Source organism: Ciconia boyciana, chromosome 3 (genome assembly GCF_034638445.1).
Source record: "Ciconia boyciana chromosome 3, ASM3463844v1, whole genome shotgun sequence".
Classification (NCBI taxonomy): domain Eukaryota; kingdom Metazoa; phylum Chordata; class Aves; order Ciconiiformes; family Ciconiidae; genus Ciconia; species Ciconia boyciana.
Genome location: NC_132936.1, coordinates 3,556,083 through 3,827,099, shown reverse-complemented (window position 1 = coordinate 3,827,099; position 271,017 = coordinate 3,556,083). Strand labels below are relative to the sequence as shown.

The 271,017-nt window shown below is 46.9% G+C and overlaps 4 protein-coding genes and 1 long non-coding RNA gene across 5 annotated transcripts; 3 read left to right on the top strand and 2 right to left on the bottom strand.

Annotated features, from left to right (window-relative positions):
* The first annotated feature begins 17,945 nt into the window (after positions 1–17,945).
* On the top strand, positions 17,946–19,399 carry LOC140650034 (cygnin). The gene is made up of 2 exons (XM_072857901.1): positions 17,946–18,003; positions 19,266–19,399. Exons 1-2 carry the CDS (start codon positions 17,946–17,948, stop codon positions 19,397–19,399), a joined length of 192 nt encoding a protein of 63 aa, XP_072714002.1.
* A 7,936-nt stretch (positions 19,400–27,335) lies between these two features.
* Positions 27,336–28,041, bottom strand: LOC140650354 (small basic protein 1-like). Its single transcript, XM_072858554.1, has 2 exons — positions 27,984–28,041; positions 27,336–27,466 (listed from the first exon to the last, which is right to left on the bottom strand). The coding sequence occupies exons 1-2, from the start codon at positions 28,039–28,041 to the stop codon at positions 27,336–27,338; spliced, it is 189 nt and encodes a 62-aa protein (XP_072714655.1).
* Positions 28,042–32,241: 4,200 nt separating this feature from the next.
* Positions 32,242–33,599, top strand: LOC140650033 (cygnin-like). Its single transcript, XM_072857900.1, has 2 exons — positions 32,242–32,299; positions 33,466–33,599. The coding sequence occupies exons 1-2, from the start codon at positions 32,242–32,244 to the stop codon at positions 33,597–33,599; spliced, it is 192 nt and encodes a 63-aa protein (XP_072714001.1).
* Positions 33,600–61,603: 28,004 nt separating this feature from the next.
* LOC140650139 (uncharacterized) lies at positions 61,604–64,204 on the bottom strand. Its single transcript, XR_012041860.1, has 3 exons — positions 63,939–64,204; positions 62,173–62,388; positions 61,604–61,765 (listed from the first exon to the last, which is right to left on the bottom strand). It is a non-coding gene; the product is annotated as an uncharacterized lncRNA (long non-coding RNA).
* Positions 64,205–67,937: 3,733 nt separating this feature from the next.
* Positions 67,938–256,865, top strand: XKR6 (XK related 6). The gene is made up of 3 exons (XM_072858262.1): positions 67,938–68,737; positions 233,044–233,240; positions 255,901–256,865. The coding sequence occupies exons 1-3, from the start codon at positions 68,004–68,006 to the stop codon at positions 256,863–256,865; spliced, it is 1,896 nt and encodes a 631-aa protein (XP_072714363.1). The 5' UTR covers positions 67,938–68,003.
* Positions 256,866–271,017: the final 14,152 nt, after the last annotated feature.

Genomic DNA, 271,017 nt, shown 5'->3' with positions numbered 1-271,017 from the left:
AGCAGGCAGGGGGCGGAGCTCTGGGGCGGGCAGGGCGCAGGCAGGGGGCGGAGCTCTGGGGCGGGCAGCGGGCGGAGCTCTGGGGCGGGCAGGGAGCAGGCAGGGGGCAGAGCCCCGGGGCGGGCAGGGCGCAGGCAGGGGGCGGAGCTCTGGGGCGGGCAAGGGGTGGAGCTCTGGGGCGGGCAGGGGGCGGAGCTCTGGGGCGGGCAAGGGGCGGAGCTCTGGGGCAGGCAGGGGGCGGAGCCCCGGGGCGGGCAGGGGGCAGGCAGGGGGCGGAGCCCCAGGCTGGAGCAGGCAGGGGGCGGAGCCCCGGGGCGGGCAGGGAGCAGGCAGGGCGGCAGAGGGGAGGTGTTTTCGTCGCTGAAGCGCTTTGCTGCCCACGAATTGCTGCCCACGGAGGCGGCAGCAGGCGCAGTTCGGGTGCAGAACCTGCCTGGAATAAAACACCGACTTTGCAGCCGTCCCTGCCGCCCTCAGCCCCCAAAATTCAGACCCGCCACCGCCCCTTTGCGTTGTCTGAAATACCCCTCAGATGCCCCGGCAGCTCTTCCCCAAGACCACCCGGCCGTGGCGGAGGTACCGCCCGGCAGCGCGGTCCCCCTCGAGCTGCCTGCTCCCCGCTCCGCAGGGACCTCCGCCAGCAAAGCCCTGCTCCACGCTGCCCCCCCCCCCCCGATATTTTGGGGTGTGGGTGAAGGGAAGCTCCACGCTGCCCCCCCCCCATTATTTTGGGGTGTGGGTGAAGGGAAGCTCCACGCTGCCCCCCCCCCCCCATTATTTTGGGGTGTGGGTGAAGGGAAGCAGCTCCGCTCCCAGGAGGAGGCTCAGCAGCACTCCGGGGACCCAAGCTACGGCTCCTCTTTCTCTCCCCTGCAGCAGCTCCCTGGAGGTTGCAGAAGGTCCGGTCTTTAGGTCAGCATCTTCCCCACGCACCCCTCAGGGACACTTCAACCCCGTCTCCCCACATGCTCAGATCCCCATCTCTAGCAGCGTCAGTGCTCGGTTATGTTATACGCCGCTATGTGTCGGTTTGGGATGTTTCCAAGCCTGCAGGTCCCTGTCATCCAGCCTGGGAAGGAGCTTTCGCAGCCCCCTCCGGCCCTTCAGCAGCCCCCGCACGGTTGACTCGTCGTCTTTCGTCTGATGCTTTATGGTTCCCGCTCTCAGGTTCCCCAGTGCTTTGGCTGCACCTCTGTGATAAGTACAGCTCCTGATTTCCAAGCTCTGCTGCCTGCACAGGGGACAGGGCAGAAGCAAACATGCCACTGCAACCCCCTGCTTTGGGCTATATCCATTTTTTCTTCCGAGCATGACTCCCAACCTGTGCTGCGATCTGAGCTTTCCTTAGAATCACAGAATCACGGAATGGTTTGGGTTGGAAGGGACCTTTAAAGGCCATCTAGTCCAGCCCCCCTGCCATGAGCAGGGACATCTTCAACTCGAGCAGGCTGCTCAGAGCCCCGTCCAACCTGACCTTGAATGTTTCCAGGGATGGGGCATCAACCACCTCTCTGGGCAACCTGGGCCAGTGTCTCACCACCCTCAGTGTAAAAAAATACCTTCCTTATATCTAGTCTAAATCTCCCCTCTTTTAGTTTAAAACCATTACCCCTTGTCCTGTCGCTACAGGCCCTGCTAAAAAGTTTGTCCCCATCTTTCTTATAAGCCCCCTTTAAGTTCTGAAAGGCCTTGGAGCCTTCTCTTCTCCAGGCTGAACAACCCCAGCTCTCTCAGCCTTTCTTCACAGCAGAGGTGTTCCAGCCCCCTGACCATTTTTGTGGCCTCCTCTGGACCCGCTCCAACAGGTCCATGTCTTTCCTGTGCTGGGGACCCCAGAGCTGGACGCAGCGCTGCAGCGGGGGTCTCACCAGAGTGGAATCCCCTCCCTCGACCTGCTGGCCACGCTGCTTTTGATGCACCCCAGGATACGGTTGGCTTTCTGGGCTGCGAGTGCACATTGCTGAGTCATGTCCTTACGCCTACACCCTTCGGACAGGGCAGACCCCTCCGGTTACACCATCCTGTGCATCATCCCGAAACTTGTCCCTTGTCAAAGGGGACGGCTGTGGACTGTAGCTGCTCCTTTGTAGCGTGGTACATCCCATGGCGCTGCCAACATCCTACAGCTGGTGGTGAGGATGCAGACAGTCAGGTGTGCATAAGCTCGAGTGCTTTTCCCTGGGTTATTACTGTAAAGTACATCCCTGTTAGGAAAGTCAGAGAGGTTGGGCACAGCTGAAACTCAAATTCCACACTGAATCTGTTGGCAGGGATGTGGTCTGCAGCAGCTAGTGCTGACCCAGGCAATGCCAGGGAGCAGCTCAGGGGTCGAGAAAACTCTGTTTTGGAGGCCAAGAAAGTCTTAACGTTGATGTGGCCAGACTAAGCCTGAGGTCCAGAGGAGAGGTCCTGGCATGGGGTGGTTCACTAGCAGAGGGGTTTCACCAAAAGCAGTAAGTTAGCAACATTAAAACCCAAATTCGAGGTGGGTAATGCTGAAATCCAGCACTTACCCTGAGAGTATTTGTGAGACTGAGAAGAGCTGTCTACAAACCCCTGTGCTTCCAAACAAAAGCGAACTTCTAAGCAGTGGTAAGAAGATGAAGGACTCTTCATGCTGACAGCAAATCCCAGACGTTTCCTGAAGAGGGGCTCTGCCAGCTGCGTTGGCCATGGCTGCTCCCCAAAAGGGGACGCTGGGCCGGGCGGGTGGATGCGGGCTCTGATGCAGAACAACAGGTCTCGCTCACCTGGAGAAACTCCGATTCCTTAGCTCCATCTGCTTTATCTCTGAAGAAGAACAAAGCATGAAAATCAGGTCATCGGACGTTCCTAGGGCTGTCTTTGGAGGAGATGAATTGCTGTTTGGTACCATCCTGCCCATGATTACTTTGGTGGTGCAAGTTCAAGGTTGTTCAGTCCCTGCATGATGGAAACAGCCTGGAACTATCTGTGCAGATGCAAACAGGCAGCTTTTGATGACAGCCTGTTCTAGGCAATTGCACATGAGAAGGATTGCATAGGTGTTTAGATGCAGTGACCTGAATTTTTATACTCACCTCTGGTGGTGAGTTCATTCTGAGTTTGTCCAGACTGTTACTTGCATGTCGTATTAACACTGGCAGTTTAGGTGATTTCAATATCTGAGAATGATTTGAAAGTCTAATTAATGACATTTTCTTCTCGTAGATATATGCAAAGGTTCATAATAAGGAAGATTAATTTTCCCCTTACAGCCGTTTGCACTGATCCACATCATCAACCCCTCCAAAAGAGAAGAGGGGTCTCTCCTAGGTCTGGAGCTACCAGGGCATGGGAGTCCCACGTGTAACTTAAAATAAAAACATGTCCACACTGCTGCTTTCAGTCCAGTGCTGAGATGACCTGGAAGCAGCACAGGACTAATCCTCTCTGCATTTTACTGTACAGACTGGGAAGCCTTCGGTATGAATCCAGAGCTAAACACAAACTCCCACCTCCGGGGCATGAGCAGGACTGCTAAAGTGCTGCTGACCTGTGCAGTTTATCCTGGCTGAAGATGAAAAGCTGCTTCGCTGCCCTTCACCATGCACAGTGGTGCTGGAGATCCCTCGGTGATTGCATAGAGAGGGCCGGTGCTTTGGAGATATCCTCAACTTCAGGAGAGGAGCCTGGGGTCTCCATACATCTCCCTCTGCCTTGCAATCAACTTATGGGTAATAACCATCCTGGTCCTCCTCAGAGACAGTGCCTGGGCTCTCACATGTTCACCCCCTCCGTCCCCATGGGCCCCGCAGCCCCCATCCTCACGAAGCACCGCCAGATCCCACGGACCGAGTGACAGCTGCTTTCTCGGTGGGGTGACCTCCATCTCGCTGAAGGTGCTGCGGGGAGTTATATTGATCAAGAGCATCCTCAACAGAATCATAGAATCACGGAATGGTTTGGGTTGGAGGGGACCTTTAAAGGCCATCTAGTCCAACCCCCCTGCCATGAGCACGGACATCTTCAACTCGAGCAGGCTGCTCAGAGCCCCGTCCAACCTGACCTGGAATGTTTCCAGAGATGGGGCATACTCAGCTGAAGCGTGGCCACAAATGAAAGCAAAGGCTTCAGCCCCATGGGCAGCAGGGAAACAGCACTGTTACCCCAGTGAAGGAGGGAAAAGGAAAATTTGGGCAGTGGCTGCACACTCCAGGACTAATTATAAACCCAGCACTTCCTCACATTAGTCCTGACAACTCTGCAACCCCCAAGCGATGCGTGGAAGTGGATCGTCTTTCTCTCAGCTCAGGGAAAAAAAAAAGCATTAAATATAGTCCCCAAATTGAGGGCATATCAGATATTACACTGACAAAAAGGAGCAAGGGGTGCTTTAGAAATGCACCGAGGAAGAGGAGCAACTGGCATTCAGATGGGTTTCGCTGCCTGCCTTTTTCTGTCTTTTTGCCATGTACTTTAGGGGAAATGAACTGCTGTGTGGCAAAGCCGAAAGCCTTGTACTCAAAAAAAATTGGCTCAAATCTCATCTCTTCCAGAGGAACCTCTGAATATTGCAGTGAGAGTCATCCTGCTCTTTTGGACTCATTTTTCCTCCTGTAAAAGAAAGATCAGTAACGTTTGGAGCAGGCTCCTTCCCTTCTTGTATTTCAACACTGCCTGGTGCAATACAGCCCTGATACCGGTCAGTAAATGTTACTACAATCTTCTGAAGAATGGAAGATGTACGGGACATCATGAAGAGCACAACGTGTCTCTTGTGCAATAAAACCCCACCAGCCTGACAACTTTTTCTGTTGGTTCTGCACAGATTATCCTGTCCTGCGTTCCCAAACCCACAGCTGCCGCTCCCCACTTGAGGAGAAATAACCCAAGCCACAGGCTGGGCTGTGCACACGAACATTTTTAATATAACCTCATGGCAAGGGGGTACAGACTTCCCTGCATGAGGGAGAGAACTTGTACAGGTATTTGTGAGGATGCATCTGGTTCACAGTAACAGATAAAGGGTTAATCAGGGCTCACCAGCTGCCATGCACCATAAACTCTTACTTGCTCTGATGAAGTCTCCTAAGAAACAGCATCCCTATCAAGCAGGAGTAGCATGCACATCTAGAAAGTGTCCAAGCAGAAGGAAATGCAGCTAAATCAGGACTTCTCGCCAAATGCCCAGAGATTCCTCCTGCCAGACCCCTAAATGCCCGGCCATCTGCTTCCCTCTGCCTCATAATGTGTCTTGAAGAGGTTGGCCAAGAGGCTTGTCTGGCCTCGGCAGGAGAAGGGGCTCTTCCCACGTCTTCCTTTCCCAGCTGGAGAGGGGGATCAGGAACCGTCCAGGTCTCTGGCCACTCTTCCCACATCTCCCTGAGAGACCCCAGGGCACGGGACAGACCCCGGGGAGCGGAGGTTCCTCTCCGTGGTTGCACGTAGTTGGTTTGGATTCACCGGTGAGACCACATCTCCCAGATCAGAGGCAATTATGATCTTAGGCTTTTCAGCAAGCAAGCTCTCCTGCACTACATGTGCTCATACCAGCAGGGTTTTGCCTGTGAAATCCAAGAAGTAATTGGCTGCAGAATAGCAGAGAATCACCCTCCATATGCTGCAGTCCCATGACCATTTGCCTCTTGGATGAGCGCTAGTATTTTTTAGGGCTCTTTATTTGCTTGTTTTCATTGCTGAAATAGATTGTGATCTTATTACCCAAACACCCAGCCGCTTTACCCTCTCATGTGTTCCTAGGAAGGGGAGTGAAGGAGCAGCAAGTGCAAGGTAAGGGATGTTTGTGGCTGAAAATCATCTGTGATTGCAGTGACCACATCCGTAGTGGTAAATCCAAGACAGACGTGAGGCCAGCTGGCATGGCCAAACCATATACAGGATATTAAAGTCTCCTGGCTTCCCAAAAAGGGGATCCACAGTGCGCAACTTGCTGGGTATTAGTCCCTGTGCTAACTCTTGAGCTCTGCTTAGGACCCAGTTTGCCCAGACCAAAACTGTGCTAAATTTTACGCTAAATTTTATGTCTTAGCCTGGTCCTGGCACTGCTTCATTTACTGGTGTGGATATAGCCAGGGGGTCTGGAAAAGAAAGAGGTGGAGAGCAAAACCCTCCCATGAAGAAGCAGATAAATTATTCTATTTATACAAAATTTGCTACAATAGTGGGAGAGTCAGCTGAAACTGATTTATATGTTGTTTTCCACTTAACGTCCGTCAGTATGTCTGAGCGCACAGCACTTCCTAAGAGCTGCCATCCACACTTCTTCATTAAACCCTATCTGAAATGTACAGTTTCCCACAAACCGGGTTCATCCTCTTGACAGCTGGGAGGAGGGAGCCTGTAGGTGTGGGAGAGCTTCCCAGTTAGCTCTCCTGAAACCACAGTAACGTCAAACTGGGGATTTGGCAACCGGAGAGTGAGTGGGCAAGTCTGAAGTCAGACCGCAGGAGGAAGGAGGCTGGCAGGATGCGATAGAGCAGACATATGTACCCGACACCGCAGACACAAGTGTTCCTTGGGTCTAAGTTTCCATAATAAATTATTTTTAGCAGAATATATATATACTTTTTTTTTTTTTTCCCCAGGGAATAGCTAATTTCTGGTGAAGCTTTTCCATTTTGTCATAAAGAATCATGGGACACTGCATCATGTCCAGAAATTTAACATTTTTTGCAAAGCTTTTTGTCTTTTCCACCTCAAGGTTTTTTTTTTAGTTTTCGTTTGTCAACCTGGGAAATGTCTGGGCAATGAAAAGGGAACTCTGGGTTTGTTTTCTCTTCATTTTGGGAAAATCCTTTCTTGTAGTGGAATTATCCAGGCATTCACCAAGGAGAAACCTACAGGTCTCTGCGCTCTCGGAGTATCTTTAGGGCTGGCCATCCAAAACACATGGACAGCTCGATGCCAAAGTTGTATGCAATTATTCTGAGTGAGTGAGAACAATTGCTTGGGTACAAATTGTCCCCAAAACTTTCCCCAGCACTCATTACTACCCATGTGGGAAGGATAGGATATCTGATATAATCTGCATTTGGCTTTTTCAGAAATTGTTAAGGGGAAAAACACAATCTTTTTCACAGACTCCAAAAATATTGAAGTCTGAAGAAAACATCAACTTAGGCCACTGCATTGGGGTCTGATAAATATTTCATGTGCTGATGTGCCATGACCTGATTTATTAGGTGGAAGCATGAATTTTTTGGAGAGTTTAGCTCTGGACGCCATTTAACATTTGGGGGCCCCCGAGATCTCTCAGTGTGGAGGTAGAAAAATGGAGAGAAAGAGAATTTGGTGGCAGAGAAGAGAAACCCCTGCAGTTATAAAGGTTTTCCATTACACAGCAGTGTGAAAAAAGAGGCATTAATGAAATTATCTTGACCTGCACATGGTTTTAAGTGCAAAGATAATTAAACAGACATTTATATAGTGACTACAGTTTGCAGCAGAGACAGCTATGGTTTCTCTGGAGCCCAGGAGAAAGCATTATGTCATTCAAGTGAACAGGGCTCTTCTTCCACCTGTTTCTGAAAGGGCAAATGAGGATAAGGTGAGGTGATAAAACAAAGTGTTTATGAACTGATTTTTTATTATTACTATTTAAAAGCTGTGGTGCTTTGAAAACATAGTTCTGGGTGCTTTTCCGTAGGATATGGGTCAGGTTCTCTGTGTCCTAGGAGGTGCATATGTTGGGGTAATTCTTCATGACTTCAAAGCTGTCTTCTTGGGGTCTGACCAAATTTAGGAAATTACCAGATCATTCCTGAGAAAGCTGCATCGTGAATTGCTTCTTGTAGAGTATAAATTAATATACCTTCAAAACCAAACCCTCCTGGACTTGATGGAGACTTGATGAGGGCTTCTGCTTAAAAAAAACAAAAGTTTTTATGCAGGAGGATCAGAACTGGCGAAACCTGGCAAGTTGCCCCGTAAGAAATTGCAGCCTGTTTAACTATTAGTTCATCCCTACAAAGTGAACAGGCTTGTCACGGTTATGTTAAGGGACTTAAGAATTAATTTCTTACCCCTTTATATTCTCTGTGTATCTGTGTATTCAGTTGGAAAGTCCCCAGCTGAAGTATTTCCTGAAGACCACATTTCACAGTGGGTTAAACAGGAAGCACCAACAGGACCTGAGGAACCATTTAATCAACTCCAGGATGCCCTTTTGATGCTCAGACCCACCAGCATGGAAGTCTGACTCAAAGGCTTAGAAAGTTTTGCTTGAGTAGGCAGGGGGACTTGAGGAGCTACAGGTTTCATAGACCCAGTATGAGCCTCTCCAGAGAGAGGGGACAGAGACAGCAAAGCCAGGTCCTGTCTAATTCGGAAAGAGCAGTGAACAACCTGTTTTGGAAAACAGGAGAGGAGCAGCGGCAGCAGCCGACCACCTTCTTCCTCTATGGACCCTCCTGGGCCACCAAGTCAGCCTGAGGCAACATCTCTGTGCCTCAGCCATACTCTCCACAGCTGCATTTTCCTACAAATATCTGTAGATTTGTGCACATTGGGTTGCAGTAGGCACCTCTGCACATTTCACTCTGTGTCTACAGGTCCCATGAACTTCACAACCAGGGAAAATGGTTTTAAATGTCAGGAGCTGGAACTGCATACCGGTGTTGTCAGTTCAGCAGTGACTGCTTAGGTTGTGCTGAGTATTTAAGATCAAATATGAATAGGCTGAATTAGGTTTGCTAGGCTGGTGTCTAGAGTAGCTTGAGGCTATGTCTGAAGCATTGCTTGTCAGGGAAAAAAGGGTTCTCAGCGTGGGAGTAAATGTTCTCTCTGTTGGATGTTCAGAAGTGGAAATCTTTTCCTTCAGAATCCAATTAATGGTTCCAGTTAATAAAGAACAAATGGCCAGAGTACCCATGCTTACGTGTGACAAAGAGATTAGAGACAGGGTAGCCCAGTAGGGTCAGACACGCTCCTACAAGCTGAAATGCTTTTTGTTCCACTCCCTGTTGTAAGGAATGGGATAAATTTAGAGCAATGACTTGTCATTTTGGAAATCAAAAAGGACACAGAGAAAGTGAGCACTGGAAAAAAGTCAAGCTGTGCTATAACTCGCCAACAGTGCTGAAGCAGAGTAAAAGTCTCTTTAGCCGTAAGATCAGAGACAAAGCGGAGCTGCTATTGTAGTACGACGGCTTTGCAGAGACATCGGCACAGCCGAGGGACAAATGTTTTGCTGTGGTGTTCAGGAAGAAGTAGGGTCAGAAAACCGAAAATAACTGGGAATGGCCTCAGTGGAAGCCAGTCCCACAGAAGGGGAGAGCCTTATTCAATACCATCCTTCCCTCATATTCCGAAAAATGACACATAAAACCGGGGTGAAATAACAAGAACTTCTCAGGAGTCTTTTCAGTCTGTGACTCCACTGTAAAATTTGGGAACAGCAAACACAGTATTACAATTCAGAGCGAGAAGAACAACAAAAAAAATCATCCAGGTGAGTATGATCTAATCTCAGTATTATGCAAGGCTTTGAGAACAAACAGGCCAGCAAGAATACAAAAGAAAATGCATCATGAGTTCCCTGCTGAATAGATTTGAACAGACCGACCTGATGAAATAGGGTTTCTTAGTAAAGAGCAGGCATCACAGATCTCATCAAATGCACTTCAGTGAGGAGCATTAGTAAAATGTTCATGAGGAACTACTTTAGATGAAGTGGAGGGAATTAATAAAGACACTGTAAACTGGCTGAAGTATAACCTTGAAAGGGAAAGTGTCAGGCAGGAGGGAGGTTACTGAGAAATTTTCTCAAGGGTCATTCTTAGAACAAAAATTCAGGCGTGAAAAAGTAACATACTGGACCCAAAGCTAGCATGTGCCATTGGTACAGGAAAAGATTAAGGTAACACACAGGAAGAACTGCGTCATCATAAGGACTGGAGTTATAGAAATGAGATTCACAGTGTAAAAAATCATGGGATTCATAGTGTAAAGTTGTTCGCAGGGTGAAATTGTTGCTTATGTGCCAGAAGACTAAAACCAAGACTCTGCTCTTGCAAATACCTTGTCACAGGTAAAAAGAAGAGCTGTATTAGTCTGATCACAGCAGAGCTCTGGGCCAATAATTTGATGTAGCCGTGGAGAAGGCAAATGCAACAGAGGCATCAAACTCTGGATAGAAACAGAGCAGAACTCATGCTTTTACTGATATCTTTCTTGTACTGAGGAGCCAAAAACTGGACACAGGACTCCAGATGCAGTCCCATAACTGCCAAGCAGAGAGAAATAATCACTTCCCTTGACCTGCTGTCCATGCTTTTGCTGATACAGTCCAGTACACAGTTGGCCTTCGCTGCTGCAAGGATACTCTGCTGACTCATATTGAACTGAATGTTTGTGGTTGGTGATGCTACTGGAAAGAACATGTTTTGGAAAAGGGTGTGGATTTATATAGTGAAATGGAGGAAATGTCACCTTGAGGGAAGGAAAGGAGCCGAAGCAGTGTGGCTTATCAAAGCTTTGCGCTGGGGAGTGATTCAGTTCAGGGTACAAGTATCTTCACACGGAGAATATACCAAAAATACTGTTTAACTGAACAGAGGAAGGCATAACCTCCTGATGCTTCTTCTTATTTAAACAGACTAAACTTAGAAAGAAAGCTTAGTTCTTAAGAGTGAGAGTAATTAATAATAGAAGTGGTGATGTCTTCATTTCCTGGAGATCTTCAAGTCATGACTGGATACTCTTCGCCAGGGAAAATTTTCACCAAGAGTGCAACTCCATGGCTTGTGAAGTCCAGAAAATCTGATTATATTTACTACTCCTTCTTTTTTTAATATTTAGAGGTGTTGTGATCTTGAGGTACCCTAGGCTGTGCCCATACTCTAATTTAAACAGTGCTGTACTCCTAAATGGTTGGCACAGTCCCAGGAGCTGATGTGTCCCAGGACAACCAGCCCCAGTTTCACCAAATCCCAAGTGCAAGTTCAGGAGTTACCATGGACCAAGGACCATGCCCAACAGGCGCTTTGGATAGAACCACACTGTTTCGGAAGCTGATAGAGTTTCATATCACGGTGATGGCCAAACCAGGCCAGCTGGTCTATGGACCACGAGACAGGCCCTGATGCTGTTCAGTTTGTAGCAAATGAAAATGTTTGAGCAGCTCAGCAGAAAAGCAGATGGCAAGATGAGCCAAGGCTGCAAACATCCTTGCCTCCACAGCTGAGCTAAGTCATCCTTTTGACATCTCCTTGCTGCACAGCATAAGGTTCAGCTGACTTAGACGTGCCAAGGACTTGGCTTCAAATTTTCAATTGCAAAGAGCCAGAGGAGAAGAGTCAAGAGATCTCAGTTCCCTTTGCCGTCTCACTATATCTGAGCCATTCACCCCCTTGTCTTTCCCTCTTCTGGATTAAATTAACCAAAAACAGTGGAAAAGGGAGGTCCTCTGGGCACCACGAGCCACAGAAACAAATCACATCTGGTTGGAAGAACTAGATGAGGACTTTTATCTGCTTGTATGAAAATTTACAACAAAAGGGTTTCACAGGTAGCTCGTAGGTATCTGATACCCTTGAAAGGCAATAGGATACGAAGGAATGGGATAGGACAGGACAGTTTTCTTACTGCCCTCCTTCCCCCTTGAAAATGTGCCCAAGGTAATTTAATACAGGTGTTAAACAAGGGGTCTAGATTAAAATCAGCAAAGACCATCATTATTTAATTTGCTTGATAATTTATCTCTAGTTTTTAGAGCTGTCAAGGTACCTACTTTCTACAACTGCATCCATTGCATCTGCCTTTCCTGGAGCACCTCATTAGCAGTATCATATGAGTCTAATTAATCTGGCAATTACCATTGCTGCACAGTAGAAATCCTCTATACCTAATACTCTGAAGTAGGATAGACCAAGTCTATGTTCACTGCTAAGCATTTTGGGAAAGATTTGCAAAGATTGGTAATTGCAAGGTAATGGACGAGGGAAAATAAGCCCAGATTTATATCACGATGATGGACTATACATTTCTTATTACCACTCTTGAAAATATTTAATTTACTAGTACAGAGGCAGCCTGTGTAAACAATACAAGAATCACGGAGGTCACTACGCTTACCAGGAAAAAGCTGGAAAGAAATAAGCCCCATGAAAACATTTGTGCAAGGTGACAGATCTGCCTGGGGAAAAATGGTTCTAGAATTTCTGGGAAAAAAAAATTAATTACATCAAGGCTAGATCATATCCAATTCAAAAATACAGTGAAAAATATGTTTTGTGAAGAAACCTAAAAGATCCTTCCCCTCCCCTGCTGGCTTTGCTCCAGCTCTGCTGTTTCTCCTGTGGTGCAGAGTGCTTCAGCATCTCCCAGCAGTGGTTTCTTTCGTGTATCTGTAGACTCATCCAGACTCATCCTTTCTGGTCCTTGTGCCTTAACTCAAAGGAGGAAATTATAGCTGTCGGTTTTGCATCCAGAAAAGATGAATCCACACAAACACTGCAGCTCTGTGTGCTGAGCCAACATTAGCAATGAGTGGTGGTGTTTGTTTGAGTTCAAATGTGAATAGCTTGAATGAGGGATTCCCTGTTGAACATTTATAGGAACACACACATTCAATATCTATAAAATAAACTCTGCATCTGAAAAAAACCCAGTTGCTTGTCAAGAAAAAGGAAGCTGCTTCGTATAAGAGTAATGATTTCTTTTCCTTCAAAATCCCAGTAAATGGAATTATTCATTTTAAAAGGTTATGAATAGTCAGTTGCAGAAGTGAGCAGAGTTATTTCCCCGTAGTGGTCATGGGAAACAAGAAAAAGACAGAATGAAGAGCAAAGGGAAAAAGCAAAGAATGAAGGAGGGGGCTAGGAGGATATGAACATGTAGTGGCAAATAGTTGGGGGAGGCATAAAAAAGAGAGAAGGAATGGAGAAATCTGGAAAGGGGGTACATGAGTGACAGATGAGAGACTGGGAAGACTCTTTCTCCAGTTTACTCTTCAGCAATCTGAACATACAAAATTTATGGCCGTTGGAGCCTGTATTCAAAATTGTCCCACTGCAGGTTGCCCAGACAAGAAGATTCTGAAGGTGGTAATTCCTAATTTTGACCTTCCAGATCTCTCTGTCCTCTCTAGCTTCCTAGCTGCTGTGTTACCTGGGTGGGCATGGAGAAAAACAAGAGCAAATGCTCATGCCTGGAGGCCAGGGGAAATCTTGGTGCGCCGGGAGCAAAGAACAATACTCATCAAAAAACAAAGATAGAGACATTGGTGCTTAGAGATGGACTCCTGCCATGAGCGGCGCGGCAGGAGGAGAAAATTGAGCAAACCCATCTCCAAAGAGGCGTTGTTTGCTTGCCAGTGTGTGCAATGTCACCCCGACCCGCTGGTCCCACTCACAAAGGCACCTAGCAGCCAGGTCCATGCTCCAGTGGGCTTCTCCTCGCCACTTGCCGGCTGCTTTCAGCAACCCGGACACATGGGGGCAATCCCCCCTCCCCCAGATCCGGCTGCCGGGACTCCGCTGCCAGCACACGCGGAGCCGCCGGGCACGGCTCTGCTCGACCCAGCGCCAGCCGGGGCTGCCGACAGCAGAGCTGCTCCCCAGAGGTGCATGAATTAAGCCTGGGTGCCGTTGTGATAAGCTCTGGACACTGTCTGCAAGGCACGGACACAATGCACAACACTTGGGCATCAAATCCATCACGGGGAATAGCTTTCAGGGTGCATCCATCCCCGACCGGTGCATTGGCAGTGAGGTTCCTCAAGGGTCTCCCCCAAAAGTGGTGCTCTACAACATTTTCATCACATTCATTTGGCTGGATATTTTGACTCAGTTTGGGGTTTTTTTTTCAGTATTGATCATGGCCTAAAGGAAATGAAGGAAAAATGGTTTATGAACAGGAGTTAATAAATTTCCAGTTACCATGGTGATGGTAGAAGGACATCTCAGAAGGCTGTTGTGAGTCCTGAACTATCCAGGGTCTTAACTAACAAATTACATAATGGAATAAAGATTGTGCTTACTGAATTTGCACATAGCAGGCTGAAAGGTACTGCAGCATGTTGGAGGACACTGGGGATGATTGACTTTTTTTTCAGAAGACAGGAACAATTGGTGGATGTCCTGGTTTCAGCTGAGATGATAGAGTTAATTTTCTTCATAGTCGCTGGTATGGGGCTATGTTTTGGATTTGTGCTGGAGACAGTGTTGATAACACAGAGATGTTTTAGTTGTTGCTGCACTGGTCAAGGACTTTTCAGCTTCCCATGCTCTGCCAGGTGCACAAGAAGTTGGGAGGGGACACGGCTGGGACAGCTGACCCCAACTGACCAAAGGGCTATTCCATACCATATGACGTCATGCTCAGTATATAAAGCTGGGGAAGAAGAAGGAAGGGGGGGACGTTCGGAGTGATGGCGTTTGTCTTCCCAAGTCACCGTTACGCGTGCTGGATCCCTGCTTTCCTGGAGATGGCTGAACCCCTGCCTGCCCATGGGAAGTGGTGAATGAATTCCTTGTTTTGCTTTGCTTGCGTGCACGGCTTTTGCTTTCCCTATTAAACTGTCTTTATCTCAACCCACGAGTTTTCTCACTTTTACCCTTCCGATTCTCTTCCCCATCCCACCAGGGGGGAGTGAGCGAGCGGCTGGGTGGGGCTGAGTTGCCGGCTGGGGTTAAACCATGACAGTGGAGAAGGTGCAATGGGCCATATCTGCCAATGCAACGATTCTGCAGGAGAGGTGTGGGGCTGCAGTGGGCAACAAGGTGAGGTGCACATAATGGTACAATGTCTTCCTGTTATGGAAAAGGCAGAAATCATTCTTTCTAAAAAAAAAACCCAACAGGGTTATCACTTGTCAGGCACTTAAATTAATCCATTTATTACTCCAAACTGCTAGACTTTCAGGTAGTGTGCTGTTTACTGCTTAGGGCACCATACTTCAAGATGAGGTGGAATAGTTGGAGAGAGCCTAGAGCTGAGATGGTTCAGGGACTAAGAAAATACGATCTATAACAAAAATCTGGAAGAATTTAGATCATGATGATGGGAAAAAAAATGTGGGAGCCATGATGCCCCACAAATCTGGAATAAAGAGTACATAGGAAAGGAATAAAGAGTACACAGGAAAGGAATAATATGTTCCCCATTACTAGGGTGGTCCAGATGAGAGAGTGGGCTGAAACTGCAGCGATGACCGTTCAGAGTTGTGTATAGGATAGCATTTCTAGTGGGATGGAGAACGGTGTCCTGAAAGAGGGGAAATGATGTCAGGGAGGCCAGTTATTGGTGGTATTCCCAAAGAGGATTGACACCTTTCTGAGAGGGATGATTTAGGGTTGTAAGGAGCTCTGTTTGGGGGATGTGGAGCAGTGACTCTGAGGATATCTATGGTTCCATGCATTTTTGGTAACAACACACAATGAATCATCATGGTTGCATCTTTGTTGGTAAAGAGAACAGTACCAGGGCCCACTCTATGGTCCTGAGGCCAGTGGGCATACCCTGGCCACATCCATAGTATTAAACTCTCTTCCACTCAAAGCAGGCTGACCACATCCCAGTCGTGTTGGAAATCATACCTGTCCCATGGAGATACATGAAGTGCGGTGGGAACTGTGTTTGCAAAAGTGTCAAGTGGCCTTGGAAAAAAGCATGGCCAGGGCTGTGCTAAAAATTTACCAATGGGGACAGCCAGCTTGCTGTGTCAAGCTTCAGCACAGTTTATTTATTAGTATAAGTCAGCCACAGAAGAGTAAACCATGCTATAGAATCATAGAATAATTTAGGTTGGAAAAGACCCTTAAGATCATTGAGTCCAACTGCCAAGTCCACCACTAAACCATGTCCTTAAGCACCACATCTACATGTCTCTTAAATACCCCCAGGGACGGTGACTCCACCACTTCCCTGGGCAGCCTGTTCCAGTGCTTGACAACCCTTTCAGTGAAGAAATTTTTCCTAATATCCAGTCTAAACCTCCCCTGGCACAACTTAAGGCCATTTCCTCTCATCCTATCACTTGTTACTTGGGAGAAGAGACCGACCCCCACCTCCCTACACCCTCCTTTCAGGCAGTTGTAGAGAGCGATGAGGTCTCCCCTCAGCCTCCTTTTCTCCAGGCTCAACAACCCCAGGTCCCTCAGCCGCTCCTCATCAGACTTGTGCTCCAGACCCTTCCCCAGCTTCGTTGCTCCCTGCCTAGCAGCAACCCATCTAGCCAAATGTCTTCAGTCTGACAGTGGCAAATAGCTGATGCTTAGAAGAGTGGAAGAACATGACAAACATACAGTAGCATGTATTTGGAAACCCATCCAATTTCAGCAGTCTGAGGTTTGGGGGTTGTTAAGTTGGATATGGATCCATATCATTGTGCTGAATGCCCCCCAAGGGATTTTATGGATTTCATGGAAGTATAGAGTAATACAGGGTGGAAGGGAGCTCTGGAGGTCATCTGCTTCAGCCAGCTGCTCAGAGCAGAGCAAACTTCAAAGTTAGATTGACTGCCCTGCTTGCTTTCTGAACACATTTACACTTTCTTCCTCCACAATATCCATGGTAATGAGTTGCACCATCCCGTTGTATGCTTTGTGAAAGAAGAATTTCTTTGTTCAGTGCATCATGCTTTTGTACATCATCTCCTACTTCTCTAATTATGAGAAATGGAAAACTATAGTTCTCTCTTTGTTAGGACACGTACAGTTTTGACACTGCTGTCACATATCCCCACATACTCGTCTCCTCCTATAGTGGAAAAGTCCCAGTATAATTACTATCTCACTGTCTGAAATTAAGTCCCCAGCTTTCACCATCCTTGCTACCATCCTTTGAACCTCTTCTTGTCCTACTCCACATGTGCAGAGACAGGGACACCAGCAGCGTGCACAGTATGCAGCATGAAGTACCCTCGAAACTGTTGCAGGAACACTCCGATTTTTGTCAGTGCCCATTCTAGCAAATCCTAACACTCAGTTTTCCTTTCTGACTGCCTCCAGACACTGAGATGACTTTTTTCTGAAGTGCTTTTTGGGACCACCTCTTTCCTTGAAGGTGAAAGTAAGTTTGTCATCACTGAGTCTCATTTGCCATCTGCTTACGCTGCCGCTCAGTGCTGAGATCCTTCTGCTTTGCAGACTCCGTGCAGTCAGCTTTCATTTCACTGCTCTGAATAACCTTCTGTCAGCATCAGAGCTCCCCTGGCAGCAGGGATCAGGCTATCTCCATCCCAGAAATTAAGCAAACTTGAGAATCCAGTGCTGTCTGGAGGGTTTGTGAGGAAGAGGTGATGATCGAAGTGTCTGCAAGTGGTCAGCTCATCCAGGCTCCTGGGAAAAGGCTCTCAGCCCCAGTGCTCCTGCCCGTCAGTGGGGTGAGAGGGGACAACAGAATAGGCTACATTGAACATGGTGTTTGCTAAATTTATCAGAGGGATTTTGCAGTCATGGTTCCCAAGAGGGTGATACACGGACATTGGGTCCTTCCCAAGCCAAGGCTGCTCACACCAGGGCCCCTCTCAGCTTGTCCAGCCCCTCACGGTGACAGGTCTAGACAACGGAGGGAGAGTTATCAGTGCATCATGGCCGTGGCTCAGGCTCAGCCCTATTGCATGCAGTTTCATCCCTGCCAAAGGTTGAGAAAGGCCTGAAGCCCTTTGATATTGATCTTGTTTCCTATGAGGTCCCTCTGCCCCAGCAGATCTGTTCTATCTACTCACCGTTCGCTCCTGTCACACTCAATGGTTTTCATTTGAATTGGGTATTGATACCAGATCTGGGGAGAGCGGAGTTTTGCCAACATACCCAGGTGCAAGGTGGAGGGACCAGCGGTTGTGCTGTGCGGTGACCCATGAGCAGTCCTGTGAGCAAGAGGACCTCCCCCAGAACCCTCCTCTCTGCTCAGAAACCACTATAAATGAGGATCCCCAGCCTTGCCACTCAGCAGCGTCCAGCTCAGGCTCTCTCCAACCCTCCTCTCTCCAGCCCTGCTGAGATCCCAGCTCAACTCCAGCCATGAGGTTCCTCTACCTTGTCTTCGCTGTCTTCCTACTGGTCTCCTTGGCTGTCCCAGGTAAGAGGGTGAATTGCGTTGGAAGGTGAGCTGGACAATGGTGGGAGAACCAGAGTGACGAAGGTCAGAGTGGGCTATGTTTGATAGGCAGCTTGAGCAAACTTGGTCTCTATTGGCTTTAAAGGCTGTGATGACAGTTGGACTAGATGATCTTAGAGGTCTTTTCCAACCTTACTGATTCTATGATTGATTCTATGATTCTATGATTTTCTTGCCCCCATAAATGTATCTGGTCCTTCAGGTATGCAGATGAGTGCTGGTCTCCTGCAAATGCGCAGATGACTTGGTTACCCCAGGTTGTCTTAAATGGGGCTCTATGTTCATGTGCAGACAAACGAGTCTTTAAAGAAAAAATCGCTTTAAAGTACTGTAGGAGGCACATTTAGAATGTCTCAGACATTTTTGACACCTTCTAGGTCAAGGTGAGCTGGGCCCTGGTGTAATTATTTTAGCCATGGAGTACCAAGTGAGTGCTGGATGTCTTTTTCAGAGACACCAGCCTCCTGGATGTTTCCTCTGCTCAGATGATGCCACTTTTTGTGTCAAACCAGTTCTGAGTATATCTTCAGGGTCCAGTTTCCTCGCATTTTTAATGTGCAGTGCTAGAAGGGTTCACAGTCCAATATCCATTCACTCTGGACATAATTTCCCAGCTATATTAGGCTAACAGTCTCCCACCCTGGTGCCTAGTGTTTGGCACTTGAATCTCTTTTAATACATGCAGGTCAGATTTCTGGTTACTATAGGAACTGCCACCTGTGAAACCCTCCATATTTTTTGGAACACCAACTCAGATTTTTGAAACTACTTTGGTGTTGCTTTTGCTGTTTTGCTCTGAGAACACTGATCCTGTCTCTTAAAGAGAGGTGCAAGACATCTGTGCAGTCTTGCATAGATGAGCATCTTTATGAACTTTGCTTTTGGGCTGTCTCTCACGAGGGGAATGAATTGCTCTCCTTGGGAGCATCTCTTTCCCAAACTGCACCTGTGTCTTCAGCTGGCCTTGTAGTCACCAGCTGGGGGGAGAGGGATGCACAAGGAGTTCCTCAGGCTTGTGCTCTTCAAGGTCCCTTCCTGCTTTGGGGCTGGGCTTGGGCAGGAGCGCGGACATGTGGGAGAATGGAGCAGGACCTCCCTACGAGCAGGGTCTCATCCTTCTGACCACTGCCACGCTTGCACCTGGAGGTGACGGGAGGGCATGACAGTGGGGCACAGAGGCAGCTGTCCTGACCCAGCCACTCTCCCTCTGTCTCCCCTTGCAGGCTATGGGCAGATCAGGAAGCACTGCCCCAAGGTGGGCTACTGCTCCAGCAAGTGCACCAAGGCGGACGTGTGGTCCTTCTCCTCCGACTGCAAGTACTACTGCTGCATCCCGCCCGGCTGGAAGGGGAAATAGGAGCTGAAGAGGAAGCTTCTGGGGAAGAGGAGGCACCGTGGTGGCTTTGGGAGCAGCTTCTCAGCCGTCTCACCCAATTGTCATCCCCTCCTCTCAATAATTAAAAAGAGAAAAAAAAGGAGATGTAGCTCTGGTGTGTGTGGTGTGGTTACTTGTGTCCCCATGATCCCATGTAGAGCATTAGGACAGGTTCTCCAAGCCCAGCCCAAAAGGCCCATTAGCTGCATGTCTCATTGTTCTTTTTGCACAAAATTTGTAACAGAAGTGCTAAACATATGGAGTTTTCCTCTCTGTTTCCCACAGTGAATTCAGTCAATGGTGGATGAAAAGGTCTGGTTGGAATAACACCCTCCTGGGTGTCCCTTTCCCCACTGAGCCTCATAGCAAAACTCATGGGTCTCACATGAGGGAGAGAGCCTGGTTCAGTCCTGGGGCTCAAAAAATCGGTATCCATCTGAGATCCTGGCAAAACAATGTTAGCATGACTGAGTAATGAGCAGGAATGGATGGGTGCATTATTTCACACTCCCTTCAGCATTGCCCAGAGACCTTCTCTAAAAGGATCTTTGGGAGAGCATCGTTCCTGCCCTCTAGTTCCCAAAGGCTTCTCTGCTGAGACCACCTACAAGAGCATCTATTGGAGGCATCCATTGGGCATACAACAGCCCTAGCAGGGTCTGTAAAGGGTCTATTTGCAGCAGCCTTTTCTGCTATGATTATTTTGTCCATCCTCATCTGCCTCAGCCTATGGAGTCACCATATAGAAAATAGAGTCATTGTCTACATGTCCTTTTAATGATGTCCTGTTTCATGTTCCTGTGTCCTATCTGTGGTTTTATGAGTGCTGGTAACGTGCAGGTCTCCTGAAATCTTGTAGCATCTGAAGGTGTCCCTGGATTGTGGGGAGAAAGGGCCACAGGGTTGGAGAAACCCAAGAATTGTAAGGGAACACAATGAGACAAAACAGGGACTGGTGAAAGTGAAAAATGTAGATGGAGGGACCTAAAAGAGAGACCACCCAGTAATGACCCACAAGGAGCTGTCTGCAAGCATGATAAACCCACAATGGCCCGTGGCAAGCTTCCACCTCCTTCTCTTCCAGTAAATACATAGCCAGCTTGAATAAAGCCAATACCATTTCCGATGACCTCTGTGGACCTTGGATGGGGAGTGGATAAATGGAAAGGTGAAGAGAAACATAACCAAGATCTCTGCAGCAGGTTAGAAAAGGGGCTGTGAACTGCCTGTTTTGTTTTCCCACTCAGTCGTTCCTAGAAGAGGAACAAATTGGGGCACCTAACACATCTCTGACAGCATCAGCTCTAACCTCCCAGTGAACTTTGGTGTTGTCAAAATACCTTCTCACCAGCTCTGGAGAAACTGTAGTACTCTATGTTGTAAAATTAGGCCACTGTTAATAACCTCTTTTAGGATGTTCTCTGTGCCACTGGTCCAGGACTTGATTTGGTGCATGTGCGCCCAAGTAATTTGCAGGTCTTGAATCACCCATGTGTCTTGATACCCTGAAGTCATTGTGGAAATTCTCACTATTTCAGCAGAGGATCCTTCCTCAGTCATCACCTGTATTTCCCTTCTAATACCTTTTCTTTGACCAGTGAATTTAGTAAGAAAAGCAAAAAAAGTGAGGGGCCTTAAGACTTGGGGTTCACGGGGATCCAGACAAATCCAGAAAAGGAACCATATTTTTCAGTGATAAAGCAGAGGTACCCTCATATTTATAGACTACAATAGAGCATGTGCGGGAGTGGAATAATGAAGTGATAATGAATTGCTGTTGGTTTTCACCTAAAACCACATCACTTCAATGCAGTCATTTATTCACCCCTCTCACCCGAAGCTTTCATGATGTTCCACATCTTGAAAGGACAGGTATTTTGGGAAAAACTCTTTATCTTTCGTATCTGGCAGCTAGAGTAACTTGAGAAATTATGGTTAAGTACCAATTAAAACAGCATCATAAATTGCAGCTCCAAAAGAAAGGGTGTTTTTCTGAGCCCTGCTTCTGGAAGCTGCAAGGTGATAATAGATTGGATCCTGGTTGTAAGATTTTTTTTTCCCCACTGCTTTCCTCTGTATCTTATTTTCAGTGAAATATAATGACTTCTGCAGAAACATTTTAAAGGAAACAAGCTGCATGGAGCAGCAAAAAACCACTTTCCACACAAATCTGGAGTTACCATATTGTCTGGTGCTATACATTTTAAAGATCTGTCTTTTCTTGTAGTGACAGTCAGTACATCTGCCCTGGAAGAAAGAGGAATGCCAAGCATAATGAAAACGTCTGGTCCAATGATTCGTGTTAATATGCCCATCTGCTTCTCTGTCACTCATACCTACGTATAATCGCAGGCAGCAATCGGGGCAGAGTTTGCACTGGCTTTTTCTGCATTGGGACGTGGACCTTTCTGGTTGAGTGCAGTTTGTATAAAAAGCAAAGGAATGACCCATCAGGGCTTTTTCTAGTTGATGCTTCCCTGATAAGAGAGAGGCTGAAGGCTCACCAGATCTCAGATTTTGCTCTCCGAATGGCAAATATGAGTCTTGGTGCCTCCAACTCTTCCCTCTTCTTGCACAGGGATATTAGCTGTCATTAAAAGGAGGTAAACACTTTCTCCCTGAAATGGGAAAATCAAAAAGCAAATAAATGGTCCCAAAGTTTCTGGCTAAAATTCCCAAGGTTTATCAAGCAATACCGTGTGATGATGCTGTTCCCTGTTCTCTCTTCCTCTCCTAATTACTTGCGTTCCCGGTCTCTACTGAGCAATGATATAACCAACATAGAGCCATTCATTCAACATATAAAATTAGTTTGATTTTTCCTATGTGCATCAGTCTACATCGATCTGCACTGAATTTCATCAGCCAATTTACGAACCAGCCACTCAAACCAGTGAGGTCCTTCTGGAGCTGGCACCTTTATTACCCTGAACAACACAGTGCCAGTCGCAAATTTTGCCATCTTTCCATTCAACCCCTTCTCCAGATCTTTTATGATAAAATTTACCACTGTAGCCCCAACAGTTTCACCCTTGAATTCCATTAGGACTTTTTGGGGAAAAAGGTCTGGGTGCTGGTGATTTGTTGCTGCTTATTTCCTCTCTTCCACCTCCTTTACATTTAAGACAAGTCCTTTGATGAGTCCCCACAAAGGAGAGTTCAGCATGAAGACCTCCCTTCTTTCTTGCAAGGTGAATGCAGCTGTAGATATTTCATTTAGCTTCCATAGAGTGGCCTTAGCTTTTATTAGCTTTACTGCTCTGACCATCTCCTGCCCTACATGCTCTTCATCAGGCTTCCTGTTCCTGATGTGTTTGGAAAAAAAAAGACTTATTTTGAGAGGTTTCTTTGCCTTTTGCAAGTTCTTCCTGCAATTCTCTGCTGAGTTGCCTTATTGTGTTTTACACTTTGTCAGGCACAGTTTATTATCTTTTCTATTTTCTGTGTTTGGACACAATTTCAGCTTCTTCTTTCTAACAACCTCCCTCATCCCACTGTTCTACTATGACCTTTTCCTTTTGCTCTTTCTCAGGGCTTTTTTTAATAGGTGTCATACATTTTCTCTCAGTCTCCAATATAGTGGCCTTAAATAGCTCCCATGGTGCTTGCAAAGAATCTTTTTGCAAAGATTTAACTCTTTTAGCTGTCCCTTTTGTCTTCTTTTTAACAATTTCTCAATTTTTATGTAGCTCCCTTATTGAAATTAAGCACAAAGGGAGTGGCCTTTTCATCCCTTGTTGCTCCTGCAAAGATGTGGGGTATAAGTACCAGATGATCTGTGCTGCAGAGGGCTCTCCCAGGGTAAAACTTTGAACCAAGCCCAGTATGTTAGTCAGAACCGAGTGCTGTTTCTCTGTTATTTAACATACCAAAGGCAGTACTGAGAAATCACTTGTTACGTCTTTGTCTCCTACTGCTAGGTCAGTGAGCCTGCAGCTGGTGTTTTTTTCCTGTAAACATATGAAAACCCTGTAATCCAGTGATTTATCAGTACTGGCTTCATAAAGTATAAATATCCAACTGCTTCTCCAATAAAAGGTGCTTTCCAGGACGTAAATCTGCTTCTTGGCATAGCTAGAATTCATAATATGAACAGATTGAAATTAGAAAGAGACCATATTTTTAGTAGTAATGGTGACTGACCACACTAGGGAAGATATGCTTTCTCTTTTTCTTGGTCATCTGTTCACACCTGGATACATTTGTCCAAGAAATTCACTTCTGGGCAACTAATCCCCTCCAAGACAAGGTCTGGGCACAGTTTCTGAGATCCTCTGTACCAGAGCTCTACTCTGGGAAGACATGACTATGTCTTCCATCCGACCCTATCTGGCACCTTCATACCCAAAGCACCATCCAACATGCAACGAGTAGCACACCTTCAGTGTGATGCTGTAAAATGTGTGATGTTGGGGGTTACTGTTTTAGACTCTATGCTTTTGCTCATCCTTATTCTGAAAGCCTGAAACTGCCACACGCACCTTCCATGTATGCAGTATCATTTGATCGCATGTCTTTTTTGGGTGCTCAGCTTCATGATGCCAAGAGGAAGGTTTAGCCCTGGAAAGCACCTCTTGTTGGTGTAATAGCTGAATATTTCTCTCTCATAATGCCAGTCTGTTATTATGGATTTCTCAGACACCGGAGCACAATCCCTACCATTTTTACTTTTTTTCTTTCGTACATGTCATCACCAGTACCTCTCTCCTTCTTGCTTTCACTGTGCGTGTGAATAAGACTGGTTGAAGTGCTCTCTGCAACCTTATGATTCCTATCTGGTCCTGGAATAACAGCCTTTGTGGTCAAAAAGTTTCCTACCAAAATTAAGTTGTTATTATTGACCTTCTTTACAAGAGACCAGTCAAATTTTTGTTCCCGTCAGCTCCTGTCTTGCCTCCAAAGGCAGCCAGTGAGAATCTCCTGGATGCCATTCACAGAGGGGCCTTTTGCTTTCCTTTGCTGAAGACAACTCAGACAAACAGCATTTCCACACAAGGGAGACAACACTTCCGCAGCCAAAACATTTGCCGTAAGCAGCCAGTGTCCCTCACTCCCTGCTCCTCACTCGCTTCTTCTGAAGATGAATCCATACCATCTGCAGGATGCTCTATCATTGCAAGAGATGAGTGGCCCAGCAAGGTTTTGGACATTTCCTGGCTGTCAGGACAGGACAAACACAGTTTCTTTTTCCTTTGAGTGCCTTTCACTGTGGAAACGTTAGATGGCTGCTCTGCTGTTGTGAAAGAGGTGAAAAAGCAAAAACCATATTTAATATAAGCACAAAGCGCATGTGTATGAAATGCCATCTGTCCTGTGTAACAGAGCTGTGCCCCATCTGCCTTCCCTGCTTCTGTGGCCAGTGGAAGGAAGAGCCAGTTGCAGTGGATGAACCCCCAAATTGCAACATGTGCGACTTCTGAGGCTGGGAAATGCAGGGTTAGCATTCAGGGCACCTGGGCAGAAGCAGCCAGGCAATTTCCTTCTGCCTCTTTTTTAGGAAAAAAACCCACATTTTGTGTGTTTGAGAGCTTCTCTACTGCAGGGAGCGCTGGGTTCCTCTTGGGGATGCCAGGTCCAACTTTCTGCCAATAAAAGAGGTGGGATCTAAAGATGAAGGAAGCCTGTCTCCCCCCTCTCCTTGCATTACACCCATGTCAAATTCCAGGATGAAACCTCCAAAACGGGACCCATGCCTTGCCCCCTGTTGTTTCGTGCAGTCGGAGCATCCCTCTGCTCCCCAAGATGCTGCAACAAAGTGCCCCAGGAGGTTACACAGCTGCAGAGGATAGGGGCAGTAACAGGGGGGAACAGTCATTCTAACAACAGAAATTCAAAATAAACTGCTGGTGTCAGAAACTTTCTTCAGCTGCAGAAACATTTTGAAGGCTGGAGATGCAGCAGAGCGAGATACACCACTTCAAAAACCCATTTTGCAGTTCATTCGCTTTCACGTGGCTTGTCTTTTCGCTCTCCTCACACAGTCTTATTCTTTTTCTTGGGGAAAAATGGTAAAGAAAAACAGCAAAAGGAGTTTTTTCATTGTTGTTCAGTGTTTCCTTTTGCAATTTTTATTATTTTATCAAACTTTCAACCCCGCGTGTCTATGCAGTCTTCTCACCAGCACATGGTTGTTTTAGGTGACTTTTCTTTCTTTAATATCCTGTTATCTGGGGTCAGGTGAAGCTCGACAAATTATTGCTTTGAAGACAACAGTCTGTGGGTCTTGATGGGCCACCCTGTATCAAGTGTGACATTTACCTGCTGCCTATCCCTGCCTGATCTCAGCCTCCGTGGACTAGATGTTAACCCCCTCACGCTCAGTATCTCACAGTACCCACCTAGTTTGGAAAAAGACTTATTCCTCTTATCACAAAAAATGTCATAAGAAATCCCACCGTTGCCACGGCTTTATCAGGATTCCTGTATCCTTGGTTAGTCTTTAAACTGATCAAGTTTTTAAAGTTATCAGATTTCGCATTTATCCTATGTCCTAAGGATAAAATAAAGGAGCATAAGGCTGCTCACTGGGTTATTTCTGTTTGCCCCAAAATTGCCTGGTACACAGCCATTTGGACCCCGGTGGTTGGTAGCAAGACCCTTGGAGCAGCTTACATTGCGTGTACGGACACAAAGCAGGGATTCGCCTCTGGTTCTCAGCAGAGACATGTCTGCAGGCACCCTGTGTTCAGACTCCCCTGGCAATCAGAGGAGTTTTGAACAAATACAGAAATTAGCCTTAGGAAGAAATTACTTTTCCCCCCAACTCCATGTACCGGCTGTAGTGCCAAGATCTCTGCTGACCACAGAGGATGCTGCAGAAGAGAGGAGACACAGACTATCCCCCTGCAGCAATTAAACAATCTTTCTGCAAGGGAGAGATCTATATTTCCTCTCTTCTCTTGCAGCATCCTTCAGTCCAACAAATACCAGTACAGTAGCCTTTTTCTGGGTTTTAAAGACCCCATGGATGCAAACTTATTCTTTTTCCTGGAGGGTTTCAGAGAAGCAGGACTGTTTTCTGTCCCATGAGCCAGTCAGGGAGTTGACTTTTTTTGACACAAACATCTCACCCTCCAATATTGCTCCTGAGGCTTGTCTAGCTTCCCTTTGCCACGATGCTCTGCGCCACCCAACACCAGATCGCTCGCTGTCCCCCTGCAGAAAGCCTGGAGTGAATGGTTTATCATGCAGTGGAGGGGGCAGGGAAGGGGACACTGAAGAAATCCACCTTCGTTTTTCTTCCATTAATGGTGACCCCCAAGGGAATAATCTGGTCATAGACTACATTGGGAAGACACCTGCTTTGTGCTAAATTATCCGGGACAGCCATGGGACCATGAAACCTGAGTGGCTGCGCTGGGATGAGGATGCTCTAGAGGCACCCCAGGAGTGGGATTTTGGGGGGACAAGGGGAAGGCGGTGGCTGTTTGCCTCCGGTCTCTACCCCTGCCATGGGACTGAGGTCCCCAGTGCAGAGGCTGAATGGCACTGATGGGGCATTGGGGGCTGTTGTGTCCCTTAAAACTGAACTGGGGTTCAACCTGTGGAGGAGGGAGACACAATATTAGGCAATCAGTCTTCTCCCAGCCTTTGCCACCACCCTGCTTTGCAGCAATGGGAAAATCCCAAAGCTTTTTCTCTTCCAGTGTGTCACTTTGGTGTCAGGGGTCTGGGGCTGTCAGAAATGTCCAGGACTGTCAGAGGTGTGTCTTGATCACGGTCCAGGGAGGTCTGGCTGCAGAACCTCTCCTGGAGGCACCGCCCTCCCAGGAGGTGAATGAACCACACAGCACACAGAAATCACATCTGCCCATCTTTACTTCAAAGCAGTGAACACCATCTCTGTCACATGGTGAATATGGGGCCGGGAGCCCCACCACGAGTGCTGCTCTTCCTCCACGGCTAGATTCTTTCACAATCATTTTCCCTTTTTGGGTGGGGGGATGCAGCAGTACATCTTCCCGCAGGACTGGCTGAAAGTCCACTCGTCCCTTTTGGCACACAGGTAGGAACAGTACCCACCACAAGCGCCCTTAGGCTGCCCGTACCCTGCGATGGGAGGGAGAGAGAGAGATGGCTTATAAGAGAAAATATTAGACACCGAAGGAGAGCAGAGCCCCAAAAGTTATCTCCTTGCTGGCTCCAGGGTGGTACTGATGCACAGGGTACCTTTGGGTTTAAACCCACATAGGATGGGACCCATGCTTTCTGTCCCCATTGAGCTGGGGGACCACTGGACTCTTAAAGGTCATCCGGGGACCACTGGACTCTTAAAGGTCATCTCTCTACATTTGTCAGTACTGCAGCTTGCTGGCAAGATCCCTTTGCATGAGCACAAGAGTTAGGCATTTGCAGTGTGGCATTCATCTCACCCCAAATGGGTTGTGCAAGCTAGGTTGGGTAAATCATCAGCCAGAGCCAGCTGCAGGTAGCTGATCTCCACCGCCAAAGCTGGGTGAGATGAATCACCTCCCTCCGCCGCAAGGCATAAAGGCTGGAGAGGGGACCCACACTGAGCCTTCGGGGTCAGCCCTGCTTTCTCCACCCCTGTGCGTTGCCATCTTACCTGGGGTGGCCAAGGAGAAAAGCAGGAGCACAGCAAAGACCACGCAGAGCACCCTCATGCCTGGAGGACAGCGGAGATCTCAGCACAACAGGAGCAAAGCGGGTCTGAGATGGCCACGGTGGGGGACCTTAGAGGCCCTGGGTTTTATAGAGGGAGTCCTGCCACAAGTGGTATGGCAGGAGGAGAAAATTGAGCAAACCCATCTCCAAAGAAGCATTGTTTGCTTGCCAGTGTGTGCAATGTCACCCCGACCCGCTGGTCCCACTCACAAAGGCACCTAGCAGCCAGGTCCATGCTCCAGTGGGCTTCTCCTCGCCACTTGCCGGCTGCTTTCAGCAACCCGGACACATGGGGGCAATCCCCCCTCCCCCAGATCCGGCTGCCGGGACTCCGCTGCCAGCACACGCGGAGCCGCCGGGCACGGCTCTGCTCGACCCAGCGCCAGCCGGGGCTGCCGACAGCAGAGCTGCTCCCCAGAGGTGCATGAATTAAGCCTGGGTGCCGTTGTGATAAGCTCTGGACACTGTCTGCAAGGCACGGACACAATGCACAACACTTGGGCATCAAATCCATCACGGGGAATAGCTTTCAGGGTGCATCCATCCCCGACCGGTGCATTGGCAGTGAGGTTCCTCAAGGGTCTCCCCCAAACGTGCAACATTTTTATAGAATCATAGAATCATAGAATGGTTTGGGTTGGAAGGGACCTTTAAAGGCCATCTAGTCCAACCACCCTGCAATGAGCAGGGACATCTTCAACCAGAGCAGGTTGCTCAGAGCCCCGTCCAACCTGACCTTGAATGTTTCCAGGGATGGGGCATCTCCCACTTCTCTGGGCAACCTGGGCCAGTGTCTCACCACCCTCAGCATAAAACATTTCTTCCTTATATCGTGTCTGAATCTCCCCTCTTTTAGTTTAAAACCATTACCCCTTGTCCTATCACTACAGGCCCTGCTAAAAAGTGTGTCCCCATCTTTCTTATAAGCCCCCTTTAAGTACTGGAAGGCTGCAGTAAGGTCTCCCCAGAGCCTTCTCTTCTCCAGGCTGAACAACCCCAGCTCTCTCAGCCTTTCTTCACAGCAGAGGTGTTCCAGCCCCCTGACCATTTTTGTGGCCTCCTCTGGACCCGCTCCAACAGGTCCATGTCTTTCCTGTGCTGGGGACCCCAGAGCTGGACGCAGCACTGCAGGGGGGGTCTCACCAGAGTGGAATCTCCTCCCTCGACCTGCTGGCCACGCTGCTTTTGATACAGCCCAGGATACGGTTGGCTTTCTGGGCTGCCAGCATACATAGCCAGCTCATGTCCAGTTTTTCATCCACCAGTACCCCCAAGTCCTTCTCCACAGGAAGAAGGACTGCTCTCCATCCCTTCATCTCCCAGCCTCTATTGATACTGGGGGTTGCCCCGACCCAGGTGCAGGACCTTGCACTTGGCCTGTTTTTTTCATCACATTCATTTGTCCCAAGACTTGTTTGGGTATTTTGCCTGAAATCTTTCAAAAAGGACTATGATATTGATTAAAGGGCAGGTAGGCAAATATGTAAATGAAGCTAAGGTAATGAATTGCCATGCCACATCTGATCTGTTGTGAGTCCAGTGCTAACCTGCCTAAAGTTTTCATGGTCGTCTAGAGAGTGTGCTTACTAAATTCACAAATAAGAAGTTGAAAGGGACTGCAAAGCATTAGAGGACAGGATTAGCATTCCAGTGGATCTTCTCATGCTAAAGAGATAATGAAAAAAGTAGAATTAAGTAATAGGGAAAGCTACCTTGTCTATACAGACAAGAATAATAAGGAGAATAGAGAACAAGGAGTTTCTGGCTGCATGGCAGTTCTGCAGGGAAAATTTGGGTTGCAGTAGATAATAGGTAGGCACAAATGAGCAATGTCATGGTGTTGGGAAACCAGCAGCAATTGTCCTACAAGTGTAAACGAAAGCTGAGTTTGTAAAACACAGGACGTACCCACTGCACTGTGCACCTCTTAAAAGTTTCCAGTTTTGTACACTGTACTTCAAGAAAGCAGTGAAAGGGCCGAAGGGAGCTTAGAAAATGACAGGAGGTCAAGAAGATGTGACCTGTAGGAGAAGACTGAAGCAAGTGGAATAACGATGATCAGGAAAGAGAAGACATGGAAAACACAAAAGTCCTCAAATCCACAAAAGGCAATACATTAGAAAGGTATGGTCTGTTCTTGGTGGCCAGGATGAGAAGTCAGTGACTCTAGTTGCAATGAGAAGTCCTCACTTGAGATACAGGAAAGCCTTTGCAATGACAGGATTGTACAGCAGCAAAAAGGATTGAATAGGAGGAATGTGGAAACACCTTTGCTGAAGGTCTTAAATAAAAAAAGGACAAACTCCTGAGAACAACACTTAGACATAGTGGTGAGGAAGCAGACGAGGTGCACAGTCCCCTCACCCTTACTTTTGCTCGGTTTCTGTACTCAAATAAGATCACAGAGAGGAACATAAGGCTGAACCAAATCAGAGTGCAGAGCCTGGTTTGAGCATAAGCAAATGCCTGGGAAGGAGTCCAAGAACATGTTTTCCTTCAGCAAAACTCCCCACCCTGCAGTAACATGAAGTTTGATCACTTCCTCAAGAAGGTTTTATATCTAATTTTTTAAATTTCTACCTGCTTCATTAATTTATAAATTGCCTTTTCAATACATTTGTCCTTTCAATACATTTTGACTTCTTGAACTTCTTGAACGAGTTCTGTGTTTCAGCTATGCTCAGTGTGAAAGAGGACTTTTTTTGTTACTTTTTTGATAAATGCCTGATTTACCATTGCATCCCACCTATTTCTTGGGTTATGAAAACTGGAGAACCATAGTTCTCTCTTCCTTAGGCCTCCCAAATTTTTACAGCTTTGTGATACACCTCCAATAATGTTCCTTCCCTGAGCTGAAGAGTGCCAGTGTATTTAATTTTATGGAAACGCCTGGCTCTGCCACCCTTCTTTTAACCTCTTCTTGCCCTCCTGTAGGCCATCAGGGATGGGGAGATGAGCAGTGCACACACCACAGTGCAATACCCCACAGATTGATATAGCAATGCAATGTTTTCTTTTGTCTTAATAACTTCCTTAAAATTTCTTAATGTACAATTTTCCATTTTTTGGCTCTTGCCTACTGCTTTCAGAGCACTCTCTTCAAGGACTCCCAAACCTCCTTCCTAACTGGCTTTAGGTAATTCAGACCCATCATTTGTACAGAGATTATATATTTTTCCAAATCCACAACCTTAAACTAACTGACACTGATTCATCATTTGACATTTTGCTATAAGATCCTTCTGCTGCCCTTTGCAGATTTAGGTTTGATGGTATTCGGTAGTTTTGCATCAGCAGCAGCTTCTGTCCCTTCACCAGTCACCTCTTTTTTCTGGCTGTTTATAAAGCTATTAAACAGCCCAGTGAACTGAGGTTGGAAAAGTTGCTTTGCAGAGCTCTGCTCATGTTTGAAACCCCACATCTGTCTGAAGGGTTTGTGAGGAAGAGGTGATGATCAAAGTGTCTGCAAGTGGTCGGCTTATCCAGGCTCCTGGGAACTCTCAGCCCCAGTGCTCCTGCCCATCCATCAGAGGGGTGAGAGGGGACAACAAAAGAGACTACACTGAACATGATGTTTGCTAAATTTATCAGAGAGATTTTGCAGACATGGTTCCCTTCACAAGTGGGGATGGGAACATGGGTCCTTTCCGAGCCAACAGCCCCACATGGTGACCAGTCTGGACAATGGAGGGAGATTTATTGGTGCATTGTGGCCACATTTCAGCCCTATTGCATGCAGTTGCATCTCTGCCAGAGGCTGGGAAGGGCCTGAAACCCTGTGATACCGATCTTGTTCTCCCCTCATCATTATACCTGCAGATCTCCATCAGGTCCCTCTGACCCATCAGCCCAGTCCTAACAACTCTGCTATTGACAGCCCCTATTCATTTGTGCTCTCATCAAAGCCTGTGTGCTGAAATCCTGTCTGATATTGGGTAATCAGATCTGGGGGAAGGAGGTGGCTGCCAGCACACTTGGGCACACATGGGAAATTCTGGTGCTCGTGCCATGACTGCACACCCAGCCACTGACAGCACGGCTTGGATGAATTCCCGTGTCTCCCCAGCATCCTCCGCTCCGCAGGGAAACGCTCTATAAAAACCGACAGCCGCAGGCTCCCTGTATACCACCTCCTCCCTTTGAGCTCTCTCCGAGACTCCTCTCTCCAGCCCTGCTGAGATCCCAGCTCAACTCTAGCCATGAGGTTCCTCTACCTTGTCTTCGCTGTCTTCCTACTGGTCTCCCTGGCCACTCCAGGTAAGATGGCAAATAGGGCGAGATGAGCTGATACTAGCTGGAATTCTTTTAAAGTAACTTTAGCTCTTGAAAATATAGTTATTACCATTTGAGGTGACTGCTATAACCTGGCCGGGTACTTTAATGACTTCTTTCAAGGGACAATGAAATAAGGACTACCTCAGATTTGTGTAGGAATAACTGAGGTTAAAACTTCAGTATCCAGTCTGGGAGTGAGTCCAGGCCAGGCAATTGCCAAACAAGAGTCTGGATGTGGCCACTTCTCTCAGGGACTCAGAGAGTTTCATAGTACCAGAGGGGACTCTTCTGTGAAACTCGATTTCTGTGTCAAGGCTCAGTCCTGGGCACGTTTGATTTACTGGTGTGCCATAGCTATTGCTGCTTATGCCTGTTTCTGAGACTTGGAGGCTTTCTGGTCCCTCTACAAGAGTCAAAAGTGGATTCAGGGCTGAGATCTCCCAGACAGGCATTAGAAACCCCCTTCAGATACCAATTCTCATCCATCTGGGCCAAGTCTGTCATTTCGCCCAATTTTAACCACGACGGTGAGTATTTGGTGCTGCTGTGGGGCCAATTTCAAGACCTTTGCAGCATCCTTTCAGCCTTTTCTGGGTAAGAGGATAATTTTTAAAAGCATGATGTAAGTACAGGGACCTGAGTGGACAGCTAAATTTTTGAAATCAGCTTGATGTGGCTTTTTCTGTTTTGCTCTGAGAACACTGATCCTGTCCCTTAAGGAAAGGTACAAGACAAGGAAACACACGTGTACACAGATGAGCATCTTTATGAACTTGCACAGATGAGCATCTTTATGAGCTTTGCTTTTGGGCTGTCTCTCACGAGGGGAATGAATTGCTCTCCTTGGGAGCATCTCTTTCCCAAACTGCACCTGTGTCTTCAGCTGGCCTTGTAGTCACCAGCTGGGGGGAGAGGGATGCACAAGGAGTTCCTCAGGCTTGTGCTCTTCAAGGTCCCTTCCTGCTTTGGGGCTGGGCTTGGGCAGGAGCGCGGACATGTGGGAGAATGGAGCAGGACCTCCCTACGAGCAGGGTCTCATCCTTCTGACCACTGCCACGCTTGCACCTGGAGGTGACGGGAGGGCATGACAGTGGGGCACAGAGGCAGCTGTCCTGACCCAGCCACTCTCCCTCTGTCTCCCCTTGCAGGCTATGGGCAGATCAGGAAGCACTGCCCCAAGGTGGGCTACTGCTCCAGCAAGTGCACCAAGGCGGACGTGTGGTCCTTCTCCTCCGACTGCAAGTACTACTGCTGCATCCCGCCCGGCTGGAAGGGGAAATAGGAGCTGAAGAGGAAGCTTCTGGGGAAGAGGAGGCACCGTGGTGGCTTTGGGAGCAGCTTCTCAGCCGTCTCACCCAATTATCATCCCCTCCTCTCGATAATTAAAAAGAGAAAAAAAAGGAGATGTAACTCTGGTGTGTGCGGTGTGGTTACTTGTGTCCCCATGATCCCATGTCAAAACAGGTTCTCCAAGCCCAGCCCAAAGGCTCAGCAGCACTAAAAAAGCCTGAACGTCCAGTGACAACAAGCTGCAGAGCTGCCAGTGGTCTTATGGGGTAGGATTTGGGAAGAAAGGGTATAATTTTCCCTTTTGCCATCTCCATGTCCCTGAACACAACCCTCTGGAGACATGAGGGAATCTTTCAGTCCCTTACTGCTTTTTCAGGCTACAGGTTATTTGCACATGTCTTAAAAAACATGGGTAGTTCAGCAATGTCTCCTCTAAGCATAAGACAGCCGTCTCTCCATGAAAATTTCAGCAGCTCCCCAGATGTGAGGAACAGAGAACCAAATAGGCCCTCACAGACCTCACGCAATGGATTTTATGTTGTCTTTGTGCCAAAGTCCCACAACTGCTCAGTCAGTGCTTCTCTCTTATTTGCAGATCAATACTGTACTTAGGGTTTGGTTTCTGCTCTCCCTAGCTCAAACTGGGTGTGTTGGAGCAGAAAAAGGTACAGAGAAGAGCCATGAAGGTGATCAAAGGTGGGCAGAAGCTCTGTAGCAGGAGCAGTCATGCACCTCAGCATAGACAAAAGTGTTTAGAGACTCTCACCACGAGATTGTCAGTCTCGTACTTTTGCACCGGTCTAGGAGAGGCAACACAGTTTATAGTCTTCTCAGTAAGAAATGTAGTTCTTTCTACCACATAGCTATAGGGGTGAAGGTAGAGGTATAGTATGGGCATGTGGACGTAAGCAGGGAATAAGAGTCTGTGGTGGGTTGACCCTGGCTGGACACCAGGTGCCCACCAAGCCGCTCTATCACTCCCCCTCCTCAATGGGCCAGGGGAAGAAAATATGACGAAAGGCTTATGGGTCGAGATAAGGACAGGGAGATCACTCAGCAATTCCCATCATGGGAAAACAGACTCAACTTGGGGAAATCAATTTAATTTATTGCAAATCAAAGTCAGGGTAGGATAATGAGAAAACAAATCTTAAAATACCTCCCTCCCTCCAGCCTCCTTCTTCCCAGGATCAACTTCACTCCCGATTTCTCTACTCCTTCCCCCAGGTGATGCAGGGGGACAGGGAATGGGGGTTGCGGTCAATTCATCACATGTTGTCTCTGCTGCTCCTTCCTCCTCACACTCTCCCCCTGCTCCAGCGTGGGGTCCCTCCCACGGGAGACAGTCCTCCATGAACTTCTCCAACGTGAGTCCTCCCCATGGGCTGCAGTTCTTCACAAACTGCTCCAGCGTGGGTCCTTTCCATGGGGTGCAGTCCTTCAGGAACAGATTGCTCCAGCGTGGGTCCCCCACGGGGTCACAAGTCCTGCCAGCAAACCTGCTCCGGCGTGGGCTCCTCTCTCCATGGGTCCACAGGTCCTGCCAGGAGCCTGCTCCAGCGTGGGCTTCCCATGGGGTCACAGCCTCCTTCGGGCATCCACCTGCTCCGGCGTGGGTTCCTCCATGGGCTGCAGTGGATATCTGCTCCACTGTTAACCTCCACGGGCTGCAGGGGCACAGCCTGCCTCATCATGGTCTTCATCACGGGATGCAGAGGAATCTCTGCTCTGGCGCCTGGAGCACCTCCTCCCCCTCCTTCCTCACTGCCCTTGGTGTCTGCAGGGCTCTTCCTCTCACATATTCTCACTCCTCTCTCCAGCTGCTGTTGTACAGCAGTTTTTTCCCCTTCTTAAATATGTTATCCCAGAGGCACTACCACCATCACTGATGGGCTCAGCCTTGGCCAGCAGTGGGTCCGTCTTGGAGCCAGCTGGCATTGGCTGTATCAGGCATGGAGGAAGCTTCTGTCATCTTCTCACAAAAGTCACCCCTGTAGCCCCCCCACTACCAAAACCTTGCCATGTAAACCCCAATACAGAGTCCAACAGTGAAACAGGTTCTGCAAGGAAAAGCTGCTACAACCAGCTCTGCTCTCACTTGCCTGAGGAGGGGTCTATATGACACTGCCCACCACCAGTCGCCATTTGAGGGTTTGCTGAATGGTATTTTTCCAGCAGGAATTTGTTGTGAGTTAATGGCTGGCATCACTGAACTATCTAATGGATACAGTCGTTGTTGTTGTTTGTAGAGGAGTCAGGGACCAGAAGAGGTATAGGGCCTGAGTGATCATTTCCCTTCTAGAGAGAGGACAGCTAGAGGGGTGCACTAGGAAAATTTGGGGCAGTTTAATCCTTCTTCTGCCTTATCTTCTCTGCTTCTCTCCTGCTTTCTTACCTTGCAATACAATGGACACACTCAATGCAGAAAGAGAGAGCAAGTGCAAATCCACAGGGACTGGGATCTGCTCAGCATCTTAGAGCTGTGCTGTCCAAGTTGGATGTGAAGGATGGAGTGGAAGGGACCCCCTTGTTCCCAGTCCCTTCATGTCTTTGTCCACCTGGCAGTCTCCGGGTGGGATTAAAATGGAGATTAGGGAGAGATAAACTGAGGTGTTTACATAGAAGGATCTACAGACATGCTAGTGGTTGATTGAGTTGCCTAAAGAAAGATGTCCAGTGCCATCTGAGGCACCAGTGAATGCCTGGGACATCTATATGTGGCTGGCAGGTATGATATGGGAGCTATGGGAGACCATTACTCTCTAGAGACACAGCTGGAGACCAGGTGGGACACCTCAAAGATGCACCTAAGATGTCTGAGTCGCTGGGAATAGTCAGTCCAGTCAATAGTGTTGAGAGAGTTTAGAGCATGGTTCAACTCATCCTAAATAAAAACCTCCAGGCCAGTAAGCCCAGTGACTCTCCCAGCTCCATGGATTATATTGAGTAGATCTCCATTGACTATCAAAGGAGTGTAGACATCCAGAACAAAAGGGGACACCCACATGAGAAATCAAAATACAGGTGTATTCATCTCTAAATTAATCCCACTCAGAGTGGATAGACTTGGAGCGAGTGCTTCTGCAATTTTTGCTCTCCAGGGCAGATAGCCCCAGCCTGCTCTCAGGCAGTTCTGGAGGGAATGGTGTAATGCAGTGCCAATATTGTTCAGTCTGAAAAGTTCACTCATTGCCAGGGAACACAACCTACAGTATCTCTGCTTGGGGTCAGTTTCTTCTTGGACTGGAGGTGCTGTGGTAGCTATTTCTTTGCTTGTCCTCAAGAGAGAAGGAAATGAGGGAAGAAACACATCAGTCACAAGCTGATGTAAATGTAAATGCTAGGAATTCTTCCCAGCTTGTGGTGGAGGAGACTTTAGGTGGGCAATAGAGGCATAAGGTACTTACCACTCTTCTTTGACCACCTCTGCACTTACTGCTTTGCTATATTCTATTCATTTATGCTTACAAAGTCCAACACTCAGAGGCTAGAACTGAGTTGCTATTTATCCTATCTGCAGAAAGTGCCTTCCAAATCTCTTGGACATGGTTGATGTAGGAGAGTAGAAGAAACTTGGGAAATTTCAGGAGATCTCACATGGTGCCATCTGTGTTCAGGCAACTGAATCGAGCCCCAGATGATTAGCTTAGACTGGTGACCTCACCTTCAGACAGCCAGAGGTTTTTTTGCAGGAAAGACATTTCAACTATATAACAACTTGCATGTCCATTGCCACAGCACTTTGGATTCTAGTAGAGGGTCTAGGTCTAGTTGGGAATGCATACAGTGGAGTTGTCCAGTGTAGTACCAGTCCTCTCAGGTCTCTGTTTTGGAAGGGAAGAAGAAGGGGTCTTAAACTTGTTGCTATAACACTGCCCACCACACACCACAACCATTCAAGCCAACACCAAGTCCCCTGGTCAGAGACTGATAGTCCCAATTGTCTGTGTTAAGAGCTTTGGCAGCCAGATTGAGAGGAGTCCAGCTCCCAAGGGAGAGACGCCTGCACAGGCCACATGAGATGCCTTCAAAGAGCCAGTGACAAACGGGCACAGAGTGAACGTCTCATTGTCAGATGGCCACTGGGTTGGAGTGACATAATATCCCGCTAAGCAGCAAACAATGTGTCCTTGGACAGCAGCGAAGTCACGCTACTTCTTAACACTGTCCTCTCTGTCAAGAAATGTCTATAAATATCAGGGTCTCCAGCCTTTTTCTTAGCAACTGATTCAAGATCTCTCTGCAAGGCTGCATCGCAGACCTGCTGTGATCCTGGTGGATATCCAGTCATGAGGATCATCTATGTTGTGTTTGCTGTTTTTCTAATGGCCTTGATGGCCACCCCAGGTAAGGTGGCAAATTATGTGGAGCAGAAATGAGAGATAATAGTGAACCATAAAGGAATTAAGGTAAAAAAAAGACTTTTCCAGGAAAGTAGGTGTGGGTGGTGAGTCTTGTATGAAGATTTTGGTTGGGTTTGGCTCACGAGACTTTTGGAGTGGAGTTCAGCTCCAGAATCACACCACCCTAGATTTAGACATCCACCATCTGGGGGTCTCCATGTGAACTGGGTCCCATCACAGTCATTGGACACTAGTCGACAGAGTCAGAGCAATTCAGTTAATCTTAAGCTAAATACCCAGGGTTTGACTATATTGGTAAATTCAGCAGTGCCAGGACTGAAGTCTCAGCTTGACATTTGAGCTAAGTCTTCCACACCATTAACTGACAGCGTTGTCACTGGCTCAGTTTTGCTCTTGGCTAAATAGCATGGACTCAAACCATTCCTGAGACAAGCACTGACAGTGGCCAGGGTCCATTCCCAAGTATCAGTGTGGATGTGGACACTTTGTTTTAAGGAGAGAGTTTACTGTGTGGTGGGATTTCTCTCCTGTTGACCATGATGAATTAGTCAATGCAGATGTAGATCTCTCTCTTTCTTTCTTTCTACAGGCAAAAACCAGTCAAAAAAGAGCTGCAGTGGGTATTGTTCCAGGACATGTGCTAAAGGAGAGAAGGAGGAGCATACTGAAGACTGCAGGAGGATGCACTGCTGCCTGACACACAGGAAAAAGAAGTAGAGCAGAGACTTTCAGTGCTGAGAGGAGGAGGGAAACAGTGATGTTTGCATTAGTTTCTTCTTGTTTGATGGAAATGGATTTTGCTCCTCTCATTAAAAAAGAACAGTTTTCACCCTGAAGTGTGCTGTGTGGTTCATCGTCTTCCAAAAAGTTGTGTGCAGAGGATCAGGAAAGATCTGGTAAGTCTTCCCAGATAAATTCGTGTTTATGGAGATGATATGGTCAAATCCAGATACTGCACTTTCTCATACCAGCCTCATCACAACAGGAGTCATATTGAGTTTCTTAGTAGTCTGTTCATGTGAAGTTATGCCTTTGTGTGGTTCAAATCCTGCAGGGATGCGCAGGAGCAGGGACAGTGGGGTGGTATCAGAGAGAAATCCACCATATACCCCATCACTGTCCTCCAGAGGTCTGTCCCACACTTGGACTGAGATGATCTATCAGCAATGACCATCACCAAGGCTTTTCATATTCACTATATCCATCACCAAACGTGTCCACATCGACATCTCTGAGTCATGTCCTCTAAGCTCAGACTTGCTTGCTGCCCAAGTTACAGTACCAGCCAGCAGACCCCAGCAGGTCCCACAAAACCACTGAGCGTTATTCTCTGAGACGTTGGCCAGCACCGGCTGAAAGTTATGATCACCAAGGTGTGCAGCACACTGCAAACACCATCTTTGCCTTGTAAGACCAGAGACCCCTACACAGGTTTTCATTACCTTTTCTTCTAGTCCAGACAATCTGAACCAGCAGCTCAGACATAATCCTCTGAAGGTGTTGGCTTCAGTTTCCAAAGCCCTTTTGGATTTCTTCAGATGTCTTCGACATGTGCATAACCTTACAGGCATGTGGGACGTCCTAGCTCAGACCCTCACCCCCCTGCACTGCCAATACATTGGGAATCAACTCTCTAAAGCATTTGTATCCCATGATGTTGATGTTTCCTCCCGTTCTTCCCCCACTGTTTGTCCGTTGGCAGCTCAGAGCCCTACTTGCTCAAAACAAGAGTCATGTGAAGGCAGCAAATTGCTGCTAAAGCCTTCGGTTTGGACTGCGGTAGGGCCTTGGTCCTGGAGTCAATACTTCATGAGCAAAGCTCTCACTGACTTAAATGGTGCAAGATCAGGACTGGAATGAGAGGGGGAATACAGCAACGACCACTGCTTTGTGAGCAGCTCTGTGCTGTGCTGCAGAGGCACTTCGTAAGCACAGGCTCCTCGGGACCGAGTAGCTGGAGAATTAAGCAGGAGGAGAGAGACACAATCTGTCACGTCTCAGATAACAGATTGGACCTAGCTAGGGCTAGTGCAGCCTAAAAATTGTGCTGTGACTTCTGAATCTGCAAATTGCCACCGGCAATTAAGTATCGTCCCCAGATGGACTTAGTTTTTTTCCTTCGGCAGTCTTGTGTCATTAGCCCCTGTTTTCTCCAAAACAGGGTAACTCTCTCAATAAGTTTGCACGATGGGGTAAATAGCCCATGGCATCCGTGCTGAGTCATGAGGAGACTCTTCCCAAGGAGACAGCATGGGGAACTGGTCATTCTCGGCCAAGGCAGCATCCCTTAGCATCACTGGGTCCACTTGAAGGACAAAAATTTGGTGAATGTGAAAGCAATCTCTGACCCACTGGTGAGAGCAGAGCTGCAGCCACTGCCGGCAGCAAAGAGCCCGACCTTGTGTAGTGCAGAGCTTAGAAAATATAAGGAATATTCAGAGAGATACGTCCTAAACCCTAGAAATTGTCAATTTGGAAAAATTTTGGAGGGTCTTACCATGGGTTAGGCATGCGTTACCAAGATGCTAAATAACAGCCCTGAGGCACTGCCTGACACTCATTTATATCTCACCCTGCCAAAGAAATCCAACAGGAATGTGCAGGGAACGCAATGGCTTGAACCTGCCTCCCGCAAGGCACATGCATGGTTGTTTCTGCACAACCTGGGCATCCTCTGCAGCGTCTTTCAGCTTCTCCCTCCCACGTCAAAGCAGCAGGGCTTCCTCCTGTCTTGCACGTTCCCTATGAATTATCCAGCCTCACTGCTGTGGGACCGTGCTGGATGAATCAGACAGTTCTCCTCACAGCCTCTTGCCTTCTCCTTTTTGTCCTGTGCTTTTATTTAAACAAGAATTTAAAATGCCCGGACATGAAAGAAAACATTTTGCCTGATTTCAAAGGAATCCTTTCTTCTTTCTTTTTTTGGACAAACTGAAAAGGCAAAAACTTCATTTCTTTTTAGATCAAAGTCAATTTTCTTTCAATTCTTGGGGCTTGCCAGTGAACCAGAAAATCCACTGCGTGCCCCGCTGCGGTTCGGAGAACAGGGGTGTGCACCGGTGCGGCAGCGGGAAGCAGAGCACACAAGCTAGACGAGAAGGAAATATCCAGGGCTTTTCTTTGCTCACCATTTTCTTGGAAGACAAAGCACAAAGCAACCCACATCAGCTTCATGCATTGCTGACCCTAGCTCCCATTCATCACTGTGATTTTCTCTCCTTGTCTAGCAATGCCTCCAGGAGAGGCTCTTAGAAATCCCTGCTGCGGGGTACTGTGGATGCTGAGACTTCACCTGGGTTCGAGGGGAGACTGGGCAGGTTTCCTGGAGAGGAATTCACTGTGGCTCAGGGTATTGCCTTCTGCAGATGTTTGAGGTCAATTTTTCCTTTTAGTCCCATCAATTTCCTCAGCTGTGGACTCTGGTGTCACCTCCTAATAGGCACACGTGAGTTATCCTAAGCACAGGGGAAAAAGGGCTGCCCCGTCTCTTTGAGGGGAAGGAAAGCATGGTTTTACTCAGTTTTAATGTGCAGCAAAGAGAAAGGATTTAAAAGCTCTAAATATATGAGAAAAACACTTCAGCCAAACCCAAATCTTTTCCCTTCCCCAGCTGAACTCCACCAATCCCAATTTCACATTGTGGGACATTTATTTAAAGAAATTATTTTATTTCTATGGAAAAATACCTATGGAAAAATGTCAGTAATAGTGCTATCACATTGCCATTTTGCTCTTGCCCTCATTTCTTCCCCATCTGCATTCCTGGGTCTGTAGCGAGATACTTTAGGAAGGGCAGGAACATCCACTCAGAGCACTGGGAGCGGGAGCGATGCCCGCTGCTTGTGCATTGCCAAGCTTGCTGGTTCCTGCTTCCAACATGCCTTGAGGAAACACAAAATACACTGCAGATAATGACAATTTCATCTTTTAGTGAGGCTGGAGTTGACAGAGGTCAACAGAGCCTATTGCAGGTCTAACTTGGATGCAGGTATTAGTGATGTACTTCCCTCCTTGTCTGAGATGTGCCAGTTCACTTTGCTGTTTGGAAATACCTAAGGATGCTCATAAAGGCAATTTCCAGCTCACCCAGCGTTGCTGCAAAGCACCCTGGCAGGATTCCCCACATGTCCTGACCACCACACAGGCCAAGTGCTGCAGCCGACCACAGTCAGTGCTTACTTCTAGCACTTTCATTATTATCATTGCTGCAGTTATTGCTTTCATCACTGTGGGAGCTTTTTGAAATGTTCCCCATCCCTGTGCCCTTGTTACACTAGATGCTGGGCAGTCAGGGAGCAGAAGGCAGCAGACATCACCAAGAGCTGAAGACTTACAATCTTCATCACCGAAGCCAGCTCAGCAGAAAGCCAATGATTTTACTTCCAAAAGTTATACTTACTTCCAAAAGTTTAAGCCCACAGCTGCCTGTCTGCAGGAGAGAAACACTCCCTGATTACTCAGAAAAGACATCTCCTGTCTGGCAGGGAGGCTGCAAGGGCCAGGTGAGGACAACAGCAAAGCTGCCCACCGGTGAGGGATGGGGACGGCGGAGGGGTGGGGGATTGCTCACACACCAGTCGGTAGTGCCAGTTGGCCAGAAAACAGGCCCTGGCACTGTTTAATTGACTGGAAGAGATGTCTCCAGTGTGTCCAAGGCCACAGGAGCAGAGCCAGGAATACGCTGCATGACTTATTTCTCTTGGACTGGTGAACTCAAAGAAACAGCGTTGGGGGAAATAGAGCTAAGGATGTTGTTTTGTATTTGAGTCTGCTTGTAGATTGCAAATATAATGTGGAGAGAAAGGTGACATGATGAAAAGGATGCTTGGAAAAGAAAGGATTTTGTGTTTGCGTTCCTATCTTCCGCTTCCAAAGACAAAGCCTGGAGAGCAGAGATGCAGGGGATGGGGATATGGAGGGGACTTTGTTTCCAATCCTGAGGAACTCCTGCGATGAAAACTGAGGCAGAGGAAAGCTCTGGGAAGGGAGGTGGGGATTTGTTGAGGGGACACCCTGGTCTTTTGTGGGTGGGTGACTGGTAGCACAGTGTGCTCTGCCACCGGGTGGTAGAGCTCGCCCCACCATCTCATTGTGTCCTTCTGCAAGGCAGGACAATTTGGGTATAGAGACCACAGACAGCTGAGACCACAAGCCAGTGTATTCCTGGCTCCTACAGCTGTTCCTTCTCGGGTTCCCCATCCAACCACCCCCTCCAAAGCAGGTGCTCCAAGCACCATGGATGGTGAGTAAATGCTGCAGGAGCAACCCAAGCTGCTGGGTCTGCCAGCATAAAGGCAACTTGGCTCACGTACAACAAGAGGAAATCCAAATCCCTCTTCCAGGAGGAGGCAGGCGTGATCACTTTTCCAGGCAGAAACCAGCACTAGCAAATTACCAAAAGCACGGCTAGAGACATGGCTTTCAGCAGCTCTCTGCAGCTCTTGAACTCTGTCTCCCATGGGCCTTGCCAGCTGCAGTGTCAGTAGTCAAGGTGAGACACATATCTCCTGGTCAGAGTCCAGCCAGCTGGCGAGGAAGAAGATTTGGGGAAGGCTGCCATCTTTTGGATGACTGCAAAATAACGGCACCTGCTTAGGAAATGCTGCTCATGGACCTGAGAGATGTCAGCTCAAGCCTTTTTCTTGGAGACAAGTTGCAGCCGTAGATGACTGAAGTTATTCCTGCTTTGGTCTTGCCTCCCACAGATGGATCCAGATCTTTATTTAGGGCAAACTATGATCAGATCTGGAAATTATATGGAGGATTTTCTGTCTGGCCGTTCATGACCTTCAGCAGTGGCTGTACCTGCAAGGATGGAGGTGCACATCTGGAGAGCAATATTCAAGCTACCTTCCACCTGGCTGGCTCAGGTCCTGCAAGGAACACAGAGGATGCAGGTGGAAGAGATGCAACTAGGCTTGTACATTAGTTTTGAGGGTCTCTCTGCCTATCCCTGCTGCTGTTAGGTGATTTCAGGGGCTCCTTTTACCTTTCCACAAAGAAAAGTTTCCAAGTTTCCACAAAGAAACCTTTTTTGGCATTTACCATTGCTATACCTGCTCTCTCAGTCTCTGAGGTGTAAGCTCCGACACCAGCCACTTCGGTCCTACACTCCTCTTGATAACGTCCCCTGGGTCCCCTCCACCACTCTGTCTCACAGGCCCAGCTGCTCCATGGCCTTAAATGCATCAGAACACCTGCCCGCCTGGTGGCCCACTTTCCTGCAGATTAAACATTTGTCTAATGGCCATAAGCTGCTTAAATACGTCTTGGGCAAAGCCCCTTTGTGAGCGCTCCAAGAACAAATGGTTCCCTGCTGGGACCACTGGTATGCCCCCACATCAAAGCCTTTCTTATGGATGTATCATCTGTTTCCTTTCCCTTTCGTGCATCCAGTCTGCTTTTCTCCTTTCCACGGGCATGAAGGAGTGAAGAATTTTCCCCATCAAGGACAAAGGGAGATTGCCTGCTTCACATGGCCAAAGAGACTCTGCAAGCCTGCATCTCTTTTCCACCCTGCCCCATCTCTCTGGAATATCCCAATGCAAGCCTCTTCCCCCAATCCCATACTGTCTTCATCTAGCAAGCCAATACCACAATGTTTAGGATCAGTCAATGCATGAGTGTACAGCACTTTTTAATCAGCCTGACAAAACCCAAATCAAATCAGAGTCAAAATATTCATTGCATCCATGATTTTCCACCCCCACAAGCCTGGCAGCTCTACATCTCCATTGCTTGAGCTCCCTTGCCATCTCTGACCAAGCTGAAACCTTTAGCCTAGCCCCCTAAGAGCATCAAATGCAGATAAAGTGAGAGTGCTCGAAAGCCAGATCAGCAGCTTGTTTGACTGTACGTAGCATGGGAGGATGATCAAGCTGAATGATGCTGGGAATATCTGGCCCAGACAGTAAGAGTTGGGATTTTTTTTCTAAGGGAACTTTTTATCTTGATGAATTTAACCTGTTACCCAAATTTTGCCTCCAGAGGATGCATGATATAAACCACTGCTCCTCTGCTGCATCCCTGCTTTGTTATCTATATTGAAAGCAAATACTGCCTCTAAAATCTAAACAATAATACATCTTACCATGCTCTGAATATACAGCAAAGAAATAATAGAAAAGACCCAATACAGAACTGAAACCACTAGAAACAAGCAAGGACTTCCAGCAACACTCCATGCCCTAAAATCAAGGGGATTCATGCAGGGCTTATGCTATTAGAGGGGGACAATGGGATGTGCACATCATGCGATGCTAAGCTAGGGCTCCTAAGCCGTGGCTCCTTGAGGATTAGAGAAGGAAAGCGTGTGGGGGAGGTGGCTGGAATGGAGGAACGAGGAATGGCTTAACATTGCCAGATTTTAGAGTATCATGGGGGTTGGTGGCTGCGATACCCTTTGGGAAAGTATAGTCTGGTCGGAGGGAAGGACTCGTGGCTGCATGGGAAGGTGAAAAAGGGGCAAGGTGATGCTATTGCCCAGAGATATGTTCTGCTTTTCAGCTAGGACATCACAAGGATGCCTCTCTTGTGTGGGGAGTCCCAAGGGGGGGTGCTCTGCAGGCAGTAGCGTTGGAGCCCAGTGCTTCAGCTCCCACCACTCATGGTGCTGCAAGGGCTGGGAGAGGGCAGATGGGCCCATAGGGAGGAGCACAGTGGCATAAGGGAGATGTGGAGGAGGGAAGGGAAACAGGATGACCAGCAAGGGTATGGAGGGATGCGGGCAGGAGGAGTTCCAGGTGCAGAACAACACCAGAGACCAGAAAGGGGAAGGTTGCATTAACCAAGGTGATGTGATGGCTTCATAAGTATCTCAGGACTTGGCACAGGGAAGGGTTGGGTAGGTGCTGGACCCTGTGGCTTAAAGAAGGGAAAAAATGGAGGGAGGAGTGGTGTCAGGGAATGAAGGCAATTCATCCAATGCCTGTATGACCAAGAGGATTTAGAGGTGGTCCTGGAGGACTGGTCTGGTTTGGTGTTTCAAAGAGGAAGAGTTGGGTGCTCAGAGTGACTAGCAGCGGGTAATTGCCTAGAGAGTCAAAAAAGATATGAAGAGCATCCAAAGCTGCTCAGGAAAGGCAGATGCACCCTGGGTAAGAAAGAGCCCAGTCTGATCAGCTCCAAGCTCAGTCTGGTGGAAGATGTGGCCCAGCACAGACATGTTCATTCCTCCCTAAGGACGTCTCTGTGGTGGGAGTCCCAGGCCCACTTGGACAGACCTGTTCACAGCTGCATTGCAGGCACGACTGGTGTCTCCAGCATGCTCTCATGATGTCTACACACTACACACCTTGGGGCATCTGCCAGCCCAACATGCAGCCAACCAGCCCTTCCAGCATCCCTGGAAAGTCTCTTCCAACGTTTGCCTTGAGCTTGACTTGGACCACCTGCCACTGGGTTCAGCACTCAGCCCCGCCATGTCCTGCTATACCCTTGGAGAGGGGATTCAGGCTTCCAGTTCCTATCTTGGAGATGGATCTCTCTTTGGAGGCATTTGTTGACTACAGAGGGAGCTCAGGATGATGAGGCCCATGAAAGGTGCTCTCATACTCACGGACCCCACTGTGCAAGCCACCTTGGGGGACAACAGCCTGAGCTATGCCAATATCTCATAGCAAAGGGTGGTGAACATGGATAAAGGGCTAGAACTCAGGGCTATCTGCTTTTCTCTCTGCTTCCCAGAACCAGACCAACCTCTGTTTGGTCCCTTTGTCCTCTTATTTGTTCTTGCCCACAGGCATAGCTCCCTGTTCAGAGGTGACCTGGCTGGGAAGAGGGACAGGACCAAACAAGGCTCATGTAGGGCAGCAACCCAAAGGGCAGCATGGTGGTGTCAAGGCTGTGTGCTGTGTCTGTCCCATGTCCTGCACTCTTGTGCAGCTCATTGCTAGGTGGATCTGGGTCACTTGGCTCCCTGAGTGTCCTGGGCTCTTGTACTAAGTACAGAGGTAGGGACCAGGCATGCGGATGCTGTGGCTGTGCTAGTCCATAGAGAACCCTCCAGAAAGGCTGAGATGAGCAATGACCCCAGTCATAGCCATGTATATAGGGCAAGAGCACCCCACCAGACTCTCTTCAGGTATTTAGAAATCTCTTAAGAGATTTATAATTTCAAAATGCTCTCAAGCATGCACCAAAGCCAAGACAGAGTGTGCCGCTGGGCTGCATCTATACCAGTCAAAAAACCCAGGGCCAGGCCTGTTCTCTAGTCCTGAGACCCTTTGGCATAGCCTGGCCACATCCACGCTATTAAACTCTCTCAGTCTTCAAAACAGAGTGGTCCCTCCAATGGTTTATTTGGAATAGTCCCTGGTCTATGCTAACTCCTGAGCTTCCCAGGGTTGTTGGGGTCAGCGCTTGTTCACCTGGGCTGAAACTGGCAATTTAGCATTATAGGTGACTGTCTGTGCCCAAATAGTTTAATTCCCAGTTATAGATGTAGCCCCAGGGAGTTTAGCTTCAAGTACAGTAGAGTGGGACAGTGGCCATGTGGCCATTATGACCACGACAGGAGCAAACCAGGAAGACCATATAGCAAAGACCTTCACCAACAGTGTCAGCTCATAAAATATGAGGCAGAATTGTAACTCAGGCAAAGAAAAGAAGCCTCCTTTTCACTGTAAAAGTGAAAACGCTGCAACCAAGTAATTACTCCAGCCCTGGCTATCCAGTCAGAAAGCATCAGGCATTTCTGAGCAGCACTGAATGAGGGACCGACGGGGCTGGCTGGCATTTCATTCCAGCTTCCTTTCACTTGAGCAATCCGCTCTTGAGACTCTAGCTTTAGTCACTTTTACGTCTCCTTGCACTCAAGGCTGCAGTAGCATGTGCTTGAAGAGATGCTAAATGTTTTTTTGTAGCATTGTTTTGCTTAAAACTAACATTTCTTCCTTCTCCCTGAATGCTGGGGAAATGCTGTTCCTCCTGTTGCTTCTGATACCTGGTATACTTTCATTGTGAAATGTAATCTCTGGCCAAATTATTCTTTGAATCACTGTGTTTCTTCCTGTCTATAAATTTCCCCTGAAAGTTTAACTGGGTGCACTCATCATCTGAAAGGAGGTTGTAGCAAGGTGGGTGTCGGTCTCTCCTCCCAGGTAACAAGTGATAGGATGAGAGGAAACAGCCTCAAGTTGTGCCAGGAGAGGTTTAGACTGGATATTAGGAAAAATGTCTTCACCGAAAGGGTTATCAAGCATTGGAACAGGCTGCCCAGGGAAGTGGTTGAGTCACCATCCCTGGAGGTATTTAAAAGACATTTGGATGAGGTGCTTAGGGACATGGTTTAGTGGTGGACTTGGCAGTACTAGGTTAACAGTTGGACTCAATGATCTTAAAGGACTTTTCCAACCTAAACGATTCTATGATTCTATGATTCTATCTTCCCAACCTAAACGATTCTATGATTCTATGATTCTATCTTCCCTCTTCTTCTGGGTCTCTGGTGGTGTCAACCCTCAAAATGACCTTCCTTCTTGCATGTGTATAATAGCCACGCTCTTTTCCCAGAAGTACCTGAGAACTTTACCCAGAGAAGCCAAAGGATATGTTGAACATTTCATAGGTGATATTCACCTTCACTCCAGGGTGCTGGAAAAGCCTGAAGAGCAACACAAGTATATTCTTGCTTGAGGAAAGAAAATGGTCAAAAAACCAGAAATGTTTTGTAAAGACAAAAGAAGAGTTTGAGGATTTTCAAATTTAAAAAAGGAACAACAGGCCTAAAACTCTCTTTCCATTTTACCCTGCCATGTACAATATAAGTCTTAGATGTCACTGGTTGAAGGTAAAGTTCAATGGAGGTGCAGCAAGTCAGAGATCCCACCGCTGTATATAGCCAATTTATGGAGTTCACTACCAAAGAAGGTCACTGAGTCAACTGCTGTGACTGGATAATTGCATGACCATGAGCATTTGTAGCTCTGCATGCAAAGATCCTGTAATAAAGGTAATCAAATCTCATGCTTCAGCGCATAAGTGGATCTTCTGCAGCAGCCAGGAAAGAGGTTTTCCACCCACACACCCACAACTGTGCAGTTAGTTTGGTGTGCTATGGAGGTAACCTCTGAAGCCTCAGGTTTTGGCCATCGCTGGAGGCAGGAAGCAGGATTTGATGAGCCAGTGGTCTAACCGGGTATGGCAATTCCTATGCAAGAGCTGGCGAGATCACAAAAGGGGAAATGTGCGATTAATGTGCTACAGTGAGCCATTTTGCTGCCACATTTGGAAATATATGGGGTTAAGAAGATAGCCTCAACAGCAAACCGTAGTCTGAAACATCAAGAAAGGACCAGAGGGCACTTATGCAATGGAGTCTGAAATATCCTTGGAGACTGCAGGTGGCACTTTGCCCAGTTCAAGAATGAGGACCGATGAAGAAGCCCTGAGTCCTCAGTGAACAGTAAAACACTGAACCTCCCTCCCATGACAAGCCATTGGTATTCACGTTAATGAAAAGACCAGCCACTGTGCTACCACTACTGCAAACCAGAGAAAAAACATAATGCCCTGGTGGGTATCATGCTGCGGGCATTATCATGCTGGGGTACATGCATTTATGTGGATAAATCTTGGAAATCAGAATCTGTGCAGGCCTACCCCAACTAAAATTTCCACCATATGCAAGAGAAAAAAAGCAATGTAGCAATAAGACAACTCTTTGACATTGCAACGTGAACAAGGCACTGCAGTGCTGGGATGTTTGGAGGTAAGAAGATGGTACAGACAAGCAGCATCTTGGAGAAAATGGCATCATCTGGTAATGTGAACACTGGTCAGACAAAAATGCCTGCTGTGGCTGGTACAGGGGACACTGAATTAGTGCCCTTCAAACCTAAAAGTCCGAGTGGCTGCACCTTTGATTACAAGGACCCAAGCTCTGCATCAGGAGGCTGTGAAAGCCTGTAACTTCTGCGGGTCAGCACAGACTGGAGCAGAAAAGGATGTTTCCCAGCAAGCAGAGAGCTGTGAAATATTATATTGAAAACCAGCGCCAGGAAACCGTTCCCATCTGATACACAGTAATTTTGCACAGTGGTGAAGGTTTTCACACATAGCAATAAAGAGTGATTTTTGGAAGGCAAATAGTTGAAAGAGCAGTTGCACCTGAAAATGAAGGTATCACCTCCAGTCATGATTGCAGCTCCCCGATGTAGCGAGCCAACACGAGCCAGGCACAGGATTTCCCACTGGGGTACCAGCCGCCAGACTGTTACACTGCCTTCACACTGTCAAATGCACTCAGATTCACAATTCGCCGAGCACTGGGTTAAAGAACACATGGCTTTAAAGAAAACAAGCTTTGCTGCAGTGCTGGCAGTCAGCTGTGATATTCATCGATCATTTCTGTTCATAGAGCCCATACAGCCTACTCAGTCCAGCATCCTTCACCGGTACAAGTTTTTTGTTGACACATCCAAGCTCTTCTGAAGAAAAAAAGATAGGTCCTGGAAAATGGTTGGGAAGTCACAGATTATACAATAATATTTTCTGATGTTGAATAACAAATTGAACTTGATCAAAGAGGCATTAGGTGGATCCATCTTGTTCCACTGAGGGTGAAGGGAAGATCTGGAGATCATCAGGCCTCAAGACTCTCCCACTGATATTTCCTTAGCTTCAACTGATCTATCTGTACCTGTTGCTGTGAAGAAGCTGCAAGCACCTACACCAAGGTCTCTGCCTATTTAAAGCCTTGCCACAGCAGAGCTCTGCACTCTTCACACTCTTTAAGAGGCCAGTCCTCAGCAGACACCAGTAATGGGCTGGGTAGGAGAGGACTCAGTCCCTATTTCCCAGCAGTGATGCCCCTGAAGGCGTTTGTGGCAACACTCTCCTGTTGAGACCCACACTGTAGTTCACGTGCTTTGGATGGGAAAGTCAGAGGCAAATACAGCCCCATCTGTCAGGAAAAATCCAAAGAGCGGATGCACTGAGGCCAACGCATAGCCTGGCTGAATGAACAACAGGGATGGAAAATACATCGGGACTGAAAGCACTGAGATCTCCTAAAGTTGAATGTATTTATGGCTTTGACTCTCAGGTGAGGTCCAACTACCAAGTCACCCTTTACCATAACCTCTATTAACCAATTCAAGATAGACTTGAAGGCTCAGGAGGAACCTGTGAGGTCCTTCCACCCACATTTGCTCCTGCAAAAACAGTGTTAGCTTACGTCTCCTGCAACAAATGGGATGTCTTCTTGCACTGCACTTCTCTGTACCTAGATGGTTGTCCTTTGCAGTGGAAAAGGCAAGGTCCTGATTCAACGAAGTGTTACACCCAAAATTAATCTGAAGCCCGTCTGTGCTCCTTGAAGCACTGAAAGCTAGTGTTTAAATATTCTGCCACACAGACATGTCTCAGGCACGTGCTTAAATAGGGATAAGGATTTAAATGTCTCGTTTAATCAAGACCTGATAAAAGAGCTGTCGACAAAGAGGTGGAAACAGCGGTGTGCATTTATGTACTGAAAGCACGTGCGAGCAATGCGATGGTATTGCATTCCCTGTGAGAAACGTGGGGCAAGGAACGGTGTGTGTGTGCTAGTCCCTGGTGTGTCATGACACTACCACGGCTCCTGAAAATAAGAGTTTGCTGTCTTGCATCCTGCCAGCCCAGCCCAGCTGCCATCTTGCACCGAATCCTCCTGGCAGCCGTGAGCTGCAGCACACCGTGCAGAGAGCAACTTGCTCGCACAAGTGGAACCGTCAGCTTCTCTCTTGAATGTTAATTAATTAATACCTAGCACAACAGACGCGCTGCATCTTCACAGCACCTTGCGAAGCAGTAAGCAGCGGTTACTTGAAGGCGCGGTGAATGCCATTCCTCATGAAGAACGTGTTTTCTCTAACGTAGAGATTTCTTGGTGGGATTTTCTGACCTGACTTATGCAGGATCAGCAGAACTACTCCTAGTGTTCAGGTCTATGAATTAAGTCTCTCTTTATGTCTCAGAGGAACAGGAATTCTTTCCTCTCTTCCAGGTGAAATACTAGAGGAGCTGAGGAGTGACTAGTCAAGGCTGCACCATCTCCGCTGGCACTAGAAGGACAATTAAGAACTTTTTGGGTCAAGGTAGGTCTCATCCAACAGGCCTAGTTTTGCAGTCCTTACCTGGACGGTTGCCCCATTGGATTCATTGCAAGTACAGTGATCTGTAAGACTTAGATCAAGATGTATTGTCTGCTGCTGTTTCAGCTTCTTCTTCTTTTTTTTCATTCTGCCCTAAAAATGCCAGAGCTTGTTATCCTCTCAGAGATTCAACCTGAGCATTTGTGCTGCAGAATCCCCCATGCTCCTTTTTATCAGCCTAACCAGCAGATAACTGAGTTCCTCACGCTTCTCTTTGTGGAGTCCTTGCTATCCTCCAGCTTTGCTTGACTTCTCCAGGTTTCCCTCTGTATTGCACTGACCATCACCTGGGCAGAGCAGGAGATAGGTTTCTCTGGTACTGGCTGTGTTTCCCGCGGGAAATGCCGCAAGGAGTGCTTTGTGACACTCGCCCAAAGACCAAGCACCCCATTCATGGCTCTCAGGCTCTGGCAACCCAAGAAGCAAGACTCAAAGTGTCACCTAATCAAAGCATCCAGAGCTGTCGGGGGACAGCTCTATCTCTGAACATGGCTTTGCTCACTCTGCCTAGTCTGGGTTGCTCTTGCCTCACTTCAGCCCTCTAAAAGTTAGGTTTCTTGTGCAGTGCTCTGCACTTTCTCTGCAGTCAGCAGAAAGAGGACGGGCATCTTCAGAGCATGGTTGTCGTGGTTTAGCCCCAGCCGGCAGCTAAGCACCACGCAGCCGCTCGCTCACTCCTCCCTGGTGGGATGGGGGAGAGAATCGGAAGAGCAAAAGTAAGAAAACTCGAGGGTTGAGATGAAGACAGTTTAATAGGGAAAGCAAAAGCCGTGCACGCAAGCAAAGCAAAGCAAGGAATTCATTCACCACTTCCCATGGGCAGGCAGGGGTTCAGCCATCTCCAGGAAAGCAGGGCTCCAGCACGCGTAACGGTTACTTGGGAAGACAAACGCCATCACTCCAAATGTCCCCCTCTTCCTTCTTCTTCCCCAGCTTTATATACTGAGCATGACGTCATGTGGTATAGAATAGCCCTTTGGTCAGTTGGAATCAACTATCCTGGCTGTGTCCCCTCCCAGCTTCTTGGGCACCTGGCAGAGCACGGGAAGCTGAAAAGTCCTTGAGTAGTGCAGCAACAACTAAAACATCTCTGTATTATCAACACTGTTTTCAGCACAAATCCAAAACATAGCCCCATACCAGCTACTATAAAGAAAATTAACTCTATCTCAGCTGAAACCAGGACAATGGTTCACCCTGTCCCAAAGCGCATGCCTAAAACAGGGAAAGGAATTGCCTTCTAGATGTGCTGCCATCCTCTCCAAGTCCTGCAGAGACACTTTGAAGGCCCAGCTTGAACAAGATGTCCAACTTTTAGATGTCTAAACCAAGGTGAGAAATATTCCCATGCCTGGCTTAGTATTTAGGAACCTTATAGGGAAGAACAATTCTTCCATTGCTTTATTAAGCAATCTTCAAGGTTATTTATCTCTTCCTTCCAGTCTCTTTAAATGCCACTGAAGTTGCTGTCATCGTAAATCAGAGTCATCAGAACTGCCTTTCAAAGCAAAACTTCTAACTGAGAAGAAAAGACATCACTGTGAAGCCAACACCAATGGATTATATATTGCAGAGACAGTAGCACGGGGGCTACTCCAACCTCATCTCACAGTGGGCCAAACTGATGGACTTGTGGCGTGCATCCTCCCAGGGAGCAGTCAGCCCCGAGAGCATTACAACAGCTGGACTGGTTCAAACCAAAGATGCACCTAGTATTTTCTCCCCAGTTTTGGCCATTAACAGGTCCCTGTAAGAATAGTAAGAACAGGGCAAGCACATATGATACATACCTCTACTAATTTCCCACTTTCTGGTCATTTTCAGCTCAGGGGATTCCTTGAACCTGTTGCTATTTGCCTGCAATGGGCTTTTCTTCCTAGTTCTCCTTCTGGAAGAGACAGTGAACAGTTGGTCCCTATTCACAGTTCTCAAGTCCTCCAGGATTTTGCAGTCTCTGCTGTACAGAGCTCTGGGACAGTCCATGCAGAACATGTCAGGGGTCCCACTGGAGAGGTTTGTCACTGTCCAGCCTCGGTGGCTGGGTGTCCCAGAGGTTCTCACGCTCCAGCAGTTTTGCATGCAGTGACTTGTTTCCAAGCACTGGCATGACCAGTGATCAGCTGGTGGTCCCCAGTGATGACTGATCAGCTGACGAATAAAGCTTTTCTCTGAAAGAAATGTGCATCAACCCTGAGGTGAATCTGCAGGCTGTGTTGACTTTGAGTCCCGAGTGAGCCCAAGCTGGATAGTGAGACTTGGGGATGTTGATTTATAAAAGAGCTTGAAGCAGTGAAAAAGAGAAGAGCAAAGGGCTCTTTTACATCTTTCTGGTTTCCTGAGGAAACAAGGCTTGGGAGATCACATCCTCAGAGTGCTCATCTGTGGTTTTCCGTGTCCTTATCATTCCTACCCTCTCCAAGAACTCCTTCATCCCTTGGACAGTTTCTACTGGATCCCAAGGAGAGGAGAGACACCCTATTCATGTCTTCTCCCAGTCCAGGCTATAGATGACAGGCACAGCTCCAAAGGAAGGGTCCCCACTGGTTCTTCTGCAGGGCTATTAAACATATGGCCAACTCTGCACAAGAGCATGCCTCCTGCGTTGTCCCTCTGCCACGGCGCTCATTTATTCCTAAACCAGTGTTTTCCAATGGAAGGGTAATCCTGGGGAAAACAGTCTCCCATGTTGTAAGAGTCACTGGTTATGTGCTCTTCAATTAAAAAATAAAAGGAATTCTACACCAGCATGTAACACATAATGATATAAAACTAATTCACTCTTATAACAAATTTCTATCTTTTCCTCACACACAACTGTTTCACAATTCTTAAACCTACTCCTTGTTCAAAGATGGTTGGTTTCATTCTGTTTGGATTTTTTTTTTGCAATCGGTAATTTTGCTTGATTAAAAGCAAATAGCACCACTGATATACATATATACATTTTAATTATCATCATATAGTATTGCTCTGCTCGTGGGTTCGATGTAACTAACTTTATGACATTCCTGAAGTATTTGCCCTGTGTTGGTTAACTACCATACCATGTGTTGGTTAACTACCATACCTAACCAGTTGGGGAAGAGGACATTGGAACAGGTTGGAGAAAGGACACAGTCATATCTGAAAATGCTATTTGAAAATTCGTTTCAATGGCTATTCAGGTGTTTGAGCAAAAACCTCACTCTGTAAACTCCAGAGTTGAACACAATGAAATTGAAATTCACTTTCAGCATCAAAGAAACATTACTATAAATCCTACCGTGAACTCAAAGGTAGCAATACCTCATGTCTGTATAGCATGCATCCTTGGAGGGCTTTCTAGAAGTTAACTCATGTGTCTATCATGAACAACCCATGAAATAACTTTGTTGGCCCTTGCTAGGACTCTCTAGGCTTCGCCTTCTCTGCTTTACTGTGGAAATGGAGTAGGTTTTTTTTTTTATTTCCTAAGACCAACAGAAGATGCTTCTCTCAAGGGCATGAAACAAAGTCCACTTTATTTCCTGCAGCAGAATTTCACTCACCACTGGTACTTCAGAAAGAGGTCTATAAACACAGCAACTAACTCTGCTTGGCAAGGGTAAATTTCCCCCACCAGTGCATCACTGCTATGTGAGGGTGGCCTGACAAATCCATTGACATGACATAAGGAACGATTTAGGAGTGGTTTGGGAGCATAATAAATTAATCCCCCATTGAGTCGACTATACATTCCTTGGATCTATCAAGCAATCAAAATAAGCCCTTTGGATTACTTGAGACAAATGCCTGTCTGCACAACAAATCACTGCAGATTGCTTATGACAGCCAAATAAGACGTCCTTTCAGAACATCACCCAGCAACTCTCACACAGCTCTGGACCACATTATAAAGCAGGAGTTAAGAAATTTAAAAACCACATCGCCTTTTTTGGGTTTTCTTTCATAGGATAAGGACAAGTGACTTCAAATATGTGTGGGAATGCCTGCTCTTACAGGGCAGTTTGGCCAAATGTTTGCTACAAGGCATTAGAGCTGTTCCATTGTCTTTGACATTTCAGGTTACTAAAGGATTATATCTATAGACTGTGGTAATCCCTGAATATTTAGAAAATACATGCACGACTCTCCAAACATCAGACATCTGCCCCATGGTGCTGCACATCTGCCATTCCTGTGGATTTTTGAACAATTTCCTTTGATGAGCAGGTTTATTTCAATGGAAATCTACAAATGAGAAAAGCTCCCATTCCCTCCATGGCTGTGTCGAGTCTGCAATTTTATAGCTTAACATTTTTATCCAAGACAAAATATGCAGTCAGTCTCTTTGGACATCACACAAACACGCATAAATGCACAAAGATAAATAGGTTGAACACACACATGCACACACATACACACACTGAAATCCACTTTGCTAAAAAATCTGGCTCTGAAACAAATATATATTTTTTAAATTAACATTTTTTAGAGACACTAAATGCATCTTGAGTGCAGAGAACACATTATTTTGTAGGCGTTTTCAGTAGCACAATACCAACCCCTATTTTTAACTATTGACTAATTACCAGTAGATCTTAATTACATGGTGTGTGGAGGCACTAATAAGTTTACAAATCTGCCAACAACACTAAACACATATGTCTTTTCAAGCATTAGCCTCCCTCTCTTTTTTAAAAAACCCTTTCTCTTTTTTCCCCCTTCAATTTGGCAGCAGAAGATACTGGAAAAGGCTGTAATTGTGGCTGATTAGAAGGCGAGCATCTAAACACCCATCCTTGCAGAGAGCAGAATGGCTCAAAGCACGAGGAGGAATCAAAAGAGAAGCCACCAGAGCCTAGGGAACTTGTATTTTCAGTGGGGTGAGAGAAGGATTGCCTTTGGAGTAGTTTACTTTTGTCTGCTGTGCAAGCTTCATGGAGCCGTGTGCAGGTTTTATTCATTAGCTCTGTTTAGGAAATAGTGGCACAATATGTCCCATATTTTGCGATGGAGCTGAAAATCAGTATGAAGGGGAGCAATGCTGAAGGAGCTGCTGGTTCTGCCCATGCCGCCTGTCCACGGCAGCCCCCAGGAGCCTCCCAAATCTGGCGCACCCAACAGCTCTATTGCAGGATCTTCCTCTGGCCCTAGCTGGCCTGCTATGGTCATGTCCACAAAATCAGACACTCCAAAAACTCAAAAACCTCTTTCAAAAAAACCCCAACTTTCAAGACTGTCATGGTTTAGCCCCAGTCGGCAACTAAGCCCCACGCAGCCGTTTGCTCACTCCCCCCTGGTGGGATGGGGGAGAGAATCAGAAGGGTAAAAGTGAGAACACTCGTGGGTTGAGATAAAGACAGTTGAATAGGGAAAGCAAAAGCCGCACATGCAAGCAAAGCAAAGCAATGAATTAATTCACTGCTTCCCATGGGCAGGCAGGGGTTCAGCCATCTCCAGGAAAGCAGGGCTCCAGCACGCGTAACGGTGACTTGGGAAGACAAACGCCATCACTCTGAACATCCCCCCCTTCCTTCTTCTTCCCCAGTTTATATACTGAGCATGACATCGTATGGTATGGAATAGCCCTTTGGTCAGTTGGGATCAACTATCCTGGCTGTGCCCCCTCCCAGCTTCTTGTGCACCTGGCAGAGCACAGGAAGCTGAAAAGTCCTTGACCAGTGCAGCAACAACTAAAACATCTCTGTGTTATCAACACTGTCTCCAGCACAAATCCAAAACATAGCCCCATACTAGCTACTATAAAGAAAATTAACTCTATCTCAGCTGAAACCAGAACAAAGTTAAGGTAAGTATTTGCTATACTAAGATGGATATAAACTCTGAGAAGAAGCATAGTGCTGTTTTACACAGTTACTTTTGAGCTTCTTATGCAAAAAGCTTTTGGCCCTTCCAAAAGTGAGTAACTTTCCGGGAGTTCCCCCTCTGTTCTGCTTTGCTGGGTTACGGCACAATGCAGCCAAATCCATCCCAGGGTGATTTTCTGACAGTGTTTTCCCATCTCGTTCAAGGATTTTGACAAAGTCTTTGCACTCTCGGCTCCCCATAGATGTTTTACACAGCAGCTGGACCCTCACGTCTATCAAAATACCCTTCAGACCCAGGTCCCACAAAGATGACCACTCGTGCAGACACTTCCAACAGCCCTGACTGGGGCTGAGCGAAGCTGTGAGCCACGGGGGATGCTCCTCTTGTGCAGAGCGAGTCTGCCAGGGAGGGGAAGGGGGCTGTGGGTCCTGCAGCACTCCTGTTAATTCCACCCTGGCATTGCCTTCTTGGGGGAGGTTTGCTCAGTCCCACTGAGAGCACTCACGGGGATCTAGGCGGCAAAGAGGTCGTTGCAGTTAGCCGATCTTCTGGAAGTCACAGACTTTCACGATCCCCTTCAAAACTTGGTCTACCACCATCTGAAGCCAGGTGGATGTGCATGCACATGATTAAAGAAATGTGCATTTGATTATCCCTTATAATATATCTAATAATCACACCACATTTTGTCATGCAAAATTCCAAGTTCTTCACAAACTTTCATCTTCTTGAATACCCTCACGTTGGTGACCACACTGTCACATACAACCCTCTGCTCATTCATCCTGCTCCCTGAAGACACATACCCATTTGCTATCCCAGGTAGACTGCAAAGTCTAGCACTGGTCAGGATTTAAGATCTTGAAAGTGGTTTTCTGTGGCAGGTCAGGGATTTCTTTTTAACCAAATGTGAGATAGAAAACTCCCTTTTGTGTTCGCAAGAGCGAATGCTCCCATGTTCTGCAGAAGGCACCCAATCTACTTGTACATGGTCCTTCCATTTCAAACCATGAAGTTGATCACTGTGGTCCATGCTAGCATATGAAGATACTCTTCCAGGAAAAGAATACTAGGAGGAGATGCATTTTTGGCATCAGGCACAGGGGATGTCTCAGAGCCTTCAAGTAAGTGTTTCCAAAGGGACAACTCAAGCACTGATGACTACTTACTGTGCAGAACTGCACATCTGGAAGTGTGCTGGCAAAGGGTTCTGTGTGCTCTTCCCAGCAGCCGAGTGTCTGACAAAAAGGACCATCACCCTGAGCCCACCCTCACCACAAGTCTCTGCACACCCAACAGCGCTTATTGCAAGAGGTGATCACTTGTGGGAGGTTTAATGTTGCTTTAGAAGCTGTACAGAGGCTACTAATAATATCAGAGAGCTATCAAAAGCAGGAATTTATAGCAGAGTTGCTGTATGGGATGATTTTTAGTATCAATAATGTCAATAATTTAACAGGAACAAAAATTAATCTTCCATTTTCAAGTGCAAGTATAGCCAAAGAGTGAAGAATGTGCATATTCTTGGGAAAAACACTAGGGACATTGCAGTCTGAGTCCACACTGCTGTTGATCTCCTGAAGTATTTGCCATGGAATCACTAGATAAACTTGAGTTTTACGACTACATAAATGAGAGCAGGTGTCACCTTTCCATATCCGTATTTCTAAATGCAGAAGGGTATTTCTCTCTGGGATGATTCAATGTTTATTTTTACGTGGTGGAGGAGAGGAGATTATTGTCATTTGCATTGATGAAGGAGGTAGTTGTCACCTTCCCATTTTTCCATATTGAATCTTTGTTAGCAAATAACATGTCTTGAGTAAAATGAGAGTAGGAGATAATTTAAATGGGTGCCACACTTAGCCTCAGCAATGAAATTACAAAAGTGAATCAACATGAAAGCAGAATCATTTTTCTCAACAATTTAGGTAATTATGGACAAGGAAAGCATTAGTTTTTGCTGCAAAGAAACTGAACCAGTTACTCTGGTATCTTAGGGCAAAACTTCAGTTCCTTAATTAACAGATGCAGAAATATTGTGTGCGCTGGCAGATGGAAGAAATGATAAGAGCACTTGCCAAAGCTGGATACACTGGTGATGTGCACATATCAGAAAGCACAGTGTGTGCCTGAACCAAGACTTCAGAATAGCAATACTTAACTTTCCGACATTGTCTGAAATAGCCACATGATCATTTTTGCCATACAGACGAGAGACCTTAAGCATCCATTTCAAGCTGGGCAAATCTCATCTGTCCCTTGAGATATTAAATGACCTGTGAAAGCCAAATTAATTAAAAGCATTTAAAAACAGAGAAAGGGAAATGGTGATGCATTTAATATGGTGAGAGAATAAAAGGAAGTAGGAAATAAAGTGTTCCTGTTATCCTACAAAACAGATATTTGCTCAGTTATAGAATAAACAGCATCTATGCCCCATCTCCTTACCTCACTTAATACCAAGTGGCAAAGACAGATGAACGGTTCTCTTCAAAGCAGGTAAAAAGTCCATGTTGCTGCCTGAAACTAGAGCCTGCTCCCGCCAAGACAGGATGAGTCAGGAGAGGACAGGGGCATGGGGTGGGAAGATCCCTGGAGAAGCAAGCTTGTTACTTCTGCTGCTGTTGAGAAGAAGCTGGCAGCTCTTTGGGAGAATAGATCTTGTCCGTGCCTAGAACCAACATCAGTAATAGGCACATGTGGGCCTAACCTTGCTCCTACCAAAAGTCATGGCAGAATACTCTGGGCTAGATGCAGTTTCTGAATGTCTTCTGCCACCTGAGATGCCCCAAGGTGGCTGGGACATCCTGCTCCAAGACTGACGGGTATGATGCAGGAGGTACGGGAGACCCAAGCCCTCTTAGAGCATCAGCTGGAGGCCAGGTGAGATTCTGTGGGGCCTTTCAAATGGCACTAGATGTCTGCATGTGGGCAATGGAACAGAGCCATTGGTGAGCTCCTTTTGACTATGATGGGAACTTGGACACCTAACTCACGCATGGATGCAGACACTCAGATGACTCAGTTTGGAGCTAAGTCCAGCTCCCACTGACATAGAATAGGGGCTCTACTAGATCAAGGCATTTTATTCAGGACCAAAGTGGTAGAAATGGTGGTTGTAGTGGAGCCAAGGCAGAGGGAAAAAGATTTACTGAGTGCAAAAGGACACGAAAATGAGAAATCCCATGTGGTTCATGGTGAGAAGAGAAGGGCTGCAAAGGTGTAACCAACGTAAGTAACAGGAACAAAATGGGAATGGAAATTCTGTCCTCAGGATGAAAAAGCAGAGAAAAACAAGGAGACCCGGTGTGGACAGAGCTTTAGGAAAATGGTCCATGGAGGATTTCACAAGGTCAGTGGGGAATCAGGGGAAGATGATTTCTCCGCAGTACCTTGACTAGAGTAAAGACCATGAAGAGAGGAAGTAGAGATGCTAAGGTGTAATAGCCCACATTAGAAACAGGCAACGCTTGGGCTGATGGTTCCGCTAAAGGGAGATGGAAGAAGCTACAGCCACCAGAGCAGCTTCCACCAGCAGCCTTTTCCTTGTTGTTTTCTAAGGGGAAGCCCAGGCAGGTTGGGATTAGTGCAATATTCTGTCTTTATTTGGTTTGATAGAAAAGGTCATGCATTTAATTAACAACTCTGTAGTGACAGCATCAATTACAGGAAAATACTTTATTCTGTTACATGCATGGGTTTGGATGAGGTTTACAGCATTATCAAGTATTAAAATGAGCATCGGGGAGTGTGTCTGGAAAGGGGGGGGTCATGTTACAGGGAATATACTTTGCCTTCGTTAAGGTGTGAAATCCAGCTCCACTTCCTTCCATGGTCCATGGCTATACATTGGCTTTCCCAGGGACCTAGAAGAACAGAAAAGCTATATGCTACGTATAGTTCCTATTGGGACAGCGGCCAACCTTCACACGCACCCAGTTCAGAAGGAGAAGCATCACCTGATAACTTTATTTTTCACTGAGCTCTGAAGAGCAGTGTGGCATGCTGACAATAGCAGCCAGCTACTCTATGAGATACATCCCTGCCCTTCATAGCCAATTAAATCATTGGAGTCCCATGGGGGGAAGTAGGAAATGCTGTATAGTCGCTTTTCCTAAATCCCAGCTTGGAAAAGCACCAAGCAAGTCCATCAAACTGGAGGTCTTAGCTGTTAATGCTTTTCCAGGGGGAGAAACATACAGTTCCCTGTACCCCTCACCACCTTTTTTGGCTGATGAAGTCATGTTGCTTCTTCCTGCAGGATAACCAGTACCTCGAAGAGCATGACTGCGTGGATTAGTCTGTGCTTGGTTTAATGGCAAAGCTGCAAGTACTGCCAGGCGTTGCAAAGAAAAGGCAGGCAGGTCGGCAAGCTTCTTGCAGTCACCCTCTGCTGCACAGGCCAGGCCCCAGGTGGCCCTAAAATCACGCACCCGATGTCACTGGTTCTGCTGATTGCATCTAAAAGGTGTCCCACAAAGGCAGGTTTCTGAAAGCAGAGAGACAGGTGCCTTTTGATGCGCAGTAATAAATGAAAACAGTTGCAGCTCTCAGGAGATTAAAGGAAGCCTGTGGAGAGCTGAATAAACCGTGTCACCGCAGGTAAGATCTAGATAATAGGAACTATGAAGTTTGCTAATGCACACTTCCCAAGACCATACTAATTCTTAGATTCGTCAGGAGGTGTAAAGTGATTTAAATGTAATATTACTGCCCAATAGAGAAAAGTTTGGGATTCATGTAATTACATATTTAGTAGAGAATTGTTATCCAGCTTTTAGCATGTAACACCTGAGGACCTGAACATGTTTTAGGGACTTTAATCAAGCTTCACAACCTCTGTAAGTTATATCAGTAACTCCATTTTGCCAAAAATATACCCAGAAAGAGGAATCTGTTTTTAAGGAATAGCCTCTTGTTTTAGATGCCTTCCTCTGTGATGGCCCCATCCTGCTAAAACCTCAGCGAGTGAAACCAGGGTGGCTCGCAGGGATATTTACTTTGAAAAGGACCTGCCTCTGGTTGGACTACTGCAGCCTAAACATATTCTTTAATTTTAATGTATTTCCTGGAAAGTGTAAGCCATTCAAAACTACTCAGTTGCGTGTGAAATTACAGAGTTGTAAGGCACTGGGATTAGAAGTCAAGCACCTGGTTCAGCTGTGAGAGAGAACACACCGCATTCAGTTGTTTCAAGATACCAGAAGGGACTAACACATGATTATTGACAGTCACTGATAACACTTATCAGTCGATTGCATTGCTGAACTGAAAGCTCAAAAACTAAGCTCTCCAATAAAAAAGAAGTGCTAGAACATTTCTCAGGGTCTCTTAGAGGCAGTTCTTAGGATGACTGTGAGCTCGCATTTTAATACATAACATTTGGCACCTTCTACACCTTTCCTAGAGAGCCTAATGTCACAAAGTGCTGTCACAGGGAGATAAATAACAGCAAAACCAGCATTGTGTTAATCCTCCCCCGATATATACATGTAGCATTCAAAAAGTCTAACAGAAAGTACAGAAGTTAATCAACAGAAGGACTAACCTAAGTGTGTCTTCTAAGTCAAGCTCACACAATAACTATTAAGTTTACCAACATATCCAGTTTTTAATACTGCGGAGACTTCAACGTCGTGGCAAAGGAAGCTGAAGTTTTTTCTGCCTCATGCATGAATAACAAAGCCACCTGCTATATTCCAGCGGTGGGTGCTTTATTGTTAGTGATGATGCATGAGGCAGAAATAATGCAGTTTGATTTTTAGAGACAATACCAAGTTGAGCTTGCAAGGCTGTCAGCCCACACTCGTTTGACTTGGGAACTGAGCAAACAACATGGAAGTAATTGATGGAAACTAATGACACAAGAAGATGTCATTTTTCTGACCTACTTTGCTTAAAGTAAATCCCCATTAATTGTAATTATCTGTGCTGGTAGTGGAGTACTCCACATACACCAAACACTCAGCTGGATCCATCCCCCAGTTATTTAAATGAGGTAGTTCCAGATTCACACAACTCTGATTCTGGCTTACATACCTCTCTCTATATAGTGTTTGTTCCCTTGATCTGAATAAATGCCTGGAAGATGGAAGACCACACAGCTCAATCAGTGTATTGATCAGGACGAAAAAAGCCTTTAACCAACCAGCACAAGAAGGTTATGATCCCATGCCTTGGTTTGCTGGGTGCTGCTGGAGTACCAAACACGCCTCCTCTTCCTGGCGTCTCGCTGGTGCTTCTGAAGAGCAGAAAACACATGAAATGCAAGGCACAGACAGATCAGCTCTGAGGACTGCAAGGGAAAACCCCTTGCTAAACATGTTATATAAATACTTGCAGATCCGAGGGTCACCCAGAGTCTACCTGGACTTCTGGACACAAGTGCCTCCAGCGTGATGGAAGCGTGGGTCGCTGCTTAGCACACAGAAAAGCTTTCTCCTGTCAAACATATGAGTTAAGAGAGATATCAACACAGCTGTGATTGACACTCGCAACTTAAAAAAACCCCAAACTTAAAAATACATAGTGTTGGCTAATAAAAGAAACAGGCTTTGACTAATGACTCTTCTAGCTTTCTGTAAGGGCCGGAGCTACAAGGCAGGACTGCAGCTCTCATTGACTGCAAGGGCAAAGCATCTTTCCCACATCCTTGGCCGAAGCAACCACACAGCGCTGGCTGTGGGTACCAGGGAAATGAGGGGTTTGTGGGGTGCTTCGAACGTGGCCGCATCTCTGCTGTGCAATAAGTGAGTGAGCAGGAGCTGGAGAACATCATGGGATAATAAGGAATTAAGATGTAAGCGGTGGAGATATCACTTCTGGCCACCCACGGAGTCATGTATCCGTGACTCATCGCCTGATGCAGGAAGGAACGTAGCGTCCCACGAATCCAAATGGACAAGATCTTTCCAAGGAGAGATGATCTGGGCTGGAAAACCTTTCAAGGGCTTTCATCCCAACTGTTTATTGTTTCGCATTGGTATGCAATTTCCTTTATAAAATTATGAAGCTACGTGTTAAAACTAGTTACTTTTTTGGGTGTTTTTAGTCTCTGTTACTCCTACTGGAAGGATCTTCCGATTTCTAGACTAAATATATTCATGGCCAGTTCCTACTCATTTACTCTTCTGCTGCTGCCCCTCAGTGTCACAACGCCTTTCCCTTCGCTTGCATTTACTTTCCAGGATGTATTTATAGGCAGGAAACATATTCCCTCTCCAGTCTCATTTTGCTAAACTAAACAAGCCAAATTCTTTCAGTCCACAGTAGAAAGACAGACTGTCCTGACCTCTGATCAACGCCTGGCTCTTCCCTGCACATATTCCAGCTTGAATCCACCCTTCTTGGACACAGGTGGCCACAACTGCACCAAGAAATTCAGAGGTAGTCTCAACAGTATATTCCATCATGTCATATATTGCCCAAGCAACTGCTTTTCTCATTTAGCGTGCCAACGCTACAATCCTTAACTGCTGTCTTCTCCCACCCGTATGTCTCATCGCACAAGTTTGGGTTGTTTTTGTATCAAAACAGATGACTCTTCTGCCCCCTTATTGGTTCATGAAATGCAATGTGCACCTACACTTCTATTTAAATAATAAGACCAAATAGTTTTATTACTTCTGTGCTGTTTTGTTTTGGTTTTTTTTTTTCCTTTCAAATTATATGTAGCAAATTTGTTACATAGAAAAGTTTGAAGAAATGAGGAATGCTTCCATTTATATCGAATCGTACTGCAAAACAAAAGTTTAAGCTTAATACGGGTGCCTTCCACCCAGGAATACAAGTCCCAGAGTCCTTATTTCTTACTGCTGTGAGAATTAACATACATACTTAATACTTAGGTTTTAAAGCGTCAAATAGGAGAGGGATTTTATGTTACATATATATTATTATACATGCCTTATGCATGTGCATTCGCTTTGGTCAATTTGAGGGGTGACGTTCGTCTCATTTCTTTCCATATTCATATTTCTGGCCACAGCTTAAGTCAGCAGAAAATAAGGGACTATGCGCAACGTTTGAATTCAGCATCGTGGGGACCTGCGGGATCACGTCCTCTCCGATCCCATTATATCTATAACATCAGTTTTCTCCTTTTGAAGAACTTTGTGCCGGAGTTTCACACGCTACAAATGGCTTTGATTTGGCCACATACGGGCGTGCATCAGAGCGCATTCATCTGGACAATGCACGAAGCTTTGCTTTCTGTTTCCTTTCTTCTGTTTCTCTGCTATAGGAGGATCCAACCGTTTCAAAACCAGCGGCGTCTTTCAGACTTCGCAAAACTTTTGAACTCCTTCGACATCACTTGGAGAGGCCAAATACATCCTTCCCAGACAGCTTATTTAATATATGCAAGTCCTCCCACTCTTCTCAAGATTAAATTAATTTTTCCTCCCTGGAAAAAGCATTTTATCTGCACTTATGCATCTTTCCACCTGCTTGGGTTTTTTTCCCTGTTGAAATTTAGACTCTGCAAAGCAGCAACTTTAGCAGCCAGTTCTAGAGCCCTGAATCTATCAGCCCTGATACTTTGCCATAATTTAAAAAAAAAAAAAAGAAAAAAAAAAACAGAGAAAGGGCAGAATTCAAACTCCCACAGAAAGAGGCAGAAGCAAGAGCCCACGGGAGAGTAAAAGAGCTGGAGAAGGAGCATCTGGAAGGAGCACGCTTATCGAATGGGAAAAAAAACAACAGAAAAGAGGGGAGATTGTAACCTACAGAGGACAGCACAAGACAGCACAGAAAAGATGGATACGATGAACGAACAAATGTGAATGGGTAGAAAGGGAACCAGGGGGGGAAGGACCTTGAATTTGGCTTCCCCAGCCTGCCAGCGGGTCCTTTGGTGAAACACCTACCTGGGGTGCAGCTCAGCCCCAGGCAGACCCCAAAACCGGAGCTGGGAGCCACTTTCTCAGCTTGCCAGAGGCTTGTCTCCAACAAGGAGCTGGGCCCATGGAGAGGAGCTGGCTGGTTTGCCCGACCCCATAAGAACAGGGTGGGTGAAGCAGCGGCCCCCAAAGTGGGTCAGGAAGGGACAAGTGCAGAGAGAGGATGGGGGATCCTTGTGTTTAGGAGACAGGAGGACACTGCGGTGGGGGATTTGGGAGGTCACTGAGGCCATGTGAGGTCGGGGTGCTGAGGTGTGCTTGGAGACTGCTCCTATGCGATGGCGGACCCATGGGATGGGGGTGGGACAGGAGCCCCCCTTCCCCAGCACGGCCATAGGAAGGGAAAAGGCAAAGAGAAACCCAGAGGAGGGCCTGGACCTGGCAGGTACCAGGGAGCTGCTGGAGGTGGGAAGGGGGGAGGCAGTCCTGCTGAGGGTGGGCTGAGGACAACCTGGGTGGCAGAGTGGTGGTCCTGCGGTTTGAGGGTGAGCAGGTGACGGGGACAGGGAGGTTGCACTGCGGGATGGGGATCTGAGGGCCAAGATACTGGGCTGGGGAGCTGATTTGGGAGAGGGATGGGGTCAGCACAAGGGGCCCCAGCTGAGGGTGGACTGGGGGATGCTGGTGCCAGCACACGGTGGCTGGGGGAAGCACAATGGATCCTGTGGGTGCTAACGCAGAGGGGACAGGGAGAGGAGCAGTGGGTGCCGGTGCAACGGGAACTGGTGCGACGGGAGCGGAGCAGAGGACAGCAGCAGTGGGTGCCGGTGCAAGGGGAGCGGGGCAGAGGGCAGCAGTGGGTGCCGGTGCAACGGGAGCGGGGCAGCGCTGGGTGCCGCTGTGCAGGGGAGCCGGCAGAGAGCAGCACCGAGCGCGGGGGCACGGCAGCACCGTGCGCGGCGCGGCCGGGGGCCGCTGCCTTGCGGCGGCCCGGCGCGGCCGGTGGCGGCTGGTCCCGGCTGGTCCCGGCTGATCCCGGCTGGTCCCGGCCGGTCCCGGCCGGCCGCGGCGCTGCCCCGCTCGGTCGCTAGGCGGCCCGGCCCGTCCTGCGCGGGCGCGGAAGCGCCGCCCCCGGAAGCGGCGGGCGGGCAGGCGGGCGGGCGGCGGGTGGGGGGGTGCCGGGAGCGGGGACGGGGGGGGCAGAGCGAGCGAGCGCGCCCGGCGAAGGGGCCGGAGACGCGGCGGCGGCGGCGGCGGCAGCAAGATGGCGGCCAAGTCGGATGGCGGCGGCGGCGGCGTGGGCTTCGCCCAGCTGCACAACCTGGACGAGGCGGCGGCGGCGGCGGCGGCGGGCGTCTGCGGCGCCGGCGGCGGCGGCGTCGGGGCAGCGGCGGCCGAGGGCGCGGAGGAGCCGGGCGGCAGCAGCTCCTTGCACATCTGCCACTGCTGCAACACGTCGTCGTGCTACTGGGGCTGCCGGAGCGCCTGCCTGCGGAGCCTCTTCGGGCGGCCGGCCGCCGCCGCCGCCGCCGAGCCGCTGGCCCCGCGCCCTGCCGCCGAGGGGCCGCCGCGGGCGCCGGAGCCCGGCGAGGCGGCCGAGCGGCCGTGGCTGGACTGCCTGTGGATCGTGCTGGCGCTGCTGGTGCTGCTGGGGGACGTGGGCACGGACCTGTGGCTGGCGCTGCACCACTACGGCCGGCGGGACTACGTCTGGTGCGGCCTGACGCTGGCCTTCGTGCTGCTGCCCTCGGTGCTGGTGCAGATCCTCAGCTTCCGCTGGTTCGTGCAGGACTACACGGGCGGCGGGCTGGGCGCCGTGCAGGGCCTCAGCAGCCGCGGGCCGCCCATGATGGGGGCCGTCGGCCGCCGGGGGGGACCCGCCGGCGGGGTAGGAGGAGCCGCCGGCACCGTCACCCCCGGGGCGCAGCGCCTCTGCAGGATCTCCGTCTGGGTCTGGCAGACCGTCATCCACCTGCTGCAGATGGGGCAGGTCTGGAGGTAAGGGGGCGGCAGGGTCCCCCGGCGCAGGGCGGGAGCGGGGGTGGCCCTCGGCTCGTCGCCCGCCATGGCGGTGGGTCGGCGCGCCCTGGGCGCGGGTCGCTGTCCCCTGGCTGGCGTGGGGCGGACGGGCGTCACTGCCTCATGGTTTGAGGTGGGTCAGTGTCTCCCCTGGTTGAGGTGGGGCGGAGGGGGGTTGCTGTCGGCTCGTGGTCTGAGGCGGAGGTGGGTCGGTGTCACCTCATGGTTTGAGGCAGGTGGGGGTCACCGTCACCTCGTGGTCCGAAGCGGACGTGGGTCGGTGTCGCCTCATGGTTTGAGGCGGATGGGGGTCACTGTCGCCTCACGGTCTGACGTGGAGGTGGGTCAGTGTCCCCTGGCCAAGGTGGGGCAGATGGGGGTCGCTGTCACCTCGTGGTCTGAGGTGGATCGGTGTCCCCTGGCTGAGGTGGGGCAGACGGGCACCAGTGTCAGCTCATGGTCCAAGGTGGACGTGGGGCAGTGTCACCTCATGGCTTGAGGTGGGTCACTGTCCCCTGGCTGAGGTGGGACAGATGGGCATCACTGTCACCTTGTGGTCTGAGGTGAGTCAGTGTCCCCTGGCCGAGGTGGGATGGATGGGGGTTGCTGTCAGCTTGTGGTCTGAGATGGACATGGGTCAGTGTCACCTCACGGTTTGAGGTGGGTCACTGTCCCCTGGCTGAGGTGGGGCTGGTGGGGATTGCTGTCAGCTTGTGGTCCAAGGTGGACGTGGGTCACTGTGACCTCATGGTCTGAGGTGGATGTGGGTTAATGTCACCTCATGGTTTGAGGTGGGTCACTGTCCCCTGGCTGAGGTGGAGCAGGTGGGCATCACTGTCACCTCATGGTTTGAGTTGGATGGGGGTCGCTGTCCCTTGGCTGAGGTGGGGCTGATGGGGGTCACTGTCGTCTCATGGTCTGAGGCGGATGTGGGCCAGTGTCACCTCATGGTTTGAGGTGGGTCATTGTCCCCTAGCTGAGGGGGGGGCAGATGGGCATTGCTGTGACCTCATGGTCTGAGGTGGAGGTGGGTCAGTGTCACCTCATGGCTTGAGGCGGAGGTGGGTCACTGTCCCCTGGCTGAGGTGGGGTGGATGGGGGTTGCTATCACCTCATGGTTTGAGGAGGATCACTGTCCCCTGGCTGAGGTGGGGCAGATGGGGGTCAGTGTCATCTCATGATCTGAGGTGGATGTGGGTCAGTGTCACTTCATGGTTTGAGGTGGAGGTGGGTCACTGTCCCCTTGCTAAGCTGGGGTGGATGGGCATCACTGTCACCTCATGGTTTGAGGTGGATGTGGGTCAGCATTACCTCATGGTCCGAGGTGAACGTGGGTCAGTGTCATCTCATGGTTTGAGGCAGAGGTGGGTCACTGTCCCCTGGCTCAGGGCAGGTGGGGGTCGCTGTCAGCTCGTGGTCTGAGATGGACGTGGGTCAGTGTCATCTTGTGGTCTGAGGTGGTTGTGGTCAGTGTGGTGTCCCCCACATGGAGAAGGAGGGGAGATTTGGGGGTTACTCCCACTTTGGGTGAGGAGAGACCCAAAGGGAGAAAAGATTCCCACAAAATGAGCCAGGGGGGGAGAGCTGAGGTAGGAGACATGGGGGTCGTTGTCACCTCATGGTCTGGGGTGGATGTGGGTCAGTGCTCCCTCAGGTGGAGGATGTGTGAGGGCCCCCCTTGTGCTGAGGGGATGTCCAAAGGGAAGAGAAGTTCCCCAAAAATGTGTCTGTGGGTCTGAAGTGGGAGGAGTGGGGTTCGTTGGTCCAAGCAGGACGTACGTCAGTGCCCCCCATATGGAGATTTGGGGTGACTCCTGCTTCACTGAGGAGACATGCCCCCCAAATGAGTGTGTGGGGCTGGGGAGAAGGGAATGGGAGCTGCTGTCACCTCACGGCACGGAGGGGACATGGGTCAGTGCCCCCACAAGCATGGGGGGTAGAAGGGGTCCTAGCTCCGTGGGGCTGTAGGTTGTGCCTCAAGGGATGGGGTGGGCTCTTGCCACCCCACAGACATGGGGCAGGATGAGGGGGGGGCGTGATGGAGCTGCTCTTCCTGAGAGGAGCTAGTGGAGGGGGACACCCCACGGGTGACAGCCTGGAGGCAGGCCTGGGGCTGGGGGTGACCCTGGCACCAGCAGCGCTGCAGAGGGAGGTCCTGTGGCCCTGGGGAGGGCTTGCCAGGGGGGCGGCAAGGAAGGGCCCCACAGAAAGCGGGGGGCTGCTCCAGAGAGGGTCTGCGGGGGGGCGGGGAGGGGGGCAGATGGCAGATGTGCTGTTTCCAGAGGGTTGGTGTCCTCCTGGTGTGGATCAACCCCCCCATAGATAACGTGGTGAGGGTCACATCTGTCCCCGAGAGCCTTTTCCCACCCGTCAGAGGGGGAGCCCCCCGGCTCGCTGATCCCCCCACACGGAAGGAGCAGGTTGTGTGAGTGGAAAAACGCAGCGTGATGCCTCGGCTGTGGCTTTGGCGAAAGAAGAAACCTTCTCCTCGGGGGAGTGGGGACGGCATTGGGGTTGCCGGTGTGAGGCTGAAGGTCAGGGACGGGGACTGTTCCCCTCCAGCAGGAGAGGTCCTGGGGTAGAGGAGATACTGGCCAGAGGAGGGGTCTGGGAAGCGACCCTAGGCTCAGCGGGAATAAAAAAGCATCCTCCAGAGTGAGCTGGAAATCGCATTATCCTCTCCAAAAAGAGATGTGGGAGGAGGCAGGGAGGGATTCTCCGGGATGAAAGCCTGTAGATGCAAACACTTCCACAGAGATGTCAGTCTTACCGAAAGGGGTGTTGTAAGGACAGCGGTAAAGACCCGGCGTGGCCCAGCGTCCTCTGAGATGGGACGCGGGTTAATAAGGTGGAAGGGGTGTGAGGTGTGGGTGGTGGAGGGTGGGGGGAAGTCTCCGGGTTGTGTCACGGGGTGGTGGATGCAGCCCTCCACCCCACGGATGGGTTAGACTGTAGGGAAGAGGCTGCGGATGGGGTTGGTTGGGTTTTGTGGCTTTTAAAATGGTCCTTAGGGAGAAGACGCTGAATTTTTTTAAGGGGGGAGAAGATGGCATGTCGTGGTGAAGCAGTGGGAAGCCCTGGAGGGGCTCACGGGAAGGGTTAATATCCCTGCGTTGGTATTTCCCGGATGAATTAATGGGGCAAAAATAACCTCACTGGTGGATTTTAGGAGTTTTTCGCTGGGGTGTGGATCAGAAAAAAGATGAAGGGTTAAGGCAGAAAGTGATGATCGATGGGGAGGTGCTTTTTTTTTTTTTCCCTAGATCTGGGTAGCCGAAGGGGTTAACTCTGCTGCCTAATGAAACCGGTGAAGAAGTGGCTGGAGTTAAGATGGAGACAGCATGGTTGAGCCTGGGGGAGGGGTGCGTGGGTGGAGGCAGGGGAGGGCCTTGACACCTCTTCTGAGGACACCGCTCTCTGGAGATAAAATGAATATACACATCAAAGATTTTTATTTTTTTTATTTTTTTTTTAAAGAAGCCGAGGGGGGTGGAGGGGAGGGGATCTGTGTGGGAAGGGTGCGTGAAATGTTTACCTAGGAAATAAGCCCATGAAATCATGCAGCGCAACAGCAAATACATATTTCTTCTGCATCTTCAATGTCATTTGTGTAGCGTTCAAAGCACATTTGTTCTCAACTTCTGCTTGAGGGTTTATTTCATTTTTTTTTTTTTTTTTCCCGGCCGAGATTTGGGCTGGGGGATGGCGGGAGGGGGATGTCTGTGGGTGATGCATGCGAGGATGATGAACTGGTATGCGACCCTTTCTCCTGCTTTCCCTGGTACTCCTGAGTGCTGATCCCATCAGCAAAAGCAGTTCTCAATGCAGATGCTCCTCTGGCAAGTTGGATTTTTCCCCTCTTGGAGCCAGGCAAAAGAAATTATTGTGTATTAGCCATGGTGAAAGCTGGGGGTTGCAAAAACACCCTGTGCCCTGGCATGCTTGAGTGAACAAGGTGGGGAGGGGGACGCCGAAGTGATGCCGGCAGAGACAGAGAGAGTGCATGTGAAAGGGTGATTTTGTTTTTTATTATTATTTTTTTTGATAATATGAAGAAGCAAAGCTCAAGTTGCCCAGACTTTTCCCCACTCTGTTAACGCCGAGGAAAAACGTTTGCATCCAAGGTTGTGCAGGGCTGGGACTGCCAAAAGGGACTGAAAAAAAGCTCTGCAGACCGGATCAGGTTAGGTGAAAGGCGGGAGCTTTCTCTCCTGTTGATCGCTAATCCTGCTAGCACACGGCTCCTGCTTTTTAAGGCACGCTGAACAGCATGGTCAGCATGGAGCTGCCTCCCAGCATCTGACCAAAGCAAGAATAACTTTGTGGGATCAGTGGGCTAGCCTCCACGAGGGTGTCTTTTTACATTCCCACTATAGCTATTGCAAACGCCATTAAAATTAATCTTGAATGCGGTGATGGGACTAATACTGGAAAACGCTGTTTTAGCGGTGTTTGCCTGCAGCTAAATCGCTTCGTGCTGGTAAGAAGTTTATACGTGAGGATGGAAGAGGAAAATCTAGGGATGGTGTAAGTTCAGCGCATAAAGCACCGAGCCTGGTTTCCTGCATGATCATGGATACGTGCTGCGACTGCATGTAGCGTAATCGGGATTGTACGTTATGTAGAGGCTGTCGTGGCTGTTGCTCAGCAGCTGGAAGCGAAGTCATAGAGAATAGAGGGGGCAGGTTAGACTTGTACAGAAATCCTCGTCCTGAATTGCCGAGGGCTTGCTTGTTGGTAAACGTTAGGTAATCTGGGTTTTGATTTGGGGGATAACACAGTTCCTGTAGGGACTTCTTTTATTAAATGTTAGGAAGACTTGCCAATAAGATGATGAATAAATAACATTTTATGGCAGAAATATAAAAATACATCGGGCTCTTATTTTAGCAAGCTTGTCTCTTCATTTTGTCAGGATTGTGGGAGAAGTAGCTTGTTGGTGTTGAGCGATCTGGGTGGGGGCTTTGTCTTCTGTTCATGTCCTCTGTTGTCCTATTCAGAGAGGGAATCATGTCCAGGCAGGAGTGCTGAGGGGGGGATTAATGGTATTCCTGGGTTTTGGGGGTTGTTTTTTTGCTCAGCTGAGAACCTAAAGCTGTGTTAATGCTGCCTGTCTATAGTGGCTGTTGAAAAGAAAGTATACATATACATTGTAAAAACGTGTGTGTGTATACATATGTGTATATATATATAGATTTTTAATTGTTGCTTGAAGTCGTATGATCTCAAATGGCATTCCCACTGATAAAGCTCAGGTCCTGGGGTTTTTACCTTTATAAATCTACAATTTTCACCTTTCATCTCATATCTCCTAGATTGTCTTGAGGGCTAAAACGATTCAGCCAGACTGTCCAAAAAGTAAAGGATGCCAGTTGGGGCACATTATGCTCCCTATTGAGCCGCTGCACTGCAAGCTGCAGAAGGGCTGTTCATTGAGGAGGGATGTTGCAGTGCTGTGGTTTTGCTGGAAATAGGCTGAAGACGGGTCAGTCGTCAGAGCTTGCCAGGGCTGTTGCTTTCGCTGAAGCCATTCAGCTGTGTAAATTCAGGAGAAATAGTTTTGACTTGGAGTTTCTGTATTTGGGATAGTTGCACAAGTTGTATTAATGGGAGTTAAGAGTATAACTTGTGTGTCTGATGTACCTTTCTTTAACCTCTGTTGTAAGTGGGTTAGTGGGTCGTGATTGCTGTCCTGGAGTACAAGGTTTAGAGTATAAAGTATGATCCTTTGCGTTGTGGCGTGCTATTAAAGAAAACATTATTGGATTCCATTGGATTAGCAGTATGTGGAGTTTGAGCTAAAATGAATGCTGATCAGCTGGAAATCGCTCTGTGTCTGTTAAACTGTCAGTAACGGTAAGTTTCGTGACTTGAATGTAATATGTTTGTGGGTTTTGTTTTTAAAACTGATTTGAATACATATTAAGAAGAAAAACATTCTGTAAAAAAACAACCAAACAAACCAGAACAACCCTTGTCACTGTTTTGACATTAAAAACACCTTGTGTATGTGTGTGATTAAAAGAAAAATTCCTAAAATTTAGGCAAAGACTTGACATCTTGTTTATTAGTGGAAAGACCAAATCTATGAGTTGTTCATCTTTCGGCGTGCCCGGAGGTGGAAGGATGAATCAATGGGTTTAAATGGAATATGTGGTATTTAATGACTACGTGGTGAGTGGGTTTAGGCTCTACTAAAATACTTTGTTCTGGGATGAACTGTGAGTTAGATATATGCTACTTTGGATAGTTTAGAAATACAGGCAGCTACAGCTCTTAAGGTATCTGCCCAAGTCCCTTGAAGACGTCTGCTTGGCAAATGACAGATGAACGAGAAGCTGCTGACCTAATACTGCCTCGTTGTCTTGGTTTGGGATGTTCAGCTCTGTAGAGCCTTTCTGTAAATTTACTGCCTTCCCTGGCACACTCGAATATTTTTTTTCAGCTTTTTCTGGTTAGCTTGTCTGGCAGCTAAGTTTTTCCCTTTAGCCAAGTTTTAACAGCTTGCTTTTATAGTATGGAGTTTTGTCAGCTTTTGACAAGTTGGCAGAGGGAAGACATTCTGGGATAGATGATAAATATGTTCTCCCTACAAAATCAGGTCTGGGGTATAACTTTTTTTTTTTTCCCAGCGAGGTGGTTCTCCCTTGCAAAAACCTTACACGTGCTGTCCCCATTTCTGAGTTTTCTACGGGATCTCTTTAAGTAAGTGCCGGGCTGCAGGTATAGGGATCCAAAGGCATTGAATCTGAAGTGCAAGGCAGGTAGGTTGTGTGTGTGGGAAAGTAATAATCATCATCATAATCATGAAAAAAAGGCTTTGTCAGTTGAGTAGGGTCTCCATTGGTTGCGCGGTGGTGGCGAGGCTCCGTGTCTTGTTGAGTGCTACCCACTAGAGGGGGTCAAACCACAGATGTTGAAGCAGATCTGCTGTGCCAGCCTTGGGAGGGCAGAGTTTTCTCCAAACCTTTTCTTGGGAGAAATAAAGTGCTGCCCTGTCCTGGTGGGAACTCGCCTTCCCATGCAATTCGGTGTTTCTGCAGGTGAGTGGTGGGATTTGTGTAAGTGAGTGAGCGGGATTTGGAGGAGAAACTGGAGTTTGGTTTCCTCTTGGATGTAGGGATGCTGTTGGGGAAGAGCCATGTGGGCACAAGGTGCCCTGTGGGTAAGGTGGTCCTGCGGTGACAACAGCTCGTCACCTCTCCACCATGGTATGTGGGGAGGAGGAAGGGGAAGCAGAAATGCTTTGGTGACCTGACTTCTTACTGGAACCGGTATAAAGTTTCTGTGGCTTTCAAGGTGAGGACACTGGTGCTAGGTATTTTCGAGAGGCCATCTCCAGGAGTCAGAAAGCTATTAGGGAAGACGGCTGCTTTGAAGTTATGTTGCAGGCTGCTTTCCTAAATGCTGCTACCCCCTTGATCTTTGACCGGAACGTCCCTTTTCAGTTGCTCAGGCTTCACGCTGAACTCTAGGAAAGACAGTCATGCCTTTTTTTCCAGATGCCCTATGGCTTTATCTCTAATGCCAGTGGCAACCTGAAAGTGCTCTTCCTGGTGGAGGGGAGGCAGGGTGCCAAGGGAAGGAGGAAAGATGGCTCACCTTTTTTTTTTTTTCCTATGTTAAAATTATAAGCTCTCTATTTTCCACCTTTCTAGAGACTTCCATTTTGCTTTAGCTGCACTGAGCTAGCTTTATTCCTTGCAGTGGTTCTCCTCTCAGTACAAATGTAGGTTATTCAGGGAGCATTTCCTTTAATGAAAAGGATGGAGGTAGAACTGATGGTGATAAAGCATCTCTTTGGAGGAGAGCTGCTTTCACTGTCTTGAGACTGCAAGGAACAGAAATTGGACGTCAAATGTGTAATTTTCCTTGGGGAATGAAGGTCAGCCTATGGAGAAGCCTGGATCCCTCACAGAACTTCTCCCTGTACTTTTATTTTGCTTTATTTCCCTTGAATCCTGACTTGATTTTTAGCACCTTGCTGTCATGAAAATCAGTAGTAGTATAAGCCAGTGTTTTAACACCTGAAAGCTTTTAGGCAGGAGGAATTATGAATCAGAGTAATGCTTTGCTATAGCTAGAGATAAAATTAAATTGTAATTAAAGGTATAAGCAAAGAACAAGGTGCACAAGTCCATGGGATCTGATGAGATGCATCCATGGGTCCTGAGGGAACTGGCGGGTGAAGTTGCTAAGCCACTATCCATCATATGTGAGAAGTTGTGGCCGTGTGGTGAAGTTCTTGCTGACTGGAAAAGGGGAAACATAACCTCCATTTTTCAAAAGGGAAAAAAGGAAGCCCTGGGGAACTGCAGTCCAGTCAGTCTCACCTCTGTGCCTGGCAAGATTGTGGGGCAAATGCTCCTGGAAACGATGTTAAGGCACATGGAAAATGAGGAGGTGATTGGTGACAGCCAACATGGCTTCACTAAGAGCAAATTGTGCCTGACAAATTTGGTGGCCTTCTACGATGGGGTTACAGCATTGGTGGATAAGGGAAGAGCAACTGACATCATCTACCTGGACTTGTGCAAAGCATTTGACACTGTCCCACACGACATCCTTGTCTCTAAATTGGAGAGACGTGGATTTGACGGATGGACCACTCGGTGGATAAGGAATTGGCTGGGTGGTCACGCTCAAAGAGTTGTGGTCAATGGCTTGATGTCCAAGTGGAGACCAGTGACAAGCGGCATTCCTCAGGGGTCGGTATTGGGACTGTCACTGTTTAACATCTTTGTCGGTGACATGGACAGTGGGATTGAGTGCACCCTCAGCAAGTTTGCCGATGACACCAAGCTGAGTGGTGCGGTCGACACTCTGGAGGGAAGGGGTGCCATCCAGAGGGACCTTGACAGGCTTGAGAGGTGGGCCCGTGTGAACCTCATGAAGTTCAACAAGGCGAAGTGCAAGGTCCTGCACGTGGGTTGGGGCAATCCCAAGCACAAATACAGGCTGGGCAGAGAATGGATTGAGAGCAGCCCTGAGGAGAAGGACTTGGGGGTGTTGGTTGATGAGAAGCTCAACATGACCCGGCAATGTGCGCTTGCAGCCCAGAAAGTGAAACCGTATCCTGGGCTACATCAAAAGAAGCATGACCAGCAGGCTGGGGGAGATGATTCTTCCCATCTGCTCCACTCTGGTGAGACCCCACCTGGAGTATTGCGTCCAGCTCTGGGGCCCCCAACATAAGAAGGACATGGACCTGTTGGAGTGAGTCCAGAGGAGGGCCATGAAGATGATCAGAGGGCTGCAGCACCTCTCCTATGAGGAAAGGCTGAGAGAGTTGGGGTTGTTCAGCCCGGAGAAGAGAACGCTTCAGGGACACCTTATAGCAGCCTTCCAGTACCTGAAGGGGCCTACAGGAAAGCTGGAGAAGGACTTTTTACAAGGGCAGGTAGCGGTAGGACAAGGGATAATGGCTTTAAACTGAAAGAGGGTAGATTTAGATTAGATCTAAGGAAGAAACTCTTCACTATGAGGGTGGTGAGGCACTGGAACAGATTGCCCAGAGAAGTTGTGGATGCCCCATCCCTGAATGTGTTCAAGGCCAGGTTGGATGGGGCTTTGAGCGACCTGGTCTAGTGGAAGGTGTCCCTGCCCATGGCAGGGGGGTTGGAACTAGATGGTCTTTAAGGTCCCTTCCAACCCAAACCATTCTATGATTCTGTGATTTAACATGTGCTAGATATTGTTACTTCATTGACCCACCTTCTTCTGATGTGCTGGGATTCAGACTGATACCCTAGTCTGCTATGGCTGCTTTAGGGCACTCAGATGCTTTTCCAAACCGGATCCCAAGAAAATGGGGAAAGAGCATTCCTGGGGAGAAGGATCTTTAGAAAATCCTCAAACCTAGTGGCAGTCTGGTGGTGGGAGGAACAGTTTGCATTTCTAACCCTGTGGAGCACAACAGCACAATCTTTGCAGGGTAGATCAACAGGCATGTCCCACGTCCTTGGGGACTGGTGGTGCCCACAGTGTCAAGGACGCTCTGAAAATCTCCTGGGTTGTGGGACTGAGCATTTGGCTGTGTCCCAGGGTGGCTGGCAACATCCCACTGCAGCTCCCCATGGCTGGATTTTTATTTTTATCTTTTTTGCAGCTCCCCCCCGCTCTGGGAATTTGTATTGCCCACCACCCTGTATTCCAGTTTCAGCCTGCGTTTGGCTATATGTAACTGCTGTAGCGTAGGAGCCATGTTTACATTGCTCGGGAGGAGTCTCAGGAGTTGCAATTTGTCCACCCTTGGGCAAATCTGACCTGTGGACTGAATACTCCATTTAAAGTATGCACATGCTTGGATGGCATGTGTCTGTGTCTGCTTTCGTTATTTCAGTATAAATGGGTGTGTTATTCTTTCCATCAGTGTCTTGAAGCCCTAGTTGAACCAGCAGCCCCATTACAGCAAAATCGGATCTTGGCCAAGAGACAAAAAATAGAGTTAAAGGCAATCTTAAATGTGTCCCCAAAACTATAATGGGACTTGAAGACTGTGCTTCTCCTCACGCCTCCTTTCTTCTGAAATCTGTGAGAGCTCAGGTTCACCTATGAAATGTTCACAGTCTGTCCTTAAGTGACTTCAGCTGCACAGAAGATCTTGTGCAGAATTGGCAGCTTCTCTGAAACCTCCTGTATTCAAGCCGAGAGCCTTTATCGCAAGGGCCTCCTCTTCCTCTGCTCCACTCTGCCTGCGTGGTTGCACGTTACGATGATTTGGTTTACCTGCTTCAGAGGCTGTTGAGGATTTTTGCATCCCAAATAAATATCTGTGTATTGTATCCCCTTTTGCACAGGGTGGGTTGAGGGAATAGGCATGTTCTCACTCATCCCAAAACCCCACGGGAAACAGGACTAAGCCAGGAGTGCATGCATCATAAATGCTGCCTTAGTGCTCTGCCGTAGGTAGTCTGTGAATGGGGACTAAGAAAAACAAGTCTATTGTGAACAGGCTTAAATTAAGACTGCGGAGGCCTGCGCTTATGCTGGAAAAACTCAATAGGCTGTTGTGCTATATCACCCTTTCCACCTTTGCAGGTCATCTTGATGTGGGAAAAATTTGCTGTAAAACCCCCACTAATTTGGCAGAACTCTTATTAAAAACTCTTCAGGAGCCACAATGGCACCTGGAGCTGCCTTTATCACCTTTCTAATTAAACCTGCAGAAAAAGCAAATCAAACCCAAGCGACAGAGAAGAGTGGCTGGTCGCCGGAGCCTCCTTCAGCTCGCGGGTCTCACTCAATGGGGTTTTCTATAGGGCAGCAGTGGGGCAGGGGTGCCGGGCTATGCTTCTGCTTGCACGATGGGCACTGGACTTCACAGCTCTCTACAAAAATAAAGGGGTGATGAGCTCCCCCATCCTTTCAGTGGAGTGGCTCAGGCTAGTCTGCTAAAGCAGGGAGATGACAGGTATCCCTGTGAGTTTGCAGAGAATTCCAGGGTCTGTGAAAATTGCCACTTCCCCGGTTTCTATTGTAAAAGAAGAACAGTTTAACTCTTCGTGCTTGTTCCCCCCCCCCCCAGGCACTCCTGGATGACAGGACTGGCAGTAATGCGTTGCCTGATGTACCAAACACAGAAGACAGCAGTAAAGCACCAGGAGTGGTTTTGAGTTTGGGATTGGAATTCATCCCAGTTATGTCTAAGCGAGGGAAAAAAGAGCAACGGAGGCCGATGTTGTTGAAGTAAAAATTGTAAAGAGTGGTATAAGCAGAAGGCATTTAAATAATGTAAACAGTCTGGCATGGGAGGAAGGATGGGAGGCATTCCAGAAACAAAGGGAAAATAGTTTTAAAACATCTCTAAAAATATACCAACTCTTGAATTCCAGAGATTATCTCAATTAGTGCTTTTTCAATATATCTTTACAACAGAATTGTAGGAGTTCACAAAAGATAATAGAGGCTATGAGATACGGAGAAGTGATATTAATTTGTTTAATTAAAAGGATGAAGGGCTTCCTAAAATAAGATTCACTTATCTTCTGTCTCAGGGAGGAATGAGGTTATATTCAGAAAACTGCGGCTTGTAGCATTGTAGCATGGAGAAAGCGTGGCAAGAGCCAGGGCTGGGAGTAAGAGCCCCCTTCTTCAGCCTCGGCGATGGCTTTGCTCAGTGACTTTCAATAGCAAATCTCTTCCCATGGGATTAATGTGCTGTTAGAGCAAAGTGGTACGATTTTACATTTCCAAGAGGATTTTGTTTGATGTTCGGGGAGCAGAAATTGGATGTTTTCCTCCAATAAAAAAAATAACAATTCAGGCATCAGAGTTTTCAGGTGCAGGCACACACAGTTTTAACTGGGCATCTGTATGTGTGGAGCTATGCATGTATGTGCTTGATGTCCTCTTTGGCTTTGGAGGCGTGCTAGCATGTGTCAGAATTTATGTCCAGCCTCAGCTCTGTGTATACATCCCTTGGCGTGGGGGAGAAGCATGCATTTATATCCAGCCATATTTTAAGAGGTGTAGGGGGAGGCAATAGGGGCCAGGGAGGAGAGAAGACCCTCATGCAGATCTAAATTAAATTAGCCCCCCTGGATGTGTATTAAGATGTTAAGTAGCACTAAGCTCTGTATCCCAGCTCAGCAATATTTCGAGGCCCTTTATTGCTTTAATGGAGGGATAAAATAGAACCTGCAATTATAGTAATTTTTTCTAATTGAATATTTTGCTTTATTCTTTCCCTTTCAAAGCATGACTGTAAGTACTAGCCTTCATAAAGCTTTGGAAATATTTATACTTTCCCTTTCTGGCAATGGGTGTAAATACGTTTTTTCTTGGGCAGACCGTTTCAGTCCCTCGTGGCTGGGGAGCAGAACAGCGCTGGAAAGCAGTGGGCAGTAAACATTTCTCTGCTCGTTTTAACCATCTTGCCATTATCACTGGGAAATACTGGTTTCCCATCTGGTGGAGAGGGGAATGCAGTGTTACGGATTAAACACTTTCCGTCACTGTACATGGGCTTGATGTGATTTTGTCAGGTGTCTTTTTAATTAATTTATTGTTCACACAGGGCTAGTGCTTGAAAGCTGCATCCAGTCTTTTATCCGCAGGCCATGTTCTGTGTGGGCGGATGAGATCCTTGATTTCTGCCACCTAGGCTGAGTTTGGGGAGGAGGATAAGAAAAAGCACTTTCTGGATCTTGCTTGAGCAAGATGTAAATGCAGGTAAAAGCAAAAGCTGAAGGGCAAGGTCCTCACCCCAAACTGTTTGAGACTGGTAGGGCAGCAATACTGACAACAGGGATGGGGAATTAAACTTGAATCGCTGATGGTGTAATAGTGTCGATTGAGGTTTTTGAAGTAGCCATTTTTGGTGACACAAAATACCAGTTTTTCAAACATAAGTTCCTACCTCCAGCTCAAGCCTCAAGCAGGCAGAAAAATGCAGATAGATTAACATAATAATTGCATCGTGCATTCTCTGTGCTGAATCTCGGGTTTAAAGAGGGAGATTTGCTGATACTTCCTCCATGCGTACACCCGCAACAGGATGCTATCAGTTTTACGCTGTTGCAATAACTGTCTTCTCATCTAAAGGGGACTTTTGATCCAATAAACTGCTTATCTCGTGTAGTTGTCCTTTCATCTAGCGTGGGTGGTGTGTGACAGCTGATTGAAGGCGCAGTATTGTGGTTCGTTTATGAATATTAATTAGGAATGGAAATAATTTGGAACAGCGTGCACCGACAACTCTCAATGCACTGACTGCAGAAATGCATCTGTTCCTCCCTTGTGGGAGACTTACGGCTACGAATCCTCTCCCAGGGAACCTGCGAACTCACGTTGGGGTGTGAAGCCATCGTATACACGCTGTCACGCTGACATGTTGACTTGGTGATATAGCGAAGAGGTTGCCGTAATGCTTTGTTTCCCAGCATTTGTTACGACTGGGCTGGGGAAGAAATTATTTCTTTGGGGAAAGCTGCAGCGGCGCCTTGCCGAGTGATGTACGTCGGACCCGGAGCGGGAGCTGGAGGTTGAGGCTTTCGCATCGGCACGTGGCTGTGTCGAAAGGCAGCGCGATAAGACTTTCGCGCCCTTCTTTTTGTGAAGGACGTGCTTTTCTCCTGAATGCTTCATCTTACCTTATTCCTTATCAGTCCTGTTCCGCTGTCACGCGTTGACGTAAACACATCGTACCACTGACGCCAGGAAATGCTGCAGTTCAAAATCTCGTACAGCCTGCTTTTGGATGACACAGGAGCCTCTCTGTCAGTCCATCCCATTGCTTTCCTCTGCTCTCTCAAATAATAGACCCTCAAAATCCTACCATGTGCACTCATCAAGCATAGAGTCCTCTTCGTCTCGCCTGCTGGGAACTCACCCTCAATGGCCACATCTCCACTTGCGAGCTAAGTAGTGGCAGGATTTGTCCTCTGGCCCTGAGACGGGCTGGCATAGCATGGCTGTTTCTATCGTGTTAAGCTTTCTTGGCTTTCGGGAAAGGGTGGCTGCCTCCACGCTGCCAGCTGGGAGTAGATTCTGGGCCGTGGCGACTCCTGAGTGGTGCTGAGGAGCTGCTGGGTTGAGGGCTGGTAGGTCCCGGCCAAAATTGTGCCAGGAACAGTCCTATAGCGGTTGAGCTGCAGAGGCTGCAGCATCCTAATGGACAAGAAGGAGCCCAGAAGAAAGCAACACTTTTGGAAGGAAAATATTCTCCTTACTTAGGGTTAATTTTTATTTTTCTTATGAGAAAATGTGTTTTTTTCCCCAGCTGATAAAGGTGTATCCAACCTATCAGTCTCTAGCAGAATGGTGAAACACTGGCCCAGGTTGCCCAGAGAGGTGGTAGATGCCCCATCCATGGAAACATTCAAGGTCAGGTTGGACGGGGCTCTGAGCAGCCTGCTCTAGTTGAAGATGTCCCTGCTCATGGCAGGGGGGTTGGACTAGATGGCCTTTAAAGGTCCCTTCCAACCCAAACTATTCCATGATTCTATAAAAATCCAATTCTAGCTTTCGGACATGGCCACATGGTTTACCTGTTTGGGTCTAAATTTATTTTACGGCCCATGTGCGTGCTCCAGTAGTGGAGCCCAGATCCCTTCATTGGATTGCATTATAAATACCACCTTTGGGAGATTTATATTTTGTGGGTCACTTTAGTATTAATGCTTAAGGGTGAAATTCAGGTGAGCGATGGAGGAAGGAGAATTGCTTAGGCATGTCCATCTAGCTGAGACCCAAGTGTTCGTGTCCTTGTGAACCCGTGCAGCTCAGATGCTGATGGAGGAAGACGTGGTTCGTTGCTCCTGCAGCTTTCTGCCTCATGCTTTGCTCTGCGCTGAGGGCCCAGTGGGGTTAAGCTGGGACCATCCTGGGAGCACAGGACAGGCAGCAAGCCAGAAATGTGCACTTCTGGGGTCACCCATCTTCACCCAGACCCTTAATTTGTGTGTTAATTTTTTTATATTATTTTTAAAGCAAGCTGAGTAATTAGCTGATTTAGTTTAAAACTCCTCAGAGCCCTTAAAAACAGTGGTTTAAAAATGGGTTGATTATTCTGCTTTCTTCAAAGCAGGGTGTTAGGAAGAGTCATCTCCTGCAGGCACGTTCTTCTTGCAGCCCACAGGCATTCCAGGGGTGCCGCGATGTGTCACACACCCTCAGTGTCACAAATCACTTGCTTGTGCGTGCCACTTGCTTGAAGCGGGGCATGATGGCTGTCAGAGGGCCATCATCTTGATCTGCAGGTTCATTCTGGCGTTTGCTTCGTTCCTGGTGTGGCTGGGTTAGGTCTTTGAACCAGCACACGCTTTGCTTTTCAGTTGTGCGCTTTAGATCTGGGATAATAAAACATCAAAGTAAACTATACTGTTGTGGATACAGAAAAATCAGGACACTCAGTAGGACTTCAGGGAGTAATAAATTTGTTCTATATTTAATCTCATATTTATCGCAGTGTTGGTATGAGACCACTTCATTTTACTACTTTAACTGTATCTAAGAATAACTGAATACTTGAAATATTGAGAGAGTGGCTAATACCTGGTGGTAGCTGATGGGATCTAGCTTTAATAGGTATTGATTGGTTTCAAAAAGCTCCCTGTAATATCACATCTTAGCTACTGTATGTTGGGAGTTAAAATCCTATCAGTTATTTAAGATTAGAAATAATTGTAGATTTTCAACTTAATCGTCCTTCAGTAGATGAATACAGACAGGACTTCAGGTGTCATTTACAATTTTGCAAAAGATTAGGGTTGATCTGCTCCAGTTTTATTGTGTGAAAACCTTGTCATCCCTAAGTTCAAATGTTCTTGAGCATTTTCTCAGCTGCTCTAAAAATGGTGGGGCTTCTCTGATTGGGATGCAAACACCAGTTTGAAATCTGCTTGTCAGACAACGAACACAAGAGACAAATGAACCCTGCAGGAATGGTCTTATTGCTTAGTCCCTTCTGATAATGCCCCATATCTCAGAATGTGCAGGAGAGTCTGCAGAGCTGGGCTGAAAAACCCCACATATTCTCGTAAGAAAATAAAAATTAACCCAAAGTAAGGGGAATATTTTCCTTCCAAAAATTCAGGAGAGCAAAAAGTAAGATTAAACACTGCTTTTTAGTACTAAAACTCTGCCTGGGTAACCTAGCATTTACCTGAAAAATCCCTCCACCAGTATGCTTCAAAACACCACTTTAATTGATGCTTTATTAGCATTTGTGCAGAGTGTGTTTTTAGTCTTTGTTTTACTGCTCTGGAGTTTAATAATTCCATTTATAAAAATGGTGGGTTTTTTTCTTTTTTTCCTGGTATGGCTTGTTGCACAATTAGAGCTTCGTTAAAGGCTCTCATTATTTTTCCTTGTTGTGATCAAGCTCTGCCTGGAATGAGCCACTGAATTTTCTGTTTCAAGATGCAGATCTCACTGTAATTCCCTGCTGCTCCTTTAACCAGGAACCAGCTCTTTGCCGTTCCTGGGAAGTGACCAATTTTTTAGCAGCGAGGGCAAATTATTTCTGACCCTTATATTTTTCTTGTTGGTATTTAACTGTGTCCTCAGAGCAAAAAAAGCTACTACAATTATTGGGAGCTATGCAACTGCAGCAGGGAGTTTGAATTCAGGGTTTAAGTGTAATTTCTGATGCTTTGCTGACTTCTCTGCCTGGGACTGTATTATTTTCCCCTTTCTTTCAGGGGATTAGGGGATTTGTAAACCAGCACTCCTAACAAAGGTGGCCAAAAAAACTGGGAAGGTCACATCTCTTTCGTTTGCTTTGAATGAATTGCTTTTACGGTCCTGAAAGCGTGTTTTGGGGAAAATGGAGAGGAAAGGCGAAATCATATTTTTATTTTGGAGGGGAGCTGCTGAAGTATTTCATGCAGGAATTGATGAACGAGGATGTACTGATTGAAAATGAATTAGTTTATGCCATTTCCCACACTGAAAATTGGGCTCACTTGAACAGAAAGCTGTTTAAGCCTCTGACTGCTCAAGGAGCCGGACTGTAATCGGGGCAGTGTTTCTGGTTGGGATCCGGTGCTGGGTTCTTGGGCCCTGCTGTGAAGTTACTGCTCATAAAGGACCACAGCCCTCTAACAGCATATTTACTCTTCCCTAATAAAGAATTAAAATGCACATGTTTAGACTGGATATTTTGCCTAGAGTTGACCCTTACGGTCAACAAAGGTGTTCTTGGCTTGGTAACGCTTTCCACTGGGTATAGTATTAATTGGTTGTGTGAATTAACTGAAGACTAAACTTCATTAGGCTGCCATTATCGTTGCGTTTTTATTCTTCCTGTCCTAAATCCTCAGTGAAAACATCTGTTAGTCACTCAAAATAGAAGTCTGCATTCTTAGGAGCAATTTCACCATCATAAAACTGTGGATTTTTACTGATTAGGCTTAAAGAGCAGTCACCTTTAAAGAAATTTATTTTTCTTCCAATCCCTTTTCCAAGAGGAAACCTTTCAGTAAGACGCTTAATCTGTGTTAACTGTAATTGCAAGTTTGCGTTCATGTTTGTGCAGCAGGTGTGGTTCTCCGATATCTATCATGAGCTCCGAGATGAGCAATGTCCTCCCTTGGCATTGACGGTCTTCTGTTTTCTGCTCTTTACCCATTTTACTTCTGTGGGAGTGTATTCAACTTTTGGTTTGGAAGGTATTGTTGTTTTCTTCAGCAGTACTGCTAAGGTAGGTCAAAGTGTTTTATTTGGACTCTTACCTGTTCCCAGACCTGGGGTTTCTGTGCATTGAATGCTGTGGTCATTATTTTTTTTTTTAAAACGAATGTCTCCAGGGTTGGGCTACTTGCTGTTTTTATGGAACTGAGTGTCAGAAACCAGTGAACAGCAACATTTTTTTTTTTTCTTTCTTTCTTAAGTTTCAGTATTTCCTTTGTTCCAGACAGACTTTTACCTAAGGAATTTGCTAGGGGAGCTCCTAGCTGTCCCAGGCTGACTCTGCCTGCTCTTCGAGTATCATCTTCTGGGGTTACATCCAGCCGTTGACCCTCATGAAGTTTCAAGTTTTTGGAGCTTGAGTACCTTCACTTTATTTGCCTCAAATGCAGAGGCTGGTGCCCATACCCCTCTAGCCCATCTGAGCCCAGCCAGCTCCTCCAGCAGCCAGCCAGGCATAACCGGTGAGAACTAGTGGTAATCGAAGGAAGAAAAGCATATCATTGCCATTTCTTAGCCAAGGAGGCTTCAAGCTCTCAAACGGAGGCTTGAACACCAGCAGACTGTGATGCAGCCTTGCTAGCCCGAATTTTCCACCCTAGCTGGACCTGGCTTAGGTCTTCAGCAGGCAAGCTTCCTGCTCAGGCCCTTAACATTAACCCAAAACTGGGGGAGTGTAACTCTACAGGTGATAAATTTGGAAATTTTGGAAATGAGGCTGAGAAGCTAATAGTGATTTAAGTTAGAGGCATTCATTGCAGGAGAAGTCATTTAGGGTCGTCTTCCTACCAATAATGGAGAACTAGTTGAGAAGAGAGCAGCAAAAGAGAAGGTTCATAATAGAAATGCAACTTAAAAGCCTGACAAATTAAGGCAGGTTCTACTGAAAGTGCTGTTCCGCACAATATTAGATTTCAGAAAAGCACATTCGTAGGAGCAGGGAATGACCATGAGAATTTACCATCCCAAACATAAAATTTGCTCATGCATCCTTTGCTCGATGATTCTAATGATAACGCTGAAATGAGTTTATTTGCTCATTAAAGGATATATATTACTCTTCCTAATCATATGAGTAGAATTATAAAAAGAAATTTCTGCCTTAAATTAGGCTGTTTACCCAGCTCTGTGGAGTAGCTATTATTTTCATCTATACACCGTTTCCTGTTCTGTGTATCTCCGCAGTTACACAGACCACAGTAATGGGGCTGATGTGCAGAAGTGAAGAGTTAGATACATCTAAAACCTCTGGCTTCAGTCAGCAAAGACAGTTTTTGTCAGTTTATGATCTCATGCTTTCCCCCCCCCGCTCCCCCGCAGGAGTTCTGTTATCTGATAAGACTGTATCGCCTTGGGTCAAACCAGCAGGATTATCTAAATGAGGCTGTTTGCTACCCCATCCTTCCAGCGCTGGGTTTTCTTGCTCTGCATTGGCTTTGATGGGGGCCGATCCTGGGGTGTCCTGCAGTCGTTCGATCGTGCCTTTGGTGAATTAAAGAAATAACTCTGTGTCCTGAATGGGTCAGGGCTCTGGGTGACAGGTATAACTAGCTATTGTGCAGAGCTCCCTGTGATCTGTGATGACTGCCTGAGTTAAAGGAAGAAACCACAAAGAAGCATCAATATCTGGTGTTTTTAATGGAGTTCCGATTTGAGCATAAAATACCTTTTTTTTTTTTCTTTTTTTTTTGAACCCTGCCAGTTATTGAAAACAGTTCACAACGCTTGAAAGAGCTTTTCTGGAAGTATAGGAAAGTGCAACCGAAGCATTTGTATCTTCAGAGATCTCAGGCCAAAACGTTGTGCAGCTCATTATCGTGTTTCTGATGGCGAACAGAAGAGAGCACAGGTGGCCTAGGAAAAGGCGTTGGATCCAGGCAGGTGGGTCGTGATTTTCCTCCAGGTTATCGTGCCGTCATCTGGCATTTGTGGCTTAGAAAGTTCCTGAGCAGGAGGTGACGTGTGTTTAATAGCCCGTGATGAATACTTTAGCCTTTTGGGGGTTTTTGAAGTTCAGCAAAATTTTCTTCAGTACTGTTTAGAAAATTTTGCTTTACTTGGCATCTCCTTGCTGTTTTGATTAGGGAGATTCCCACGTAAGGGCGTGAATTCTGAAGGTTTGAAATAGTTTTCCTGCAAAAATCAAGAATGGGACAATTACAGTTGGGTTTTTTTCCATGCAAATTCATGTGTGCAATGGGCATCTCATTCAATCACTTGAGCTTTAGACATATTAAGTTATCCTGGAAGAGCTGAAACCAGCGGGGTGAGCTTCTGCCCCTTGCAGAGACAGAAAATACCAATGTCAGAAGTACCTTTCCATAGATTAATTGTGGAGACTTATTTTTGAGCGGAGCAAGATACTGAATGTTGCAAAGTCAGTTTTCCAGCTGTGGTGTAGACGTGGAGGACCAAGTTCTTTCCTGGCGACATATCAACAGTAACGTCAGCTGAGAATTTGTCTTATACTGAAAAGCCTTGAAGATCCTTGTGGTTTCTTGGGTTTGTATGTGCAATATCTTCTGGCTAGAGTTAGTGCCAGCACTGCAGTCAGATGAGAAGCTGGGTTGAATAGCAGTGAAGAAGATTTGCAAAACTTGTGTTTGTTCTTGGTACTTTTATTAGGTAATTATGTTTTGTGTGTATTGGACTTCAGGAGTATTTATAGAGAAAGTACTCTTTCGCTGTTGGAGTTTTGAGTGTGAATGTGTTATTTACTTTGCAGTTGAAGTGTGTTTTAGTGTGGAGGATTTAATAGGTGAGATTGCTTTAAAAAATGCCCATGCTCTCCACAACTGCTGCAAAGAGACCTGAGCACCTTTCAGGAGGTGGGAAACCCAGCTCTGAAAACAGGACGCGGGCATTGTAGTACCCCCTCAGGATCAGCTACCATCTCTCACCTGGGATGCATGTGCTAATGAACAGGGTATCTGGGGTGATTTTACACAGAGATGCCTTGGCGTGAAACCAGGAATAGCTTCACCAGCAAAGATGCATTCTTGGACAAGTCATTAAGCTGTGGTTTCTCTTGATTTTCTCTTTTTTTTTTTTTTGCCTTTTGGAGTACTTGCTGCAGGGTCTAGCGAGAACTGTGTCCCCACTGATTTCACTGCAGCAGGTTATGATCCCAGCTGCAAGATGTATGGCTTGATTTGAAGAAAAATCCTGGAAGAGGGCAAGCAGTGAGAAGGCAGCGTGGGCGTTGCAAGAAAATATGCTGGCTAAATACTTTCTGGGAGGCTACAAAGTGGTGGAATAACTAATCTCAAAGGTGATAGCTGTTTTAAAAAGAAAAGCTCGTTTCTGATTTCAGCTTCTGGATAACGTGGTTTGGCTCATGCCTTGGAGCTGTCAGTGCAGGAGTGGGTCAGGAAGAAGGTGAAGGGCTGGTGGATGAATTGAGGAATATCATTGCTTCAATAAGTGGCAGTGTGAAATGTTGTGTGGGGTTCTTCTGAATTCATAAGAGCAGGAAACGAAGCGAAAAAACAGTTGAATTCAGTATCTCGAGAGCTTTCTGTCATCCTGCACTATAAGTAGGAAAATTCCAAGTAGCTCCAGCCTGTTCATATTGTGCAGTTAATAGTTCTTTCCTTTAAAATATCTTATTTTCTCAAAACAGAAACGAGTCTGTAAGATTCTTTGCCGACATTTACTCAGTGCGTAAACTTTTGATGTCTCTTCCCACCCCTTCTTCTTTGTTTTTATTGTATTTTAACACTTCTGAGCGACCTCCTCTTGCATTTCCCGCGAGGCACTGACAGTGTTACCGCTGTTTTGAGGTGTGCTTGCAGTGAGCCCAAGCGAGCAGGCACCTGTGCTTCGTATCTTGTCTGAAACATGAACCCGTCAGCTGCACAATGCCTTCCCAGCCCTCCGGAGAGTACGGTCGTCCCCTGGTACCCCAGCCCACTGCTGCTAATTCACCTCCTCTGTCTGAGCACTAAGCAGGTCTGGATCCCACGGAGACCCTTCATCTCCAGCAGCCCTGCAGGCCACAGACCTCATGTTCTCCGGGATGTGAGCAGAGTGTAATATTGATTATAATGCTTACTGTAGTTATTTATTACATTCATTAGCAGAGGAGAGATGAGAGACTATCTTACTGTATTAAGTTGTCCCAGAGACACCTAGATAGTAAATAATAAATAAACAATCGACGATGGAGTAGAACTGGTGGAAAGCTGGGACGGTCAGTGTAAGGATCTACCAGCCAGCCTTTTTGAATTAATAATGTGCAGATTCAGTGTGGTTATTACTTTCTGTGGCTGGTAATGCTGTATTAAGGAACCTAAGTGACTGGAGACATATCTCGACTGAGCTAATTGAGGTCCATCTTGAGGTGGCTGTCTTCCTCTCTGTTGCAGAGCACCGTGACTTTGGATACATGTCTCCGCAGGATTTCACCCAGAGGTAAAAACCTCAAAACTGCTATTTTGCTGTAAACATACACTCCTTCTAACGAAGCAAAGATATAGCTAAAATTATCAATGTCCCTGAAGTGGTGATTTGTTGGAAAAGGGAGGTAAAAACCAGAGCAGAGCAAGGGTATTTCCTTGTACCGCTCATTTAATTTCCTTCTAGTTTACCACCAAATAGACCTTTTGTTACTGCAAGAGAGAGACAAATGTCTGTGCGCGGGCATGGGATTGTAGCATTTTCTAACTTTACTGGTTATCACGGACATTTACCCAACATTCAGCTTTTATGGGAGGCTTTTGAACCCAGAAGGAGCCCAGAGCCCAGTACTGCAGCTGTGGTGCCCTATTTTCATAAGAAAAATAAAACTTAAAATTTGGCCAAAGGGGCCTCAGAAAGAGGTCAGTGACAGAAGTGGCAGGAGGACTAGTTGAAGGCAGATGAATTGAAAGCATGGAAGAGTGGCCAAACCTTTTTGGCTGCTTTTGGTTGTATTACCTATTAAAAAAAACCAACCCAAACAAACCTACGTTTAGGCTTTACCTTAAGCAGCCGTGACTTGTAAATGAAGCCATTCAGCTCTGTGTTCACAGTGTAAACCACTGGAGATTTATTTAAAGCAATACACCCTGGAGTTGCACTTGTATTTTTGTTTTAAATCCTGTTTGTGTAAGGCTGTTAACTTACACAGGGCTTTACAGACACAGATAAGACATGCTTTCCCTGCCTAGGTAACTCATTCTTAGAGGCTCGGGCTTTCTAAATTAGTACTTTGTCCAGGTATTAGGGCATCCCCTTGCTTCCTTGTGTACCCTCTGGCATCTGTGAGCAGTCCTTGAGCCAGGGCCTGGTTTTTGTGTACAGACGTTGCTTCACCCCGGGGGTCTCTTGATTCCCAGTAGGGCACTGGGCTCCGTTTTGATGCTGGCAATAATTTTGGGGGTGGTGAGTACTGCACCCAGGAGGTGAGCTGCCAGCTCATGTAACGGTGGTTGTAGGAGCAAGCCCAGGCTTATATTACTACCAAACTCCGTATATGTGTGTATAAATAGTACTCCTGTTGTGACAAACACTAGTTAGGACATCATGCATCTAATAATGACAGTTCTTGGCATTTCTTGTTGTTGTAGATCTGTCCTACTCCTTGACTCGGAAAGGATCCTCTTTACGTCGGAGGCACAAGGAGTTTGGCACATCGTAGTGCAGGTTGCACCTCCGGTGTGCTGTTGTGCTCTGACGCAGAGCGTGCTTGTTCTCGTGAGGTTTTTCTCTTACTCATGATTGCTCGTGGCGTCAAGCACTTCAGACAGGCTGAAAAGCGTGAGTGTTTCCTGCAGGAGCGTATTGTATTCTCCTGGTGCCAAATGGGTCAAAAATCCCTGATGTGGTTGTGGCAAACTGCAGAGCTGGCAGAAGAACGAATAAATCAGGGATCGTATGAACGTTATGGGGAGATGATCGTTAACCAGCATTCATGTGTAAAAAGCGGCGTCTAGACATTCAAACACTGCTAATAGCCTTTGATTAACCATTTTTGTTTTGTTCTTGCTCAGTGTGTTAATCACTGTGATTAAAATGCTTAGCCACCATGGAGCTAGACGTTGTATAAATTAGTAAGTAAGCAAATCCAAACAGATGGGGCAGGGAAAATTAGTGTCTCTGGCAGGGCCAGCGTTAGACAAGGCAGGGCCAAGGAAGATTTAGGGGGAGACCCTAAATAATGTAAGAAAAGCAAATTTGCCTGTCCAGTGGGTCTGCCAGACCTCCCCACCCTCCTGCTCCTCTAAAGCTTCACCTCCTCAAGCCTTTTTTCTCTGCCCCTAGAGCCCATTGCTGTCCTCACCTGATCCACCAGGTCCCAGGATGAGCTGGGTCTCTGCCCAGGATACTACAGACAGGCCTGGAAACCGCTCTTCCCTTTGCACGAGACAAGTTATTAACATGCCAGCTTCTCTGTGGTGTGGATGTGATCCCCCACGCTGCAGAGCCCTTCAGATGGAGGACCTGGGGAGAAGGGTCAGTCACTCGGGCTGTTCTGGCTCAAGACTGGTCCAGCTTTCTAGTTATTTGTTGTGGGTTTTTTTTCTTTTTTCTTTTTTATAGCAAAGGAGTACTGCTGATGTTCAGCCCCTCCACCGCCAAATGTGTGTGGATACCATCCTTCATTGGGAGGATTGACTAATTTAAGCTGTTTGGCTTAGGGCTAAGTCCTTGTCTGATGCAGTTTTTCAAGGAAGCAGCAGAGCTGGAAAGGGCGGGAGAGGCACCTCGCACTACTTGTAAGATCAAGAGCCTTGATAGGTGTCAAGATGCATTCAAAATCAGAACCCAGTCATGTCATCTCTGAAGAGAAATCGCAGTTAAGATAGGTAAGTGCAGTTTCTCTGTGGTTTCTCTGTGGTAGGCTTAGACAAAGGTAGAATTACCTGAAGCAGAGAGCGTCCGTGGAGGTGATAGGGAGTCCATGCTAACAGCCCTTTCTGTTCTTCCTTCTCCTTAATCTGGTTTTCTGTGTAACTCATTTTCTGGCAGAGTTGTGAAAAAAATTAAATGGGTAGTTTTGGTGACAGCAGGTTTTTGCCTATTGTGTGCTGGGATCTGTAGCTAGGATTTCCAATTTCCCTTCTAATCAAAAGGCTTCCTAAACCTTTCAGAAGTGCTCTCCTGGGATGACTGCACTCACAGAAATGCAAGTGCTTTGTTTCTGCTGGTGTCCGTCTCTTCAAAGGTAGCTGAAACACGGTGCAGCCACCAACCCTAGTCCTGCTCTTGTCAGTGCTGCTGAGTGTGAGCATTACGGGGCTGGGCGTATCCAGTACACAGCTCTTACTTTTCCAGTTGCTTCAGCCCAGCCCTGATGGTACGTGATGGTCCTAGGATATCGCAGTGTGAAAAGTTGGAAATTCTTGCTGTTTTCCCACTTAAATGAAATGCTGAGTTTAATCTGAACCAGTGCAGAATCAGTGCCATGTGTCTGTGTGGTCCTTTTCAGGTTAAGTTGAATTTTGTTCTTGTTTTTTTGCTGTGCCAGAGGGATTTTTACTGATAATGCAGCAGCATCGCTGTTGTGCATTGGGCTGATGGGCAGCAGAAGCTTTTGGGCTGTGAGACAAGTGAGGCTGGATGGGGACGTGTGTTTGGGGGAAGAGGTTTCTGCTCAGAGCTCAGCAGTGAGGTGTCAGCACCTCTGTGGGGTTCAGGATGAGCCAGGGCAGCTCAGACCCTTAAGTGTCAGGAGGTGAAATCCTGGCCCTGTTGGAGTCAATGGGAGCACTGGTGTTAACTGGGAATTTGTCCCTTAGGGTCGGGTCACAGGAGGCCACCCCTGTTGGTCTGTGCTTGGGTTAAGTTGGTGGGTTTCTCCATCCACCTAAGTGCTGAAAGCGGTTTCTGTTTTGGTGAAAGCGTGCTGCGGAGATGTGTTGCTGGTGAGTGTGTGGGCCTGGCAGTCAGCAGCGGATGGATTCAAAAGCATTGTAACAGACAGCAACAAGAGCTTCAACTGAACAGATTTCCAGGCAGAAATCACATGCTTGATGAACTCTGAGGGTACGTTCCTGGCTCCTGGTACTCTTCTCTGACCCTGGGCAATACTATATCTCATTTAAAAGTCAGTCCTTCTCTGCTTGTTTGTTTGTTTTTCTTTTTTTTTTTTTTAATCTCCCCATCCCCTTGCTATAGTGTTTTTCTTCCTGTCCTTATATGAACCATCCATCTTTTTCTTAATCTTTCTGATTTCTTTCTTAGCTTGACTAATCACAGCAATTTTCAAGCTTCATAAAAACTTTGTTGCCTGTGTCTCCTTCCTTACACTGGCCTTCCTTCCTTGCTTTCATCTCCTGTTTTTTTTTTTTTCCTAGGGGCATATGCCTATATGCAGGAATGCATAGATAGAGCTAAATAAAAATATTTCTTTTATACCCGAAATATATAAGAAGACCTAAGACTCAGCATTGTGTATATACCTTAAAAAGGTGGGCTTATTCAGCGCTCTTCTAAGGCGATTGAGACATGTGAGTATACAGCTGAGTGTGTTAAGCTGCACAGTGACCACAATTCCAAGTCCATTGCAAATATTTTATTTGCAGTGTGTTAAGGTTTTCAGAAACTACTGTTATTGTTATTTCCAGGAAAATGCTGACATGTATTTTATGTAACACATCAGATGTGATACAGACTCACTTTGCAGAACTGAGTAGCATTGCTACGGCCAATTGTTCAACACAGCATTTTGCTACGTTTTCTGACATGCTTAATAAAGATATTTTCATGATTCTAGATTCAGTCTGAATGCCATTAACTGCTGGCTTTCTCAGGATGCAGAAACGCAGCTCGTAATGCCAGACTCTGCAGGTTTTGCTCAGCAGCCATTAGGTATGACTTTGGAGCATCTAAACCCTGGAAATAAAAAGCACCTGCGCTGGTTGGTGTAACCTGGGCTGCTGCTTTCTGTCGATCGATGTTCTGCAAATTGACTTCACCCATCAATTAGGGTAAGGCAGAGCTGGGCGGTATTTTCTCAGGAATGCGGATAGAGACAGTTGAATATTCTGGCACACAGAAGACCTGGCAGAGAATATAAGGAAAGCGTCTGCTGTCAGCCTTTGTTAGGGTCCCCATGATATCCATGTGTTGCCTTGGCAGAGTCCGGAGCCCATAGACTTGCGTACCTTGCAGCCAGAATATGAAATCGTTATGTCAGTAGAACGGGAGCTGGGTCTTGTCGTAATTGGTTTAGCTTGGATTTAGTATTTTTTCACTTGCAGTCTTCTGCAGTGGATACCTGAAGTAGTGTTTTGGAATTGTACCTGGTTTTGCATGTGGTTTTGATGTGGTGGGAGAAAATAGTATGCTCGTTGCACTTCAAAGGATGGTGTTGATTGACGTAGGGTTACTCGGGGTGTCTCTGTACACTTAAGAGAGTACTTGTCCTGGTTTCAGCTGGGATAGAGTTGATTTCCTTCCTAGTGGCTGATGTAGTACTGTGTTTTGGGTTTTAGTATGAGAATAATATTGACAACACGCTGATGTTTCGGCTGTTGCTGAGCGGTATTTACACTGGTCAAAGACTTTTTTTCAGCTCCCCATGCTCTGCCAGGTGCCCAAGAAGCTGGGAGGGGACACAGCCAGGATAGTTGATCCCAACTGACCAAAGGGCTATTCCATACCATATGACGTCATGCTCAATATATAAAGCTGGGGAAGAAGAAGGAAGGGGGGGACATTCGGAGTGATGGCGTTTGTCTTCCCAAGCAACCATTACGCGTGAGGGAGCCCTGCTTTCCTGGAGGTGGCTGAACCCCTGCCTGCCCATGGGAAGTAGTGAATGAATTCCTTGCTTCGCTTTGCTCGCGCGCGCGGCTTTTGCTTTCCCTATTAAACTGTCCTTATCTCAACCCACGAGTGTTCTCACTTTTACTCTTCCGATTCTCTTCGCCATCCCACCGCAGGGTGGGGGGGGGGGAGTGAGTGAGCGGTTGCGTGGTGCTTAGTTGCCGTTTGGGGCTAAACCACGACAGTACTCTTAAGAGAGTGCTGCATCACTGAACATCCCTGTGGAGAGAAGATCAGGCTTGTATCACATCCCTTCCCAAAGAGGGTATACCTGTTCCTCAGGCACAACCAGTTTTCTCCAACTTCTGTGTTTTTGTGCTTAGTGTGTAAAGCAGGGGAATTTTCACCAGAAAGAAACAAGAATGTGCATGTTTAACTTTTGCCACTGTGAAGACTGCAGGAGAGGAAAGAAGACTGTGCTCTCATGATACAGGTGTCCTCTTTGACCATGTGAGCTTTTAAGAAAGCTAGCAGTGCGGGAGAAGGATGGAGGCCAGGAGGAGTGTGAAGGAGGGGGTGGGATCTTCAATGCTCCTTTCACAGATCCCAAGGATGCCCCAGTTTGGTGCAGAAACTGAAGCAGGGAGTGGCAGAGAGTTGACTGGCTGTTTTGCGTAGATCTGAACAGTTTCTGAGTTGCTTAAAATAAACACTTTGAAGGTATCATGTTCCTGAGGAGGTAAATGGTAAAGTACGCATAAGTTGGAGCTCTGGGGAAGGATGCATTGCAGAGCTGTGCCCAAGATGTGGGGCAGGTGGGAGTGCTGGACTGTGAAAGTCCAGACAGTGTCTATACTGAGGAATGTGGCAGAGGGGCCAGAAGAAGAGGGTGTTGTGGTCAAGTGAAATAAAAAGACGTACAAAGTTAGCTGCAGTGTGAAATGAACCCAGCATGCTGGCGAGAGCTGGTGGGCGCTTTGTCACTGCTGTGACAGTGTCACCCTGCTGTCATGAAAGCTTTAGTACACCCAGATTTTCCTGCAGTACAAGGAGAGAAGTATGGTTAATCCTTGCCAATTTTATTTAGTTTTTCTCAAATGTCTGCAGAACAGGGTGACTATTATTTAGAAGAAATAGTGGTTGCCTTTATGCTACTTTTTAAAAAACTTAGGAGAAAACCTGATTAGCATTTCCCATAGTGATCTTTAGCTTATTTTCTTGATGTGCTATTACACTTTTTTCAAGGAAAATGCATCTGAATCATGAAAAAGCATAGCGTAAAGCACGTGATCATTAGTCATTTTTGAAATTAGTTGATGCTTATTGTAATTATCAACATGTGTGCAGGAGACACAGAGGCAGTCCCTGTAGTAACTTTTGAATTTGAACAGTTTCAACTAGATTTTTCAGTGTAGCTTTTGAAGATACCAAATTGTTACGGAGTCCATGAAAGCGGAGGGGAGAGAAAAACCTGTTATGGTCCCCGTGGAGTAAAAGCTGCCCTGTGTTGTGTCGGAGAGTCTGTGAGTGAGTTCACCAGGAGATAGCAATCCACGATGCACTGAGCTTCATCACCCTCTCTGCTCATAGATCTGGTCGTCTCAGAGGAGCATTGCTCTTTCACAAGTAAGTCTTTGTCAGAAGTGATGCCGTAATCTGAGGCCAGGGCTCTGGTTTTCCTCCTGCAGCTGCTGCCAATCCCAGCTCAGATGTTTGACATCCAAGGCATCACAGAGCATGGCACTACGGCAGTGTGTGTGATCTTGACGTGTTTTGTAGATATATGTGAACTCTGTATGTTGGCCTGGTTACTGAGATTTTGTTCGATTGTGTTGGTTTAACTCAGTGGGAGGTTATTTGAGAAGGAAATGAAAGGCTCAATGAACGGTGAATGCTTGAAGAGGTGTTAAGAGGAAATACCAGATGTATAAGCTTTAGATTCTTTTTTTTAACATTTTTTGCTGTCTCTTCAGCCAGCCTAGTTTTGAGCAGCACAGGAGTAAGCCTGCAAGCACGGAGGAATGCATAACTCCTGTAGGAGTAAGAGAGTTCCTGTTCAAGGGAAGAGGAATTTGTGCAGAGGACCTGGGAGTCAAAAGAGCTAAGGATATAAGGAGAGGAGATACAAGGAAGAAATTTTTTATGATGAGAGTGGTGAAACACTGGCCCAGGTTGCCCAGAGAGGTGGTAGATGCCCCATCCCTGGGAACATTCAAGGTCAGGTTGGACGGGGCTCCGAGCAACCTGCTCGAGTTGAAGATGTCCCTGCTCATTGCAGGGGGGTTGGACTATTTGGCCTTTAAAGGTCCCTTCCAACCCAACCTAGTCTATGATTCTGTGAAAAGTTTTATCTGTCTCAGTTGCTGGCACAGGAGGATAAGGCTTTATGCCAAAACTGTTTGTTAGTGAGACAGGATTTTGTAACAAGCAGCTTTGTTCTCACCACTGGGAGAAATATTTCTATAAAAGTAGTTTTATCACCGAAAAGGGTTTCGGGAGGCCAGAATGCAGTCTGACCAACAGGATGGGTCACAGCTTGGGTTGTCGTGTCCCTGACCCGTGCTTGAGAGGGGAGAACTGCAGGATTTCCCTGCAAGGTGGTAGGGATGGCCCGGTGTGAATGAGAGCGTTCAGAGGGGCACGTAGTGCTCTGTGTCGCTATGTTGGGGACAAGCTCTTCTGCAGATGGAAATAATCAGGAAGCTCGATCCTCTTAGGTGAAAAAGCAAGGGTTTTTTTTCCTTTTAGAAAGTTTTTGTGACTTTCATTCTATTTCTATTCTTAATTACTGGGAAATTGCAACTATTTTGAATTTATTTTCCTAGAAAGGAGTATTTATATGGAAAAAATCTGATTGTATAAATGGATGAGTCTGAAGTGCTACAGAAAAAGAGGGCAAGATTGGCTGTTCTAACATCAAAACTTTCCTAACCATTACAAGTGATCATGTAAATTACATCAGAAGCCTAGTAGCAGTGAGGTAATGAGAGAGAGATTTGATTGCTGAAACAAATGTAATTTCCACAGCATTAAGATCTGGCCAAAACTGCATTCTGAGGCAGTGGATTGCTTTATTATTAGACGACTGGTTTTCCCTGTTTTGCTATAGACACGCACAGACTTACTATTTAGGCCAAGTAGTCAGGGGTACAGTAAGATCTCACCTACTGCTCACTGACGTGTAATTTCTGTCCAAGTTACCACAAAATGTCTGCTTCTGAAACCTGCAATAATTATGGCTGTTGATTTTTTCCATACTTGGGATTGATATGCTGGAAATAGGGTAAGCCTGGAGAGCTCCACTTTGCTTTAAAAGATTTGAGAACTTGATCTACGCTTAGGAGGAAGGCACTGTGTCCGAGTAGCCTGCTTTACCTTTGGCCTGAACTTTAGTGCAAGAGGAGTTTCTTTCCCAATATTCTTAATTTTTCCTTCTTTCTGAAAAACCTAATAGCAAACCTAAGGCTTCTAGGTCCAGGATTGAAAGGCTGTTTATCTTTGCATTTAGGTTACATCACTGGTGACTCTTGCCGTTGGTCTAGCACAAGTGCAGTTCTGCAAGCAGCAATGGGGAAAGTGCTCGCATGCATAGGCAGGAAGAGCTCTTGCACGTTTTTACAGCCATTTCAAGCAAAGCTTTCATTGCTGCCAGGTGAAAGGTAGCAACAACATGGCAGAGGCTGAAAGTGGAAGGCTCTCTTGAAGGAGATGTCAAGACTAAGTGTTGACTTCTTTCTCCAGATTTTATGCAGTTGGATTATCAGTTGCTTTTCAAAAACGGTCCCTTCTTAATTATCCATTTGATTTATTCATCTTTCCCCAAGTTTTTTCACATGATTAGTGAAAGATGGTGGCATGTGCCTATCTTCTGTTCTAAGCAAGATGCTGTAATGCTCTTAAACCTAGCATCCGTCTGTATGTCTCATAGTTCCCTGTACATCATTCTCCACCTCTTGAGCATTCCCTGTTTAACATTTCTGCCTGGGTACTTGTGAATTTGTACAGTTAATATTATAGCTGAAGTATACTATGAGATCAGTTGATTTATAAAAAGGAGGATAAAAATCTTGTTTTATGAAAATAGATCTTGTGAAACCACACCTAACCCTTAAAGGGAGCAAGAGTACTTCTGGAGAGGTGCATTCTGTGAAATCACACTGTTAACAGACAGAGGGTAGTCTCTCTCTTGGCTCCAGGACATTAAAACTCAGCCTGTGATCTTGATACCATCTAAGAGATGACCTGATGGGTCAAGAGCTGGCACATTATTTCAAGCCCATTGTGTGTGCTGTGACTGCATTGCGCTGGGTTTAATATAGATTTGGTTTGCCAGGGACTGAACTGGTACACTTGGATGGAGCCTGAGGGTGGGCAGCAGCATCTAGCATCCAGCATCTAGGGAGAATCTCTGCAGTGGTGACACATGACTTATAAACCAAGAAAAGCCTAATTTAGTTGAAGATGTCCCTGCTCTTGCAGGGGGGTTGGACTAGATGACCTGTAAAGGTCCCTTCCAGTCCAAAGCATTCTATGATTCCATGAAAAGCAGCTAGACCATCTCCAAAGGAGGAAACAGACCCTGGTTCAGCTCTTTCCATGCTGTTAGTGCTGCAGACGGTGTCCAGAGTGGTTTTGGCAGAGCGAGGTTTGGCACTGGTGCAGCATCACCTGGTAGCACCCTTCCTCAATTAAATGTTGGCATGGCCTATCTGCGCTGGCTGCTGACTTAGATCCTGCCCCCAAAGTTCCTAATCTAGGACAAGTGGCAGTGAATGAGGCTGTAGTACGATGACAGTGCTTTGTCAGCAGCAGCAGATTCGGGTGAAGTTTAGCCACAGAAGCTTTTCCAAGACAGAGCAGGTGGAAAATGCAAAACCTTTTATCACTTGAGAACTGGTGTTCTTGCTCTGCTCACCGAGGAGCATCACTTGAGAAAGGATGGTCTTGTTCTGCTCACTGAGGAGTATATCAAGCAGTTGCAGAGGAAAAGTCTTTATGTGATTTGATGGATCTAAATGGGTTAAAAAGGCTTTATGCCTTTGATTTTAGCACAGGAGCAAGTCAGTAACAAATTCCTCCAGCTCTTCTTCCAGGCTGCAGGCAGTTTCTAGTAATTCTCCTCCACAGAAGAAAGTGGAAGGAGTGGCTTGATGGACTGGTCCCTTTCCCATCTCCTGAAGAGTTTTGGTCCCTCACAAAGGCAGGACATCAGCCAAGGTGGGCCACTGGTCTGATATGCTTCAATTTAAGTGTGTTGCTGGCAATGAATGTACTATGTCACTTGTTGAAGAGAGGTATGAAAAGGGATTGACCTGGGACCCAAATTAGGGCTAGGATTAGAGCCATTTGGGACTTTGAGTTCTCCAAGAGGAAGAAATGCAAGTTCTCTCATTTTCTTCCTTCTTTAATTCTGTTAAAGTTTTGAAGGTGGATATTGATGGTTTATAAGCAACTTAATGTTGAAATAAAAATAAAAAAATATTTGATACCAAAGAACTTCAGAGTTTGGGGATAGGTTTTATTGTTAACATTAGTTTATCTGACATGGGTTAAATCACCAAGAAAATGCATCAATTACATTGAAAAGTCTTCCCATATCACCTCATCCCCCATATCATTTAGGTGAAGTGTTGAGGGCAGTAATAATAAGAGGAGGTTATAAGCCCAAGTATTGGAAAACATTGTTTGGGATGGAGTCAGGGAAGAATGTTGCAGGAACATAAATAAATGGTTTTATGAAGAAAAGGAATGACTAGTAGACCTTTCTAGTCTCTTGTCTTGGTACGTTTTTCAGTATTCCACTAAAGTTCCCAGCTCAACCTGACTCATCAGCTGGTTGTCCAGTTTCTGCTTTTGCTCTTGCAATTAGCTGTGGTGGGATTCAGAGCTGCATTTCTCCTCAGGAGGGAAAACCAAAGCAAGGCAGCTCTGTGCTAGTGAGAATATGAATGCGCTCATTGAAAGCTGCATGTAATGTTTATAAAACATCAGGGATCACAGAAATGTTGTAACTTCAGGTTAGTGATTTTTTTTTTTTTTTTAAATACGGTTAATGCACTTTGCTTCACTGTTTCAGCAGCCTCAAACATTTGTAGGTTTGTAGGAAATGTGTCACGCTTCTAAAGTTTATAGCTGTGGGTAGGAGGAGAAGTGTCATCTTATCTCCAGGAACTAAAACATCCTGATTGTATCACATAGAATCAACCTCCAAAATTCATTCCTGCACAGAGAAACCCGGTCAAATAAAATTGCCGAGTATTGGAGAAGGGCTTTGAAGCTTTGTGACCACTGGCATTTATGTCAAGCCAGGGTTATTTACAGGCTGCTGTGAAGGGGCTTAACTAATCACTGGCAGCATTAGCCAGTTTTTCATCTCTTGGAGAGAAAAAACATCAAATTCTTGAGTTTTGAGTGTGGTTGAAGAGGTTTTTCACTTTTGGCATCATGTTACGACCTCTGCTAGAGGCACAACAGGGCAGTGTGGTTCATTTTCCTTTCAATATGCAAAAAAGCAGTATGCAGGAGGTAGAAGCAGACTCTGGCTACAAGGGTGGAGGTTGGAAACTGTCCAGGCATGTAGGGTTTGTGTTAGGAAAGCCAGAGCTCACCTAGAGTTGATGCCTGCAAGGGGATGTCAAGGGCAGCAAGAATGGGGCACATGATTTAGCACAAGTGGACACAGATAAGGCTGAGGTCCTCAGTGCCTCCTTTGCTTTGGTCTTCACCAGCAAGGTCTCCCAGGCCTCTGTGATTAGCGAAGGGGTTTGAGACCCAGAGGAACATCAGCAGCAGATAAGGGTTGAGTCAGGGATTACTTGCAAGTCTGTGAGACCTGATGGGCTCCATCTGCGTGTGCTGAGAGAGGTCGCTGACGTTAAAGCACGGCCACTCTCTTATCTCTGAAAATTCATGGAGACCGGGGAGGCCCTCAACGATGGGAGAAAGGCAAATATTGCACCCATCTTCCTAAGACCACAGGGACGACCCAAGGAGCTACAGGCCAGTCTTCCCCACTTTGGTCCCTGGGGAGACCATGGGGTGAGTCCTCTTAGAACAAATTTCTGGATGGAGTATACTCATCAAGTTTGGAGATGGCACACATTATATACATCAGAGGGCAGGGCTGCTGTTCAGAAGGTCCTGGACAGACTGGGGGAATGGACCAACAGAAAGCTAATGAAATTTGGAAAGGACAAATGTGAAGTCCTGCACTTGGGATGGAGAACCCTTTGCAATAGTACAGACTGGGGACAAGCTGGCTGGGGAGCATCTTGCTGCAAAGGACTAGGGGGTCATGCCTGTGGATGCTGGCAGCAAGGGAAACCACCAGCATCCCGAGTTCTTTAAACAGGAGCACAGCCCCATAGACAGGGTGAAGTGACTTGTAGCCCTTTGCTCAGCATACGTGAAATCCTCCATCCAGTTTTGTGCTCCCCAATACAAAAAACTCTTCAACAAACTGGAGTTCATCAGCAGGCCACCGGCATGCTTTTCTTTTGAGACAAAAAGCATTTACCTATAATGCATATGTATTTTCTGCAAGGTCTTAGATGCTATCTGTATCATGTTATCATGAACGGTGCGTGTGCAGGTTGCAAAGCCAGACTAAGAATAAGCGCTAAGTAAGTAGACAACTAACCCTTCCCAGACTTATCTGAGGGTTTTTTCGCTGTTGAATTAAGGCTGAGAAGAAGAAGCATGTGTTCTCCCTGAACATAGCTGGGTCTGTTGGCAAACTGTTACAAAAAATCTAACAAAACTAAGAAGTGGGTTGAACTTCCCAGGTTTTACATTTGTAGGAAAGGCATTCAAGATTTTTTTCCCCACCAGCAGCAGATTGCATCGAATCCAAACTAGGTGGCTACCATCTGCTTTCACACAGGCTTTGAAAACATGGGCCAATCCTCCACGGCATGGGTGAGGAAGATGGTGGAGAGTGTTTACAAGTCTGTGTTTACGGGATGTGGGAATAATGTGCTGTTTCCTTATTTTGAGTCAGAGTAAAATTGAATTAGGCTTTGACTGAAATGCTGAGTGCCACTTGCTTTCAGCACCGCAGTGTAATTTAAAAGATGAGCTTCTAAAATCTTTCTCTACCAAAATTTTGACCCCACCCAATCCAGTTTGATAGTATAATCCTGGAACATGTATTTTGACATTTTTCTGCTCTCAGTCCACTATAACAGACACAGATGATATATTCTAGAGTCTCAGTGGTGAAGCAGAATCCTCAAAATTTTTGGAGGAAAAGAAAAATAAGGTTTTACAGACCGTAGGATTTGGTCTAGTGTATGGATATCTGTGATTTCTGGAGTAGCATATCCTGACCTAGACAGAAGGGAGACATGCCAGAGTCAATAAATCGCAGGGTGGCTTGAACTTGCCACGCTGCTGTCGAGGCATGTTGTGTTTGAGCTGCACAGGTATGTCTTCTATTTTTAGCCTTATGTGTTTAAAAAAATAACAGAATGAAAAAACCGATGTTAGCACTGCAGTTAAGGTCAGTGCTGGAGCGAGCACTGGTGGGAAGACAGCAGGGCAAGGTGCTTGTGCTGGGCCTCTCCTCCTGCCCTGGTCTCCTCCGTCCCCATCAGTCCATCGTTGTAAGGTCACCTCTTGTTTGGGGCTTTTGAGGATGACACATTGCTACAAGGGACGAATTATCGAGTGGTGACCCCAGTCAGCGCAAACGACTGGAGGTATCACTCAATCTGCAGAGTCCCTTGTGAGGCCAAAGGAATAATGTCCCTGAAATCAAGTGGTGCGACCTGTGATGAATAAGGGTACGCTGGTAAGGAGCAGCATTCCTCGCACACTACACGAGGCCTGGTTATTTCACTTGACTTGGCCAATTTAGCTGATTTCACCTGATTTCACACGGAGGGGCTTGGCTTAAGCTTTTCTCAGCTGTGTGGGTGAATTGGAGAGCATTACGGTGGCAGGTGGGCCAGGAGAGAGATTTTTATATCAGTGAAGGTGCCTACACAGTAAAAGGAGTTTCTGGACGGTTCATTTATTGGGCATTTCCATGCCTAGTTTTTTCAGTGCCTTGCATGACGCTGCAGTTCCCAGGTGCTGTTCAAAGGAGAGGTGAACAACTCCACCACACACAGAAAGCAGCGATTGCACAAGGCACGAGACAACAAAACATCTGGCCTCCCTGTTTCCTTTAGTTCTTAACTTGAAATCTTCAGCTGAATCGTCGTTTACATTACAGCTCATTTACACCGCTGTTAGAGGAGGTGTGGGTATAATTTATTCTCACATTTACACTGCCGGAATGGTTTAAAGTGGTAAGTGAGAATCAGACCCTCATTTTTCTGGTGGTTTCTTTTTGTTCTAATGAAGGATGCACAGCTGGATGCAGTAGCCTTTAACCAAACCCTGGAGCATCTCTTCATTACTCTAATTCACAGTAGTGCCTGGGAGACCTGTTGCAAATAAGTGAATGGAGGATAAGAAAAGCAAGGCTCGTTACATCTCAGAGCTGCTTTGTTCTTTTACTTTGATAATTATAGTTTTGTCTTTAATTATTTAGGCTATTTTATTATGTGTTATGTCACCCTGGTTTTGTGTGCTGTTACCAATGGGACAGCTCAGGCGGAGAGGAGGGGTTCCTGCTCAAACCTTCCTGCTAGGAAGTGCACTCGGATTTACTCGTGTGACCTTTTGACACAGGAGTGGGTTGATAAATCTTTGCTGACAAGCGAGGAGGCATTACCACTTGTAATTCGCAAATGTGAAACAGCGGCAATTAGGGAAGAGCGACTTCGTAGCACTGGCTCTAGGAATTTATGTAAGGCAAGATGGATTTGGTGTGAGGTGTTGATGAAGAATGTTTTGTTTTTGCCAGGTTCCTGAAAAGCTCTTTTTAATAAATTGCTCATCTTTGGAGGCCTGTAAGAAATACCATGGATTGCCTTTTATCAGTTATAATGTGCTTTCATCACTCCAGAGAAGTATGTGATAGTGATACTGAGTTGGTCCCTGGAGAAAGCCAAGGAGACATTGTTAATGGCTCCAGAGTTACAGCTGCAACGAGTCTGCGTTAAAATGGAGCTTACATTTCCTCGTTAGTACAAAGCTCTCTCTCCCTCCTTATCACCAGAGTGCTGCTGCTCGTTTCTTCCATGCAGAATTACTGTACTGTACTGTAATGGTACAAGTAATTTAGCTCAGTAATATTGGAGTCAAAACCAACTCCTTTTTGAAGTGTTATGATTTATTGCTTCTTGAGGCTCTTAAAATTGAAATGGCTTTGCATTCCTGAAACTCTAAGACATCTAAATACTACCCTGCATTTACTAAGAGGCAAAATCTATTGGCATTGATGGCACTGAGATAATAAAGATGGGATCCTGAATGGCCGTTTTGCAAACATTTTCTGAGAGTAGCATCAAAAAGTAACCAGATGTTAAAATGTTGTAACCTTGCCCTATTTCTGAAGCAGGTTTCTCAGTTTTCTCAGGAATTTGGGTTTTCAAACTCTCAACTGTGTACTTGTCGAACGCTGTGCAACATGCACCAGTGCTTTAAGAAAAAAAAAAAAAAAAGAAAAAAGGGTAGACAATGATTTCTTGGTTTAATCTTCCATTTGAAAAAAAAAGAATTATGGTAACACTAGAGTTCTTAAATTGTTCATCTGAGCCTAGCTAGGGATAGTGGTTTATCAGATTATAAATGTACTTTCATTACCTGGAGGTATATAATATGTTGGTCTGTGAAATATACGCTTGGGCAATGAGAAAACGAAGGTCACAGAACTATCGCTGGATCCCTGCCAGTGTGTGTATTAAAATTAAATAAATCCTTGATGCATTGTTGATGGCACACGTACAGATACTCTCTGCTTCAGAGCAGAACGAATGCAACGTGTGCTTTTGCATACCCGCTTCCCGCTGACACTTTGCAGCCCTGTTGCAGATATGCATCATTACCTTGCGCTGGTCGAACATTTTCTATCTGAGCGTGCCGTCTTCAAAGACTTTTAACGATTGCATCCAGTTCCTGAGACACCTGCTGGTGTTTTTACAGGTGAGGAGCTGCCAGGAACTCCAGAGGGTTAGAACTAAGCTGTGAGCAAGGGTGTGCATTTCATAGGATATTCCTGGAGCCTCTCCGGGTCGGGCTTGCAGCTGGTTAAGGCGACTGCTGCTGGTTAAGAGGTGGCATTGTGCCCTGTCATTAGCAGGCACGTCCTCTTCTTCTTCAGATGGCAGTGGGTCAAAGCAGGTTTTTGACAGCTCCCAGTGTCCTCCCACGAAACAGCTGGAGACCCTCTGTCTTGCTCTGTGTGCTGCAACCGTCCATCTGCCAGCGAACCCTGTGCTTTGCCATCCTGCAACATGCCAACTCTCAGGTTTACCAATGTCCACCCGTATTTTTTTTTTTATTTTAGTTTCTGTGCCTAAGTGAAGCTGAACTGAAGTTTGCCTCTGAGGCGAGCTGGTTCCCTTCTCCTTCCAGTGTACTACTTAACGGGCTTTAAAAACTGCTGACAGTTGTTTTAAGAGCTGATTTTCAGGTCGGGCCTTTTGTAACTCTGCAGCAGGAGGATATTGTTAGAAACCAAAGGAACGGAAGGGTTGCTGTTGCTCGAGGCGGGGGGAAAGGGTGCTTCACTGCTGGAGAATAATACTTTCACTTTAAAGTGCTTCTCCTGCCCCTCCTGCTAAGGCACTCAAGAGAGTTCGCTTTGGCAACGCTCCAGCTGTCGGGCTGAGATGTATATTCGGTAGCACCGCAGCAAAACAGGGGGAGGTTTGAAACAAGGGCTGGGGTCCAGAAGTGACTTGCTTAAATGGTCACTGAGAAACCAAAGATGCTGGGGGAGAAAATGAATTGCAGAGCTTTTGCCAGGGACTTGGCGAAAATTGAAGGGGTACTGTAGAGGAGAGTATTCCTGTGTGCAACATGCTGCAGCAGATTTTTCTTTTTTCTCAAGGTGTAAAAGCAGGTGGTGCGTGAGCACTGATTACTTAGGTGAGTACGTTTCAAACGCTTCCCTAATTTAGCACATACTAAAATAACGCTAAGTCTGTGAAACGTATGATGTTGCTTAGAGTCTTTATGTTTGAGCACATTGGAAAAGCAGTAGGTTCTCTTGCTCGCCTGTATGCTGAAGAGCATGAACAATGGAGGGCAGTTAGTGCTCAGAGTTGCTCCAAGCAGCGAACAAAAATACGCTACAGTCCAGAAGAAGTAGCAATTAATGATGTGCGTTTATGGAAAAAGAGAGCAAGCGCTCTTGCTTTGTGGTCTGAAGCCCTGTCCTCATGAGGTCATGTCAGGCAAAAGCTGCTGGCAGCTATAAGCACCTCAGGTACAGCTTTTTAGAAGAGGATGCAGTGAATAATAAGCAAGAAGAATGCTTAACCTGTCTCTCCACCTGGCAAGCAGCAGAGGAATGAAGCAGGACCAGGGACCTCGCTGTATGAGGACTGAGGCAGGCTTTGGTTTTGATCTTGGCAACCACAGAAATGTGAAACAGCATCCGGCTTGCGGCTTCAGCACTTGCAGGTCAAACCCAGCTTGCTTGAGTGTGGAGCTTGCTCCTTATCCTACGCTGTGCAGGCTCTGTGTGTGTAGTGATGGGGTCTTTCACTGCACCCCGTACAAAACTTGGTTGGATATTCTGAGACCCTGCACCATTTCCATCCCTTGGCATCATAACAGTTCAGCAAGCACTGATTTTCTTGGTTTTTTCCTGTTCAATTGGAGAGTCGAAATCTGCGGTGAATATATTAACATACATTGAATTATAGAACAGATATTTAGCATTTTTCCTGAAGGATCCTAAAATGCTTTACAGACACTTTCATGTATCACTACACAAATGCAGCCTCTTTTACTTCATGCTTAGATTTAATTCAAGATGGAGGGAGAGAATTTGCCCAGGGAGATCAGATAAACCAGTATATACCCCCAAATGAATTGCTATGGACAGGTCTTAGTTAGCTCAGGGTATGCCCTACCACCCTGTAGGGAGAGCTGTCAGTAAAAGATTCAGATCAGTAGGTGTACAAAGGAGCATGTTGAGCCATTACTACTACATCCTTCTGCAGAAGGGGGTGGATGCTCCTTTATATCACGAGGTTTCTTTGCAGGAGGACAGATCATGAGTCTGAACAGTGAATTTTGTTGCATAAACCCAGGAGATAGCTACAACTTCACCCAATCCCCCTCTGTCCTATCCTCCCCAAAAGAAGGTATCTCAAAATTGTGGCTGACCTTATATTGCTGGTGGCAGAGGATGGCCTCAGGCTGAGGGGTGACATCTCACGTGGTTTGCTGTGTCCACGGTCCAGCTACATCATGGGGATTCGGAGGTGCAAGACCAGGTCCACGGCTCTTTCTGAACCAGCTGGATGCCCCACTGTGGCATTGCTGGGAATTTGCATCCTCCTTTTCTCTTGAAATGAAAAACCCTCCAAATATTCAGAGTGAAAACTGATAAAATATTCATCTATTCTTAGACTCGTTAAGGCAGTGTAATTGGATGTAGGTGCTTCCTCCACTCTAACAGTGCTGTCTCGCTCCTGAGCCAAGATTCATTTCCATGGGCAAGAGGATGCTCTGCGCTCTCTCCTCGGGATAACGGATGTGTGAAGAGTCCCTGTAGCTCACCTCTTGGAAGGCAGCAAACTGTTGCAGCACCTATGTTGCTTCGGCTCTTCCCAGGGATGACTTTGCTCCCTGGTGCTCCTTTTGCTCCAGCCCTGAGCAGGGATTGCTAATCAAAGCCATCATCAGCCTCTTGCAGGTCTTTTGTTTCCCAAATTGATGTTCTGTGGTTTCCTCTTCCTGTGATTTTTTTCCCTGTTTCTAACAAAGCTGCATCCGTTTGAAGGCTCCTGCTCCATCTTCCCCTTTCTTTAAGATGTATTTGTGCCTTTTTTTTTCCCCCTTTGTAATTGAAACAATCTCCAGCCCCTGCTAGGATCAGGATCTCTTTGGCTGCTTTCAAATGCACGGTGAGACAGATTTTGTCCTAAAGAGGCCTAACTTGTAATTTGCACTCGGTGGAAGGCCTTCAAATGCAAAAGCTGCTTAGTGTCTATATTAGATGTTAAATAACATGCATACCAGGCTGGAAAGGGTGAAACATCATTTTCAGAGGCCGGGAGCAGCTGAAATTGCTCTTTGAGTCTACAGCATTCAGGAGGGTGGCAGTGTCTGGAAAGCCTGCGGTGTGCAGCCCACACACAACCGCATCGAGCATTGACACCCGGCCCCCAACAAATGTAACGCTTAAAAACAAGCTTATCATCGAAAAACCATTAACTTGTTGCCACTACCAGCTCCTCTTACATGTTTGGTGGCAGAATGAACTCCTGGCTGCAATTAAAGATGGGTGGGCCTTAAAGATAGCCTGGGACAGAAGGGCAAAAGGACAAGTTTGTGGTACCCCAGTAGGTTGGAGATAACCCTTAAGTTTGCTAATGAACGATACCAGTTCTCCTGCAGCCCACATGCTACAGATGGCCTAGTTACAGAGGTGACAAGGAAGAAGGAGGGCATGAAGGAGCTGGAGGAGGATGCCAGCACCTTTGCCGCTGGAGGAGCCATTGGGAAAACAATTCACTAATTTTTAGTGTGTGTCAAATTTCACTTATTTTGCAGGCTGCTGTATTTAATGAAAGCTGCCATTGAGCGATTCCCGTTTTATTCACAGCTCCCAGATTTTGTAAATATTGTCACCACAAAATGCAGAGTTACTGGAAAGGTTTCTTATTAAAGTCATCATGTGGAGTTAATTAACATTTAAGGATTTGGGTTCATCTCATTTCATTTGGGCTAATCTTGTGCAAGTGTTAGACTTGCACACGGTGGGCCAGATCCTGATGGGGTGGTGCTGATTTATCAGCTGAAGCTGTGGCACTTGAGAGCACCAGGGACATGGTGACTTTCAGGAGGGGTCTAGCATTCATGGCCCTTCCTGAGCTTTTTTGGGGACAATTTGGATGCTTTCATGTCACCAGTTCATTTAAGGCATTGAATAGCTTTGTAATTATTAACGTCCACCTTAAGGAAGTGTTGCTTTGAGGCTGAAATTTGTGTATTGGAGACAGATGGGTGAAATGCTGAAGATAATCAGAGGTCAACTGGTTAAGCCTTATTTTTTGAATAGCCTTGTTGGGGTTAGAGAGTGCTTTCTTAAAGCGTATTTACTGTATTATCTGTGGAGATGAGTGTAAGAGAGCCTTTGAAGGAATTAGTGGAATTCAGCTGAGACTACTTTACATTCAGGCAACAGAGAGCTGCTGAAGAACCTGACACTGCCTGAACATGTAAGGGATCCTCTTCTGCTCTCCCAGTGATGTCAACCCTAACAACACATTTAAAAACTGCTTTTTCACCTGCCGGACTGATCTGCGACTTCACCATGGCCTGACGAAGTGGATTTCTTATGAATATTTGCTCCTGCTTTTAGAAGGGGGGAGTGAAGTAGTCCGCCAACACCATGCCTGCCGTGAAGGATGGGACTTTTTAGCAAGGCCTGTTGTGACAGGACAAGGAGCAATGGTTTTAAGCTAAGGGAGGGCAGATTTAGACTGGATTTAACAAAGAAATTTTTTACACTGAGGGTGGTGAGGCACTGGCCCAGGTTGCCCAGAGAGGTGGTGGATGCCCCATCCCTGGAAACATTCAAGGTCAAGTTGGACAGGGCTCTGAGCAACCTGCTCTAGTTAAAGATGTCCCTGCTCTTGCAGGGGCGTTGGACTAGATGACCTGTAAAGGTCCCTTCCAATCCAAAGCATTCTATGATTCTATGACTTCAGTTTGGTCCTGCGTGGGCTCAACAAAACTATCAAGTGTATCTTGATTTTAAGCAAGCTGACAGCTGGGGCTACTTGAGGACGTGATAAAGTGTTTTGCTGGTACCTTCAGTCCTTTGTGGGGCAAGAGAGATGAATTCTACTGTCCTGATTTAAAGGCAAACTGCCTTTTTTTTTTTCCAACAGAAGGCTTAAGCAGTAACACAGGAGGAAATTTTGGGTGCTTGGAGGTTGCTGTCCCGGCTGCAACCATCAGAGCAGCTGCTGCATGGGGCGGTTGTGCTGCGTGGTAGCATCTCTTCACCTCAGGCACCAACAGGTCACTTTTGCTCCAGAAGAGTGATACAAAAATGCTGACACTCCTCATTTTTTTGAAGGAAAAATCCATATGTTGCAGTCTTGTGTGAACAAACGTGGTGTCTAGGCCAGATGAACAAAGTTAGCTGGGCAGCGATGAGTTTGCTCATGGTAAGAATCTACATCAAAAAGGGAAATGATGGGAGCTTGGAGAAGTCAAGCTTGAAAAATAGCAATTTATTGGTAGCACTCACACAGCAAATGCTGGGATCAGGATCCTCTTAATGTGCCGTTGACGTGGAGTGCAATGTCCCAGCAGGGCAGCACTTAGGGTCTGTCTGTCTAGGAAATCCTCGGCATCTGTCACAAAACTACAGAGGTGCTGATTTACTCCTTACCTCTGCTGGGTATGAGCAAATGGCAAATTAATAGGGGCTTGGTGGAGTAGCTTGTGCTCTGGCTGGCTGCCTAGAGGAAAGTCTTCCTTTAGGAAATGTTTTTGGGGTCAGGTATTTAGGTATCAGCACAGGCTTAGGAGGAGTATCTTCAGCAGCCACTGCTGCTCATTAAATACAGTGGCCTCTGAGGCACTCTCTCCTCTGTAAGGTGATGTGGGAGGGGGCCTTTGCTGTCGTGCCCACCCTTTTTCATTCTTCACCCATTGAATACCCATAAAACTTAGTGCCGTAGGGTGCTGGGAGAGTGTGTTTAACTTAGGGAAAAAGGTAAACCGTCCTGATCCTGTTTGGGATGGCCCCATGGATCTATACAAGGGGATGAATCATCTCCCGATGAAAGCACGGAGATTATGTTGCTGCAAAGGGATAGGAAGGATTTAACTTTGCTTTCCTTTGAGGATCTAAGAATGATGCTGCCAGAGGCACGCAGAGGTGGTAGATGCAGTGAGAGATGTCCGAAGCAGGCAGATCTGCAGACCAGCCGTCTGAAGGCTCAGGTTGAAGCTGCAGTTGTCCCCAGCTCTGTCTCTAGAGCAAATCTGACTGTCCTGGTGTGTTTTCTTTTCCCACCATAAAAACAGAGCCATCTCCATACGTGACAGTAGTGGTGTGGGCATTGGTTCATTAACATTTACCTTTGTTTTAACTTCTAAGGGCATTACCACTGCTAAGCACTAATAGAAAGCTTCAGGGATTTTTCAGAACATAAGCAGAAGTAGAGGCTTGCTGCTTGTCCAGAGGAAGACTAAACAGTCTGCAGTCATTGTCTCTACGCTTTGTGCACAGCTGAGGGTTCCCAGGCCACTTCTGGCCCTCGTTGTTTTCCCCTGCTGCTAGATTTAACTTCTCTGTCTCCTCCCTCTGGTCAGCTGGCCGCTGGAGCAGTGGGTAGCCCGGCTTGCGCACCGAGTTAACAAGGACAGTAAGAAATCAGAGATGTCGGCAAGATTTGAGTAGCTTTTAGCCCCATATAATGCAGATTCTCCAGCATCAGCGTGTTGCCCTGTTGCAGGAGGTGTGTGTTGCTGCTCGCCCTGACATTCTTTACTGCTTGGCTCACTTCAGGGGCACAAACCGGAGTGGGAGTGATGAGTTGCTGGCATTCCCAGGCGCGTTTGCAGAGGAGCCCTGTTTTAATAGGGCATCCAGAAATAGGTGTGTTTCCCTGGAATTTCTTGGGACAGATTTCCTTATTCTGAATCCTCATAATATGAGTGACCAAAAAAACCCCACAAAACCGTAAGTGCTGTTTTGTTACTACTGTTTGTTATCCTGAAATTCCTTGCTGGGATGCTGGCTTGACCTTGGCAGCAAGGTAATGCTTGTAAACTGGAGAAAAATTTTGTTAAGAATTGAGGGGTTCAGTGACCAGCAATATCTGAAAGGCCCTTTTGCTCCTCTTAGGTTACTTTTGTGTATCCAAAGAACCATGACTGGCGACATGGATTTGATTTAGAAGATGCTGATATGCTGGAGGTCCTTTACATTCCCATGCCTTGGTTTCCCCACGCCTTTCCCCAAATGTCTTTCTAACACACTTGACCACCACTCAGCACAAGGTAGTCATGCTGCTGGATCACCCTCCAGAAGATGCTGTAATGCTAACAGTAACACTGAGCAGCTAATTTTGTCCTTTGTAAATTTAATTAAGACTTTCAAAGGGCTCTCCCTTGACCTCGTGAGTTTAGGGGAAGCTCTGTAGATGAATCTATTTGCCTGTTTTCCCTGACATGCTTTGTTTCTAACCCAGGTTTATCAGCAGTCTTTCCCAGACTTTCATGAAAAGCAGGAGTGCCTCGGTGTGTAATATTCTGGTTAAGTCCAGCTGTATTAATGTCTTATCTGATTTCTCATGCAACATTTTTGCTACCTGGAAGAAAACAGGAGAATGACCTCCCTGTAATGTGAGTCATACCGTGAGAAGAAAGAAGAGTATGGATTACACTTAAAATCTTACTTTTGAAGTACCAATCTGGGTTGATGGAATTGGTCTGTTACGGCTCCCCAAGTCATACTATAAACTTGTAATGGAGGCACTGGACGTAAACAAATGCTTTAAGCAGTTTAGCTGGAAGTCTGGATCTTCACCTTTCCCCTTTTCCCTCTTCAATCTCGGTTCCTCCCTCCTGCCTGGCACTGTAATGATTTGAAGGGTTTCGTGTATTTTCACGTGGCTGCCTTGGAGATCTTTTCAGCCAACTTCCCTCTGGACTATCTACAAACATTAAAAGATGCTTGAAATTACTCAACCTCAACGGTGCTTGAAATTGAGCCATGTTCTGTTGTGTCAACAGAGTGCTTCAAGTAGTGATTGTAGAGGCCAGAATAAAGGTTTCCAGCTCTGGTGCTGCCCACAAAACTGCCTTATTAAGTGATGTTCCCCTGCCTGGTAGCTTAGACGTGCTGCTCTAGTTGCTTATTTGTCCATCATCCTTCCTCTATTTTATTGGGGTTCTGTAATCAACGAACGGGTTGAAACAGTCCCTTCAAGACCTGCTGCAAGACTTGTTCCTGCTTGTTTTCCTTTGTGTCCTTGGGATCTACTCAATGGTGATTTGGGGAAGAATCAGGGGCTTCATGGGTTATTGGAAATCTGTGGCATCACTTGGAATCTGAAGAATTTCATGATACCCTAGTTGGCAGTGCTGTGTTTTTTCCTAGAGCAGACTGTTTCAGAGGCAGCTGAAACTGCTCCCTCTTCTTCACCCTTGTGTTGCCCATGACATACATGGAAGAGGAAAGGTGAAGCATAATTTGACTTATTTCAGACTCAGATGGTGTCTTTCCTGAGTAATTCTGCTGACCAATAGACTGGTTGCAGTCTGAGTTTTGAGGACAGTCAAATTTACAATCTTTATTTTGGAAATTATGCATTTCAGTGGGTGCAATACAGTCTCTAGGTCTTTCCTGGCTCAGAATTTCTTCCTTCCTGCAGCAACTTTGATATTTTGCAGTAAATATCTGGGAACAGGACACTATCATCTGGTGTCTAAAGGCATCCTTTAAGTGAAAGGTGAGGAATTAGTTTCTTTTTTAGTTCAGAAAGTGTACTGTGCATTCAGTGAGTGGGGAGCTCTGCTGGTGCTGGATCAGATGTTGAAAAAACGCTATCTCTGCTGGTCCCACCTGACAGTGAAAACAGCAGATTACCCTCTGTGTTTGAGGTCAAAATAAGCAAAATATTTGAAGGGCCAGCAATTTCACAGTAAAGTCATACGATAGCGTTGGAGCTGAGGATTTCAGAGAGGGGAGGTTGGTAAAGGCCTGTTCTGTTGTCTTCCAGTTTGGATGTCTCATGAGCAGTGCTGTGAGTGCCAGACCTAATGAAGCTTGGCGTCCCAGGGGCTTGTGTCTCATGGTCGGCTGCTCTGGACCCCAGGAGGGTATTGCAGGCCTGTGGAAGGTTTTTCCATCATTTATAGGGCTTCTGTGCAGATTCTTCAGTGCCCAGGAAAGGAGAGGTTCACGCTATAGTCTTTCCCCAAGGATGAGAGAGGAGGAGGGTCCACCACCTCCATTCAGCATCAGCTTGATCTTTGGTGGGCTCAAACTGATTTTAAGCCTATATCTTCCATGGGAACTCAGTGTCACTTCCCTCTATCTCTATAAATTTTCTATAAACACAAAATTTTATTTAACAATTTAATAATTTATATGCTTCTGCTGTGTCATATGTGGCATATGTACAATATGGTCAGATAAGTTATCTGTCCATAAGAAAGCAGCTGAAAAGGTTAAAAAAACTTGTGTGACAACCCAAGCTTACACGTGCCAGCTTGTTCTTTTACTGTGCGGCTGCCTCCAAGCAGTAGTGTGGCTGTGCTGGGTTTGGCTGGGATAGAGTTAATTTTCTTCACAGCAGCTAGGATGGGGCTATGTTTTGGATTTGTGCTGAAAACAGTGTTGATAACGCAGGGATGTTTTTGTTACTGCTGAGCAGTGCTTACACACAGTCAAGGCCTTTTCTGCTCCTCACCCCACCCCACCAGCGAGTAGGCTGGGGGTGCACAAGAAGTTGGGAGGGGACACGGCTGGGACAGCTGACCCCAACTGACCAAAGGGCTATTCCATACCATATGGCGTCATGCTCAGTATATAAAGCTGAGGGAAGAAGAAGGAAGGAGGGATGTTTAGAGTGATGGCGTTTGTCTGCCCAAGTCACTGTTACGCGTGCTGGAGCCCTGCTTTCCTGGAGATGGCTGAACCCCTGCCTGCCCATGGGAAGCAGTGAATGAATTCCTTGCTTTGCTTTGCTTGCGTGCGCGGCTTTTGCTTTCCCTATTAAACTGTCTTTATCTCAACCCATGAGTTTTCTCACTTTTACCCTTCTGATTCTCTCCCCCATCCTGCTGTGGGGGGAGTGAGCAAGCAGCTGGGTGGTGCTTAGTTGCCGGCTGGGGTTAAACCATGACAGTGGCAAATGCAGCTATTAGGAGAAAAACAAAGTTGATGTTGTGCACTTAAAACTGGAGTTGCATTGTCGGATTAATCTTTATGTGAATAAATATAAAATGGGATAGATAGATATTAATAAAATATGTGTAAATATAAACATATATAAAAGAATATATAAATGTATACATGCATAAACATAGATATATATTGGGATTTTCAAAAGAGGGTAGCCATGTAGCAACCTTAGAAGTCATCTATGCTCATCACGCCCTTCCTTGAACACGGGGAAAGCAGACAGTGCAGGTGACTATTGTGGAGGGTGGGATCGCTGATTCAGCAGCCGTACAGGAAGATAGAGCTAGATAACTGTGAATGTTATTATTTGGGAGAGTATTTGTTCTTCCTTTTAGAGCTTCAGTTGCCAATGTGTGGTGATCACCTGAGAAAAAAACCTCAGTTTGTACTTAAGAAACATATATATATACACTCCTGACTCTAGCTGCAAAAAAACAGCTGGAGAGTATGAGTTTGAAATGCTGAAAATCAAGAAGTAAAAAGTACCACCCCCTCATGTACGCTTATATGTTTTTAAATCCTGTGATTAAGGCATTTTTGTAACATTGTCAATTCTGATTATAAGAAAGCTGCATTTCTGGAAGAGGTCGGAGCAAAAGCCCCTTGCTCAAGGATTCAAGCTGACTGCTCATCTCTGTGGCAGGTGAAGAGGCCACCATCCAGCTGGAGCAGAGCAGTAATGATTTTCTATTTCTGAAATGCCTTTGAAATTGTGGAGGTATGAGAAGAAACATGTTGCTGGCGGTCAATGTTTCTCATAAACTCAGAACTTTACAGTGACAACAATTTGCGTGTTTGGTGTATTAAGAAGGCGAGTAAATTTGGACCACTTCATGGATGGACTTGAAGGCAAGGGTGGGGAGAGGGGAACAGTGGAAGCAAAATGAATAATAAGCACATAGAAGGGTGGTCTAACACTTGAAGATGAGTAGGAAAGGTCTCAGCTGTAAAGAGGACACGAAGTTGTATTGTCCATGAGTGTCTGTAATACTTGACATTGGGCCTGAGCCTTTAATTGGGTGTTAGGGAGCAGAGGGATGATGCAGTCTGAAGGTCCGTGCTTCTCCTACAGGTTTGTTGAAGGGGGAGATGGACTGTAAATTGGAGAGGGCACATGTGGATATGGGAAGCTGAATGAAATGGATTCCTGAGCAGGAATGAAAAATGTGGGTTTCGAGTGAGAACGTGGGAAGGGATGCTGCAGACGGGGTCGTTTTGCTTTGTGAGCAAGTTGCAAGTCTTAAGTCTTAAATATTTGAGTTCCCAGAAGATGTTTGAGGATAAAATAATTGGGGAAGAGAACAGCATGCAAAAGCATGGTAGCTCAAGGGTGTTATAATAGCTGGTATCACCTACTTCTGAGCACGTGCCCATTCTCCTGGAGGAGATGATACCTGCTGAAAGGGAGGAGGTTTGCAAAAGCTTGGAGGAGGGGAAAAAAAGATTAATTAAAATGTTTGTTGAAGGACAGCAAGACTCGCTGTCCTAAAAATTGCAGAGATTTGGGAGAAACTTCCAAATGCAAATTTGAAAAGTCACCAGAAGTATTTAGGAGAGCAAGTCCCAGTCCAATGGAGGTTTGGGCATTTAAGATCCTTTCGTATGCGCTCTGACAGCTGTGTTCCAGAGGCCAGATTTAGATCCCTAGAAATACGTGTGGATCCCTGCGTATTTTGAAAATTACGCGCACTTTTAAGGTGGCTTTGACGTTATTGTCACTCTTTAAAAACAGGACATAAGGAGCTTGAAGACCTTAGATATCTTCTGCTATGTGACAGCATCATTTCAGGCAGGTGGGGATGGATGGACGCTCAGTGGTACCGGCAGTCGTAACCTCATGGCTTCAAAAGAGCTTTGAGAATTCACAGCAGCTGAGCTGCCGAGTTTCCTCTTTCACTGTGAGCTTTCAGTGTGCAATCTCTGTTTTGAACATGGCATTCATCTGAAGTATTCATTAAGATGGGGAATTATTTGCATATTATTAGCATTATTACATGGAAATAAAGCTGCTGCTGGTTCTTCCCTCCCTCCATGTATCTTTCATCACCCGCCTTTATAACTGCTCTGAATCCTGTTTGTTGTGTGACAAACTGGGCTGATAAATCTCGTTACTCACTTGAATGGCTGGGAGACTCATTGCACATTACTGAATTTTGTGAATTATGTAATAAATGCATAATTAAAATTAAACCCAGAGCCTCTCGTGGAACCTTATAAAATTCCGTTCATGATGAATTATAGAGAAATGTACATGGGTATTAAAATTTAAGCCTAATTATTTGGATTTATTTTTAATCAATATTTAATATGCTACCTATAAGTTCCTGCGTACCCACAGCAAATCTTCTATTGTGGCTTTGCTGGAAAGCAGAGAAAGTGTGTGTGTATGTAGAGTAAGATGTTTGCTTTCATTGTGCTTCATATTTTAATATTTGATTACAGAAAGGAAAACTCCCCTAAGCACAATGTGCTCAAAAATTTCTTCAGCCAAGGGAAGTGACTGCTAGGAGTCTGTTTTGCCCAAGTCTTTTCCCACTTGATCACCTTTGGATATTGTGGTTTATTGGAGGAGGATTGCAGTCATAGGAAATAATTCACTCTAATGGAGCACCACTTGGTTGTTCACTCATCAAATTGTCATTAAAATAATTCTGAAAATCTTTTCCGCGATGTATTTCTGCAGTCCTGATTCTTACTTAAAGGCAGCTGCCCAGACTGCTCTCAGGTTTAAACTCGAGATCTGCTAAAAACGTATTTTCTATGTGCTAAAATGGGCTTTAGAGATATTTTCCAATGCCTCGGAAGGAGAAGCAATGTTTTTAAGGCAAACAGTCTGCAAGCCCCCGTTTAATTTTGAAAGGTTTGTCTCTTAAGTACGAAATTGAATAGAAGGGATTTTATTCCCCTAAATCCCCAATTCTAGAGAAAGCAGCTTGAGATCTCAGTAAGAGAATTAACACATGGGTTAAACTTATAATAAGAAGCAGTACTTGGAAAATGCCTATTCAGATGCCGTTAAGGAAATAATAGCATTAGTTCTTGTCGTGTCAGTGTGGATTCCTCAAACTGCCGGCTGCGTGCTGACGTGCATACATTATATGTTGCTGGCCTGGGCATGAAATTGAAGACAATGAAAATAAAGATGACTTTTCTTGGAGGCAATTTGTTTGAATGTTGAAGCTGGTACTTCTGCACACACATACGACAGGTAATTCAGTATGACAAATAAGCCACTAATAATCCCCCCCCGATGCTGTTGTTTGTGACTGAGATGATCTTAATTGCAGCTGTGTAACTGGTAAAATGCCTTTATCCTAAATCAGGAATACACCGTGGCAAATGCGTTTTCTATTCCTGTAAGCAGATTTCTATTTATTTCTATCAGCTGTTAGAAACATAATACATTTTTTTTACCTGTTATTTCCATTATGTGTTTTTGATGAGCCATTTATTGTTCCAATGTATATATATTTTAATGTATATACATTATATCCATCATTTAAGAGAAAGCATTTTTTGTCTTTTGATTCTTTTTTATTTTTTTTACAATTCATGGTAATCCAGAATCCTGAAACAAAGCATTATTTTCAGTTTCTTGTGTCTGCCATTTCATAATCATCCATGTGTATCTTTATTTTTAGCTTAAGCGAAAGACACGAAGCATTAAGGCAGAATTGGGGTTATTTTGACATCATCTGATTTCATCATAGAAGGTGCTGTAGGAGATCGTCGTGCTGAAAAACTTCCAACAAAATGGTAATGAGAAAAAAAAAAGGCTTCTGTTGTGCTGTCATTCTTCTGTTTCTTTGTCTTCAGACACAACTATCGTTTATTTACGCAGCTTCTCTTTTCTTTTCTGCGGGGTTTGCTTTTGCCTATAGTCCTGGGTATCCTGTAACTCCTCCAAAAGCCAGTGCTTTGGGAGCAGAGAGGAGGTGAGGCAGCATTTCACCAAGCAAAAACCCGCATGACTAAGAATGATGTGAAGTTTTGTATAGGCAGATAATTGGCAAATGTAGCATATTTGTCTGTAAGTTAACAACAGTGGAGGAAACAATGTAGGCATGTGCTTAAGTCAATATTTCACTTCATAGTTGAGTGCATGTCTGAGAGTATACCCAAGTACTCCTTGAAGCTGGAACTTATGCAGGAAGCAAAAGAAAATTGCCTTACAGATTGGTTTATTACAGAGAGTATTTGCAGTGTTTTGGCACAAGATATATTTAGGGTGTGTGCGTGAAGCTTTGGAAGGAACTTTCTTCACATTTTGAAGTGATAGACGTGTGCGGCTAACGCTGTCTGGTTTGAATTGCAGCTAAATAAGCACTCATTTCAGATGGATAGAGTGTATGTTTTAGCATGGTGTTACTCAATACTCACTAGAGTAACCTTTTCAAACTGAATAATCTTACGATTCTGGAGGACAGCAATATATCATATTAGATAGCTTGCAATTCGGGATTAAAAAAAAAAAAGTCCTGTAAAAAGGAATTAATTTAGAAGAGCCACACTGAATGCATATAAGTATGCGCACATGAAAATTTTATTACCCATACCAGAGAACTGTATGTATCAGGTTACTATACCATATATTTTTCTTATTCTTGGACTGCTCCTTGCATGAAATGCCTCATTCTGCTCTTCTCTGTTCCTTTCTTACTCAGTAACGGGAGTTGCCCTCTTCTAACAAAAAGTGCTTATCCATATTATATGTCTTTTTAAATGTGTCCATTTAAATTAATATTTAACAGATCAAAGACACATGTATGATATAATGTATCCTCTTATTTCTAATCATTATTCGATGTGATGTAGCCTTTTTGTACTTAAATTTTTTGTGCCTTTTATCTACCAGGATATTTTTTAGATGACAGTGTTAAGAGTTGATTTACACTTGAAAGTAGACTATTTCTTTTGGAGTACTTCTGGGTTTATTAGTTAGCAGTATCCTTTTACCAGCACAACTAACGGTGCACTTACAGTGTGGAAGGATGTCTCATTCCAAACTAGATATCCCCATTCCTGTCCCAGTATAAGGTATAGTTACACTAATCTATTTACACCTGCCTGTACAATTTTTTTTAAAGGCTTTGGGGTGGTTACTTTGCCCTGCTGGGATGTTTTTTTCCAGCTGACTTCATTTACCTAGAAGTTAGGTGTCCAGTCTGAGCTACTTGTCTTGGCTCCCTCCCAGTTGATGGCACTGACACCACGGTGTGTCCTCTCCTAGTGATCCTGTCCCTCCGTTGACTCCAGCTTTGACTGGATACCCACCTCTGGCAGCTGACATTTGGTGCTGGGATGAACTCTGCCTTCCCATCAGCAGGAGCTGATCTCTGAACATGCTCTGAGGCCTTTGAAATTTCATTCCCTGGGTGCGTAAGCTATGATATCCCAGTGAGAGCTGTAAAACTGCCCCTACGGCAGCAGGATGGTGTTGGCCACGCAGCACGGAAGTTGGTATGCTGATTCCCGTGCAACGCCTTGTCCTGGATCTGAGCTATATGACCAGTAGTCCTAGCAGGGGGATGTGTGTCAATATTTACTTCAATCAAAGCCGCCTCTTGGCATCCTGCCTTTGCCAAGGGAGATCTTTGTCTGTCACAGTGGGGTTTTAATTTTTTTCTTCTGTACAATGCCATCTCCACAAAAGCCATGGTGGCAGGCAGCCTTAAACAGCTGGTGCTGTCCAGGGTCGGGGAGCCATATGGAAAGCTTTACGTGCCAATGACAGGCGCACACCATGGTTTGGGGTGGGAGCCTTGGGAGGCTGCAGTCGTACCGTGTGGCATTGCTGCCGTCAGCTTGAATGGCCACGAGTAGCACGTGCTTGAAACCAGCTGATGGTTCAAGATGCCATTTCTAGTCATCCAGAAACCCCAGGAGAGCATTCTATTGCAATGGCCTTGCAGACTGGGACAAAGAAAAAAAAAATCCTTTTTTAGGGTACTGAAATTACTGGAAAGACTTTCATCAGTGGCTTCACTCTCTGTGGCTTATGGGTCTTCTTGATTAAATTCTGTACCCTGTAGAGAGGGGAGGTCTGTACCACTGGGATACCACACACGATGGGGTATGGATTCTCCGAGGTGCCACTCATCAAACCCCAAAGACAAGTCAGTTCTGGGTGCAAATAAGTTCAGTTTCCAGAGGGGACTGTCCCTTACAGTTGTGCTTCTTGCTGACAGGTCTGAAACTCGCCTCTGCTTGGTTGTATTCCACTCAAAAATAGCGCATCTAAATATAAAGCCAAACCCCTACAAGTATTGTTGGGGGCCAAGAATTCCCCTAGTTTTATTTTGTCAAGAAAATACTATATTCCTCCAGTTCTGAATTTTTTCCTCCAATAACTGGGAACATGAAAGTACACCAAGTGGAAAAAAATTCCTGTTGTACTTAGAAGCGGGTTTTTGTCAAGCGATTCAGTTCCCATAGGTGTAAAGTATTAATTTAATTTTTATTTCACCATTTCAGCTTTAATTTATTGATAATGGATTAGTTTATGTTTGAGCATTCCTATTTATTTAATTCTTTTCTTTTCTTTTTTTTTTTTAGGTCTGAAAGGTTTTTATGGGTGGTGAGATGTTCCAGTACTTGGATCAATGTATTTCATTTAATATTGGGAACGAGTGGATTTTTTTTGTTGCTTGGTTGGGTTTTTTAAGTTGCTGTAGTTATAAGTCAGCGTAGCAGATCCACGTGAGGTGTATCTACGTATATAAAGATGTACAACTCTGTGCGCAGAGCAAATGAAACCACCCCAGGGCAGAAAAAGACCCGGAGGAACTTCCACAGAGAACAGTAGAGGGAAGGGGGAAACTTTGGCTGATTGTTCAAACTCGATTGATATCAGAAGTGCGATGAAAACCGTGATACACGCGTGGACCAAATGCAGCTTCTTTTAGCAAAGAAGCCGACTTCCATAAAAGAAACTGGGATGTCGGGGATTTACTTCACCAGCAGTGCTGTGTCAGCTGGAGCTCACCTTAGCCTGAGGTTTAGCAAGATTTCTGCTATGGTGTGAACGACACGGAAGAGGAAAGTCTCTCTCCCGTGCTTAGCAGGTGAGGCTGAAGCAGCATCTGCTGGAACAGCGCGATCTCACAACGCTAAAGGTTGCGAAGCCTCAGGTGAGGTCCCAAATACCACACAGCACAGTGGGGAGCTTTGCTGCTGGCTTCAGTATCGCCGGGATTTCACCCGTCGGCTAGAGAACTGAAGCGTGCTTCTAATTTCCTCCTGTGCTCAGGTCTGTCCCTGTTCAGCAGAGCGCTAAATCCTCTGCCTGAGCACTTGCAGTCCTCTGCCAGGACAATGTGAGAGTTGTCATGAGCTGTGTTTCGGGGATTGCATGATCCAGGTTAGGGAAACAAAATAAAAATAAAATTTAAAAAATTATACATATATATGTAAAAATAAAAGCATCCTGGGATTTCTGGACTGAGATCAGATGTGATGCGATTTGGATGATGACATCCTGACAGTAACCAAGTGGACAAACCTGTGCAATGATGCTTTTCCTTCGCTGCAGACCTGCTGTCCCCGGCCATAGGATTCCTTTATAAAAGCCCGTTCAAAATAACTCTGCTCTCCGGGATATTTAACTTGGTCTGTTTTCAGTTAGCGGCTGCTGAACCTCATAAAAGAAAGAGGTTTTTAACTTACATCCTGGTGTGTATCTAGAGTTCAGAAATCTCCACAGAAGATTAAGCAAGTTAGAGAGAGAAATTAGCTTTGATCCCTTTCTGCCAGTGTAGGATTATTCTGCATCATACTGGTTTTGAAGTTCACGTCTAATCCAGTTTTACACATCTCGGGGGACCGGGCTTCTTACAACTTCTTCTGCAAAACAGTTGTGTGGTGTAGCCTCTGATTTAGAGGTACTTACTCGATACCGAGATTCAATTTGCATTTCCATTACTGCATCCCATTTCATCCTGTGTCATATACATAATGTCACTGCTTCGTGGTATACGGCTTTCAAAGGCATATGGATCATTATTGTGCTCATGCTATTTTAGATGCTCATTACACACTTAGTCAAACTATATTTGAACCCCAGTCTTGCAAACAACTGTGTGTGACTTGTGTGTAGGTCTTCAAAGTGTTGAACATATTTACATACAAAAGGGCTTGTAGTGTCCAGTGTGGATCATAGTGCATGAAAACAACTGTCATGAAACAAGATTAAAAGAGCTATGTGTGCAGAAATACTGCTAATTGAGGCAAAGAGGAGGATCGTGTAACTGTTTTCCAGCAAAGTGGAAAGTTTAAATGGTCAGTCCTGAGGTTTGTTTTTTTTTAATGCACTGCATTTTATGCATGATGAGTTTGTAAAACCAGAAGTTCTCTTTCTAATAAATGTGTATTTTCAGGCTTAAGAAATACTTGTCTGTGATCCTTTGAATTGCCTTTTTACAGGCATACAGTGTTGGCAGCGGGCTCAGAACATTTTCTCCTTACATACACCGGGCATCGCAGTAGCAGACCAGCAGAGCATTTAAGCACATGATCCATTTTAAGTACACAAGCAATGCATTTAAAAATGACAGCGTGTTTTGCTGGACTGACAAAAGCTTGTTCAGAGCTGTGTTTTGTTAGCACCCAGATCAGTCCCAGGGACATTTCAGGAACTGTCTTCTGGTGTACAAAGTATTGGAGAGGTCAGAAATCTGGTTTATATACCAAAAATGTGTTTTATAGATCAAGAGTTAAAATTTCAAGTTGCTAAGGGTTATCTGTATTTTAGTGGTAAGCCCGAGAGATCCCAGAATTGAACCTTCATCTCTGTTCCTGCCCTGTGCCTTCAACCTTTATTCATACCTTGCAGTAGTATTTCAATTTTCTTAAAGAGTGCAGACAGCACCACAAGAAAAAAATCCTGCAGCATTTCTAGAAGGGAGAGGGAGCAAGCAGAAAGATGATAAAGGATGAATACAATAGATAACCTAAATATTATGCTGTGTACACTGAGATGGATTTTTTTTCAGATCATCTACAGGATTAACTATTTTACAGTAAATTAGTGTGTGTAGACACTTGGAAATATACGTGCATTTCAGACAGTTTTTAGCAGTGTGAAGGGTGCATTCTTGCAGCCTGGATGGCAGAGAATATCCTTGCTTTTCCGAGCCGAGTTGCTTGTGTAGCCCATGCTATTGCCATTTTCTTCACTGGCAACAGCTTGCTCGGTGCAGTTGTGGGGTAGAACCCAAATCCGTCCCAATGACATTTAATGAACCGTCCTCCTCCCCCAAAGCTGTTTCTTGGCAGAGAAATGCCATTAATCCTGACAGGAGCCAGCATATTCAGGGATTTCACATCACCCGTGCAGAAAAGGTGGGTTTGGAAGTGTCCTCTTCCATCGTAGCATGGCTTTGACCAGACCATCACATGCTCTTGCCACCAGGAGCACCTTCTATGAAAAACTAAGATGTTTTTAAGTAAATCAGCGCTGGAAGATTGCAAGGCTGTCAGAGTGACTTACCTCTTCTCCCTTGGAAATGGCATTTCTGGAAGATCGTGGCGGATGCTGCTTTAGCAGGATGCCACATGCACATCCCCGGTCAGCAGTCTGGTCTGAATCCTGCGGAAGGTCTTCAAGAGATCTGTCGGCTGCCCTAGTTAATTTAAAATGTTTGGGTTATTTTTTTTATTTTGTTCCCATCACTATAGTAAAATTCTTTTTATGACCGTTTGGGTATTACCTGCTTTTATAATCTTTCTATAATTAAATTTACAAATCCTCTTTTGAGCTGGTGATGTATAAAACCTTACAAACGGGATCCTTTGTGTGTTAACCTATATTTATGTTACTTTTATTCCTTCTGGCAGTAATTATCCTGGCTCTAGGCCTAGGATTAATCCATAAGATGCTGAACATGCTTGAATTTTTTCCCCCCCTTCTCTGTGGCAAACTCATCTTATTCAGAGCAGAGCAGGGCGTTTTTAAAACCGCTTCCTATGAAGCAGTTTAACTATTACCCCTCTTAAGTGATTCACAGGAGGAGCCATAGCAAAGGTTAATTGATCCTGTGCCATGGATACTGAAAGGAGAAATGCTTCAGCCTCCGTCACGAGGAAGGATTTACGGAAGGCGCTTGGCTGTTTCTGAGCCCGATGACGCAGCTTTCGCTGCACGGCCAAGAGACTGTCACCCATCACTGCTCTGTGGGAGTTTGGGGTGCCAAGCTGTAAAAAGGCTGAGTATGTTGTAAAAGCAGTACAAGGGCTCCTGTGCTGATCTGATGGGGCTGATGTACCATCGTTTTGGAGCTGTTGGGCATGAGGCCGTGCTGCTCTGTTCTCCAGCACGTACTATAGGTGCTAGCCTGTGGGGCACCGCAGTCCTCAGTAGGTTAGAGCTGTGTACCGGGCATGCCAGGGGAGTGTCGTGTCTCTCCATCCAAAAATGAAGATCTCAATGACCTCAGTAGAAGCAGGATTTCACCCAACTTGATCCAAAGGTAGGGCAAAGCCCCACTGAGTTCTGCGGACTTGGTGCAAGACCCCTTTAGCACGAGCAAAGTGATGGCGTTGTCCTGTCACTCAGAGCTGGCCCAGAAAGTGGTTTCTTCCCTGGGTGTCCCATGCAGCTGAACGTTTCAGATAAAACCTGTAGTATCACAAAGCTGCTCTGCCACCAACCAAAAGTGCTTTTGAGGTGGCTAGAAAGAGTGAGGGAGCAAGTCCCATTACTTGCCTGGTGCATCTCTGTGTCTTGCAGGTGAACGTGTGGTTGCTTCTCATAATCGTTACTTTTGCAAGTCCTTTCAGGTTTGCTGAACTTACAATAAACTGGGTTTTGCTCTCGTAATGAAACACACTGAACCCTGACTCCTGTGTTATCGCGTGAAAAGAAAAGTAGCATTTCTGGCATCTGCCAGAGAACATCAGAAACATTGCGGGTTTTTCTCCTGGATGACATTGAGCAGAAATTAGTCTTACAAGTATGGGAGTTCTGCATTCAACCTCAACCATGCTGGAGGATGTGTTACTGGTTGGTGCCAAGGACACCTCAGAGGACACAAGAGAACATGGCACTTGGGGTTTCGGGGTTTTTTTTTCCCCATGAAGCTGAGTGTAAGCTCTGATGCCTGGGCCAGCTAGCACTGACCCAAATGGTTCCTGGATCTGGTTCAAGCGTTAGCCTGCTCCAGGGATCGTTCCCAAAAGGCATTTTAGATGCAACTACTTTCTTTTGGAGAGAAACAGTAGGATGTGGCTGTGCTTGTTAGCACTGTGACTGGAGAACGGATCCTGGTAATGTCTGTCCTGTGATACCCGCATTGGCAGACTGGGTAATGGACCCACCTGCCTTCATGGCTACTGGTCCTCTTCAGACCTCGTAAGATCGTTATGGTCTGAAGCATGGTCTTGCAGCTGACGATTAAAATTTTATCCGGTCATGTCTGAGAATGAGAAGTCTTGTTTTTGTTTGTTTGTTGTGGGTTAGTTTGGGTAACTCTTCATACAGTAGGGAGGAGCATTTAAGTATTTCTCAGGTGTTAGTCTTAAAATCCACTGTCTGCAGCATGCTACAAGATCCTTAAAGAAATCATGGAGGGTGCGCACCCACCATAAAATACCTGACTGGAACATTTATTTGTTGTCTTACCGCAGAAGATTTAAGGGCCGTCAAAGAGAGGTACCAACAACCTTTTGGAAACAGTGGGTGTTGTGTGAAAAATGAGCACAGCCCTGGGTGTGCACAGCCCTGCAGTCCACAAATTGCAGATAGCTGGGGAAGGACAGTTATAGAACAGGTTGCCCAGAGAGGTGGGAGATGCCCCATCCCTGGAAACATTCAAGGTCAGGTTGGACGGGGCTCTGAGCAACCTGCTCTAGTTGAAGATGTCCCTGCTCATGGCAGGGGGTTGGACTAGATGGCCTTTGAAGGTCCCTTCCGTCTCAAACTATTCTATGATTCTGTGACATGTGTCCTCTCCTCCTGCTCCTCTGATGCTGGCCGGGTTGCTGATCAGACCTGCTCTAGCCCTTTCTGACAGCACATCCTTCTCTCCCTCTGTGGGTTGACTAGGAAGGAGGAGGCATTGTGAAAGACTTGGTGCTGTTTCTGGGCTGCTGGTGGAGCATCAGCATTTGGAGGTGCTGCTCGTGGCTGAGCTCTCTTTGGAGACTTAGCCCCTTGGACAACACACAGCCATGTCCAAATAGTGGTCAAGGTGGCCTCAACAAGTTTGTAGCTTGAAGTTTCAGCCATCCTGGAGCCCCAGATTGATGCAACATCGTACTCTTGGCTGCTGTGTTGGGAGAGGTGCCACGTGCTGTAGCAAACGTTGCCCGTCGGGATTTTTTCCCTAGCAAACCTTTCTGGAGTCATTGATTTGCAGCGTGTGTGAGCCAAATTTAAGCGTGGAGCCACATAGATCTGAATTTAGCTGTGCTGGCTGTTTTCCCTAGGAGGAGGGATCACGGGGATGGATTTGATTGCCTCGGAAAATTAGTGTTGATTTCAGTGAAGAATATTTTATTACAGTGTTTGCACTGGCATTCTCTTCATAGGATAATGGCTAAGAGTTTCCAGTGTTTCCTGTGCTTGTGTGTGTTTAATGATTTAATCTATTCCTTCTGAATACTGGCTTGGAAAAAAAAAAAGGGGGGGGGGGCTGGCTGCCTACTCTTAATATCCCATCGTGAAATAAAATCACTAATCCCAAAGGTGGAGTTGCAATTGAAAAGAAAGAAAACCAGTCTTTGAAAGTATTAAAACTGAATAATATGCTCTAAAATAGACACTGGCCATGGTGTTTACTTCCATTACAGAAGAGAGCGAGGCCATAGTGCTTTCAAAAATTGGGATGCTGTTATTTCCATCCCTTAGCGTGGATTTAAAAATCTGGGTTTAGGCTCACTAGTTTGAAGCTGGTTGTGGCTGAGGGGGTGCTCAGTCTTCCCTCTAGCACGTTTAGTGCATTGAACAGCCCACGGTCACCTGCCCAGGGAAGAAAAGTTAAAAATTTTGCCTGTGTAAAGCCCTTTTTAAGCTGAGGCTTCGGCCGTGATTTTTAGGGTACAAGCACTAACAGCCTTTGGCGTTTGCTTGTCCAAGTGCAGTTTTGTGGGGCAGAAACAGTGCAGGACTGTTCGATATCTGCCCTACCGTATTCTCCAAAATGAGCCCTAGTAATAACTGATGCTCTCTGGGGAAGTACTGAAGCCTCATTAGGCACCGGCAGGTAACGAGGGATGTGTCCGCAGCACCAACCCCTCCAGGAGCGGGTCCCACCCCTCCATCATTTCCAGAAGTGAGCGTGGAGATTCCTTTTGCTCTTCTGTTTTACAAATATAAAATAATGAGTTGACCAAGCTACTAGCCTTTAAACCATGTTTTCCCCTGCGTGGGCTCTTAACGCCTTCCCTTAAACTCCCTCCAATCCCCTTAGGCACCAGCTCAGCACTGTTAAGGTTTCCCTGCCCTGAGGACCCAACCGTATGCTGCACACGTGGGGTGCATGCGAGCTGGGAACGTTGTTTAATAGCATCAGGCAGTTCAATCCAGTTCAATTTGGGCTCTGACATGCAAAGATCAAGGCAGGTAAGAGTTGCTGCTGCAAGTCCTGTGCTCAGGAGTCTCCCATAACTCCACCGGCTGTTTCTGGCGAAGGATGGCTTGCAGCAAAGGTAGAGAGCTCCAGGACGGTGCAGGCGCGCAGCAAGCTTACCAGCTGGGCATTTTAACCTGCCTGTGTTTACGACTCGGAGCCTCAAGATTTCCCTCATCTCCCTTCTCTGGCATCACTTCAGGCCACGGGAAGTTTTGGATCAACAGGAAATATCTTCAGACAGCTCCAGCGAGTGAGCCCGTAATGAAAAAGGCTGCGTGGTGCTAAGGCTGTGGCATTGGCTGCTCATAAATTCAGAGCTGTACCTGTTAAACCAGGCTGCCACGTCTGGCACCAGGAGGAACAAGTGTAATCAAATAAAGGTATTTCAGGCATGCAAGTTTGGCGAATTAAAATAATAATGATATGCTGGAGTTAACGAGACCGAAGGCTGTGCTTTATGGGGGCCAGGGCATGTATCCAGGTCTGCTTGCAGAGTTTCTGGTTAAGGATGTTGCTCCTTCTGCTAAGGACTGGGAAAAGAAATAGAGGGACTGATAGGAAGGGAGGGCTAAGCATCACTTAAAGGTTATTGCATGTTTTGTGTAAGACCTGAACCTTGATTCATGGCATCACTGAGCTGGCGGGGAATCCTATTTGGGGTTTACAGCAGCATATTTCTGGATCAAGAGTACCAGCCAGGCTTTGTTACCTCTGAGCACCTCCCTGAGCGGCTCTCCTTTACGAGAGGAGCAGGGTGGTCGAGAAGCATGAGCAGAGGAGTCCGGATGACCAATCGCTATCATCTACTGACTTCAGAGTCTCTCCGTGGGCAGCAGAAGGGCTCCTTCATGACATTATGTTTACCAAAGCTGCCTGGAGGAGGTTATTTAAACAGCAGTGGTTTGAACCATGCTCTTGACATAATTTTTCTCCATCTGCAGCCTAAATACCAGCCTCTTCTCTGAACTGAATGACTCTCATGGTTAGTCGCATGCTTTTAAGGTGCAATCATTCCCTTCATAAGCTCCTGTGCCATTTAGAGCTGCCTAGCCTGATTTCTACAGCAAGACTCAAGCATATACCAGACCCTATATGAGAAACACAGCATGTGTAGAAGCATATGTAGACATTGGGATTCAGGCTGGATCTGCTGCATGAAATGAGGACACAGAGCAGGACAGGGTTGCTGTGGGATTGTGGTGCTGAGATTGAGGCTGTTTCCCCATTGATTCTGCTAAAATACATATATTTTCCTTATGTGCAGTCTTGAGCCACGTGCATGGCTCAGGAGAATGAAAATCTAAGATGCAATAAAAGTGGTAGCTTCCAGTACTAAACAAAATTTGGCTATTAGGGAAATGTTCATAAGAAGCAACTTACCCATCCACATGCCAGTTTCTTTGACTCTTGTGGGCAACGACTGGTGCATCCAAATGTGGTGGCTTAAGGTCTTACTGTCCCAGGCTGTATTCTGTCCTTCTGCCAGTGGCAATGCCTCAACTCCTTGGCTTTAACGGGCGGAGAGGTGGGTCTGCAAACATGCTGCATGAGGGATTGCAGCAGCAGAGGCTGGAGCACGCCGATCCCTGGGAGGTGCAAGAGCTCCAGAGGTTCAGTTCAGTGGGTGGCTTTTGGAGTCCTCCTGAGCACCTCCTGAGATTGTGTCTCATCCAAAAACCTTGTTGCAATTTCATCGGAATCTGCCAAAAATGCATCGTGCTACCTGCCCCTTGGCGGTGGTGGCACTCGAGTCCTTGGAAACTGAGCTGGGAGCATCTTCCTGGAGGGGGACAGAGCTGTCCTTGCTTGGTCAGCTTGATATCTCATGGCTTTCCTGCAGAGCTCTTGGGGGTCATCTGCGCTTGAGGTGCCATTTTCCACTTGGCCAAGCTCAAGAGATGGTGGTCACTGTAAAAATGTCCTAGTCTGGTCAGATTAGCCAAGCGTGCAGTAGTTTTGTCAGCACTGTGTGTGTCCATGGGAGGATGGTGGTGCTGGCATGAAGCTGTGGTGTTTTTTCATAAACTCAAGCCATCAGGGTGAGTTCGTGCTGGGTCAGTGCTTTGACTGAGGGAGCTGTGGAAATTTCGATCCAGTTCAAGGTAATCTGAAACTGGATTTGTACGTTAGAATAGAGTAATTCCAGTTGGAAGGGACCTACACCGATCATCTAGTCCAGCTGCAAGATCCTGTGGCTTGAACGCTGCTGTCAGCTGGGGCACAGTGCAGATACTTGCAGGACTGTGAAACGGCCCTGTAGGGTTGATATTTCCCTTTTCCACACCCCAGAGCGGAGCCTGTAGAAGTGATGGGCTGTTTTCCCCCAGTTCCTCTGCAAGCCTCAGCCCTACCAGTAAAATCAGTTTAAAAACAGCTTCACTTTTGCCTAAAGAGATTATTTGTGCAAAGAAGCACTTGAGTTAACAGCACCAGGAGCTCAAGGTAAGTTTACAGCAAAAACTTGCACTTCAAAAAGGCGGTGCGTCTTTTTCAGCTAGACAAGTCTACTCTCACCTAATCCTTAACAGCACGGAGTAATTGGTTCAAGAGACAAGTAGGTTTTGTGGCAGGAGGCGCGACGAAGAGTTGCAGAGAAGGGTTTGAGCTGATTGTTCAGGGGGAGGACTGTAGGACCTGTGGAGGGGGAGCAGTGGTGGTGGGAGCAGTTGCTCTCACGTTGGGCACATGCATGGTACGTCACGATGGTGTTTGGTATGTGCGGGGCTGGAGTTTCTGTCTGTAAAAAGCTGGTTGTGGCGTTGTGGTGTTGTGAAAGGGAGAGGTGGGACAGCCCAGCTCATGTTAAAAGTCAGGGGTAGGTGTCCGCCCATCCTCTGCTGCATGAAGCTTATCCTCTTGTGGATGTCTTCTGCTCTGTGTAAAGTGTTCATCCTTTCTTCACTATAAATTAGTTGCTTTGCAAACTGCAAATGTGATTATTAAATGAACCTTCTTTTTTAAGTGAGTTTTGAAACCTTTTGATGTGTGAACAGTCCCGTCGTGTGATTCCATGGCCACAAAAATGTGCTTTTTATTTTCAAAAGGAAAAACTCAAACCTGGGGAGAAATTCCCAGGAGGGAAGTTTAACAGCTTTCAAAGCGTTCTGCAGCACTTTTTCTTTGTGTGTGGGCAGGAAGATTTCTCTCCCCTCAAAACAGGCAGGCTCCTCTCTGTAAAATCCCTCTGGGCTTTGAGATAGCCTCCAGACCTGCGGTCCCTTCTGATGGTGCCATGAAGTTATCTGGACCACGGGAAGCCACCAACTCTGTGATCCAGCTTGACAAAGCAGCTTCATGTTACTTCCTTAGCCGTGGTGATAGCTGGGGTCTTCCCAGTGTTTAGGGATCCCAAACGTAGCGTGCTCAGAGTCCACCTGGCTCTGCCCAAGAGCTGCAAAAGGTGTAGAGCAGCTTGGGGAGCTGCTTGGCCCTGATTGAAGCACCTCTTGCAATGCATACCACAGCTTGGGAACTTCGAGAGCCTGTCTGGACAGCTGTTCCCCTCCGCTTGTCTTTCCATGTGCTGCCTTTTCAAATAAATAAATAAACACATATTCCTGGGGTGAAACTCTCAAAGGCTTCTGGCATCTAAAAGAACTAACAGCGAGTACCGCCCAAGGTGGTGGAGGGGAAAATTTCCCAGTCTCGTCTTGTGCAGCTGCTTTGATTTGCAGTCCCATGGCTCTAGTCAAGCAGATTAAGACATTGAGAGCATGTGGGACTTGGAACTGGTGAAAAAAACAACATGGTCTCTCACTGCCAAGAGAAGAGGCCTGACAGCTGTCCAGATGGTACGTCAAACCCAACTGCGCTGCCCATGGTAAACCTCAACCACTTCTTGTCTGCCGAAGAGCGGGACAAGCCGCAGCAGCCAGGCTCCTCTCCGCCTGGCAGCAGTGAGTCAGGATGCTCAGCTTCTCGGAGGAGAGCAGTAGCAGCTCCACAGTCCTGCTCACAGCTTGGAAACATCTCTGATTCCTTCGTTAGATGTTGGATTATGTTAGGATTTAGCAGTCTCCAGCTGAGCTTGCAAGGGATAACAGACTGTGCCCCTGTAAGAGCTTGCAGTTGAATGGGAGGCAATGGGCAGACAAGGCGACTTCAGATTTTGCCAGCAGCCCAATGCGTGCACGTTTTTGTCTTCTGGAGTGAGAGAAAGGCATGGAGATTTTCATCAGTATTGCCCAAGAAAGCACATGCTTCATCGCAATGCAGTTCGGAGCATCGACACAAGCAGGCACAGGTGGAGCCCAGGCTCCAGCAGCTCTTCCAGGAACGTGCGACAGCCAGAACCGATGCCAGAACAAGCATAGCTGTCAGTGAGCTGCCAGGTGGATTTCGGTCCCTGTGGTCCCTTCAGTCCCAGGATTTTCTGATTCTGAGGCCTCCAGGGAGAATATCACTAGCTAATGCAATTTGAGACCCATCACGCAGTGAAACCCCATGGGAATTCAGCACCAAACTCACTCCCACCTTTGCTGAGCCCCTTGCTTTTGCTGCAAGAACTGCTGTGCTCAGGTGTTTGTTCCCATCTTTTTCTTACACCAAAATGTTTGTTTTCAGTGAACAAATGCCATCATGCGTGACGAAGCCCCAGCTGCCCTTACAACCAGCACGCCATGCATTTGTCCTGCTGCAAACCCATGTAGTGCCACGGTCCCAAATGAGGCATCTCCACGGCAGAGAGCGGACAGGCAAGCGAGGAGAGGATCAGCTGGGGAAACCTCCCGTAGATCAAGCTGTGTGTGCATTTAGGGGTCGAGTAAGAATAGAAAAGAGGCGCTCAGCCAGCCAGGCTGAGATTGTGTTCATCTCCTCCTACGCCTACACATAGGAGTCCTCTTGAGGGAAGGAAACCTCTGCAGCCTCCGCTGGCTCCATGAAGATATCTCCATTAGCTGCAGTGGGAGCCTGGAGAGGGGACTTGGACATGGACACCTGCGGTTCGGTGGGCTGTGACCCTTCCTGGGAATTATGTCTGCTTGCTTTGGTGAAGCCCTGTCCACGAAGTGTGGCCCGTGATGGATTTAGGTGTCAGAGTGATGTGCCACCACTGAAACGTGGTTTTCGGTGCAAAGCCAGGAGCATCCCGTGAGAACCATGTGCAACCCGTTATCTGCACATGGGGCAGACTCACCAGGGCCTTGGGAACCACTGCTGAGCCTTGCAGCGAGGGTGAGATGTGAAGGAAGCAAGCCCCGAGTGGGAGTCTGTTTTTCTACCAACTGTGAATTCAAAAGGAGCTGTGAGTGTAGAGACAGCTGAGCGACGGCACAGCCTCCGCTTTCCTTTTGCATGAGGAATTATTTCTGCTAAAAGGGCTATTTTGCATTTTTCTTTAATATTAATTTTCCATTTAACAGTGTCACTCATGAAGCTCAGGTACAGCGTGTGATTATTCAGGCTGGGCATTACGCTTTCCTGCGCTAGAAGTTCCTGCCAAGTTAGTTTGTGGGCAGGAATATCTTTTTCCACGTTGCTGGAAGAATCAGCATTGCACAGAGGATGAAATACTTCACTGGGTCTTGGGACATATGGATCTAGCATTCAGCTACCCAGTAATCTCCTGCTAAGTTTTTGGGGACAAGATGTTTGTGCTCTCTCTGGCACAGCAGGGCAGTCTGGGTGTTTTTATAGCATATCGGTGTTTTAAATAACATTTTCTACAGGTTTTTGGAGGTAGGAGGGAAAGGGCTAGCAGTTGGCCCTCTGAAGTGTGACTTGGTGGATTATCCATGTTCAGGGTCATGTAATACAGGAGATGTTGTGTGGCTCTGCAGCCTCATGTCTGGCTTCACCCACTCCCAGCGCTGCCTCTCTCTGGTGTCCTGGTGTTGCGCAGATCTCCACAGACATTTTCAGTGATGGATGTCTTCACTGGAAACATTCACATTTGGTTTAGATGAATCCTACCCAAGAGCTGTGATAGCCACCACTGCCCGTACTTACAGGAGGCGTCTTAATGGTGTAATGCTTTACCATATGAGCCTCTTCATGAGGCTCATGGGTTACAGTATCTCCTAGAAGAAGGTCCTGCCTGGACACAGGGGAGAAGACTGCTCTGAACTTGCAGAATTGGGCATCTGAGCATGAAGGGTGACACATTTGGGCAGCCAGCTGTCTTTGAAAGTAGGTTCCTGAATAGCTTTGAGGACCCAAGCTGAAGTTCACATCAAGGGTGTAATGGCCCAAGCATGAGACAGTCTTGTGTGGCGTATTTTGACGGGTGGCTTGCACATGACAATTCCCTGGCATCAGCAAATCTGCTTCGCTGGGCCTGTCCCTACCTGACCTCTTTTGCTTCCTTACCTATGCAGTACTCTAGCTTTCTTCCTCACTTAAAATAAACTGTTTCCCATTGCAAGGATATGTTGGCCTTTCCTTTAATAAAAAGATGTATTTCAAATGGATGTGATCCCCAAAACTTGTGCTCCATCTCAGCGCTGCTTCCCTGTTTTAAGTTATTGCAAGTATTTATGAAGCACTCACTTCTGTTGACCCGGGCTGTGTTTTGTGCCACCCATTCCCTGCAGCCGTTCTCCATTTCAGTGCTCGGAGGCTTTGGAGTCGCAAAGCACAAGAGATGGATATTGGGCAGCCACTGCCGTGCAGCCTAGAGAACCTGTAATCTTGCTTTACTTAAAACCTGCAGTCCTGAATTCAGTCGAGTGCAGTCCTAGAAGAAAACTGCCTTAGGTTACAGCTCGACTAATGAACACACCTATACACGTATTTAGCAGAGAGAACGTGACTTGCAGAGTGACTCATCCCATCTTGAGGCAGGTGTCCCAGGCCACTTCCAACCACCGACCTTCCTGCTCTCCTGTCCTACTTCACAGCTTGTCTCAAAATGGAAATAACAATGCCTCCGGGCTCTCATGGCCTGTCATCGTCCCCCAGCCTACGCAGCATTTGAGAGTGGATGTCCAAAAGCGCTTAAAGTGCCGACTTTGTGCCGGCTGCTGTTCTGTTTCTGCTGTGAGCTGTCCTGTCACACAGGCTTGGGAAACAAAGCAAGGACAACCAGGTGGTGGAATGGCTCAAAAGCTTCTTTTGTTTGCTTTTTGCCCTTGAAAGGCAAAATGATGTCACAGAGGAAAGGTGAAGGCATGAGAAAGCTCCTTGTGACATTGACACCTGAGTTTAGGAAGTTAATTGCATAACCTGCCTTTGCCACACTCCCAAATCCTGTGTCTTGGTAGCACTGTATCAAAAAGGAGGACGTGACGAGTCCAGAGCATCATTCAGAGGTTTTCTAGCTTTACTTAATGGTGTCCCTGTTTGTGCATCACAGTGGTCTCTATCATGCGGCATCTGGCACAGAGTTCACAACGCATGTACAGATGAATTATAATGACTTGAAAAATAAGATCTGCACAAGGAGTCTTGGGGCAAGTCTTGGGGGCAGGTCGGCAAGGAAGTGATTAGCTTACAGGCTTAATCAAAGAGAAAATTCTAATAAGATGTTGTGTTTTCTGGCTGCTAATAGCAATGGGGATGCAGCCACAAATGAAGAAATGCATCACGCATTTTAAACCTCCTATACAAGAATTTCTGCAGGGAGGATAATGGCACAAGCTCAACGAAGTACAAGGAGGTACTCTGAGGCAAACGAACTCCTGCGGATAACAGAGAACAAGGAATGAAAAAGAAGGGGAAAAAAACCAGCTGGGTTGGAGCAGAACTGAATCCTGGAAATATTCCAGGCTTTGGAAATCAGTAGGCTTCTGGTTCTTGATGGATCCCTCATGGAGCTTAACAAAGACTGGAATATAAAGATATGTTAATACCTTTTCTTTGGGTGTTGTTTGCCTCTGTTGTGGACTACGGGACTTTACACTCAAGCCTAAAAATAGGGATAATTGATGTAATCCTAAACCAAGGGAACATGCCAGCTGACTGCACAGATTATAAGCTGTCTCCTCAACACCTGGAGGTCGTGGGTGACATGCAAAGAGGCTATTTTTTGAATGCTGCCCCCCTGATCATCCTGTGTGATGAAATAACAGCGGGTGATGTGAGCGAGGGATGGATGGACCAATTCAGAAACCCATTGGCCTTCATGAGAAGAGGCACTCTGGGGATGGATTTCAGGAAGCTGATACCTTCTCTGGAGGTCAGCCCATAACTGGGGGCTGCTGTGGAAGATAGCTAATCACAAGGGAAGGAGGTGACTTTTCTGTCTGAATTTAAGGTGTCTTTAGCTACTGCTGCCTTCTTGCCGCAGATGCAACCAATGCAGACCCCTGCGCTCAAGCTGAAATTCCCTCTTAGTTTTAAAAATGAAGGCTGGCAGCACGGTCTTTGCAAGAGGTATCCAACTCCAAGGTGCACCTCCACGTTAGTCTGAAAGAGGGCATCTCCACCAATGTCCTCGCAGTAGGGGTGGCCTTTGTTGCCTGCTGAGAGCCATTGGGATGGTCTTGAATCCTGTGTTCAGGCTTTTGCCCATGATGACAGGATTATTTTTTCTCTTTAATCAGTGCCAGTGGGATTAGAACAGGGACTTTGTGACATAGAAACAACTGTTTGCAAAGAGCCTTCATCAAGGAAGAGTAGCTCTGCTGGTCACCAGTGCCTGGCTTCAACCGGGATCTTTAGATACCATCCAGGATGTGTTGAGATCTATCATGCAATCTAGCAGACAATATATAATTTGCTTACCATGCCTATACTAGCACTGCCATCCCAAAGAAATCCTGGGCACATCCAAACTGCCTGTTTTGATGCCCAGTGGGACCAGGGACCATTCCCATCAGGCAGTTTGAATATGACTACCCTGTTCTGGATGCCAGGGTAGTTTAATAGCAGAGACACACAGCAGAGGCTGTAGAAAGGTCCCTGGCTCTAGTTTTCTGCTGGTGCTGCAACCGTCTTTACTCATTGGCAGCAAGAAGAGTCAAAAATAAAACCATTTAGTGAAGAGTCCAGACTGGGAGAGGCAGGATGGGTGATGGCTGTCTGATTCATCCCGTGTCCATGTCCTGGCAGGGGCAGCCAATTTGGGAACACGAAAATGTGAAGCAGGAGGACTCGGGGCTGCAAAGGGGATACTGGTCTGTGCCCAGACCACCCTACGGCTGGGATGCAGATCAGCAGTGACCGTAACCAGCCATGAGGCTGGAGAATTTAAAGCTCTTCTAGGCAGAGTCCTCATGCATAGCATAACTGAGTCTTCATTAGGTCTGGTAGATGCTACTGAAAAATTAATAATGCACTTACGGGTCTTAGTTAAGGAGTCTGCCCTGGGCAGTGAGTGAATGTCCCTGCTGACAGGGCCTGAAAAACCTGGAGAGCTAAGTGTTGGTTGCTATTTATTCCCTTTTATTTAGCATCTATATTTAATGCTTCACCTCTTTCAATGGCTTTGCAAATATGAACAAATTAATTGGAAAGTTACTGCAGTGCACATAAGTAGAGCCCTGCTAATTAGTCAGGGTGGGGTGTTCACGTATCTCTGTTCAACAGGCTACTTCAAGTGTTCATGTTTACTTTCCTCCTTCCAGTCCAAATGCTGCTTTCAGCTACACTTCACTGATGGGGCAAATCCAAGATTCAGCAAAACTGCTTTCTGAAGGGTTTTTCTTAGAAAGGAAAAGCAGAACCTCTGTGCTCTAGAAAGAGGAGTTACACCGATGCATTTAATTTCCTGATTTAAAATGAGTTAAACTTGTCCTTTTTTCTTCCTTTCTCTTTCTCTTTTTTGAAGAGTGATCAGATATCATTAAAAATATACCTGGCTGGGAATGTATCTCTAATTAATTGCATTGCAGCAAATGAGACCATTTCAATAAATCCTCCATGCACATTTTAGACCTTAATCAAGTGGTAACCTATTTGACAGTACATTGCAGTGAGCTAGGTAATTTCACCCCAGTTGGAATAAGGCTTATTCCATAGAAGTGATTAATGAATTAGGAGTTGTAGGTCATTCTATTATTACAGTCTCTGTGAGGTGTGTTTATCCATGCCCAAAAGAGAGTTTTCCAAGTGTCTTCCTGTGCTGGATAACTTCTTGCCTCTTGACCTTATCCATCCAAAATCTCCCTGTAATATCAGTGGGAACATGGTGGAGCAGGGAATGAATGCAGGGGGAAATTAGGTGGCTTTCAGTGGGTTATCCTGAATTTGTGGCCAATAGCACCCTCCAGTCATACAAAAATTGATGGGAACTGAGCTTGCTTTCTCCATCATCGTGGCTTCAACTTGCACCCTGCTTCTGCACCTGTGGATAATTCAGTGGGTTAGCCCTTGAAACAAATGGAGCCGGTCAGAATAGTCCGTGTGTCTTTTATCTCTCTAAATGGACACCTCCAGCTTTCCCTAGTGACCTTGATGAGAAACCCAACAGCATCCCCCAAGGAGTCTTCAGAGACGTAGGGTTGAGAACAGCCCTGAGCTCTTCCTTGCTTGTAACTCAGTAGATCATCCATACACACCACAGGGTGGTTTGAGGACAGCATTCTATAAATTAGCATTGGCAGTGTAGTCTTCAATATTATTTCATTGCTGTAAGAGTTTCAGAGTGCTCTAATCTCTCCTTGTACTGCTGAGTTTCCTGCAGCCCTTTAGTTTCATATGATATGTTGCCTTCAACTCCATGTAGCAGCGCAAATAGGATTGAAGTGCATAGTAGCAAAAATGAGCCAAACCAGCCAAAAGTAGCCCAAAGAAAAGGAAATGCAGAAGAGGTAAAAATGACCCAAATCCTAGTAATTGTCAGGGGTGGGGATTGAGTGTTGGGGGGCAGTGTTTGTTTGTTGGTTGGTTGGTTGTATTTTGCCAAGACGGGGGAGAATTTCTCCATGAAGGTCTGGGGAGAGGCTATTCTTTATTCCTTACATCCCCTGGTTTGCTCTTGCCTAGCTGAAAGGGCAGCTTTCCATGATCTTTTTATATAGTCACAGGTTCAATATGCCACTCCTACTCATTCGTGAACCCGTTTACAGGTCCAAGAGGCTGTAAGTCTAGTCCAGCAATATTGACACCTGTATTTTTGCTGCTTTGCAGACAGAGCCAGCCAACAGTCTGCCTAACTTGGGGTATGTTGTTCATGCCCTAAATCCCAGCTGGGACCTCTAAGCCCCGGAGAAACAAGTGTCTGGTTCCATCCTTCTCCTTCCTGCTTCATCTTCTCTCCAGCCATCCTGGCAGCAGGAATTCCTCTCTGATTCTGTCCTTTTTGCTGTGCAGAGACCACCAACCCCTTCCTGGGTGTTTCCCCTCCGAAGCCCTGCACTGACCCCTTGGATGCTCCTTTCCTGGCTCTCCTGGTCCTTCCATCCCCTCCAAGATGCTGCCTCAGCCCGCTGCCTCCAGGATGATGCTGATGCTTTGCAGCTGTAGCTTTGTAGCGTTGGGTTCATCCCTGGCACCAAGATGTTTTGATACGGCTGTTACAGGGGCCGGGGAGACGCTCTGCTGGAGGGAAACGTGGCCAGCACACATCAGCTGCTACACAGCCGCCGCTTTATCCGGCATCAGGCTCGGATAATCCCCTGTGCCTTTAAACGTGATGTACATCAAAGCCAAACAGTGCAGAGGAATTCCCCCTTCCCGCTCCTGCCTCCCAGCCCTCACTCACTCCTTTTTCGTTTAAATTTTAGGAACTGGAGAGCGGATTGCAGCTGACGCAGATGTGTAGCCATCTCCATGGCTACAGAGATGGGCGAGTTGTATGTGGAGTGTGTTCATTGTTAAGTTTCTAATTTCAGCGAGGTCGCTGGATGGTTTTTCTCCTTCTTTTTCCGCAGCTCCAAGATACCCTGGAGAGGGATGAGAGCTGTCGGTGCCCCTGCCTCCCCCTGCTTTGCCAGGCACGCTCCTTTGCTGCATCCCCGCTATCCTCGGAGCAAAAGCACTGGGAACCAGCCTCCAGTTTTTGAAGCCTTGCTGTTTTTTCCCCATCTGCCCGTTCCTCTAGGTATTCGGCTCACGTCCGCCTCGGCAATTCCCACTGCTCCCTGAATTTCCTCGCTGCTTTCTGAGATCTCATCTCCCCTCCCTGCTGCCACCTTCTCTTGCCTGCAGCCTTGCAAGCACAGACCTCCCTGGGAGCAGACCCATCTCGGTGCACAGCCAGTGGGATGCTGTGCAAAAGTTAAGGTGCAACAGGCGTTGCTGGCCACTCGCACACGCACACCATAAAGCCCCTTATGTGGCTGTGCTGGCAAATTCTGGCTGAGGAGAAGGAGTACAGCATTACCCATGTCTTGCATGGGGGAGAAGTGGGATGTGGCCACCCATTTTACGGAGTTTGAGGTGGCACTGGTGTTTCAAAAGTTTTTGACCTTCCATTCTCACCTCAAAAAAACCTACACCTGCATGCAGCCTTGGGAATTTTTAAAAAACTGAGTTTAAAATGAGGTGGAATTTGGTGTTACAAATTAGGATTAATGTTGCCTTTCCCCTCAAGTTATCCTCTGATGTGTTGGGGGAGAGAGATAGTGTCCCTTGTGCAGATGCTCTGGAGCTCAAGTGACCTTGTTCGTATTTCCCCGTGACTGTGGGGTATCCCTCCCTCTTCCCAGAAGACATGCAGAAATTCAATGCACAAACTTGGCCACACCTGCACAACACAGTGCTGGGCCCTAGGTCTCCTTGATGAGAAAGTAGTAGCCTTGATGTGCTGTAATCATCATCTTTGTGGTCTTTTCTGTTCAGTATCTGGAGTAATGCGAGAGCTGTGTTGTAGCCTGCCAGAGTGACGTATCTGTAGGGTGAAGTTGAAGGGCTGCGTTGCTTCTCCCAGGGAACATGAAGGTGGCTGGGCTGGTGGTGGCAGACTGTGCTGGATGAGGAGAGGCAACCTGCTGCGATTTGTCCATACTGGGAATGGTCACTGCCTGGGAATTGTTTGAGTCAATGTGAGTTTCCATCAGCCAAAGCCATGTCACAAACCCTGCTAACCATTAGCAATGTGGATCATCAGTTTCCCAGAGGTGAAGCCTGTGCCCTGTTTTAGTTGGCTGTAGGGGTGCCTATGCAGCCAAGAAGAACTTGGGTAGCCGGTGGCAGAACAGGGTGTCAGGATGCTGGCCACAGTTTGCCCAGTCTGGCCAAACTCCATGAGCAAGGTCAGGTCCTATCAGGGAGTGGATGTAGTCAGGCTGTCCTCCTTAGTGACTTGGGTTAAGCTGCTCTTGTAGCAAAGAGTTGAGGCATTGAGTTTTAGCTCCAGAAACAGAGCAAAGAATGGACAACTGGTGTGATCAAAGTCATGAGTGATCCCATGAACATTGCCTTGTCCAACACTTCATCTTTGTCCAGCACAAACCCCTTCTCCCTCGAAGCAAAAAAACCCACCTGTGTTTGACCCGTGTGAGAACAAGTCTGCTACAACCTGCAAAGCAGCTTCTCCAGTGGGTTGTCAAGCAAAGAAGAGGCCATCTGGCCTCTTGTTGTCTTTTGATCCCAATACAAGACTCTTCCACTGGGTACTCTATGGATTTGATTTTGGCCTTGTTTTATGAATGGTATGCATCTGTGCTTGAATATACTTTGAAAGCCTGAAGAATAGCAGTCAATATTTCTTGCCTTTAAAACCACAAAAACAAACGTTGGGATGTTTTTGTAACAAATACCACCTCTGCTGGGATCATTGACATCCTTTTTTTTTTTTGGACTGCAAATGGAAAGCACGGGAAGATGGTACCTGTGAACTCCAGTGCCTGTGCTACCTTTAAATGTCCTACATCAGCGGGTCAGTTAGTAGCCTGGCTGAAAAACCCATGGGTGTGCTAATTGAATTAAACTCCTTCCTATAAAGCATTGGATTCTTAAGGTCAATGTGCAATGAAACACATAGCCGTAATTGAGGTATTCGTTCACTCATGTGCATGCTGGAAGAAAGGCTTGTCTGATTGATGTACCTACTGATGCGCTCCTTGAGTAAGGATTTGCCTGACATTTCAGGCCCAGCTGGTTTGTTTGGGAAGGTCTTCATGCTTCCTACTGTTGTGGTTTAGCCCCAGCCGACAACTAAGCACCACACAGCCGCTCGCTCACTCCCCCCCAGTGGGATGGGGGAGAGAATCGGAAGAGTAAAAGTGAGAAAACTCGTGGGTTGAGATAAAGACAGTTTAACAGGTAAAGCAAAAGCCACGCACACAAGCAAAGCAAAGCAAGGAATTCATTCCCTACTTCCCATGGGCAGGCAGGTGTTCAGCCATCTCCAGGAAAGCAGGGCTCCAGCACGCGTAACGGTGACTTGGGAAGACAAACGCCATCACTCCTGATGTCCCCCCCTTCCTTCTTCTTCCCCAGCTTTATATACTGAGCATGACGTCGTATGGTATGGAATAGCCCTTTGGTCAGTTGGGATCAACTGTCCTGGCTGTGCCCCCTCCCAACTTCTTCTGCACCTGGCAGAGCATGGGAAGCTGAAAAGTCCTTGACCAGTGCAGCAACAACTAAAACATCTCTGTATTATCAACACTGTTTTCAGCACAAATCCAAAACATAGCCCCATACCAGCCACTATGAAGAAAATTAACTCTATCTCAGCCAAAACCAGCACACCTACACACTGAAGTAAGTTTTCTTCATCTGACTCATTCCCTCTCCTTGTAGCTTCATTGATAAGGTATCTTATCAGATGTGTTTGAAAACAAAATGTAAGTTTTTTCTCACTAGTGATGTTAAGGGATGAGCCAGTCCCACCAGTGGAGCCCTCCATCAGTTCCTCTCCTTAGCACTGTGTGGAGGGATGGGTTTTGTGGTAGACCAGCCTGCAGGTAGACTGAACTGCTCTGATTTACCCAAGGAAGCAATTTATCCTTCTGTTTTCAGTATGTGGCCATTTTCTTTTGCTTCTTTGCCTTTTGAAACAGACAGTGAGTAGTTCCCAGGGCTTTTCTTAGGGGAGACGAAGGAGCAGTTGACTAGAGGAGAGATTAAATCCCATCGGGGAGTGAGCAAGAAAGCCTGTCGCTGGAGACTGCTGTTCTGGTTGGGGCTCTGCAGGAGATGAAAGACTTCAGGTGGAATAACCTGAGCAGTAACACTTGCATATTCCAGCGTATCTTTTGGAGAAAAAAGCATTGTGTTTCTGAAGAGGGTGGGTGTGATTACAGGAGAAACAATGATGTTGGGTTCAACCGTATGGGTCCTCCCCACCAGGCATGGGAATGGGCCACTCACAAGAAGAGCAGGAAAGCTGTGGGCATCTGCAGGAAAACCGGGTGGCTCTTGTGGTGGTCTAGCAAGGAAAAGGGCTGTTTCTGCTCCTGGAGAGTGAGGAGGCATTGCTCAAACTTTGCAAGAAAAGCAAAAACACATTGGGGCCTTGGCCTGGGTTCCCAGCAGGAGCTCTGGAAATGGCAGATCACAGTGGATAAGTGGAGATCACCACGCTCTCATCTCCGGAGCAGCTCGGAGCTGAGGATGGATAAAACCTGACTTTGCACAGGCAGAAAGCCAGAGATCTTGTCCATTTTATGCCAGAGTTTGTCCTTTTCCCACTACTTGTAGGCTACAAAAAGGTCATACTAAAAGGACAAATCCAGTCCCCAGTCTTAGAGAAGGGCTGTTATTACTCTGAAGTGAAAACAATAAAATCAAATAATGCCAGGCTTTGCAGTAGTCCCTCTGTACAGAGAGCTCTAGAGGCTTTGCTGTCTCCCTAGGAAAGAAATTACAGTCTGGGGGTTAACTCTTCTGCTTTAGTAATTTTTCAGAGTTCATTTTGGCTTTGGTGTGGAATATCTCTTCAGATTTTTTGTTTGCTTGCTGACATTTTAATAAAAATATTTTATTTCAAGTCTATAGTACTTAAAAAATAATTGGGAGGGAAGGAGATAGCTTTTCATCAAGTATGTCATTTTCCTAAAGATCTTTCCTTGGAAAATATATTTTTTCTGAGAAAGTCTGTGTGCTCCAGGAGCTAAGGATGAACACTCCTGCTTCACCAGGAGAGAGAAGTGGAAATGCCAAGGATTTGCACAAGTTCAGACTCTCCCAAAACAAAGAGCAGGAGGCTCCAGCCCTGCTCCACTGTGGAGGGACCAGCACATGCCCCATCCCAGGAGAGCTGCTGAAACCGGGAGCTTCCCAGAGAGGCTGCTGCTGCTCTTTTTGCTCTTTGTCATCTTCTTGCAGATATTGGCACTGCCAACATGCTGTGCTGCAAAAAGCATTTGTATTACAAGCTAAATAGGATGCGCTGCCTAGAGAGGGGGGATCCTCACACAAACGCCTGATCTACTGCAAATTCACATGAATGAAATTATTTCTGTTAGCCCCACAAACCTTGGGTTGGCCTCCAGACCTGGCCTTGGGGCTGCCATGATGTGGATGTAGAGAGAGGAGCAGAAGGCCATCAGGTAAGCCTAGCTGGCCTTGAGGAGCGGTGCGTGGAGCAGGTGGAGTTGGGCATACAGACTTCATGGACCCGCACCCAGGGACTCACTGCAGTAATTTCTGCCAAGATGCAGGGGCTTGTCTTAGAAATGGCAGAAGGAAGGAAAACCCAAGTGTGAACTGATCACAAGGTGGAAAATGTAGCATGGAAATGGAAGAAAGGGGGGGGATCAGAAGTGTCTCTAGTAGAGACCAGCTTGATCCCATCCTATCTTGGAGACCTTGCTGGAACATGGCATATATTTCTGGTCTCCCCTGTACATCAAGGGTGAGTCCAGGCTGGACTGGGGCAGAGTTCAGAGGCAGGGTCCAGAGGACAGGACAGGGTGAGACAGGATGCCCAAATCATCCCAAATTCATCAGCTGGAGGGATAATGTAGGGGTTTGGGGTGCCAGCTGGAAGCAGCCCATGCTTCCCCATGGGTTGGAAGCCACCGGCAAGGAGACTTGCTGTACTCTGAACCTGGGGACTCCCTTTGCTGGGGCTTTGCAAAAAGACCTGGGATCGGTTGAACCCAAGGGTTGAACTTGGTGCTCCCCTTGCTCCAAATCCGGTGCACAGGCACCGGTCATGGCCCTGCTGTCCCAGCAATGGCTTTTTCATCACAGCCTGTAATGGCTAAAACCGCACCAGGACAGCCACCACCTCCAAGCAGCTGAGAGAAAGGAGGGACTAATTAACCTCCCTTATTAGCAGCACACTAATAAAAATGTTAGCATCCCCGAAAGATTTGCAGAATTAATCACAGCTGGCACGACAACGACTGAAGAGTAAACCTGAACAACAAAAGGAAAGCATATCCCACACATCGTCTTGACTCCCCAGCATGTGCACACCCACAGTCATGTTTTTGCCTGCTCTCCCTCCCAGAAGTGGTGTTGCAATAGTACCCACAGGCCCCAGCTGAAATTACCCAGGTGCTGAAGGTCCTGCACACCTTTGCAAGATGGTTGCTGCTCTGAAGGAATATTGTAGCCCGATAGAAGGTTATTCTTTTATAGGAAGATGTACAGGACTGGCAAACATGACACAGACCCTATGGGACTGCAGCACTTCTCTGAAACAGCAGCTGAAGGACAGGAGAAATACCTTGGGGCATCACAGTCGGTGCTAGATGCCTCCCTGTGGGCGAGAGACTCAAGCATAGAGGAGCTTGGAGAGAGCAATCTAGCTGTCCTGGAGGAGACATCTGCTTTAGGGAGAGCTGAACTGCTTTCCCAGCCTTGCTGACTGTATGGGCTAGGACTCCCATGGCTGTGGTGGAAATTGAGATGCCTACAGATAGGCACCTGCGTTTAGATACCTTAACCTGCAGCTGAGTCCCAGGCTGGTGGTCCTGACTGCTTGGTGGCATGTATGAACAGTTCCTGTGAACCGTTTTAGGAACCGCACCAAAATCACATTGAAAATTAAGCAAAGCCTTTGGAAATGGAGGATTGCGGTCTCTGTTTCCAAGAGTTCAGACCCAAAAGCCACAGCGTAGGATCCGAACGCCTGAGCAGAGGGAATGGCTCTGTCGACAGCGAGTAGTGGGTCTGCCTAGGGAAGAGAACCTGAAAAGGAAATTATTATATCGGGTGATATGAAATGACCTCCCCTTCTCCCCTGGCTTATAACCCTCCCTCTGTCACAGCCTAGCCACTGCCAGCTAGATTGGAGGAAAACACAATAAATTTTACAGTAGGTTGTAAGGTAGCTTGGCTGGGGCTGTTCCTTCCCATCGTTTTGATGTCCATCAGTTTATATTGCTCACAAGGCAGTGCCCTCTGGTTTAGAAATGCCTGGTGGAGCGCATTCAATTTCCTGCTCAGTGCCAGACCTCCTAGATGTCTTTGGGGAGACTTCTCACCTCCTTTTGCTGTTTCCAACGCTGTAGGGTTGATAGCACTTCCCTGCCAGAAAAAGATAGCGTGCAAAAAGCACCCATCACCTTTCTGCATGGGCTGTTTGTCTGCCCCTGAGCTCCTTAAAGTGGATGCTATTGCAAGTCTGGATTGCTAATGTTTTGCCAGCATGCACTGGAGCTTTTCTAGCACCGCTGCTCATAATTAAGCTAATGCGATTGTGTCATTGTGTTCTTGCAGTGTGTGTGTGTTCACCTAACACAGGCGGTGGGCACGTGCTCCCAGCTCTTCAAAACATCCTCTGAAACCACAGCCTGTGAGGTGGTGGTACTGGAGACTGAAATTTGATTTGGGAGGAGGATGCTGTTTGGCTTCTGTACAAGGAAATCCAACCCTTTCCAACCTGAGGATCAGATCAAACACTTGCCAGTCCACTAAATGCACTAAGTGCTAATTTTGTGTTTTTTTCATCGGCTTCGTGCACTTAAAATAGTATCCCTCTTCTGGCTATCCTTGGGAACTCTTCAAGGAGGTTAAAAATATGAACGTGAAAGCTGTAATAATAAATGTCCCCTCAGGATTGATTTGAAGCCTTTCAGATGTGTTGCGGAGCCAGGGCAGAAGACCGCAGAACTAAAGCTGTAACACTCAGACAGCTGAAGCTCTCATAGCAGAGCCACAGAGGATACGAACAAGAAGTTGCATGATGAAGCATGCAGAATGATGTTTTGTTTCCTAGGAGCTGTTCTGCTCCTGGCCTCACAGAACAAGGTGTGCATCTGCGGACACGCGTGCACAGCGTTATTCAGTGGGAAGGAACGCAATGAACTCAAAGCACGTAAGGTTGACCCAGGCCAGCTAGCACAGTTCCCAGCCACACTCAGGGGGTTAGGAAGAGCCATGGGCCATTCCCAAGAGGTGGCTTGGGTGGACCCTCCTTCTCTTGGGCAACAGGATTTAGCTGCAGCAGGCTCTCAGGACCAGGGAATGGTGCCTCTCCTAGTTTATGTACAACGGTACACATAGCCACCGAGATGACGACCATCTGTTGGAGTGAGAGTTGTGTGGGTTTTGCAATTCTTGTGATTGACTGATGATCAAGGGGGGTGTTGGACATGGATGCCAGCATCCCCCTGCGTGTAAATGTTTTCCTTCAGATTTGGCTGGCTGTGATTTTTGCCGTAAAGTTTGTGCCCAAGTCTGCTCCCCCTGGGGCTGACCAGCAAACCTTTGAACCTTTTTGTTGGAGCGGTAGCATCCACCCTGGTGACAACCACATCCGTCACTTTCCTTCCCCACCTTGTCACTGTTTCTTACTCCAGTGGGTCACCAGTGGGTCACCTGGGCCCTTCAGGGGAGCACATGGGGCTGGACTGTAACATCCTGAGCCTTTCCACCCACCTCAGCTATCAGCACCTTCCCTGCTCAACAGCTGTTACCTCTTGACCGTACCCCTGCATCCTTTGAACTCCCACCAGCACCGCTCTAAGCTTTCCTTGGCCACCCTCCAGCACTCAGCTGAGCAAACCAGGTAAGACCACACTGGTTGTTTCCTTAACGGCTTGTGTGCTGAAGTCTCTTCCTCATTCTGGGTCTCATTTTCATCCTTTTCCTATGCTGTCTTTGTGCTCTTTCTGTTCTCCCCATGACAAGATGGTTGGGAACACCTCACCAAAGAGGTTCTCCACCAGCTCCCATCCCTCTCTTGGGGTGAATCCCCGCTGACACGAGCTCCCTACTCTTTCATGCTGTTTCCATCAGCTAAATTTACACAGACCAGTTTCCCCTGAGCACCTTGTAATCCCTCTTGAAATCTCTTCTTTTCATCAACACCAACAAAGCACAGATTTGTATTTCTGTTCCACTTAGCTTCTGGTATTCAGACCACCTTCATCAGTTCCTCTGGTGTGGCCACCAGCCAGCCAGCCCTTAGAGAGCTTGGCTCTCTGCAAGCAAACCATTCGTGACCGTACAGAAGTTCTAAGTCAGCTCAACCCATGTGAATTGTCTCCTCCAATTACAGTGACTAGGACCATCCTCCATTAGTCCATCACAGCCTCTCCAGGCCGTGTCTTTAATGACCTGGGTATCGCAGTCGTGTGCTTGACCACTATCCAGGATCAGGACCTCCACCTGCGAAGTGCTCTACAAATGCACCGTAGGAAGCAGTACCTGCCATGGTGCCATGGTCTTACAAAATGGGAGGAGAAGGAAGGAAATGACAGGCATGAAGCAGTAGAAGGGAACCAATGATGTTTAGAAAATGCTCATGGAAATTTTTTTCCGAACCATATGTCTGTATGTCTACACGTGTTTGTGCATTTTAATTACCTATCTAATATGTGGGTATTTATATATATATGTATATATCTGTGGTCAGCTAGTTCTGAAGGTTTTAAGTCAAAAGTAGCCACTTCCACTATCCCCAGCCAAGCCCAAGAAGGTGGTTTCAGAAAGACATCCAATCTTCATTTAAATACATCAGGAAACAAAGCATTTACCACGTTCCTGGGCAAATAATGCCAGTGGCTAATTCTTCTCTCTGTGGAAAATATGCATCCTTTTCGCCTATGAATTGGTGAAGTTTTTGATTTCTGGGCAGTGGTTGTTGTTCCCCCTGGGTGCACTGAGCTCAGAGCCCTCTGCTCACCCTCCTCTGCTGGGCAGACTTGCATGGCTTCAGACCTCCAGGAAGCGGAATCCTCACTAAACCTCTAACTCTCTTGGCGTTAAGGGCATTAATTATCATCATTTTGAAAGGACCCCGACCAAAGTGGGCCCTTTTGCAGATAGATTAACTTTTTTCCAGTTGCATTTCTCTGGGATCAAATCACTTATTCCTGCAGGCACGTCTTCGTGGTGTAAGTCAATGTCAGGTGAAGCCTGTTTTAATGCAGCTACTCTCGTAAGAGCCTTCAGCCAGCATGGCTAGAACCAGGGAAGGTCTCACCACAGTACCACATCTTGCAAGGCCAGTCTTCTTCTTGAAACAACTGAGGCTTGCAGGCTTGACCGTAGCAGGGTTTTGCTTCAGAGGCTGGCAGGGTTTCTGTTTTGGCCGGGCACACTTATCATAGAATCATAGAATGGTTTGGGTTGGAAGGGACCTTAAAGACCATCTAGTTCCAACCCCCCTGCCATGGGCAGGGACACCTTCCACTAGACCAGGTCGCTCAAAGCCCCATCCAACCTGGCCTTGAACACATTCAGGGATGGGGCATCCACAACTTCTCTGGGCAATCTGTTCCAGTGCCTCACCACCCTCATAGTGAAGAGTTTCTTCCTTAGATCTAATCTAAATCTACCCTCTTTCAGTTTAAAGCCATTATCCCTTGTCCTACCGCTACCTGCCCTTGTAAAAAGTCCTTCTCCAGCTTTCCTGTAGGCCCCTTCAGGTACTGGAAGGCTGCTATAAGGTGTCCCCGGAGCCTTCTGTTCTCCGGGCTGAACAACCCCAACTCTCTGAGCCTGTCTTCATAGGAGAGGTGCTCCAGGCCTCAGATCATCAATAGGATCACGAATAGGAGCTGTCAAAAGGCCATTTCTGAAGTCAATACATCAGACTGATGTATTGACTTCAGAAATGACTTCAGTGGGCTATTCTCCCCCTCCTCCCCACCCCCCCAAAAATTATTTTTTTTTCTCTCCAGAAATTTGGCTGTGTGGAGAGGTTCCTACCGTCAAAACTATTAAAGGAAAAATCTATTCTTCTTATGAGCTCACTGCTCCCAATTCACAAAATAATACAGCGCTGTAGATAATGGTAAATAGCTTGATGGTGAAGGCGAAGACTCAGGCATATTTTTAACTGGTTTTGGCAACAGGAGAAGGAGGAACGTTGCTTGGCTCAAATGGAAAGCCACATTTCCGATCTCTCCCTTCTCCCTGCTCTTTCATCTTTTGTGCCTATGAGATACTTGGGGTTTGCAATGGAGAGGGAGGGACTGGGAGAGAGAGGGAGAGACTCCTCCTGCACTGGCGTCCTGCCGTTGGAGGAGCCTAGCAGAGCCAGGCTTTCAAATACACTCCAGCTCTGCCATGGATTCAGTCCTGGTGTATTCCTCCTGTTTTGCCATATTTGTGTCTCTCATTACTTTGGGATTAGGATAGCTTGGAGCAGGAACAGCCCCTACCCACGTGTGTGGATTACATGGCTGGTTGTGCCTTCAGCATCTTGTAGGATGCAAGAGCGCACGAGTCTGATTCCTCTGATTTTTCCTGGGAAACAGCGAGCAGGGAGGTGGACACATGGAGGATGTACCCAGGTGGTGAGGATATGTCTAACAAATTAAACACTGCCAGGACCTACACACTGGAGATTAGTTATCTGTAATGCTAAATTTTAGGTACCTCCGCTGTTTGGCATGCATGGATGTAGCCATCCAGCCCGGGGCGTTGGGTCCTTGCAGTCATGGTCTGCGTGTGCAGTCTGAAAGCTCACCAGGGCCATGTCTCTGCATTTGCTCTAATAAAACAACCAGGGGAAGGGCACAAGGCTGAATCCTGGTCTGGGATCATCCGTGCCACTAAATCATTCCTATGGTCCCAAGCACGGTTTTGGCCCAGACCAACTATCCTTCTCCCAGACAATATCTGGGCATGCTTTGAGGGTTTAGCATGGATGCTTTCCAACCGGCATGATGCCAGCTTGTTTTGGAGGACGGGCGAGTTTAGCCATATGGAAGTGAGCTGTGCCATGCTGCTTGCCCTCAGAGAACTGGCCGTGACCCATTTTATTTCCTAGCAGGGACATGGGCCGTGTGTCCCAGAGGCACCGGATTTGTGCACCGTGTTGTCAGACTGTGCAAGCAAAGCTGCCCTTTGCCAGGTGTCTGGAAGTTTTAAGGACTGTTAATGAGAAAACTAAACCCTGCCGGCTGCTACCCCTCCCTGGGAAACCCGTGACGTACTCCAACATCCAGTGTTTTCTGTGCATGCACCCAAGCAGAAATAGCCTCAGATTTAGAGCATTTACAGTCAAAACACAGAGGAAACTGAGGCGTGGGACTCCTTTGACCTACCAGGATCGCACAGGACCCACATACTCTGGAAACCATCGCCAAAGAGGTGCTGTTTGGATGTGGGTGACCGGTTTGGGTTAGGCTAATCAAGGTAAAACCCATGTCGGAGCCAGGTTGCTGCATAAATAATAATGTGTCAGGGCTCAGAAGGGCTCATCCGATCCTGCCAGCTCCTCTCATGTAGGAACTCATGAGAGCCCTCAGAGTGGATGGGGATCTGCCTGCCAGCATTGAGCTTACCAGATGCAAATCACCCCTGATCTGGGAGCTGGTTAGCAGTATTAATATAACTGTATTTGAGCTCAGACACTTGCCTTCAGCATCCTGCTGTGCACCCCATTGTCCTCCTATGGCGTGTAGGTTAAGCTGTGGTTATTGCTGAAGAGGGCTGTGGATGCTAGAGGTTTACGTAGCTTGAAAAGTCATTAAAATTAGAAAAATAGAAAAAAAAACCCTCTATAGGTAGGACCTGATATGGAGATTGCTGGAGGTTGGGAATGTTGTGGGAAACTATCATCATCTTACCCAATTCTTATGCTCTCCTTGGGAATCTGTTATTGGCTGTTGTTGGAGACAGAAGATGGACGAGTCTGACCCAGCACAGCAGTTTCTGAGATCTTATGCAATTTGATCCAACTTGAGCAATTCAAAGGAGTTCAGATTTGTGACCCCACTTTAGACATTTCTTGAATGTTTAAATTCTGTGCTTGCACGGCAACTTACAATGCATAGCGTACAAAAGGCTATACACAGCCTTGGGAGGAGAAGGGTTTGGGCTCCAAGGGGCTGATAATATCCCAGAGACAGCATCACGACTGCTGTGTGACTTCAGAGCCACGGTGGAAATTCCACCTCCCCACCAAGGTGACAAGATCCATCTCGGAGGGCACGTCCATATAAATGCAGCCTTCATAATAGGGACCCTGACTTATACCTAATGTGTTGCCACATAGACCACATAGCTCCTAAAATGACCCCTTTCTCCAGACTTTTCAGCTTTCTGTGTTAACCAAAATGCCTCTTTTAAGTGGAGGGACTGATTCCCAGTGCTGCTCACAGAATGTATTTGGTGTTCATCTGCATAAGGTGGATGAACAGCCCTGCTGAATTAATAAAGAGCAAACCTTTGCTGCTCTAAGTGGCATTGATGCTAATGTAAAATGGCAAGAAGTGGAGCGGGAGGAGTGCACCGGCTTTTCAGAGGAGCTTCACCTGGTGGGAGCAGAGGCAGGAACTGCCCTTGAAGAAAACTCAGCTCAGATTTCGACATCTGTGAGCAACTTGAAATGGCTGCATTGCTGTTCAGCATCGGCAATGGCAATGCATTCAGCGCTGGTATTGCGATGGTGTTATACCGTGTGCACCTGTACGCACAACTGGATGGTGCTGGTTCAGTCGCTGAACAGCCCTCTGAAGAGGCAGCTGCCGCTGAGCAAAACAAGTCCCCTGCCTAACATTTCCACTGATTTCTTCCTGCAGAGAGAGAGGCTGTGTAGCACAGAGCTTCACTGTAGTAGGAGGCGTTGGGCTTTTTTTTATGCATATATGCAGCTTCGGTTTGAGAAGAGAAAGACCGTCTCTTCGCTCCGAGTGGAAGATGTTGTCACTTCTATGAGCCTTTGTTCCTGTGAGCATCCTCTCCTGTCCTGGACCAGCCTCACAGACCCTGTTTCTTGCCCAAATTATCTGAACCCTCAGTGTGGGTAGCTCTGTTGTGCCAGAGGATGGGGATAACTGAAACAGGGGTATTTTCTTCTTCTCTCCATTAGTCCAAGGGCATGGTTCCCTCCACCCGTCAAAGGAGCATAGCCTATTCCCTTTCTCCCCATCACTCCTGAACTGCTCCTAGCCAGACAGTTGTAACTTGAAGCGGTGTTTGATTTAACCAGAGGCAACTTAACGCTGTAGTCATCAGTCAGTTCTTGACACTATCAAGGCCTGGGAGATAAAGGAGAGAATTAAAAGGGAAGGGAATAAAAAAAAGAGAGAGAGAATAATTAAAAAAAAAATCTTATCCCCTAAGATCTGATTTCATGTTAAATGTTTTCATCTTTGGAGTGAACATTAACAGCTGATCAGCAGTGTCTGCTCTTTTCACTCCCTCATAAAATGCAGTTGTCAAAGAGATGGGGAATATTGTCTCCTGCAGGAGATGAACGGCTGGTAGCTGCCTGGATCTGGCTGTCATGCAGGCTTGCCAGCCTACCAAGGGCTGCAGGAGAAGGTTGGCCTCCTTGCTCCCATCGCTGGAGCTTAAAAATCAGTGTGCCTGTGCAGGCTCTTCTTCCTTGGGCCCCACAGCGAGAGAAAACTACTATATAGGGGAGCAAAGGGAGGAAAGCCAGGTAGGGCTTTCCTGAAGAGGGGTGACGGGCTACTGGTGGGACTGTTTGTCAGGGAGAAGATCCCTGGCATGTGGCCGGGATTTTATATGGTCTGAAATGGGCAGTCGCTGCAGATAGGTCAGCCAGAACTTCAGAGGAGTTTGCCAGGGCTTTCTGCAGGCAGCAGTTAAGATGGAGCTGTGCCATATCTGCCTTAACATTTCTAAGTATCCCTACCAATATTTTCATAGTCCCACTTTGACCCCGGCTTATGCCTAAGCTGGAGTACAAGCCAGATCTCCCTCGGATGTAAAGAAACAGAAATTGACTAACCTTGATGGAGAAGCTTTGATTTACAAGTTGTGGTTGCCTTGGACATCGACGTCATGGCCACTGGTTGATCCGCAATTGTGAAAATACTCAGACTGATATTGCATTTGCAACCCCTTTGGTGAAAAGCTGGAGTCAAAGATTGCAATCAAGGGACTGTCGATGCCACTGCATAGGAGGCAAAGATGTCGATACCACTCACCCACCTCAGGAGAAGGCAAATGGCTTCTGTTTCATGAAATAAATGCTAGTCTTACATCTCATTTCCATTTGTTGCCACGTGTGCCCAGCAGTGGCCAGGCTGGGAGTCAGGGGAATACTTTTAAAGGTTCATTGACTGATATCTGGCACCTAAAACGTCTTTCTCCTGGGACTTTTTGACTATATTGGATATGTTTCCAACACAGCAAGCACCTTGCTTCCTATTTTATAGAATCCTGGAAACTGGAGTTGGGAGAGTTGAGTGCAGTTAGTCTTAAGGCAACTTTACCTGCACTGTTCCCTGTTTTTTAAGTCTTATCCCATGAATTCTGTAATCAGAGAAAAGCTTTGTTTCCTCCACTTGACCTCAGGACATCATTGCTGGATTACCCTAAAATTGCTGTTACCCCAAAACCCTTTTTAGGATGGAATGTGATGGCGAGGTAGCCTCTGGAGACCCAGCTTCGGTTCTCTGAAGGGCATCATCTGAGAAGTGGCTGTGTCGGAAGTGCACAGCCCCTTATTTTCAAAACTGAGGCAGCCTCAGCTGTGTGTGCAAACTTCCCAAAATGCAGCTGTATCCTCCTGCACCTGTTTCTCAAGCAATGATGAAAATGGAAATATGAATCAGTTAGCAATACATCTTTAAAACTCTGTTTGCATCATTAGGCATTTATGAGTGATGACCTAACAAGCTTAGGGGTCGGGATGCTTCATTATCCCTGTTGTGATTAAACACACCTCTAACAGGTATTTGGGGGCTTTTTGTTTAACATTTCTGTATAAAATGGATATGAAATTCGAAGCAATGCCATCTGCTAGGGATTCAGGCTCCGCTGCAGTGAGGGAATAGCAGTACCTGTCCAAAGGGGGAAGAACAGCAAAGTAGATGGTCTCACCAGGAAGTCACTCCTCTGGTCCTTCACCTGCATTTGGCTATGGTGCCACTTAAGGGAGCAGTGTTTGTCCACACATTGGCAACTAGTGCCATTGAAGACACACCGTGTTATCTGAACATCCTCACAGAGCTGTTAGATACACCACCAGGCAGGCTGGAGCAGCAGCTAGAGGCAGGTGGGACAACTTGAGTCACTGACCCCTCTTCCTTCACTGTGGTGAGGGCCTGGGCACACAGCTCACATGGAGACACCTACTACATGAATGTATGTTTCTGAATCCAGACCTGACTCACATCACTGGGGATTGGTTTGGTTGCCCACCAGGAAGTATCTGGTGAGTTTTGAGATGCCACCAGGATCCATCTGGCTACTGGGTGTTGCTCCAGGAAGACATGGGATGTGTGAGTGTGGGAGATCCCTTAGGACATCTCAAATGGCAGGAGGTGACTATGCATGAGAAGGTGAACTGTGCTGCTAGTGTCCATATTTGTTTCTGTCTGAGAGAACCTCTTTGCATAGTCTTTAGGCAAGACTTTTGCTCTATAGGCAACAGGCATGAATAGGGGCTGCATGAACTCAGTTCATCCGACTTACTTTAGGTGTCTACGTTAGAGTGGGTGATCATGTGCCAACACCCACGGGCTGTACTGATTGATCTCCGTTGCACGTGTCTTCCACCCATCTGTTCCCAGGTGCCTGTGCAGCCCCATATATTTGATCTCATTTGCAGTTTTCCAGTGGTCCTAAAAACATAAAGGTGATGTGGGAGGTTCAAAGTCACGCTCTGCCGTTGGTCTCCACCAAACTGTTTTGAAGTCAGGGCTTTTAATGGGGACTCCATGGAACGGAGGGACGTGGTTTTCACTGGCACCTGTGGAGAAGGGATCCAGCATCTGAGGCAAATTAACTGCATGATGTGCTTCTACCTGCAACTACATGAGACTCAGCGTTTGAGGCTGAGAGGATGTCAAACAGCCCAGCCCTGAAATCACCAGCAGTTTTACAGTGTTCACACAACAGTCATCAGATCGCCATCAGATCTTCTGTAGAAAGAGGAGAATAGGACCTTATTTGCTGGGCTCGTTAATCTGAGAGCATTCAGGCTCATGGTTTCAGAGGCCTTTCTACCCACTTGCTGGAACTGAATCAAGACTGCCAGACTGGTTTGATACCATCAGGTATCAGACCATATCTTATGGCAACAGTCACAAAATGTCACAAATATATTAATTTAATAATAGTTCATAGGAGGTTTCTTAAGATAAATGCTTGAATGGTACATAACATGTTCCTGAGGGATTGTGAGCACTCCAAGAAGTCAGTGATGTAAAGAAATATTAAAATAAATGTGAACTTCAATTTTTTAAAGGAATAATAGTTTTGCTAACAGTATTGTGAGCCAGCCACGAGATGTCTCTTTGGCAGTGCAGCATTCCTGGACATGGTCCTTGGTAAAGAAGAGAGAAAAAGCTGGAGCTAGAGCTGAGTATTTATTCATCATTATCTTTTTTTTTTAAGATACACCTCATGTTTCAGAAAGCTTAGGATTCCTCTAGCAATGGCAGCTGGCTCAGGGGTGGGCACACTTTGCACCTCCTTGCAGACACTGTTTTTTTCTAATGTGTGCCTCTCAATATTTCCTTGTTAAGAACAGCTTTTGGTTTTATTCCTCCTACCACACATTTTTCACAAAGACCCAGTCTGCTACCTAATAAACTCAGCATGTTGGCAGCCAATCGTCTGATACTTCTGAAGCAAGTGCCTCTGTTTCTACTAACACAGGCAACTTGATTTGTAAACAGATACTTAAGTGGGTGTTTTTAGCGGTATAGCAGATGGTCAATACAGCTGCCTTCTCTCCCTTCTCTGCATTCACTCCCCTCCTCTACAATAACAGTTTCTTGCCATTTTTCTCTGTAATGTGGATTTGGTTAAAAAAAAAAAAAAAAAGCTTTACAAGAGAGAGAAAATTGCTCAGTGAATTTCAAGAGGAAAAATTGGATGGCAACCTCAAATGTTACCATAAAAGCACTGTGAAAGCTACCCACACATCCTCACTTTGCTTGACTTTCCCCGCTTGAGTAACTCTGGATCTCAATGGGACTGCTTGTGTGGGTAGAGCACAACACAGGGATCGACTTTCCTCATGCACAGAAACTCGTGACTAATGCTACAATACACAGCTAAAGTATTAATTTTCCTCTCTGCTTGATGTAGTTAGTCACTAGTACTTAGGCAGGTGCTTCCCTGAATTCTACATCAGGGCTTGGAAGTAATGTGAGGATATGAGGGGACGGTGTAGATCACTCTCCAAGGGTTTGCTTGCTTTTATCCAGTAGTGGGATTGAGGTCTCTGTAGGTGTTTTGCTTTTGCTGTTGCATGTCTGCCTTGTGTTAGACTCAAGTTTTCTAAAGTTACTTTGCTGTCTCCTGTGGGATTGATGATTTGGCAAAATCAGCCCCAAGACAGTGGTGGGATTGAGTCCCCTTCCCTCCTGGGCACTGTACCACAGATCAACATCTCTCTCTTCAGATGGGTCTTCGTAAGCATTTTAAATTTGCCTTTTGCTTGCTTTCAAGCCATCATTTCTACTTTCCCTTCCAGCACAACCCCATTGCGTGGTTAACACCTTCAGGAATCAGCACTTAACCTTTACAGACACATTAAAGCAGTGGAGTGAAACTAATCCAACACTAGTCTAGGGGCTGGACTGACTTAAGCTACTGCTGCAGCTTCTAAAGCAAACCAGCCATCATCTCTCTCTTTCTTACAACAAGTTTGGCTAGGGATCAAAGTCCAGGTGGGGTCCTTTTGAATAGTCTTTTGTCCTTGATAGGTTGTCACTCTCTGCAGTTCATCCATAAGACCTGGAGATGCTATCGGTGAAAACATGATGTATTGAGCCTGTCCAAGCCTGGGTCCTCCACACATGGCCTTCTGAGAGAGGATTGTGGTTCAGTTCTTATCCCCACAGCTTAAAATATTGTAAGGTTGGCTCTCAGGTCTCCTGACCTGACACTTGAAAAGAAACCCATTGAGAAGTTTCTATGCTATCAACATAAGATGGTGCATTTAGTCCCTGGAACACGACATGATCTCTTTCTGGTTGCACCTGAGATGTGAGAAAGGTTCCCCCTGGCAAAGGTAGCACAAGCCCTGCTTGAACTGATTGTTTCCTCGGGTCTGCGAGCATCACTGCATGTGATCGACCTCTTGGGCTAGTCTATCAAAACGCCCCGGGTTTAGAAAAACCCCACTCCTTTGCATATTAAGCTAAGCTAGCCTTTTCGACAGAGTAGGTTGAGAGCAGCTGTGCACAGAGCTGCACTGGTAGATCTCTGCCTGGAGCAGTAACGCCTTAGCTCCTTGCTGATGGGTCAGAGCAGCATGTCCAGCACTGCCTGAGGCAACTGGGAAGGTTTCCTGCCTCTTCAGCCCTTTTCCAAGCAGATTGCACTGAGCCATAAGTCATTCCTTCAGTGACACCGTTCATATTGTTTCATGAATCTCCTGAGAAAGCTGACCAAGAATTTCTCAAGGCAGACTTTTATTTCCCTGCCGGAAAACACCGGTTCAGCCAAAAATAATCCCTTTTCTGGGAGGGTGCTTGTTTCAGTAAAGTCTCCAGCAGGAAGGACCCCTCTGAACTAATAGTCTGGTGGCCTGGGTACTTATCTAGAGGTCACTATTTACAGGTTTTCCCCTTGCGATGGGTGCCCCCATGGCTGCAATATGCTCCAGTAGCCCATGGTGCGGTTCATCTGCCTACCTCACCCATTGGCAAGAGGCTTCTCTCCATGATGTGCTGTATAAACTTCCCAGCCCTGCAAGGACAGGGCTTGCGGGTATCATTCGTAAGGGGTGGATGGGCTGGCTGCTCCAGGTGCCTCTTCCTCTCCAGCAGCCATTAGGAAAAGCTGCAAGGAACTATATCACATGTAATTTCCAACACTGGAGGCATCTAGGAGAGCTTGGGCACACACAAAGATGTGACTGCGTGAGGGATTGCGCGAGGGATATTTGCAGCCTGGGCATCCCACTACACCCACGGGCTGCCCCTTCCTTGCCTTTACCTGTCTCGCTGACGAGGTCTCGCTTGCTGTTGGCATGTAGGACTGGAGCTTGGCTCTAACTGCCACTGGGAAAACAGCACTGCTGGGGTTAACAGCGCTGGCAGAGGGATTTGCACAAGGGCAGGAGGAAACAACCTTTCACAGGGACAGGGCTTTGCCGAAGGGTCTGCTCCTCTTCCCCCCCATCCCAGGAGAATTTCTGGCCCAGGACACCGCTGCCTTGCTAATTTGTGGCTGGAGCCTCATTACGTGGGGATGGCTACGGCTCCCGGCTCCTGCCCATGCCGCTGGCCTCCATCCATGGCTATCAGAGGGCCCTGTGCAATAGCCAGAGCCGCTTGTGCTTCTGTTCCCTGGACCTGAGCCCAGCCGATTTCCCTCCCCGGTCCTCCTTTCCATGAATGAAGTGAAGGGATTTGGCTGGGTGCCCGAACCCTCCGGGCTTTTATCAATGGGATCAACAGTTTGTCAGATCCGTGATGATGAGTCACAGCGAGATCCCGTTACTGTTCTTTAATACCTCGCGCAGTGCAGGTCAGCCTGCCCCGGCCGTGGCTGCGATTCAGCCCAGCTCTGCAGAGAGGCAGGGATCTGCATGGAAGGGGTTTGCTTGGACCCCCTTGAATGCACGCGTGCACACAGCTGCGCATCCTCTTGCACTCACACGTGGACACTGCTGCACGCTCTGGAGGGCAAACAAACCCTTCGTGCTCAGGGCACATGCACAAGGCTGCGTACACAAACACACCTCTCATTTGTCCGCATGTGTGTGCACACGCCATTGCATGAGTATGCTATACGCACACTTGCAAAAACCAGCTTGCACACACCCAGGCATGTATACACAGGTGCAAAAATGGGCATGCACACATCTGTGCGTGTACATACATGCATTAATGTACTTAATACATGCATACACCCAAGCACGCATGCATATGCTCAAGCTTACATGAGCACAAACATGTAAACACACACCCCAACATATGTGCATGCTCGCACAAGGTGACATCCTACGTGTCCCCTCTTCCCAAGGGCAGCCATGCAGGGCTGTGGTCCCTTCTTGGAGGAGGACACGAGAAGGTGGCTCACACACTTGGAGAAGGTCCAAAAAGCAGATGCGGTCGAGATCTGCATGATGCTACAGCACGCGTTGGCTTTTCCATGGTGGTCTCAGAGATGGACTGGGGTGACAGGCAGAGCAAGGAGAGGACTTGGTCACCGCCACCTGGGAGATGAGTGCTGAGCCGCCTGGCAGAGTCCCTGTCCCATCAGGAGCTCACACTGGTGTGATCAGCCAGCAATTTTCCCCACGTTTTGAAATTCAGCAGCTTCACCTATGGCATTGCCAATCTCAGGCTCTCCAGGATGCATGTCGGGCCCTCAGAAACTAACTAAAATGATGATCTTAAAGGTTTTTTCCAACCTAAATGATTCTATGATTCTAAAACCAGGCAAACAGAGAAAAAAGTCATCAGTATTCAATTTTTTTATGATTATTTTTTCCCTTAGGTGTTAGAGCCTGGAGGAAAATTTTCAAGTCAAATCTCACGTCAGAGACATTTTAAATGCTCATCTTCGCGTGAGACGTGCAAAAATCTGTTTCCAAATCTTTTGTGTTTGGTTTTATGCAGAGTCTTTCACCACAGCGACTACCGCAGCTTTACTTTGATTTCCTAAGGAGACCAGACGTATGTAGCAATGGAGGGTGGCTGCCAGCAGCCGAGGACCTCTCGCATCTTTTAATACTAATTTGGCAGAGGATAAACCCTACAAGTTTCACACAACCAGGCACAGGGATAGAGAGGAGGGACCAGTTCCTATCCTCAGTGAAGGAAAAAGCAGCTCAGGAGCATACGCCCTCTTAAATTCCAGCAAAACCACCCATTAGAGAGACTTTATGAATGTCACAGCCTTGGGTAAATCTTTCGTTGGAATTTGTGCTATATTGGACACTAGAGAATCCACCATCCCTTGGAAACCAAGCTTGCTTTGCTCTTTTACTCACAAAGCAATTTGTTTTCTTAGCTGCATCATAGCGTAGGGAGAGGTCTGGTAATGATTTCATGTTAGAGCATGTAAAGAAACACTTTGGGAGACAAATGGGAAAGGCGGTATTTTTTTGAACCCTGGGATACTGTAAGAACATTGAAATTTCCTAACAGCCGTAATAATAGTAAAGCTGATGTTGCCTTGGTTGTTTATGGCTTTCATTTTCAATCACCTCTTGTGGATGGCAGAGTGAAACTTAAAGTGTATTTATGCACAGCACTGAAAGTACTGTTATACAATTTCTAATGGAAGGGAAGTTCTTAGGGAAGGATCATGGGTTTGTTACACTGGCTGATGCAGCAAGAGAAAGGCGTCAAGCTTACAGGCTCCAAGCCTGCACATCTGGTCATCCTTTCTGAAATTTCCTAAGGTCAGGCAGCTTCGAGGGTACCAAGCTGGAGCTCTTCTAAACCTGATGCTCAGCACGTGCCATGCACTGAGGATCTGCAGTCAGGGCTCAGACCAAAAACCTGAGCCTGAGGGACAAGCAACACCTGCACTGCAGGCCCTTAATCCTGCATATCTTAACAAAAATACTTGCTCTTGAATTTCAACCAGTGAGGGTAGGTTTTCAGAGGCTGAGGGAGCTGAGGTAGAGCATTTTGGATGAGGAAGAGTCACACTGGCAAAGCCTTTGTTTTAGCATGCTGCAGGGTTTTCCGGAGAGCTACAAGGACCATAGCCCTTGCATCTGAGCTTCTGAAGGTCCCTCTTGCCACCAGATCTGGCCCATCCTTGATCTGAAAATCATTTCCAAATGGCTTGCAAAGAAAAAAAAAAAAAGTACGTGAGTTGGAAATTCATCAGGTTGTTGGCACAGAAAATATTCCCTCTTCCAACAGTAGTTGTAGAGCTCTTCAGTTGTGAGGTGGCTGAGACTCCTGGGGGCTCTTGGACATCCTCGGAAAATGGCAGGTTGAACGTCCCTCCACACAGGGCTTTTGGAGCACGTCGCTTCCAGGTCTACCTGGAGAAAACACAGCCGCTGAATGAATCATTGATGGCACAAAGCCAAGTGGAGATTTGTGGATAAAATGGCTCTTCTGTGGGAAGACTGTGCTGCGTCAAACCGCAGAGGTGCTGCTACTTTTCGTCTGGAGCAGACTTTCTGGAAGGTCCTACCTAGCATGGTCATCTGCACCATGGAAGAGTAAATGCAGCAGGGATTTGTGCCTCGGTCTTCCACATCTGAGGCACATGTCTCAGCCACCAGGCTCATCCTGGGCTGGCCTGAGCACCCTCCTTTTTTATGAGGAGAACTGAGGAGGTTGTTTTTCATGAGCAGATCTCCACATTGTCCAAGGAACATTTACACGGGACTGGAAAAACCTTTTCTTCCTCCATATGCATAATTTCCCATCATTCCTCAAGTAGCTTCCATCAGTCTGTGCCCCAAAACCCATGTGGGGACCACAGCCAGGGGTGGGATGCTGGGGGACATGAACTTCTGCCTTGTCTTGCACATGGCTCCCTCCAAATTTCCTCCGAGCTCTTGGGTGCAACCCAGCCCAGCGCAGCGGCAGCTACGTGTCGGGGAGAGTAATTGCATTTCCAGCTCCTGCTTCCCAAGCATCTGGTTCCCCTCCCTTGAGTGCAGCGGGATTGCTTGATCTTCCCACAGCCCTTTCCGCCCATCAGACAAAACCAGCCCCCCCTCCCTCTCAGCCCCATTCCCTCCCACTCTTGCTTTCCCCTGGTGCCTGCTTAGACCCATTAAGTTTTTAATCTGGCTCATGTTTACAATCTCCATTTACTGTTGCTCCATTCTTATTTCTTCTGTTTAATTCCTGCTGCCCGCATCGCTGGTGATTCAGCGGCAGGAAGGCAAAGAGTCCCACTGGGCTTTAGGGTTGTTGGCTTTGGGGTTTTTTTTGAGCGTTTCCTGAAAGGTTTATCATGGTCAGGGCCTCATCTGTTACCTTTGGGGCTGGAGCCATGTCGCTGCAGCTGAAATGGGCTGATGGATAGCGTGTGAAGCCTCTCCTGGGAAGATCTCATCACAGTCGTCCCACTGGCAGCTTCTCCTGCCTGTACATCCATGGCAGGAGCTTGGTTAAAGTTTCCAAGAGCAGCATGTTGAGACTGCAGTCACCTGCAAACCACTCTGCTAGGAGGTCTCTTTTTGCCCAAGTCTGAGGGGCCAACACCAGGTTGGGGCATGGACAGAAGTACCTCATGGTACTTCTGCAGGGGTGCAGGAAACATCACGGGTGGTGCAAGATCCTTGCATGTACAGCTGGATCAGGACCTGGAAGAGTGTTTGCAGTTTGAGCAGTCCAAACAGAAGACCTCAGGACCTCAGAGAAGAGGCTGTGGTTAATTTATGTATACAGATATTGCCTTTACATGGGGGCTTTTACTAGTAATTCCCCTGTCCAAACATAGGTGCCAAACGCCATCTGAGAAGTCCTTAGGCTATGCCCTGGCTGTCACTCCAGGAGGTCATATGTGCTCGGTTCAGAGTTGAACCAAATAAAAATTTTCCCGTGTTTTCATTTCGGTGAGAGAAACCTCTTCCATCCAATGCAAATTGCTTTGCTTTTCCCCACCTCCAGTTCAGCAGCCACCCTGGAACGCCACGTGTCCCACCGCCACACCATCCACACAGACAGGACATCCAACGGACACGTTATCATCGCTGGCTGATACAACAGGAAACCGAGGCACAGACAGCTCACAGCAGACACCAGCATCCGACGGGCCCGTCTTGCTCTATTAAAACTGTGCAAGGGGCTGTGCTAACAGGAGCAGTGGGGATGGTGCAATCCCTGTCCCTGTCCCTGTTTCATTCACTGGTGCAGACAAAGCCTTCCTGTCCCATTTCTACCTCTGCTGCATCCTCTATCTTTCAGGCATCTTTCTCTCCAACAACTCCCAGCCCTGCCCAGGCATTTACCCAGCAGAAATACGACTTTTAATTACTATTTTTTATGACTTCCTTTTCATAATTGCACTGGGGGGCTCTCTGCTGTTCTGCTTTAATCTGCATCCTGAGAAATGATTTTCTCAGGCATGATCTACTGAATGGGAAAGGGAAACAGGGCTTTCCAAATGCAGCAATGGGCTTGTTGGCAGCAGAGAAATGTGGGACCCACTTTAGCATTAGCCTAGCTGATGTCCATGCTACTAATGTCTCTTCCCTGTGGCTTTTGTCTCCTACCCATCAGGGTGGCCAGATCCATTCTGCTTCTTGGCAGTGATCTCTGTCTTATCCTACCTCCTGAACCGGGCTTGGGCTTGCTCCACCATCTTGCTCTACCATCTCTACCAGCCTAGTGACCCACTAACCTGCCCCGAAACTAACAAAATATTTTTTTTCCCTGCCGAGCCATGTTTTGTCAAACTCCTTTTCCATGTAAACCACTGGACAAGTTCTAGCTGGCTTTGCAGTTTAATTTCCTCCCCCTCACCCCCCATCTTCCCCCCAAAGCATTGAGGGGGTGGACAAAGTCCTGCAGACCCCCCCTGGCCGGACTGTTACCCACCCAGCCGCCTTTACGCTGAGGTTTCCACAAGAGCCGCTGCCTTGGTATGCACAGGGGCACTAATTGGATTAAAATATCAGCGTTAAGACTTTAGCGTGGCAGCCCCTCCCTCCACCCCATTGCGGCTTAACATCCCTGTCATTATCTTTTATTAGACGGCATCTATCAGGACGCTGGGGTTGTTCGCTGTCTGCCATCCACAAAGGAGGATCTGCGAATCATTTAACTGGAAAGCCTTCGGACAATGCAAACATTTATTCCTCAACATGAAGATGTGGAAGCCAGCTGGTCTTTTCAATAGGGCCAGGTCAAGGGCTGCTTGGGGCTGAATGGCTGGAGGCAGGAGCGGGGATGAGGAGCATGCCGGGAACGGAGGAGGTTGTCTCTTTTGTTTTGGTTTTTAAAAGCTGCTCAGCCTTCAGCCGTGGTACGCTGAGGGAAAGAGGAGATTTCCGTGGCTGCAAACGCTGGAGGGAGGGCTGTCACTGCTTTCAGAGGGAAACGGTATGGGGCAAATTCACAGACACGGCGCAGATCTGGGATGTGGGTCCTGTCTCATGCTTAGACCAAAATATCTAAAGGAGGAGACTGTGGTCACCAAACAGCCTTCTGTCAGCAGTGGAGACACCTCCAATCCTCCCAGCCATGAGAGCTGTCCAAGACACACAGGAACAGCCACCTTTGGAGGTGCCCATGGCTGTAGATGGCATCTCAGGTGACCAGGTGACTCACGTAAGGGGCTCTGGTACCAGTACGAAGATAAACTGAGAGCAAGGCTGTCCATGAAGGCCAGGGTGCAAAGTGATCACATGGAGGGAGCACTGGGGCTGGAGACCCATGGCACAGTGGCACTATCCAGACAGAGAAGTGAGAGCTTTACAGAATAACCCCTCTGAAAGCCGTCAGATCCAGTCCTCAGCCACTGTCCTGTCCTGGGCGTCCCACAGAGAGATCCATAATCCAGCATGACCTGCATGGAGCCGGAGGAAAGAGTCAGCAAGGCACATCCTGGGCGGGATATCCCCACCGTACCACTGCGGGGCTGGGTGAGTGGCAGATGTGTGGTGAATCACAAAGCTCCTCAACACAATCAGCTTCAAACCTTGCAAGAGAGACTCCTTCTTGCAGCAGAACCCCTGAGCCATTAGATTTCTTTTAGACTAAAGCAGCCTGTAATATATAATTGATAATGGTTATTCCTGGTACACTCCTTGTAATGAAATTTTAACGCTCGGGACAACTTTGTGTGTGTGTGTATGTATGTAATATATAGCTGTATCTTCACGCAGTTAAGTACAGGTGCTCAGTGTTTGTTCTGGCAGCCAAGTGAATCTCAGCTTTTTTCTCAATGTCGATGAGGTCAACCCCATATTTCTCTGGTGCCAGTATTCCCACCGAGGCCAAGGGTCCAGGTCTTGAAGTGGACTCTGTTCCCAACCCATGTTGAAACATGACTCCACATGATACAGAAGAGTTACCCATGCCAGTCCCTTCCTTCCTGCACTGGGGATTTGGCTGCCCATACATAACGTCTCCATCGCCTTTGGGCCCCGTTAGGAACAACCTCAGCTGGCAGCAGCAGGCTCTCACCCCCCAGCAAGCTGCCTTTTAGTAAGTTGAGCGATTTGGACCCCTGCGGTGTAAAACAGCCTGCCTTTCTCTTGACACTGATAAAGTGGTCTTGCAAACAAACTCCGGCAGCGACAGCGCGATGCCTTTTTTTTAAATTTATTTTTGCCCCCCCCCCCCCCTCCCGTCTTCCCATTGAATGGTTGGCATTCTCTGAAGAGCACAAAACACTTGATCTCATGGCAATAATTAGCTGCAGGGGGGCTAATTAACTCCCTCTCCAGTGGCCCAAGGTTCACACAGAGCTGTGTTTTCCCCTCCATTGATTTACTTCCATAGGCCAGGGCAGGCAGCAGTATATATAACTCCCTCATTGCTGGTGTCCAACCCTGAGACCTAACTGGGAAGCAGAAGGATTTTGCTTCCAGATCAGGTTTTCCCAAATTAATGGCAATGAGGAAAATAAGTCATCATACCTTCTCTTATATCCGTGTCTTCATGCTGATTACGGATCTCACCTCTCTTTCAACATGCTCTGCTCTTACCCCTTTCCCATCAGTGTGTTTGCTATAGCAGAGTCCAAAATGTTGTCTCAGAGATTTCTGGCTGAGTCTGGTTTCCCAGACTCACTGTGATGAGCTTTTCAAAAGGTGCAAGTTTCAACTGAAGCTTGGTTAGGGCTGTCCATCGCGCTTGGACTCACTGATGCCTTCTGCAGGGGTAAGATCATGGGACAGTCTTTTCCTTGAGAAGAGGAGGATGAAATGTGTGCCCTCTCTCTACCTTTGTCTGCCTCCCTTTCTCTTTTCTACCCAGCTGACTATTTTTGTGATGTTTGTGGGGGTGTAAGACTGGGACCGAATGGGATGACCTATCCATGTCCACTCTGTGTAGCTCCTGGTCCTGGTTCCTCTTCAGGACCCATATGGTGGGACAGTTTGGGACAGCACTTGTTGGTCAGAGCCAAGACTGTGCCAGGGACTATGCTGGCAAACAAATTCCTCCCTGCACCTTGCCGGTCATTGGTGCCAAGGACTGGGATGGGGAGAAGACCTGCAAGAGTGGGACGTTTCCTTGACTGTGTTCTTGGGCTCCAGGGTTACAGGGCTGCCACGTTTCCTGATCATTAGCAATACAACGAAACGAGTCGTGCTTATTTTGGGGAGTGCATTCCCTGCTTCTCCTCCCAGCCCTCACTCCTGGTTCACAACTGCCCAGTGAGGATGTGAAGAGCTGGTGATTGCTCCAGCCAACTTATATGTCCCCTCTCTATCCCTGGGCACTTCTTTATGGTCCCTTTTCCACCTACACTAACCCAAATCCTCCCTGCTCTTTTGTCCCACCATGTGGCCACTTTCCTAGGCATAGCCCTTCCTCGCCGCAAACACTCCTAGCAGTGTCCGTAGAGCTGGCTTCATGTCCTTGGTGGCTGTTTAGCCAAAGTAGCTGGCATTTGAATCTGTCCCCTGGAGCAGAGGGCAGTCAACTGAAAGGGTGTTATGTGAGTCACCATCTAAATTCATTTGTTGATGAAAGTCACTACTGTTGCTTCGGGCACCTGCCCTGACATCAGCCAGGGCACCGATGAATTAAAAGCACGCTGCCAGCAGCCAGGAGATGTGCTCAGGTTTGCCCCGGCCCTGCCACAGCTGAATGATTGATTATTGTAAGTTGTAAATGAAACAGAGTCAGGACACGAGGGCTGGGGTTCAATGTTCTCTACCCTTACACTTCCACCACCATCCTTAGCACTGTTTCAGCCCTGGTCAACTCAGACTTACCCAAACCATCCCTGGCACAGCTCAGGAGTTGATATGGGCCAGGGACCATCCACAACTGGCGGTTGGGATGCAGCCACACTGCTTAGGAGGGTGAGAAAGATTAATCATGTGGACATGGCCAGGCCTCAGGGCTGCAGACCATGCTCCAGCATGGGTTTATTCTCTTGCGGAGGTATAACCTCAGCATCAGCTCTGGCCCCGAGCACTGCGAGGGTTTGCCACTTTGCCTTTCCTGCATCCCCACTGCTCTCAGCATCCATCTCTTCTGATAGCCTTTTCTAGGACCTGGGTAAAAGAGATGGTCCCCAACCTAGCAGGTTTCTTTCCTCTCCAAGATTCAACTGCAATTTGGAGCTTCTTCCAAGCACCAAGCTCAAGGGCGTTGGCTTGATGGCGGTCCCGCATAATCCCACATAGGATGCTCATCACCACGGGCTGTGCTTTGCGCTGGGGTGGGCGAGTACTGCATCGCGGAGAGGCTCATGTGAGCCAACCGTTGTCACGGTAACGAGAGAGTTGGTGCGGAGGCGGAGAGGGGATGCCGAGAGTGCAGAGGATTCGGGGAGGCAGGGGGGCTGAGGGGCTCTCCCGTCATCCCTCGATGCAGAGATCCCCCCGAGGTACGCAGGGGCTCGGCAGCTTGCCGGCTCGGCTCCTCCCCACTGGCGAGGATGAAGTTGATGGATCTGTCTGCACTGTTCCTTCTCCGAGTCAACCCGTTCCTCCCTGTAGCACCAAAAAAAAAGAGAAAAAAAAAGAGCAGGCTCTTGGTGAGGAAAGAAAGAGGATCCAGGAGTGTATGGAGGAGCAACGCCAAATTCCCACTGTCCCTGTACGAATGATTCCTGCATTGCAGTGTGGCACTGGAAGGCACCAGCGTTGTGACTTGCAGTGTGGCACTGGAAGGTAACAGCATCATCTGTCAACACCGGAGTGCTTCAAGGCAAACGCGGTCGCCCCTTCCTCTGCCTTTCCCAGAAAACAGCCTGCTCCCCACCTTGCCCCTCATCAGGGAGCTCTGAGAGGTGGCATACCATGGAGGTGATGGCAGGACCACCGGCATGGTGGGCAGGACACAGCCCTGGTGCAGGGGCCTCCATCACTTTTCTGTCCCTCTCTGCAACTCTGTTGGCCATCCAAATGCTTGCCGGCTTCTCCCATGGAGGCTGCAGGGAGGTCACCAAAGGCCATGTCCGGCCTCTTGCTGCAGTTCAAGGGTGACGATGGCGGGGAGCAGAGGATCGCATGCGGATGTCGGGGTGTGCGGAGGGAACGCCGCAGTGCAGCTGTGGGTGCGGCCGTGGGAACAAGACTCTGGGGAGTCCTCTGGGCTGTGCTCACTCCCAGGTTGAGCCCTGGCTGGGTCTGGGCCAGTATGAGTCGTGCCAAGGACCATTTTAGCAGTTTTGGTGGGGATGGTCAAGTCCCAGTGGCGTGGCAGTGTTTAACTCATGATTCTAGATGAAGCCGTGGTGGCCATGGCTCTTGCCACATGGCTGGGGTGGAGGAGCAGGCACCTAAAGGTAGGTGCCACACTCCTCAGAGAGATCCCACCCCTTGACCCAGCTTCTCCAGATCTTCCCATACCTACATTGCCTTGCTGAGGATGTTCCCATTGCTTTCCATGAATTTCTGGGGGCAGGGCACTGAAACCTGCGAGTGGGCCTTTGACTACCAAAAGGCAAAGTGAGGGAATTGCATTTATTAGGAGTGTTGATGAGACCACCATGAAGAAATGAAATTATACGGTCTTACTGTATCACTGTGGGATTGAAAGTCCTCACAACAGGGGCTGGGTGGAGAAGAAGGTGCCTGAGCAGTGGGAGATTTACAGCCAGGAAAATACTGCTGCATTTTCCTGGCTGCTCCAAGAAGAGCAGCACAAGGTCTTACTTGTGGGCTCAACTCAAAATCTCAGCCAACTCAAAGAATGAATCCCCATCTGGGCTTGGGATGAGTATTTCACCAGCACCAGGATGAGCCCTCGTTTATCCTGCTAAATGTTAGGTGCTAACCTGAGCCCTCGGTTGCATGCCTGTATTTAGGCAGGATAAATCCAAGCCGAGGCAGCAGGGGTCACTAACACAGAATAGAGTAAGTCCTTAATTTTGTTAATGCGTGAGACCGTTGGCTTTGTCCCTCTAGCTTGGTCTACAGTGCCGCACAACCCCAGCTACAGCCGAAGCACAAGTCAAGTGAGAGGTGAGGAAGAGGAGTAGGGTCAGATGATGGAAGAGACAAGACTGCAGCCAAGAGAGAGCCGCAGCAGCCCTGGCTCAGAGAAGCGGCTGAAATGCATCCGTGGCTGAAAACATGCCTCCACTGGGATTTCCAATCAGTCTTTAAATGCAGTGGAAATCACAGGCATATTTATTCACTTCCAGTTCTTAATCCTGCATTGAACCTAATGGTGGTGATGGATATTAGGGCTGATTCGACATGGCTTATTATTATTATTACTATTATTATTATTTTGCCAGCTGCAGGGTGTGTAACTGGCTCTTGCAGCACTCTGCCTCTTCTCTGATGCTCAAGTGACTCCTGGGGACCTGCTCCAATTTAGTCCTGGGGACCTGGAACGACTCCGTAGCAGGATCGTATTTTGTAATTTTGTTAGAGGTTTGGTTTTGTTCTGCCTTTTTTTTTTTCCCTCTTTTTTAGAGGCGGGGAAAAGCCCTAAAAATTTCCAGGTTTAAGTGTCTGTGAAGATATATATCTGTATATACTCTATTAGGGCACCTAAATCCTGACTTGAGGGGTGAGCTGGCCCAGGCAGTTTGGCAGGACGTGAGGGCTGAACAGTCTGGATACGGCCCGACGGGGCCAGGTGGGCTCAAGGAAGGGACCCTGGAGGTGATTTTACCAGCAGAGCTATAACCTCTGCACGTGTGCAGCCCCTTGCAAACAGCCATCCTTGCCCCTCCTCTTCCTCTTCCTCTTCCTCTTCCTCTTCCTCTTCCTCTTCCTCTTCCTCTTCCTCTTCCTCCTCCTCCTCCTCAGCTTCATTCACTCAAACTCACCTGCTGAGCATATAAATAAATATTTACTTATAAATATATTTAAAGAGCATCGCCTTGCTAAATGCTGTGCTGAGCTGGAGACAAAAGGGGTGGGAAGGCGAGAAAAAGGTGCTAATGGCGAAATTAAAGTAAAGACCAAATCTGAATCACCTGAGGGCTGCAAAGCTCTTGGTGAAGGAACTTGATTAATGCCCCTACTTGAGCTGGTCTATGGCTTTGGGAGAAATTATGAGCTCATGTTTTTAAACTTTAGGTCTCTTGTGACTGGTTTCTGGCTGTTTTTTGGATCATGTTAAATATATTTTCTCAGAAAATTCTCAAAAAAGATTTCTTCCCCCCAAAAAAAAACCCCAACCATTTTGCCCCAAGCATTTTCTCAGCTTTGATTTTTGATATGTGGATGATTTCTTGCAGCAGAAATACGTCTTGGACATGTCGCAAATTTGTGGCTATGATGTCATCTGACTTCAGTGCTGGTGCTGAGCCCATGAGGCACCTGGGGAAACTGAGGCACAGAGGGAGGCACGTCTTAGGGCTCAGGGCTTTTGTGCACTCTGATGGAAAAAAATAGGGTTCAAAGCCAAGTGGGAGCAAAGGGTACCAAAATTGCCTGGGTGGATCAGGCTTTTCAATGCAGTATATTTTTTATTGCAATGATTACCATTTAAGTATTGTCTGGGTAGATAGGAAACACACAGCCCCAGGGAAAGTTTCCTCCCAAAGCATAAATAGAGATTAATTTGTGTCTGGGAGGGTCCTGCTGTAAGCGTGTGTTTGCGTGGCAGCATGTTGCATGTGTGTGTGTATACACTTATTTAAAGTCCAGATCCTTTTGTGCTCCATATAAACATCATTTTTAGAAGTCAGCTGGGCTTTTAATCTCTTGGGCTTCTGAAGAAATGTTATATTTAGGAAACAATACAAAAACCCCAAGCTCCTGACCACTTGTTAGCACTGAGCAGAAGGAAACCTTGTGCCTCGGGGCTTTGGGGACTTGGGCTTTTGAAGGTGAAGTTTGCGGGGAAATCCTTGCAGCATGAAGTGCAGCTCCTGCCTGATTGTACAGGCAGCACACTCGCACCAATAAAAAGAGAGAGGAAGAGCTTTTTGTGATGCCGTGGTCTGGTTGGGGCTGGGTGGGGGGAGAGGGGAGCAGGGAGGGATGTGGGGATGGGAGGTGGAGGACGTGGTGCTCATGGAGGGGGTGAAGGAGGCTTTGTGCCGGGTATGTGTCTCCGTGCCGAGCAGGTGTTCAGGTTGTGCACTTGCCTTTTGGATGGCAGACCGGGCTCTTCGCCCCCATGAGATGGGGGACACAGCGTGCAAATAGCCGGGCACTGTGCTGGGGTGTCAGCGAGGAGGGATGCAGGTGCATAACTTGGGTGAAGCACCCTGGCATGTCCTTGGCTCCCCGTGGCCAGCTGGTCCTGTCGCTCGGTACTGCAGTGGGGACAGGATTTTTGTGCATGCAAACATTCGCCGTTCCAGCGGCGACAGTTCCCGAAATGACCCCGTCGCTGCAGGACCGATCCCTTTATCTGTAGCGGTGGTGCGTTAGAGGAGGGGATGGAGGGAGGAGAGCGATGGAGGGGGGAGGAGGAGGAGAGGGAGGCTGGGAACTGATTACGTGGGAGGCATTTTGTCCAGCACTAGCAGCAACAGCGAGGATGCAGATGACAGAAGCATCCTGCCTGGGGGAAAAGGCGATGGCAAGGATGGTCCGGTGTGCCCATGGGCAGGCTGGCATAGGTGCAACCAGTTCAGCACCCCCTGTCCCCGGGCACCCCTCCACCCCGGTGGGGCTGTACGGCTGCCGGGGCTCGGATTAAGATGGATAGATTGGTGAGAAGCGTTTGGTGTGACTGGAATAGAAAGCACGGTGGCTTCGTGCTGACTTGAGGGCACGGATCCAGAAAATAGCATTGCTCGGGAGATGATTACTTTACTATTGGAGCTTGTCCTTAAAATAGCAAGCTCACTCCTCGCTGCCCCTCCTTCCCCTTTGCCTGTGCATATTCCTAGTGATAGCTGTGAGATTCCTGGGGTGTCCCTCCAGTTTATTCCTTATTTATTTCCTTATTATCCATGTCTTGTCATACTTTGTAAAGATGTCCTTGAAGGCCTCCCGGTCAGCGCTTAGCTCGCAGGGGGGGCAGAGCTCAGCTCTGACCGTTGCATTTGTAGCAGAGGAAGGATTGGGAGGAGCTGGTGCTTGCCGGGGAAGGTCACAGTCAGGGCACCCATGGGGTGATGAACGCAGTGTGGGAATCCCCATGCCTGGGGTGATGCTGAGATGTCACCCAGGAGCATCACTGGGCAACACCAAAGCCCTTTCCTGGACATCTCCTCCTGGGCAGGTGCTGGCTGTGAGCTGTGGCAGGGTCCTGCAAGGACTTGCTGCAAGCCTTGGTAGGAGATGCTGGGCAAAACCCCAGCCCAAGCTGTCCATGTGGTCTGGCTCTGGCCACTGGGATTTTTTTCACGTGGGGAGCAGCAATGAGAAAAACAAAGCTGAAAACAGAGCGGGGAGCAACGCAGGGCAGTCATCAATCCCTTGGAGCTGAAGCTTCCAGCACAAGCAGAGCCTCGTGCTGTCACCAAGGGGGAGACATGAAGTCCACGCCACATCCCATGGCTGCATTTGCATCTTCTGCTCTGGCATAGAGAAAGTCACCCGTGGCAAAGGAGTCGTCAGCATCGGGCTGGAAGGAGGAGCACCAACCTCTTCCACCGGCTCAGCTAGGAGACCATGAGTCAGCGACCTCAGCAAGGGGTCTGAGCTCATTTCAGGGCTAAACTTAGTTCAGAGAGTCCCAGCAGCCACTCGGGAGCATTGCCACGTTGGGATGGATGCCCTGTAGCAGAATTTTGTAGGCCAGGCCATCCGGTTATTATTGTTAATGTTAAAAATATTCTCTGCTGAGTTATAGAGTCTTTTGCTCTTGCTAGGCTGTCTCCGTGTGGATGTCTCATGTCTTCCCATGTCCTGGGTTTACATAAAATATTGAGTCCTTGCAAAGGGAAGGGGAATGAAATTTCTGGAACTGGGGATATCCTGGGAGAGAAAAACTGGGATCACAAGGAGAGAGGGAAGAGCAGTGGATCATCCGGAGGAAATCGGGGAGAGCCGTAGGGTGTCTGTACCAGTGCTGGGCCCCTGACACAGGGTCTGCCATTTGATGGTCTACATTCCTTGTTTATCATGGCACTGGTTGGCCAAGACCAACGAGCACTGACCCACATAATGCCCAGGCATGGGGGAAGGACCATGACTGTTCCCACGAAGTGGTCTGGATACAGCCACCCCCCTTCAGAGGACACAAAAGTTTAGTAATATGGACCTGCACCTAAAGGCTGCGCTTTCCTCTCCCATTTTCCCAGCCTTGGGGCAGCCTCAACCTAACTGGGGCCATGCAATTCAAAGCATGTCATTTCCAGTATGGGAGACACCGACCTATGCAGTCATACCAGACATTAACTGCGACCAAGCTGCTTAGATGTGGTTTTCACCATGACAACATGGGGCTATGGTGGTCTGAAGTGCTTCTGGCATCTCCTGCCCTACCTGAAAGACGGAGATCAGCTTCAGCCTTGCCTACATGAGCAAATTAAAAGGTGCAAGGGAACTCAATCATCCACGCTACTAAAATGATGTCATGGTTGCTGACACAGCTTTGACCTGGCCAAAGAGGACCAACCCAAGTGGGTGCTGGATTGAGTTTGGGAGTTAGCCCAGCTCAGCCCAGGGGTCATCCCCAACAAGCAGCTCAAGTGCAACCCTACTTTGTTGAGTGAGGATTTGCTGGTGTGGAAGTGGGTTTAGGGCCAGAGCTGGATAAGGAGCTCTAAAATATATACATATATGTATTTATTTATTTAAAATTATGCAAACAGCTGCATGGACACGCTCATGTTGGCTTCAGATGGCTTTTTTTCTGCTTAATTAATAATGACGACTCTTGCAGCGTGCTTGGCATTCACTTAAAAAAGTGTCATATAGGAGCTGATTATTTCTTCTGTTTCTTCTTAGTAATACTGCTAAACCAATTTTGAACGAGCTTAAGACAAACTTAGAGGAGTCCTTTGGACACCAGGGTAAGATCTCTTGCAGACAGCTGTGCCAAGGGTTTATGTTTGTTTTGAAGGTTGACTTGAAAAATTTGTGGACAACCCCACACAGAACCTTCACTGTTCTTCCTCAAAAATGGAAAAAAAAAAACAACAGCAAAAAATCTCTTTGATGCTTAGTGAAACATTTTATCTGATCTTCTGGCAGGGACAGATATTGAGAGGGGACAGGACAGGTATGGGCAGGGAGCAGAAGGCAGAGCCCATGCCAGGAGGAGAACAGGAGGAGAACAGGAGAACAGGATGGGGCTGGTTCAGAGATTGGGGCCACGTTTGTCACCAGCACGAAGACAGGATGAAGGACAGAAGAATGACCTTTTCCAACCATGTGGGGATGTCCAGGGAAAAGGTGGGAACATGGAGGAGAAAGCAACGAGCTAAAGACAACCCAGAACCGACATCTAACTAATCTCCTTAAAAGAGATTTCTGGGGCCATTCTGGTAATTTGGGGATTATTTTTTTTTTTAAGACTGCCCATTCTGGGATTAGCTCTCAGGAGAGCAAGGACTGGAAATATTTTTCAAGCTATTTGTGACTCAGCAGCTGGGAAGCACTGATTACTGGCAGCAGCTGACGTCCGAAAAGCATCTAAGTCTTTATTATATTATCCAAAAAGGCCACAGACTTTTTTTTTATTGCCCCAGCTTCAGAACAACGAGTACCCAAGCCTTCAAGCAAGGCCGGGAACACAGGGCAGAAAAAGGCACTGTAGGAAAATTTTAATCTCTTTCCCAAAAGCTCTTCAAGTTTTCCTTTCCTAGGTGCCTCCAACCAGTTGTGGTCCCTTTGAATTTAGGCAAGACAAGCAACCCAAAATCAGCCAGTCTGGCATCCGTCTGCTCCCAGCTGCAGTTGGTAGATGAAGCTCACGGTGTTTCTAGGGAGCATCGCTTCTGTGTTTTCATGGGAGAGTGCTGTCCTTTCTCGCACGTCCCTGGAAGGCTGATTTCCTTGAGGGTAGCATCATCCAGAAGAGCACTGAGCAAGTTGGGTCACTGCTCTGTGGCTCAGTTTCCCAGCGCTTGTAGACTCAGTAGACCACATCAGCTTGAGAGTATCTCCTCTCTGTCCGTGTCTTGGTCAGCAGCCCTAAGCATTACTATAGCATTGCTTTAGTGGTTATTTATCAATGCCACAACAATCCATCAGGGTGCTCTGGCCTTGGCAAGATCTTCTTCAATAACAGTTCAAGTCCAGGTCTGATTTGAATGGCTAGGTCTGGCGAGCAGGAGGCCACGGCAAAGTGCTTTGGTGCTGCTGTGTCAGGTCAGGGGCGAGGAGTGAGACCTGCCTCCTGCTTCTCCAGGGCACTTGGCTTGTAGCCCATGCAATGCAGCAGGTCAAGCCACACTCACTACTGTTTATCCCTTTTCCCTCAGCCTCTTCTTGCCTTTACAGCTCCTGTTTGTCATTCAGAGACAAACTCCCCTGCAGCTTTCCCCTCTGTTGCAATTATAGACTCGCTTCCTCTGTTTGTCTCCTAACTCAGCCTGCCCAGTAAAGCTGATAGCCAGGAAGTTCACAGGATGCTGCGAGTCCAAGCAGCCGATCCGCATTAGCAAATGAGCGACGGGAGTGAGCCAGACGCGCGGCCGGGTTCCCTCGGCCAAGCGGAGGCAGCAGCACGTCACCAACATGCACCCTCGGTGCAAATCTCCATATGGATGGCAGCATCCCCCCGAGCCCCATCACAGGGGCTAAGCATCCCCGCTGCCTGCTGGAAAAGGGGCCCTGCCAAAGCCGTGGTGGGCAGTGATACCATCCCAGCTGTTGCATCTGACAGGCACGGAAGAGGCATCGGTTTGGGATACGGGCTCTGGAGCATCTCTGCTCCTTTTTTGTTGTCCCCAGCGATGAGCAGGAGTGGGGATAAAATGAGGGGAGCAAAAGGGGAGAAGGTTTCAGAATACAGGAGGGCACTTTGTACTGGAAATGAGCAGCAGTGGAGTGGCCCGTTTTGTCCCCAGGATGTGTGGTGTTGGGCACAGCTGGGTGGAGAGCGTGGGCAAGTCACCATGTGAGTTACTGAAAATGAGAAATGCTCGGTGAAGAAGATCAGGACTGAAGCTAAATGAGGTCTGTGCCTGCTTTAAAGAGGGCATAGGTGTCCTCCTCATTACCAGGATGGTAAACCTGAGAGGAATCTGCTAGGGTTTGGTTTGCGTGACAGGAGCTTGCAGAGGCTAAGGTTGGAGCCCTGCTGCACTACATTTTTAGGGACAGAAGCACACATTATAATAACTGTCCTGAAGGATACGGGTCACACAAGGAAAGCAACACTCTTTAGAAGGTCAGTAGCTAATCTGGAACTAGGACTCTGATTTGGGGCTCACAGCCTGGGGCTGTGGACCAGGTGCCTCCTGAAGACTCAGTTCCCTTTAGGTTGAATGACTTCAAGAAACAAAGGGAATAGAGTTGCCTGAGACTGTTCTCTAAAATCATGATGGTTCACAGAGAAAGGACCAGGGGCAATCAGTGAAACGATCAGGAACAAGCCTCAAAAAAACATGTGGTAGTGCAGGGTGTTATTGCATGGTGGCACTTGGTGCTGCAGGGTGCTGTGGCAGGTGGGAATGGAAGTCTCTTTGAACAGGGAGCAGACATCCATGGAGGGCACATCCACCGGTGGATACTAATGCAGCCTGTACATGAGCATGGCTCATGAGATGAGCCATGGGCACCTGAGATGCCCATGAGATGCATCATACCTCATGATGCTCGTGAGATGAGCTGGGCACTTGAGATGCTGATTTGGAGCTTCTGGTGGGCACAGGAGAAGGTCACCTTATAAAGCTTCCCTAGGCACCTCCTACTGGTCATGGCTAGAGAGAAGAGACCTCTAGATGGACCTTTGGTTTGATGCCTATCTCTTCTATGAGTCTCTCAGAGGACAGTGGGAACAAGAAGATGCACGTGGGTTACAGTAACCCCCAGCTTTCATGTGGGTGCTCCTGAATGCTTCTAAGAGGGTTTGCCCTGGAGCCTGTGGTGTGAAGCAGGCCCTCGAACACCAACAGGAGCTTGCTATGGGCTCTTTCCAAACCTGCTTTCACACACACTTCTCTCCAGAGACACACTGTGTCTTAAACCTTCTCAGGGGTGCTGCTTTTTGGGTGAGGGCTGTAAATCCACCTAGTTCTTCATGCCTTCCTAGGCATGCAGACTCATTGGGGAAGACCTCAAGGGACCCCAGGCATGTCCCCACTGGTGAATCCGTGGGAAGATCCTGACCTACATTAACACCATCACATTTTTTTCTGGGGCCTCTTTTCTGATTTTTGTGCTGTTTTGATTCTGCCACGAGGTGATTATGACTAAGAAAAGGCAATGCCAACCCTCTATCAAACCTGGGGTGGCTGCGTGTGCCCCTGTGACTCCTTCTCCAGCTCCATCATCTAAGAGCAGCCAATGTGCCCTGCGGCATGACATGCTCATCCCTCGCAGAGCGGCCTTTGCGAAGGCAGGGACAGTGCTTCAGCGGCCATCCCCTGAGATTTATATATCCAATATATTGTAGGAGTGGGATGAGTAATCTCGACTAGAAGGCTGGGGAGATGCATGGGAGAATCAATAACTCCCTGAACAAGCCAGAGCAAAGGCTCATTCTCCTCTCTAAACTCATTGGTTTTATGGTCCCTCTTGTCTTTCTTCTGACATGAGTTTGGGAAGTTGTTTTAGGACAAATCCCAGTCGTTCATACGTGTGTAACTTGCCTCATGAGGGTGAGTTATGCTCTCATTCCTTCCCCTGCTCTGCTTTCAGCCCTGCCCCTGCCTCTCACTTTGCTTTCCTCTGTGCAAAGAGCTTGTCTGAAACTTGTAATTACCAAAGGTGGGGAGGGAATTGGAATATCCAGACTTTGTGTTCATACGAAATGGATGTAAGAAGTTGACCTTTAGGATATGCTTGTGGAATTGGATTTCTGAAATAGTGTGCTTCAGAAACAATACTAGCAAAATGTATATATTAGAGACAGAGAGTGTGTGTGTGTGTGTGTATGCATGCAAAGCTGTGTGGATATAGATACCAATTCAGATACAGATCTAGATGTATATAGAGACATAGCTGTATATAGGTACGTATACATACATGTATATTAACTGATATACAGGACTCATTTTGCTGCTATTATTGCAGCCTTCTGATTCCAAAAAGTCAAATCTTCATCCTGTAGAATAAAAACAATGTTTTGGAAGTTAATAGTCCTAATGCAATGGAAGATAAAAAAAGGAAGTCTCCTGTTTTGATTACAGAAGATTTCAGATATTTCTCAAGATGGGAACATTCCAGTGAAATAGCAGATTTTAACAACGCAATCCTTGCCTATGGACAGCCATCCGGTTGGAAAATGAAATCTCACCAGCCGTAGCAACCTCCGGAGCTTGATGAGGAGTAGCAGTCTCGAGGCCAAGGCACAACGCTGGGACATGGGATTTGGGATTTTCTTCTGGGGTCTGATACCATTTCGCATGATTCATTGCTTCCCCATCACCGCAGTGCACTACTCCTGATCGGAACTGGAAGATCTCCCTTTGTAGCACCTGGACTGAGATCTCTGGTACTTCTGTGCTATGGGAGGATGTAAATGAAACTCTTCTGCTAATAACCATAAATCATCTGGGGAGGACTGACTCCAGCTGTGTGTTATGCCTTTTCTAAGGAGGGGAATGCAACTACTATCATAATAGAAGTAGTTAAATTCATACTGGTAAGTGAGACATAAAGAGGCCATCTTCTGAATTACTCAGATTTGCAGAAATGTCAGAAAATCAAACTCTTTCCAGGAGTAAATGTTCATATTTCAGCTCTTATTTTCTTCTTGAACTGGGAGAAAGAAGTTGAGATCCTGTACCTATTTGTTCTGCAGAACAACCTTTCTCTTTACAGAAAAGCATTTGACAAGTGGGATTTTCACCTTTTGGATTTTTTTTTGGATAATCAAAATGTCCCAGGTCAGTTCAGTGTTAATCAGTGTCCACCCTGGCCCCATGGCCTCTTAGGATGCAGTTTGACCGTTTCAGGTCTCTATCGCTTCCTTGGGGATGAACCCCCATTTTGGACTGTTTCACCCCATCCACATTAAAAGGGATGATCCCAAATTTTTCGCAGAGTGTGCTTGCTCAGCCAGTGGCTTGCTCAGCCTGTGAGATCCCCACCCCTTGTTGCATCAAGAGTTCTTCCACAGACCCACTCAAAAAAGCAATCAGGTAACATAATAAAATGCTGAAGTGATTTAATACATCTACTTCCCATTAAATCCAGACTTAATAAATTGTCTCTTTTTTCGCCCACCCTTTTTCTTTCTTCCTTCCTTCTTTTCTTTCTTCCTTTCTCTTAAAATTGCATACATTATTGAATTTGTTTGATATGGAGTATGTTTCAGAAGCTGTATAAATCTGGAGGAATTCATTAAGCCCCACTGAATTTATTGAAAGTTATAAAGTTTTTAAATCTACAAATGTTTGACATCTTTAAAGAATTATTAATTAATGCATACCATTAAATACTGTTAAAACTCATGTTGCATTTATGAAGCATTTGAGCTTCATTGAATATGCAGATCAGGTAATTCATCTTTTTAAGCTCCATCAATCTTTTGGTTCTTAAAAAAGACAGGGGGTTTACGGGAAGGAGGAGAAACCAAAGTTTGCGGAGTTCTTAGGGCAGGAGAATTTGCAGCCAAAATCAGGATTTCTCTATTTCCAGGAATTTTCATCTAAGTCTGCTGAATGCCCTCCTGATTTCTGGTGTCTTCAGCCTTGTATTAAAGCAGTGCCTGGTGGTGTTGCTTAGGGTCATGGTCTTGTCCTGGGTCATTGTCCTTCAACCGCTGGGGGCTGGTGGCTCGCGCTGAAGTGGGACAGTGACACAAGCTTGAGAAAAGCAAGTCCCTGTATGCGAGGCAGTCACCTGGAGGTGTGAAGTTTCTCAGGGAGACTGGGAGGTGTTTGGAGTCCCTGGCTGGAAAGCGACTGTAGACTGCACAGATGGGTGACAATGGCTGCTCTGTATGGATTATGAGAAAGTTGCTAGAGAAAATGAGGAGAAACTGAGTCACAGAGGGAGTGACGTGACTTACTCTGGGTTCATTGCAGAGAAGTGTCCTCTGTCTACGTGTACCTGACCTATGAGGGGGACCTGGGGAAGCCAGGTATGCTCAGCCCAGGGAGGAGAAGGTGATGGGCGACTGAATTGCTGTCTTCTACTAACGAGTGGGGGGTATAGAGAAGATCAAAACATGTTTTTCTCAGAGATGTCCAATAAAAGGATCACAGGCAGTAGGCATGGGCTGCAGCGAGGGAGATCCTCAACTAACTTCATCTTCATCTAACACACATCTGGAAGTCCCTGAGTGTGTGTGTGTGTGTGTGTGCGTGCAGGAGAGCTGCGGCTGAAAAGCTGACATCACAGCCCCCTCCTCCCTGAAATGACATCACCAAAACCCAGCCCTCATGGAGAGCATGTGGGGATCCTGGGAAGAGGAGCTGGGCACTCACAGGGATGACCTTGCAGCCTTGCCATAGTGCCTGTTTGGGAGCCAAGCATACAGTCCCCATGCATGCTTGGGGTATGTCAGATTTGCACCCAGAGTTGTATGTAGAGGGGCAGGTAGAAAATACAGAAAATACAGGCTATGTGCCTGAAGATGGCTTGATTTTTTATGAGCCCCAGGAAAATGAGTGGCATTTACTCTGGAAAAAAAGGAAGATACTCTTTTGAGATCTTCACTCTATCACCCACTGTTTGGGTTGTAAAATTGAGGCTTATGCTGGGCAAAGCCTGTCACGCACTTCCTAAGGGGGTGTGTGCAATCCCCAGGGTTAATCCCAAAGGCTCTGGCAGGGAAGGAGACACATCTAGCAGCAGGGCTGTGGATGAGATGCATCCAGGGCCTTCTCCCTGCAGAGATGACGGCTCCTGGAGGAGACCTTCTCCTTAGCCCCTTCCCATATAGAGATGGGTGGCACTTCCCACGCTGGCACAGCACTGCAGTGACTACCACCAAGTCTGTCATTGCTGTTAGGTGCCAGGAGCTCCAAGCTCCACCAGTAAGCCGGTGGAGAGTCATCCCAGCCCCACCAATTTGGGGCAAAGTTCTGGTTAATATTGGCCAGAGGTTTTCAGCTGTTCTTCTCCAGATGAGAGCATCCACCCAAAATGTTCCCCATCTTCCCCATCACCTTCTGGCTCTTCCCACCTCAGGAGCAGATGCATCTTTTGAGCAAACACAGTCCCGGGGAGCTGGATGTCCGCTGCCTGGATAGGACTTCTTGAGAGGTGAGCACTACTACTGGCAGCCCATTGCTGCAAAATCAGAGCATCTCCCTCAGCCTCCCCATCTCGTGAGATGTCCATCATGTCTGAGGGTTGTCAAACATCTGGAAGGAGAAGAAAGCGGCGAGCGAGCATCCTCTTTACATATGCCCAGGCACAGCAATCACTGCGTCCTGCCCTGTTGCACTTCATAGCATTGTGACTACCTGCAGAGATAGATGTTGGCCATCAGATCACATTAAGGCCCAATTAACTGTTGCTTTTGTTAGGTTTATTTATGAATAGTCACACCAGAACCATTAAAGGGACTCACAGGTTTACTGAAGCAGCAATCAAGACACAGAATTACCCTTCCTTACTGCTAAAATCAAAGCAATAATTCACTTTGTTGACTTTACCAGAGACTGCACAGTCTGACACAGAGGCCAGAAACCTTGCCTTACCTCTGGGAGATCTCCAAAGGATCTGCCCAATATGGTCCCCTTATTTTATCTACTGTCCGCATGGATTTTTCTACGGACGTCGTCTTTACCGTATTTGTATTTTGCAGCATCATTCTTGGTGGCTCTACAAATCACTCCAGTCAAACCAAGTTTAGTATTTATCCTCACTTTGTCATGGTTATATTGCAATTAGGAATTGCCCATGCACTTCATCTCTCACTGAAAACAATTTGAGCAAATAAATGACAAACTGAACAGAATTACCATGTCTCTATCATGGTCTCTAACAAGATTGCTGAAACTTTCCAGGATGAAAGGATAGTTTCTGTAAGCCAGCATACCCACAATCTAATGTCCTCATGCCAAGAAAGCTTCTCAGGTTTAAATTTCACCTGCTGACACTGCTGCAAGTCTAAAACTCTTCAGTGGGGCCAGCACAGGAGGTTGCTGTAATGGGGCAGCGTTTGCACCCAGAGCCAAGCAAGGCTTATAGCTAATGAGGGGACCATCAGCTGCGTTTGGAGGATGGGTGAGGAGGGGAGAGGGCTCAGCAATTAGCCATGCTTTGAGATGAATGCTTAGTTCACTGATCTTCTCAAGATGCTCTTGTCACCTGGGGACGTCCCACGCTGCGGAAGGGTGCTACAACCGCAGAGGTCCCCATCCCTCCCGGTGAGGGTAGCTGTGGCTGAAGTTGGAGGCTGCTGATGCTTCCCACCTTGGTGTAATCCCACTCGAGGGTTTTTGCTGGTGGAGAGTCTGTATCATATAAATTAAACCAGGGTAATTAAAGACAGTTGAACTTTAGTGGAGGCTTAAGAGGTTGAATTTACATGGGGACACGGCAGAAAGTCTGTCTGGATGGCTTCTAAGATAGGTGAGTTAAAACCCCAGATATGCATATTCTGAACAAATGGTGCCTATTAGACTCAAAATGAAATTAAATAAACAGAAATAATACTGGGAGAGGGTGTATGCACGGGGGATTGAATGCAGAATAATTCACTGGCTCTGAAAATCACACTTTCCATTGGTTCGGTTCAGTTAGTCAGGGTGCTCCCATGCAGACAGTTTTTAAGAAAGCTTGAGGAACTCTGATTAGGTGGGGACTGTGATCTGAGTAACTTCTTTTAGACAAAATAAGCCTAGTGACTTAAAGGGCAAGATCAAGCCCTAAGTGTATGAAGGACTTTGCACACTGAGCATCCCATTCACAGAGCTGATCTTGAGGGATCAGAGGTTGAAATGAGGCAAAGGCAAAATATAGAATATCTATATATCTGTGTATTTCCTGATATACAGATCAAGAGACAGACCAAGAAAAAAAATCTGCTTTTCAGAAAAATTAGAGATGGCCTTAAGCCTCATCTATCCAAGGACTTATTCTGGACTATGTACTTGACGTTAGTGGTTCGTAATTAATTCCCTGTGTTGATGCTCTTATTCCAGAATCAGACACGCCTTATTTCAAATTAGTTCAATCCACCCGGGACCCCGCCACAAAACCAGGTTAAGAAATTAGCACAAATCAGCTGAGCTTTGGTAACCAACTGGATAGGCAGGCAAGCCTGTAGAAAATGCAAAGGAATTCAGCTTAATTTTACATATCAGAGAGGAGGATAACAATATAGCAATACCTGCCTCTGAGTGAAACACACACGTGAGCAATAACCAAGTCTCAGCTGATGCACGGTAATATTTTAAGTTGCAGTGAAGTGATCTAGTGTAAGAGCCCCCAGCACTGCTGGGAAATAGCTCTTCTACTCTAAACTCTCTTTCTGCTGTAATCAGAGTGATTTTTTTTCCCCTGAAAATAAATCTGCAGGAAAAATTTCATAGACCGGTAGCCTGACTAGGAGAAGGTGTTGGGAGAGCTCCATTCTGGGTGTAGTGCTGATCATTTACCAATTATTTTACCACTTGGTTTACAAGTTAACCAATCACTAATTTAGTGTTTCTGTATTTTTGCTGATTTTTTTTTTCTATAGCTGAAGAGCTTTTAAATTTGAAACAAGCATGAAATTTCATCCCAGGTGCTGTGAACAAATTTATTTATCCTAACAACCAATATAGGTGAAAAATGCAAAACATTTTGGGTGGCTGGTATAACCTGCCTGAGCAAAGGACCCTGGGGTGTCTAAGCTCTGATGGGGATGGTCCATATCTGGGGACTTGTTTGGGTCAGTACTAATTCACCTACTGTGTGTAGGCATCATTCCAGAAAACCAAAGCACCAAGTTCTCAGGGTGCATATCCGAGGGGTAACTACGCATTTTCTGGGGAATATTTAGCTTGCAGAACCAGAAGCGACAATGCTGAACCCCTCTTTTCTCTGACTCTGCATCAGATGTCATGTCGGTGAGTGAGGCAACAGCTTGGACCTTGGCAGAGAGACCCTGTGGTCTCCATCATCTACCGCAGGAGTGTGCCAAACCACCATGGGGAGTAGGTCTTCCCTTTCATGTTGCTTTCTTCAGGTTGATGGGATTGTGATGTTGTTTGTTGGAAAAAGTCCCCACTGGCATGAATTAAACAAATTCCTGCCTGAGTGCAGGAAGGGGCTTTTTGAACAGTCCCAAAGGAGACTGCAAGCCGAGTCCTGATATATTAATGGATAAAGAGGTCCCGTCAGTAATTAATCGGGAGTGCTTGAGCACAGAACCCCCAGCTCTGCCACAGAGGTTTCCAGCTCCAGAGCAACATAAAGAAAATCACTCTGCTATCAGAAAAAGGGAAAAAAAGAGAGAGGTGAAAAATTCTCTGAGAGTGGGACTGTGGGGCATCAATGATAGGAAAACAAGCAGACACAGAGCAACCCACCTCTGTTTTTGAGCCTGGTAGCAAGTGATCTTCCTAAATTATTGAGACTTTCTTTTGCTTCCATGAAACTCCTGCAAGCTTTCCAGATGATGTAAAATGTGGTTTCTATGTCGTAACAACCCTTTAAGGTACTTCATTTTGCCACCCTGAAGTGCTCCGTGAATCAGATGCTCTCTTCTAGTCCTGTGGTCTTCAGACCTCCTGGCCTCCGATGACCATGGTATAAAACCAACAACAAGTCCAGAGTTGCACCCCAGCAGTCATGTGGCCAGGGTGTATCAGACCTAAGTCTTAAAAGTGCCTGAAAGTGGCTTGAGATATCAACTGCTCCATCATTTCAGTGAGCCGCCTGCAGACTACAGCTGTATGGATGAATTAAGTAGTGCCAGGACATGATTTGGGGCCAATAGCATTGGCCCAAGTGGTTCCTAGGTGCACTTTTGGAGTTAGCACAGGGCAGGGATAGTACTGGGGTGATACTTCAAAGGTGGAAGATCAAAGAGGAAAGTGCTTCTCCATGGTTTGAAACCCCATCCAGGTGTTGCTGTGAACAAATGGCAGGAGCTGTGGTACACAGGAAGCTCCGGAGCAGTGGCAAGGCACCAGGGTTAGCGAAATACAAAATAGATGAAGTCAGGGAGGGGAAATTCTCTGTAAGATCATCTGTCTCCTGCCCCCGTGATGTGACCAACCGAGACAGCTCAGCTCAGGGAAACTGGCGCTAACGAGGCCTCGGGTGAACTTCTCAAGCGCAGTGAGGTCAGACCTTCTGCATAGCTGCCCTTCGGCTGTGGGACTCAATCCTCAAGAGATTAGGATGACCAGAGATCTTTGTCACTTTTGGAACAGATGATGGTGAGGCCCATCTCTTCACATTAGTTTCCTCTTGATGTGCTCCCTAAGGGAACGATTATGGTGATGATGTTAATGTGAAGATACTAGCCAGGCTTTCTCAGCCAGGTCTGCAGCAAGAAGAGGAGCCGTGCTCGCTGAGTGAAGGGGCTGTGGTTTGAGGATGGAGCATGCCGAGGTGGTGGGGAGGCCACAGCTCTTCTCCCAGGAGCCAAGCTGCAAATGTAGCTTGCTGTGATGGGAACCCACCTCTCATGGATGCTCTTCCCTGGGGACCTCTAGGCACTTTAGAGCATAAGGTGCTTGTGGACAGGAAGGATGGTCTAACTCTGTGACCCTACGCACAATGCCACACACTGTTTTTTCCTTGTATTTTTCACTGTAGCTTGATTTGCTTGCTCAGATGATTTGGACATTTGAGCTGTGTGTTGGAGAGAAGGAGGGGGTTCAGTCACAAAGATGGTGAACTAGCCTTGCCAAAGTTGCTTTGGATCAAACTTTAGACAGAACTATCCATTTTAGCATCTCCTCACACCAGCTATTACACGCAGAGTTGCATATGTTGGTGTTTCTCCTGGTACTCCCTCTGCACTGAAGTTCTGCACCTCACACTTCTACAGCCCACAGCCAGAGCTTTTCTGCTGTCCCATGAACTGGTGTGGGACTGGCCAAACTTCAAAGCTGGTGACTTCAGTGTGGAGGAGAAGCTGTAGTGCACCTGGTGGCTGGGGAGGCTGATGCTGTGGCCCCTCTACCAGCATGTGTCCTGAAGTACAGACACATCTGGCACGTGGCTTGACAAGACCTTGTCTTAGTGGACAAAAAGTGGACAAAACTTGAACAGCATCTCCATTTCAACTTCTTAAGTCAGGGCAGCTTCCAGAAGCAGTGGCAGGTATGTAGAACGTTAAGCACCAATTCCGAGTGGTTGAGTCTGTGGGCACTGCAGCACGCCAAAAGTTTAGTCCAAGGCCCAGGTTCAAACACTTGAAGTGTCCCTTTGGTTCAGAGTGCGTGCAGGAGTTTTGCTAGATCACAGTCAACAAGGTAATGATCAGACCAGCTACAAGGTGAGACTAACTTAGGCATCCTGTGTTACCTGGCCACCAGGTTCAGGAGAATGCTAAGTGATCCAGGTGGTCTGTGCTTCACGCTGACCAGACCTGGTTTCCCATACAGGCAGGGGTGAGATGCCACTACAGTGCCAGCAACAACATGCTGCAGGACATCGTCCAACTGCAGGTCCCGTTGTTTTGTGTTTGGAAAGTGGTGTTCACCACTCAGATCCTGGATGACCAAGGGTGGGTTGCTCGCCCATTTGGGAAGATGCCCACTGCAGGTTAGTCTGCGGCTTCCCACCATCTTCATTCACTTTACTAGGGGAATAGGGACAGGAGAGGTGCCAGTACCGGAGAGATGTGTTCAGCAATAGGACTCAAGACTACATCTTGCTCTGACGGGGCCTACCCACCCTTGCAGTCTGCTCAGCAATTTCTGTCCGAGTTGTTGTGGTTTAACCCCAGCCAGCAACTAAGCACCACCCAGCCGCTTGCTCGCTCCCCCCGCAGTGGGATGGGGAAGAGAATCAGAAGGGTAAAAGTGAGAAAACTCGAGGGTTGAGATAAAGACAGTTGAATAGGGAAAGCAAAAGCCGCGCACGCAAGCAAAGCAAAGCAAGGAATTCATTCCCTACTTCCCATGGGCAGGCAGGTGTTCAGCCATCTCCAGGAAAGCAGGGCTCCAGCACGCGTAACGGTGACTTGGGAAGACAAACGCCATCACTCCGAATGTCCCCCCCTTCCTTCTTCTTCCCCCAGCTTTGTATACTGAGCATGACGTCGTATGGTATGGAATAGCCCTTTGGTCAGTTGGGGTCAGCTGTCCCAGCCGTGTCCCCTCCCAACTCCTTGTGCACCCCCAGCCTACTCACTGGTGGGGTGGGGTGAGAGGCAGAGAAGGCCTTGACTCTGTGTAAGCCCTGCTCAGCAGTAACTAAAACATCTCTGTATTATCAACACTGTTTTCAGTGTTGATACAGGCTACTGTGAAGAAAATTAACTCTATCCCAGCCAAAACCAGCACATTCTCCAGCCTGTATTCCACACCATTTATGTCATGCTCAGGTCCCAAAATATCCAACACATTCTCATTAACCACCACCCCCCTTCCCATCCTTTGATATAATATGGAGATATCATTCCCTTAGTCTATGGACCACCCCTGTAAAATGTCCATAAAATGTCCATAAATGTCCACAAAATGTCCACGGAGTTCATTTAGTCCATGACTTTGGGCTCCCTCTGTTATGGTGGTCACTCAGGACAAGAGAGGTGGTGTGTTGCGTGGAGTTACTGGGCACCAAAGCCAGCTCAGGCTGGGTCACTGCTGCACTTGCGCTGCTTCTTGTAAGGCTTATCCTCCATTGGTTCAGGTGGTTCCAGCTGTAGTAATTCCTATAGCATGCAACTCAAACCAGGGTTACAACAATTTAAAGGTATTTCCATTACAATCTCCTGCTCCCTTTGGGCCAGGTTATAGGGTTTAATATTGCAATGAACTCCTCCCCTTGCCCCTGCTCCAGCTTGGACTTATCCAGACTGCAGTCCCTTAGGGGCATACCTGCTCCAAGCGGAGCCTTATCTATGAGCCACAGTCTCTCCAGGGCTCTACCTGCTGCAGCATAGACTTATCCACAGCCACAGTCGCTTTGAGGTGCACCTGTTCCTGTGTGGCCTTCTCCATGGGCCACAATGCCTTCAGAGATAGACCTGCTCCAGCATGGCCTTACCCATAGCGACAGTCCCTTCAGGAGTAAACCTGCTCTGTCATGGGCCTACCCATGGCCACACGCTTTGAGGAGCCCCAACATGACCTCATGCACACACACGGATGCTTCAGGGTGTACCTGCTGCAGCATGGACTTATCCACAGCCACAGATGCTTCGAGGTGTACCTTCTCCAGCATGGACTTATCCTTGGGCCACAATCCCTTCAGAGGTATACCTGCTGCAGCACAGACATAACCACGGCCACAGACGCTTCGAGATGTACCTACTTTGGCGTGGACTTATTCACAGCCACAGACACTTCGAGGTATCCTCGCTCCCACGTGGACTCATCCCCAGGTCACAGTCCCTTCAGCTCGAGTTCACACCGGAGTTCCAGCCTGTCCAGTCCAGCAGCACAGAACCAGCAGCGATGCCCTGGCCATCTGCCAGCCCAGGCGCATCGCCGTTGCTGTTATCAAAATGTTCCCAGGCACAGCAGAGCAAGGTGATCAGCAGTACAGCAGCACAGCAAGCAGCGAAGGCAAAAAGCAGCCACTAACGAGCACTGGACTCTAAGATACAGTAAGGCAAGCAAGCCCCATGGCAAGCACAGGAGCCTGCCAATTACCAGCTAAACAGCAATAACAGCTATAAATTCGATCTAGCACATTCCCATCAAACTTGTCGTTAATCTCGAACCCTTCGAGCTCCACATTGGGCGCCAAAAAGGACTGGTTTAACTCCAGCCGTGGTTTAACTCCAGCCGGCAACTAAGCCTCTGGTGGGATGGGGGAGAGAATCGGAAGAGTAAAAGTGAGAACACTCGTGGGTTGAGATAGACTGTTTAACAGGTAAAGCAAAAGCCGTGCATGCAAGCAAAGCAGAACAAGAAATTCATTCGCTCCTTCCCATGGGCAGGCAGGTGTTCAGCCATCTCCAGGAAAGCAGGGCTCCAGCACGCGTAACGGTGACTTGGGAAGACAAACGCCATCACTCCGAACGTCCCCCCCTTCCTTCTTCTTCCCCAGCTTTATATGCTGAGCATGACGCCATATGGTATGGAATAGCCCTTTGGTCAGTTGGGGTCAGCTGTCCCAGCCGTGTCCCCTCCCAACTTCTTGTGCACCCCCAGCCTACTCACTGGTGGGGTGGGGTGAGGAGCAGAAAAGGCTTTGACTGTGTGTAAGCTCTGCTCAGCAGTAACAAAAACATCCCTGCGTTATCAACACCGTTTTCAGCAGGAATCCAAAACATAGCCCCCTCCTAGCTGCTGTGAAGAAAATTAACTCTATCCCAGCCACAACCAGCACATGAGAGTTCAGGGAAAACTCAACAGCGGGGAAGACAATGTGACACCCACTATTCACCAATGGAGATGGAAAATGTCATTAGCTGTCTAATTCGAGGTTTTGCTCCTTGTGTCTCCTGTCCTCTTCTTAGCAGCAGACCAGCAAACCAGCCAGAGTACAGTTAGCCAAATATAATGTGCGAAGCGGGATGGACAGGGCTGATTAAACAAGAGCACATCATAGCTGTAAATAAAAGACCTTAAATGAAATCTGTCACAACTGTTAGGCTACGGCCGCAAGTAAAGGACAAAGAAATATCTACAAGAGCTCAATTACGTGGACAGTGGGTTCTTTATGACTGCCTCAAAAGAGTGAAAATGTCTTTGGTTTTGTGGGAGCTGTGCCGAAAGCCCGTGATAATGTGCACGGCAATAGTTTTTATAAAAATATTTTTAAAAAAAAGATTAATGTAATTTATGCTTTTAGGGTCGGATTTTCCAAAGCAGTTCAGTGCTGGGCTATCTTAGCTCCCATTGAAGTCAACAGGGGTTATACCTCCAAAATCGATTAAGGAACAGAGTGTTGCTGATTCTGAGAGCTTTTGAAAAGCTCATCCCTTGTATATTTCTGGCTAAGCAGGCAAATAAATAAATACCCCCACCAAAAGGAGAGCCCTATCCACAGAAGCCCAGCTCCTCCCATCCTTCCTTGTGGGGAGAGAGGAGAGGATGATTTCAATAATCCTGCCCTAAATCTAGAGGAACATTAATCATACCAGTGGATTTACATCAGAGATCAAGGGGGGCACCTGGCTCCTTGTTTCACGGGGAGCTGATGGGCAGCACAACATCCAGGGATGCTTCTCCATCACATCTCCTCCTCCCACGGCAAAACCAGGGCTTGTGAGCAGTCCAGCTGCTGCTGTCTGTTCCCATTGCATCTCTCAAAGTGCCTTTGCAGCCCTCCTAGCTCCAGGTGAGCCAAGGGGACAGGTGGGGGACAGGAGGGGATGGAAGCAGGGAGCAACGCAATCCTTTTAGAGAGTGTAAATAGACAGAACAGGAACCTCGGGAAGAGCGGTGCTTGGAGGTGCCTTGGCTGAAGCAAAAAGAGGCACTCAAGGCATGACACAAGTAGGCAAAAAGAGGCACTCAAGGCATGACACAAGTAGGTCGTTCTGCCTCCCACTCTTTACATCGTTACAGGAGGCAGAGTGGAGAGGCAAGGAGTCATCCACCTTCTCCTGCCCGCAAGGTTTGTGGAGATGCCACCTTCACCTGCTCTTGCTAGCGTGCGTAGACCAAGGGCCACTGCCTCATCTGCCCTGAGCACCAGTGTGGCAAAAGACTTAATGCTTCTAAAATGAATTGGTTTGATCTCTAAACACATCCTTTTCAGGGCAGCCAGGAGTGAACACAGGTCTCCAGCCTCAGGCAGGCAAACACCCTCAGGACGCCTCCTCCTTCTACAACTTGACTTCTGTGCTCCACATGGGCCGTTACACCTTCCTTTCTCATATTTTTTGTATTTTTACTTTTCCATTTGCAAATGATTGCTGGCTTGCAGGAGCCAGAGGTTACTAATGCAAACCTGGCTGGTTTGGCTTTCTCTTACCTGCTTTGGTGGACCATTCATGCTCTGTGGCCATATTGCAAGGAACCAACCTCAATGGGAAGGAAGGTCTTCCTTCTTGGCCTGCCTTCATGCTGAGCTGTTGTCTAATTCCCTGTGGGAAGCAAGTTTGGGGAATTTATCTGCTTTTTGTCTTTGCTATCAGACTTTTGGCTGTCTTTCCAAACAAGGCCACCTGCCCATTGCTTTGCAAGTGATTCCTTGAGCCGACATTCCCCTTTGGCCTTGGACTACACAGATTTGATTTGACTGCAGTCTATGGACACAACCTTCTCCACTACAGGCATTTCACAGAATCACAGAGTATTTGAGGTTGCAGGTTGAGACAATCGGGAGATTGTCTAGTCAACTTCCCCATTTTTTATTTGGGTTTCAAAATCATCAAATAGCTATGTTTTGGGATGTTATCATTGGCAGCACTCTTACTCACTTCTTGTACGATTTTGTCCCCAACGATGCAGTGATAAAAAGATACATTTTTTTCTTAGGTATTGTTATCAGCCATGTTCACCTCTGCAGTTGGCCTCAGTTCTTCTTCCCATGCCTGTATGGGGGCTCTTCTCCCTGGCAAGCTTGTGCTCCTGGCTGCCTTAATCTCTCCATGCTGCCTGTTGAGATTCACTTTCTGGATGCTGGGTTGTTGGCCTGTTAATTAGTCTTTCCCATGCTGCAAGTCTGGCGATGCCGCCTCCTGCCACCATGTTTCATGTACCACCTGCTGGAATACAGTTTGAAAGGACTCCATGTTTGCAAAACTAAATGGCCTATTTATTAAATGAACTATTTATAGAAATGCTGAAGTCTGGGAGGCAGCACCAAAGCCTGAGTATCCACTTAACCTTTGTGTCCTGCTTGACATGATGCCTGCTACAGCCACGGTAATTCCCCCTCTTGTCCGGTCAGCCTTGCAGTCCAAAGCACCACCACATTTATTTTGCTAACATCTGACCACTTTGCATCCTTAATGTATTTATCCTCCTGCCACTTAGGGACTTACCCACCCTTACTTACTCTTCCCACTTACCTTACTTACTCTTCCCACCCAAGGGATGCCTTGGGACACAAACATCCTGTTTGCAAACAGTTAATTCATTTTGTCGTGCTTAATTCAGGCAAATGGGAAGTTTGACAGAACCGTATCTTTTGTGATGGTTTAACCCATTCTTTCCTTGCCACCCCTTGTTCATGTGCTTTTCTCTCTGGTGATACCTTGATTCTGACCAGGGGAATCCCAAGGCAAGCAGGGCTGGCAAAAGTTTCCCTGTCACACTCTTGGGCTGTGCTCCTGGCCTTCAATCACGCATTTGCGCACAATGCTATGGATTGATTTAATTTGGCTCACTAAATAAATGCCAGGGGAGATCCCCTGTACTAAAAAGCTCCTTAATTTATTGAGTTAAATTACAACAAGATCCTAGCTGCTGAATTGGCAAAATTCAGCCTGGAAGTCAATGCAAGACCAGATAGTTGCAAGCAACCCAGTTAGAGTGGGGAGTTTGAGCTGACCTATGTGACTTTTAATTGCAATGGAGCAGGGGCACAAACACGATCAGTTGTTTCCCTGCTGAAGGAACAAGACTTCTTCAGTCTGTCTATAGAGGCAGCTGGAAATTTGCTCCCCAAGAGTACAACTTCAAAGCCGAGGGGAGTAGGTGGTCTGTGGATTTGGAGTTAATGAAGGGAGAGGAAGGTGTTTTGAACCAGGGAGTGACAAGTGAATGGCACCTGGATGAGTGTGACTGTTCCTTCATATCAGAAGGTGGCTTTGGGGCTTTGCACATGGTCTGATCACCTCTGGGACATCACTGCTGTCCTCTGTGGAGCAAAACTGTGGCCATCCATGTCCTGAAACTCATACCTGTGGCCACGGTATCCAGCAAGGCTGATTTCAGGCTACTGTTTTTGGGATGGAAGAGATTTGCCTTAGATATGAACAGCCATGTGCTGAGTTAAACTTCTCTTCCTAGTTGGTCTCAATGAAAACAGTATGTATTTGTATTACTAGTGTAGATTAGAATAGAATAGAATAGAATAGGCCAATTTCACTAACCAGTATTCTTTCCAAATTTGCTCTTTTGTTAAGTAATATATTAAATCTCTAGAAGACTGTCCAGACAACCCAAATGAGCTTTATTAACTAACTGCCAATAATCCTGTGCTTTTCACAGAAAGAGGGAGCCTGAGGAAATCCAGGCAGGAGTTTCTCATTCTCGTTGAGTTTCTTAGACCGGTGTTTCCAGCATGTGACCTGCCCTGAAAATCCCAATTGGATGCTTATAGATTTCATTACACCATTGTTTTCCACTGGGAGAGCTACACCAGAGGATAAGCCATCTCTTCCATGCAGCTGCCCATGCTCAGTCCTACCTATGCCATCAGCCGGCCCAAAGACTTAGGTATCTGGCTTAGGCATCTCTTTGCAGACATCGTATTTCTGTGAAGTTATGGTCCAATAGCCAGACATGACCTCGTTTATGAGCCACTGACACCACTCACTGAATATTATCAGTAGACTTAAAACTGCAGGCACACTTTGTACACCATTGTGGTCAACAGTGACTGTTGGTGACTGCCACCCATGCTGTGTTTCCAGCCAGCTCTCCAAGATGCTGCTGTGGCTTGTCTTGTTGTGATCCTGTTGGCCTTTCTCAGACATCCCTTGGACATATCACTTATTGGCTCCCTTCTGAGCCTTAACTTGAGTTACTTGGGATGCCTAATCATATGAACACCATAATTGCTGTGTACGTCAATCATATCGCATGCACGGTCAGCTGTCACAACTCCACTCCTGCTTCCTAATGGCGTCTGCTTTCAGCCCCATTAATGACCGTAATTATTTTCCTAAGCATAAATTGTTCCTAATGACCATAGTCATTTTTAGCATGATAGCACAGCAAATGATGCATCCATGGGACAGGATGAAGCCAAGGAACAGACCTTTCAAACCCTGTTAAATGTCAGGCACACATAGTATTTACAGGGCGCTTCAGACTGTGCTGTGTTGTTCCCATTGTTGGTTTGGAAGTTCAAACAGATTGTCACTTCTCCTTGGCCTTTTCTTGCTGTGATCAAGGGCGCTCTTGGTAGGGTGTTTCATTTGCCCACAGCTCAAAACTAGATATTTTGCTCAGGCAAAGGAAGAGACTCAATAGGTTTCTTTCGATTGCTCGTCACTAAGTGGTCTGCAAAATTGTTAGATATTTCAAGGGAATCCGTCAAATCAAATTTGTCTCAAATAATTCAGCACTCCAAGCTGCAGATTATAGGTAGCCTTCTTTTGAAACCTATGCAGTTTTCTTTTTTCATACCTATCATTCCATCTAACCTTCACTATTTTAGACTCTGCTTTGGGGCTTTGTCAAAAGTATCTGCAGCTCAGACAGAATGTATGTCTTGGGTGTAATTTTCTTAGAAGACTTCATCACACATGATTAACTTATTTGTAGTCTTAATTAGATCTTGATCGTGGATGACTATTGAAAGATCTATAAGCTGATATTTGATTATTGGAGTAGTTAATTGTGCCCTGGGCACAGGCACCAGGATTGAGTCTGCAGAGTTAGCACTGTAAGCAGAAACACCTAAGGTAATGCTGCAGCATCCAGGTTAGCGACAGGACTGAGTGAGAGCTGATGACTTCTGCTCTTGGGACTTCATCACCACTCAGGATTTGCAGTGTTTTTCCTCAACCTCCAGCATCCTAAAATCATACTGTTGTTGGAGAGTCTTTGCTTCCATTAAAGAGATGTTTCTGTTTGTCACACTTGTTAAGAAAAGCAATTCAAGTGCTGCCCGTGAGCTCAAAACTTAAATAAAAAGTCTGTGGTATTATTAGTAATGCCATCCATTTGGAGAAGGAAAGATATATATTTCTGAAGAGTTGAGGTTAACTGTATTTTGTGTGCAGGACTGAAAATCCCAGGGAAGCAGGAGACTGTGTGTAAGAGGAGGTTTCTGGGTGTGAGTGACTTCCAGACAGCACAGCCTGCCCCGAGGCTCCTGGTGCTGTCAGAAGTGGTCTGAGCTGCCAGTTGTGAAAGCGGTACCCTTCGAGCACCGCTGTTGATTGTGGACGTTGTGACCATGGTGACTCTCATCCACAAACTATGCTCAGCCCAGCCTGGGAGCAGGCAGAGGTGGTCGACGTGTGTGTGTAGATGTAGATGGCTGCCCCGTGCCTCAGATGGTGCTTACCAAGTGGTTGTGCACCTTCAGAAGAGATTTCCAGATATATTTTCTGGCCCTGAGGCCAACTGGTGCAATCTGGCCATGCCCTTACTATCAAGTCTTCTGTCCCTGTTGTCCTTGCATCCTTCTCAAAACAGTGTTTCCATCCAGCCTGCTCACTGGGAACTGTCCCGCATCCAGGCCACCTCCCAAACCAAACTCGGGGATCGGTTTTGGTCTTTGCTTCTTGGTGTGGGCCAAAACAGTGCTAGGAACAGTTTAACAAGATAGACCATGGAGCTGTAGTGCCGATGTCTTGGCACTATTTCATGGAGATGTTTGCTGGCTGTGAAGCCCTACCTACACAACTAAGTGATGAACGGGCTGGAGAAGGAGTTTAAACTCAGCAAGGTGTTTGGGAAGAGCTTAGGAAGGGCAGAGCCTGCACAAAGGAGGGCAACAGGCTGCTGACCTTATTCCCTCTCCTTCCTGGCACAGCCCTCCAGGGTTTTGGGTTGAAGGGCTGGTTTTGGGCAAACTTCAGGGACTGCTAGGTCTGGTCATGACAGCGGGCTCAGGCTAACCCTCCGTTAGCTGACAGCGTGGATACACCCAAAGGAGTGCAGAGGGTCTCCCAGATATCCTAAAATGGAGAAGCCCTGCTCATCTTGCTTTACCCGTGAATACCTATGTACATGGGATGTGCCCTGTGTCGTTTCTGCCTGGAGGGAGCTCCAGCTGCTCGGCATCGCATCGCGATACAGCTAGGCAAGAAGGCTGCAACCAGCTGCACCACCTGTTTTTCAAATAGGTCTCGTTTTCTGCACTGATTCATTGCAAGCAGGGCTAAATCCAAATGTTAGGCAGGAGGTAGGACTGATCCTGTGGATTTCCTCAGCCCGATGGGTGTTAATTTGATCCATGCTGCTGTGGCAGGGGGAAAACATGGGGGCGGTACGGCTGAACATTGAGATTCTGAAAAGGGTGATGGAGAATTTAATGGATCTTGGCAGCTTAATGCTCCATTTTTCTTGTGATTCCCCCTCGTTTCTTATCTCTCGTATTTACATAAATTATGTGGACTCCAGGGAAGCTGCTAGGCATAGAAATTTAATCAACCTGATTCTCAGGAGCCTGGTCACTGTGCAGCAAAAGAGAAAAGTGGAGTGGAAAATAAAAAAAAAGGAAAAAAAAAAAAAGAAAAAAACCATCAGAGCACTAGATGTGTCAAAGGGGACTGTTAATAACATCAGCCCCGAGCCTCGTTCAGCAAGGAGCTGGATTTCAGGAGCGGGGAAAGGATGACATCACCTTTTGCTGCACACGGGTTTTATTGCAAGTGAGAGAGCTGGCTTTTACGCTCGGCAGGTGAGCAGCGGCCAGGGAGGCAGTTTAACCGCTCTCAACCCTCCACCGCAGCACTTCTAATTTGGGGATGCTGATCGGGAGACCCTGGCATGGGATCTCCTCTTGTAATACCTTTCCCCTGTGGCCAGGCTCTTTTTTCCAGTTCTTCAGCAATGCTGTTAGAGGAGGGCTTGAATAAAATGGCTAGGAAAGAAGTCGTTGCAGAATTGCCCAGCTCCTCCTCGCAGGATGACATAATGCATGGTGTGGTCTCTGAACTCATGGTTTGCAGAGGAGGGGTCTGCTGGGATGCAGCGTGGTTTAGAGGTACACCTATGTATTGGTTAAGGGTGCTGGGTGGATTCAAGCAGGGGTGGAAATTCAGGAGGAAAACTGAATGAAGGGGGATCCACCCCTGATTTTACTACCTGATTTTGAGCGCTCCTGCCCTCTCCACATTCAACAGACAGACCCTTCCCTTCCCAATGCAGCTCACCCTCTGCTTTTGGATATTAAAACCAAAAAAAGTTCCTTTGTTTCAGGGTGATTTTTCCATTTTATTTTGAGCTAACTGCTGACATGGGAGATTGAAACACTTGATTTTTAAAATGTCAGGCTAGAATTCTTATACTTTCCTGCTCTTTCTTTGATGCCTTTTTACTTCTAATGCAAAACTGTTACCCAGATTCATACACCACTTCCCTTGGCTCTAGCCATTTTTCAGTTAAGTATTGTTTCTCCAAGATGTTGGGATGTTCAGACTGAACATCAGGAAAAGCTTTTTCACAGGAGATTTGGCAGCACTGGAAGAGGTACTCAGGAAAGTGGGGGAATCTCCATCCATGGAGGTTGTCAAGATCTGGTGACTTGATCAGGCGTTGGACATAGTCCTGCTTCAAGCAGATGGTCAGACAGAGACCTCCAGATTTCTCTTCCACCAATGTTTTTCTGATTCTCTGCAACCTCTACCAGGCAGGAGATCTGTTGGGATGGTTTTCCACCTGAATATTGCATGACACAAAGCCAAGTACTTGACAGAAGTCCTTTGCAGTTACCCTTATCAACCAAACCTGGTGTCTGAGCAAAGACGGATGGGAGGATTTTGTTGTGGGGATTTCAGGCTGCCATTGCACACTGCACCCTGTTACTGATCCTGGTCTTCACCTGCCTGCTTTCCCCCCTGGTGGCAGGATCAGCAAGCCCAAGAAATACTTTGGAAGAGCCCCATTAAATTTCTTTCTATTCTTTCGCTGCCAACAGTCTGGGAAATCACACTAGCTGTCAGTGTTGAAGACAGCTTTATCGGATGCTGGGCTTATCACAGCTCACCTTATGCATGGTGACAAGCTGCATTGACTGCATTATTAATCTGACAGACAAATGCTCCCGCGCAAGGGGGAGCAGGCCAGGATATGAACCATTAGATCCAAGGATCTTCCTTGCCAGGGTGTGGAGGGGGAGCATCCCTCCCTGTCTTCTCATTAGTTGGACTGACTGCTGTCTGGGCTACTGCTGCCAAACTGCTCAGGAGAATTGGGTCTGATGACCAAAATGCTGCTCCAAAGTCCATGGAAGCATGAGGAGACCCTTGTTGGCACCGGTGAAGAAGTGTTGGGTCAGTTCATTGCATTCAGTGGTGTTTAGTGAGCCAACTGAGAAGGGTTTGAGGAAGACTTTATCATTAGTCTACTGTTGGTCAAGAGCAGAGGGCTTTTTTTTTCCTTTGTGTGTTTTCTCCTGAAATATCCCTCTTTGAGGTCTTTATAGCTCTCCTTCCCAGTTCTAGGGTAGAGTTGATTCAGCCCACATAGAGGTGGCCCATCACTGACAGCAGAGCAGAAGCAGTAGGAGTTCCACAGTGACACTCTATAGTGAGAGGTGTGACACAGAGTAAGGTATTATTAACAGCTGATGCCTTCTCGTCTGGTGTAGTAACCCATCCCTTCCACTGTGGACAAGAACAAGGCTTACATTTTTCTGGGTGTTTTAAAAAAATTCAGGGCATTCATGTTTTTGTTGTATAGGCAGCGGTGGCTGTAATATACAGTAACTGAGATTCTTGGATAAACAGCATAAACAGAGCAGAGAGCCTTTGGGAAAAACAAGAAGGTATAAATAGTGGGAGTCATCTAACCAGAAGAAAACCTCCACAATGTAGACACTTATTTCTGAGTTGTTACCTTGACCCCCTTTACGGTTACTGGAAGGAAACATGTATGTAAAGTAGCACAAATGCATTTCTCTCAGTTGATTACAGAAAGGACCTGGGGTAACTAACTCAAAAGTAGACACTTATATTTTAGTCACCTAAGGTTCGGTTCAGTTTGTTGCATTATTCATTACTTATTGCTTTTTCAGCTTCAGCATTTTGCCTAAATATAGGTGCCTAGCATCACTTGAGATACCCAGACACACCCATGTGGGGATGGCAGTTTGGATATAGGATATGGGAGCCCCATGCCCTTCTGGACCAGCAGCAAGAGGCTAGGTGGCATCCTCAAAGTTGTCACCTCAAGGGGTACAGCACAGACTACTCAGGGAGATGCCTCCTTGCAGGTGTGTAACAGGAGGGTGTGTTGGAGCCCACCAACAGGACAAGTTTCTGCAGTGTTGGGCCAGTCAGACCTTCCTTCTCATTGGCAGTGGCTGGTGGTGTGGTTAAAGGTAGCCCAGCTCCAGCCCCACAGCAGCACTCTGCCTTCACACCTTCCCCCGAGGGGTTTCTTGCAGGTTCTCTTCATTTTTCCTTTATTTTCCCCCTTTGACTACAGTGTGGGGTTGTGCTTAGGGATAGACCATGGCCTTTGTTCCACCTGCTTGCATGAAGAGCCACGTCAAGGCCAGCATTTTACCCACGAGGGTTTCAGTCAGCTCCAAAATGACCATCCTGGCAGTTGCTTCTGGAGGCACAAAGACAGAGACAACGAAGTCTGGGTGGCCCAGGAGCAGAAGCACGTGCTAGGTGTCTCCATGTCTTCTTCATGAAAGGAGACTTGATTTTATCTCCATAATGTCACATACACAGGGAAGAAGGCTGGTACATCCTGGAAATGCAAGTCTGCCCAGAAACCTTATCCTATTGAGACTGAAAATATGGAGTATCTGAGTCACAGCTCCTAGGAAAAAACATCATGACATTTCTGTAATCCTGTGGGGTTTTAAGCTTTCTCTTCTGAAAAGTTGATTTTTCCTTTGAAAAATGTGGATCAGACCCCAAAACTTTTAGTAGTTTTAGTAGGTGAGAGGTGTATACCATTCCTGGTTCCTCCTATAGTCCAAATTTCTACCAGTCACTATAGGAAAATATTTCCTAGAAGAAAGCCAGCCATGTGGAACTGCAGATCAGGAAATTCTGGCTACATATATATACTCAAGAAATAAAACAGAGCCTTTTGGCCACATCCTTTTTATTAAACTCTCTTACCCTCCAAAACAGAGTGGCCATATCAGGACTGCTCCCCCTGCCCATGTTAATTCCTGAAGCTTGCCAAAAATTTGTAAAAGAATGGGCAAAAACTATAGCAAGAACCGTCCTAAAGAAGTTCAGGTGAAAAAATGTCAGTCTTAAGACCTTGCTTTACTAACACAGATATAATCTGTCTGTCCAGAAGATCTTGGGCCCAAAAGCAGCAGCTGTTGCATGCCTGTGTGGCTTATCAGGATAGGATGGTTGTGGCACGCTTGTCGGTTGCCAGAGGTGCCCAAGATGTGTCCAGCGTCACGTTGCCTTGGCTTGGTTCCTTAGCCTGATAAGCAGGTAGTGACAGCTAAGTTCATCTGGTGGCCCCTTCAATCTGGAGCCAAACTTGGACCCCAGATCACTTCTGAGGTGTGATTGCACTGACACAACACGCCAAAGACAGTAGGATAGGCAGGGCTCTTTGAAATGTTTGCAGTGATTTATCTCCTGTAATATAAAGAACAGCTTTGTACTATAGTTTTCTTCAAAAGTTTAATTAAAAAGTTCTCTTTCTTTCTTTTCTTTTGTCCTCTGAAAATACAAGGAGAAAGGAGATGGAGAGAAATAAAATAGAAGTGAAGTTAAAGCATGCAAATGTTGATTAAAAAATATCAACCCACTCTACTGTGAAATGCTAACAATGGTTCCCATGGCTCCTGTCTCCCAAGTCAGAATAGCCCCAGTGGGTGAACTTTTGATTTCTAAAAGCACAGCCACTTCTTGAATGGGCACTATTAGTTGCTCACACTCAGAAAGGCAATATCTGCTGTAGGAGATAAAATCGCCTAGTGAGCTCCCATGTTTGGAAAGTGATGTCAGTCAAATTCCAACTCGAAACAAGTTTCACATCTTTGAACAGCGTGGGTAGGTAGTAATGGGAACAAATCACCAACAGGGACCATGATTTTTTTTTCCGTTATTTACGTGGATAACTCAAACCTGGATAGCTTTCTGGAAGCCAAAACCCATGATAGGGATCTGATGATGTTCTCAAGTGAAATTCCCTACCCCAGGTGCTAAGGGCAATCACTCCAGAAGCTCATTACTGTCCTGTTATGCCACCTCCCACTCTGTGCATCCGTGAAGAAAAAAAACCCCAAACAGTCATTTATTAAGTATTTAATTGTCACTTTCACTTTGCCCACTTCACAGCAATATTTATCACTAACACAGCGCTTCAACCAACCTGTGGAAGTTTCACAGTGTTTATTTTGTCTGGCTGTAGAGTAGTAATAGCTTCAGTGTGTTTCTCCAGAGCTTGCTCTTTTACCTCCTCCTTCTTTCTTTCCAACAGGTCAGCAGATTTCTACTCCCAATCAATACAATCGCTAGAAAAACATTACCCTCCGATAAAGATCCCCTAATCCATTCAGTAGCCAGCATGAAGGCAGGGAGCAAAGGTGAGGAAAGTGGAAAGAGCTGTAGGTTGTTTATAGGATCTGGGACCAGCTGCACCACTCCCTGCTGAAGACACTGTAGTAGATGCCTTTGATGCTCCCCACCACCTTCCTCCCATGATGTGGCCCCAACATGCAATGAGCGTGTGACGACATTGCAAGCAGAAGATGGGATGTGGAGAAATCACAGTTCAGCCCACGCAGCTTCTCCCTGGCCAACTCTGGACCTTCAAGTGCTTCAACTGGGGAAGCTTTTGAGGGAGCCCTGGGAAAGCCAGGGCAAAGCCATCCCTGCACAAGACTTCAGCGTATTGGGTACCTTTGCTGCAGTCACAAGCAGCAGGCTCAGCAGAGGCTGCCCTGCAGATGCTAACTCAACTTTTGGGTGGAATTTGCTGAGAAACTTGAAATGAGCCAGGCTTGGCATTGAAAGAAAAGTAACAGTTGTGCTGGGCCAGCCAGCTTTCAAGTCCATCAAGTGCAGGTTGAGCGACAGCAGGATGGTGTAAGAACAAGGCAAACACACAATGCTGCATCCCAGGGTGCTCCTGAAGGGCCTTCCTGAGCTAAACATGGTGCTGTCAGTTTAGTAACAGAATTTTCCTCAGTGGTTGAACTTGTCTATTTTTTTTTTCTAAATGCTTGGCAGCATGAGGAGTTGCCCAGTTTTAACTGTGCTGTATAGAAAAAAAAGAGCCTTCCTTTTGCTAGGTTTGAACTGTCACCTAACCATTTCATATGGCACTCCTAGCTCTTGCTGGGAAAATCCTTCATTGCAGGGCACTCGTGATTTTACAGCTGTTTACCGTATATCACATCAGTTGTCCCTTTTCTGGACTGAAGCGTCTTGATCTCTATGACAGCTTTTCATACAGAATCTGCTCCATCCCTCTGATCACCTTCACCGCCCTTCTCTGAACCTTTTCTAGTTCTGCTACATCCTTTTGGAGATGAGCGGGGACCACAAACACACAGCACGCAGCATCCTGGACAGTGAAGCAGTAGCACGATTTCTTGTTTGCTTGCTTTTTTTCTCAGTCCTCCCTTTTATCTGATTTTGCTCTTCTCACGCGTTCCCGGGATGTGCCAGTTGCACAAGCCGCGGTGGCTGCAGGGCTGGCAGAAGCACATTGCAGCCGTCTGGCTGGAGAGGACGCGGCGCAGCGAGAAGGTTTCCAGCCCTCCCTTTACAGCCTGCAACGCTTTTCCCCCTCTCCGCTCTGCCTAGCTGTGATTGCTCTGCCTTCTCCCGCTTTCTCTGGCTGGCGCAGATGGTTGGAGGTTTTCCTGAAGCTGAAAACACAGTGTAAAGACACTGAGGCCACCGTATTCCTGCGTGAGGCTCAGCCTTACGGAGGGAGTGGTTGTCTGCCGCGGCCATCAGGCAATGGCAGCTTCTCGTCCCCATCTCTTCCCATTGATCTAGCGTGGTTGTGTTACAAACAGGTTGGTGGATTTAATTAGAAGCAGCAAAACATTTTGATTTATGATTCCTACCCGCCTTACCTCCTCCCTTCCCTCTCTGCTGTCCAGCTTCACGCTTGTCAGAGCAGATATTTTTAATATATATATATTTTTATCACAAGCCACTCCTTCAGCACTATAGGCAAAGCTTTTAGCAGGGGAGAAGATGCCCAGCTTACAAGTAGCTCTCCAATTACTATTGCTTGTTTTAGTGATTTTCCAGGAGAGGCGAAGGGCTGTATCCTGGCTGTTTCTTCTTCCTCTGCAGCGAGATGTTCACCTCTTCTCGTAGCATCATTCCCCAGCTGTCCTGGGTGGCACGTCCATCCTTCGCCGTGGTGGAGAGCTGTTCCTCTTTGCCCTGTCTCACACTCGCTCCAGGGCTGTGCTCTCTGTCTGCTTTCCCCCCTTACCAGACATCAAGGCATTAATAAATTAGCCCCTGTGAACAGCTACCCTCGAGTTTATCAAAAGCTGAACTAAATCTCAGGGCAGGGGCAGCAGGAGGGGAACGTCTCTGCAACCACTGAGTTTGCCAGATCCGTGTCTGAGCTTAGACTTGATTCATGAATTAATATGAAAGAGATTCCATTATATATTGGGCTGGGATGCGTGTCTGTGTGTATGTAATCAAATGAGTCATTTCCACGCTCATTTGTAGATCAAATATAAAGTCACACCTCCCAGAACAAAGGCTGGGAGACGGGATTTGTGGTGAAGGGGATGCAGCTCAGGGATGCAGGGATGGGGCGGCTGAGCACCGGTCCCCATCGCACGGCCACGGCAGGACAGGCTCCTCCATCCATCCCGAGCAGCCAGGAGCAGCGATACGATCTCTGCTGCCGGCGTTGCTGCAGTGGCTCCGGCGAGACTCTGTCCAGACCCGCCGTCTGCAGCTCAGGAGGGAAACCAGAGAAAGGCAGGGAGTAATGGAAGGACTGAAAGGGGTGCCAGATGGTGAGCAAGGTTCAGCTCATGTAACGCCTCGGAGAGTGCGGGGACGGGGGAAGGACAGCGAGAGCCTGGCTGGCCACGGTCTCTTGATGCCTCCATGTGGAGCAGGAACCAAATAAAGTGCCTTTTGTCCTCATCTTTAGCTGCAACAAAGGGTACCAAGACCTAGCTGCTTCCTTGGATCACTAGTGAGAAACCCTTTGCCTTTCCAAAGACAATGATTCAATATGTATGAAGTTACAGCTGCCTTTATTTTATTTTCATTTAATTTAATTTAATCTTATTTTATTTTATTTTGGTTTGTTTTATTTTATTTTATTTATTTTATTTTGAATACCATTTTGCCATGATAATACATTATACGGTAATGGGTCATCCCACCCAGCACTACAGATGGCACACACTGGATATGAAGTTTTAAAAATGAAATACAACCAGGAAGAAGAATTTTGCCAAGAAGTGACATTTCCTAGGTTTCTAAAAAGAGCTTTCCCAAATCATTCCAAAGGTCTTTTATACAAAATCTTCAAAATACTCATTTATTTGTTCCAGCTTGGCCTAAAAGATGATTACCCATATTTATATCAGACAGCAGTTCCTGGTTTGACCTGCTCCACCAGCAGGAGATTGTTTGTATAGATGTATAAATGAATAAATAAACCATGTATATGGTCATATATATGATTATATACACACAAGTATTGTTTATTCATATAAATATATAGGTCATAAATCATTTTTTTACTCATTTATTTATTATATATGCCATATACCTCTATGTATATATATACACACGTATATACACCTATAATGAATAAATAAGCCATAGATACGTATGCGTGTAGGTCTATACATATATATGAACCTATATCTATGTTTAAGGGTATGTATAAGGGTATTTATATGTGTATGTGGTTTATTTATTCATTATATATTTTTCCATGGGACACATAGTCCTGTGTGCTGCTCATAAATTTAAAAAAAAAACTCAAAACTGTTTAAAAATTCATTTCAGAGGCATTACATAGAGACTTGTGGGCAAAATCCTGGGAAAGATGAAAGTCAGGCAACAGTCTAGTGTCAAAAAATGGATTTGGGTGAATATGTAGATGATTTCCAAATAGGAGAACGGTTGGACCAGAAGGATAGGATTCACCTCACCTGACTTGGTACTTTGGCAATGGAGATATTTCCAAATGAAGTATATAATATATAATTAAACTCATAATTCGTCTCAGCCTAAAGCAGAGCTCTGAAACACATCAGATGGCTCTCACTGTAAAAGAACACAACTTCTTGTTCCTGTTGAATATAAAGGGCACTGCGCGTTACCGGCGCAGATGGACATGTGGGTAGCGGGTCCCTGACTGCCAGCTGCAAGGAACCCCATCCCCTGCAGCCATCAGAAGCACCGACAGCCGCTCCTGCTCCTCTGCCCATGAGTTTTGTGTACCACCTCATCCTCCCGCTCTCCGTCTGAGAGAGAGGTTCCTCCGGAGGATGACTCAGTGCAGGAGGATGGTTTCATGAGATGAGTCACCCTCTGCAGTTGCCCCTTGCTCTCCCTCGGCCGCGGAGGAAGCCCGGTTGGCATCAGGCATCTGATGTTGGAGACACGAATAACCTGGTGCCCTGAGCACGCACTGCACATCCACTCAGCACAAACCCCAAGGTGCTGCCAACATCTCGTGTCAAGCCGGCGACCTGCAGTGCCCAAACTGCTAGAAAAACATGGACCAGAAGGAGAAGCCAAGGGCATCGCCCCATCCCACCAGGGCTGGCTGCACCGCGGCATTGCCTCCACCCACCTAATAAGAGCTTTCCACATAGACCTCCTCATCCTTGCCTGACTCCTCATCCAACCTCTCCTACTGCCCCTTCGACCCAACCCTCACCTTCAAGGATGGTGGTACCATCCTGCAGCGGTGTCGGGCTGTGGGAACCAGGGGTTAAGCCACACCGGCTGCAGATTGCGCTCTCAGCATGTCTACAAAGGGGCTCGTTCCCATGAAGTCGGTCACGAAGTCTTTCCCTCACCGAACGGTGAACCTAAAACTCTTTGACAGCGTCCCTCGAAGGCACTGTCAGCCGTGATTGTCTTGGACATTGCGCCCCAGGCACAGGCAGCCTCTCACTGATTTGGGATGATAGAGGATGGGCCAAGGAAGGTTTTATTTTTTACTGTACTTCCTTCTCCACGTGCCTGCCCATGCAACTTCGTAGTGGTGTGGCATCGCATGAGTAATCCCCCAGGACTTACTGTATGCCGGGCAGCCTACGAGACACCCTGCCAGCTCCCAAGAGGCTTTACAGAGCCCAGAGCTCTTACCATCCAGTTGTGCTTTCACTGTCTGACGTGGCGGGGTGGGGGTCCCTGAATGTCTGCATCTGGGCAAAATACTCCCTAAGACAAGCAAGGCATTTTACAGTGAAGCTGCTTACTCTCCACCAAAGGAAGATGCCCATTTGTCAAAAGCAACTGTTTTAGGTGGGAAAACACCAGTGTTGGGAAAGATTTAATGGAAAGGGTTTTATTTTAGGGCCAAGATGGTCTTCTCGCTCCATATCCCATCTTCTGAAGTAGCTAAGCTCATCCATATGGGGATGGGGTGTATCTCCTATACCCTGGCATGTCCAGATGGGGAAGAGGGGGCCCAAGAGGTAGAAAACAGTTTTGCAGGTGTAGACCTAGTCTTTCAGTCCCATCTGTCACAATTTTACCTTCTTGCCCCCATTTTACAAATGCTGCCAAGCTGAGGAAGGCAAACCAGATCTCCTGTCCCATCCAGGATCTCCATACCATTGAGGAGGTTCTTGTTAAGCCCACGCTAAATGTCCACCCTGGCTTGTCCATTCGCCGATCGCACTGTGCACCCTTGGCGTTAATCCCAAAGTCACCTCGCACTTAAAATTCACACACCCACGTACAAAATGCCTCCGAGGAAACAAGGGGCAACACATGGGCCGATCAGAGGGGCTTTGTAACCGGGCTCTGCAGGAGCCATCCATCCCCAGCCCTCCTCCTTCTCCATCCTTTGGATCAGGCTGCGCTCGCCTGCGCATGCTGGTTTTGATGAGGTTTTTTTGGAGCCTGGGAGGGGACCATTTTTCCTGTGAAAGCCACTGAACGGCAGGTTTCATCTCCCGAGCTGGCTTTCAAACGCAGAGCAAAACCATCCCCGGCTCTCCCTCCGCTCATTAACGCACAACTGGGAGAGAGGCAGGAACTTCCTAATGACTCGCGGCTCGGGAGCGAGGAGCCGACGCTTTTGTTATTTGTCATGTCGGAGCCAGTTTCACCTTTGATTCCTCTCATGGTAGGAGGGGACTGCTGACAGCAAGGGCTGAAAGCAGGCATCATCAGGAGAGGAGATGAAGGCCCAGCCTAATGCCTTTTTTTTTTTTTTTTTTTTTTTTTTGTCCTGTGCATTTAAAGAGCTGGGCTGGGTAATCTGGAGGTTTGGACAGCATGAAACACCTCGCTTTTGAATGGCTGTAGCAATTTAAATGGGGGAACTCAGAGACAGGTGAATTTTTTTTTCTTCTTCTTCTTTTTAGCATGTTTTTATTGGTCATGGAAAGGGCTGGAGGTAACCAATACATTCTGCAATTTCTGCTCACTGGTGGGAAAACAGGCAGAAAACCAGCCCCATAGGTCTGGGAGTGCTGGAGCAGTTCATTTGCCATGAAAGATACAGCTCTGGCTTTCATGCCCGCATCACCAGAGGGTTTGAGCATCGTTCCCCAATTGCAGGAGGATGACTAGAGTCGTCCACCATACCTTGTAATCAGTTGGTGAAGCCAACTGACAGCCAGCAGAATACCTGGGTTCAGATCATATCCAACATGATTTGCAGGGCGACAGGCTGAAGTAAGTTTTATTTATCACTTCCTCCCATTAATACCCCCTCCACACTCCCCCACTCCCCCCTCACTGGGGGCAATTTAGTGGGGTTTTAGTGATTTTAGTGGGCTTTTTTAATCCATCTAGGTAGGCAAAATATTATCTCTCACCACAGTCTCTGATCACCTTATCATATAACCACCTGGAAGACTGAAAGAGAAGTTGATTTTCTACCCAGATACGCTTCCATCCTCTATGTGTTTTTATGGGAGAAAGGTCTTTTAGGGCCATCCATGGAGTTTCCTTATGAAAAACCTCCCACCTTTTCAAAAGGAGCTGTCTGTTGGCTTTCAAGTGAAAAATAGGTAAAACATGGGACCCGAAGCCCAAATTTGGCTTCGTATTGAATGGCTATGTTTAAACCATGGAAGTAATCAGTGCCAGTGACTATTCTCTGAGCATGAGACTGACCTGCGTGGTCTGCTCACATTCACACGATCAAACAGCTCAGCCACCAAAATGATGTGGCAACACCCCAGATGTTTTACTGTAAATGCTCCCTGGCTTCAGCTAATTCCTCATCCATGCCTGGGAATTGTCTGGGAGAAGGCTAACTCTCCTAGCACAAAGTGTGCCAGGACCATGCTAACAATTTAAGCGTGGACAATCAGGCTTCAGCCCTTTTCCCCATTACCATGCGCTGCTGAGTTTTCTGGCATGGATGTAGCCATACTGTTCCTACAAAATATCAAATGAAAGTTATTAAAAGTGATAGCTAAGGTGTGAAAAGTCCCAGTCGTACAGTCATTTATTTTCTACAATACTGCATGAATTCAAGAAGATACCTCAAAGGGTACTTTTTGTTCTTAAATGGCTGGGCACGTTCCTCTCCATTACTGAGCAGATGTGGTCCATTCCAGATTCACCTACCTTCCCTGTGTTTCTCATAGCTGATGTGCTACAAAAGTCCATATTTAAATTATAATACATATATCCATTGGTTTTTTATTGCAAACCAACCAAACCTTGCAGTACTACCATTTCATGCTCTTTGTTGTTTTTGCAGACATTAGATGATTTACTAAAGCGTTAATTTCCTATAGCAAAAGTTATAATGGGATACGAAAGTAAAATTGATTTTAAATTACCATGGCAAGCTTGCAGAAACACTCCCATTATTCAGTAGAATGGGTGAAGGCACTGCAGTTTTCACAGCTGTGAAGGAAAATATGTTATTTAAGATCACGGGCTCTTGAGTGGCATTGCCAGGCTTTGGTGACACCTTTATGGTGGAGTCCTGTTATTAGGGAATGTGCTCTTAAGAGAGCTTCATTGAGAGCAACCCGATCCATGCAGAGAAGCCGTGTTACCATAACTTGGTTTGCTTTGTGTTTTATTGAAATGATGCTGGTGGGGATGGTGCTGTGGCAATCGCCAAGAAGATCTCTGACTTCGATCAGCGTAACAGCGGGAGCTTCAGGCACGACTTTACCTCCTGGGGACTTGTCCTTGATACTCCTAAAAGCAAGGATTGCCCCTTCCTTGCGACTGCCTCTGTGCATGGACAGCTGCCCTCAGTCCGGTGCTTCCCATTTTTCACTTGAAGGTTGGCATCCTAAATTAACTTTCACCAAGGGTGGCTGAAGCCCAGGGAGACGGAGGGGGGCAGATTGCAAAGCCCAAGGGCTCTAGCTCAAACACAAAGTCTGCTTGAGCCAGGGTGATGTTTTTCAATGCTGGGATGTATCGGGAGTGTGATACACAAATAAGCAGTCTGTGTTGTGAAGAAAATTAGAGCCGAGGACCCTCCTAAGGCCATAGTAATGAATTGTGGTGTCCCGTCCTGAAGGCTTTACCCTTCTTCAGGGGACTGTCCAGGAATGAGCATGCTGTCAGTGCCCTGGGACAGGATCCTGTGCAAGACTAAGGCTTTGTAGAGGCAACAGCTATCTCAGACTGGCTTAAGCTCATGGAGTCAGAGATGCTTTCCCATGGGAGAAGACTGACGTTATTAAATGTTTACAATCAATCGACATAAGGCGTTATTACATCCTGTCCTTCCTGGTTTATGAGAGCACACTGCACGGTTGCAGCTACGGCATAGCTGCCCTGCTGTCTGGACCCCCCCTGCTCATCCCATTCCCCGCAGGCGCTGGATGTGCCCACCCTGGTTTGAAGACTCAGAGGGTTCAATAGCATGGATGTGGCCAGATTCTGCCTGTTGGCCTCAGGGCAAGAGAAGGACCCTGAAATGTTTAGTTAATTACTTTATATGAGGCCCTAGAGACCGGAATAAAGCTCAGTGTAAAAAACAATTCCTTTTCTTGGCCCAATAAATGACACAAGCCCTAAAACTGCTCGTTCCTCACCTAATGCTTCTGCTCCGTAAACATCGTCTAAGGAAAGTGCTTGTTTGCACTCGGGAGCACGCGGGGACTCTATGATTTGACACGAATAATTCATGGGAATGTTTGCTCCCGTGACGGCATGCTGCAAGGAGGAGATGAAACGAGACAGATCATCTGAATTCCCCGTTGCTGTGGCTGTGTGCGAAGGCTTACATGCAGATGTTGAGAGCACCCACAGCAGTAAGCTATTTATTGATATCATAACCATTTCTAATCCAGCATGGATTCTAGGGCATCGAGGTAAGAAAAGGGGTTACACAACATGACGAAGCTATGACCAAATGGAGGCAGGGTGATCTCAGAAATACGGGGTTTTGCTGTGTATGACCATGGGCAAATTACCCTGTTTTCCTACATTATAGCTATGCTTGTCTGAGGGCTAGACCCCTGATGATTATGGCTTCAGAATAAAAACCAGTGTAATGAGCACAAAATGTATAGTATGGGCCAGGGATGCTGGGGCATAGTCATGAGGGGTGCAGATACAGTCCTACATATTTCTCTGTTTCTGTTTCCCCTTCTATGCAGTGTGGCTCAGCAATTGAAATTCTAAGTTGTCGTGGTAGGACTTGACATTTATTTTTGTTAAAAAACAGCTTTAACTGCTAAAACGACTATTTTATTTTTTGGTTGCCATTTTTATTGGTGTTTGTCACTTCTGAAGAGTCCAAATCTCAACTCTACAATGCTTTTTCCTTGCCTCCTTCTCCCCTGCAGATCTGACCATTACAGCTTCTGGACAGTTAGAGAGTCTGGCTCACTTTGGGGACAAAACTGATCAGACTGACAACAAGTAGCTAAATGAGACACAGGGCTGGATGTGACAAGGCAAAAACTTAAATTTACTGGTGCTTATCAACTAAAATGAAATCCTTCCATACCTAATCTTAAACTCTTCAGATTTGGGGGTTCCACTGAATAGTTGTTCAGTATAAATCTCCTTTGCATCACTGCTATGGTTCAAATCTATCCCTGAGAGTCAAAGTGCTTTGGTAGGCTAATGGAAAAGGAATTGATAGTCAGTGGCAAAATCTCCAAAAAGTAGTACCAGCCTCTGCTTAAGTAGACAGAGTAAATTTATCTGTCTTCATGTGCTTTCTCACACGCATGTAGATATGGAGTGTTGTAGGGTATGTGTGCACAGACAGGTGGGATAATCTCCTCATGCTTTGAGATGTCCTGGCAGGACTCAGAAATGATCGACAAGTCTCACCAAATTCTTAGCATGGTGTTATGCCCGACATAGCAAACCTGCTGAGGGTCACCCTTTCAGGCGTATGTCCCCTGAAAGGCAGGTTTCCCCTAAGGAAAAGTGATTTCAGCTTCACCTTCCTTTCTTGCTAGTCTATAGAAGTACCTGGAATGGTTTATCAGCCTCAGCCCTGACCCCTCTAACAGGGCTTGGAGGCAACCTGTCTGAGTGAACCAAAGCCAGTTGACAGGGGATGACGATGACACTGGGGGTGGTGGTATCAGAGGGGGCTTTTCTCCTCCCTCATGGTCATGCATTTGTGCTGGGCTGTGTTTTTTGACAGGGGTCTTGGCCTCACCTGAACCATCAGTGAAGTTCCTGACCCCCCCAGATTCCCAGCGTGCACCTTCCCTGATGGCTGAGACAAGACAGTATCGGTGGGAAATCAAGGGTCAGGTTTTGGCTCTTCCACAAGCTCCCTCTGTGACCGCAGGCGATTTATTGCATCTCTCAATGTCTCAGTCCCCTGCTGTTAATAACACATCCTTTCCTTTGCTGTGTTTCTGTCCTTGTCAGTTTAGATTGTAAATCCTTTAGGGCAAGAACTGTCTCTTACTATGTGTATGAATCGGACTCAGTACAATCAAACTCTGATCTCTGATCCAAAACTCTGATCCAGCAGAAGCCTTTTAACATTGCTATAATATAAATAACAGTGATACCTGGGAGCCAGGACTCCTGAGTTCTGTGCCCGGGTCTCTCAACCCTGCACTGCAGCCACGGACAAGTTACTTCACCCCTTGCTAGAATAAAGCATCTCTAAAATAGTGGTCAGAAGGACTGGCTGAATGGCAGAGGAAAACAGGATCTATTTATGAATAACTTTAATGTAGGGTTGGTGGGGTGCAAGAGTTGAAGAACCAGTTGCGAAAAACTAATATGAATTAGATTTGGCTTCCTACAGAACTGATCACTAGTCCTAAGGAAAAAAATGAAAGAGGTTGCACTTACTTACCCATAGGGCTGATCCAATACCGGAGCAAAAGCTTCGTGGACAGTGTCTTGGCTCTACTGCATGACTGCTATGCTGCTCCCTCACGCTTCCCAACCTTCTCCGTTTGCTGCCTTAATAAACAAAGCTGTTCAGAGAGATGTATTCTGCCCATGTACCACTCTCTGCTGACTACAAACCTACCGGGCGAGCTCCCAAACCTCCTTTATATGCTGCTTCTCTTTTCTAAGCACTGAACAGTGACATCTTTGTCAAAGGGTATAGCTGGTGACAGGAGGACTAGCAGCCCTGGAGGTTGCAAGGACAGAGGGTCCCGGTAGTTGTGGGTTGCAGGGATGTGCAGACTCTGCTGTCAATCTCACAGCAAGGGTTTCTTCCAGCCAGTGCATGCAGTGGACAGCAGGGGCCAGGGAAGGGAAAGATCTCCAGGCGTGAGGCGAATAAACTGAGTAGCTCCCCATGGGCAAAGCATAGATGGAGAAATTAATAACATGGGGAGGAGGAGAGCCTGCTTTCTTGTCTGTGGCAGGATGCAGTTGACCTGCCTGGCTTGGTGACCTGTTGTAGAGATTCCCCCTCTGGGCTGAGACCCGGGAGCTTCGTTCAGTTGTCCAAACCGGGCACCCAGCACCATTCAAGATGCTGTGGGTGTCCCAGTGCACCCCCAGCTGTGGGTCTAGAAGGGCACAGGTCTTCTGCATGCCTTGTATCCTACCTGCCAGCAGTCTGTGGATATCTTTCATACTCTCTGAAACGGTCCCAGATGCCTATGAGTCTTGCCCCTGGTCTCCAGCTTCTTAAGGGATGCCTTGGAGAAGCCAGCTGGGGGTTTATACATGGGATTGTCCTCCATGGGGACCTTCATTGAAAGGCAGGACTACTCTGGGTGGGGAAGGACATGGAAGCTATGGGACAGGGTCTGTTCTAGACGAGAGCTATTCATAGCATGTGTGATATTCCCAAGGCTGTGTATTTGCTCCACAAAGAAAAAGGCCAAGTTAAGAGATGGCTGGAGCAAAAAATATCCCAGCCAGCTCTGGGAGCTCCTACTCCAGCTGCCAGATGGGAATGCATTCAATTTTAGTGTGAACTTTACTTCCCACAGGAAAATCCTTTCCTGCCTGTTAGTGTGGTCCCTGGCACTGCCCCAGTCTCCATGTCCCCCAAGTCCCATGTCCCCCAAGTCCCTTCCCCTAAGGGGAAGTATGTGCATCCCACACAAGTGACTCCTCAAAGTGGCATATCAAAATGATGGCAAGGAGGTGAGAGGCATCTGATAGGAAAGTGATGCCAAGGAGATGGGAGACATCTGGTATCAGCCATCAGATCTCAGCTAGTTGTCTGGACCCTTCTGTAGTCAAGGGAAGGAGACAGGAAATCTGTAGGAGGTGTTGTAGACGCTTATCTTGGGATGGGATGAATGGCTTTCTGGAAATCTCTCTCTCTTCCTCTCCGTTGATAAAAGGTGGAACCGAGATGATGAGTTTGAATTAGCTTTCCCACTTCTGGACAGCTGAAGTAAGAAAGGACATCCCATTCAAGGAGAATTGGGTCTACTTCTGTGGCTCCAGAAAAGATTTTTAGACACATGAACCTGAGCTTCAACAAAAAGCTGCAAACATCTGGAGCAAACTCCTACTGAGTCTAGGGCCACGCCACAGGCTTGGGGGTATCAGAGGGGGAAACATTTGACACAAAATATTGCCTACAGCCCAGAGAAGAAGGTTGTGTGAGGAAAGCAAGGGAAAAGGGATTCATTCACAAAGTTACCTTAAAAGGCATATGATTGGTGTCCTGCTTTTAGCTGTCACCACAAGAGGCAGGGCGTGCAGGCAGGGGGGGTAGAAGGTGGAGACTTAGTTCCCTCCATAGCCTGAGGATGACTCAAGCCTGAAGCATCCTCTTTCAAACAGGGTGTCCACATGAGACCATGTTCATAACCCAGACTGAGGAAGCGTTTCCGGCTGCAGGGAGTCCAGCCTTGGTGTTATCCTCTCTGGGTCACCCTATGAGCCAGCAGACAAGAGACTTCCTGACATGCTGCCATGTCTCAGGAGATGTTTAAGTGTTGGATATCCTGCACAGCAGTCCCACCACAGGAATCAGAGCTTTGTCTCCTTGGTTGGGTCAGGGTGGTTAATGGGTTCACCTATGATGTTTGATGGCCAAGGTCAAGCCCTTCCTTCATGTCTAGCAAAGAAGGGATTTGAACCCACAAGAAGGGGTTTGAACCTACAGGAAGGGGTCTGAACCCACCTGGGCACTCTCCTGGGTGGCAGGAGACTGTTCCTAGTTAGGTGTTGAAGTCTGGGCCAACATGTGGGAAGGTGTGTTGGAGGCAGGGGAGGATGGAAGAGGAAATTATGAACCTTTTGGTGGCCTAGACCTGTCACTGGTGTTGGATGGGCCCTCCTGTGTCTGCCTGCCGCAGCTTATCTGCTTAGGGGACTACCTGAAGATTTAGACTAGGATTTGAGGGACTTATGTCCTGGGCTGAGATGCTTAGAGTCAGCTGCAACTTTTTAACGAGTCAGGGCTTAGCTTTGGAGGCAAAGGGCAACCTGAGTCAGATTCAGTGTTTGTAATGGAGGGGTTATGTCAAATCTCAGCTCCCTAAGATGGCAGGTGGGACGTGGAGCTCTGCAATCTCAGATTTATTGGCAGGACATATCTCAGAGCCTGTTCAAACTGGTTGCTGATGGCAGGTGTCTCCAACATCTTCTCCGCAAATGTAGGAGGTGACATATGCTATGTCCCATGATGTTTGAAGTCCTAGCTCCTGCGAAGGGCAAGGCAGGACTTGTAGGGGCAGGAGGGCTAACAGTGTCAGGCTGCATCTGGGGACTGTGCCTGCAAAAGGGCTCTTTCGAACATGTGCACAGGTAGCTGGCACATCCCTTAGCTGCAGAGCAATTCCCCTAAGCCATGGCCAACAGCAGCTGGGCAGCAGGTTGCAGGGAGGACAGGTCACTTGGATGTGGAGCGATGAGAAGAGCAGCGTCTCAAAAGCAGGAGATCGGCTGTGGCACTTCAGATAAGCTACAGAGACCTGGCTGGGGAGAAGCAGATGGTGGGAGGGGGTTACCTAAGGAGGAGTCGGGGGAGGCAGGGAGAAAGGACATTTTGGGCTAGCAGTGAGACTCCTTGTAGCCAAAAGAGGACATCCCTTTGCTTCTCAGCTGACCCCAGTGTACACCAGGGTTTTTTTGCTTCAACTCATAACTGCAAAACCCCCAGCTGTGTTTCCTTCAGCTCCTCAATGACCACAGCATCTGCTCTGCTCCTGTTTAAGAGCAGATCCCTGGAGTGCAAGAATCTCTTCCAGGCCCATCCCAACAGGCAGCTGTACCACCTTTCCCAGCCAGTTCTGCAGCATCTGACACACAGCCTGAGCTTACCCAACCGCTCTGGCCACACGCCTTCCTTCTTGGGAGGAAAACTTACATGTTCTCCATTGCCTGGGATCCTTGCCTTGCTGCACGAGGTTAATGCTCCCTCCAGGAGGCAACACTCTGCAAGATCAGAGAAGGCAGGAGAAAACAGAGGAGCCAAGGCCAGGACTTTGGAGACAGCGTGCAATGCCAGCAGGGAAAGGTTGCGTGTTTGCACTTCGGAGAGGCATTTGGGCAGTAAATGACAGAGGCGCTGAATTATTCCACAGGAGAGGGAGGCGGTGTGAGTGCAGGAGGGGAAAATCCATTCATTCATTACAGAAAACAATCGCCCCCACGTTTCATTTAAGCTGGCCTTCCCCTGGAGAAGTGCAAGATGGAAGAGACCTCTACGACTTCGCTGATGAGAGCAGAAACTCTGCCTGGGCTCAGCCAGAGGAAGGTGCCTAAAGAGATTATTCAGTGGTGACTCCTGAGTCACGTCTAGATCAATGCGTTCAGCAATTTATTGGTGCTTCTGGGATATATCTCATCTAAGCATTTACGATAGTCAATGTTAATGCAAACATCCTCCGCGCGGTGCAGGGCAGCTGCATTGGCTGTATCAGGCATGCAAGAGGCATTCGATTGGGCTGGGGAAGCATTTTGAGTAGCAGGAGGTCGAAAGGACATGTGTGAAAACGAAGGGCTTTATATTCTTTTGTATGAGGCATGCACCTTGCACTTCCAAAAGGAGAAAAGGAGCCCATCCAGCAGGGACAGGGAGACAAGGACCTCCCAGATTAAAAAACACCAGTCTCCCCAGTGATTTTCCCTACTAGCTAGGGGACAGTCACTTAACCTCTCTGCCTCCATTTCTGCACCTAACTGTGCATGAGCATCAGTCCCTTGGGCTGGGCTGCAGGATCCCGTACCTCGCATCCCAGACGCTGTTCACTGGAAGAAAGCTCCTGTGACCGCATTTGTGTCACTTGGATAAACTGTCCACCGGCATGAGAAGACTCAGCTGTACCCAGAGGGTGGTGGAACAAGGACATGGTCAGGTGGCTTCACTTTTATTACGCTCCAAGCAGAAAGCTCCTTTTAAATTAGTAGAAGAGGAAAAAAGAAAAATTACTGTAATACAAGGTAATACTGCACCTGGGCTGTTTCTTCTCCTTACCATGACCACTAGAAAGCAGTCCTCTTTGTCATGTTATTTAGAGTCAGTCTTAATTAGGAGTTACCTATTAAATGAAACAGCTGCAAGTGCAGCCACCCATAGGCTCCTGCATAGCTTGACTTGCTTCGTTGTGTTATATCCTTACCGGGAGCCCCTGACCTCCCAGCAGCTGGAAGAAATACTGCAAATAGGCAAAGCTGCTGGCAGGCTGGTGGTTAATCATGGGGCTGGGAGGAGACTTGTAAAATAACTGCAAGTAAAGCAGGGAAGGATGCTCATGCTTCCTAAGCATGCCAAGGGGGAAAGGGGTGTTTCTGCAGGGATCAGCACAAATATGCTGAGGTAAGGGCTCCTATACCTTCCAAAAGTGCTGTGTCTCCTCTCCTGATGGTTTACTACATCCTTGTGGCCTTTGAAAAGCCACTGCGAGGGGATGGTTAGGCTTGTTTGAGTCTCTTGTACCCGATGCCTCAAAAGCCCCAGGAGACTGTGATGCCCAAATGCAGTGCAGCATGTGCGTGTTTGCAAGACTGCTGTTGTACTTATAGGCCCCTTAAAGAACAGAGTACATACACGCTTCGGAACCCGCCAGTACATTTCCTCTGGCCAGGAATAGCTGATGAGTAATACAAAGCGGCAGAGGTGATAAATATTAAAGAGCTGGAAAATGTTAAAGTGCACGGGCAGCGGAGCTGACATGCACTGTGGGTGTGAAGTGCAGAGATCGTCTGCGTGCACCTTGCGGAGGCATTGCTTTTCATCCTTTCATGAAGGAAGCAGCGTAGAAATAAACGTTGCAATTATTTTCTGTTAATAGTGTGTTGAAAGGCATCATGCATTTCAGAGAGCTTGTGGTCTCATGCCCTATCCCTGGCCTCATCCCCTTTATGGGTCCAAGCAATGGTTTTCCTGGCATGATATGGCTGGACCTGTGGAGACACAGCCAGTGGGAGGAAGGAGATGCAATGCCAAGCATCTGAGGAGCCTGTGTGGTGATGAGGTCATGTTTCCCAGGAGATTGCATGGCTAGAAGATTGCAGATTAGGATTAAGCACCTTATGGTGGGTGCATTGAAGGCAATATGTGGCAGTTCATGAATGGCTTCCAGCTTGACCATTGTGACAGTCATTGGAGTTGAGGCACCAACTCTTGGGTCCTGGAAATGCTCTAAACTCCTTCCTGGCCCTCTCAGCCTGTAGTGTGGCTGTTTCCACATGGTGATGGGAGTCAGATGCCATTTCTGTGCTGGAGTTTCCTTCCAGTCCCCCCCTGATACCGAAGATCCCTGCTCCTCCCACCAGATATATGTTATAAGGGCTATGGGGCAAAGACACCTCTCAATTCTTCCTCCACCTTTCTAGAGCCAAAATGGCCATGAATACCTTTCTACCCCCTTTCCTGGTCCCCATCAATGTCCATATCAAGGTGCAGCTGGATGGGGCCGACTGCGGTGAGACAAGAAGGGTTAAACTCTTTCCTGGCAGGCTGGGAGGACGCCGTGTGATTTCTCAGAGCTGCGTGCACCCGGAGAGGAAGGCAGGCCCTTGCTAATGTATGCGCAGCTTCTGCGAAACTAAAAATAGCCGGGATCTGAGGCCATTCTTCCAGGATTTCACAGGCGCTCACCCAATTTTTAGCTCCTTCTTCTCAAATGGATGGCAAAACGAAGGCGACAGTCTCAACCCTCGTGCAAAGCTGCCGCGTCGGGAGCCTTGCTCCAGGGATGCCTTTGACCCCTGCGGCACAGACGAGCCAGGGACGTGCTGCTGAACGTACAGTCCCAGGTCTGTGACGGTCCCTTGCAAGGCTGGGGTGGACCCCAGCGTTCCCGATCACTGCTGAGCAGCACCTGGAGGATTTGCTGGCCCTGGGGAGCCCTGGTGCTTTGCTCTGCAGCAGCATGTGCCAGGAAGGGGATGCAAGCAGCAGGGAGAGCACGCTGCAGCCGGCAGCAAGCCTACAGCTCTGCCCCTGGCAGCTCTGCAGCAGGCAGGGGCTTTTTTTCAGCCTCACCAGGTCCTTGACAATCAGACCCCCTTTTCCTAAGCAGGGTCCTCTCCCCCTAAAGTGCTCCTGGCTGGTGTTTTTCTGGCATGCTGTTAAAAATTCCTGGAACATCCACCTCTTCAGCTCTACAAAGCCACTGTCCGTGGGGGTTAGGAGAGACTTTGCTGTACGGAAAAGTCTTGTCTAGTGATTTCAGGTCCTGCTTCAGTATCAGTGACCTTGATGGCCAGGGAGAGAGTAAATACTGTAAATTCAGTGAATACTATCCTAGAATCCATATCAGTTCCCTGATCTCCCAGTGGGAGACCTGACCCCCTTCCCCAGCAGCCAGAGCCTGGGAATAGGAAATGTTTCCCTCTGAGTGAGGGGACCAGCTCCCAGTCATGTTCCTCTTTGGCTCTGGGGTCCACATCACTTTTTGAGGGTTTAGACCCCAGGCAACCTGCTGTCTCTGTTCATATCTTTAAACCTGCTACTCCAAATTGGTTTGTTAAATCCCTCAGGAAGTGGAAAACCCTTAGAAGAGAAAACCACCACAGGATGTCTCCATCTCCAGGGGACTTATTGCTAGTTAAAGCTATTGCTTTCCCCTCTGCCCCTCTGCATCATCCACCAAGGGATCTTGGAGACTTGCAGAGAGCCGTGAGGAGATGAAGATGTGTCCCTGTCTTTGACTGCTGTCCCAGAGCAATGCAAACTTCTCTTCTCCTGAGACATCCTGTGGCTCTGGTGAGTCCATGTGATGCCAAATCACCTCTCAAGGCCATCCGGGTTAAATACTGCAATGTGGCCCATCCTATAGAAAGGGGAAGGTGACTATTCCCATGTGTCCTGGTAGCATCATGCCCTTGAATACTCATATTTTGGGAGCCTCAGGCATTTCTCTGGATTTGCCCTGAAACTTCCCTTGCTTAGAGCCAAGACAAATCAATTGAAAGACCTCTGCTTACTTTCAAGGCCTTCAGCTGCATCTGTTCCTGTAAGGCTTACTGGACGGGGACCAGTTTTATTTCCAAAAAGAGAGCCCTGACATTAAACCCTATTAGCTCAAACACACTTGAAGCAAAAATTCAGTCTGAGTTCAACTTCCTTCTTTCTGTGTAAAGCTATTTAACAGCTTTGATTTAAAACAGAAGGCTTTGCTGGAGGCGATAGCACTAGGTGTTGGAGTATACTTTAAGTAAATAAGTATGTGTAAAACAGGAAAGGGACTGGGCCTTAAGTATTCATAACTAATTTGGGGGGGAATCTGTGATAAGAGAGGGCATTTGGCTCAGTGCTGGAACGCGAGCCCATCCCACATGTGATAGATGCTGTGACATGTCTCTGCAGCACCCATCACTTTGATACCCTCTCCAGCAGCCCCTGCTACCCCGCCTGCTCCTTTACACAGCACGGAGATGCTTCCCACATTAAAATGAAAAAAGGGCATTCATACCCTGGTGCTGAAGAGGTCTTTGGGGTTTTTTCTGTTTTAGGACTCTACACCTCACAAAATAATTGACAAGTAAAAACATAAATATGATTTCTATGAGCCTGGGTTGAAACTGTAGTAGTTCCCACTACAAAGCTGTTCTCCGATGCTGTATTGATTTACCGAGGAAAGATCTGGAAATTCTGCAACCTGGATATCCAGGGGAACCTTGCAGCCCATGGGGACACAGGCAAGGAGAGGCTGGCTGGGCAGAGCTGCTTGCAAAATTGGGGTCGTAATGAATATGCCGATGACACATTCATGACTATTTTTGCAAATAAAGAAGCTCTAGCCAGGCTCTGGCTAAGCATGGATATTTCATTAACAGCCCAGATTTGGGAAAGTTTGAAAATCAGTGCTAGAAAGTGGGGCTGTTGAGGCTAGTACTTTCTTATGATTTGTTTCTCCTCTTCTGCTTGTGATCTTTCAGTCTGTGAGTCGGAGAAAATTACTTTGCAGCTAGGAAGGGAGACTAGTCACAAAGATGAATCCCAGAAACAGCCCCCAGATTGAGCAACATGGCTATGGGCAGCTCACGCGTTTTTGGCCTCTGGAGCTTTAGCTGCAGTGATGCCCTTGCCCCAGTTTTCTGCCCCATGCATCTTCTGGAAGTCATGACCCCGGTATCTTGTCAGCAGGATGAAATGCACACCTGCAGCTCTGCCATGTGGTCTCGCAGTCCCGAATATCTGCTTAAACCATCAGTAAAAAGGGAATTGAACAAAGACCATGAGCGATGCCCCGGAGGAGGCGATATAGGTATATGTCCCATTTGGCTGGCATTGCAACCAAAGCAATAATTTCAGAGGAGCTGGGAACATTACTCTGAAATTGTCAGTCACAGCTCCCTGTTTTGCCTATCAGAGTCCCCAGATTATCAACCACAAGTTAAATCAGCCTGCAAACATCAAAGCTGCAGGAATCATATCCTAAAAATCCTACAGCATCATGATTTTATTGTCTCTCCAACTATTTAATGGAATTTACTCTCTTCAAGGAGGGGTTGATTCATAGACTTTCTTTAAATAGTGAAAATTATCTCAGGCTGAAAATTATTTCTTCAATGATTGTGGTTAAGTGCTGGAACAAGTTGCCCAGAGAGGTTGTGGAGTCTCCATCCTTGGAGGTTTTCAAAACTCAACTGCACAAGGCCATGATCAACCTTCTCTAACTTCAAAGTTATCCCCACTTGGAGGGGAGGCTTGGTCCAGAGACCTCTAGAGGTCCCTTCCAACCTAAATTATTCTATCACTCTATGATATGATCCTCTCCAACATACGTTTTATAAATCAGATGCCTCTTTCGTGGTTGGTATATAGTAAAGCCATCTGTGCTTTAAAACAACTTTAAACTGGCCTAGAATATGAAATTATTACAGTTTCTCCTGCACAGCAGAAGACCGGCACTATCATGCTTTCTAGCAGATATTTCCGTTGCAAATAGTATTTCGCAAAAAGCAAGACTTTCTAATATAAATGGATGTTCAAGTATCATCCCTTCTCAAATACGTGCATTTAAAGAATAGGGTTTTGAATTCACATAAAGACCAGTATTTTCCCTGAAGTGGTGGCTATCATGTCTAAGAATTAGGGGTATTCAGAAAGTTTGACTTGAGTTGACCCTTTGGCTTTAAAGGGAACAGATCTTGGCTAACGCTTTTGAGAATCTCACTCACACAGAAGTTTTCAAGCAGGGATATGGAAATAATGAGCCAACAAGAACGTCTGGATGCTAGAAAACATGAAAAGAGATCGATGCAGTAAACTGTGGTACAGTTTAACTCAAAAATATTAATATAGGCCAAGTAATCCAATTTTCTCACCTTGATGAAATCACTGTTGTGTAATCTTGTGAGTGACTCCTAAGCCTGATGCTTGATCACAGTGATGTTCTGATAAGTGAGGAGGTGGCTAAAGTCTCATATTGGAGCTCCAGATTCGGCACTGAGATGACGATAAACTCCGTGTCCAAAGAATGACAGTGTCCTCTGTGACCTATTAGTCTACACAACTCATGGATGATGTCATGCCATGCATTTAAGCTTTTTAAGTGTGTTCAGCGACATTCTCCTCCAATAAGCAAGACATGGCATGGAATGGAGATTATTGTTTAATAGGAGCTGATAGAAGCAATTAACTAGATAAGGCGTAGTTGTACACTGAAGCATGTTTACTGGGCAGAAGAGGGCAGAAACTGCAAGGCAGAAGGACTGAAGCACTTGATGAACACACTTCTTGTTGCATTTTATTCATTTTTAGCTATAAACTGTATGAAGAAATGCCAGAAGTGGCAAGATTTCAGAAAGCTCTGAGAATCTTGATTCTGAAAATCAGGGCCCTGATGAAGACCATCAAAATGATGAGATATTTAGTCATATGTGGTTGGGATGACCTGTGAGGATGGTGGATTAAACTGCTTGCTTGCTCCTATGAGAAGACTTCAGGTGCACTTTCTTGCTTTTGAGATGGCAAGTGACCTTTCCCATGGTCCCTGGCATAGTTTTGCTCCAACACAACTACCAGTGGTGTAAATAAGTCCTGCACACCCTTCGAGGATTAGCCCAGGCCAGGAACCATTCCCCAGAGGCGGTTTGGATGCAGCCCCTTGTTCTGGAGGAGTTTGATGCCGTGGAAGCTGTGGTATATCGGCACCTGGACGGGGCCCCATAGTCACTACTTTGATACTCGAACTAGGAACAATAATTATCCATCTGTGTATCCTTATCGCTAACTTGCAACATTATAACAAAGAAAAAAATCGCTAACAAATGTTGATATTGAGCACGTTAATTGTAATGGCAACTGTAAGTTTGATTTTGATTTTTTTAATAGACAGCATTTTACTTTCAAGCTCCCCTGTTGCTTGAGCGCTGCATCTTATATTCCTTTTATATCTGTTAGAATGAAAGTAATTCATTAAAATTAAAAAAGCGGGCCAAAGCTGCAGCTGGTGTAAATTGCTAGAGCCCTGTGGATGCCAGCTCACTCCAGCTGAGATCTGGCCTTGCATAACCTCATTTTAAGGGTACATTCAGGCAGCCTCTGCTGCAAGCCTTCCAGCTGAGCAGTTACATGTCCTCATTTCCTCCCTTCCAAGGAGTGGGCTTTTAAACTGTAAACACCCTCTAGTGCATAAGGATAATGGCCCCTTGCAAGACTTAGCAGGAGTGCCTGCGGAGGAGATGGCAGGAGGGTAAGCCATCAGCTGAATAACTCGCCCCATCCCACCCCTCTTCTTCCAGGAATGAGCACCAGGGAGAAGGTTGGTGCCACGGGATGGTGAGGGAGATGGTCTCCATCCATACGGTGCGCGTTGCTACCCTGACACCTAGGATATAACCGTACTGCCATGGCAAAGTAGGGTTGTCCAGAGAGAAGTGGAGGAGGTTAATGAGATGCTGGGAAGGGTGTTGTACCTGTTGCCCTCCTGGTCTTGATAAATCCTACTCATCCAAAGGGGCATGTAAGGTGCTGCAGGTGTAAGTTGCAACCCACTCAGCAGAGCTAATTTTCTGAGCTCTTCCTTTCCCTAGAAGTCTGTTTCTGACTTCTCAAGCATGCTCTCCCATTTTTCAAGCCAGGGTTTGCTTCTCTGAAAGCAGTAGTAGGCTTGGCTGTGGTTGCTCAAGAAGAGTTTCCCAACCTGGAGTTGTTGGGAGTGGACCGAGTACCTCAAATCCTATTATTTTCCGTCTTTCCATATACCTATACTAGCAAACAAGGCAATTTCAAGGCCTGCTCTTGGGCACCGTAGCTTCATCATGCTGCTAACTTGTTAGTAGAATCACTAGACTGGTCAAGGCTTACTAGCACTCTCCCAAGTAATCATAACCTGGACAGGGTTCAGGACTCCATAGGGGCCAGGTATCGTTCCCAATACTGAGTATGAAAGCAGCTACCTGGTTTTGGAGGATGAGAGAGTTCATTTCTGTGGTCAGTCTGGGCCTATTGGCCTCAGGAAAAGGGATCAGGCCCCTGTCCTTTGTTGACTATTGTAGATATAGTCTGAGATTCCTGACCTTGGTCAGCTTGTGGTTGTGTGCAACGGGCCATCAAGACTCTTCTTTCCTCAAAACATAGCCCAGAGCCTGTGCTGATGTGCCTTTCCGTGCTCCTGCAACCCTCTTACACATCAGCATCCTCTTCATTTCAAGCCAGCCTGTTGCCTGAGGCATCCTCCTACACTTTCTGCTGGTGATATTCAGAGCCACCTCTGTAAATCGAACGGTACCAAGGCACAGGCATGATCCTGTAATAGTTCACCCTCTTAAATTGTCAGCACAGTCTCTGGCAATTTTGGCCACAGCCAACTAGCAGGGGTGTAGCCACGTGGAGCTGAGTCATGCCAGCTGGCCAAGGACAAAGGCTGGTCTTTGGTCGGCTTTGTTTAATGATAGAGACAGATCATAATCCTATCTCTGGACATTTCTGCTACAGTCCTTGCTGAGACTGCTGAGCAGCCTCTGTCATCCACATGAAGCATCTTTTTCCATAGCATTTAAGGTGGGTTTGTTTGTTTTTTTTTACAATAGGAGCATCTCCTCTTCTCCCTCCTGGTGGCATCCTGGGGCTCTCTCCAAAGGTTATTTGACCACATTTCTGGAGCTGATGGCTTTGGCTCCTTAAAAACATGTTTTGGCGCAGGGACAGCAGAGACTTTGCCCCGTGCAGTTTGTGTGCTACTGCGACGTACGTAGTAAATAAGCATGAGGGTAATTATACCAACAGGAATTCTGGGAACCCTGCCAGAACGGAGGGGACAGCCAATCCTTTGTGCATTTAAAGAAAATCGCCTCAAGTCCCCCTCCCAACCCCAAATTAGTTCTGTCTCTTGAAGCCATGATGGGACTTAGAACTAAAAATACATACTTACACACAAATACACACACTCGTATATAAAAATAGCCAGCATTCAAAAAATAAAAACGCCAAAGTTAGGCTCCAGTATCCAAAATTAAGCTCTTAAATAAATAAATTAGCCTGATTTTCAAAAGCACAGAGCAGTGAACGGCTTTCACTGACATAAGAGGAAGCATCGTGTTCCTAAAGATTGAAGATCAGGCCTGAATATGGATTTGAAAGTCTAATTATAGAATCCTGTTTGCTACCAGCTTGACCGAGAACAACAAATTTCAGGTGAAATGACATTGATTTTTTTTTTTTCTGAGAGTTTGTCTACACTTAAGCAGTGTTAGTAAAGGTAGGAAAAAGCCCTCAAACAAGTAAATAAAATACCACAAAGAAGAAACAGATATACTGGAATAAAACTCCTTACACCGGTGCTGTACATTTGTGTTTGGAAAAAGGGTTAAGCATTATCAATGTTACATCTGGGTGAAATTTTGTATTGATTAATTAGACAGGTATTTATTAGTTGTTGAAAGCCTACCAGGTAGAAATACTGCTTTTCCCAGCTACTCTCACACTTTCTCTGCTGAAAACTCACAATCGACCGGCATCAAGGAGGAATGGGTTTTTACTCCCCTCTTTCCTCTCTTTGTCAGATTTGCGTCTGAAGGATGCTAAAGAGAGAGCACCATATTTTTGCATGGACTGAAAAGGGAGTGCAAAGCGACTCTCATTTCTGAGTTCATTTCCCTTCAGCTGCAAATGGTCCTTGGAGCTGTTTTGCTCGTGCACTGTTCATTTGCGAGGCTGTGACCTTTTGCTGGCCAAAATTATGCCAAGAGATTCTCAAGGTCACAGTCGCGTGTGGCAGTTGGATAGGGACAGATTTGTCCTTCTGGGTCTTCCAGTACAGATCAGATTGGGCAGGTCTGGGCTTTATGGTGTCAAGGAAGTATGTGCACCCTGGGTGGAGGACCATCAGCAGGCAGAGTGATACTCCACTCACGGGTTTGTGTTGTGGTGTTTAGAGGCTGGGGACAGCACTAAAAGATCTGGATTCTGCTGCCAGAAGACTTTCAGAGAGCCCTTTTGGTTCTCCATGACTCAGTTTCCCCATCTATGGAAGGGGCACAATACAGTTGACCTTTGCAATAGGCTTTGGGCTCAACAGCCAAGAGAATTTGGTGTTACTGTCATCGCTGCTGTTCTGGCCATTGAGGGAGACAGGACCAGGGCATTGCATTTATCCAATGCATTTTTACGTCCTTTTACGTGTGCTGCCTCCATGAATAGGTGGCGTGTCCTCTCACTGTGGTCAGTGAGAAACATTTATGCTTCAACTGTGTGGATGGTGGTGAAACCCTAGAGATCAAGGAGAAATCATTGCAGGACGTGGTGTCCCTTCTGTTAGTTTCTTAATCTTTTTGAGTGACTCAAAGCCGTTGTTGTAGTTTGGTTCTGCCAACCTGGAGTGCTCAGAAAAGTAAAGACAGTCTTAAAAATAACCAAAAACTGGAGACAGCCGGCGGGGACAGCAATGTGGAAGAGTAGAGGTCTAGCAAATGTGAGCTGTGAGAAGGTACTGAAAGAAATTGGGTATTTTTAGTCTGGAGAAAAGAAGACTGAGGGTTTACATACGAACTAGGTGCAAACAGGTAAAAGACTGCTGCAGGGTGAAAATGAATAAATTCTCCTCTTTGTCCATGGCTAGGATGATGAGAAATTAGTGGCTTAAACTTCAGAAGAGGAGTTTAGTTTTCATGTACTAGCAGGAATGGGAGCTCCTGGGAAGGGGAGGCCATGCAAGACTACAGGACAGATTCGGTGAATATCTGCCTGGGAAGATTTTGGCAGAGGTGATGCTGTCTTTGCCCATGGGCAGCACCTTATGGGCACCACCACTGGTTTTCGGTGGTCCTATGTCGCCGATATTATAAAAACCAGTTGCATGCTCCTTTTCTCTGCTTTCTCCCTGAGTCATTACAGCTCACTCTCCCCAGCTTTGCCTTTCCAGCTAAACTACATTTATTTAATTTCTTGCACGCATGAAGGGAAGGCAGGATTCCCGTGTCACCCTGCAGCTTCTGGGGTTGGCTGCTTCCAGGGAAATGCTGAGTACAGGCAGTGGCATTGGGCATGTTGGGGAGTGGGAGGAGGACTGGTGCCCATGGGAGAGCAGGTTGTCCACGGGCATTTCCACCCCACTCGGGCTCTGCTGGGGATGTCACACCAGTGTCACCAGTGTCGTATGTGACTGGCATAGCATTTTCTCGAGCGTCGAGCCCCATCTGGTGGCTTTCCTGCGTCATTTTTTGTGTCCTTGTGTCTTCTTTCGGGATTTTTCGTCTGTGCTTGTGAACTGCGAACGGGAAGGAAGGACAGGGTGCTTGAGAAAGGGCAGGGCTTGCAGAGGTACCTTTGCTTCTCTCCCACCTCCCTGTCCCTGGGTGTAATTTGGAGATACAGAAGCTGTCGAGGCTTATGTCCTTTCCTCCTGCTCTTCCTTGCTGTGCAACCTCGCCCCAAGTGGCAAGGAATGATCTAATCGTTTTGGCGAAACCCCAGTTTGTGCTGTGAGCCCCTCCCAGAGCCTTCAGAAGGCACTTCATCCCACCGTCATGCTGGCATCTCAGGTGGGACAGATGAACGGTCCCAGGGGGGGACATTTCTATCCATTGACTAGCTCAGATGACCAACTTTAGGGTCGGTGTTAGGTGAAATGATTCCCATCCCAAATTTCAGAGCACAAGGTTACAGCCACTGCTCAGGATGAGAAAGAAAAAGACCCAATATTAGATCATTAATATCAGCAAGCATTAGAAAGGACCCTGTTAGGAGATGCTTCCTTTCTTAAATGGCATGAGTCCTCTGACATCTGGGCACCTTGTGCTACCCTGACTGGATCACCTCCATTTACAAAGGCTGGCCAAAAGTTCCCTGAAGGGAAGTTGTGTCCCCAGGGTGAGGTTTGGAGGTCTCCTTGCACTCCTGATATGGAAACAGAGGCGATAAAGCAGTATCTGTCCATGCATGACACACCTCCTTCTAGTTCAACATTGCCCAGTCTCGATAGCTGACCAGTGACAAGCTGTGGCCTTTTGCATTTGTGGGTCACATATGTGCTGAAGGTGAAGGTGGTGTCTCATTGCTCCACCTGTGATGAAACAGGGTCAAATCTCTGGGGTCCGTGAGGGAAGCTCCTTACTACAGTGCTGAAGGTGCTTAAATGATCTATCAAGCCACCACCAAGTGTCATGACCAGCATTTGTCAAGTAGGTTCTCCTCTTCTCATCATAAAAGCAAAGTGAGGGAGTTGTTTTCCTGTGCAAGTGTTTCATGAGCATTCCCTACCCCCACGCTTCACGTTTGGGTGGTGCAAGTCAAAGGTTTCCCACTCTTGCAATACAAAAGTGGTCCTCAGATCTTGCAGGAGATGATAGTTTTAGAGCTATGTAGACACCTGTGTCTACCCCAAATTCTCTTTCCCCCAGGCAACCTCCCTGTCCCCAAACAACTGGCCCACAGCCCCATCCTCCTCAAGTTTTGATGTATGCAAAAGTCTCACACTCAGCTTTTCCTCCTGTTTCCTGCAGGTATATCCGAACTATGTACCTAGGGATCCAGAGCCAGAGGCGGAAGGAACACCAGCGGCGTTTCTACTGGGCTATGATGTACGAATATGCAGACGTAAATATGTTGCGCCTCCTGGAAACTTTCCTCGAGAGCGCCCCTCAACTGGTGCTACAGCTCTGCATAATGATCCAAAAGAACCGTGCAGAAACATTACCATGTAAGTGGCTCCCTCGTCCCCCCCTCCCCATCCTCCTGGCCTCCCCCCTCTGGTCCCATGCTCAGCTGCTGATGGATGTTTTGCTAACCGTCCGCCCTACGCAACCTGGCGTGTAAGGGGCTGCCACTTGGGACAAATCTCATTCCAGCTCTGCGCTGTGTTCGCTGGGTAAAATTTCTGCTCGTTCTGCTGAGAAAAAAAACAGTATCGGTAAAAGACGAGATTCAGCTCTTCCACACCCATGGAAATGATGGTTTTGTCAGGAGGAGGCAGGCAGCCTCTGCTGCTATGGCAAGTGTCACCATTCATTTGCCACCTGGCACTGGGCAAACACAATCATTCCCTGCCTCAGTTTCCCTCCTTACATAAGTAGGATGATAAAACTGGCCAGATTCGAATTTTTGTTGTGAGGACAAACGGTTCAATGACTGTGCAATGCTCTGATGGTGTGAAGTGTAGTATAAGGGTTTTTTTTTTTTTAGTAGCTAAATGCTGTAGGACCTTTTCTGAAGAGTGCCCAGGAATTAAGGTTTAGTCATTGGCACCATGGTTCTCAGCAAGTCGAAGAAAAGAGAGGGGAGGAGGCAGTGGAGGGGATTGTGTAGGGACAGACACGTAGTGCAGGTATCATTGCAAAGGTAGATAGATGAGCAGAGGCTGGGAAGCAACCACAGAGAAGAGTTGGCCAATTCTGATGTTCTTTGCTGCAGTCATGTCCTGGAGCATGGGGCATCCCCACAGTCAAGAGGCATACGCCGCTGTCCCAGCCCTGGGGTGAGCAGCTCTACCAGCCCAAGGCCATGGGAATGCTGGCTGCCTAAGAGTCACCAGCTCAAGGGAGAATTGTCCTTTCCAAGCACCAACAGTGGTATCAGCTGATGAGCTGCTGGGCTATTCAGCCCCTGCTCAATCCATACACCAGGGATAACAGTCGGATTATGCTTCCCAAAGACAGCCTGTTTGTGGCATGCCATTTCTGGCAGACCTGAGGAGTTTCTTGGAGCTGGGATTGGAACTTGACAGTTCTTCAGGGTTAAATTTTGCTGGCTAGACCAAGGTCACCACTATCTAGAGCATCCGTAAGTCAGACTGCTCTCCCCTTCCTCCATACTTTAAGCATGTCCATCACAGTTGTTTATAGAGGCCTCCCTTCTCCTATTTATGCAGTATTTTTCTGAAACCTCCCATCATGAGCTCTCCAGACCTCCAAAGTGCTGACATGATGAACATGCCTTTCTACAGCTCCTGCTAGAACTGCTCATATTTGCCAGCACCCTTTTCCTGCTGCTTCCAACACTATTAACCCTACCAAAAATGTATAAATCATAACCTAAAAGGCTTGCCAGGGCATTATGCAGATTGTTGGACTCGCTACAGACAGCACTGGGTGAAGTTTGCTGGCCTCTGTTGTGCTGGAAGTCAGACAACACGTCCAAATAATCCCTCTAGGCTTTCAAATCTGCGGCTCTTTTAGTTTGCCACTTCCAGGCATGGCTGCCTAATCCACCAAACAAGCTGCATCATTTTCCAACTCCCCCTTCTTCAGCTATGCAGTTCCTCCGTTCCTCCACCACACCGAGCAAGCTGCGCTCTCTTCCAAGGCAGCGCACGTCCCCGCCTGCCTCCCCGAGCCCTGGAGGGCTCTTTGCCTGCCACGCTCCAGCAGCCGAGCTCTCGGGGGTCCCCAGTGCACCTTCTCCCTGCCTCCCCCCCGCCTGTGCCAGAGATGCAGTCGCACATCTCAGGGCTGCGTGCTGAGCGGTGGGCGCTGCTGATGGATACGAGCAGCAGAGCTTGCTCAGTGCTCCTGACTCAGGTGCAAGGTTTCCTAGAGCTCCTCCACGCCCGTTCGGTGCTTCTGTCGTCTTCCTCCTCCCGGCCAGTACGTAATTATGTAAAAGGAAATTAAATGCTGAGAGGAGCCATTATGAAAGGGAGCGTCAAAGATTTCCCTTAAAGCAGGCAGAAACCAAAGGAAGACAGATATTGTTAGGAAGGCAGTTTGTTTAAAAATCAAATCAAGTCTCTCGTGGCTCATCGTGTCTGTGTGAGCGTGGCTCGTCACATGGTACAGGAAGAGGCCAGTTCTGCCTCTGAACAGGGACGGTATCAGCTGCGTCACTGAGGGATGCACGCTGGCAAAACTGCCCACAGCAGGGCTTATAAACCCAAGTACAGCCCGTGCTAATATGTCCAGACTCCAGCTATTTCCATATGGTTCACACAGTCTCTTATGGATTAATTTAGTGCTACAACAAGGTCAATTTACCATTATATATGGCATACATCCCTCCTCCAAGTCTCAGTCCTCCCTGCTCTTAAGACTGCAATGCCAAGCCCAGTGCAGGAAGCCCAGCCAGGCTCCAGTCTTCTCCAAACAGGTCAGCTAATGTCTCCTTCTCCTATTTAAGGAATTGTAGAAAGAGAGTTACCAGAATGGCTATCAGGAAATTTTGCTTTTTTCTCCTAGTTCCCATGTGAGGGTAGCTGCTGAGGTAAGAAGAGTGAATACGCTGGAGGTCTTTACTCAAACCCAGAGCATCTCCTCCAGAGATGTTTAGGAGCATGGTGACAGAAAGGGCTGGTCTTGCCTATTGTGGTTGCAGTGAATAGGGGAGCAGTGCGAGGACTAGTAGAAGGGGATGCAATCAGGCTAACGCTTAATTTCCTGGTTTCCATACCTATTGGGTGGGTGGAAGAAAGAAAAGCCTCACCATGCCTTGCAAAGGACCATTTTACCCTGAGAGGTACCTGTTTGAAAGGGTTGGGTGGAACCTGCATTTATTGCTCCTTCAGTGCTCCAAGAATGGACCAATTTCACCAATGGGCCACTGCTCACCCAAGAGTTAGCATCTCCTGCATGGTCTGACACCACCAGCAGCAGAAGTGCTGGAGCTGGAATCTGAGGTCAAGTCCCAGCTTCAGTAAAGCTTAGGACACCCCCCCTGAGTTTTCATGAAGGTCAGGATTCGTTCCTTCATCATATCCCTGGCACAAGACAGACCAGATCCCAGTTTAACTGCTGTCGCCCGGTGACTCGGGAAGAGCAGAAAATAGCACAGAGAGAAAAGAAGTAAGAACTCAGTGTACTCCATCGGGTGAGCAGATCTGACCTGGAAGGTGCATGCTGAGAGCCTGAGCTGGAGTACTTTGTGCTGGGACAAATGGGTTGATGTCAGCTCCTGAATATGCATGTGGAAGAAGCTGGTGTTGGTATGTGGGCCCTTTGTGAGTGATTCATCCACTCCAACCACAGCTATGTGGGTCCAAAACAGAGTCAACAGAAGGTGAGGGAGGAAGGATGCCTCCAAAACATGGATCAGCCCATGTCCAAAGCAGTTGAAGGAGGTGAGATGAGATGTTCACCCTCCAGCAGCACCTTTCTCCAGGGAATCTAGACAGAATCTAGGTGATGCATTTAGACCTGCCCGTAGGGTTAGGCAAAAGGAGGTGGTGGGACTCTGAAGAGTCCCTGTCCCTCACTCACCTTAACTGTCTCAGAGATTTAGGAGAGGATGGGATGAAATGGTGGCCATGTCTCTCAGATTCCTGGACAGCACTGGCCAGAGGACTCCCCTGATTTAAATAACATGGCATATTTGCAGGGGGAAACATAATATTAATGACAACAAAAAAAGCCCAGCACCTCAGATCTTCATTTCGTAATCAATCCTAGCAGATAATCCACCTCACTTCTTGCAGAATAAACCATCCTTAACCCACTTCGCCCTGCAGAGTTGCCTGTTCCTCTGCACTGAATGGAAAGCAACACATATAACCAGCTTAAAGGAAACACCCAACTTCTAGGCAGTTAGTGAGGTGAGAGGGATTCCAGTTTTTCGGCATAAATCTCCTCTTAAAGAGGTTTCCTTTTACTTAATTTTTTCATGTGGCTACTTTAAGACTTAAAGAGATTTAGCTGAACCTCTAACGTCCTTCCACTCATGTCACGAGTGCTTTAGCAATGCTTTTGCTGGGAATTTGCCTGCGTGAGGCTGCAGTTTTCAGCGCAGGGTTTCCCCCCACAAAAAAGGACTGTCTATCCACTGATGCTGCGCCTGTCTCCTCTATAACCCTGCTGTTGATCTGAAAGAGATTTGCAGCGTAAGCCTTCATTATGCAAAGTCCTGTTGAAATCTCTGGGATTTTGCGAGGTGTCTGCACTCTCTGCAGCCAGCAATACGTAGTCTGAAGCTGCTCGTATATTTAAGAAAAAGCAACATTAGCTTCAGCCTGTCTGTGGGGTCACTTTTTTAAGCGCAGTGGTACAAACTAGGCACTAAAAGGGATTTTAAACATCTCAGCTCGAGATGTGTGTTGGCTGAAAGGTTATCCTGGTGGAGTTCGCAAATGATGTAGCCAAATTTTGTTGTCCTTCCCAAAGCAAAGTCCTATCTGTTTCATCATGTCCTCACTCTTTCTGTACCATGTCTGGAGGCCATTTATGATCAGGGCTTGTCCTTTTTTTGCAAGGGCACTCTAAGATGCTTTCCCCTGTCACTTAGTTTAGAAAACTTAACTGGTCTTTGTGGGGTAGAGGACGAGCAGCCGGTGTGGGTTAGCCGTTGTCCTCAGCGCCCAGAGAAGGCATTCCTCGTCGAGCTGAGTGCGTTCGGGATGAGCCAACCTCAAGTTAAACACTCCTGCACCTGAGTGAGAGGTTTCCTGTGTGGGTGGTAATGAGTTAAGTCTCCTGTGGAGATAAATTTCTCAGTTAATTTTCCTCTGATGACAGGCTGATAGTTAACCAATAATATGCTGTGAATAATGGATATGCTGTGAACTACATACTGTCTGAAATGTCCTGTTAAATATATTCATAGGGTAGGAAATATCCCAAGACACCACGACTTGTTGAGGAATGGTTTGAGATCTAAAAACAAGGCCATATCTAAAGGACAACAAATGAATGGATTACTTACTTGCCTGAAATCAGGCAAGGAAGGGAAGAGACCAGCATGGCTGAGTTGAGACATGCTGGTCAAACTAAAGAGCAAGAGGGGACTGCACAGGCAGTGGAAGCAGGGACAGGCAACCTGGGAAGAGTATAGGGACACTGCCTGCTTGTGTAGGGATGGGGTCAGGAAGGCCAAGGCGCAGCTGGAGCTGAACTTGGCAAGGGATGCAAAGAATAGCAAGAAGGGCTTCTACAGGAATGTCAGCCAGAAAAGGAAAGTTAAAGAAACCGTACCTCCACTGATGAACCAGAATGGTGACCTAGTATCAACAGACGAGGAGAAGGCTGAGGTACTCAACAACTTTTTTGCTTCAGTCTTCTCTGGCAACCACTCTCCTCACTCCTCCTGAGTCAATGGACAACATGTTGGGGACCAGGGGGGTAAAGGAAGGGAACTTCCCTTCCACTTTAAGGGAAGATCAGGTTCATGACCACCTGAGGAACCTGAACATCTATAAGTCTATGGGACCTGATGAGATGCATCCCAGAGGCCTGAGGGAATTGGCTGATGTAGCTGCCAAGCCACTCTCCATGATATTTGAAAAGCCATGGCAGTCAGGTGAAGTCCCTGGTGACTGGAAGAAGGGAAACATTGTGCCCATTTTTAAAAAGGGTAGAAAGGATGACTCTGGGAACTACCGACCTGTAAGGCTCACCTCTGTGCCTGGGAAGATCATGGAACAGATCCTCCTAGAAGCCATGCTACAGCACATGGAGGACAGGGAGGTGATTCGAGGCAGCCAACATGGCTTTACCAAGGGCAAGTCCTGCCTCACCAACCTAGTGGCTTTCTAGGAGGGAGTTACCACATCAGTGGACAAGGGAAAAGCGATGGATGTCATCTATCTGGACTTCTGTAAAGCCTTTGACATGGTCCCCCACAACATCCTTCTCTCTAAATTGGAGAGATATGGACGTGATGGGTGAACTGTTCAGTGGATAAAGAACTGGTTGGATGGTCGCATCCAGAGGGTAGTGGTCAACAGCTCAATGTCCAGATGGAGATCAGTGACAAGTGGTGTGCCTCAGGGGCCCATACTGCGACCAGTGCTGTTCAATATTTTCATCAATGACATTGACAGCAAGATCAAGTGCACCCTCAGCAAGTTTGCAGATGACACCAAGCTGAGTGGTGCAGTTGATGCGCCAGAAGGACGGGATGTCATCCAGAGGGACCTCGACAAGCTGGAGATGTGGGCCTATGTGAACCTCATGAGGTTCAACAAGGCCAAGTGCAGGGTCCTACACCTGGGTCGGGGCAATCCTCGGTTTCAATACAGGCTGGGGGATGATGTGATCGAGAGCAGCCCTGCAGAAAAGGACTTGGGGGTACTGATGGACAAAAAGCTGGACATGAGCCAACAATGTGCTTGCAGCCCAGAAGGCCAACCGTATCCTGGGATGCATCACCTGCAGTGTGGCCAGCAGGTCGAGGGAGGTGATTCTGCCACTCTACTCTGCTCTGGTCAGACCCCCCCTGCAGTGCTGCGTCCAGCTCTGGGGTCCTCAGCACAAGAAGTACATGGAACTGTTGGAGCGGGTCTAGAGGAGGGCCACAAAAATGATCTGAGGGCTGGAGCACCTCTCCTACGAGGACAGGCGGAGAGAGTTGGGGTTGTTCAGCCTGGAGAAGAGAAGGCTCCAGGCACACCTTATAGCAGCCTTCCAGTACTTAAAGGGGGCCCATAGGAAAGACAGGGATAGACTTTTTAGCAAGGCCTGTTGTGACAGGACAAGGAGCAATGGTTTTAAACTAAGGGAAGGCAGATTCAGACTGGATTTAAGAAAGAAATTTTTTACAATGAGGGTGGTGAGGCACTGGAACAGGTTGCCCAGAGAGGTAGTGGAGTCCCCATCCCTGGAAACATTCAAGGTCAGGTTGGACAGGGCTCTGAGCAACCTGCTCTAGTTGAAGATGTCCCTGCTCTTGCAGGGGGGTTGGACTAGATGACCTGTAAAGGTCCCTTCCAATCCAAAGCATTCTATGATTCTATGCTTCTATGATTCTACTTCTTACTTAGTCCTCTTCCCACTCAGGCCCCAAAGATCAAAGTAAGCTTCTTAGCTGGGGCAATAAAATTAAAAAGGGAGCCTTCAGCCTTTAGTTGCCCATGGGCGTGATTTTCAAATGTGATCAACAGTGGCCTGAACCTAACTGAAGAGACTAAAACTCCCGTGGCTTTACTGAAAGTGGAGAAGAGACTCATTAGATTTGAAAGTTCATCCTACAAATAGCACTGCTAACCTTGAAGGAGCACTAGAAGTTAGTGCAGGATCCTTCATGCTGGCCTGGGCCGAGCAGGTACGTCCATTGCAGAGCCCAGCAGAAATGCAGTTCTGGGGTACAAGTGGACAGGCACCAGCAGTGGGCATCCATCATCACCACTGTTGCCCTGTTAGCATGGGCCTGACATGGTTTTGCCTTGGACCAGCTAACTCAGAGCCAAACAATCCCCAAGGACTGCTTGGGAGTAAACTCAGACCAGGGACCATTCCCAGCAGGCAGTTAGACATGGCCACTTTTGGATGGCAAGAGATGGAGTATGGATGGGACCAGGGTGTGCCTGCTGGCCTCAGGGCTGGAGAAAAATCCCTGCAAATACCTGGTTCTTAGTAGAGATGCAGCCACAGAGGACTATGGAGAGATGCCATGCTGGATGGAAAACGATGTGTAGGGGAAAGTGCTTGTTGTGGGGTGTTGCTGCCTGTTTTCCACAGATGTCTTTCAATTTGGGTGTAACTAAATATATACATTCCAACAGTGCTCAAACATGAATCCAAAATCGCAAGTCCAAATCTCTGTGACCTCGGTACACAAAATTGTCCCCATTTGTGCAGAGTCCCATAACCAGAGTTACCCATCATAAATAAGCCGTGGTTCACCTTTTCTACACCGGCATCAGGTTCCACAGGGCTCAGTAAAAGAAAGACCAACATGTCATCTACACGCTCTGTTTGGGATGGGTGAGACACTGATGCAAGCTTAAGCAAAGTTCTTTTCCTCCAGAAGCAGAAATCCTCCTCCCTTTTCTGACCAGTATATTTTTCCTTAAATCCAGCAAGTTAACTGCAATGTATGCCTAAAAAAGTCTTTGCCTCAAAGGCAGAGTCCTCAGTAACAAGAGATGGGGTGGGTGAAAGGTCTACCAGAATCACACTATGGGCTTTGGTTTGGGCTGTGAGACAGATCATAAGGAAAGAAGATGCTAAAACTTTGCCCATGGTGTTGAAGACTTATTCTCTCTCCCTCTCTCTCATGCCGTTCCTTGGGGAGTAAAAGAAATGGGAAACATCCATCACCAGCCCTGGTTCCTTGTGACAGAAGAGGCATGAGCAGAAAAGCAGTTGCTCATTGCCATGGGGGCAAGGGACCCCACCAGTTTTGTGCTTGCTGAAGGGGCTTGTCAGGGAGGAGCCGGGGTAATCTGCGTTGAAAGTTTGTCCTGATTCAACCACAGTTTCCCTTTAAATGTTCATCAGCAGACCAAGGAGACACCTCACAAAATGCCCAGAGAGCTCCAAACACATAAGCAGCTCGCCTGGGAGGCCACTCATATGACTCAAGTGCTTTGCCAGGCTGGGGCATATGGCTGTGTTCCTGCCTTCCCCTCCTTCTCACCAAAGCCGGATGACAGATAGCAATTTGGTGCCCTGCTTGAAATGAGTCGCTGGTCCCAGGCCAATTCCCAGCAGCATCAAAAAGCCATCTCCACAGTTGGCAGTGGGCACTGAGGACGTCTTGCTCTGGCATGCTGAGAGCAGGCCAAGCCCGAGGCATGCTGGCAGTGAGCAGCAGGGGGAAAGCTTGCCCTATCATCAGCCGTATTGTCCAAGTGCACTGGGGAAGGACTGGGTCCAGGAGCCTTTGAAGCCAGTGACAGCTTCTTTTTTTCCAATGGGCTTTGGAGCAAGCCCAAAGAGAGACGTCATCCCTTAGCCCATCCCCACCTGCAGCTTCTCTGTCCACCACCTTGCCATAGCTCTTGCTCTGTTATTTTGGAGTGCTGATAAAAACCCTTCTGTTCTGTATCATGTGCCACCATCACGCATATGACATGCCACAGCCAATAAAGATGAGTCACCATTCACGGGACAGCATTGGCAGGTAGCCAGTGCTGCCAATTTTAGGCTGTGTAAGACTGTGGTAATCACTGGGAGGGGGGTTACATCATCAGAGCACTACACAAGCATTAGCTCATGCTGTTCCTAGGAGCTGCAGGCTAGCTGGGAAACTGAGGCACGGAGAGAGAGGTTTGAGTAGCCTAAGGTCTTGGGGAGGATGTCTAAGCTGCAGGCTCCTGGGGAGCAAGTTCATGCCAAACAGATTCCAGGCAGGAAATTAAGGCTTTTTCAGGTAATTTTATGCGGCAGACTTTCTTGCAGACATACGTCTTGCGGCAGATTCGTGATTAGAGCATAGGAAAAGGTGGCTGCACACTGCTGTGGAATTGGCTAGTAAAACGCACAGAAATTCAACTCTTTTCATCTTCAGGTTGCTCTAGCGTGCAGCTCTGGGGTTCACGTCAGGCATCCAGGAGAGCATGCTAAGTCTGGGTAAAGAGAGAGCACATAGACACCGAGATGTGCAAAAAACCTGGGGAAGATGCAGGGATGGTGCTAGGCAGGGACTTCTCTGTGTTTCTACCCCTGATGTAGATGGAGCAGTTCAGGTGGATGCAACTGGCTCAAAATCACTGAGTATTGAAGGAAAGAACTTTCTTGTTTCAGAAGCTATCAGTTGTTTTAGGTGATTAGCTTGGGGTGACAGTCCTGAGTCTGGGAGTGCAGCAGATTTACTGAGTCAGTGGAAATCTGCTGAAATGACTTTTGTCCTAAGTGGCATTTGACCAACCTCATGCTCTCAGTGCCCTCAGTACGTTCACATCTTTGCACGGATGCTCACTGATGGGGGACGTCCACCAGGCACGGCTGTTTCCCTATCACAGGAGCCCATATCTGAAATATCCTAAGGTGCAAACAGACGTTTGCAGTAGGGGAACAGATGCATCGTTTCATCTCAGCCTGTCCTTGGGGAAGGTGATGGTCATTAACCTGTTGAAGAGGCAGTCTCAACTCCATCTTGTACACACATGAACTTCTGAGAAGGCAAAAAGACCCAGAAGAGACGAGCCAACCTGAGCATGACTTAACTGGTAGATGCTGGCGTGTCATTGAGTTCTGGCCTGCTACACATCACTTAGAGCTTTGCAGAGCATACAAAGCATGGGAAGCAGAGGAAGAAACAGGTTCCTGCTGTTACCCTTGGAAATCAATGTCCCTGGTGCCTTCAGCTACCCCACTGCGAGACAGCACCAGCTGCACCACATCCGTTTTTGTCACTTTGTCACTCCCCCTCACAGAAATGCTCTGCCAGACTCACTCTAATGATGCCAGCCCTGTGTACTCTCCAGAAGCGTTGAGATGCTCCTTCTTTTCAGGAGACCAGTCTCCTCACCTGCAATTATGCCGAGATAATTCCACCAACGGCCCCCTACACAAAAACAAAGATTTACAAACCATGAAGTTAGCAAAGTGTGCACTGCTGACACGTCTCCTCTAAACACACTGAATGAAGACCTCTTACCTTGGCCAGTGAGTGTGAACCAAGTTGGGTTTCCTTCCTCTTCCCCATCAGGTCAAAAGCATTTCCAGGACTGGGATGAAGTTATTTCTCTAATGGCGTGCAAACTTTCTGTGTCCAGGCCAAACCATTAACCAGAGGTGGTTTGCAGGATCCATGTTTGGTACTGTCACAGACTGTTTGAAACATTGCCTTGATGTTGCCTCGTCTCCAAGGAACTGGCCGTGGGAGCTGTATTTATAGCAGGAAGTTCCTTCACTAAGCCCTGGCAGAAGATGTTGTTTCCCCAATCTGGTGACAAGTCTGTTGGGTTTCATCTATGCTAATAAACTGAAACACATCAGAACATGAGCACAGCCACCAGATCTTGGTCATCCACGTGGTTCAATTATCAGCACAGTCCTTGGCACATTTTTAGCTCACGGCAGCTAGCACCAACTGAAGCAATTCCCAGACTTGGCTCAGGTGTTAGCACAAGCCAAGAACAATTCCCAACAAGCAGTCTGGATTGGGCCACCCTGTTTTGGAGGCTGAGACAGAATAATGACATGGATGTAGCAGTCAACAGACGTTAGCAGCCGCACGGATGTAGCAGTAACAGGCTCTGCTCAGTTACTGATCTCTAGGCACAGGGTCCCAGGTTCAAAAGCTGCCCCAGACCTGTGCTAGTGAAAAGAGATTCTCGTGGTTACTTTCAGAAGCAGACAGCAGAACTCCTAGGGCTTTCCTTTGCAGTGCTGATTTGCTCCCCTATTTTTCAGAGTATTTTAGTCCCACTTGCAAGATTACAACATCCTTTCAACTTGTGCTAGGCAGATTTAAATTCTTCTCAACGGCTGCAGTTCGCATCTGAATTAAAAAAGAATGCCAGGATAAAGATGCTGTAACAAATATCAAATGTACGGTGTTAAAATGCAAGTATATTGTATGTGTTTGTGGAGTTGTGTTGTTTCATGCCAACTATCCCTACTCAGAACATAGAAATGGTGGGGAAAGATTTTATTCTAAACCAAGCCATGTGTTGTTTTCCTTAGCAAAGGGTTTTTTTCCCCATTTCAGTGCATTCTAGTAGCATCACAAGGTGTGTTTCTCTTCTAAAGGTTCCTAGCGGTAGAGTTCAAATATCATTAGGTCTGAAAAATCTCAATATAGGAGGCTCGTTCTGATCTTTGCAGAGTGTAAACTGGGAGTGACTCTGCTGGAGTCTGTGAAGAGATTCAGTATACTCAAGAATCTGAGCAAAGAGTTGGCCGCTAGAAGTTGTGTCTAAAGTGTTCTTCACAAAGAACCAGCTGTTGAATGTGCAATATGATTTTTCCTCCAAGAGTAACTCCTCTTGGATTTTGCCATCTTATTCTTCCCAGTTAAAGTAATCGCATTTGGAGTTTTTTTTTCTCCTGTTGCTCTGGGAAAGACTAGATTAAATAGCAGAGGGAAAAAACCTAGATCTCAGCAATCAAGGACCACACAACACTGCACAGCTAACCAAGAGGCTACAAGAGAAGCACAGTCATACTTGGGTGCCTTTAGTCTCTAGAGATCCATGGTAGATCCTTGCTAATGGTGGTGCTTAGCTCTCCATATTAACTATAAAGGTAGCTTAGGTTGACTTTTTTCCCATGTTAGGTGCCTGGTAAGATTTGGAGGCCTCTGGGCCACTGCTGATGGCCATGTAGATACAAGGCTCTACTCAGGCTACTCTGATTTCTGAATTGAGGTCAGAAGCAAATGAGCACAAGAGGAACCAGAAAGTACAACAAGAAAAAGCAATGTCAGTCTATAGAGATGACTTGTACGCTTCTCTGCTGGCCGTGTTCCTTTCAGGTTGAACCAGGTTTCTTTGATAGACTCTGCTGCCCTGTAACACTGCCTACAAAGAGGGCTTTTGCTCTGCATGCATAGATTTAAATCCTGTCCTTGCTGGAGGTGTTGTCAGGACATCCTGATGGAGCATTTCAAGTGAAATCTCTTGGGGTCTCTCAAGGAGTTTCAAATCCTCTTGTCTGTGGCTGTTCACTTTTGGGGATTCAGGTGGGGTTCTTTTTCAGTGTTATTCTGAGACAGCAGTTAAAGGCATTCAGATTAACAGGAATTTAACTAAAGTCTTTACAATTACAGTGATGACTGTGCAGAGGGTATCTCGCCCTGAAAAGAGTGCCAATCCATACAGCTTTTGACAAAAATAGACACGTATAAGAGTTCTCATGCTCTATTTCCAAACAACCTAAACTATGCCCAGGAAATCCTGGCTGCTGCTCTCCCAGCTCGTTTCCATTGCAGAATTAGCCCAGGTGACTGGTACCTGGATAAATTTAGACCAGGGTCAGATGAGACTGTCTTTCATTCCTGTATGTGTGGCATTAGAAGACAGATGCACATAGTTGTTGGTTCTGAGCGTCTCTATGAACCCCAATGCAGCCCTGCCCACACGAGATTCAGCATGCCCTTTGGAGAATGGGCTGGGAAGGATGCGCTGGGGCATGGTGGGAAGATCCTGGAGATATTGGCACTGGTATAAGATAGCCTGAGTCCTCACTGCTGGTGGTGTGGGTTACCGGGCTACGTGAACCCCACTTTAAGTGATAACAGCAGCTTTTCTAGTTGGAAACACCATCAAATGTAGCCCCACACTGACATCAAAAACACCATCAGTAATATTAATGAGATTTCTGGTTTACTAGCCAAAAATCACAAAGGAAAGAAATGTTCTATACTAACACCCTCAAAATAGCATCCACTGAAGTGGGACTATCTGCTTTTGGTGAGAGGGGGACAGTGAATTCTTTTCTTTACATTTTCTTAACATTTAGGGGAAGTTTCAAAATGGAAGAGCCATTTCAAAATAAATAGCTTCATGTCATAAATAATGTCATAATAATTGATGTCACTTCAAAAGGGACTCCAAAGGCAAGATTGGTCTTGTTGTGTGTCCCCCCTCTCCTCCAGTCCATGAGTGCCTTCAGCTTCTTTAGGACTGAAACTATTCACCAAACTCACCCCATATTCCTGAGTGGTCTTAGACACCTGCTATGCATTGCTCCCCCTGAAAAGTGTGATTTTGAAGTTAATTTCCCTCAGATCCACCATTAGACTCCCATCAGAGACTCTGGTGGCTGGATAGACCTTCAGAAGAGGGCTTTTCTCCATAAGGCAGGGTTTGCCTATCTAGCAACAGAGTCACACTGGCATGTTCCTCAGACATAACTTTGAGAGCGTAGCTGAGACCAGATTCCTAGAAGGATTAACCTGTACTGCCAAAATAACATTTTGCTGGCATAAAGCTCTCTACACGTCTGTATTAGACCTTACCTAAGCTCTAGCTGCCATGCCTGGGCTCCCCAGAGCTGTCTGGACACAGCAGCCACCTGGGCTAATTTATGCTGCCAGAAAGCCCAGCCTGGAAAATCTGAGAATATGAGAGGCTTCATCTCCAGGAGTTGAACCATGGGTCTTCCACATTATTTTTAAAGTGATGAAGGGCATTATGTGACCATTTTTATGATAGGCAGAGGAGTGCGCAGATTATGTCTATACCTGTAATGCAAACAGTGCTGGAGCCCAAGCACTGGCACTCAAGTGATTCCGTTAACATGGTCTCTGATACAGTTTTGGCCAGCTAGCCCTTCCCCAAAGCTTTCTCAGGCATGAGAAAATGAGTTCACATAGTCCAGGAACCATTCTCAAAAGGCAGATTGGATACAAGTACTGAGAGAGTTTAATAGCATGGACACAGCAGACTTTGCCAGCTGGGTTCAGGGTCAGCAAATAGTCCTGCCTCTGTTTTTCATTTGCTAGTTTAGATGTCACCGCAGTGACCCAGGTTCTCTCAAGGCCTGGGTTCCCATGTGCCCTTCTCCTCTATACTGTTTTTTTTATGAGCTGTTATCTGGTGGCAAGCCACTATACAAGATCAAAGATCTCAGTTAGCTAAGTGAGATGAGGCTTGTTTGAAGATCTGTGCATATATAAGGACTGAGATTTCAGCTAAGTGCTGCCAGAAATGTTTCAGCTGTGGAGTGGATGTCAGCAGCTTTTTTGCCTACATAAATAGGTAAAAACTGAAGATACTTGCGGTCAGCATCCTAGGAAAGGGGCAAGGCTATTATGGAAAGCAAATAGTGGACTTACATGCCTATGAGGACTGTGTACATACACGCCTGTTGAGATCAGCCTTCTCATTGATGTAGCAGGGGGATATTGTCTTTCTTCTACCACTTTCTTGAGGATGGTGATAACTCTGTCTGTCTGTTCAGGGAAACGCAACTTGAATATGTCCTCTGACTGCTCATGGCCCCCTCCTCTCATCAGGAGGGTGTTGGGGGGTTGTTTTGCCTTCTTGGCCTTCAGTGGTATAAAATCATTATGTTGCGTCACTTGAATTTGCCCACATTATGTTGGGTCTGTCAACTTCTGCTCTGCAGAAGCTGATGCTAGCTATTCTGCTCATCTTGGAGGCAGGAACAGGTTTCCCCAACCCTCCTTTCTGCTCTTCTCACCTTGCTGGGACTCAGGGCTCTCCTCTGAGCTCTTGTGGGGTGTTGGTGGATGCCAAACCACTGCTACCTAGGGTACTTTTCATCTTACCCACTCCTCCTTGTTTGGTCATTTCAGTTTGATCATCCACACTCCAGGTAGAGTCAATGGAGAGACAGAGAGGCATTTCCAGAGGGCAACTCACCCCATGTCTCAGACAGCTTTCCTTGGGTGAGATAAACACTGAGGCACATGACGCAAGGAAGATCTTCATTAAGGGTGTTTTAAAATGGGGGGGAAGCTTTGCCATCCTTATGTGGTGGGTGATAGCCAACATTTTCAACAGGAGATTTGACACTTAGCCGAGGGTATTCAAGGGCAATCCAAAACAGAGGGCAGATGATTATCCCATTTCTGCTTGGCCTGGAGTGCTTGTGCCTCCTGCAGAAGGATCAGTCGCTGGCTTGCATCCAGGAGAAGACACAAGACTAGATGGCCCCAGGGCCTGAGCCGGTTTGGCAGCTCCTGAGTTCACAGAGGAGATGAATAGGAGGAGACATGACAGAAGCAGCCGAGATAATGAGAGATGAATCACAGATCAGATGAATGTGGCCGGTCACTTCTTCTAGCAGTAGAGAAAAAGGGGCATTTGGGAGAACTGAAAGGCAGCAGGATGAAAGGGGAGAAAAGCAAGTCCTTTTGAAATACAATCCATAGCGAACCTGTGGACCTCAGTTCCTCAAGGCAGTGCTAAGGCAAAGGCTGGGGGGGAACTAAAAAGAGATCCAACATTTCTGGAGTCAGTGAGGACATCTTAATTTAGTAAAAAGAAAAGGTTTTAGGAAGCATTCATATTTCAGGACATGAGCCAGCCTTTAACTGGCAAGGGGTAGGAGGGCAGCTCCCCATGTGTTCTGAAGTTGCCTTGCTGTGGACTTTCTCACTCTCACAATAAAGGGTTTGGGAACGTGGATATTCCTCTGGTCTAATGTGGAAGAGCCCTCCTTGTGCTAGCTTGGACATGGACTGTCCTGTATAGAAACTCAATGTCAGGAAGTCCCAGTGGGATTCAGTGGTAGAAGACTGTCTTGTTGTCCAGACCCCTTCGGAGATTGGTCCCTGAATTGAGTTACTTACCTTTGTTTCCTGCCTTTCCCCAACAGTGACCAGCAGTTTTCTATTTCTTATGGACTGATGACGCTGTGTCCTGGGGGAATCGGGTCCTGGGGAGAACGGGGCTGTGATGCTCCTTGGAGGAAGGTCTCAGAAGAGCTCCCTAGGAAGGGAGCAGATGCTGAGGATTTGAAACTCACCCCTTGCCCAGCAAAATCAGAGCATTTTTCATGAGAAAAGCATGAAGGACAGGACACCAGTGTAACATCTCTTCCCAGTGTCAGGCTCTGTTTTTTTATCCTTGGCCACTCCAGCTCTGAGTAGCCTACAGAGGTGTCACATAGGAGTGAAGAGGCCATTCCTGGGTCAGACTTATAAGTGATGTTCACCATAGGTGGAATAGTGCTTATCTGCCATAATGGACTGGTGGCACACTGGAGAAACTGGTTAAGGAAGTGTCCTAAAATCCTATGAGGAAAATGAATGGCAAAATGGTCTATGCAGACCTTTATTATTTATGTACTGGTAATGATCCGTATTTTTCCATGTTCAAAGTGAAAAACAAAGAGGGAAAATGAAGGAAAGAAGACAAAAGTCATTCCCTCCTCTGAAAGAAAAGAAAAAAGAAAGATCAAGCATCAAACTCCAGCAGGAATAAATGAAAATCAGACCTCGGGTCTGATTCTCACCCCTTTTACTCTGGGGCAAATAAATAAAAACAGATTAAAAAGTAAGGGGGAGCGACTTTCAGGCAATGTTGTTACAAAAGCAGAATCTGGCTCGATCTCTTTTGTATATAAATGCATTTTCACTCTGTGCATCAAAATGCAAGCCTGTTCCTAGATTCATACTGAGCTTCAGGGAAGAACGTGCCACCCAAAAGGGAAAACATGATAACAAGGTTCACAGCACAGAGGCCTGAGCCAGGCAGCGAGTGATGGGGAGGAACCGAGACGTGGCACTTGGCATTAAGCAAGCGCTGCCTTCGCACAGGGGTTGATGGAAGGTTTCATGTCGCGCTGAATATTTGCTGTCCAGTTCACCCAGGAGAAATGTTGGTATCTCCCCATTTTGTTTTAGTAGAGTCTTCAGGAGAATTAATGTCAAAAAAGAAATAGAGCACCATTTAGGCATCGTTTTCAGGTTTAAAGGGACAGGCACCACAGTAAATACTTAGGGAATATGCTACAGTAAGTGCATTCAAATTACTTACAGCCAATAACGTGCAGCTGGATTCATGATGAAAACTGTACGTAGCCCTAGTGAAAAACATCTCTCCTCAGCTGAACAACACTGCGAGTAAGGGAAAAATTGATATATTGTTCATTTTAAATATTCATTTTTGTGTGCGTATATGATTTGTCTACAGCTTTTATTAGACTAGCTGTAAAACCATGTGTAATTGCATAGCATTAATAGTCCAGATAGACTGGGATGGCTTTCCATGCGCTGTTTTTATTCCTGCACATATATGGGCTTTAAAAACAGCAATGGCAATTTAAGGGGAGTCATTGTTTCAAGTCTCTCTTGTGGATGTGGATTTTTCAAAGACCCTCATTACATTTCTGAGATGGCTTTTTCTTTTTCTGGGTCATCAGTAGGAACTAGAGGATGAAAGGCAAAACAGGCTGAAATTCAGCCTGTCTCTGCCAGCTTCAGCAAAGCTCCAGGACCTTCCCTTGAACTCACAGTGGTTCGTGCTCCTCTCCTCCAGTATCAGATCGCTACCTGCATTATACTCTAGTCCACTCATGTTTTCATTATCCCAAGCAATGGCTCTTGTTTCGCCTTCTCAGAGACTCTATTCCTTGGTCTGACACTCTTCTCAGAAAGTTTAGCCTTTTATATAGATGCCTTATTTCCCACTGCTTTCTCACTTCTCTTCAGCATTTACTGTTGCTTAGTCTCTGTGCCACGTGTGTTTACCACTGAGGACTGTTCCTTAGGTCCCCCTGAGAAAGGCAGAATTACTAAGGCAAGAAGTCATCATCAAAGCAGTTCAAGATGATGGGCGAGTTCACCTCCAGATTCAGACACCTAAAACAAAGTGTCTTCGATGGAGGTGTCTCCACATGATGGGGGTGTCTCCACATGATGGGGGTGTCCAAGCTTCCCTTGTGTTCAGTGGAGATGTAGGCAATTCAGGCACAGGGTCTAAACAATGACCTTCATACAGCTCTGGCTCCACTAGTTGTAAAGATTCAGGAAACAATTTATTTGACTTTTGCCTAGTGTCATTTGAGATGCCCCGAGTACCCTGTCTCGCTCCAGCTCCCAGCTCAAAAATGTTCTTATCTTCTATATGTAAGTTTGTCACATCTGCCAGCTCCACATGGAGGTCTGGAATATCCTAGAGCATCTCCATCCAGCATCCAGAGTTGCTGGATTCCCATCTGTGATGGTTGCACTAAGCCTTAATTCTCCATTGAGTAAAGTAAGAGACATCACTCACCCATGGACACCCCGAGGTGAGTCTCTACGGTAGGAGCGGAATCCTGTCTGAAATGCAAGGTGCACTGTGATGTGAAAGAGATCTATTCCCTGCTTTAGCATGGATTTTATATGAGACCTTGGATAAATCCTTCAAATCTTAGTGCTGCTTCTGTCAAATGGGGACATTAGAAAGCTCTACCTCACCGTACTGAATGTAGGTTAGGAGATATCTCATGGTAAGGACTTCAGGGCACATTACTAATGGGATCTGAGGGACTAATTCTTGTGATGTGTCATTCAAGACACATGGGCTTGACTCCTCAATGGTGCTGACTATGGCCTGTGAGTCACTCATTGCTTCTAGCAGGTGATAGGAGGAGTTCAAGGACTGTTGTACATCCCCGTGCAGTGAGTTTGAAGATAACCCCAGTCTATGCCAGTCTGACTTGTTATGGGCAGGTGGGATACAGATCCCACAGATGCAGCCACAGGGCTTCCAGCCCCATGGTAGGTGATGTCCTCCTGGCTTGAGAATGCCCACAGAGATGTGGCAGTGCATGGCGGGTATTTTCCTCTCCCAAGACTAAGCACAGAGTGGGAGGAGTGGGAGTGGGTTTTTGAAGTGACTTCAGTTTTAAACCAACCCCAACCCTTTGATAAACAAACCTTGGAAGGGAGTTGAAACCCACTCATGCTAGATGAAGGTGCGTCAGTCACCATGTGCAAAAGTCAAAATCAAAATAAAAAAATAATTCCCATGTGATCCAACTTGCCAGGACTTTTTGTTCTAGTTATAATTGGAGAGACCTCTCTAGTTACTTAGAAATAAGGCCTGGAGAAGTGGAAAAGAAAGGAACAGTTTATCCCACAGTCTGTGAGAATTGTACATTGTATGAAGATGTCACAGGCTAGAGGTAACAGGGAAAGATGGGAATGAGAAACTCATGGTCAAGATGATGAAAGCCAAGGTGTGCTTTCTCATTTAGGTCTGTATGAAATAGGGAATAATTTCTGTAGCAACACAGTAAGAAGTACTGGAGAAGTCTTTATATTGCTCCATAGTTCCTCTTGATGTCCACCTACTGAACGCACCCCCCTTACACCCAGGTCCAGATCCTGCTCATCACTAGCATGCCAAAATTCTCATTCAGCAGAGTCATGAGTTTTTAAACAGTGGCAGGAATATGTCAAAATGTCTAGAGATACTTCATTCCCCCCCTCAGATCTTAGTGCAAATGAGGAGGCAACGAACTGTTTTGTAAGGGTAGGACTCATCCCGCCTGACTGCTGGTGATTGCAAGTCCCCACACTCCCCTGTCAAGGGATGGAGACAGACACTTTGGGAGCATGAGTCAACCCCCCTTGTCCCACACATGGATCTTAGGACAGGGTGAATCACTTTCTGGGGGTGTCTGCCTCTCTCTGTTGACTCGAGGAGAGGTTCAGATGACTATCAGCAGGCAAGGTATCGTGCAATATGAGTGACTCAACACACATACTCTCAGCCAGCTCTGTGTAATTTACAGCAAAGACTGTGATTAGTGTAGGTTTCTGCACTGAAAACATTACAGTGGGAAAAGCCTTTATGTGTATGCTGGGGTTTTGTTTCTGGTGTATTTTCTTCCTCTCTCTATTCTAGAATAAATGAACCCGAGAGAAACATTTTTAAGCCAGTGTGACACATCTGTCTCTTGTGGGTTCGCGCTGCTTGAGTTTCAGTATACAGGTACATTTAATGCTGTACAAGTTTCTAGCATAACAGCACTAAACTAAGGCAATACATGACATTTTTTTGCCTGCTAATCACGGAGAATTTTTAAACTGAATAGCTAGAAGATACTGCAACAAGCAGTACTTATACATACATAGCAGCACTTACCTTATGAATTGTGTGGCATTGTTCAGCCTTCCAAAACTGTTAATTATGTCTACGAAAAATGTAACACATCTGATAGGTTAAAAATAAATCTAATCTACATCTGTTTGGGGCTGAGGCTATTAACTTTCAGAAGTGTCCATCCATTAGAGTCCCCAGGTCCTATATGCAAGTGTTTCTTACTGAGGACTTAGAACTTGGGGAAAATTGTGGTTTTCTTCAAGATGGTGGCCTAAAGCTTCCCTCATTGATAAGGCCACTGAGCTTACTGGTTTGTGGTGTGTTGTTTTTTAAAATTCAGTCTGAAATGCTAATGCACGTGTGAGCCCAAAAGCAAGGTATTCAAAGAGCGACTTGCGAGCTGGTGGAAGGGTGTAGTTTTGGTGGACCTGCAGGCTGGGAGAATTTCAATGAGGGGCAGAGATGGAGCTCTGCCATCCTTCCTGGCCACATTCTCCAACACCTCTCCTCCAGGTGTAGCTAGGCTGGAGGGGGGGAAAATCTAATCCCACCGCACTGTGGGGTGGGCTCCTCAAAAAGAAGAAGATGAAGTCTCTAGAGTGAGGTCTGAAGAGCCAGTGGATCTTCCTTCCATCCCCCGTGGGAGCCAGGTCCTTGTGGGCAGAGGGAAAAGTGAAAGGAAAACAGGAGAAGAAGAAATTTAGGGTTTTCAGACATTTTAGCTTTTTAACCCTGAGCAGCTGCAGCAAGCTGCTCCTTGGGTTTTCTTAAAGTAGTAAAAGCAAAATAGAGCTGGACTTGTTTTGCAGTACGTTACACGTCAGAGATGGAGGGGCGTTTGTTATTGTTTGTTTTGCTTGAAACCGTTAGCATTTTTCCGTTAGATTTTATAGGTGATGCTCCCAGAGAAATCTTTGGCAAAGGCCCAATCAGTATAGCTACCAAATTATTTAGTTTCCCAAACGTGGTTCTTAGTCCCTCATCTGTTCCCTCACCTGCAGAGCAGCTGTCCAGTGAGCAGCAGTGGGAGCAAAGGAATGAGATGCCAGTGGCCTTTTCTTTTCCCAGGAATCTGTCAATTAATTTTTACTATGCTGCTTTGCTCAATGAGTTGTTCAATTTACCCTTGCGATAATCAATGGTATTGTATTTTTAAAAGCTCCTGAAGTGTGATGGGGCACTATTTTATCCATTGGAGCAAATAAATAGTTTGTTTGTTGTGATGGGGAATAAGATCAGGCCCCTTTGGAATATCATGGGTTGCCTGCCCCATGCCAGGGCGCAGGGGGATGAGTTGGGAACCAAGGGTAACCCCAGCGCAGGCAATGCCCTCGCTGATGGGAGCAGTGCCGCAGGGTCTGAGTGCACTAGGCAGAGCTGCGTGCTGGTAATGGCTCCCTCAACAGTCCCAGGCAAGGCAAGGGGGTAGACCACATCCAAGGTCTCTTCAGGGGGGTCCCATCAGGAGCAGAATGAGACAGGGCTGGAGACATGACTGCAACTTGGATCTGTGGTCCATCCAGGAGACAGAGCTGGAGATAAGATACCTCCAATATAGGTCTTCAGCCCATCCTGGAAATAGGGCAGGGGAGTTGCTGAAGGGATCAGATTCTTTGTTTTGGGACCATTTGGAGGGTACTGATGAGTCTTGATGTTCCCTATATTTATATATTCATCTCCAAGGGACCACAGGCTGACAAAAAAACTGACCAACTGCCTATTTTCCCAAAGGCGAATGCAAACGGGGATTCCTGATTAAGGCAGAATTAAGTACAAGTCAATATGAATGTTGCTTGTAGGAAAGTATTTTAGAATAAAAAAGATCCATGCAGTGGCAAGGAACATAGATGTCCTGCTCTTGCTATGGTGCACTGCAAGATGGACCCCTTTCTACAGAAAGTAACCTTCATACTTGGGCTGCAGCATTGAGATGGGATCTGGATTTCAAATTCTCAAATGTGGATCTAATCAGGAGAGGACAGAGGCTGTTCTCTGTAAGAAGAGCAGAGCTGGGGTGAGGTGGCAGAGCCAACAGCTCAGAAATACAAGCATAATGTGCTGTGTCAGAGAACTCCTGCATACAGCATAATTTCCAGTTCCCATGCTGATATTTCTGTATTTGTCTCCTCTAGACTGTAAGGACAACCAGACGTGAGTTGAACCTTTGGGCTACTGAGCCTGCCCCAGATGCAATAATTTAGTGAGCAGATGATGTTTTCAACCAAAGCTCCTGTCTAACTCAGTGGATCTGTGTGTCTTCCGGCAGGTGTGTCCTCTGTGGCCTCCCTGATGTCCCTGGCTTGGGTGCTAGCCTCCTATCACAAGCTTCTTCGGGACTCTAGGGACGACAAGAAGAGTATGAGCTACAGAGGGGCCCTCATCCATGTCTTCTGGCGCCTCTTCACCATCTCATCCCGAGTTATTTCTTTTGCTCTCTTTGCTTCCATCTTCCAGCTCTACTTTGGGATCTTTGTAGTGGTCCATTGGTGTGCCATGGCTTTCTGGATCATCCATGGTGGGACAGATTTCTGCATGTCTAAGTGGGAGGAGATCCTCTTCAACATGGTGGTAGGGATTGTGTACATTTTCTGCTGGTTTAATGTCAAGGAAGGGCGGACTCGATACAGAATGTTTGCGTATTACACGGTAGTCCTGACAGAGAACGCTGCCTTGACGCTCCTTTGGTATTTTTACAGAGATCCTGAAACTACTGACTCATATGCCGTGCCAGCACTGTGTTGTGTCTTTCTTAGCTTTGCTGCTGGGATAGCTTTGATGCTGTTATATTATGGTGTGCTGCATCCCATGGGGCCAAGAGCTAAGATCTTTGCCAGCTCCTGTTGCGCCGAGCTGCTCTGGGGCATTCCTTTGCCCCCCGATGTTGAGCCCATGGCACCCCAAACCCCTGGGTACCGGGGGGCCCAGGCTACGCCCACCAGAGCGGTCACGGAGCAACAGGAGGAACTCACAGCTGACACTTGCTTGCCCGTTTTCCAGGTGAGAGCAATGGTACCACCTACTCCATCTGGGCGACCCTACCCCCCCGAGGGGCCTCTCATTAAGATTGACATCCCAAGAAAAAGATATCCTGCATGGGATGCTCATTTTGTAGACAGGAGGTTAAGAAGAACTATCAACATCCTCCAGTATGTCACCCCCACAGCTGTAGGTATTAGGTATAGAGATGGACCTCTCTTATATGAGTTGCTACAATATGAATCTTCACTTTAAAAGCTCCTTAAAGCAAAAGTAAAAGAGGGGACCTTATTTTTGTTTACGGTAAACACAGATCATGAAACAAACACAAACCTTCAGATAAGCTTTCTTTCTGGTTGCTGTATGTATAAAAAAAAAAAAGATATTCTCTATGTTTTGTAAGTAAAAACAAAAAGAAAAACTTTTCTTTTGTTTTTTACACACAAGAAACAGTATTTCAACTTCCACACCTAGGATTCACAGGTGGAGAAGGAGGCATCTCCACATCAGTTTTATACCGTACACCAAGTGTAGAACATTATTTATGGGATTGGTGCTGATTGAAAAATAAAAAAAACAAACAAACAAACCTACAACTGCCTTATGCCCTTAGGTGCTGAGTTTCATTAAGTACTGTCACCTTTCTCATGCAAAACTCTTTGATGATTATATGCCAGGAAAAAAAACAACCAACTGAAATACAAACCTTAAAATTAAAAAAAAAAAAAAAAAAAAGAAAAGAAAAAAATAAACAACAACAACAAAAAGAGAGAAATGTAAGAAAAAAAAATCTTGTTGCTCTTATTGGATTTAGCAGAAAAAAACCAAATGTCTAAAGATAAGAAAGCAAAGCCAAGACAACCCCAATGGAGTTTGATTTTTCCAACAGCTGAAAGGCAAAATCAGGTCTGTAACTCAATTTGGCAATGCATTTATAACACCATTTGGCCAAGCCTGCGAGCCTTGACCAAGTTATGTTATGAACGCGATCCCACCATGTAACCGTTTTCCTCGTGTAAATGGGCCATGCGTAATGGTCGGTTTGCACCAGATTAATATGGTAATACAGTATCTGATCTTGTTTCGAACAATTGCACACGCTAAAGCGCCACTGACTTCAGTGGAGTAAATAACAACCGCCTGAGCCCAGAATAAGGTCTGCCACCTTGATTTCTGGAAAAGAAGAAATCTGCAAACATTGAAATTATATACCAAAAACATTATACTAAAGTACATTTACACATATCTAATAACTATTTCAGTAATAATAAAACTCAGCATAGTAGCAAAAAGCGAGTCAATTTAAAGGCACAATACTTGATCAGTGACTGGCAAAATAATTTGACCTACTGTATCATTTTAAGGCTGTGAAAGGCATACATGTATTATTTGTAATCTCGTGTAAGACCTGTCATGTCTCATTCAGTGCGAGCCTTAAAGTGATTGTAAAGCATCCTTCGTTCCATTTTGGGGTTTTTGGGTTTTGATTTTTGTTTTGTTTTGTTTTGTTTTGTTTTTAAGGAAAACAAAACATGAAAATCGGGATTAAAACAAACAAACAAACAACAACAAAACAACCAACAAACTTCTTCAAACGGTAATAACCTGTAAACTGACTCACGTCTTGAGATGATTTGGTGCTTTGTATTTTTGTTGATGTTGTTGTTGTGATTTAGCTGAGAATTCTTCAACTCGGTACATGTGGGGAACTGCTGATAAAAACTGTCTCGTGTCACCCTCTACTGTAAGTACATGGCGAGAAACAACACCAGAGGAAATTCAAGAGCGTAGCGAGAGCATCGTGGTTTAGCTTAGCCTTCTCACCGCAAGGAGAGATGCTGCCACCTCCGATGATGGCAAAGCCTAGACGGTCACCTGCCGAGGGTTGTGTGGTTGTCTTGACATTTCCAAATAACCCGCTTGGTGTCTGAACATTCACATCTCTCGAATTCTGTTTCTGTGCTGGAATCTCTTGTTTCGAGTTAAATCACGGGTTTGCGTCTATCCAACACCCTTTTCCGTTTCAAGAGTATTGCTCCTTTAAAGGAATATTCCCGTTTCAGGGCATCTTTTCAATCCCACCATCCCTCTACTTGGGAGGGGAAAAACAACAACAACACAATGAGATATTTTTAAGTGAATGCTGTAGTATTTTCTGTGTGTACTTGCAATTTTTTATTCCAGAAATACTGTAACTGTCTAGGGTGCAAAACTCCCATGCTGACCTATTCTGAAGAGAAGATCAGCATGGGGGGGATATTTTTTAATTATGATTATGATTTTTTTTTTAATTTGAAGAATCAGTTGGTTTTTTTAATTATAATAGTATTTAAAGAAACTAGTACCAATTTTATATAACAGTTTAAAGAAGCTGAATGCTTTCTTCGCCTGAATATACCTGAAGAAAAACATTTTTTTCAATCAGTGATCCTTTGCAGTGTTCTGAGAAAATGTTGGGGTTTCTTCCGTTGTTTCATTTTGTTTTGTAAAGAAAACTTTTAACTGGTGCCTGTCCCTTTCAAGGAGGGCAGGACTCATTCACGCCAAACTATAGACACACGGCAAAGTTTATAAGAAGCCAAATTGTCACTGGTACTGTAATTCCCAGTCAAACTCCATTTCAGGCAAATGTTTCTGGGCTCTGATTACAACCAATATGATGGTCACATTTTCATGCAAAGGGAGGGATTTTGTCTTGTCATCCCCTGTCTAAATTCCCAGTCCTTCGTTTACTGTGCACATAAATACATATATATATGTATACACACTTGTGAAAAGCTTTCATTTCCCTTCTTCTCCATTGTCTGTGTCCCATAACCAGTCCCTTCTCAAGTGTCCCACTAACTTTTCACCCTGTTTCTTCCCTAATCAGTATGCTGTCTCCATAAAAAGAGGTAATTTGTGAAGTGAACTTGCTGTCCCCAGCTACTAATCATAAAAACACAGAGGTGCCCATCCTCCAGCAACAGGCCTGCATTTCTCCTCCCAGGACCTTCTTTTGACTTACCTTTAATACTAGTGTAGACTTACTCTGATCCAGTTCCCTTAGACTCATGCCTTATGTAAAGACCCTCCTTGGTCCTTTTGTGAAGAGCTCTCCTCTACACATCTGCATTTCATTGGCATAAGCATGAGAAAGGAATGGATGACAAACAACCCTGCTGTTCCTCGGGTACCTTTCCTCCAGGAGACAGCATCCTCATTTTCAAAAGCACCATGAGAAGATCCCCCTCCCTGAACTTGTCAACGTTGAGGTCTGGTTTGGAGATGTCATCCCACTCCCTGGCCCCACTGAACAGCTGGACCCTGCCGCTTCGCACCAGGACAGTGAAATAAGTCAACAAGCCGAGGCACACTCATCAGGAGTCAAGGAGGAGACCCTTCAGTGTTGCCTCTCATGAGCATCTGCAGCCTGCCTTCCCTCAGGAACGGGACCCTTGCTCCAGACCGCCACACCAACAGCCGTCCTCTCCATCCCGTTACGGGAGCGGAGGGGCAAAACACTCTAGAAGTGACCTTACTTCTCAATGCAGTGCTAATTTCTCACAGCCAAACCAGCTTGACTAAGGGCTTGACACACCCCTGTTCCAAAGTCCTCCTTCTTCGTGGCTCGTAGTATGGATAACAATGAAGGCAGGTGCCTCCACTGCGTGTTAAGACTGTTTCATTATGCTTATTTGCATAAACTTTCTGCCTCTGCTATTAGTCCTTTCTTTGAATGATATCCACTGGCATCTTGATATAGCAAAAGATTTCCAGTGAGAGCCTGTGTCAACCCTGAAGAACTATTTTTCTTTGAAGGACTTCATTATAGCCTTAACGTAAAGCACGTGCTCTACCACTACACCCAACGAGTTCATGGTGGACAGTTTGGTGTGGTGACCTTTTCCTCTTGGGATTATCTGTGATCTTGTTGCCAAACAGCGCCTTTTGCCAAGCCAAAAGCTCGGGGAGGAAAATTACCCCCAGTTCTTTATTGGTACTAATCCCAGTCCTAAGAGTCTAGTTCTCGCCTCCTGTTTTCTTTTGCCCAGGGTCTCTGATTTTTGGTGTGCACTTTGGCAGGATGGTCAGTGACTTGTTTTGGTTTTACTTGGTTTTTAACTCCTCAGCTTCTCCCTGGTAGCTTAGTTATACCATGTCCCTCCATCTTGCCAGAAGATACTGCATGACGGGTTTTTCAAACTATCACGGAGAAGGTTGAGTCTATATTTATTCACATCACAAGATCACTGGGCAACTTCTCTGTCACGTTTGTGCTGCTGGATTCACCCTGGGATCATCTAAACCAGCCAACTATGCCATGCCAGGGCAAAGAGGGGGCACAAGGGATGCACCATCCCCACTGTTATATTGTTTAAACCTTCCCTGGCATGGTTTTGACCCACTCCAATGAGCCCTGGGCTTGGGCACAGCTCGCACAGGCAATGACGCTGGCCAGAGACCATCTCCAATCAGCAGTTTGGATGCAGCCGCTCCGTATCAGGGGTGAAAGAGTTTAGTAGTGTGGATGTGGCCAGCGCTTGTCAGTTGGCTTCATGGCCAGAATGGATCCTGGCAGTGCTTAATTTACTAATAAAGATGGAACTATATGCCACAGACCAGGATTCAGGACTTGGTGGAGTACATCAGCTCTGATGTGGCATTTTTCTGTTTTCTGCCCGATTCAATGGACAAGGTATTTTTCAGTTCACTTCTTGTTCTTTTTGCTGAGGTTATTTTGCAAACAGCGTCACTTTTATTGTGGTGATGTCAACCCATCCATCCCTCCATCCATGTGAGATGGCTGGCATGCTTAGTGTGATAGTGTTATACATCTGTAGGCAGCTAATTTGGAGACAGGAATGATTCAGACCAGACCAGACCAAATCAACAATGGAAATACAGGAATTACAAGGTCCCTGCCCATGCCCTTGTCATGCTTTGCCACCCACACAAGGCATTTTTCATCCACAGCATATCCAACCTGAACTGCAGAAGAGGAGCCAATGTTGTATAATTACCAGTGGAAAGTGCAAGCGAGCCACCGATTTCAAGTGTAATATCTATATTTTTTCAGTGTTTTGGATTGGAGCTAATTGTCTGCTTCATCCCGTCCTTCTCTGCACCTGCCAAAAGTCAGTATTCATTTGCATGTATTTTTATTTAAAGCTGACTAGATGAAATAGGACAAAATTAATTTCAAGCTTTAGTCAGTGGTCTGCTAAAACCTGGCTGATGCTGCTCACGAGGGGAGCATTGCTATTGACTTTCAGAAAGCAATCATCCTGTGCTCTTCAGATATATTTTTGTACACACAAGATTCACTTCACAATTTATCCCTACTCCTCGTCCCTACACAGAAATGCATGACACACCTGTCACTCACATACCTGCAGCATGACTAAACCTCCTGAAGAAAATGTGGTCTAAGGTTCGTCCAGCATGATTTCATTGAAGCTCAGAGGTGCTTTGAAAAGGAAAACTTACTACTGTGCATTTGCAAAACCTTTTAGTGCCTGCTTGCTGGGCAGCTTGGGCAAGAGACAATTTGGAAGCTGCCGAAGTCAGCGGAAAATTGTGGAAACAGGCTTTTCTAGGGTATTTTCTTCTTTTACTGGGTTAGCTTTTCTCTGGATTCTGTTCAGATCAAATGTGGTCATGCAAAAAAACCCAGAAAACAAAATCCCAAATAACCACAACAAAATAAGTTCTATGCCAATCCCCATAGAAGCTGAGGTAGTTGATGTTAGATGGTAGGGATGATGTGAACTCCGTTGTGTACCCTTTGCTTGCTGAAGCTTGCATGTTGTTATTTTGGCAGTTGTCTAAAGCCCTGGGGCTTTGGGGATGGTAGTTTCCCAGGGTTATGATTGCCGTTTTTATTTTTCCTTGGAGCTCAGGTGTATTCTGGTGCAGAGAATGTCAGCCTGGTTTGAACGAGAAGATTTGAGGCTATCCCAAATAGACGTGGGCAAACCTTTCACTGTGTGCAGAATGCATTTCCAGACCTTTGGGTACCGCTAGAGATTGTTGCAATCCACTTATTTCTCCATGAGCACGTTCAGAACCGCTTCATTGTTCTGTTGGGTTTGAACTTGGGAATAATGGTGTGGTGACTCTTTTCTGTTGAGGTGTGATGTGAAGAAAGGTAGGAGCCTTCCTGCTGTGCTAGATATTGCCTGTGTTCAAGCCCTGCTCCGTACTTGAAGCTCAGACAGTAGGATAATGAGAAAAATGAGAACATGAGATGACAGATAGCTGCATATGTTCCGTTGGCTCTTCACTGATGAGGAGGGAGGCAATTGGTGACAATTAAAATAAATCTGCATAAACCATCTGGACCTAAATGTATATTCAGATATACACACAACCCAATTGGAAAGTGATGGTGTTGATAAAATGATGTGGACTATTGTTTCCTGTTGTATATTAAAAAACTAAAAAACAAAGCAAAGCAAAACCCCCAACAAAACAAAGCATTGCAAGCAGACAAAAATGATTTGAGAGCATAAACTTTACTTCCCCCCCCCCCCCTTTGGGACACATGCAGCAAGGCAACTGTTTGAAAACCAGGCACGTTGTAATACGCGGAGTTATTTGGATTTGTGCAATGCTGTGTTTGTCAGATGGTCTTTTACAGCGAGTGTAGAAAGTGGCCACGGTCTAAAACTCATTGCAGATTTCTGGGTGACAGTACTCCTGGGTTTCGACCCCAGCTCTGCCACGAAGTTGCTGTGTAACCTTGGGCAAGTGATTTAACCTTTCTGTGCCTACAGTTTACCCATCTGTACATGGGTATAATAATATTTACCTACCTCACAGGGGTGTTGTGAGGCTTAAGTAAATGCGTGTGAGAGGTGCTGGAAGTTGCGCCGTAAAAATTTCATTCTTGCTGGGTTTGTGTTGTTATCGGGAATGAGTAGTAAAGGGGTTTGTTACAACACACGCAGAAGGAAAACCTGCTGGTGCGTGCATGTGTCGAGAAAGTGATCTTAAGTCTTGTCTCTCCCCAAAAGCAAGGAATGGAGAAAATTGGTGTGCGCCAAATGAATAGCCTTGCTTTCCTGGTCAAATGTAATAGCACTGTTTGCAATATTATTTTCTTACACAACAGGTGACCTTTCCCTTTTCCTTTCTGTTTCTGGAAACTTGAAACTAAAGATCACAAAAGTATTTCTGAACCGAACAGATTACTGATGAATACTTGAATTTCTTTAGAAGTTGCTCTCATCAGCCACGGTTAATGTGCACTAATCTTTCAGTCATCAGCTTCCATCTGAATACAGTGAAAAATTTGCTCACGCTGTTTTGGAATAGCCTGGACCTTATTTGGGAGGCTGGTATACTGTTTGCTGAGGACTGTTGTAGGCATGGGAAAACTAGAGTCTCAACTGATAAACACGTGAAAAATCTTTTTTCTTTTTGTTTTTGCCCTTTAAGTTTCTTGACTGTCTAAGACAGCACAATAATTGCAGTTTACTTGGTTGTACAGTAGCTTCTTTTTTAACTGTTTCCTTACGCGAAGGGCGAAGGTGGGTTGTGAAAGGATAAACTAGACTCAACGCTGCTCATGCGCGACTCTTCTCGAAGTACCCACTTTCCTGGAGAAAAATCTGTGCCACATCCAGAGAGACTAGACCAGGCCTGCCTTCACCGTCCTCCCGCAGGCAAAACTTCCCTTGCCGTCAGCGGGAGTTTTGACTGTCGATTATGTGTCCATCGAGGTGGATTCATCCCTGGTTGAACCCCAAGACACTCGGGTGAAACCCAGGATAACTTTCTTTAGAACGAGGGAAGGGATCCAGTTCATTGCTCCAAATATCGCCACTGGTCAGATAATTTGGAAGGGCAAAAAAGCATGTGATAGAAAGCCTGGGGGTTTTTTTCTGTTTTTGAGCCAAGTGGTTTTATTGTCTGTGTCCTGACCATTATATAATGTCTCTTTTGGAAATGCAATGCGAGGCAAGACTCCCTGCTCCCTTTTAGAAAAGCTGTTTGAAGTCTACTCATGCACTCCTTACTCAGGCAAAACTCCTGGGTTTTGTTGTTGGGTCTCGTTTTCTCTCCTGAGTAAGGACTGTGAAATCTGGCCTGTTCTGGATAACCGGGTGGTGTTTCAGGCAGCTGTTGTCTTCTCTAACCCAAGACCTGCCTTGCACGAAGCAAGAACGAAGCTAGGAAACCCTCCTCCTCCAGCTCTGTCTTGGTCTGCCACGTACCTTCCCTGTCCCTTTTCTGTATCCACCATGGGGAGGTCAAAATCTTCTGGCTACATGGGCCAGGCTCTTCCACATGACAAACCAGGCAGCTGCATATCTTCTTGCTGGGGCAGAGCAGATTCAGAAGCCCTACTCTTGCAGATGGGCCACTGCTCACCTGCATCGGCTTTGGGTCTGCTCCTTCCCCGTTCTTATCCCCAGCCGTTTCTTTGCCCTGTTTTAAGCACTCAGCTCAGTGCTTCTGGGTTCTTTTTGCTGCTTCTGTTCCAAAAAGATTGAAGCTGAGAAAAAAAACAGCAATGTAACTCCTTCGGTGCTATGCTAACTGCTTTGTTCGACCCAACCAAATGCTGGCCAACATATAGATTTTCCCTCTTTGTCCTAAGAAGCACCACACATTTGTGTCTTGAACAGGGATGGACTGAGAGGGGTGAGAGAGGGCAAGTGCAGTTTTGAAAGCAATTAAAGTCTCATGTGTAGCTAGTAGAGAAAAAAAAAGACGTAAATGCAGACTGCTTTCAAAGCTAGTTGTTGCCCACCTCCTAGAAGTAAATAGGATATAGCCTATAAGGTATTGAGGGCATTATATATAGATATATTTTTTAAAAAAAAGACAAAAAGTTCACCTTATCAATAAATTGCCCTTTAATTTTCCTGGAAATATACTCTTCAACAGTAAATACACCTGGCTTTGCTTGCAGCCGGTTGTTTTGCTTTGTCCCACTTCAGCAGCAATGGCTACTTTAATCGCAAAGGTGAAGAAGCGGGAGGAGAGAGAGAACTCCTCCGACTATGTATTAGGCCTGGTGTGAAGTGGGTGGCTATGAATTTTCAGGATTAAAGGGACTAATCAACATGTATGTCTGTGTCTATATACACAGTCCTGTGGAAATATAGAAAAGCATACATGCCATGTTACTGCAACAGTATATATGTTTTAGTATATATGAACACATTGTGAATTCCAAAGGGCTTTTTGAGATGAGGAAGGTAGTTTCTGGTGCGAGGTGCTAGCAGTTTGGGATTTGCAAGCAGGGTTGAAATAAATATTCCTTGTATGGTTTTTTTTAAGTAAAAACAGCGACAAAAGACCATCCGAAGCTTAAGGTCCTTCTGAGGAAATGCTATACCACCTGATCTTCCACTTCTTAAGAAATCTGGAAGCCAAAATCAGACCAAAAATGAGGGCCAAACACAGTGTCAGTATAAATCAGTAAAGCTCCGTTGATGTCCAGGTGCCTCCTTACATTCCCTCTGCTAAAAATAGTCATTTCTACTGGTGCCAGAGAGCCCAAACTGGGCCCTATTGGTTGTTTTCTTAACCTGTCATAATAGATTACCTGTTTGAGCTTGTAGATTTTGTCAAAACCCAGGCAAAACTTGGACAAAATCAGAAGTTTCCTTCCAAGTGGAGCCATCTGAGTGTAGCATACCCCTGACCTACATGGAGGCTTTGTAGGCTCTGGCTTTAGCTGAGGAAGAGATGGTTTCCCCTTCCACCAGTATCGCCATTGAAATGAGAACAGCCCTGTTAATACACGCAGCAAAACGGGCCCTCCTTTGCAGGGATTAAACCCCCCCAATCTGATTTCAAGCCCTTAGAATTCAAATGCCAAATGCCACTCAAAGGGAATGATTATTGTTTTCTCTCCAGATGTCACTCCCGTTCATCAGTCACAAGGACAAGCAGCCTATATTTTCGTTTTTAGTGGTATTTACCAATAAAACACGCTGCCAGTGCCAGAGCCTCCTTCCCTCAGATCCAGCTGAACACCACCTGCATGCCACCCCCGTCTTTCCTCCCCTGTCCTCCACCTTAAAAGCAAACACTGTTCTTTCCCAAGTAGCGAAAATCCAGGACAAATGCCAGATGATTACACCTGCAATCTGTTCGCTTTAAGGTTTTATTTCAGTTTCTGAGGGCATACGAGTACACACAGGGACACGCACCCACAGAAATTTCCGAAGCCTGAAGTTGAAGCCACTTGACTTCAATGGACTTGCTCTGAGCTGACACTGCTGCAAGAGAAACCATACACCAAGTGTACCCCAGGCAACCCCCTCAAATTACTACAGTTTCACACCATTCCCATACAACCTGTTTTTTTTCAACAGTTACTGAGGCCTGGGTATCAGTCAACAAATTTAGGATGGATAAGTAGTAGGGGAAGTGGACTGGTTCGCACTTACCCATAGACGTCCTAGTACTACTCGAGCAATTAAACAAGCCTTAAATCGGATGTAATTGCAGCCATTTGGAGGAGAGCTGTGATACGTGTTTTCTAAAAAAGTGTCTAAATAGGTATCACAGCCAAATCCCTTGGCTCCCATCTTCTCTATGTAGAGAGCGTGAGAGGGAAGAGATTTAACATTGAATATCAAAGTTTGCCATTAGCTACAAAATGTGCCCCCTGCCAAAATGGATCTACAGCTTTTTTTCTTTTGTGGAAAACATTTTCCTATGAGAAAAAAACAATGGTTTTGGCTAATGTTTCCACTCTGCAAACTGTTTTACCATTCCAGCCTTTTGTTCCAATGAGGAATGAGAAGTAGTTTCAAAAATGTTTAAATTACTCAGGGAAGGACTATTTCACATCTAGGTCTGGTGACTTCTTCTCATGTCATCGGGCCAAGTTCAGACCATTCCACTAAAGCCAATGTGATTACCCAAGATGAAACCAGTATGAGATAATAGCTGGGGTGAGGCCGTTGTGTGGTCTCCTGTGTGTTCCCTATCACAGACTTATGGTGATGTGCTCGGGAACCTGACATAGCATGCCCCATCATGGAGCTGGTCCCCTAAAAACAGGATTTTCACAGAAAAGCTATATATTTTGGAGGCTTTGAATGACTTTTTGATTGCAAGGAAATATCATCCCTTTGGTGTGAATATTTTTGGATGCACTGTCGTATACAGAAGGTAAAATCATGGTGCCTGAAGATACATGTTCTCTCTCCATCTCTGCCGTGGGCTGTTGGGTGGGAAAGCCAAGAGGATTTTAGGGTTGTCTCTGCTGGCAGATGTAATATGTTCCCTAGTACCATTGGCCTGTGCTCCAGGGCATGTGATATGGGAATGGTCAGGCTGTTGCTTGGCTCCCATCACCAATCCCACCTCCAGCCCTGGATCTCTGCCATACTTGCCCCAGGTGTTGCAATGTGGGTTTAAAGACCCTTGTCTACCCTATGAAAGTGCTGGGAAGACAGACTAGGTAGGTACTTCTTGCAAAGCTCTTGAGCACCTTCCGATTGAAAGGAATTCTGAAAGTTCACGGTATCTTCTCAAATTAGCTTTCATCCTAGGAGCATTTTTGATTAGTGAATTTTGATAGTACTGGAAAATTGGCACAGCCATAGAGAATAGCACAATTTAAATACTTATATTTCAGAAGTGCCACTTTTCCCATAAACATTGAAATTTGACTAATCACTGCTGGAACTTGTTACCATTCAAAACCCGGAAAATACTCTTGCACTTGATTCCTCAGATAAACCTTATTCAAGGAGAACAAATTCCCCAATCACTACAAAATGGTAAAAAGAAGCTATTAAAGCAGGACACCTGGATTTTTCTAATGTTTTTGAATGCAATAAACTGTATCCACTGAATATTGTCCATTTGCCTTGCAGTAGGCACAGTGGGACTGCAGCCAGGCTTAGGATCCCCTGGTGCTAAGCACTTTACCAAAACACAGAGAGACACGGACCTGCCCTAAAATAGCCTTCAGTTTCACTGTGGTTGTTTTTCTGACCTTGGGCACGTCATGTAACTGCTCTGTGCCTCAGTTTCCCCATCTGTAAAATGGGAGGTGTAAAGCCTACCTCACAAGGATGATGGGAGGATTATTTAGTCCATGTTGGTGAAGTGCTTCAAGACCGTAACATCAAAAGCGCTGCAGGACTGCAGTGGTGTTCAGCAGAGCAGGACAAAGCAATGCATCATGTCACCTTTCCCCTGTCTCCATGCAGCCCAGCAGAGACAGAGAGGCAGGCTGATCTGAATTTGGGTTTCTTGAGGAAGACTAGCACAACCCACACAAGATGCCACGCTAAGCTTTTGGGGAGTGCTTTTCTCCATCCCCTGAAATGCTCCACTCTCCCTTTGTAAAGCACTCAGGGCAGTCAACTGAGAAGCCAAGGATTTAGCACAGTCCCGTTGGGTCATGGAATTGGAGAAAGCAGAGATGGAAAGAGCACGTGGGTCATCAGGTGCATTCCCAAGAGTTCATGCCACAGGCATCCCTGTGTCTTATCCTCCCACCCTAAATCCTGTCTGGTTGGAAATCTTCCAAAGAAGGGGTTTGCTCACCCCAGACCCTCTCAATCAGGCACGTCAGACAGAAATAATGGTCTAAGCTTTCCTAGCAAGAATTACATTTTTTGTTAACTAAGCTTGAAATTCAGTCATGTCCATGCCTTGAATCTTGCCTTATTAACCAAACTCAGCCCATTCTGGACCCAGGTCATTCATTTGAAGTTGTCCTTCCAGTGCCATTCTGACCCCATGTGGCTTGCAAGTGAAGATGCCTGTCCAACCAAGTTAGGAACAAGGATCTGCCAGTTAGACTGGGAGAGGTTGGCTCCTTCCTAGGTCACTTCTGCATCTGAGCCATCCTTACTGGGAGGCTAAAGAGACTGGGATCCAAATTAGACCCCCAAAAGTAGATCTGAATGAACAAGGAAAACTACTTCAAGTCCTGCTACAGACAACTCCTTTTCTCCCCGACAGTGGCATTTCAGCACCATTTCTAGCTTCTGCCAGCAAGCTGCACACGTGATGCTTGGGAGATACAAGGACTGCCAACAACCCTTGCTCTGAGCTGGCCAAGAGAAGTGGCCGAGGGCAGACCTGCCCCTCCTCTCACATCCAGCGAGCACATTTCTGCCGATCTTGGTGGCGTTGCTCTTGATTTGGTGCAATGCCGCCGAGAGCAGGGACAGGCCGCTTGTCAGCAGCTGTCTGAAAAGCTACGGTGGTTTAGATGGGATGGGCTGACAGGTGTCAACACGATGCAAAACTGGTGCTATTAACTTGGCATAGAGTGCCTGCGAGTCTCTTCTTTTTCTTTTTCCATCACCAAGCAATTACCTTATGCATGGGAAGCCCATTGTTTATAGGCAGAGTCCGTAGTGACTTCACGTTTCACAGGAGGGCTCTAAGTATCTGCTCTGTCTTATTCCCCAATTTCTGTCTTGGAGGGCCAGGTGTGCCTGCGTGTGTGTGCTTGATTGTGAATTTATGAGCAAAAGAAATAGAGAAAGAACCAACCCAAATATTTAGTGCAATGGAGGTTTTGACTGAGTAAGGAGTGAATGAGAAGCATGGGCTAAGACCTTGGAAAACCAGATGTGCAGATGTTGAGCTCCGTCTCAGTCCAGCGGGGCTTCTGTAAATCCATCAAGACCGTTGTCTGTGTCCAGGACAATTTCTTCTCTGGGCTCCTGGGGAATGAGAGATTGAGATATTCAGGGCAGGGCTCCACAGAGGGATGAGATCAGACCTGCTGATTGCCTTCGACTTCCCCTGGTTTAGTGAAAGCTGAAGGCATCCAGCACATCCAGCACATCCCAGGAGGCAGCCTACATGGGGTTGTGCCCTGTTTATGTTAGATTATGCTTTGAGCATTCAAAGTTCAATTCTGCTTTACTTACACCGGTGCAAGCATGTTGAACGTGACAAGATGTGGTCATTTTAATTTAGGAAGGCTATTAAAAAGTGTCCAAAGTGCTAGATAAGAGCTCGCAAAATCAACGTGCCCCTTAAAAGACTGAATTCTGGTCTCGATTTCACCAAGGCACCAGCCACCCTGCCTGAACCCCACTATTTTTTCTGGGAATGCCCTGGTTTTTCTGCTGTCAGCAAGGCCAGAATTTGGCCCGGCCCTACCTGCCCTCATTAACTCCAAAAAGCCCTTTTTGTTTGTTGACGATGGCTATGTTAGGGCAGCAACATTTCGATTCTCGAAACCTTGTGGTGCCTTTTCTTGTGGTGCTTACCCTTCACAGGACTTCAGTCAAGGCAACCACTTGCATCAAACAGCAACGCCAGTACTTTTCCTCTGTATTACGTGCCAGTGCAGTAACAGACTTTAATGTATACATATATAAATATAGATAGATAGATATATTGCTATAGTTCTAATTATATATATATAATTGAGGTTCTGATGCCACTGTATGGGGAATGGACCATTCCTCTGCAGGAC

What these genes read in the sequence shown, in the direction of transcription:
- LOC140650033 (XM_072857900.1), top strand. Translation starts at nt 32,242, where the DNA reads ATGAGGTTCCTCTACCTTGTCTTCGCTGTCTTCCTACTGGTCTCCCTG. An exon ending in GGTCTCCCTGGCCACTCCAG is followed by an intron (nt 32,300 to 33,465) that starts GTAAGATGGCAA and finishes CTCCCCTTGCAG; the next exon opens with GCTATGGGCAGATCAGGAAG.
- XKR6 (XM_072858262.1), top strand. Translation starts at nt 68,004, where the DNA reads ATGGCGGCCAAGTCGGATGGCGGCGGCGGCGGCGTGGGCTTCGCCCAG. An exon ending in CAGATGGGGCAGGTCTGGAG is followed by an intron (nt 68,738 to 233,043) that starts GTAAGGGGGCGG and finishes TGTTTCCTGCAG; the next exon opens with GTATATCCGAACTATGTACC. An exon ending in CCGTGCAGAAACATTACCAT is followed by an intron (nt 233,241 to 255,900) that starts GTAAGTGGCTCC and finishes GTCTTCCGGCAG; the next exon opens with GTGTGTCCTCTGTGGCCTCC.
- LOC140650354 (XM_072858554.1), bottom strand. Translation starts at nt 28,041, where the DNA reads ATGAGGGTGCTCTGCGTGGTCTTTGCTGTGCTCCTGCTTTTCTCCTTG. An exon ending in TTTCTCCTTGGCCACCCCAG is followed by an intron (nt 27,467 to 27,983) that starts GTAAGATGGCAA and finishes CTCCCATCGCAG; the next exon opens with GGTACGGGCAGCCTAAGGGC.
- LOC140650034 (XM_072857901.1), top strand. Translation starts at nt 17,946, where the DNA reads ATGAGGTTCCTCTACCTTGTCTTCGCTGTCTTCCTACTGGTCTCCTTG. An exon ending in GGTCTCCTTGGCTGTCCCAG is followed by an intron (nt 18,004 to 19,265) that starts GTAAGAGGGTGA and finishes CTCCCCTTGCAG; the next exon opens with GCTATGGGCAGATCAGGAAG.